The sequence below is a fragment of the Cyprinodon tularosa genome, unplaced genomic scaffold, assembly GCF_016077235.1.
Source record: "Cyprinodon tularosa strain WSP-4 unplaced genomic scaffold, ASM1607723v1 ctg106, whole genome shotgun sequence".
NCBI lineage: Eukaryota > Metazoa > Chordata > Actinopteri > Cyprinodontiformes > Cyprinodontidae > Cyprinodon > Cyprinodon tularosa.
Window position 1 is genome coordinate 2,069,162 of NW_024037849.1, and position 228,093 is coordinate 2,297,254.

Genomic DNA, 228,093 nt, shown 5'->3' on the forward strand with positions numbered 1-228,093 from the left:
ACCAAGTAAAACAGAGGCAGAACAGAATGGAACAAAGGCAGTGGACCTGCAGCAACTGCAGGGGGAGGGCAGGGCACAACCCATCACTGGCACCCTTGTTGTGGGAGAAACACAGGTAAGTGACCACAATAATCTGATTGAAGATTATCCTTGTGAGTCACTTACCTGGTTTAACAGTTCAGTCCATCCTCTCATCAAAGGCAGGATCAGCCAATGCACTGCAAAAGAGATGTGCCGCTGAGCTGTCCAGAGTGTCCCCGATGCAGAAACCCCAGTGAGCAGGCAGGAGACCAATCCAGATCAGGGAACCAGTTCTAAACACTTCCGGTCTGAGATCAAGGAGTCTGTAGCCTGGTCAGGGGTTCCGATCTGCACAGGAACAGACAGATCAAGGATTTCAGGAATCCACAGAGTGTTCAGGCAGGTTCAGAGCTCCAATGAGTCCAGCAGGGAGCTCAGAAAGACACGCTCAGATGGAGATAGGTGGGCTCAGTTTTTGAGCGACAGAGGCAAGACATGGTACCAGGATAACTGGAGAACTTAAACAGTACTCTGCCGAGGATCCAGGATTACAGGAATTAAAACTGGCCTCCCCCGCACTCCGAGCCAAAACCAGAGGGCTACGCGGACAAGGGCCAGAACCCGAGCTCCCCCAACATGCCGAGCCTAAACCCTGAGGGCTCAGTGGACAAGAGCCGGGACATGATGTGGGGAAAACAACAATCACACTCTCGACACACAGGCCCCCTAAGAGTCAGAACATGAACCAGGGACCTAACTAAACTCAGAAACTTTGTTCCAGCTACCATGGAGAGATAGATCAGCACATAGATGAATGAAAGAGGAAGTGTGCAAAGAACAAGACTTCTTTGCAAAATCTCAGACTGTAAATGTGAAAGAAAGCCACCCAAGTCTTCACAGGTTACCTTCAGTAGAACTGGACCACACATTGTCTAAAGCTTACAGCTTGATTGAAAAACCACATTTCCCCCCCCCAAAAGAATGCTTTATCTGTGTATTTAACAGAACCTGCTCAGTTATTTATAACACCAGGTCAGGTTCAGTCGCTCCCTCCCCGCCTGGTTCCGGACCCGGACCAGCAAGAAGCTGATGGCTCGGTTCGAATTCCCGGTCCGGTCCAGTCATACTTATAAGTAATAAATAAAGTTGAAGAATGTAATTGTCATGGTTGGTTTAGAAATCAAACCCACATGCAGAACACCTCTTGGAGACTGATAAAAAGTTCAACAGAGTTTATTAAAGGTTTGCACAGAGATAACATGAACTTCTGCAAACTGGTTCGGGCAGGATTCTCAGGCGTCTGCAGAGACGGATAGTTTGATTAGCCAGGTTAACAGATTAGTTGTTGAGTTTTCAGATGTTTCTGAAAATACCTTGAAGAGGTCCAGGCTTTCTTTTCTGAGAGAGGGAACCGGTTGGGTCCAGAGACTGTTGGTTCAGCAGAGTGCTCAGCAGCAGCAGCGTCTAGCTTCTGACTTTCTAGTGACAGTGAGGGATTAGCTCTTTCCTTAAGAGCAGCAGGTGGATTCCAGAGTGAGATCTTCAGGTTTGGCTCTCTAGGGCAGGCAGGCAGGTAACAGGTTAAGCTCATCCAGAGCTTTAGACGAGAGACAGGTTTCCTATGAGCGAGAAGACAGAGGCAGGTTAGAATTGGGTTTCTCTTAGAGACAAAGATTCTAGTAGTTCAGAGGCTCAGGTTTGCTAACCAAACTTGCTCAACACTGCAGCGTTGAAGGAAGGTCTGGCTGCTGATTATATAGGCAGGTCTCCTGATGGGCTGATGAACGTCAGCTGTGCTGGAGGGCTCCAGCCAAGGAGATCCACAGCGCACACTGCTGTAGAAGGTGGAGAATCTCCAGATCCCAACAGTAATGGAAAATAAATAAATAAGGTAATTATAACAAAGGCAAATAAACAAATAACCTAATTAAAAGATATATATATATATATATATATATATATATATATATATATATATATATATATATATATATATATATATTTATGTCTCACTGTCTCACTGTGTTAGTTAGATGTTGTGCAGACACTTTTCCATAGCAAAGCTTATCAGACAAAACAGAAAAATGTATATTGTAGGGTTGCCTACGATTTAATGGTACTGTGGAAAGAGTTACAGTTCATAGATCTCAGAGATTTTGCTAAAAATAAGGTAGTTAAAATTAATTACCTGCTTAGAGACATCACAACTTTGTTTCCTCATATTTGTCATTTGTGCATTTGTGCATCAACTTTTGATTTTTGCTTGATTTATCACCACAATTAATTGCAGTTTTTTTTTTTTTTTTTTTTTGTTTAATAGTCCTATCAGTGGAATCAATCCGTCAATTCTAACAACTGATATCTTGGGCTGATTTAAAAAAAATGTTCTTTAATCAGATAAGATCTTTTAAAAGATACAAATTTTAAGACATAAAGTCCTCTCTAAATGTATTGGGGTCATCCTGAACTTTGTATTGTTGTTCAACTTTGCTGTCTCCATGTGCAAACTTTAAAAATATTCTAACAAGAGACTCACACCATAAAAAAAGAGATTAGACTGAGCGGCTTCCTGCAAACACTGAGGGCATCCTCTGAAAGCAACACAAAACACTGATCCCTCCAGAAGAACTGCCCGCTAAATTTAGTCCTCAGAGGCTTCAGGGCAGAAAGTAAACAATGGGATGCAGTGGGGGAGGAGGTAAAGCAGAAGGTTGTATGGAGGGGATGGATGGAAGTAAAAAGAAAATAAAAAAATAGATGCATTAAAACAAACACAGGTAATACGTTGCCCTCTTGCATCAAAACCTAATATATAAACTACAAGCTATTGACAAGTCGGCAAAAGAAGAGGCTCACTTGTGCCGACCCAGCGCTGGTCCTTGCAGAGGTAAAGGTAAAGATTAAGTCAACAAATTTCTTTTTAGTATTAATGGGTCCACTTTTTAATTAAAATACATCATGAGTTGTTCCCTCTGTGACTCTTTTAGTAAATCAGCCAACCCAAGCTGGTTCTGCTGTGACATGATGAGGCCAAGAGTGATTTAAGCCACATGTCACAGCTTCATTCCAAAGTTCAAAAAAGCAGGAAAACCATAAAAAAACCTTTTTTTAAGCAACCTGTTTTTTCCTGCTGGGTTCAAATCCCCCTTTGAGCTTAAATTTACAGCTCTGTTGTTTATCCCACATTTTCTCTAACTCTCCACTGAGATTTTAGGTTTGAAAAAGGTGCATAAAATTACAATGGCACTAAAAGACTTGTCCAGTTCGTGATAGAAAAACACTTTGCTAGTTTGAACTTGAGTAGAGCAACAGGGATGATTGAGCTTTGCAGGCTGTACAGTTGTTTTGATTGTACAAGAAAAACAGAAAAAAAATTGATCCTTACTTTAAAGCCATTAGATAGCTTTAAGAGTGACTAACAGTGAGTCACTGGAAATCAAATGGAAGGAGCGCACTAATTAAAGGTCAAATTATTTGCATCAGTGCCTCATTTACAGCATTAAAGGCCTGAGTTCTACAAAGCTACTGTTACAATTTTGAATAGTTGAAATTAATATATAAAATGTCTCATTAACAAATAAATCTAACTGTAAGATATGTATATTTCTGTATTATATTATTTCGGTAGGTTTTATATTTAAGGGGCAATTTTGTGTTAGAAAAAAGCAAACAAAAAAAAAACAAGAATTCTTGTTCAACTCTTATTTTAAAATTCTGAGACAGTTAATTGGGAATTGACACTTCATACAACGAATAAAAATGGGAAAATTGAAGTAAACAGAGAAGTATAGACTGTGTATGAAATTGCAAAAGTGGTTTCATTTTAAGGAATGTGAATAGTAGTAAAATGAGAAACTGAAACAGGAACCCAGGGGATTAATCATTCAACATAGGATTTTTTTAACTCATTAAATTAACATTGACACGTCATCCTTATAGTTGTTATGACTCATATGTTGTTTAATTATTCATTATTAAAATGCATCACTTTTTTTAAAGGGATCATTTAGCATTTGTTCTTTTTACCAAGCTGTGCTTACTATGGTAAATTAATTAGGTTATTATATCTTAAATTTCACAGATTTGTCTTCCCTACAAAAATTGTGATTAATTAGTTATTTAGTTATTTTTAGAAAATTTTTAATTGTTGTGCAGTGTATTTATTTATTTTTATTCATCTGTTTTGTCAAACTGGGATGTTCAGACAATAATATCTAGGTTAGATTGCTGCTCTGGCTTATAAGGCTGTCAAATATAAACCCTTTATTAACATACTATATTAAAAGCTTATTTCTATCCATTACAATTTTGAGTTGACAAAACAAGACAGGTTCAAACAAGAAAAATGAAAATGTACCTTGCAAATAACAGCGATGTGGCTATAAATTATTTACTGATTCAGCTACTGCTGTTATGGACAAATATTGTTAAATGCATGATAAATCCTACAAATACAGAACATGTTTATAACTGTATATGATTTTAGTGATTTGATGAATACCAAATAAGCTGCAAAAACTGCAAAAACTAACTACTAAGTTAAATAAAAAATCTGACAAAACATAACTTTAGAACATCAACCTCAACTTATCTTAGATTCTTATCTATTCTCCTGTTATTAGCATAATTATATAGTTATTAATACTTAAACAGGTATTTGAAACTCTATACAGTTTCTATGTCCTGCCCCTGGATGTTTACGGGGGAGTTAGGTGGGGGTCTTCTACCAAAGTCACTCAGCATCTCTTTGGTCTTACTGGTGGTATAACACAGGTGGTTCTTCACACACCAGTCCAGAAAGTTCCCAATGACCGATCGATACTCTAGCTTGTTCCCCTCAGAAACACGGCCTACAATGGCCGAGTGATCGGAAGAACATCTTGAGATGGCAGCTGTCTGTGTTGTAGGTGAAGTCCAAGGTCTAAACTTTGAAGAGGAACAGAGATAGAATGGTGCCATAGGGGGCCCCAGTACAGCAGACTGCCTCCACTGACTGAGAGCTGTGTAGCCGCACATACTGAGGGTAGTTCATGGTACAGGCACGAAAAGATGTCTGTCCATTACAGCGTCCTCCAGCTTCCCCCTCAGCACATCTGGTTGATGGTGTTGAAAGCCCTGGACAAAGAACAGTCAAAGACCATGACTCTTACTGTTCTCCCGGTGGTCTCCAGGTTGGTGAATGCCCGCTGCAGCAGGTAGATGATAGCATCCTCCACACCGATGTCAGCTTGGTAAGTAAACTACAGCTGGTCCAGAGTTGGGCTCACCATTCGAATAGTGTGGACCACCCCCAGGCTGAGGGTCAGGTTGTAGATGTAGCTGAGAACCTCGCAGAGCTCATCTGCACAGTTCCTCAGCAGCCTCGGAGGAATCCCGTTTAGTCCAGAGGCCTTCCTCTGTTCAGTCTCTGCAGCTGGCCTCTCACCTGCATCAAAGTGACTGTGAGGGAGGAGGGAGGCATGACAGAGGGTGTGAGTGGGTCAGGGGTTGGTGAGAGTGACAGTGAGAGGGAAGGTAGGTATCTGGTGGCCTGGGTGTTGGAGACTTGTTGAGAGTTGAGGACAGAGAGGGGACTGGTGTGAGGGGGGTCAAAACGTGTCAAAAACTGGATTAACTCATCTGCAGACATGGTCTCTGTCTACAGCTCTGCTGGTGGTGTTCCCACTATTGTCCTTCTCACCACTGGTATGTAGTGGGGGAGCAGGTAGACAAAGTTATAATCTGAGCGTCCGAGTGGGGGGAGGGGGGCAGAGGTGTTTAGGCATCCTTAATGTTTGCATAAAAAAGGTGCAGGGTTTTGTTGTCCCTATTTTTACCTGTGACACACTGGGTGAGCGTGGGGATGGGTGGAACAGAGGGAGGCTCGATTGAAATCTCCAGTTATGAGCAGGAGAAGGCGGGGTTGCTGTGTATGCAGCTTGGTCACTGCGCCGTGGATCCGCTCGCACGCAGCTGTGATGTCCGCGGAGGGAAGAATATAAACACAGAGTCCGATAATGTTCCCAAACTTGTGGAAGATAGATTGGTCTCATGCTCACCGCCAGTAGCTCCACCTCCGGGGAGCATATCTGATCCTTCACATAAACATGAGTTGCGTTACACCATCTCTCATTCGCATAAACACAGCCAGCCCCGCTTCTATCTTTTTTCAACTCTAACCAAAAGCCCTGTCTGCGTGGATAAGTTTAAAGCCGTCCAGGGAAACTACTTAGTCCGGGCAAGTCCATCTAACAACGTCTCTGAGAAGCACATGGTTAGAAATTGTCTCAGAAAACCATATTGTTTAGAAAACTAAAGATACAAATGTTAATATTGTAAAACACCTATATCATTTATGTCAGAACTAACACAGATTAAAGCAGTGCATTGGGATATCACCTCCCATTTTTGGACTGGTAATCTGTGATACCGGGCATTTGCCTGGTAGGCCGCCTCTAATTTCAGCGTGCAAGGGCCGGCCCTCCTTAAATCATACCGGCCTCAAGCACCTACCTGTGACAGCAAATAACTCAAGGAGCTCAAGAAGTAATATAATGTTAACTATCTAAATGATGCATGCAGTATATATATATATATAGCCCTTCCTTTTCTATTTCGTCAAACTTTAAAATCCTTGCAGCAAACTAAAATGCTTTCTTTAAACCAAACTACGATGTTCCTCTTATATTTGGCGAATTTATGCTCGAAAATATTTTGCGGCGCATAATGGGGTTTTGCATCTAAAGGCTAACATTTCCCATCTTACGTGCAATGTTGCGAGGTTGGGTTGTTTCACAATCTGGCAGTTTAGGATACAAGTGCTGACGTTACGCAGCAGCAATCACTGTTGCGTCCGTGTTAACAACCAAAGCCAGTAAAACTGCATTATAGAAGTCTTGGTGATGGTTGACGTGTGATGCTTGAAGATCGGGTACTCCACAATGTTGATTCGTATTGTGTTTCACATTGCTTCTATTCTGGGGGGGTGTCCATAAGTGGGCCGGTGTAGATGGAAAAATGTCAGGGCTGAAAATCTAAAAATCTAAGTCCGAGCCTGTCACCTTCAGATGTTCTTTAGTAGAAAAAGTGCACTGCCCTGTCAACCTAGTTTTCAATGAAATATGCCAGATATTCTGAAAAAGATATTGGTACAAATCACTCCATACCCCAGTATGAAGTGACTCAGTGACAATGAGGACAACCTGTGGCAGGAGGCTCCCTTTAACTGAAAAAATGTGGGTACTTAAAAACAAACCTAATAGTAAAGCGGCAATTTGACTTGTGCAGATTGAGTTTTTATTCTCCAGTGTTATTTAATTTTGGAATATTTCTTCATGTTTTGCAATTTGTTGAACTCTCTTTTTTCAATCATTTCTAAGTGTCTTTATTCCTAGTTGAGTCCGTTAAGGAGGCGGTGGTACTTGGTAGCTGTTAGCTGAACTAAATGTAATTTAATGGGAACCATTACACTTGTGTATCAACATTTTTTTTCATTATTTCATTAAATTAAATCTATGTTTAAATGTTTTCTATTTGTCTTTGGATTAAAGGGAAAAGAGAAATCTTACCAAGTTGTCCACTTATTTTCATTTTAATATGTCACATAAAAATATTTAATGTTTTTAGTCAATATTACACTTTATCAAAATGTAAAACTAGACAGAGCAAGAAATAAAAATTCATTTCACTGTTGATCAGAGATATTACTAAACACACGGTCCTGTGTTGAAGAGAACAAAAAGTTACTTGCTCATTAGTAGTTGGAGAACTTAAAGAATGTGTTTCTAAAAAGAAATATGTCTCAATAAAGAAGGAAACATATTAAGGTGCTCTCAGCTTGAAGCTTATCGAAATAGCAAACTTCTTAAATAAAAACTTCAGTTTCCAATAAGGATTAAAGCAACATGATCCAGGTATTTTCGTCTCTTCATCTAACAGATAAGTTTCACTCATGTCTCTTAGTCTTAAACAACCTTTCTATTTACATTCATAAAAACCCAGTACCATGAAATTGTATCCAACTATGTCCTACAAAGACTCAGGGGGTACACTCAGTAAGTATAATTGGTTTGGTTGAAAGATTCTGTTCTAAATTGAGATAAAAGCAGTTTATAGCAATTATAACTCAACCAAACCCCCAAATCAGTGCCAGACAGAAAGATGTTAAAAGCTTGCTTTTATCACAAAGCAGTGAGACAAAATTGGGGAAGGACTCCCAGCGTGACGCTTGGAAATGTTTATAAAAAGGAATTGGTTAATGAGAAGCTGGTGTGTTTGCTACTAAGTCCAGAAACATATGGCCTGTCCAGTAACATCATTTCAGAAAGAGCATTTTTTTCTTTAGCAAGAAATGTAAAAAAACAAAAAACAAAAAGGTAAATAAATTATAAAAAAAAAATTGAGAATTTAGGAATAGTGAATATCTAGATCCAAATGCTTGTAAAAAAAAAAAGCTTTGAAAGCAAGAGGTTGAGGGTATACTTTCTTGATGTGAAGATTTTTAGGCTTTTGTCATTATTTTTATTCAAGGTCTGTATGTGGTCCTTATGGTACCGAGTCATACCAAAAAGGCACTATCACAATACATCTGCTCACTGATTCATTAGGTAGTTGAGCCATCAGCTTTGCATGCATACGCAGCATAAATATTATGATAACTCATTCCTTCAATCTACAAATCACTGTTTGCAGGACTAATTATATATCAGAGATCGACAGACGCATATTTTTTAAAGGCCAATGACAATACAGATTATTTTGTCATCAGTCTAACCGATCCCAGATAAGTGATGCCAACAATTTTGGACTGATTCTTTGGGCTTTTTCTTGCTCCATTTACATTATAAATGTTGCAAAGTGATAACAAATGTCCTAAAAAAAAAGTAACAAATAAAACTAAACAATAACAGAAAGCATATGAGGGGAGTGGTAATGCGTCTCAAGGTCTGAGTGCTGAATGCACCAACTTTATTTTTGCTAGGTCCCTTTTTGTTTTCATGCCTTTGACCTCTAACCCTTCTACTAACCTTTTCAACAGTTGAACAAAGAAAAATTGACAGCTTTAAATTAAACATGCCATCAAATAAACTACAATATATTTTAAACTGCTAAAAATACTGTGAAAAAATATTTCAAGTTTATTCTTCAATGTAACAGAATAAAAAATTGCCATTGATAAAAATAAATGAATAAATGCATACAAAAAAGGTTCCATCTTCCAACCTTCTTTATACCACACAACCATGCAACCACACTCTGCTACCCCTAGGGGAGACATCCCTGAGTGTGGGAACCACTGCATTAATGAATCAGTCATAGCATTCACACACTGGCTGATACCAATCAAAGAAACACAGCTTATGTTGGCAAAAATATCCGCTTGCTGATATATCAATCCCTATTATATATGTCATCACTGTAGCAGACTAGCATCAGATACGTTACGCTCATAAACCAAATTTTCCCTGAAATTTTCCCTGAAAATATCTTGCAGCTTGTGGGACTATTAAGGTATTGTCAAGGCTCAGAACAGAGGACCCAATTTTCGAAGCAGAAAGACAGATTTCTCAAAAGCATCTATTGAGACGACAGATCTGGAGTGAACAGCGAGGGTGTCTAAGGAAGGAACCTCTGCAGGAGAAAACACAGGTTAGAGACCACGTCTATCTGATAGAGGATGATAATGAATTTGTTGGTCACTAACCTGGTCTTAAAGTTAACTCTGTGACCAGAGGACGACGTTGGTTCCAGCCAGTCAGCTGCTGACAAGACGTGGCAGATGCCATCCATAGGGTCTCAGACGTTGAAGTCCCGGAGGTCGGAGGACAGATAGGAGATCAGATCCGAGCAGACAAAGAAAGACAGGATAATTTAGAGGGCGAAGCCAAAGCTGGTGTCGAGAACGTGCTCAGGTGTCAGTTTCAGGTTTGGGAAAGAGGCAGAATCCAGCAGGAGTCCGAAGACAGGTCAGGCAGACAGATCAGAACAGGGACAGGCCTGCTCAAAGGTCCAGAGACAGAACAGGTCATGATGAGGCAATCAGAAAAACCCTAGATATGGTAGACAACTCTCACCAAGGCCTTGAATAACCCATCACTGATGACTGGTAGAAGGCAGGTTAAATAGAGGCTGGAGCAGCTGGATCAGATGAACGTTAATGAGAAAACTGGCGGAGCTAGGCAGGTGAATGGAATAAGTAATCAGGCCAGTCATCAGCGTCAAGATCATGACAGGTATTTCTATTGTAGCTCCTATTCTTCCCACTTCATAGCTCGTCTCTCTCTCCTGTACCTATCCAAAGTCCTTCATCTTGACATCCACAGCCTTTTCAGGCTCTCTTCTATTACTGTGATTTAAAGAGACAAAATCTGCAGAATTTTCCCCATTGTTGCCACTTGTTGGTTTACAAATGGCCGTCGGGTCTGCCTCGCTATGATGACACTGCACTCTTTACTGCATTACTCAACAGTCATGGAAAACCACCAGTGAAGAGAAGTGTCAAGATTACTTGACAAAAGGCGAATAGAGTTGGTAACAATGGAGGTGGGAAAAACCTGATGCAGACATCCCAAGTTCCATAAACTTATTTCAGGGAGGTGCTTATCGAATCCCCCCCACCCCATCCACAGTTCCATAGTTCTAATCTGCACATGGTGCACGAATTACTGTATTGCCTTCACGCTTGCATAAAAAAAAAAAAAAAAACACCACCTTGCATTGTCTAAAAGACAGGATAATCTATCCAACTTGCAGGCATCCGTGAACAACTATCTATATCAGGGAGACTCCTGGAACGTCCGGGAGACTTGGGATGTCTGTTCATGTTCTGACTGCAAAACCAGCCCAAATTATCATACCTCCACCACCATCAAGCTTATCATCAGAACAAATCATGTCTCTTTGGCCTCTTCAATTGCAAGTAAGCATGCTAATTTAGGCTTTTAGACAATTTGATTTTTTTTCTATTTACTTTAAGTTAAGACTTCTAACAGCAGTGTAAGTTCTGACCTTGGGGTACATTGTCCCCTCCAAGAAAGATTGGTGGCTTTCCTAAAATGATCTTCAATTTAATCTCGCTGTAAAACAACTGCCTTCAGAGTGGTCATTGCCAATGTGTTTGGATTGTATTAGCATAAGATAAGAAGCCTCATAAAATCCTGCTTTAGATGTAATGATAATGAAATTACTATGGAAATGTGTGCAGCTTGACTCCAGCTCACATTTGCAGTGAGTGGCACATTGCCAACACTATGTGAAGACAGAAAGTGTGAAACTGTTAGTAATGGGGGAAAAAAAGTTCAAACTGATGACACATAAGGAATAAATGTATACATCCATCTGGATGGAATTATATGAGTGAATATTAAAACATTTTCAAAGTGGTGCAGGGAGTGCCCTTAATAACACTCGCTTTAAAACATTTGAGAAATATTATTTCAGTTAAATCTCACTGTAGAATTTAGAGCTTTCTGAGTGAAAGGCAAACAACTGCTTCTCTACTGTCATTACTGTTGTCTTATCAATAACTGGCACTAAGATACTTATGTCATTAGAGGATATTGCAAATGGGAAAGTTGAAGACAGTTTACATAAAAAAAATACTGTCCAAAAAGATAACTGGTTCATTTGAGGTTTGGACCAAGCAATTTACCATGAGCCCATCTTTGCTGGCCATGAGGCAGTGAAATAGTTGAATTTCAGCCTTCTTGCATCTCAAATACTTGTACAATGCAGTTATAAAGGATACATTAGACGCAGCATTACAGAATGGGTTTATTTATGTAAAATGAAGCCTTTTTATATGGCCAGTATAAAAGGTATTTGATGTGGAGATACAACTTCTGTCATTTTGTTGAAGTTTAATGATTTAACACTTGGTTTATTCTTTTTAATGAGCAGCACGCTTTGAAACAGAACACAAGCTGGTATAGTGCACAATGGCTGGCTTCTATGTGAGTAAATTAAATGGCCAAACAGCAATTCTCTGGATAAAAATAAAATCAGCACACCTAATTATGTTTTCAGGATTGTGGTTCAGGTAAGTAGCTTCTTTCTTCTTTGTAATTGTGTTTTTTTTTTTTTTTTGGGGGGGGGGGGGGTAAACTACAGGTTTAGATCATTATTTCAAATCTTTGAGGACATTAATTGTATGGTAAAACTTGAAATGTCATGGTGAACCTCTGGATTTATTTGCAAAAGTGTTTTTAGCATATAATTCCTTGCAGATTGTTGGTGAAGGAGAATGTGGTTTCCCAAATTTACAACCGGTTAGCCGAACTTGCAGTATTTTTACCACAAGTTCTATAAGGTTGGGTGCCTTATATTAGAGATCATTTATAACGGTTGTCCAGTGAATATTCTCAGAGGCAGGTCTATTTACATACATCTACTTCAGGGAAAATGGGGACCTAGCCAGAGGGTCTGTTGCATTCCCTTATGCAATTTTAACTCTGCATTGATCATGATTATGCCCTATAAATCCATACAGTGTACCTTTTTATGACCTCAGCTGCCAAAACAACATGCAAAGAAGGATTTATGTGAGATGCTAAAGGACTAAATAATGGAAAAGTGATTTAAAAAGGATTAAAAGGATTTCGACTGTCAATAAAGTGCATCCACAGACTTGGAGGGCTTTTATTTCCAAGATTTAAAATGAAGAATAAACAACAAAAAGAACCTGTCTTTATAAGTTCTTCAGCACGTACATTTTGCTTAACTGTTATACCAGAAGCTCAGAAACCTATGAGCCTGAAATCTACTGTAGGATCTCTGCAACTCTCTCCAGAGCTTTGTGTATTTATTTTAGCATCCAACTAGATAGAGCTAGCTCCTGCTGACTGCAGTTCAATAATAGATGAGCATTCATTCTTTAAAAAAACACTTTTCATCACTTCCTGCAGAGACATTTGTGAGGGAAGGACAGGGGATGAAACATAAACCAAGGGTGAAATAAAAGGAAAGAAAAATAAATCAGTTTCATCATCTAAGGTTGCAAAATGCCTCCAACCTGCATCCAAAAGCAGTCAGTTATAGGAGTTGCTGAGGCAGAAAAGAAAGCCTACTTTGTTTGTTGAGATTAATCAATGTGGGCGACATGTTCTAACAGAACCCTTTTTGTGGCTCAAACTCTTTTTTCCCCTCTTTCTTTTGCCCCTGTCATCCACTCTTTGTCTGTCCTAGTGAAGTAATGCAAAAATGTCTGATTGTGCTCTACTTCTGACATGACTGGACAGAGTTCTTTTAGTTATTACTAACAACCATTAACCCTTAAAATGATGGGTTGAAGCAGGACTTATGGCATCAATCATAAGGTACAGTAGTTACTTTATCTTGGTGGCTTCTCTAAATTCTAAAGATAAAAGGATGCAGGCAGTGTCCTCACTCCAAGATCTGGAGTGTTATCTACATTGAGGATCATGCTTTACTGCTAAATTCTAACTAGGGCTTTACTTGGCCTAAAGTAAGGAAATGTTTAACTATAAATCCTTAATACAGTCTCTTGTTGAGTCTTCTACATTTAGTAGTACAAAGTAAAATTTGTCACTTTTTATATACATGTATGAACTTTGCTCTTAAAAATGGATACTTAACATCCTCTAAGGATAAAAATGCCATGTACAACTGGATGGCTTTGTAGATACCTTAAAAGTTGGTACAGATGCGCAGGTGTAACAATACTGATAAAATGTATCTACATTTCAGGGGACCTCTGAAAACATCCTCTAAACATATAGCTGCTCAAAAAAACTCCAAAGAATAGTTTTATTCTCAAAGCATCAGTCTTTCATCAAAGCCATTGTTAAATTCAAATGCACTACAAGGGAAAGGTGTCAGAATGAAAAGTTTAACTGCTTTCAAGGTTGTAGAATTCTTAGAATTTCTGACATTAAAGTCGAAATTTACAAGAAAACAGTTAAAGAAAACTTTTGCTTTTAATTTGTTACTAACAAAGCTTAAGAATTATGACAGTTCACCTCTGAATTTAATCATTTTCTTTTATACTAAAAGCATGCAAAAGCATGCTTCAGTATTGCAGATGTTCAATGTCATTTTCAACAAACTAGACTAGAGAATACATTAAGATGAGTCAGACAATAGCACCATTGCAAAAATAGCAAAATTTTGAAAACAGAAAAACAAAAAGCAAACAAAAGCAAACTAAACAGAACTAAAGATTTGAATGTCCAAAAATGTAGATGAATGATTCATGTTTGATTAATTTGATTCAAAATTTGTAAAATAAAAAAATAATAAATAAAGAGGTAAATAAATAAATTATATTGTGCTTTTCTGGTCATATAGTATGTAATGCCTTTTTATCTATAGCCACAATCATAGGAAACTTGGAGCTAAGGGCCCTGTCACACCTTGCCGCTTTAGACAGCGTATGCCAGATTTTGAGCATGCTCAAAATATCTCGAGGTACAAAACATACCCATAACATATCCAACGTATGCCAGTGTTTTTGCCAGATTTTTCATACATCAGGCATACGCTGGTCTAAATTGTCAAGGTGTTACAGGGGCTTTAGTGCTTTGCCCACATCATCATATAATAGGAAGAAGCTTTCAGTTACAATGCAACTAATCTTTCTACTGACAAACACTTGCCCTTGCAGATATCATGCACTGGAATATTATCCATGTCTATGAACTGTAACACCTAAGACAGTCTTGCTTTCCTGAGTATGATATAAACCTTTTTGATAGAGAAGTGTAAAACAGAATGGTTTTGCTTTAATGAGTTAAATTATACTTTAATATTCACCAAGTTAGGTGGGGTATGGTTTCCCATGTACATTTTTACATCTTGTCACATATTAACCACAAAACATACAATATTTATAAGTTTTTTTGTTTATGAATATGCATAAGTTGTGATCTAAACATTTCGTTCTAGCCCCGATTGGATATTTAGGGCCTTTGCCCTATTAGAAGGAGAGCCTCTGCTTTAGCGTTTGTGTTTTTTCTTCTGGGATTCATTTTATTTAGGTAAAGCCACATGCAGCATATACCAATGGGTAATTTGAAGTCACTAGTTAACCTAACATGCTAATTTTTGGAGTGCATGAGGAACAAAGATCACCTCAAGGGAATCCCTGCATGCTCAAAGGGTTAAGAAGACAAAGGAAGTTAAGCTATGCGATCTGCGATAAGGCATCTGCTACAGCCTATGTAATAAGAAAATATAAGGGGACAGTTGTAAGGTATAGTCCACATTTTTAAGCAGGGAAATCTATGTAAAGTTTAACATGCCTGTTTTTTTTTTTTTTTTTTTGTCAGAACTTTGTTTTTATCCATTTTCATTCACACACTGAACTTATATCAAAAAAAGTTACTGACCAAAAGAGCTGATGAAGTTGCCTACTTTGTCCCATACAGTGCTTACATAAATGTCTAGAGCTTACCTTAATGTTTCGAAGATGATTGTTCAGCAAAGCCCATAGAGGCTGCCCTTGTGTGCTGCAATATTGATTGGCTGACTGGCACAACTACTGCATGCAAGGGGAAAAGTGGTCAGCAGCAACCAGACATCGCAGGTAACTTTCTTTTCTCTGCTGCACCTCATCTTCTTCAGCTGCAGATCAAAGAAAATTCACTTTAGGAGGTTTTTCAACTGGGATGTATGTTAAAATTTTATTTGACATGTTGATTGCTGCATTGAAATGCTTTTTGGAATGTTAGCTGGATATCTGATAGGTTTGCACAAGCATAGAGATTCATTCAATGCCTTTTAGTTCTCCTTTACAAAATAAATTCCATATTTAGGGGTTTACAATGAATTTTAGGAGGATTTAGAGGACTGGGTTTGCAGTTGATTAGAAGTCAAATGTGATTTCAAGGTAAAAATATGTCTTTGAAAATCTAGTCATTGCATTTCTTTCCCAGACAGCACTGCATTGTAATCAAATTCCATTCTCTATCACTTAGCTACAGTTAATAGGTTTATGTCAGTTAAACTCCTCATGTGTATTCATGGCACCCATTAGCAATTTACAATAGTTCCTGTGCTGTTAATCAGTTTCAAATGAACTGATGAAGCACTCATTGCTCTGAATATTACATTGCAGCAGACTCCACAGGCTGGCAGGTAATTGGTTTCTTTTATTGGCAAATTTAGGTTTTAAATGTGATTCATATCCACCACCCTGTGGGGTTTTTTGAGTTTATGTGATTATTATTTTTTTAGTTTGGTGGTGTTAAATGCCTCTTATTCTTTGACCTCAGCCATTAAAATTCATTCTCACGAGCTGCAAATTTGGACATTTACAAACGAAGGATTAAAGTTAAAACCTATTTTTTTCACTTACTCTCCCTACCATAAATGATTAATTTACTCTGCAGCATAAAGGAGGAAGTCATTAAGAAGTTTTATTACCTTTCTCATTACTTTCCAGAACACAGCTGTCTCCTCAGCTCTATTGAGAAAAGAGAAATGTACACCTGATAAGGTAAAATCTGAGGTCTGATGATGCCTGTGGTGGGGAATATTCAACAAAGAATACAGAGAGATATGTGGGTCCTCAAGTAACGATATCCAAATGTGATGTTTCAATTTTCTTTACTCTCCCGAGGTACAAAACACAAACCACAATAGTAATTCTAAACTCATTTTCTTTCTCATAGATGAAAACACAGTAATCTTATTCAGCAATAGAAAAGAAGTGAAAAGGGAAATAAAGTGAAAAGTACTAGACATTATGTTCTATCTAGATACATTTGATTACTTCCATTTTAGTCCAAAATGTACTTACAGTACATGCAAAGAAAGGCCAGAAAACACTGGTTGTATATGACTTTTTAATCTCCGATGCAATTTTTTTTCCATGTCACACCAAGTGCATATGCAGGGTAAGCAGATCTGTGCGTCTCTGTGCTATACACAAATTAAAACAATTTCCCACATTTGGCTTGGACAGATTATAATAAGTTATAAAAAATTAAAATAAAAAAAACACCAGTGCATTCTATAAAGCAAACCCCCACTGAACGAGGCTGTGCAGCGTCTAAAACAAGAACAGATAGTGTGTTGATATGCTTATATTAAAAACATAATGAGATCTATGTCTAAAGAAAACAAAAATACAGCAATAAACACAGTGGGGCTTACATATAAACGTTAATTGGAGATAGAAAACTTTTTTCACTGCTCATGCCTTCACCAAACAGATCAACCACAGCAGCTGCTTCTGCTTGTTAATCACAGCAGGAGCCGGACTGACAGGGAGGAGGGTCAAATAAGATAAATAAATAAAACACAACAATAGATCTACCATTCACATAACCTTAGATCTGTAACATTATTAATTTAGCAAAAGAGAATTTAATCTAATTCTTAGGAGGCTCAAACAGCAGGTCACTTTCAATGTGATAATTTCAAAGTACGCCTACAGAGGTTGGAAGACTGACTCGTTCTCGCCCCAGATATACATCTGTGCTAAAATATTAAGCTGAAAGTCATCATTATTATACTGTAGACCCAACTCCCAATTGAACTGCGAGAACAGCGATTTTTTTTAATCGCCCAAACGTAAACCCAAAGCTAACTCAGAGCGACTGTGCCTATTTGGTGGAAAAAAAACAAACTAAAAGCCTTCATGTAAGGGATATCCTGTTGTTAAAAATAATAATAAAATAAAAATAAAACATTATAATCTTAGGAAAAATAATGTTTCTTTTCTTGCTTATTTCACACTTTTCAGGATTGTGTGAAACTTTTGGCACATTCATATCCTGTTACTACTGCATGCAAGGGGAGAAGTGGTTAATAGCAAAGTAAACTCGACACAGTTTCATTTGTTAACTTTATTGACAAATAGTTCAATCTAAATGTAAGAGTCAAAAAGTCCACAGCTACAAACTCACACATACAATGTACAAACATGTTACTGTACACTGAACAACAGCACACACACTCCCATTATACTCCAGAATTATAATACATTAAAGTGAAGATGCTCAGAATAGATGAGCAATTAACACTTAAAACAGTAACTGTAGGTAAACAGAGAAAGGCAAGTTACAGCTGATTTTTATGTTCGTTTTTCTTTTTGCATAAAAAATGTACATTACATACGTTAGAGAGAAGTATGTCAAGCAAGCAGAACAAAATATATCAACATGAGAAGTAGAACACAAGCTTTCAAGAAGAAATGGATGCATGATGATGAATGTAATTTGACAGAACATTTCAAAATAATTAACTGCAAAATATTTCAATACTTAGACTATTGTGTTAATGACTTAGAAAACACTGCAGCTCATAATATTAGGTATTGGTCTTTTTTTTTTCCTTTAAGAGATTTTTGTGTGATTCATTCTCTATAGCCATGCTGGTGGCTTTGTCAAGCTTCATTGAAACTCAGATGTTATTTTCTTTAGATTGTACCACAAATAACTAATTAGGTATAATTAGTGTTTACGTATTTATTGGATCAATAGGCAGGCTGACTTCTTAATTAGCTCCAAACAAAAGAAAACAGCAGAAAAATCTGTTTAAAATGTAGTTCTTGGAGAAAAGGGTTAACATTATGAAAAGGTCAAGACAGGTGTTTTTCTACTTGATGAGAGGGATATACTGTAAGTATAATTAAATTCCCTAAAATGCTGTGAAAGAATTATATATATGGGTCGAAGTTGGGGAAAGAAAGTATAAAAAGTGCCTCTTTTTAAAATAAAAATATAAATTCCATTTTTGGAGTGCATGAAGACATTGACTAAATGTAATCTCTTCAACCTAGACACAATATACATAAGAAGGAAAAGGCAGATTGAGACTTTTCTCCAATTTTAACATAAACGCTTTAAAAGAGGCCAAAATACTATACTACCGTACATGTTTTTGGTAACTACAAAAAAACACAATGCGTGTGCATGTGTACCTCAGGAGATGTGAGTTCAAAATGTTATTGTTTACTTTATGGAGAGATTTCCTTTTTTTTTTTTTAGATAAGATTGCATCGAAAGTAAACAACTTCTTTTCCTTCAAACTGTTTAAAAAACCGACAGTGGAAATATGGACTTGAAGCACAAAACGATATGTCGAGAAACTGTGGGCATTGGGAGAAGAAGGTGGAAGGAAAAGCACAGAAAGAAAGACAAAAAAGAAAGAGTAATCTCTCCACACCCAGCCTCATTTTTATTCAAACACAACTCCGGCTTTGACTCTCACTTCTCCCCCCTCCCACTGCTTCCAATCTCTTCTCATCCTAGTATTCCCTTTTTTCCTCATATTGTAGCTAAACAAGCTTTCAGTTCTGGTCTCACTTACAGTAGCTATTACAATAGCCTTTAACAGTCTGATAAGCTTAAAATATTTTAAACAAAATCATTAATCCATAAGTTTATTGATTAGTATTGTAGCCGATTCTTTTTCTGTCTTTAGGTTGGTCTGAGTTGGGTTTTTATCTTAACTATCTGCAGCAAATGTCAGGTTTAGCTGTCAGTCTATTTGAATCACACAGGGAGGGCTTTTTGTCTGCAGCTGCTATTCAGAGAAGAACTGAGACAAACATATTTTGTCATAGTCTCCACTGACAGTAATCCCAGTATACAAGGATGAATTGTAGATGCATACAATTTTGACATTTTACAAAGGAGAGGAGCTGTGGTCATACAAAAATATCCATAGTAACTGCTTAGATCCTGTCTATATTTATAGAGTAGCAACTTTAGCAAAACCCCTCAGCTCCAAATGTACCAGTGTAACATAATTAGGTCCTATATCAGAAAGAAAACAAATCTAATCTCTTGCTTTCATCTTTAAATAATAGACGTGCTCTGAATTCATGTCCCTGTACATTTTTATGAGACATTTCTCATTTTTCCCCAACAAACACAAATGCACATGAGTAATGTGATATTCATTTCTGCAAATGCTTAAACATTATACCAGGTGGCAGTGACACACCCCAGAGCACAACAATGAAACTGCAAAGAGAAGCAGCACTGCTGGGAAATTAAAGCATCGAAATGTCTGTGCATATTCAAACCAGTCAATATGCAAGGTGTTTATTACTCTACTATAATACTCAGAAGTAGTTCATCATGAGCACGCTGCTTTCAGGAAGAACAGCATCCACCAAGTACCAACCGCTGGGCTGAGTGTCTCAGAGTGACGATCATATGTTTTGTCTTTAATACTCTCCTCTAGCTGATCTTATATGCAAAGCGTGTCCCACGGCAGCAGTTGAGTCAAACATACCGCTTTGTAATACTGAACTAAAGTGATGCACCAGATGGTTTTTTACAAGGAACCATCTGGGAAGTCAGTGTTTGAAAGTGTCAGGAAGCCGGTTTACTATTTAAAAAAATACTCAGGAAGTGACAGGGTGAAACAACTGTCTACTGATTTGATAAGAACAGTTCTTCATCCAAGCTGATTAGCAAAGGACAACAGAATTTTAGAGCACTATTTTTTATATAAAAAGCAGCTTAAAATTCTTTTTTTCATGAATAGGCAACTTTTTCCCTTTATCTAGCCTCATTTTAACCCCTCTGGTTTTTCTATTTTCTATTTCACCGGCCACTTTATTAGGTACCCCATGCTAGTAACGGGTTGGACCCCCTTTTGCCTTCAGAACTGCCTCAATTCTTCATGGCATAGATTCAACAAGGTGCTTGAAGCATTCCTCAGGGAGTTTGGTCCATATTGACATGATGGCATCACACAGTTGCCGCAGATTTGTCGGCTGCACATCCATGATGCGAATCTCCCGTTCCACCACATCCCAAAGATGCTCTATTGGATTGAGATCTGGTGACTGTAGAGGCCATTTGAGTACAGTGAACTCATTGTCATGTTCAAGAAACCAGTCTGAGATGATTCCAGCTTTATGACATGGCGCATTATCCTGCTGAAAGTAGCCATCAGAAGTTGGGTACATTGTTGTCATAAAGGGATGGACATGGTCAGCAACAATACTCAGGTAGGCTGTGGCGTTGCAACGATGCTCAATTGGTACCAAGGGGCCCAAAGACTGCCAAGAAAATATTCCCCACACCATGACACCACCACCACCAGCCTGAACCGTTGATACAACGCAGGATGGATCCATGCTTTCATGTTGTAGACGCCAAATTCTGACCCTACCATCCGAATGTCGCAGCAGAAATCGAGACTCATCAGACCAGGCAACGTTCTTCCAATCTTCTATTGTCCAATTTCGATGAGCTTGTGCAAATTGTAGCCTCAGTTTCCTGTTCTTAGCTGAAAGGAGTGGCACCCGGTGTGGTCTTCTGCTGCTGTAGCCCATCTGCCCCAAAGATTGACATACTGTGGGTTCAGAGATGCTCTTCTGCCCACCTTGGTTGTAACGGGTTGTTATTTGAGTCACTGTTGCCCTTCTATCAGCTCGAACCAGTCTGGCCATTCTCCTCTGACCTCTGGGATCAACAAGGCATTTCCGCCCACAGAACTGCCGCTCACTGGATGTTTTTTCTATTTCGGACCATTCTCTGTAAACCCTAGAGATGTTTGTGCGTGAAAATCCCAGATCAGCAGTTTCTGAAATACTCAGACCAGCCCTTCTGGCACCAACAATCATGCCACGTTCAAAGTCACTCAAATCACCTTTCTTCCCCATACTGAGGCTCGGTTTGAACTGCAGGAGATTGTCTTGACCATGTCTACATGCCTAAATGCACTGAGTTGCCACCATGTGATTGGCTGCTTAGAAATTAAGTGTTAACGAGCAGTTGGACAGGTGTACCTAATAAAGTGGCCGGTGAGTGTACCTCTGAATCAGTGTAGATATTTTCTCTTGACTTTAAAAAAGCTAAGTATCCAAGGGAGATTTTGTCAAATAAATGCTAACTATACAAAGCCTCTATGCTTGCTTCTTTAAGAATCTCAAGTTACCTTGGCCTGCCTAGGGCTGCAAACATAGATCAAATCCTTCTGCTGTGGTAATAAAATAGTAGTTTTGCAGGAGGAATCCAGAACAAAAAAATAAACCTTTTCTGGTAAAAAATTTCACCATATTATATAAGTCAATAATAAATGTACTTCTTGAAATCAATTTGTAAAGGTCAAGTAGACAAGAGGAAAACCAAATCCAGATGGTACCCATCAGCACTCGCTAAATCATTCACCGTCAGAAAGTGTTAAGTGGTTAGTGGAAAAAAAAAAAAAGTTATGTATGGCTATTGAAACTATACAGCTTGCTATAGTGTTTAAAAACTAACTTCATTAGTTGGCTTGGTAATTTTTCATCTTTTAAGCTATTATGCATGGATGTTAGGTATACATGTAATAATTATTACTCCAATTATAAACCACAGAAGACATTAATTAGATCTGATGCATAAAAAGCCTCTGTCTGGTGATTAGTAAATCAGTTACAAAATATTTATTCCTATTCAAAAACATGAATGAAAAATTAATACTTCCAACTTTTGTTCTCCAAGGTCAATAACAAACAGGATTTCCTTTTCTACACTGTTTTGGAGAGTGATAATAGATTGTTAGAGTTAAGTGATAAGTTTTTCTTTATGCATAAATTGGATTTTTGTAATCACTTCAGTATCCATTGAATTTATAATTCATATTTTATGACTTTATCAAATGATCTTGTGTTTTTTAGTTCTCAAAAATGTATTAAGAAATCTCCCAAAGCTTTAACAGCAAATAATGAAATTAGTTTTAATGGTATTATAGTCTTGAAGAGAAGAGATCATTCAGTATGTCTCAGACATACAGCTTTATGTCCTTTATTGGTAAATTAAACAAGATTAAGGAAAAAATCCAGATCAAGAGATCCTAAACCTAAGCCCTCTTTGTATTGGTCACATGTTCACCACCACATCCCAAATTATTCTTGACTAAATGCTCAATATTAGTATCATCTTAGCAAACCGACAAGTCCATTAGCATATAGCTAACTCTATGTTTTGATGCATAATGTAAAAATGGAAGTCCCTTTATTGTCCCAGAATGGGGACATTCACTCTCTGCATTTAACCCATCCCCTTGGGGAGCAGTGGGCTGCAATTGTGTGGCATCCAGGGAGCAGTGTGGGGTTAAGGGTTTTGCTTAGGACCCAAGAATGGATGCTGTGGGGATCAAACCTGGTACTTGCAACCTTCTCAGAGCACAAACACACTGCTTTAACCATTAGGCCAACACTTTCCCATCAAGGGAGGCTAATAAAAAAAGAAAAGCAGTTTCTAGACATGCAGAACAAGCAGCTGGAATTTACATAACTAGAAAGATTTGTACATGGAGGTGTTAAACCAAAGATACCACTATTTGTTATGGTTGCATAAATTTAGGTTTCTGCATGTTGTTTCTTTACTTTGCTTGCTTTGTTTGTTACAAATCTAACTGTTTTAAGAGATTAGTACTTGGTATGATATGGAAAGGTTTAACGGAGTAGATATTTTATTGTGGAAATATTTCTGATTAACTCCCACCTTCCTTACTGCAGTAAGGTTTTTCTTGTCTTTTTAATTTTTTTAAGAATGACTAAAAAGCAATCTGTGTCACATAATCTACAAATCTATACCAGAGGGATACAAAATATCTTCAATCACTATTTCATAGGTCCATTGTCACAGTGGTAGAACAAAAGTTATTGACTTGCATTTAAAGCAACACTGTGTAAGTTTTGACTCAAATATTAGAGTAATTTGACGTGTATTAATTTATTTTTAGGTCAATATACAGTATTTGATGCAGACTGAGAGGGCCGGACTGTTCCTGAAAGAGTCATGTGATCCAGAGCATTTATTACAGCCGGAGCTCCCTTAAAAACAATAAATATCTAATCTAAAAGTCACTGTTCGGCATCAGAACAGATTTGACACTTACCGGATTAGACATACACTATATTGCCAAAAGTATTTGCTCACCCATCCAAATTATTGGAATCAGGTGTTCCAATCACTTCCATGGCCACAGGTGTATAAATTCAAGCAACTAGGCATGCAGACTGTTTTTACAAACATTTGTGAAAGAATGGGTCGCTCTCAGGAGCTCAGTGAATTCCAGCATGGAACTGTGATAGGATGCCACCTGTGCAACAAATCCAGTCGTGAAATTTCCTCGCTCCTAAATATTCCACAGTCAACTGTCAGCTGTATTATAAGAAAATGGAAGTGTTTGGGAACGACAGCAACTCAGCCACGAAGTGGTAGGCCACGTAAACTGACGGAGCGGGGTCAGCGGATGCTGACGCGCATAGTGCGAAGAGGTCGCCAACTTTCTGCAGAGTCAATCACTACAGACCTCCAAACTTCATGTGGCCTTCAGATTAGCTCAAGAACAGTGCGCAGAGAGCTTCATGGAATGGGTTTCCATGGTCGAGCAGCTGCATCCAAGCCATACATCACCAAGTGCAATGCAAAGCGTCGGATGCGGTGGTGTAAAGCACGCCGCCACTGGACTCTAGAGCAGTGGAGACGCGTTCTCTGGAGTGACGAATCGCGCTTCTCCATCTGGCAATCTGATGGACGGGTCTGGGTTTGGCGGTTGCCAGGAGAACGGTACTTGTCTGACTGCATTGTGCCAAGTGTAAAGTTTGGTGGAGGGGGGATTATGGTGTGGGGTTGTTTTTCAGGAGCTGGGCTTGGCCCCTTAGTTCCAGTGAAAGGAACTCTGAATGCTTCAGCATACCAAGACATTTTGGACAATTCCATGCTCCCAACTTTGTGGGAACAGTTTGGAGCTGGCCCCTTCCTCTTCCAACATGACTGTGCACCAGTGCACAAAGCAAGGTCCATAAAGACATGGATGACAGAGTCTGGTGTGGATGAACTTGACTGGCCTGCACAGAGTCCTGACCTCAACCCGATAGAACACCTTTGGGATGAATTAGAGCGGAGACTGAGAGCCAGGCCTTCTCGTCCAACATCAGTGTGCGACCTCACAAATGCGCTTCTGGAAGAATGGTCAAAAATTCCCATAAACACACTCCTAAACCTTGTGGACAGCCTTCCCAGAAGAGTTATAGCTGTTCTAGCTGCAAAGGGTGGACCGACGTCATATTGAACCCTATGGATTAGGAACGGGATATCACTTAAGCTCATATGTGAGTCAAGGCAGGTGAGCAAATACTTTTGGCAATATAGTGTAGTTTTGGTTTTTAATATAGGATTTCATTTAGAAGGGTGGATGTGGTCTTGTCTTTACTAGTGCTGTAACTTAATGTCCTCTCAGTCTGCTTGTACAAAGTGGTCTGATATCAGAACATCAAGTGTAATTTTGCACAGTGCTTTGCTGTCAATTGTGGCGCTGGACTTAGAAGTTTAAGGTCTAGCACCCCTAGTGACTAAATGTTGCACAGTGTTGTTTTAATATACTCGCCGTACTGTATATGGACTTTTTTTGGTGTTACAACAACTCTGGAAAGAGGTTAGTTCATTAACATGTTTTCCAGTTGTGAAACATGTCCTTAATTGGTGAATATTCAAAAGATGAAGTTAGAATGACATATTTTTTAGGGTGAGATTAAACTGATACAAAAAAAAAAAAAAAATCCTGGAGGGGAATGTAAATATTTTTTGGAGGGCACTAACTCTTTACAGAGAATGTTTACACCAGGTCTTGTATTTCTTTCATCTTATTTAGTTCACACTGAAATGCTAAAATGTCAATTTTCATGTAAAGCAGACACCTAAGACTCTCACTTAGAAGGTGTAAAAATAAAACAAAATATACATTCATCACGGCCAAGTAACACATGCTAAAAGATGCCCAAGTTGATGGCTTTCATTTCTTGTGTTGACATTTTAGGCGGCATTCAATATGAGCTTTTAGGCGCACTAGTTGTCTGATTCTTATTAAACCCCCGAGCTATCGCTGAGCCCGTTTTTCCAGAGGCATCTATTTACAACAAATTATTCCTCTGAACCACTGACGTGCTCCCAGTTGATCTCAATACTTCCTGATAAAATGTTCAATAAGCCGCCGTTGCCAAGCAACAAATGCAATTGCGGTTGCGCCGTGAGGACATAGTTTGAGAAAAGAAAAAAAAAGTAGAAACAAAAAATTTTGAGAGGTTCTGAAACAGCACTTCAATGTCCCAATGTTAATAAATAAAAAGACTTTGGGGCTTTGCAGCAGTGGGGAGAAGGGGCTGTGAGACAAACAAAGCTGAATTTGCAGTGGTGAAAGCAAACTGCTAAATATTGTCACTTTCTCTGTGAGTTGGGGCTTGCAGCAGGTGACAAATGAAATTATCAAATCTAATCAGAGCTACTTAAGGGTAATCCTTAGGATGTGGGTTTGCACGCTTGTCCAGAGGTTTGGTTTGAAGGCAGAGTGAGGAGACTGCTGTTGTTTTACAGCTGGTAATCCGCTCAGTGCTGAGATAAAAACACTTCTTTACCAGCGTGCCCACAGTAAGAACAAGCCTCATTCACAATTGAGTCAAACATCTTATTAAGGACTGAAAAAGGACAAACAACTGACAAATGTACATGTTGGTTCAAAGAACAGATTGCTATTTGCCTGTTAAGTCTTTACTGTTTCAAATGTATTCTTCGAGTGTTAGAAAGGTTGCTGTGCACAAACAACAACAGAGATAGGTCAACTGGCCCAAGTAGATGTGCAAACTGCTCTGCTTTAATAGGACGCATCAATCTGACACAAAGGAAGTCAAACCAAACCCTGCTGACAAAGACATATCCAATAGTCTATAAACGGATAAAAAAAAAGTATAAAAACGAAGAGTAGGGGATGTCTATCCAGAATGCCTGCTGCAGGAGGATAACTGCCATCTGGATGGCAGCCATACACTTTAAACAGCACTGAGATTTGTTCTTTGTATGAACACAAAATGAACACTGGATTTCTAGTTGGTGCATGCACTGCTCTAACACTTGACTGGCTTCCAGCTTTAAGATTTGCAGCCAAAACACACGGACATTGAGAGACAATACCTCTTCTGAGGTATAGTGGATGGGAGCTGTTAAAAGTCTTATTTCACATTGCCTCTTAAGCTGCTCTCTTCCTCTACACCTAAGTGCGTAGGAGATAATCTTTTTATTTTGTAGGTTGAAAATGAACTGCTTAAGTCCATACAGGCACATAAGAGTGAATTACAATATTATTTAAAATCAATTTAAATCGGTACCTTAATTTAAAAAGTAAGAATATATAACAAATACATTAATTTCTAGCAAAGTCAGTTTCACCCTTTTCAACTGGTTTTGGCCTACAGATGCAAAACCAAATCTTCAATTTCTCTGAAAATGTGATTATATTTTTATTATTTTTTATTACAGAAATGCTATATCTGGGTTTTGCAATGGCTAAAAACATCACAGAAAATAGTTCCTTCTGACATTACCATTACCACCTTCCACTTAACTGTTGCAACAGCTGTTATTTAATAAAGTTGGCTGTTTAGAGACTAAGGAAAAAACTAGGCTTCAGAAAAGGTGCACGAGCAATATGATAATTTCATTTAAGAATTTGGGGCAGAATGGTAAATGGTCTGTACTTGTATAGCGCTTTCTGAAGTCAGGAGATGCCAGGATACACTTTACACTACATTCAGTCATTCACACACACACAGACACACACACATTGATGATGGCAAGCTAGATTGTAGCCACAGCTGCCCTGGGGCTCACTGACAGAAGCGAGGCACACAGGCGCCACTGGGCCTTCTGATCGCCATAGGAATCACACAGCAAGAATTGAGGCTAGAACCAACACAGACACGTGTTTCCAAGACGAGATACCTGTTATAGTATTTCTTGTACAGAACTAGCTACCTCCACATTAGAAATAAAAACCAGGATAATTTTGTCTGAGCTAAGGAAAAATGACTAAAGTGTAGCTATGGTGTCCTAATCTAGTTTTCAGATGAAAATGATAAATGGCCTGTGCTTATATATTCAAGTCAAGAGACTTGATCAAAGCGCTTTAAACTATATTCAGTTATTCTCACTTTCACGAACTCACGCACACACAGATGGTGGCAAGCAAACTTAGCTGACTTGTACCCCAGAGAGAATCTAGAGTGTCATGTCAAAAGGAAGGTCAGAAGTGCTAAACCCAGGCCTCCATGTCAGTAAGACTTGATGCAGTAATTTATGCAAAAGTAGCCCTAACAGATTTAGAATAAAAGATCTCTGTCTTGCATTAAAGTTGAGTATAACATATAGAAAATATTTCAGGTATTCACTTCATTAGAACTGTTAGGAGTGCCTCAAAGTTTGCACTTATGACTTAGTTAAAAATAGTCAAGCAAGGTACCAAAATAAAAGATTTGATTAAAAGAAAGGAGGAAAAAGCTGCCCTTACCAAAATTAAGTGAATATTTGGCAGATTACACTCTTCAGTAGTGCACTTCTGCATAAAAATCCATATCAAACAAAGTTATAGGTTTTAATTAGCTGATAGCCATATTGATCTAAATTTATCCCCCCCAAAAAACAAATGTCATATATTACTGTGTTTAATCTATCCGTACTCCATATTTGTTTTACATTTTTAATTAAACAACAACAAAATAACGTTTTAAAAATATTCTAATTTACTGATATGTGCCTTCATATCCATCTTTATTAAACTCTGCTCTCATATTTCTCTTCGCTGACAGTACAGTATGTGGATATTACCCAAAAATTGTCACTCTAAGTTGATTCTGAATCATGTATTTTATGTGGGTCACTTTCTGATTCACAGTCAACAGCATTTCAATGGTTGCACTAATGATGAGTAAAATGAAAAATAAATAACAGATAGTCACATATGCTTCAATAATTGCAAAACAGCAAACGTTTAAGCAAGTGAACAAAGAAGGAAGACATTCCCATATAACAATATTTACAGACTCTTCAATGTGAAGATTGATTCCAAAAAATCCCATTCAAGATTCAAATGGTCTTAGTTTTCAGAAACACAATGACATAAATACTCATAACGCAACATACTGGAATCAAGAAGGCCTGCTGTGGGTCTTTTCTTGTATCCAGAAAGATTTTCTGGCAGGCTTTCAGTCCGTTTTATCCATTCACACAAATGTCTCCTCATCTAGGTCCTTTTTACAGTATTTTGTTCCTGTGATTTATCCTCTCATATATATATATATAAAAACCACACCCTGTCTTCCTTAAATGAGTCAGTTGATTGAAAATGGCTTGTGGAGCTAAGTGTCTGAAATCAAAGTAAGCCTGAAGTGAAACCTGGGTGATTTTTTTTCTCTGCTTTTTCTTTCAGAAGATACCCTTGAGGAGAATAGTTTTCTATTTTCCACAGTGTTGCTCACTCTTGTTTTAAGTCTGTATAACAAATAATACCTGTACATAAAATTCAAGGGAGTGCTCAAACTTTAGAGGCTAAATGCCAGAGGAAACATGTCCACCGAATGCAGGATCAATCTTGAAGTCTTTAGGTTTGGATTCAAGGATTGTAAGAGAAAGGCTAGTAACAAATAAATTAATGAGAAATTATTTTGTTCACTCAGGGAATCAACGATCAAACCTATTAAAATTGTGCTTTTCCATGAATGGCTACACGGATTCAGTCGGGGACTGGTCATCATTGTGGTGCCTCATTGATTGCACACTGGTCAGTATTTTCTTCTGATGTCCAGCAAGAGATATTCCAATCCGGTCCAGGTCCCTGTGAAGATGTGGAAACAGGCATATCTTACCAGCTGATAGTGTAGGAATAATGTGTTGATATAATTTATGATTGACTGGAGTGGAAATTACTGGTACACTCAGGGCCAGCCTTGTAAAACTGCAAAAAAATGTAAAATTGTCATTTTAATATTATTTATATTGGGACAGCTTTATCTGTTTTTAAATTCCTGTTCATAATAATTGAAATGATCTAGGTAAGAATGTGTTAAAAAAATCAAGCATAACTCAGTTTTACTCGACTGATGCTAAAAAAGAAACAAGAAAAGGCATAGCCCAAGCGTCCCATGTATATTGCAATATCCACGGCTTCATATTGACTATAAAAAAATGTAACATAACCAGCAGTTTTAAAACCTAATTAAATATACATGCCATGCTGAATTTATGATGCAAGGAGTGCAAATTAAAAACCCAAGAAATGTGAGTTCAAGCGGGTCACCCGTCCATTTTTCTCCGAGGAGGTTGTTCATGCTGCATGAAATGTGAAACAGAGTTCACTGGCTCATATACCTGCAAACTCCTTTTTTTTTCACACTAGTGAGTTTTGGCATATACATTTAATTAATCCCTTTGGGTGGATTTCCACTTTGTATTTAAGTCCTGTAGAATATTTTAGGTGCAGAGAGCACTGATTGAAGCCTATGTGGATCAACTGGTATGGAACATCAGCAGCTGTAAAGTCTATTGAAGCATTTATGCAGTTTTGCAACTATTTTACAAATCTGTGCTATTTAAGGGCACATGATATCTAAAGAAAGGTAGCAAGACATAAAAAGTAAAGAAAAAAGAATAATAAAGAGTGGGCAGCAAAAGACAAAACAGAAACAATGGCAGTTAAATCAGACATACTCAGCTGTGATTTGTGTGACTAGCGGCAAAGATGTGAACCCGGATCCGATGAAGGAATCTCTATACTGGGTCATCTTTAGAGCAGCCAACCAGTCCTCAACTGAGCTCAGCCTGCTCAGATCTGGAGCTCCCCGGTCTAACAAGGGATGATGTGGAGGACTGCAGGGAGCAGGCAGAAGTAAACGGGTGATTTTGATCTCAACTGTATCACACAAACAGAGCGTGTTTGGATATGGAAATCAGTTAATATCTCTATTCACCCAGGAGCTATGTTGTTGGTGCCGGCTTTCAGTGAGGCGGGGTTACGGATCATTTTGTCCAACATGCTGACGATATCAGAGAACTTTGGCCGCGTGTTTCTGTCTTTCTGCCAGCAATCCAGCATCAGCTGGTGCAGCACTACTGGACAGTCCATGGGAGCTGGCAGCCGGAAGTCTTGCTCTATGGCATTTATTACCTGGGACAAGAGAAGAGACATGAGGAAAAGTTAATAAAGTTAACACATTATTTAACAAATGATACATAGATATAGATAGATAGATAGATAGATAGATAGATAGATAGATAGATAGATAGATAGATAGATAGATAGATAGATAGATAGATAGATAGATAGATAGATAGATAGATAGATAGATAGATAGAGACAGACAGACAGACAGACAGACAGACAGACAGACAGACAGACAGACAGACAGACAGACAGACAGACAGACAGACAGACAGACAGACAGACAGACAGACTTAGATACTTCAGGTTCAATTTTAATTTTCACTGAATTACAACACTGATTGTCCACAGCCATCTACTTTTCATAGGAAATTGATAAACAGAGCACAAAAATGCAAACCATAATCTAATAATAAAATGTTTAAGGTAAAGCATATAAAATACTACAACTCTTTAAAATGTAGTAATAGCAGCGTGTATATCTGAGTAATCTGACCTGAATTCACATGAAACAGTGATAGAAAAGTAAAAATCCAAAGATATTTAGAAAGTACAAAAAATATCCATGTAAAATGCCAACAAGGTCCAACATTGGTTTGTTTTAAAATGATAAATGCAATAAATGCTTACTGGTCAAGTCTGTAACTTAGAACCAAATGTGCATTTTTTTAAACAGCTGTAAAACCTGTTCCAATATTTTTATTTTATTATTTATTTCATTGCATCTGCTGTTTTGTCACGTCTCCAGGTGAGGAAAAAATACATCGGGATATACTATAGGACATGGAAAAACATTCTAAACAATGCAAATCTACAAAGAAAATATTTCTATCTGTCTACCTGACCTATTGGCTTTGTCACAAATCTAGATCTTTATGATCTCTGAATTTCCCAACTAAGCCGCAGTTCTAAACATTTCATCTGGTATAGTCAACAACATGGTGTCAGTCTGATGATCAAAGAGACAAGCAGCGCGGAGCTGTCATGAAAGCTGAAAAGGATCACAGAGACAAACTGCTTCTTGTGAGCCTAATTTTCCATTAACCTTTCTCTGATCCCTTCTTTTTGTCATCATGTCTGAAAATACACCTACACACAACAAGCTCTACATTAAAACGTTAAAAGGGACCAATTAAACAAAGAAAGAATTTATGACTTGTGTTTTGTTTGGTAATTCTAGTATAAATGGAGGAGTAGACCCCTTTACTCTACATTTCTGTTCTTAGCGTCTGCAGTCAAAATAATATTGCTCAGTTTATGATATAGATGATTAAAAAGCAGACAAAATCAAAATGAGGCAACCTAAAAGCGTTTAGGGATAAGCAGCACAGCCTGATGGGAGTACAGTGCCATGAAGGTGATTAGGAGTGGGTGTCTCTTAAATGACAATGTTGCTTGAGAAACCTCATTAGCATAGAAGTAATAAGATAGATGATCACAAAAAGCATACATCCAAGGCAGAATTCTATATTTCTTTTAGTTTTTAATCTGAACTTTTGTTCATGTTACTTAATAAAGGCTGAATAAAGAAAAACAGAGGTGAGATATTTTTGAAAATGTTTCCTTTCACGGTATTACTAAAGTGGTTACGGTTGATACTGATTTTTTCTCCAGAAGATACTCGTCATCACCCACTGGTCATTGGGGCAAGAGTCTAAGCAGAGACCCCCAGACTTCCCTCTCCACAGACACCTCCTCCTGCTCCTCTTTGAGAAGCAAGAGGCGCTCCCTGGACAGCCGAGAGACATGACCAGAGTCATGTTGGAGGGTCGTCCCATGGGCCTCCTCCCGGTAAGACATGCCTGAACTACCTCCCAAGGGAGGCCACACTAACCCTAAAGCCGGGCATACACTGTGCGATTTTTTCAATCATTGCATGCAGCTACAGCTCACACTGTACGGCGAAACCCTGCGGTTTCATCGTACATTGTGAGTTCACAGCTCACGATGTATGTGCAGCATGACGCTCTGATGCGATCTACCATCAGACTCAGCTCCGCAGTGAGATGGCACTACTCTAACTCGTCTATCTGGAAGCCAAACAATTGGAAGAGGAATATGAAGCTCACTTGAGTGAAACGTGCTGCCTTGGCAATTTGTGCAATTTTGTGTGCTGAAAGCCCTAAAAAGAAAAGGCGGCACCTGAGCAAAGGTGGCTACTACTGTGGTAGCTCATTGGTGTGTCAATTTTACAGAAAGAACTCCATTTCACTCGCACCCTCACCCTCATGCTTCTGTGTTTACATCTGAGAGGCAGAAGAAGAAGAAGAATCCTTGTTTGTGCATGCCCACTGAGCGAATTGCCCAAGACGGTCGACTGAAAATCAAACATGTTTGATTTTCTCCCGACCTCACGATTCCTGATCGGGAGGTGGTCGAAAGAGGCTGATTGCCCCTCGTTACCCCCTGTACACTTCAAGACGCACACACATGATCAGGCTGAAATTCCGGCTGGTCGGAAAATTCTCGCATGACTGGAAAGTCGCCCCGAAAAGCGCAAAATATTGCACAGTGTAAATAAATGTCCCTGGCATCTAAGCTTACTCCTCTCAATATGGAGGAGAGGCAGCTCTACTGTATGCCTATCCTCTTCCTGGAGATTGAGCTCCTCACCCTATCTCCAAGGGAGATCCCAGCCACCCCTTTGGAGAAAGCTCATTTCAGATTATGTATTCAGAATTTTATTCTCTCTGTCATAATCCAGATTTCATGGCTGTAGGTGAGGATAGGAACGTCGACCGCAGTGTCCACATCTGTCTATCGATTTCCCGTTCCATTCTCCCCTCACTCGTGAACAGGACCCCAAGATACTTGAACTCCTCCACTTGAGGCAGTAACTCTTGGATGCTGGATGAATTATTTAGAAGATACACCAAGCTTAATCACCTTCTCTCTTTATAGATCATAACTTTATCTGCAGGCAAATGGATCTGGTTCCTGACATCACCTCAACCTCCTCAAACCTATCTCTCACTCCTCACTTCACCACTGTCTCACTGTCCTTTTTGAAGTGCCTTACTCATCTACTTTTCCACCCGTATAATAAATGCACTGATACTTTTTTTTTTGTTTTTTTGTGACTATATCAATTTATATTTTTCATTATATTTCCAATAGCAGTGAAAGATAAAAAGGAAGAAGCAGAGTACTGTTGTGGTCTCATTAAGGAAACCTGGTGCATTTGGAAGAACACTTTCTCCAAAGTCAGCTTTACATGAGAAACAGTTGACAGTTTAATTTCCATTTATGCAGTTGCACAGTTTATTCAGATATTCTATCTTAAAGCAGCAGTGATTTCTTCCCCAAGTCTTTCACTGAGGCAAAACATTTAAACAGCTTATATTTCCAAGCTTTTTCCTTTATTTGCATAAAAAATAAAGATTATAAGGTAGGATATTTTAATAAACAGAGAAACTCAACAAATTTTTTTAGGATTCCAAGGGGAAAATATGAAATTAAGCCAGTAATCGCCTTCTGAAATCCTTAAGCACTATATGTCATTAACAGTGAATTATTTATTTATACCACATTGTGATGTGTTGATTACTCTGTCAGATAACATGCTGGCAGTTTACTCCCACAACAATGACTATATATTTCTGTCTTGTTTAATCAGAAAGGGGATATTCTTTCTAGAGTACAGAGAGATCAACAGGAAAAATATAACTGCAATGTTTGCCTCCAGACAAGGTAGCCCTTTCAAGTCTGTTTGGTAGAATTTAGATTAATCAGGGTAGAGATAAACTAATAGCTTTTCAAACATAAAAAAAAAACATTACTTCGTGTAATAAAATGGTCTGACAACAATCGATCGGCAATGATGTGCGATATGACATAAGTAAATTACCATATTAAGCTATCTGGGTTTTTTTCTTAGTCATTCAGAAGTAAAACTAAAATCTTAATTCACTTGCTAGCATATTATATAAACGAATTCATTACAATCCCAATCTCTGAGAAGAAAAGTTAGGTTATAATATTGATGTTACTTCGATATGTAAGAAAAATTTAATAGAACCAAAGACATGAATAAAATTCTGCTAAGGCAGTAAGTCGGTAACTACAAAATGTAATTAAAAATGTTGTATTGCCCCTTAAAACTGCATATTAAGGTTTGCTTGTAGACATACTTGGAATATTTTCAGGCTTTATTTTAGCTTGTTGTGGAGCAGATGCAGTTTCATAAAGATAACAGATGCTATGTAGAGCCAGTAGCAGCAGAACTATTTCAGATGGCACAGAATCCAGACTAGTATGAGAAACTCCTAAAATCTGTGATTTAGCAAAAATGAATGCAGCAAAAAAACAAAACAGGTATGATTCATCTCACTGTTGGGCATCTCTTTTCCTATAATAGTGTCCAGCACCTTTTTAAAAGGAACTAAGATGTGCAACTTGTTTAGAGACTCCTGTTTTTTAGGTCATGAAACATACTTGATGACCATAGGTTAGTATCAGATTAGTATATCTGAGGTATTGCCTTCCAGTTCACCTCCTTTTTCAGAAGAACACCTGAGAATTACTTCAAAATAAAAACATTCATATTATTTATTTATGAAATCTCAGCAAGGTTACAGATTGTTTTTACCTTTTCCTACTTTCTTCCATATACTCCCTGAATCTGCTGTTCATATATTAATGTCACCAGTCATTTTCTTTTTTTTAATTCTGTCATCCTACTAAAAATATCCTGACACTTAGATGTTCACTGTCTGCCTCAGTTCATGACCTCTGCCACTTTTTGGACTTCTACTTGTCAGCTTCTTTTACTATGGACTTGTCTGAAACTCCTTTGCTGTGACTGACCTTGTAATCTGTCCAACTCCTTTTTTTTTACACCTGTGACTCATGACAAGGCTCTTCAAGTATAAACCAAACTTTGGTGCTTACTCTCCCGCAACCATTCAGCTATTGAATCAAAGAAAAAAAAATTCTGTTTATTTTCTTTGCTTTCTACAAATTATACATAAGTGAGCAACTGTGTGTCTGTGAGTTGTAAAAAGGTGCCACTTGTATAACAGTCTTGCTTACGATTAAACTGCTTCCAAAATGAACTCTACTTGACCCAGACACACTTCTTAGGCTTTGTGATGCATAAATTCAATCTAAGCATCCATGCCAATCAAAATAGTAGCAAGTGTAGTGAAACATCACAGGTCTCTTTCATGATTAATTCATGTCGAACACTGCACCTGCGGTGGCTCCTCCGATGATTTCACCGCTGTGTTCTTTGAAATCGTGTGGATGTGTGTGTGTGTGTGTGACTTTACGCATGTCAGCGTGCAAAAGTGTGGGTGTGGTTCGGCTCAAAGCGGGTCTATATGTGTGATAAGTGTGAGCTGAGGGTGTAAGCTCCATGCATAGTTAATGCCCCAGCAGACCCTCGTTAGCCATACTGGAAACACACACTTCTCCCCCATCATTATACACAGACTGTTCCATTATAAATCTGTCTCTGTCATTATACTGAATTTCTGTCATTACAGCTCTAAGGAAGCTGCAGCTTGGGGAAGAGCAGTGAAGGCGCAAAGGAAGGAGGAGGCGAGAGGAAATGGCAGGGAGGAGGTAAGGGATTAAGGCGAAAGAGTACATCAGAAGGAGGAAGGAGACAGAGGGATGATGAGTTGGGATTATTTTAGAGTATAGTCTAACTTTAAATGCCCCCTGCAGTTGGAGATATTAGGGAACAGTGCAGCCGATTAACTCTAACGGAAAGACAACTAACATGAAAACTCAGACATTCTCTCTGCACTGTACCGTTTAAAAGTTTCAGCCTCTCTTTTGCTCTCTCTTCATAGATGTTAGAGATCAACTGATACAGGTTTTTGAAGGCCAATGCTGATACCAGTTTTTTTTGTATATGCTGACAATTATTTGTTTTACAGGATGAGTTTATACTAATAATAATTTAACTTTATCAATCTCACATTGAGGAAATATACCTCTGCATTTAACCCATCCCCTTGGGGAGCAGTGGGCTGCCATCGTGGGGCATCCGGGGAGCAGAGTGGAGTGAAGGGTCTTGCTCAGAGACCCAGAGTGGTAGTCTGTGGGAGTGGGGGTCGAAATCAGAACCTCGGGGTTCTAAGCTCTATGCCCTAACCACTAGGCCGCCACTCCCCCTTTGATTTTTCTTTCTCCATTTTTATGCAAAAAGTGACAAACAATCACACAAATTGACCCAGAGATTGACACGAAACTCAATAGGAACAAAACTTGGCATTAAGAACTGTTAGCAGGGAATGGCAATGCGTGTGCTTCATTGGTGTTACTGTTTTAAATTCTGAAGCATCAGAGCCTTGCTTTAAATTTCATGAAGGGTTGTCACTAAAGAGGCTTAGCATTTAAAATACAGACAAAAAAGAAATGGAAAACCAGAGGAGGTGAGAGAAAAATAAGCTGAATATGATAAAGAAAGTACTATGGGTTTCTGAAAGCTTGTCTACCAAACTTAACTTCCTGGAACCTTTAAACTACCTTGGCTGTTGTCTTTGTGGGTCTCTAATTGGAGACCGAAACTGACCATTTATATAGATATCCTCCCCTGACCCTGACCCAGCATTCTGCCAACAGCAACAGCAGAGCCCAACATTCGATTAAAACTGTTAAATTTATACTAACTAATTATTCAGATTGTATTTAATTATTGTGAGATTATCCTATAGTGTTGGTGATTCAAAAGCCATGGACCGGCAATGTAAAATCTAAGAAACTGTGTAGACAGACTGGATTTTAAATAAATCCTTTTGCACATGACTCTTCAAAAGAAAATAACAAAGTAAATCCTGTTTAAAGCTACAGTGTGTAATTTTCAGCGACATCTAGCGGTCAGACTACAGACCGCAGCAACATGAACATCTCCCCCCCACCGCTTCTCCCCCCCAACAGTACGGCGAGCGTTACGGGACAAAATTTCTTCTACGACATCCACATCACCTACCCTCTCAAGTGATGAGGTTTGTTTACATAGATAATTTTACAGATAGTATTTCATTAGTCTGTGTAGGGTATAGATTTCATGTAGACTTAAGATAATAAATATACCCGTTATTTTTTCTACATCGTTGTGACGTCTTGGTGAGCTGCTTTGCATGGTGATATAAACAGACGAAGTAATTGTAGTCATTAGTTTAACAGCGAGATTGTGTTCGCTGGAAGAATATATATCCCCCGTTTACAGAGTCCAAGTCATTTTGGTGGCACGGGGGTTACAACGCGAGGGAGAGGGAGAGGACGAGGGCGAAGGCAGGGAGGCCGTGCAGCTAGGGCCAGGCGAGAGAGGGGAGCCAGCGGGGTGAGAGCAGAGGAGGAAAGGCTTGAAGATCTCCAAAGGAGCCGGAGAGAAGTAACCGAGGTATATATCCAGAAAATTATTTTACAGAAAATTACTGAATCATTACCTGTGAAACGTCAGGGACGTTGCTGAATAAGTATACTGGAGAGTAACAGCATCATCATGCAGCATGTTATTGTTTTAGACAGGTCTGAGCATCCTGTACTCCAAAAACTGCAGTGATATTAGACAATTGTGTGTGTAGGATTAATTACCTGTCCAAGAGAAAACTGGCAACTTGAGCGTCACTTTGAAAACCTTTTTCCTCCATCAGTGACTTCCATCGTGTAAATGCCGTGCCAATGTTGATCCGTGTTTTTTGCCGTTTCTTGTCACGCTTGCGTTTATTCTCGTCGTGTTTCCGCTTCTTAGATGACGGGGGTTCGGTGTCCGCCGCTTTTCGTTGTGATACAGAGTAGGCATGATCCTCCATTCGTCTGATGTTTGGCCACACAGTGCCAAACAGTTTGCAAAGTCACTCACGCCTGCCGCCTTGTTCACCTTTCTTGTTACTGAGGCGCAGTATACCTGCTTCTTCTTCTTCTTTGGTTTCAGGCAGACTAAACGCTTCTCAGGCATAATACTGCCATCTACTGTTCAGTACCGTCTCAGTTAATCTCTCTCAACTTGCCGTAGTTATTTTTGAGCGTCATGGGAGATCTCGCAATCGCTAGTTTGTTGCCTCTGCGCTTGCCGTAGCGCAAAGATGTCAGCCTCCATGGCTGCGAGACCCGCTCCTATGTAATTATAAATAACGAATTCTAAGGCAACGCAAATATTATGGTTAAAAGGCTGAGCTCATAGGTGATGATAAATAACATAGTTATGTATAATATATTAAATTTCTGACTTTATATGCCTGTAATTATTACACACTGTAGCTTTAAGTAATTTCCCCAAAGTTCCATATCAGTTAAGCTCTACAGTCAGATCAAAACCACCCTAATTTGAAAAAGCTTCGAATAATTTAGACCTTTCATAGAAAAACTCTTCAGAATGTGTCTCTAAACTTGATCATACAGCTCTCTCTTTACCATTAGGGTTTAAAATTGTTAATATTCAACCAACCAACACAATTTCGATTATATTTAATTGTATCTCAGGTGATAAAATGACTTTTCTCCCTCTTTGAAGATCTACTCTTCATGTGCGTTAAAACCTGATATAAGACCTTTCTCCAACAAAGTTGCAGCAAGTACGAGGTGTAGAGCTTTCTAAATGCTTTTGGAGCTTGATCTTTATTGCTAGATGAACCACTACATAAAAGTCATGCCAGACCTTTGAGTTTCTACTGCGATCATTTAATTAAACAGCCTCTAGTTAACTAGAATAATTTCAGTCATGTCTTAGCACTAGTATATATATACATATATACAGTCCTACTCTATAATTCAGATCATTATTGAAGGGTTCATGAATTGCAGTATTTCAAACACGTAGATTCTATAAATTATTTACACAGGCATTTTACTTATAAAAATGTTTTGCTTAGAGCTAATGAACATAACGACAGTGAAGATTTGTAATATTAATATAATATTATCTAAACGGACATATTTTGGATAATTGAACTAAAGGAGATCATTGCAAAGAGGAAGCCATAAGAGAATAGAAAAAAGAAAAAAAAAAGATTTGTAATATTAAATCTCAATCGTTTACAAAACTGTTTTAAAATATATATTTTTGATGATGTAACTAATACCTTTTTAAAGTTTTACCTTTTCAAAAAGGTACATTTAATCTGACAACCAGCCTCACTGGAATGCAAATTCAAATTTATTGAATATGACTATATATCTGCATATGAGGCTTTGTGTCAAACTATGACACACAATATAAAGTTTCATAAAGCCAGATTTGGGATTTGGAGCCCTGGTACTTTAAAGTAGGCTTTACTCCTAAAACAAACTAGAATCTCAGATTTGAATCCCCAAAACTGAAAATGTCTGTGAGCCAGTTTTTCAGAACCTATTGTTTCATGTTCAGAACATGACTTTCCTTTAGTCTCAACAACAAAATTGAAAACTCAGGGATCGCAGGGGGAAAGTATTTTCAGGAATTATACCTGACAGATAAACAGCAGAGATATGGGAATGTCTTCTTTTATAAACCCGGTGATTATTTCTTCCCTAAACCACAGCAGGACCAATCTCATCTCAGAGCACTTAATAGCATCAACGTGATGCAAATCTAAAAGAAATAAGGTATAGAAATGCTGCAGCAAATTGATCATACTGTGAAGGTAATTGGAATAAACCTGCCACTACAATAAAATATTGCCTGCAGCAAACATCTGCAAGAAAGCCCAATCCTGATACCTTTGGACTAAAGCTCTGGGAAGAAAAACACATGTGACATTTGAATTGATATCCTCATTTGCCGTGTGTTTTCCTTAGACATGTCGACTCCCTGCTGGGAGAGACTGCAAGGAAAAACAAACAAGCGCAGCCTCCAAACACCAAAGAGTGGCAGACATCGCAACAAAAGACAGTCTTGCTCTTCAACATGTAAGCTGGTGCTGCTGACTTACATCTTGGTTGCTCATGTCCCAGTAAGGTCTCTCTCCGTACGACATCACCTCCCAGGTGACAATCCCGTAACTCCAGACATCTGAAGCAGAAGTGAATTTCCTGTAGGCGATCGCCTCTGGAGCCGTCCACCGCACTGGGATTTTACCCCCCTTAGGGAGAAAAAAGAAGACAAGACAGATATAAAGGATGACAACAAAAAAAGAAAGGCTGCATTCAGGGGATTTGTTGTGCTTAGAAATTCAGCTTAAGTAGAACAAAGTATAGAAAAAAGGTCATAGGAAGTGCATCAAAATAAAGTGTACTTTACTTACAACACATGCAAGTTTAAAAGAAATAAGAAAACTATATATTGATTATATTCCAAGCAGTGGGCCAATTTTTCCCTGGTAATAAAGAAAAAGCAGATGTTTGTTAAGATACACCGCCAAACCCAAACAAACACATCTGTCTTTTCTTTCCTAATGAAAACAAAGCATTGGTGGAACAAAAGCTTTTCTTTTCAGGCTGCTGGCTAAAATCCAGGATTTAAGGGTGGAATATGTTTCTACTATCTGTCAAAAAAGTACACAAGCTGTCACAAAATCAATGAAAGAGGTTGTTATTTCATAGCAGGGTTTTTCCTTGCTTAGGACACAGTACAATAGTTCCCAGAAAAGTTATTCTTTTTCTTACCAGTGAGCTGGTGTAGGTGGGGTCCGATGTGTCCTCCTCCAAATACCTCGATAAGCCGAAGTCGGACACCTTACAAACCAGGTTACTGTTCACCAGTATGTTCCGTGCTGCTAAGTCCCGGTGAACATAGCTCATCTCTGCCAGGTACCTGTAACATCAACAGGATTTACTGACTGAATGCTTCTTATCTGTTTCCAGCTTTGGTACAATAATGGAATTTAGAGTGTGTATTTGGGTCTTTGTGTGCTTCCGTACTCTTGTGTGTGAGCTTTCCCTGCCAGCCACATTCGATAAAATCGTAACGAGATTTAATATTTATGTATACGTTCATGTTTGCGTGTTATCACTGCCTGCAGTAAAACACAGATAGGATCTGTGTCCTACAGCGGGATAGAATGTAAGATCTCAACCTGCCAAGTCACCAAGTTGTAGCGCTCCGTGTAAATACCTGGGCTTACATTAAGGCAGGTAGAGAGGTTTAACTATGTGCAGTTCCGCATAAGGATCTCAATCACAGAAGGATCAGAATATTTTCCCTGTTTATCTTTGTAATAAAAAGGATCAGTGTGGTGGAAGTATCTCTGTGTGTGTCTGCACCTCATTCCAGATGCGATGCCTCTCAGCATGCCGACCAGCTGGATTACAGGAAACTGTCCATCATTTTGCTAAAACAGAAAAACACAAATTAATGTAAGTTTGTATTTGACTTACAAAAACCTTTTAAAATGCCAGCACACATTATAAAGGTACTATCATTATTTCATTGTTAAAGATGTCAAAGATGTAGGACGTCCACTTTGAGTGGATTTTGGTTTCAGAAGATCTTTTAGGGGAAAAAACTCATGTTGGCTTTGTGATAAACATTTAGAACCGTGAATTAAGCATGAAGCTGTTGCGTCGATGTTTAAGTTCAGTCTTCACTGACAGAAATCTTGGATCATCCTGAATAAATAGATAATTTAAGATAAACTATTGCCATAAATTTATATTTTCAACATCTGCAATTGCTGTGCAAGCACAGATCTGTGAATGGTTATGAAAGATGTACATTTTCTAAGAGACAGTCTAAAAGTTAATGGTGCCTAGTGACATATTATTCCTAAAAAGACAAAAATCCAAACAATAGTATATGGTTATGTTGAAACAATGCAATATACTGTATATAAACGCTTGTTACTTCTGATAGACCTTACTTAGTCTATTTTGAACCTTATGCCATCTGCCCCTTTGAAGTTGTGCTTTACCTTCTCCTTTCTAGACAAATAAACGATTGGCCAGGTTACAAGAAAGGTACAGTTACACTCTAGAATAACATTTCAATTATTTAGGAAGAATTTAAAATGGACACTCTTCACCCATTCTGAGCTTGATCTGTTTTGTTTTGCTAAACATTTCAAGACGCACTTAAAAGGCTTGCATCAGTTCTTCAAAATCAAACATTCTCCACCAAATAAGTGAATCAGGGGGGTAGCATACTAATGCACAAAGCATCCTTTATATTTGTTTCTGTAAAAAGTTGCAAATCATTTCCTCCCCTTAGCAATTAGGTGCCACTTTGTTACTTGATCATAAACACATCAAAGACTGATTTAAGTCTGTGACTGTCAGGAAATAAACAACTCAATAATTCCAAGGGATACAAATATTTTAAGCAAGGCACTACACCTTTTCTAGGAGAGTAAATAGAGATCTGAAAAAAAATCACAGAATTAATGGATGTTGAATAAACAGAAACACATTGTTTGTTTGGTCACAGATAAAAGCCTGAGGATGGCTTATGATTCCTCCTTATTAAAAAGGACATTTGATTAAAATATTTGCCTGAAGTGGGCTGATGGCACAGGCAAACCCTTTGGGACACCCAGACATCTTTACAGACATTCATTGCCATGCTTATAATCCTTCCATTAAACGATTAATACAGATAAAACAATTTGTGAGGCATGTTTATAGGATTCAGTAGGTACTGTACCTTAACACGGGGCGCACTGACTTAAAAATAGATATTTGGTTAAACTATTTTGGCTTTTTGCTTTTTATTCTCTCACTTCTGTAAATCATCGCCTCTGTTTCATTTAAAACCTTGGTGTCGACCCCCACTGACATAGCTGCAGTCTGAGTTGTGTGTCTTTTAATTCATTTTGTGTGTCAAACTGAGCCTTTGATGATCCCCTGGCCTAATCCTCCAAAGGGAAAAAAATTGCTTCTAGGTGCAAACACGCAAGCCTTCTGCATCTTTGCTCCAGGTTGTGTGCCTTCAGCATGGTCACAACAGCAACACCAGCAGGATCGATCGCTGTGCGTGTGTACGTGTGCGAGTCATCTGATGGGTTTCTGAGTCAAATGGGGTCACACTGTGAGAACTGGGCATCAAAGAGTTTTCTCTTTCTGTTTTTAGCAGCACCTCAAAAGGAGGCCAGGATCAAAGACATGGACAGGCTGGCAGCATGAGGGAGAAAGAGTGCAGGAACAGAGCAAAAGCTAGAAAAGGAAGAATGGGAAGCTGTTTCTTTCTCCCCTTTCTTGTTTTGTCATTTTTGAAACCCCCTGTCCTATCTTCAACTGGTTCTTTGTGTTAACAATACACTGTTTGCATAGTGTGCGAACATTTGTTTGTTGAGAGTGTCTACATAACTAAAGCCTTGCTTTAGTTTGTAAACAGTGTAAGATGCATGCACGCTCCTTACCCTCAAAAATGAGTCTAAAGCTCCATTCTCCATGAACTCTGTGATGATCATCGTCGGTCTGCTTTTAGTGACCACGCCCTCCAGTCTGATGATATTTGGCTGGTCAAACTGGCCCATGATTGATGCCTCGGCCAAGAAATCTCTCCTCTGACGCTCAGAGTAGCCCACCTTAAGCGTCTTGATCGCCACAGGGATTTCTTTTTTCCCAACAGGTTTCAGGCGACCTTTGTAAACCTCCCCAAACTCACCTTAAGAAGAGTAAATATTAGAACAAATATTAGGAAGAAAAAAATCGGGGAAAATCTAATGCAAGATGTTAATTCAGAAGGCTGTCCACTTTTGAGGAAAAAAAATCCATTATTCTAAAAGAAAAGAAGAAGTTGATGAATGGTCGTTATCTACTGTATAAATGTGCAAATGTGAAAGAAATATGAGGGATTTATTTTTTAAATTAGGGTTGGTTTGGTGTCATATTGATGGACTCAGCTGGAGCAGCTTTACCAGAACAGAGAGAGGCTAAAGGGCAGAATCCTTTTTCTGGTCTAAATGTGTAATAAACAAAGGGAGTCTTTCTATTGCTGTTTTCTATAAGTTAGAAATGACACATACCTTTTTCAGTGTTTGAACAGGACAAAGATCATTGCCATTATTGCCTATAGACATAGCTTTGCTGTAAGTACTATATTCTTTTGATGAAATAAAGCCTGATGGATAAAGAGGCAGAGTTAAAGGTTTGAATCTTTTGTGTAACATACTGCTATATTTTTTATAGTTGTTACTAATAATTTTATTCATACATTTCAACAAGGCAAAAATTGAAAGAGTGTAGGAATTTGAGACTTACATGAATTAAATCAAAACTACATAAATCCCACATGTATGAACCAATAAAAACCTCCAATCAGAGGCAGCGCTTTTTCCTTTGTAACTTGCAACGATTTCTTTGTTAATCATCTTGCCTTCGATATATAATCGAATTGTTTATTTCAAAACATTTTCTTGAAGATTTTATTTTCTTTTTTTAAGTAGGTCAATAATTAAATGCATCAAAACCTTAAAAAATTTCCTAAAATCTTCTCGTACAAACATATTTCAACTATTAGTTTAATATGACAACGGCTTTTAAATGTTGTTTTTAAAGCAAAACATAGGGTGTGGTCTTTATAAAAGACGTCTATATAAAAATGTCTTCAAATTGTCATTCTAAAGGTATGTTACCTGAAGAAAACTGAACAAAAAAAAGGAAAATAAGTATAAACCGATTAAGGGCCTTAAAGAAACATGCAGAATGTTGAAGTGCATAAGTCCTTTTTGCTGCTTCCCTACTTAGAGATCAGTATACAGCCTTTGAAACTTGCACAGATCACATAGGTTTCATGCTTCTTACACAACTGGGATTGTATTTTGATGCCCCATATTAAAGAGGCAGACTACCACTCTTAATGCAATGTTCTGTAATGCAAATTAAAAAAAAGGTAGGACTCCCTGCTATCAATAAACTCCGCCATTTTTGAAAATTTTTGGTTTCTTATTAAATTACAACTAATTAAATATATACACATTTTCAATTAAATTAAATTAATTATTCACCTGAGGCATTGTCAATATGAATGTAAAAATCATTAGTTTCCTTCTGGAAATCAAGTCTAAATCTAGTTGCCAACAAATCTAAGGTGTATAAAACCTAAAATAGTTGCTCTTATATATTCCTTTTGAAATCAAAATTAACCTCTGTCTCCGATTACTTTCAAGTAGATACTAGCATAAACATTTAATATGAAAGCATTTTGGTGAACTAAGCTGCATTTTTTTCAAGTATCAAACAAATGATTAGAAAATATTTTTTGTGTCAAATTCATAAAAACCATCAATATTTAATTTCGTATTTGGTCACCTGGTATGCATTTTCTGATGTGATAAAAATAATGTGATCAAAAAGTAGTTGTGACCTCAACAACCTGAACATTTCCATTCTGCAGAGACATCTCTTTTGTCAAAATAAACCCACAAATCTGATGATGGAGTACATAAGAATTGAATTAACTTCAAAATAAAAGCTCTCGCTCCACAGATAAAATTGGTGCGTGAATAATGGATGAGAGATGGGAATTGGATGACAGGGCCGTGCCGTCGAGGCTCACAGTGATCTGTGCTCCACATATCATCGCTCATTAAAAACTACCTTGTGTCAGTCTTGTAAACCAGAACAGGCACAGATGAATGAAGGAAGGAGAACGGAGAGAAGATGGAATGGGAATAAAAGAGGACGCTCTTCAAATCTACGTTCAGTCTAGACTCTGTTAGGAAAGGACTGTTAGACAAGATGTCTTGGTCTGTCCTATTATAAATATAATGTGTTTCTCGACTTTTTCTTCAGTCAAACAAATTGCTTTCTGTGAAGGACATTTCCTACGGAGTGGGTGATAGTAATGGGAAGAGAGGGTATTATTACAGAGGAAAGGAAAAAAGGGAGTCAGGTGGGATATTTTTATTATCTCTTTAAGGCTCTTTCTTTAATCTTCACTTCTCAATCTGTTATTCTGCGTTTCCTTCCATAGTTCATTGTTTAGAATTTCTATGTTCAAAAACAAACCTAAACTCAAGAGGGTCTAAATCAAAGTCAGCACTGAGGATCGGATAGAGAATCAAAGGAGCACAGGAAAGAAAAAAAAGTAACAGATCCACTGACAGAGTCTTTCTCTCACTTAGAAAAAGTGAGTTATGGAGTTCTTGAAGTAGTCAAAGTGTGACCACATCTCATCTCACCCCTCCTTGTTTTTCCCTCCTTTCATGTCATTTTCATTTCTCTTCGTTCACCTCTGGCTGGAATGAGAATCCCTTAGCTCAGAATAATAAAGCACTAAAAGAAGAGATTACCAAAAGCTCCTCAAAGTGGCTCGGCAGAGCAAAGGCCAAAGCCCTTCCTTGCAGTGGTGAGGGTCTGGATCTAGTCCATGACCTTTAACACCAGGGGCTCAATGGGTGCTTTGGGTGTGATTAGTTTTTGGTCCTGTGTTAAATAAGTTATGAGTTATCAGGGGCACAAAATCTAAAGAAAAAACATGCCTCCATCTGATCTTAAGTGGGCTAAAAGAAAAATATTATCTAATAAAATGAAAGGTAACATAATCTAAAAGAGATTACAGAGAAACTATGAGGTACCGGAATAGTACTTTTTTACATGTCATACCTCAGACTAAGTATACAATCCCTGTCACATGGTTCTCTATGATGCCTATCCTTTAAATATTAAAATCCAATAAACAATACTCATAATCCAACCAAAAAGATGAAGATTGAATCCTTGAAACCCTTAGAACATTACACACACTTTAATAAGCCATATTAGTAGTAAAACAAATTAGTAAATCTCTCTGTTTAAAAAAGAAAAACAACAGAACAGTTTAGTTATTATTTTATGATTTTCAACATGTACTTTGTCTATCCTGCTATTGTCACCATGAACCTGAAAAAGCAATAAAAAATTATTAGAGGGAAAAAAAAAACGGTCCAGATGTTAAAACAGTAGGTATTTATGTTTGACTGATAACATTCATACATCAGAAGATCTAGAAGGGATGAAACTACAACCAATGTTGCAATTTACTTGATTACTGTACTTAAGTAATTTTTCAAAATATATGAACTTTAGTAGAGTAATTTTTTGGAAGGTACTTCCAAAACTACTCTACTTTTACTACTCTGCTGCATTTCAAGGAAGCTCCTAGTTACTTGTTACTTTTTAAATGCGATTTCAATGTGCAAGATAGCAGCCCTTAGGACTAAATTTGAACTCCGCTGTTTTAGAGAATTGCATGACCTTCCACAAATGTGAGAAACTCAGGGCAGATATTTTTTTAGTTTATAATTTTAATTAGGGTGTTGCCATATAACGAAGTTCTTTAGTAGGAGGAGTTGCAGGTTCTTTGCGGTAATAGATTCAACCTTGAACCTCTATTTCATAATGAAAATGTGAGGAGAAGCAGGACAATCCTGTGTTGTTTTTGCTTTGTTTTTAAATAAGAAATAATAACCAAAATAACATTTTTGAGCATTTTAATGCTGAAGTTCCTTACAAGTTGTGCAGAATTTGTAGCAAGTGGTTCTAAGCATCAATATATCAGGTGGTTTCTGAAAGTTACATGGTACTTAAAAATTACTCTCAAAATAAAACTGAAAATTACACAGAAATGTACTGATATAATAAAGTTTAATTATTATTTTTGAATAGTTAAGTACTTTTAAATCAATGTGCTTTTGAATACTTAAGTATTTTCAAAAGTGAGTACTTCAATACTTTAACTTCAGTCGATGTCTGACTGAGTAACTTTAACTTAGTTGAGTAAGATTTGACTATGAGCATCAAAACTTTTACTCAACTACTACTCTTGAGTACTTTGTCCACCATTGACTACAACAGATCCAAAATATATGGGGAAAAAAAAGCAGTGCAGTCAGATAAAAACTAATAAAACAGGGGGAAAATGTATAAAAAGTAATGTGGAATGTTAAAAAGCTGATACTTGACAGCATAGGATGGATTTTAATCAGCAAAGTGTGTTTGGCTAATTAAATTCTGACTTATACTGTTGTTTGATAAATTTTGCATCAGTTTTTCCTACTCCTTTAAAAAGCTCAATTTCAGAGATTATAGCCTCAAAATAATAACTTCTGATGAAGTTTTGGGACCAGCTTTTTTCTTTTGCCAAACATCACACAGCATTTTTACAGAGAGAGACTGAGCTCAAAAGAAAATGCAAGAAGACAGTTTTAATTTATTCCTGTGAAAGCTTGCTGCATGAATAAAACATGCCATCTTCAAAGGAAAAAAATAATAAAGCAAAATAATAAATTGCCATTGCATGATTCCAGATCGTTCTTTTTGACACACAAATGTGGAACAGTAAGGGAACTGACTCATATGAGTTTTTTTAGCTGGTTAACAAGAGAGCTAGAATCACAAAATAAACCAAAGTACTGTATAGCTTTCTCTGTTTAATATTTCACTTACTTTTTTTAAAGTAGACAGGAATTGTATTTGCATCTGTATTTCAATTATTTAACAGCCTCCAGAGTCAAATGTTCAAAAAAATTGAAACCATCAATCGTTCAAAAGCACCAAGTTTATGTAAATCTGTACCTGATCCGATGACTTCCTCTATTTTGACACAGGAAGGGTCAATTTCTTTGGCAAATTCCCGCACCGCCTCATTGGGGTCTTCATAGGTAAAAGGGTCAATGTAGATCTTGACCCCTGGTGAACTGCGACCCTCAGATAGGGTGGGAAAAGTCACAGTGGGGGTCGGACCACTGAACATGTCGGGCCTCAGAGTTATTTCTAAAAATAAAGTAAAAAGTTATTAGTATAGACATATATATATATATATATATATATATATATATATATATATATATATATATATATGTGTGTGTGTGTGTGTGTGTTTACGTAGGCGTGGCTATGTATGTGTGGGCGTCTATTCATTACATGGAGGAGACGATTTTCCATAAATCTTAGCACATCATGGAGACAGAGTGCTTTAGTGGGGACCAGTGTCTCAGTAAAAAGCTGTTTTAGGCTTAGGTGTTAGGTTTAGGACTAAGGTTTGAATTGAGTTTAGGTTGGGATTAGGGTTAAGTATGAACCTGTAATGGTTATTAGGGCTAGGGTCCCAGTTAGGCATTAGAAATTGGTTAGCAGTGAATGGAAGTCAATTGAAAGTCCCTACGAGGATAGAAAAAATGTGCTTGTGGGTGTGAGTGTGTCTGTGGGTGTGTGTGTGAAAGCAGAATTTTTGCTTCATTAATAATTTTCATAACAATGAAATAAAGATTGCGGCTGTACCTCCTCCTGTGTTGTACTGCTGCAGCTTGTCACCATACACACTCTCCTTCAAATGTCTCCTCCTACAGTGAGAAAGGAAAAACAGCCAAAGCTTCAGGGGAAGAAGTCCTAAGAACACATACATTTTACACAACAGCTCTGAATGTTGCAAAAGTAAAATGCAAATTGACAATTCTATATCAAACTGGGTTGAGGTAAAATAGTCTTCTGGTCAAAAGAGAAGGCTAAGTTTAAACGACTATTACTGCACTCTGTCATCAGCTCTCGCTTTTCTAGCTTCACCTCGTAAATGAAAGAACAAGTAGAAGCTCCCTGCAGTTTCTTCATCTGTCATTAGATCTTTAGAAGATACATAATAATGGCACATTTCAATAAATTATGGTATAATCAGAAGGTTGATTATTTAATCATCTATACCAAAAAATAGAAATTCATTCTTTATTCAATGTATTATGTATAGTTTATTATATGTCAAGTTTTTAGTTTTATTTCTTGTCCTACTTGTATGTTGTGTTTATATCATGACAATTAAGGGGAATGGCAGATATGCCCACATGTTAACATGAAGACCAAGCAGATAATTTAAATACAAAAATGGTAGTCTAATTAAATACCATATCTCCATGTACTGTATTAAGTTCTGTTCTTGTCTAGTGCTACTTCTGCATGTTTCATCAGTTAGGAAATGGGAAGTATCCATAGGTGGGTAGAGTGTCCAAAAATTGTACTCAAGTAAGAATAGCAATACTTTAAAAAATTTTTTACTCAAGTAAAATAGTATTCGCTAAAAAGGCTGCTAAGAAACTGTTGGATAATAACATCTGATTTAATGTTTATAAATGGTGCTGGCACTTAGAAAACCAATCAGTACAATGAGAACAGTATATACAGTATTAGGGTAAGGGAACAAACTTCCACTGTTTATATCTACTGTATGTTTACCTGATTTTGTAATGGTTCAAATTACTCAGAGAGGACACCGTACTCAGAGATTTTCTTCAGGTAGGAGTAGTGATACTTTCAACAATATTACTCAGGTAAAAATAAAAAGTACAGCACAATAAACCTACTCATAATTTTTTTTTTTTTCAAACTGTAACTCGAGTTACTAAATGTAACTAATTACTTACTACCCACCTGTGAATGTACTGTAATACAGTACATTCACAAGCAAAACTAAGATCTACACAGAGCGGTTCAAGCAGCTGCTATGATTTCCGTACATATTAGGATGCAAGTAGAAAGAAAATATACTATCTGACAGACAACTTTTATGTCAGTCTAGAGCACAAGAGGACCATAAGATAATTTCAATAATAATCCTGAAAGAGGACTCCTTTCTTTTTTATGATTGGTCATATGTTTTATTCTCTAAGAAAAAACATTTTGGGGTTTAAATTGGTGTAAGCCATAATGATCAAAATCAGGAATTAGAAAAGCTTGAATTACAGTGTATCTGACTCTAGAAAATGAAGTGAAGCTATGAGTTTCAGATGTCAACTGGGGCTGCATAGTTGCCACATTGGTTAGAGCAGTAATTGGATTTTATCCACAGCTAAGGCTGGGCAAAAAATAATATCAGAATATATAACAATACATACCTTATCAATATCAATAGAAAATATGTCTGACAGAAAGATCTATAATTGCACTGAACCCTTCTCCAGAACCGCCTTGCATTCTCGGTGATTTGAGCAGAGAGAAGGATTTAGCCTCTTAACCTCTATAAGCCAAGCTAAGTAAGGTTGGTGACAGGGCTGCCCTCCTTTTTATGGTTCATGCATAAGTTCAGCAAAGGTTAGGGAAACAATTTCAATCAGCACTTTCCCTGGTCTTTCTTTTAGTTAAAAAAAAATGTATAATATATATATATATATATATATATATATATATAATTATAAATATCAACTGATATGAAACACTATACAACAAACTATGTTCGAATTCACAATCTTCTTCAACACTTGAGAATATATGTGTTTAATTGAAATATTTAATTACTGCAAAAAGTTCTAGTCCAGATGTAAAAAAACTGAAAGGTAAGGAAAACATTTTCTATAGATCCATAACATTTTCAACACAAGTAAATAGAGAATTAGAGCAGTTGAAATGAACACAAACCAATGAAATTGATTTAGCTTTTTGGCTAGAGGCCTGTAGAACAACAAAGACAACAATCAGTCAGAGCAAACTAAACAGTATTTAGGTGAGATGAATTCTTAATGCCCTCTGGCCAGACAAGATCAGCAGCTATCATTTGTGCGTAAGCATACCATAACTAAGTCAACTCATTGGAAAGCCATTTTTAAATGGAACCAATTGAGTTTTTTCAGATAACTCAGAGTTACCTGGAAAAAAAAAAATGTGTTCACCCATCGAAAAGGTCAGATTTCAGAGATTAACCCCAGAAATATACCTGATAGCAGAAACAAAGAAAATATTGGCCCAGACTTGCATAGAAGATAAAAGCAAAGTGAAAACGGCTGTTGAAAGTTCTTTAAATGTCCTTATTTTAGAAGAAAAACAATAATTTTTAAATCTCATTCTGTACTTTCAAGAATCTCTGTTAAATAGTAAAGTTTATATTTCAGATTAACTAAAGCTACAGATGATTAAACAAAATTTTGAATAAAAAACAGTAAAATAAGTATATTCCACTGAACAGAAAATATTCCACTGAAGATAAATATATCAAACACCAACATACTCACCCTCAAACTCTCATTGATCTACAGGTTTACAACCTGTTAGCTTAAAAATAATTGATCTTTTATTTAATCTAAATGCTAAATTTGAGTTCTGATTGTTTATATTTCATAGTTACCTATGTTATTAACCAATTTTAAATGTTTAAAGCCTGGATCATTAAATTATTACTTTCAGAAAATTGTTTGTTTTTCAAACTACAGTTGTCACGTAGCTTCTGTGTATATTGAAATTATCTATAGGTTAAATTTGATAATTTATTTGCCTAACATGTGCATCATTTGAAATACATTATATGTATAATCTTTTATAGATTTTCTGTTCTCTACTTGTGTCTGATATCTGTTTTCAAAAACAGAAATATCACAATGATGATGCAGAGGTCTCAATTATGATTCACTTCATTTGAAATGGGTTAACACTATAATTTACTTAAAACTACTTTTAAATATAATACTTGATCACATTCTAGTATCTAAAATTCTGTATTTAGGGTCATATGACTAGTTTTGACTTGATAGCAGATTTCCTCCACTTACATTAATTATTTCCTTAAAAACACTGTTATTTGCAATTAATATGTTAAGAAATTACCTGGTGCATATGATGGCAAGAGCTACCAATGAGACGACACACACTCCACCTACTAAAGAACTTGCAGTCAGATAGAGCTGCTGTCCAAGCTCTGACTTGTACTCATCTGCAGGGGCAAAAACAAATACATAAATAATTTAGCAAACAAACTGGTATGAGGGATTTTATTTTTCTCTCTCTTTCATATGCCTACGACAGGCGATTCGACAGTGAATATGTATCAAACAACTAAAATCTCCAACAACTCTAAATATGTGGGCAAAATGAATCACCTTACAGACAGGCATTCGCTTTACAACCTTTTTCCCTCTCAGAAACCCTTTCCTCTTACAGAAAACCTCCACTCACACACATCTCCACACACTCCAGCCACCCACCCACGCTCTTACCATCAGTGAGGGTTTGAAAGAGCATCTCTTTGCTGTAGGCTCCGTAGCCGGCCACAGTGCGGGCCCTCACCTGGACCACATAGCCTGTGCCAGGCCTCAGGCCCTCAAGGACAACGTTGGGTGTATCACTCTGGACCACTGAGCTGTTCAGCAACGATGACTGGAACTGCAGAGAAGGCAGATCAATAATTCAGTGCATGACAGACTATACTGTTAGTTATTATAGGTGAGTCTTAATAAATTGGACTCAAATTGTAAAGTAAGATTTACTTGTTAATTCATTTCTAATAATTTCAGTACGATTTGCACCATGTTTTTTCTCCCATGCTGTTTACATTTAACTGCTGCACTTTATGAAATGCAAATGTTAATTTCACTGCCAAGTTGCTGCTCATTTACTGTCTGAAAGCTGTACAAAACAAAATTTTGTTTTGCATACAACATTGCATGCAAAATGACAATAAAAGTTGGCCAAGTCTAAGTCTAAACACAATTTATAAAAATGGTGGTTTATTTCAAGCATTTATTTCATTCATTTAACTTATAGCCAACAACGACCAAAAATTCAGCTTCTTATAAAAAATGAGAACTTCTTTTCTAGAAATGTAGGCTAACTGAATAAAGCTGATCATGTACAGTAGATATACTTGCTAGGGAAGGAAACTTTGCTTTTGATTTTCTTGTTGCTTCTAGTGTCAATGTGTTATTTCCTGTGGGATTTAGGTCTGACTGATTTGCTGGCCCGGTTCATTAACACTCAATTTATTTGCCCACATTGTTTTTTAGTAGATTGGGCAAATATTATCAGAATCTGGGTGTCAGCAGAACAACCATAATCCAACTATATCTCAAAAAACTTGGAATTTGTTCCTTTTAATCTTTCTCCAACTCTGGAACCTTGATTTTAAAATAAGATGCAAAATATTATTTAGTCTAACAGAGAACTTTCACCCACTGAGAACCAACGAGCACCAATCCATTCTTCTCTCCTTAGCCCTAAACAAGATATTACTTATGTATCTGCTTAAAGATTATGGCTTAACACACCAATCCAACAGTTACTCCAGCTGCAGTCCACATTTAGTGACCTCTGAAGTTACAATAGTGTTTGCTTCACAATCATTTCATTGTTGTGATTGTTCCCTTTGCTTTTGCACAGGTGCAAATTTTTCTGGCACAATTTTCCTCCCATTTAACTTTTCATTAATTTGCTTGGATATACCCCATGAATGTCCACAGCCAATCCCACCTCTTGTGCATTTTAACAGTTGTTAAAACACCATATGTTGACTTAAATAAAAAATATATAATAACCTCCTGATACAAATGCTGAAAGGGATTGGATTCAAACTTTTATATTTATTTAAATGCTTCAATGTTTTCTTTGGTTTTAATGCACAGTAAGTAGTAATGAGTCACTTTTGACTCTCAGTTATCATCAGGTAATTTTTTTGTGTTGCCCTTTAAACTGTTACTTTTCAAACAAAAAAAAAGATAACACTATGGTTTTGAATAATAGCAGGATACTGAAGTCTGAGGTTGTCACAGTACAATTTTAATAATTCTACAAACTTTCACCTTCACACCACAGAGTTCCTCTTTGATTACGTTGCGATTCTGTCCACAAGCATTTGCTGGAAAAATCTTTAATCATAAAGACTATCCTATTACCTCAGCTACTAATCTATACCATCATCTCACTTGGCCCATATCTGCTCTATCTTCCACTAATAACCAATAAAATAAGCAAAACATACATGCAGCTAGGCTCCAGCCCTTCTGCTTCGCAATCACCTTGACCCAACAAGGATAAGAGGATATAGAAATTGGATGGAGGTGCTTGTCTTGCTGCTCTTTTGTTAGCTTTTGGATTGCCTTTTTTCTAGACTTGTTTCTTCTGCTTGGTGAGTATTTTCTGAATTTTGTTTTTCACCATCCACACAGTTGGCCAGATTTTCTTTTTTGTTTCTGCCAACTTTTTTTTCTCCATTTTTAGGACTACTCATTAGTTTTAATTTGACATAATCCTTTTTGATATGACATCAATTTTTCTGTTAATATTTCACTCTCTCTTTCAATTTATGGATGATTATCATTCCTATGTCAATTATTTTTCCAATACATTTAACTTATTTCCTGATGATCACTTTTCTTCTGTCTTGCCCTTTTAATTCATTCAACTTTTTTCAATCCATGCAAATATTATAAAGCCTTTTTGCAGTTAATTAGCTTTTACCCACAGAGAAAGATGAGCCTGTGGACTTCTTTTGTTCCATTCATCCCAATGTTATCTTTTCTATCTAATAAATCCAAGGCTGTCACCTTTTACCTCCATCTGTACCCCCTTCTCCTCATTTAAGACTTCCTATTTTCTGTCATTTTCTTTCAGATAACAAGGTTTTACAGAGGCTAAATCTAAGAGAGGAAGGCAGAATGAAAGGAATGCTGTTGTGGTGGCATGAAGGTAGAGGGAGGGAATTGTGCCGCAAGAATGAAGGACGGCAGGGTGGGGAGGTCAACGGCAGAGCAAAGTGGAGAGGAAAAGAGATGATGGTGATGATCAAGAATACAGCACAGGAGGGAGAGGAGTGGGTGGAAATTGCCGGTAGATTGGGGAGAAAAAGGGCGGGTTATCAGAAGGAGACATGTGGTTAAATATGATTGAGTTTTATACCATAAATATTCATAGGGAAAACCCATTTTACACATGTCAGTCATTAAGTCTTTCTCTAGTATCAAAATAATCATCAGCAAGGCATTAAATGTCTTACTATGTTCCCTGTCTTTACGGTAACAGACATAAGTTATTTGAATATTATGTCTTTACTGTTGGGTGTAAAAGATATTATAGATTTATGTTACTAATATCAGCTGAAATTTAAGTGGGTGATTTTGGGGTTTTGTAGAGTTAATAGACAAATAAGTTGTGCGTAATGTTTGAATATACCTACAGAAAAAGATATGATGTAATTGGTAAAGTTTGTAATATAGAGTGTGTGGTGAGGAAGGCTTGGCTCCATGCTTACTGGAGTAAAAAGGTTGGAGGGCAGCCCATCTGGGAAGGCCTGGTAGACAGAGATAAGTATTGGGGGGAAATTCTGACTTTCTCCACCATATCAAATTTACTGCATTAAAACTCGTTATCTATAGAGTGGGAGTGAGTGAGGAGAGAGTAAGGAGCTGGAGGTGATGAGGAAGGTGAAAAAAATTAAAAAAACCGTAAAAAAAAAAAAAAAAAAAAAAAAAAAAGTGTGCAGCACAGCTGTCTGGTAAGGAGAGGCTTGTCCTCTCTCACCAGGCTTATCAAACTGTTCCCCTGGGACATCTTCACTTAAAGCTATGAGCTAAAATTAGTCTTTATGTGGTTGACTGCTTCACGGAGGAAAAGGCAGAATCCTAATTGACTTCTATATGAGACTTTATTAAAACAAAACTAACGGCAGATAAGGCTTACTAAGGGCAAAGTAACACGTTTGACAGTTTGTGTCAGAATGCAGCTATAATAAATATCTAGCACAACATCTCACTTTGTTTTTGGCTCATTTTTATTGTCCTCAAAGCTGTAAATACAGAACATTTTATCTTTTTTTGTTTACTATTCTTTACCTGCTTCTTGATAGAACTAGAGGAAGGTACTGCGCCTTGCCTAGGTTTAATCCCCATAAATCTCTTTCACAATTTGTAGTAATAAAATACTGACTTGGGTTCCAATGATTAGGACTTTATCTGAGACATAGACATCAAGCATCATTTAGATGATGGTTGAATTAAAACAACCTTTGCGTATTCTTGTTTCTCTTACATTTTCTCCTACAATGGGATTTTACTAACACCTCACATCAGAGTCAACAAATTTCCTTCACCTCAGTAAAAGCTTGTAAACTTAATGCAGTCGACCTGTGCGTAAGTGATTGTGTGTTCCTGAGAAATGTAATTCTGCATAATTACCACCCCATTAATTCTATATAAGGCAACGACTTCCCACGCTTGTCAAAAGATGTTTATTCATAGAAATGGCATTGAAGATGAAGAAGATAATCTTTACTGTTTCAGAGATCAAAGTTCAACTGACGGAGGGCTGAGCAGTGACCAGTAAAAAACCAAGCAGAGGGATATAAATTACAAGACCTGTAAATACCGTAGTTTCACTGTGACAGAAGTAAATAGGTAAAGAAAAATCATTTGTTCTGAAATTATTCAATGAAACTACTAATGGAAAAAAGAGGTACAAAATATTATGTAAATCGCCATTGACCAAAACAACACAAAATTCTGCAAAATCTCCTTTTAATACACAAACTGCACATCTCCAGACCACTTATATCATCCCTTCATCCCACTCTCCATTTCTCTCATACAATGCATAAATATTTTAGACAGATCCAAACCCAAATATTCCACATTTAGTGTAATAAAAAGTCAAGTATGGAGTCAGAAAGGGGTCAAAATTATTGTAAACTTAAAAACATTTTGACTTCTTTCTGACTCCATAGTCAAGGAGCTGCCATCGAGTGAAATCAATGCTAACTTTCTATCCATATTCTTTTCCAGATGTTATTTCAACAGTAGCTTGATCTCTGACTGTTTTTTTTTAACAAAATAAAAGCAAATTAAAGTGTCCCCTGGATACCGACATGCCTTGTAGTGACAGATAGTTCTGTCATCAGTCAAAAAAAATCTGATTTATAATTTTCCAATTGCATAATATATGATGTAGCCTAATAAAGTGGAAAATTGTAAAATGAAATGTAGTAATTTAGTGAAAAACTAGGTTTGGATAACAGCTGACTGATTGAGGAAGACTCCTAGATCAAGTCTGGAGCACCCGTACAATAGGATCCTCCCTGAGAGAAGATTAGAAATAGGGGAAAAATTGTGAATTCTACATTTGATCCTAAATCATTTGTAACCATTCAAGAACAATTTTTTTTCTTACGAATAGTTCTTGAATGAGGCCTATTGATTCAATATGGGTGTATCCAAATTAGATGATGGTTGAATCAACTTTATACTTTATATGGTATCAGCTTTGGTTAAAAAAAGAAGTTGATTCAACATATAAGCATCGATCACGTTTTGCACTGTCAACATCAGGTTTCAACCTGAATACATATTTCTGCCCTCTATATTTCAATGTTGATCCATTAATATTTTGCTATCTGGGAAGCAGAGGGAAAATTGCTGTATTAGAAATAAAATCTTTACAGTTCTGCGTGTATTTACTACCCATAACCCAATTCCTTGAAGAAACACATTCAGCTGTGACTGCAATTGCAATTCTTTTGGGCATTGTCTCTAGCAGCTTGCGACTTTTAGGGATGGAAATAGTAATCATTACATGAATACAGAAGCTCTACTCTCATTTTGATTTTTAAAGCCTTCAGTCAGGACTACATTTATTGTTTCAAAGATGAATGGATATTTAAATTATATCTGAGCTTTTCTGTTACTTTAAGGAAGGTATCTCCCACGGGGAAGGTTTAAATGCAGAGTGATTTTCCCCATTGTGGGACAATCAAGGGATTAACATCATCTTGCTACCATTTTACATGCAGGAAATTGGTATTTTAGGTGTAAAATGTTACCATATAAATTATAAATGACCAAAAAAACAAATTTCACATGTTTTCTGTGTACCCCTGTGGCCACATGAGTGACATGACTCAGACTTCAATCAGACTCAAGTCATTATTTCTATGACTTCAGACTTAACTTGAAAGTTGAAAGTTCAGGGTATTAAAGACTTAGACCATTTACTTAAAAATACTTTCCTTTTTTTTTGCCTAAAATGTAAAGTTGAGCAAAATTATTATTTAATAAATTAGTAATTATCATTAAATAATAATAATAACAATAATAATAATAATAATAATGCATTAAATAAATAATAATGAAATATTAAAATAAAAAATGCAGACCATGTCTCCATCTTACCACACTCTGTATCTACAGTATGACTGTATGAGCTACAGCACAAACAATAGAAATATATATATATATATATATTTTTTTTTTTTTTTTTCTTTTTTTTTTTTTCTTCCAACAATAATTACTTTTGTGTACATGAACCACAATTTACTCGACCAAATTGTGAAATTACATTGGGACCAAGTAGCACTAAATTGGTGACTTAGAAACTGTCACGGTTTTGGTTATATTGTGCTTTACTTTGCTCTATCTTCCCTAGTTTTATTGGTTTATTCCTTTTTTGTTGTAATTTCTAGATTTGTTAGTTCTCATGTTTTTCTGTTGTCCTCTGTTGCCCTCTTGTGTGTGTGTGTGTGTGTGTTTGTTCCTTTCCCCTTGGCTCCCTCGTTGTCTCCTCTCACACCTGCTCCTTGTCAGCTCATTAGCCCTGCCTTTGTCTCAGTCAGCTATATATGCTCTCCCTCTGCTCTCACTCTTTGTTGGTTCCTTTGTTGTTGCTGGTCCTGTCATCGCTGCAATCGTCTCCCCTCGTCTCTCCCTGGCTCCTTCTACGCGTTTTCCCTTGATATCTGTTCTGTTCTGGTCTGTTACATTTCAGTTGGATTTTTGGACTGCCTTTGTTAACCATTTTTTCATTAAATCTACAAGTATTCACCTCAGCCTCTCTGCCTCTGCATTTGGGTCCTCCAAACCTCAACCAAGACGTGACAGAAACAACAATGTCAAGGAACACTATGGACAGCGGAAACATGCAAGAGGAGGAGAGTTGTGTGTCAGAGGTCGTGGATGAGTCTCCTCCATCATACATTTTGTATTTAGAGGAGGAATAATGGGGGCGAAGTTGCTGTGGAAGAGGACGCCAGGGTGGCAGAAGCTTGGTTTGGTGTACGTAGAAGGCTTACAGCCGTACATGGTTGAGCCCTTGACTCGCAACGCTGCCAGTTCTGTTAGCTCTGAAGACACAGACGTCCATCACTATGAACACTGGAACGTAACTCAATGATAAAGTAAATTATTCTTATTTCTTATTTCAACCTTTGCGTATATTAGCTGCGACATACGAATTAAGACGCTATGGCTGAATAAATTTGATTGACAGATGAACGTTGATATATGATTAGCTGAATTCAGGTGTAAAAGCTGGTATAACTAAGTGGCCTGCATAAGATAATGAAAAAAACAACACAGATTTTAAGACGGGCTTTTTTCTTAGAAATAGAAATTTTCTAAATTTTGGGACAATATTGTCTGATAAAAAGTTCATTTATATACATGTTTAAGCCAAAATGATTTGACATTTAAATATGATTTCCGTACGACTTTAAATACTTAAAAATCCTGCCACTTTTTTGCTAACGACCAACTGCAAGTTTTATTCTGAAGAGGTTCTCTGACCTCAGCTGTGGATCTTTGCAGCTCTTCCAGAGATAAAATTAGATTCTGTTTCCATATCAAAAGCTCATCTTACATTAGATTTGCAGTTATTCTAAACCATATTCTGTCTCAATTGGACACTATTCTGTAAGGTATTCAAGTTATTGTGCTACTCCCTCTTCACTTTTCTTTTTAATAATGGTCTCTAATAATCATCTGAGGGCTTTATACTGACATTATATTACACATAGAAGGAAGCTGTTCACTAATTAACCCTGCTTCTTATTTAGTACCTAAACAGAAAAGGAGGCTGAATACATATGCCTGGATTGTGGGTAAAGGTTGAAGGGATAATTATTAACATCTATGTTTGCTATAGAAACCATGCAATGAGATAATTAAAAACTATTGTGTAGTTTTTAGACAGAGTTTAATACAGCGTTGCTTTTTTTTTTTTTTTTTTTTTACTTCAAAAACATGACTGTTGTAGTAAAACAGGATATATTAGACCTTTCCTTATTTTCAAGCCATTAAATATGCTCTGATATACTGTAGGCTTTTCCATATTTCTGAGAAGATTTGCAGCTCCAACCAGTGGAAAACATAACACTTGATTTAACTAAATATATTCAATTATCTGAAACTCTTACTCTGTTTTATTATCCTCTGCAAAGCAAACATGGTTTTCTTTCTTGTCAGTTAAATAAACAGGTTTGATTCACTATGATCAACAGCATCAAGTAATGCCTTGAATGTTTGCACAGCATTCTGTTTCATCTTTCTGTCTCATTCACAAAGAAAAGAGCCTCACTGAAACAACAGTGCATACACACTAATCAAATGAAGCTACGTTAAGTCATTCGCTGGGCTTTTGCATCAGATCAAAGTTTTCCCCATTACAAAACATAAACATTACCGATCGGAAAGAAAACTAATAATTCATTATGTTGTTAAGCAGGAAATATTTCTATTAAAGATTTTCTAAATTATAAAAAGCCACTGCACTGTAGGTGCACAAAGGAGCACTATTGCAAATCCTTTCTCCCAGCTGGTGTTGGAATCTATAATCTGCAAATAATTGCAGTGTTTTCTTTTCTGAGATGTGTTTTTTTTTTTTTCATTTGCTGTATATTTAATGCTGACATTTTTTCATTTTTTTCATCTTTCGAGACTTGTGTTTAGGATCTTTGTACTGTATGTATTGTTTCATATTGTATTGTATTCTAGTCAATTCTATTCTATTGTATTCCATTCCATTCCATCTTGTCCTATTTCAATCTAACCTGCAACTTGGTAATAACCTAGACATGATCTGTGAACATTACAGTGAAGTTGTAGAGATTAAGGCTGTGCCTGGATGTGATCATGAAAATATTCTAAAAGTGACTCTAAAAGAGTCACAACTGGTCAAGTTTACAGTAGTATTTCTGGTTCAGACCATAATTTGTGAGTCAAAGACATTTGACTTCGTAACAAGATGGAATAACGAGTAGAAAATCAGTATCAAAAAAGAGAAAAAAGAAATGTATATATTCTTCTGCTAAGAGAGATGGGGAAAAAAAGAGTGAAAAGCTGTGAGTAGTCTTAATTTCTTTTTGGTGTAGCTTACAATCCCTTGTCGGTGCTTTGTTCTTAGTTTTTTTTTTATAAATATATATATATATATATATATATATATATATATATATATATATATATATATATATATATATATATATATATATATATATCTGCAGTGAAGTGTTTTTCCAGCTCTGGGCTCAGCTTCAGCAAAGATGAGAGCAGTCTTACCTTTAGGTGATACATACTCTATCTAGTAAGTTACCTTTCAAGCACACAGCTTCGCATTCAGCAAATTACAAGGACTTCGTAAAAAATCACAGTTTCTTTCATTTAAGCAATTTTCTTCCTGAGAGTACAGTAGCAGCACCCTTTGATGGGAAAGCAATCCGGTCCTACACGTTTTACTCCTAAATTAGTTGCTTCTAACAAGCCCCAGGTCAGACATTTTCATGCCAATTTGTGAGTCTGCTGTTCATAGTGGCCCAATTCACACAGGCTGGGGATTTCTCCACTGAAACAGCTGTAAAATGCAAAGTGACACCAGTTTGTAACTGCATTCAGATATTAATACTCTGGTAACATAATTACAACCGATTCATCTCAAGATTGAGACAAAAAGACTTTTCATTTGTAAAGTAGCAGTAGATAACTCTTTTTCTCACATTTCTTTTGCAGTATGCAAGTTATAGTTAGTGGAAAAACAGACACTTATTGGTATAAAATGTCTGGAGACATTAGACCCAGATGACCATGTGTGATAGTACATGGGTCCTACTTTTAAAGATACCAGCTATAGAAGGTTCTATTGAGAGCTATATATATTTGTCTTGTAGAAAACAAAAGGATACATCTTCAAGAATTAAACTTTCCAACAAGGGGCCACAAAAATCACATAATATACCATAAAGTCCCAATATGCATATATGAAAATTACTTAAATTAACAGGTCGAATGGTTGGACAGACATTTTAACCCATTTCTGTTGGCCCTTAGATAAGAATATTTTTTGACCACCTGGGGACACTCACTGTAAAGAGCTTTGAACATTCCTCCTAAGATGTTTAGGTAATATAAATAAATAAAAAATGCGCTCAGATAAAAAAAAAAAAATTACTGCAACACACTGCATTTCAAAACCTTCATTACACACACTATAAAATGGTGGCACATCATAATTTATACACACACTTCATAGTCCTGACTGGACTTCTCTGTTTCTCTACATACACCCATGTAGAACTGCTTGAAGATACACTAACACATGTGGCAAGACAGTAAACAGTGTGACAGCATTTTAAAGTCTGGAGAGTTTCAAATATCACTTTTATAAAAAAACAAAAAAATAAAAAATAAAAAACATAAAAAAAAAAGTCCTAGAGCTCTGATGCTGATGTATAACTCAAGCAAAACACTTTAAACACAAAAAAAACCCCTCAGATCACTTATTTTAAGGAATATGACTGCATTTTACATCTTACATATGAAAATTATTATAGTAATGATGAAAATATAAATATGAAGTGGCTTGGTGTACATGTGAGTACAAATGAAGATGAAGAAAGATGAAGAGAAGAAAAGATAAGGACTCCCGCGGGGCACATATAAAGGTTATGAAGATTTTTTTTTGTTCATTTGTTCGCTTGCTAGAAAGCCTGTGGGGTAGACTTGGAGCATGCTGCAGGATTCACATGTCTAACATTTTTAACAAACACCTCAGGATCACCCTAAAGGAGCTGGAAACATTGAACAGGAAAATACATCTAGACCAACTTTACTAAGCCTAACGCCTGTTACATACTCCACAAGAAGTAAGATATTCTTCTTGTTCAGATAGTGGTAATTACAAGAAAAAAGTATTTGTTATGTCCATGTATTCACTTGGCAACAAAGCTCCTCTACCAAATTAGCAAAAGAAAGTGCAATCCACTGAAGATTACTTCACATATATTTAAGAGAATAATAACACAATAACAGAAAGGACATTTTTAAGATTGATGAAAGAGATGGAGAGTAAAATAGTTATTACTTATAAAATGTATCATACAAACTTTCCTGTTTACTGTGCCTATCACCAGCTGTCTACGGGAGAGAGGCGGGGTACACCCTGGACAGGTCACAAACAGGACAAACAACCATTCACATACACACATACTCATACCTAAGGGGAATTTAGAGAAGCCAATTTACCTAACAGTCATGTTTTTGGACTGTGGGAGGAAGCCAGAGTACCCCGAGAGATCCCATGCATACTCAGGGAGAACATGCAAACTCCATGCAGAAAGATCCCGGGCCGAGAATCAAACCCGAAACCTTCTTGCTGCAAGGCACCACTGATCAGCCCTCATTGGATTTCTGCACCCTGAAAAAGGGGGAATGTACAACCCAAAAACAAAAGCAGAAAATCGTCAAATAATAAACCTGTTCTTGAGAAGTTCTGCAAAGATTTCCAGATGTGTCGACAACAAGAACTGAGAACCCCGAACACAGGGCTGCAAGAACAAAATGACATCATTTTGTTCACACAGCTGTGGAGGAAAAGAATATATCTCGCTTCTCATGTCGCTGCCCTCATACAATACCATCATTCTAGAAATATGCCACTTATTGTTCTTACAGGAAAACCAATTTTTCAAAGAGTTTGAAAGAAAGTATATTAACATTTCCACATGCATTTTTTTCCTGTGGTTCTATCTGCTTACCATGGCTTTGAAGTTACATGGAAAGAAAATAGAACATTTTCAGAATCCACACCTACTTTATATAAATGTTGTTTTTGTAACAAGAGGATTCACTCTCTGCGCTCAGGTCTGTCTAGAAAGAACATATTCAGTCTTTCACAGATAAAAGTATCTGCATGACCAGGGGTCTCTGGTGACTGCTGTCATATACTCGAGTCAGCTGAGAGACATGAAGCCCACAATAAGAATGTGAGCTGAGGTCATAAATATTATAAAATAAACTCAGCAAACATATATAGGGTTCAGACAAGGTTGCAATACAAAACTTGACACATAAACAAGTATAGTGACAACAGCTGGAGGAAAGCACAAATGTGAAATCTAATGGGAATCCCACTTAAGAGAAATGTGTGAGAATGATTATCACTGTTTCTACTTGTGTTTTCTCTTTGAGCTTCCTTGTGTTATTTAATGGATAAATATATATTATTACTACAATCTAAATAATAAAAAAAAAATCTAATGTCTTGTTTTTCAAGAGCTCACTGCAGCCAACAGCTAACAAAAGTACTGTGAATTTTTAATTGGTAAAACGAGCCTTTCTATCTCTGTAGGACCCTGTCAGTGTGGCAATGCAGTATGGCCCCATCAAATATGCATTTTACTCCAAAATCCATCTTCACTAATTACTAGATGAATCTGTCAAAAGATGATGCATTTACGTGATCAGACATCTACCAGCAGTGAGAAAGAAAATGCCACAATTATACAAATCACAATCATGTTGACAGCTTCTGTCAACAGCTGTCCTTAATTAATTATCATGCCAAGAGTGTCAGCCAACAAACACAGCGGCAATTATTTCTATCAGCCGTTGGAGCAATAGCCATGTTAAGTTACAGGAAGGAGATTATAAAGATGAAGAACACATTACAGCAAAAACATTCTGGAGCCCTCCTATTCAATAACTACATGCTCCCTTCAGCTCAGATTATAGCAGACAACAACATTAGTTATTATAACCAAGCAGAAGACACAGAGCTTTACATCACAATATCACCGGGTGACTATGAACCAATCAGAGCATTGTCTAGATGCTTAGAACAGATCAATACATGGATGCAGCATCATTTTTTCCAACTTTATGAAGACAACATTGCATTAATAATCTTCAGAACAAAGAAGAATATATCTAGAGTTAGCTTACAGCTTTACCTACTGCAGCTAGAAACCACTGATTATGGCCGAGATCTCCGTGTCATGATGGACTAAGACCTGAACCTTCAGATACACATAGAGGTATTTATTAGTCAGCTTTTTATCACCTGAAAGTTTTTAGGATTAAAGGACTAATGTCCAAGCAGGATCTAGAAAAACTCATTCATGCATTTATCTTTAGAACTATTGATTCTTCCCTAAAAGTCAATCAGAGAGCTGCAGCAGATCCATAACTAAGAAAGTAGAGCACATCCACCCGGTTCTGAAGTCCTTCCACTGGCTCCCTGTAACTCAGATAATAGACTTTAAAAACCTGCTGTTAGTCTATAAATCACTCAATGGATCACCTTAATACATAACAGATTTGTTGTCAGTGTATCAACCTCACAGACAAATCAGGTCTTCTAGTTCCAGCCTACTCTGTTCACCCAGAACTAGATCAAAACATGGAGAAGCAGCATTTAGTTCCTATGCTCCACTTATCAGGAAATCATAACACTGTAAAAGTGCTGCAAGCCTGAAATCTTTTACTGTAAGTCAAAATTAAAAACCTATTTGTTTAGAACTGCCTTTTAACCTAAAATGTTAACTGATGTATTGGTTTAACTGCTTTATTTGCTTTATTATCTGTTTTTTTTTTTTTTTTTTTTTGTCTTTACTTGCTTTTATTTTGCTTCTTCAATTCAAAGAACTTTGAATTGTCCTTGTACTAAATTTGCTATACCGATAACTTTGCCTAGTTTAACTTTTGAAATGGGCTTCTGAAAGGTTTTCAATCTGATAGCACATAATGTTCTGCCAAGTACAAAAACAAAATTATGTTTAGTTCTGTTATAAATTAAATAGCATGTTTAACAACTTTGTGATCAGTTTTAGGAGGATTTAATCATTTTTAATCAAATAACTTTGTACCCTGGAACTGATGCTGGATCCTTTTAAATAAATATTTTAGGGCATCAATCATTTGCTGCATTCATTGTTTATTAGATTTTACAACTTTTTTATTTTTTTTATTTTTTTTTCTCCAAGTAAAAGTTTTTGTTTATGGTAACACCTGAAAATCTAGTAGAACAAAAACAATACTGATTTATAAAACCATGTGAACAAACAAAACCAAACAATTTCCCTATACAGATCAAAGCTGTGCCTCAAAGTTTGCGTCCAACGCTCCACCTTGTGTTTGGCCCACTTCATGCCCAAATATAACCATAAAAATGCAAAGCACTGCATGAATGTTATTGTGTATTTAAATGAGCCAGCTGATTAATATAATTTAATAGTAACCAATAGCAACTATGGCAAAGAAAGCAGAAAAAACACAGTTTAACCAAGGTGTGTGAGATAGAAGGACAAATAAATGAAAGGACAGAAAAATCAATGTGATAGCCAGCAAAAAAAAGGAAGTATTATTAATGACACTTTTAGAGTCTGATGTGGATTGATAGAAGCAACAAGGACATCCAGACAGTATCTATCCTTATCACGATGTCTCAGCTTTATGGATAAATTCACATAATTATTTTGTTCCTAAAGTGGCTTTAGGCAGAGTTAATTCATTTTGATTACTGTATGTTTAACACCATCATGACCTTATATATATATATATATATATATATATATATATATAGCTAAATATATATAAAATATTAAAAACGGGAGTAGGACACCTATCTGTTGGGTTTAATATGGGCGGGAAAGGTAGTGTTTAGGCTACAGCTTATTCAATGTAGTTGTGTCAGCAACAATTGAAGTCCTATAAACAAGCTTTATTGGTGTTCATATCAACAATGGATTTTTGTGAATGAACAAAACTGAATAGAATACAATAGAATTATAGTTAAAATCTGGTTGAACTGTTTGGAAGGAAACACCCAAGCTTACACCACAGCATCTATTACTCCAAGCTAATAGCTGTAGTTTACTTGAATACCTCCAAACTAATGGCTAATGTACCAAACACGGAGAAAAACTGCCAAGGAGTGATTCGTCAAGTAGTACTCAGAAAAAATAGTGCGACGTATGAATCAGGGAGTGATTCATATGGGGCTGTGATGATGGCTTGCTCACTCTTTCATCTTTATTAACTGTTTAAAATAAAAGCCTGTTAAAGGTCTATGATGAGTATACTTAATGTCACTAAAGCCATAGTTATAGCTATTTTAATTGTAAAAGAGAATGAAATGTAGTAAAAGCTCTGTAAATAGGACACTAAATCTGGTGAAACCATGCTTATTGTAACAAAACTGTAGTTAATGATGATTCAGTGAACAGATCTTTTAATTGAATCATTTCAGTGAACTGATTCTAGTGGTTTAGTTCACTCAAAAGAACTGCTGTTGCCATTACTAGCTGCCATATCCTGACCACACAACGCCAAATCCCTCATTCCCACACTGCCCCTCTAGAGGTGGGATTATGATTTTAAATTGAGGTGAGTCTCACTTGATTCATAGCTAGTACTTTATTATGAGCTAGTATCTGTAGAGAAAGCGATTCAAAATAGGATAGCATGAGTATGATAATGTAGAGCCCAACCACATAGCGGCAACTATGAATGCATACTCCATCAATGTATTTTTTGGTACAGTAGTAAAATACCTTAGGTATAGTGAAATACCTCAGCCAAATCTATCACATATTGAAACCTCTCTGAATAGTTAGAGCAGCCTTTTTTACAGAACTGCATAGTAAAAGTTAAGAATGAGGGAGCATCATATGATGAGAAAAAAAGAGCAGTAAGGATGACAGTTAATACCATAAACGAGCACAAAAAGTCAAACCTAAAGTCATCATCTGTCCTTGTATTTGTAAAATTGTGCACTAATGAGGTTGAGTCACGACTTTTCCTCTTGAATTCAATATGTGCATCCATCTTCCTTTTCTTAAAACATATTGAAAGCTGAAGGTTTATATCCTGTGTCCTAACCAATAAAATTCATGCTGCAGGCAAGGACTCAATCCATTTGTCAGTTTAAAGGTACCACAGATATGAGTAGGAGAATGAATCTAAAGCTCAATGCATTCTGTAACAAACTTTTTATTTTTTTAAAGGTGGGCATTATTAAAAAAGGCTCAACTTGCAAGTTTCTATAAACATGTGAAATTTTCCTTCCTGACATCTAAAAGTGAAGAAATATGACAATGAAAGCTGTTTACTAAGGAGTCAAGCAAAATGAAAGTACCATTTGTACTGGGAACTGAACACAATCATAGGGAAACTACCCAGGTTAGTCAACACCCAAATAAAACCCAATAGTGTGTTTTTGTTAAACGATGTATATTCAAATTAACTGATAAAATGTAAATAATAGAAACTGGAACCAAATGATCTATTATCCCCAAGTTGCATGGATAAATCCAGAAAAATCATAAAAGAAAAGAAGAGAAATGATCACCATTGCGATTTGCAATTACTGTACTCTAAAATTTTCACTCTTAGTTTTAAGGTACACTTTGCAAAATCTGCATCGACATGACAAGATATCAGAGAGAAAAGATATTCCTGTAATGAGCAGAAATTGATTCTGATTTGCGATCAGATTTCAGTGAGTGAATGTGTTTGCAAAATAAAACAGTTTCTAGTACTCAGTGACAGTTAATTAGATGACTTTAATGCACTTCACATTGATTTCACTGTTTATCGACTCCCAGCAGAATACTGGCTAAGACCATAACACCAAAACGCACAGCCACACAGACATTTATCATTCCACTCTACCTTGTCGTAGTATCTGATCTCGTAGTCAAGGATGATCCCATTGGGTTGCTCAGGTGGGGGCCATGAGAGAGAAAAGCTGCGGCTCGTTGAGCTCACTTGGTGCATTATGGGAACCTCAGAAGGTGCTAGTGTAAAGCAAATATGTACACACAGCCACACACACACACACACACACCAGTAAGAACACACAACCAATTAGGAATTATAGACATTCATCAAAATGTTTAGACATCATAAATATGCAAATACAGAACAATTTATTGAGAAATTACTTAAAATGTGGCGCACAAAATTCAGTGCATGTGAAAGCAAACTGCTGCTCCTCTCAATGATTGAGTAAAAATACATTTAATGCATCTTTTGTTATAATCTTAGGATCTGCAGTTCTTTGATTATGATGAATTTCTGGAGTTATATTATAGGAACATTTTTCTTACATTTTACACAAGTTCTTTGTTAGAGAAAGAAAAAGGACCTGTACTACAGCATGCAAACTAAAATTTATCAAAAGAGTTAACCTTAATAAAATACAAGCATTTTAGAGAATAACGATTGATTGATTTAAAAAATGGTTTACTGAAAAAAAGACTTTAAGCATGCAAGTCAAATAGTATGGATGAAGAGCATTATTTCTTTTGATCAATTACTTGTTTTATTTTTTTCACACATTAGAGTCCAATGAAATACTCTCAAAACCATCTGCTTAAATTAAAAAGCCCTCTCAATCACAGTTTACTTGATCATAGATCTGTTTTTTATTGTAGGGTTTTGCAAGATTCCATGAGGGGTTTGCATCTGACATCAGATAAAAAGATACTTGGAAAGTTGCAGTTGATCAGGTACCAATTCCAAGAGTGCCTCTGATAGAGCAGATGATGTCAGTTATATTTTTCCATCAGGGAAAAGGTTCTTTCAGCTTTAAATTTAGCTAGAAGAAGAAGTTCCACTTATGTCTGCCTGCAAATGGAATTCATTGAGTAACAAATCAGTTATGTTCTCCAAGAATTACACAGCAGCAAGCTAAATAGGCAAAGGATGGCAGGGGAAAGAGAGATAAAGCTAAGAAAAGGAAAATCAGAAAGGAAGCAGAGAAGAGGAGTTTAGACAGGATTAAAGCCGTAGAGGTGCAGGAAAAAGTGAAGGGGGAGGAACAGGGGGAGGGAAGAGATGACAACCCGGTAACATGTTTTATGAATTAAAAGGCTGGAGCTCAATTTCCTTTATCTCTCCAGCCATCCCTCCCGCATATAATCCACTGTGCCTGGGGGTATACTTACACACACAGATGCTTGTAAACACACACATACACGCACAACAGTTTGCTTTTTTTTTTTCTTCCATTCTAGCTTACCTGCTTGATTGGTTGTAATGTTGATGGACAGCTGTTGGGCAGGGTAAGGACTCTTATTGGACACTCCATTGACTGCCTGCAGAGTTTAAATTCTAATGGTCAACTATTTAACACCCAAAAGGACTACACACAAAAAAATTACTTATCTATAGAAGCTTTTATCATGAACATTTATAAATGAATATTTCAGAGGTTTGAAACCTACATACATAAAAAAAAAAAAATCAAATTTATGATAATATAATGATTAATCATTTTCATTAAAGCATCAAATTTAAATACTAAACAAATCTGAAAATAGTTCATAATTTCACCATATATATGATTTATTGTCTGACCAGATTCTCGCTGTCATCCAAAGACTAGACCACTTTCCAAATATTATTTGCCAAGTATGCAGTTAATCATTGTGACAGTGAAACAAATGCTTTAGTCAGGGCAAATTAGGGTTTTAATTTATGATAATTTACTTCAGGCACCACTAATTTAATTGTTGCTGCCTTTCCTTGACTGCTGAAGCTGAGACGTAGTGTATAACCACCCCCTATAAAAAAGAAACAAACTAATATATAAAAAAACTAAGATTAAATACATTCAAACTTAAAATTTAACATTCATTTAGAGTTTTTACCTCAGGTGGTATGGGAAAATATTATTTAATGTTTTACAAATAAACCACAGTTTCAGCCATTACTCTTGTAATCCTACATTTCATATTCTAAAATCAATGGCAATGAAGCCAAGTATTCTAACAACTATGTGCACAAATTTAACATTCATTTTACTCTGGAGGTCTTAGAGGCCTTATATGTCCCATTTCAAATGCAGGGTGTCCTAAAATTGGGCAGTATAGGAGCCAGATGGTGATAGATTTAAGGTTTACCACAGAACTGGCTTTGCAGACTTTAAGGTGACCTTGTAAGCTGAGAGATATAATTGCAGATTTTGCATAAAAGCCTGCAGGTCAGCAAGTATCTATGTCCTGTCTCTGAGCAACTTAGTGAATATTTAGTATCCATTTGCATTTAAAACAGAAGATGACAGGAACTTTAAATAGAGGAGACAGTTTTTAAAATAGAAAACACACAAAGATGCAGTTTTTTTTTTGCAAAAAACACTCAAAGAAACTAATACTCAACATAAGATGGATCTTAAGCTTGAAAACTTTCTTGGTACTCAGAGATAATCACCCTAGGCTTGGATTTCCTAACAAAACCAACTTAACACATTTGAAGACACAAACCTGAATGTCAAATGTGTACGAGGTGTGAGCACGAAGCCTGCTGATCTCGACCCTTGTTTCCTTCAACGCCTCCTTGCCTGGAGCATAAACCACGCTGTCATCACAAGGCTGGCAAGCCCGCCGCTCGCTGCTGTGGCACCGCCTGCACACCACGTTATATGACAGATCCTCACGGTGCCCAGTATCGCGTGGAGAGTTCCACTCCAAGATCACTGATGTCTGATTCACCTCTGAGAGCACATTGCGAGGAGCAGAAGGAACGCCTGAAATAGAAATTGAAAGGAAGATATATGTCAGTGAAGAATAAAAATATATGTTTCCTGTGTTGGACTCTCTCTAAACCGAGTTGTTACTCACTGCAAACGAGCCTGGTGAAGCTATCAACTGTGCAAACAAAAATTTCAGCTTAGAGTTAAACTCAAGTCCTGAATGCATGTAATCAGTAGAACATTAAAACATGAACATGTTTGTTTCTATCTGAAAGAGACAACAGTAAGCTGCTTATAGTAGATTTTATTTACATTTTCTTCAACAAAGATTTTTTTTAGAAGCTTCTCCAAATGATTGTATGGCTTAGCTAAATAGAGGCCACTATTAATCTAGCCAGGCAAACATAGAACAATAACTGGATTTGATTTTTTTTCTTACTTTGCAATAGCCGGAGTTAGAATTTCTCCAAACAGCAGTGGTGTGTGGTCAAGGGAGACACAATTAAGTTCAGTGATTAAGATAAGAGTTTTTTTTTTCACTTCTTAAGATCTAATTTAGTTAACTGTTATTAAGGATTTTTTTTGACTGAATTTTTACTCATAAAAAGAGGTTTTAGAGTATCTTAAATATTTGTACACACTTCTTTCAACCTAAGTGGGACCAAACAGAGTTTAGACCTGTAATTCTTTGCAGGTCTATATAGGAAGGATAGACTGAAGAATACCAAAACAAAGGTGAGGGATTGGAGGTTAAAAGAATTGATTAAAGAGAGGTTCTTCCATATATATATATATATATATATATATATATATATATATATATATATATATATATATATATATATATATATATATATAAGTTTTTTGAGAGTCACTGTAGTATGAAATGGATATTAATAAAGAACCTTTAAAACAATTATATATGTTAGAAATACAAAAACAAACAACAATTATATTTCAATTTAGGTAAAACTACTATATGAGATTTTATTATGGGTTCATATAACTGTGCTTACACCTTGAGGACTCAATGACTCACCAATCATGCACCTTACTGTCATAGTTGTATGTTAGAAAATAACTTTCAGAGATCCTACAATTTAATATGTGAAACATGTTCTTTAATCAAGTGCCTGTGATTTTAAAATCGCCCGGCATCCAAAACAAAACGGGAGAGTTACATCTTCAGAGCTCCAGCCAACACCTTTTTCCCATCCCCCTTTCAGTGCTGCCTGTTCATAGAGCTCGCTATCCGTTTTAACCATTTTCCATAAAACATTTTATTTATAAACCCATAGAATTAAGCAATTTCTGAGCTTTTTTATTAACAAATCAAGAGCAGAGAGAGCTATATTTCATACTGCAGTGAGTCTCAAAATCTCGTAAGTAGCACAGGATGATTGGAGGTGTAGTATGACATATTGCTGATGATAGCACTGCCTTAATATATCTGTATGAGAATTTTATGTGATGTGGTTTTGGTTGTAACCAACAGGGCAATTATGTCCTAAAATAAGGAAATGTTTGAACTTTAAGTGAAGTTAGCAGCAAAGACAAGACAGTATGCATGGTTATATACAGTATATATATATATAAATGAGAAAATAATAAGCAGTCTAACTGAAGGATTGTGTGGTGAAAACAGGTCAACAGTTGACTTAAATACTGAAGTCAAAGACATAGGAAGCCACTGATATAATCAAAGGATAATGAGGAGAATCTAAAGTAAAGCACGGAGGCTGAGTGAAGGAGACTAATAATACAAATGGAGCTTTGCAGAGATAAATTAAATCGATCAACCAAGGAAAAAATTTAACAAAATATCGAAGAGAAACTAAATTTGAGCGTAAAAAGACCTGAATACAAAAACAATCTAAGAATTTAACAATATGGCAAGACCTGTGGGGCACACTAAACAACCAGGATATGCCAAAAACATAAACACCAAAGGAAACAACATTCTATACATCTGGAGATCATGATGCAGCGGTGTCAATAAAACACTCATGATAAACAGAACTTAGTGCAGCAGTCATGTTGCTGGTTGACTAATTGGTTAAAATCAAGTAGAGTGATTGCATCACCTACTTGCTGTGAACATTCTAGTAGGCTAATTGAAAAAAAATGAAGAAAAAGAAACCAAAAAAACAAAACCAAACAAAAAAATAGCATTTATGACCTTTAAGTTATTCCTTAAACCCTCAAAGTTTGAGGCTTAGTTGGTTTGGGGCTGTGACTACCTTACTTACTGAGTCAGGAAAAAAAGTGCCTTGAAGTATACTGTGAAAGGGGATTAACTGTAGATACCTAAACCTTAAATAGGAGCAGAAAAACAAGGATAAAACTGCTACTAGGTGTAATATGATTATTTTGACAACTACTGTAATTAGACCCCTTAAAATTGTAATTGCAAAAATGACTAAATCCAGCATTTACAGATTGGAGGAGATGTAAGGTGAATTGTGAACAGCACAGTTGTTTTATCTTTTGAGGCCTTTTGGCCTCCCTCTGTTATGAACATTGTAAATTTGAAAATATTTAAATCCTTGTAGAAAAAGATCTTCATTAACTATAGAATACATATGGAGAAAAAGGTTTACAGGGCAAATGCCAACCACATTTATACAAAAAGGCAATGATCATGAACACATGTTATACTTTAAAGCACTTTCTACAATTCAATGTTGGATTAAATCCATAAGGAAGGTCAAGGATGTAATCATATTTAAACATCTTTTATGAAAAGCTAACCTAATCAAGCAATACGCCTCGTCTTGGATCATGCAAGAGAAAGCCTACAAAATTGCCACTTAAAACTTATAAATGGGAAAAAGGAAACCTTATTCTTTTCTGTCAAAAGGAACATTTTTCTGTGCTTTGACCCATCGGGTCTTGACCATAGAACATTGGAAGCAGAAATCGGGGTCAAGCAATTCAGTGACGCTGTTAGTTTTTTCTGGAACAAATACTCTTTTCTTCAGGATCAAAAAGAAAAAAAGAGGTAACAAGCTAATGCACAGGCAGCAAAGAAGAGTCTCAAATTGTTTGTAGCGTTTAATTATACGTTTCCATATATGTTACAAAAGACAAGGTCTTTGTGGAGAGAAGAATACTAATCAAATGAACAGAGTTTAAATTAAAATTAATTTTTTTTTTTTTTTTTTTTTTTTTTTTTTTTTTTTTTTTTTTTTTTACAGTGTCCTGTCTGGCAAGGTGGCAATAAGAATAATTGTCTTGATGCCAAAAGGAGCCCAACAGATTTTACTTTCACAAGTGTAGCGGTATCGCAATTGCCATACCGCTCCACTTGTTTCATGTATATAAATTGCTTTATTATAATTATGCAGGGAGTTTTACAGTTCATATGGACACTGCAATGTAAGTAGAGCAGAAAAACAGAAGAAGAAGAAGGAAAAAGAAAAAGAAAAAAACAGGACAAAAGATGAAAGAAAGAGGAGATAGGAAGGAGACAATGACAAAACATTTTCAGTCTGCTTCAACACCTGTAATGAGATGGAGAAAAAAAAAAAGAAAAGAAAAAAGAACAGCACAACCAAAAAACATGGTACGAGATATACAATAAAGCAAACACCTTGAAACTATCACTAAAGTAATATTATTAAGTCTGACATGTACTCTGTGTTACCTGAAGATATGAATGTGGGGTTTCTGTTTGGAAGTGAATCTCTAAGTACCTGAAGCCTAGCACCTGTAGTTGTTTGTGAGGGTGAACTTGTGCATGTAAAGTTTTAACCATAGAAAAAAATGCTCAATAGTGGTTGTGGAGAGCCGGAGAGGCACCCCCCCCAGAGCACTGAGTCCAGCGCCGGGAGACCCAAAGCCCCAGGCGCCCAAGGGGACCCCAGAAGCGAAGGCACCAAGGCGGGGCCAGCCCCGGAAATCAGACCCCACCAAGGCAGGAGGAGAGACAGCCACGAGGAAGCCCCCCAGCCACCGCCATGCCGGCGCCCCGGGGAGCCGCGGGGACGAGTCCGCGGGCCCCGCCGGCAGCCGGCCACCCCGAAGTAGGGCCGGGCGCCGAACACCAGCCCCCCCACGGCGCCGACCGAAACGCCCCAGCCCCACAGAGCACCGAAACACGCCCCGCCCCCCAGCACCAAGCCCCGGCGACCGGCCGCAACACCCACCGCGACCGCACCACCCAGGAAAACACTAAGACGGCCCCGCCCCCGGCCGGGGCCCATGCGCATCTGCCGCGAACCGGCCACGAGCGCCGCGGGACCTCCCCCAAAACGCCCCCCCGGCCAAAAGCGCAGCCCCACCCCACCAAGACCGATGCCAACAGCGCGCAACGAAACACACCGCGCACAGAATCAGCCCGAGAGCAGAAAAGCCGCCCGGCGCAAAACCGCAAGAGGAGCAGACCGCAGCCGGCGCAACCACCCCCCCCAGCAGCCCGAGGGGCAGCACAAAGCCAGAGCGGAGCGAACCGCGCCGCCCCCCCACCGGACGATGCCAAAGCAGCCCAGCCACGTCCGCCACCCCCCCCGCAGCCCGCACCAGGCCCCGACACGCGGCCAGAGCAGCTCCGCCGCCCCGGCCCCCCACCACGCGCCGGTCATAGCCACCCCAGGCCCACACCCGCCCCGCAGCCCCACCCGCCGCGATCAGTGGGAACAGAGCAGCCCCGCCATGCCTCCAGGAGGGAAAATCCACCCGAATACCCAGCCAGCGCAGCCAGCCCGCCCAGACCGGGCCCCCAACACTACCCCCGCCGGGGCCGCCCGGACCCCCACACACCAGCGGCGCGCCGCCAGCAGGACCCCCACCCAGCAGGCCCGCCTGCCCCCCGAGAAAACAGACATGCCAAACCCCCCAAAGAAAAAAAGAGAAAAAAAAAAAAAAAAAAAAAAAAGGGGCCCCCACAATGCGACAGCGGACACCAGACACCGACCCGCCCGCAACCGCTCCCCCCCACCGAGGAAGAGAAAAAAAAAAAAAAAAAAAAAACAAATAAATAGGTAAATAAATAAATTAATTAATAATTACAATTAAAATAAATAGGCAAGAGGGGAAGTGCGAGCGGAAAAACCGGAGCCCAAAACAGGACCCAAGACCCGCACCCCACCATGCCGCGCAGCTCCCCCCCTCCCCGAACCGATACCACAGAACCGGCATAGGAAAGAAACACCGCCCAGGAACCGGCATCGTAGCGAAGGCACCGGCACCGACCCCGAAAATCCCCGAACAACACCCAGCCCCACCCCGAAGCGGATCCAGTCCCAGGCCCCAGGGATCCGAGGCCCCAAGGGCACCCCACCCCCAGACAGGAGCCCCAGCAAAGCCCCGGCCGGCCGGGGCCAGTGGAGAGGCCGCCAGGAATGAGCCAGCAGTCCCCCGGGCATCCACCCCCAGCTCCACCAGTGCACCGGTGAGCCCCGACGCCAGCCAGCGGAGGGAGAGCAGGACGGGGGGAATGGGCTCCGCACTTAGCGGAGACTTGAGATGTATTTGGGAGAGGGTGCGGTTGAGACCCCAACCTGGGAAAGAAAAAAAAAAAAAAAAAAAAAAAAAAAAAAAACACACCATCTCAATCATGCCTTCCCTCCCTAGTGCCCCCACTCGTACCACAGGAAAAAAAAAAAAAAAAAAAAAAAAAAATTGAATAAAATAATAATAATAATAAATAAAGAAAATAACAACGCAGACACACATTCACACATAACACTCACATCCAATAATACCAGGACCAAAAACCCGGTGACACCGGTGGTCGGTCCCGGGACTATCGGATGACCCCATAAGTGAACCTAAAATCCGGATGTGAGGGGAGGGGAGCGGCGACACCGCCACACCAACCCATCTCTTTCCTGCTTCAAGCCCGGCCCCCCACCCCGCACACGGACCGGACCACCCCCCGCAAGAGCCCCCCCCCGGGACCGGGGCCCACCCATCCCGCGCCGGCCACCCAACCAGAACCGCCCCCCCCCCCCGAAAAAAAAAAAAAAAAAAAAAAAAAAAACCTTCAACCAGGCACTTCATGCCCCTCCATCCAACCTTCTTTGGGGAGAGCAGAGGTGACAGCCCCGCCACCAGCAGGCCACCTAGGCCCCGCAGCCAGCCCCAGCCAAAACCACGGACCAGGTGGCCCGCTCTTCCTCCAGGCCCCAGACTCCAGGCGGCAGCCGGAGAACAGGGGTGTGAGAAGACCCCGATCCTCACTGCGCCCGCTCGAATGTGGTGTTGTTGCGTGTTGCTCTCAGATGCAATTAAAACTGGGAGTACCAAGAGGGGGTGTCCGGCACACTGAGACAAGGTCTTTGTGGAGAGAAGAATACTAATCAAATGAACAGAGTTTAAATTAAAATTTATTCTAAAAGTAGAGCGCTGATCATGTTTTTCAGTCAAATTAGCTTGGCTTAAGTATGGAATTAGACATACTGTATGGAAACTTGCATTTGGTTTGCTAGAAGTAAATTGAATAAAAGGAATGTTTTAATTACTAGATGTCCTTCTTTGGAAGCCCAGCTTTGTTGCTTTCTGTGATGAAATAAAATACAAAGTAAAGAAACAGTAATTACTCATTCTATTGTCCTTTCTTTGCAGACTGCTTAAGCCAAATAAATGTTTTTACATTTTAAATGATGTGATTGTTGAGCCTTTTTTTGTTATTCAGTTTTTTGACAACTACATATATTTTCTGTCCCGTTAAGCTCAGCTCTTCCTTGTAAGCAGAATTTGGGCTTAAGGAAGCACCTTCTCTGACATTCATAAAATGGCCTAACAATCATTGTCTTTTACAAGTGACTCAGTATCAGTTTTCACTCAGTGTCAAAGTATGTCTTCAAAGCACACAAGAGTTTTCACAAGGTTAAGCCTGGCAGGCTCACTTCTCCTTGACAGTGCAAACACATCACACTGAGTGTGACGCATGCGAAACAAGAGCATTTGAGATGAAACGGATGTTCAGCCTTGGTGTATGCTAAATCAAAGAGTCATAAGATGAGACGACCCTGTGGAATATGTCTTAGCTTGTAATTCTTAAAGAGACACCCAAGGACGGGGCCTCAGCAAAATCAAAGGATAAACAGTGAGAGACTAAAATAATCTAAGTTGTGCCCTTGTACAGTCTATTTAGAGTCATACACAAATATGTTAATCCAGGTACGTAACTGAGTTGAGCTGAGTTAGTTTTTCCTACATAAAAAAAAGATGTTCATTCAACAAACACAGCAAACAGCAAGATACTGTAAAATGCAATGCTAAGAAAACAAGAAGCATATATTCTGATGCAGAAGAAAGAAAGAACATTGTAACCTGATTTGTTTTGGTTTTGCCTTTGAAATGAAAGTGCTGAAGTAATTTAAAGAGCTGTGCAGGGTGAGTGCATGACACCTGACACTCTCACTGGCAAATTTGATGTTTTCTCTCTATCACTGTTATTTCCATGTGTTGAGGTCTGCCTTTCGTCTGGGCCTTCTCTGCTGTAATAAAACAATGGCCGACCTACAGAACATATGACAAATAGTTCTTCTTTAAAAACCTTTTTTAGTCTGCCTCTTATGTCCTACAAATGATTTTGCAGTGAGGAATATTTTCTCAACTTTTTTAAGGACATGTCCTTTTTGATTCAATAAAAAAACATTATGAAGGTAGCCAAAAATCCCTCATCAGGAAAAAAAATTAACAACTGTAACATTTTCTTTGCTGTAAAACTGTTAAGCACACTTTCAGCATTTATAGAGCACACAATATTAGTCAATATTATAACACCACCGTGCCTCTGAGTGCTGACCATGTCCATCCCTTGTAACCACAGTCTATCAATCTTCTGATGGGGACTATTAAAATACAACATGAAATAATGTTTAAATAATCTCAATAATTCAGTTTACTCCAGGACCTCCACAGTCACCAAATCTAAATCCAGAAGAGAGATCTGAATGTGCAGCCAACAAATCTCCAGCAAAAGCCTGATGCTGTCATGCTAATATGGACCACGTTCTTTAAGGGATGTTTCAGTAATCTCGCTGAAGCTATGCCTCAAAGAAAGTGGTTCTAATAGCAAAAAAACAAACAAAAGAAAAATGAATCTGTTACTAGAAATGTGTTTGGAATGTAACTGCAGGTTTCAATAGCTACAAAAATATGTGAACCATACATTTAGCTGTTTAGACAAATATTACTTTAGATAAAAAGTATTGTTCAAAAATTACATAGAGTGTATCCCTGAGGGCTTTGTTTATTATTTTTGAGGAGCCTAAATCTATATAAAGACAATAATTCCTAAATATGAATGAAACAGAAGTGGTTTTGATCCCTCAAAATATAAAGATGTTTTCAGGTCACTGGGAACTGCACAAAAACCCATGAGTGATTGCATACTTGTACAGCAGTACACACGGTACACACTCTGTTTCAGAGTCCAAAATGATTCATGTTTTAACCTACTTACACCACATCTCTGAGGAATGGAGGGGCTGCTTTTCTCAAACTCACTGCTTTGTCTTGCATTGCAGCATAGACTCTTCTACACAATAAACTCATATTCAAACCAGATTGAGAGGCTGAACAGTGTGGCAACATTATTACTTACTGCTCCCCAAATCTCTTAAAGAATATCTATACGTGTGTGTGTGTGTTTTAGCTCTCTGATGGAGGTGCATAAATTTATATGCAGAATAATAAATCAAGGTAGATGCTGGATTTTCATTTAATTATGAAATATTCTACAGCCGGTGGTGTCAGCTTGTGTTCTAATATGTCTCCTCCTGGGGTTTTAAGCCTGGACCAGTCATCTTGGCACCTAACTGAAAGGTGTGCTGAGATTGTAATTATATGTGTTGACTCACTGGTACACATGTCCTCTGGTTTGTCCATGTCTCCACGGTAATATCCATTCCGACAACCACAGAGGGTGGCGGCTTCAATGGTGGAGCGACTGTTGAGCGGGCACTGCTGACATAATCCTGCCCCCTGGGATGACTTAAAGGTGCCCTGAGGACAAGCTGTGAAGAGATTACAGAACAAAATGCAACTTTGACCTCTGAACATTGAAGAAAAACAGTAAACTCCAATTGTTATGTCCCATCTGACTTGATAAAAACACAGGTTTTAAAAATCTAACATGGCAGAAAGAGGGATGTTCAGTGATTATATTCTCTGTTTATCAGAAAATGTAGAAGAAATGAAGTTGTAGTTCACAAAAGATCAATGTGCAATATCAATTTACAATTTATATAAACAATAATCTGGATTAACAGATCCAGATATGAAAAATCCTGAGAACAGGTACTAAAATAGAAAAATATATCCTCTAACAAATACCAACATGTCCACAAAGATACACAGATGTAAAAGAAGAACAGAAAAGAACTCAATTTCATCTTTTCTATCATGACCAAAACATAGGCCTCTAAGACATCTATATACATGTAGTTCAAGCAATTTTGAGAAAAGCATTAGCTTCTAAATTTAATGGGTATTCCGACAAACTGCATAATACCTATTATGCTAAATTAGGCAGTGATTTAAATTACAAAGATTTTTGCAAAAATATTTTAGACTATAGAAGATGTCCATATTTTTTCCTTCCAAAATATGTTCTTTACATGCAGTCCAAATCTTATGAATGCAGCAGAACATACAGGTTTTGCAAAAGGTCTCTCTTTGTTTTATAATCCATATTAAAACAGAAATGCTCCCGTACACTGGTACCATCTGGTCCTTTGACCACCATCAGTAGGCAATAACGGTGAAGTGTCTTGCCCAAGGACATAACACCAAAATCCAGAGACGGGGCTTAGACCAACAACCCTCCGGTTGCAGGGAAAACTCCTGCATGCATCCGACGCAACTGTTGGCCCTGTTATGTTAAAATAACCTTTTCACAATAAGTTCAGGGTTTTCAGCCAATGTCAAATTAGGTTTGTGAGACCAGGGCATATTTAAAGCATAATAGCGGGGTGAATGCTATACTAACTCCAAAAGATGCTAGTAATGCAGTTTTAACATAAAGGACGAGAAAATCATTGCAGTTACAGACAGAATATGAAAATGAGCATTACTTGCTTCTATATTCAAAACCATGGGGTAACAGAGTCTAACAATGCTTTAACAACTACTACCTATGCAATGCAGCAAAACATATGCACTAAAAGATTTTCCTATTCATAAATAACTGCATTCAACTCACTGAAAAGTTTGACTTATATTTGCTCTCAATACAACTATAAAAGTGTGCAGTAATAGAAGGGGAACTCTGCAACAAATAGTATCAGATATCCTCCATGTTGCCTTTTATTAGAACATAGATGCCTCATGAGTTTTGATTTATAGACAGAAGCTTTATCCTTCCTTGATTTATCCAGAGACTTGAGCAGAGCCTGGACTTTTTATTTGGTTTGCATCCATGTCGTTTTATTACATGCTCCAGAGTCCACAAGGAATAAGAGAAACATTGAGGGAAAAAAATGGAGGACTCAATATTTCATATTCAGAAAATAGGAGAGCCTCGATTTGAGGTTATCAAATCCCTTCAGCATATTCAAGTGGCAGGGTTGGAGAAAATATTTAAAAGAAATTTGTGTCAATAAACATGACTAACAAAATCAAGAGGTATAATAATCCTTTTAAAAGCACAAAGTTCATTAATGCGTAGAACTTCTTACAACCTCAGTCAAAGTTCACAAATGCTGCCTCAGAAATGCTTGTTCTGCATTCATAATCCCACTTTGATAGTTGAACAACCAAAAATGCTGCTACATTTTTGATCTCATGCATGCATATTTAATTATAAACTGCCTGAATATGTTGCTGTGATAATGAAGCATGGTTAATTGCCCAGAGAATTTGGCCTTTAATCTATGAACTTGTTTTTTTGAAACTTAATAAACTTTATAAAGACCACTACTAACAATGACAAGTGACAGTGTGGGCCAATAGTGCTTTAACCACTTGCTACATAATTCACAAGAATCAAGACATGTGTTCCTGTTCTCTAGGTGGCAAGAACAAGAAACACATTTACTTGCCCTTTAAGTAATACTCCATAAAAAACGTCATTCAAAGAAGATAGACTGAAAGTGTGCGTAAGGAAGAAAAATGACACAAATGCAACAAAAACATGGGTAATATTTTTATATAGATCAGTCTATTGATCTATAGATCTAATTAAAGAGGCTCATACTGTAAAAAAAAAAAAAAAAAAAAGCTAAGATGTAAAACAAAAGATTTTTAAAAGCAAATAAATTATATCTCTGCCTTAAAGTTGTCATAGAATGATTATATAGGGTATTTGGTGCCGGTCCTTCAGGTCTCTGAATAGGTTGGGCTGAAAATGGCATATTTGCTGTTCTATGAGCCCTAATGTAAGCCTGGTTAAAAGCCCTAGAATGAAACAACAGGTTTTCTTCCTTTTATGGTATGATCATGAATATTTAGCTGTGCACTGACTGGTTGGTTTACAACGAGCGAAGCTGCTGAGCAAAGACATATTATAGCAACAAACACTCACTCACTGAAACATAAAATTGTTGATATGGTAGGGTGACCAGATGTCCTTTTTTTAAAAGACGTCCATTTAAAAAAAAAAAAAAAATGTCTGGGGGGAATTTAAGAAACTGTCGAATACAGTGCAGCAGAACCGAGCCGCCAGCTTTGGTGCTGCATCAGCCTTTGCAGGGATCTTCTGATAGACAAAAATAATCCATGCCTGCCGAGTCTTCAGATCCTTGGGAAGAATGTGAAAATGTTCCCCTTTCTCTGTGCAGCCTGGAACACAGCATTTACGATAGTGAACCGGTGGGCTGGTCTGTATGTCAATTTCGGGGCGTGACAAAAGTACAGGCCAGAACCAAATACGGCAACAACCCCGAGTTGATGTCAACTCGGTGCTTCGTCTGAAGTCACCCGTTTTATGGTGGAAGTTTAGTATTGTGAGATTTCCAGATAAAGGAGGTGTCAATGGGGTTTGAACTTCTCTGTACGTCCATTTCAGCCACTAAACTATCGCTATTCATTTATAAGGTTTTGCATTCTATGACCCCTTTAAGATTTCAGTTGGCTCATTGGCATTTCCTTCTGTGAAATATGTTTTATCTCAGTTTTAGGTCTGGCCTCAAAAAACCAAAGCTACTTAAGCTCTATTATTTTACCTAACACTGCTGCTCCACCCACAGGTGTCAAGTAAGCTGCTGTGCCTGGTGCAACAGGTACAGTTGCAGGTGCAGCAATTCAGGTATGCGGTACATATGGGAATAAGTCCCTGAACACTGAGCAAGTGATGGTACTGCAAACTGTTGCATACCAGCCCACTTGCAGCACTGCGGTGGAGGCTACAAAGAGCAGATGATTAAAGGAATAGTACACTCAAAGTTTGGTCTGCCGGCTTCCATAGCGTCGTGAGCGCGCATGTGCGCGCTTTCAGGAAATCCTATACACTACTGTTTATGCTCTAAAAACATTCTAAATGACTTCGTTTCGAGTAAATTCTGGATGCTACCCACTCATGACACTTGGAATACATTGGACGAGCAGTATGGAGGAATATTGACATGTTTTTTTGTGGACTTTTATGGACCTTTCTGTCTCGGGCACCATAGACCTCCATTATTTGAATGTCAGCAGACAGCAAGAAGCCTCCCAGATCTCCAGATGCATTTGAGATATAAAAAAAGTACTCCAGAGTGTTGTTCAGCATGGGGGTGAGTAGAAAATGAAGGCTAATCATGTTTTGGGTGTACTATTCCTTTAACAGCTCATGTATGTTCTGGAGCTAATTGTCAAGATAGCACCATTGTTTTAAAAACCATGCCTAAAGAAGCTAGACCTTTTAATTATTTTCAAAGGAAAAATCACAGAAGTTTAGGAATCAATTGACTAATAGGTGTTGAATTCTGATTGAGAAAATCATTAAATAAAATATGATCGTACTAAATCATATTTTATTCACCTCTTGACTTTGGATTGTGAATTGGTTTGAACACATTTCAACGGTGTGAAATTTGTTAAAAGCTAATTTGTCTTTATTTCAAGTTCTTCAAGATTAACTAAGGTGATAACTAGACTTACACTTTACATAAAAACTAGATTAATCAATTCTAACACATGAAAATGCTTGAATCTATAATATTTTGTTGCTGCTGTGGCTATACATTCAAGGTTGTTGTCCTGTTTGTGATTGATCTTGATCTCAGTCTAGAACCTTGCAGCTTCCAATAGATTTTCTTTAAATATTGCCTTGTAATAAGCGTTGTCATCTCATACTTTGACAAGCTTTACTTTTCATGCTTTAGAACAGAAATCTTAGCATAATGCTGCCACCTACCAATGTTTTTTTTTTTTTTTTCAGCTGTTTAGGGTATTTTCATATGTAGTGTCAGCTTCTGTTTTTACATGCAATGTTAATCAGGTCGACCGAAAAGTTTAATTTAGGTCTCCTCTGACCAAAGCACCACCTCCCAAGTGGTTCCCGTTTCCCTTACATGGTTTGTGGCACACTATAATGCTGTCTTCCATTTTTTCCCTTTCCTTGAAAAGGCAGATAAACATCTGGCTTGTCAAGGTCATTTATTCAACAACTCTGCTCATACACGTGAGGTGTGTCACCATGGCAACAAGTCTTGCTCCCTCTCTTTATCATTTACCTCTTGATACCGTACAGCCATCTGTGTGTGTCCAAGTGTGAACATATGTCAAACCACTGAAACCCAAAATGCAAAATATCTGAGTTTGGGTTTAATGATTTTGTGCACAGATTTTACTAAAATAACAGAACTAGAATAATAATGCATTGAATATAGTTATCTTTTATTGTCAGGACATCTAAGTTTTATTAGTTTTCTCTGACTCTGCACAATATGTACTTAACCAGAAAGGAGAGAAAGATAAGACATTGCTACACATCCTGTAAACGATTGCAGACATAATTAACATGAATAATTATCAATTGATGAATAATTCTAGCTTTACCAATGAGTCAAGATGCATTGTTACACTGACTGGTAGGCAACTTGCTCTTCAGTGCCTTCCCAGGGGCTCACTGATTGGTAGGAACTTATTAATATCTGATTCCAAGATGATTACTCAGTTAAAAACAAATAACTAATAATAGGGAACTTTCCTCATAAAATCTCTGGCCAATTGATATAATTCTGGTAGATCTGAAAAGCATTTAAAAAACATTTTCCAAATGTTCCCTAACTTTACATGTGATGTAAAGATAGGGAGCTGTAGAAAGCTAAGAGCTAAAAATAATATTGTTCAGTGTATCTCAAATGCTGTGCTAGTTATGTGTACATGCACATGGCATATGTATACATAAACTATATTTTTGTAAAGGGTCAAATTATCAATACATAGAAAATTTTATTAAATGCATTCAGAATTACACATAAAAATATGCACACACACGAGTTTGATCACAATCCAGTTGCGCCATATGGTTTGCACAATATGTGGATCTGGTGCTAAACAAATGCCAACTCTGTGCCTTGACATGCGCAAACCCTCACAAAAAGATTACCATCTGTTCCAGGAGTGGGTCCAGCTTCCTGCCAAGTTGTTATCAGCTCATTGGCATGAACCAAAAACATGCCAACTTTGGAAAGACACACAAGACAAATACTGGCCTATAAAACCATTTATCTCTTTTTTAGTAGTGAGAGTATCAGGGAGCTGTATGTTGACATAGCATCACAGAAATCAGATGTCTGTTGAACCTGTCTTTAGTTTGAATACTCAATGAAAGATAAATGGCTTAAATGCTTTAAGACTTCTGAGGATCAGTTTACACCATACTAACATCAACAAATGAATTATATAGTGAAAAAGAATCTTGCTTTACTTAGCTTAATACAATGATCTAATACTGTCTTGGAACCATTGTGACACTGAGCCTGAAAATCGCAGAAGCTTTGATGTGGAAAGCCTACTTTTAATACAAACACAGCAGGGTTGGAAGCACTGGCTGAAACAACCATACTGTATGTGCTTGCGTTTGGATAGTGTTGACTTTTGTAGTGATTCTGGCAGACATCTTCTACCTATTACAGGTAATCATGGTAAGTATTATTTTTGCAGCAGAGATGTGTTTATGGCATATTATTTTAAGTATTTCTCCTTTTCCCTTAATAAGAATATGATGTTAGTTTTATTTTTGCTTGGTCTCTTACAGTTTTCTTGTCAGGGACCAAACCATTTTACAGCCTAAGGGGATGCAGAGGAAGTCATTTATAACCTTTCCTTTAGAGAGCAATGAACAGCCTGCAGTGTCCAGGAAGCATTCTGGGGTTAAGGATCTTGCTCAGGGACCATGAGTAACTGTCTGAGGATTGAACAAAATGTCTTACTCTCTAACCATTCAGCCCGAGAACCGACAGAAAAAAAATACACTAAAAACTGTCCACTGAATCATAATAAAAAATAAAAATAAAAAAAAAGGCTGCTGTGGACTAAACAATTACACTAGCACTGATCATGATGTTTAGATGATTCATAAATGACCCCTCACACCCCCACCATGGACTGTTCTCCCAGCTGCCCTCAGGGAAGAGACTTCGAAGCATTGGATGCAATGCAGCAGATTCCACAACAGTTTCTTCCCCACTGCCATTAGACTGCTGAATGTTTTGTAGAATGGCTTACTGTATTGCATTTTATTATTATTTATAAAATAATGTATTTTATATTATATATATATATATATAAAACAATTGTTAGAACTGTAAATTTACAGTCTTTTTACTATTTTTCAAAGCTGCACTTTTAAAAGAGGAAATTGTCCAGTGAGCTGTTTCCAAACGAAATGTCTTTTTGTTTTACACTTGTGTAAACAAAATGACAAATAAAATCTGTCTAAAGTCTAAGTCTAAAAGGTGTTCATGATACATAGTATGTGTAAGGTTTCTTGCAGATTTAATATCGAAAGGCTTTCAACAGAAGCAAAACTCCACAAACAAAAATGCAGAAATCCAGTAAAACTATAAAAAGTAAATTATGAAGGGCAAAGAAATGACGACGAACCAGAAAACAATGAATGCGTTCAAATTTATGGCCTGCATATTCCAAGGACATGGTCTACCTGGACTGGAGACTTCCAAGTCCGTGAAAATGAGGGGACCGGAAGAGTTTTGGCTGTGAATTTAAACAGGTCCAGCCTTTTGTGGCTTTTTATTGTAAAGTGGACAAAGACTACAGTCATGAAAGGTGACAACCACCGGGAGCATGAACAAATAAAAGCATGATATAAACCTTAGTCAGTTAAATGACATGCTGCTGTCATTTTCCCTGTCTCTGATGTTGCTGATATTTTCACATATCCATTACAGTAAAAATGTCCATAGCTGTAAATAGGGTTATTTATTCTCCAGGTATTTCATTGTTTATCTTTTAACTCTTCAATATTATGTCACTCTTATACATTTTTCTAAGGTCCACATTTGTGTGACCATTTTTTTCTATAATTTTTTTTGGCATCATGGCAATATTAATATCTGATATCAATATTGGCCCTTTTTTCATATCAGTGCATCCCTAAATATGATCTTGATGGAATCAATCAATCAGACAATGTGATGTTTATGAGAACTTAACCTAAAATACTAAAAATCTTTGGTCATATAATCTGACTGTTCCAGTCCGTCTAGGTCATCTTTGTAGCTTCCTTAATATTTACTGGCTCCTACATTTTTCTTTATTCTATGCAACTTTTTGGTTAAATATTTTCCTTAAGCCAAAGAAATACAGAAGCAAAAATGAAAACCAAAAAAGGAAGTGGCCAATTGTCTAAGAATTCAGTGGTCCTCAAAAAATAAGTGTTTTCTGAGCTATACTGTAAATTGTTCTGGGCGCTTGAACACAAAATTAACTTAGTCCTATTAAAGTCGGGTAGAATTGGATTAATGTGTTGAAGATTGATTTCTTTTTATCTTTTTTTTTAATAAATAACTTTTACATCTGTTCATTTCTATATCTGTTCACTCTTCTGTGTGAGTCAGCCAACATTGGGTGTGTGGACATTCTTATGCTGGCCAGAGCGACTCCATATGGTAATGATGTAGGCTGTGAGAAGGCCTAGATGCTGACTTGTGGCTTTTGGATGAGACATTTCCTGGCTGATTTTAGATAAAAAGGGAAATATGGCAGAAGCTCTCAGCCTTTTCAGTGGGTTTTCCCCTGAACGGCTGAGACGTAAGAGCCTAATAGAAGGTCTTCCTCTGCAATTTGTGGCTGGATCAATGATATTGTTTAACATGACTGGAATAAATTCTGTTAATGCTTAAACATGATTCCTCCTTTGTGTACGCTATCTGAGAGACAATACCTCCCCGGATGTGGACTGGGTAATAAAAAGGTGAAACAACAAAGGTAAGGTTTCTTCTGAATAGGAAACAGCTTAAAAAATACACTTGCCAACTATTCCCATTTGAAGTAAATGATGAAGAAACTTTACAATACATGACCTAATGCAATCAAATAAAATGACAAATAAGGACTCCAAGTTGGCTTGTAGTCAGTTCCATAGAAAAGTAATGATGTCTTACAAAGTGAGTACGATATTTTCAACAGGGTTTGTGGTATGGTCTGGAAACAATTATATTGTTTCAAACATGAAAAAAAAAACAAGGAAGATAATGAAGTAGGTTTAACAAATATGACAACTTATTAAAAAACAAAAAACAAGAAAAAAAAATTAATGCGTTATTACAGCATTTAATGTCTCTTTAGAAATAACAACATATTTTTACTGATTTGAATAGAATTTATTTTTTGTGATATGTGTTTTTACTTTACTGTACAGTCTATTCCAATGTGTATTCTGTTGTTGATTCAGATTTTCTGCAATAGACTGGGGACCTGTCCAGAGTGTACGCTGCCTTTCACCCTCAGACTATGGGAGATTGAAAAGCAGTCATCCGTGACCTTGATGGACAAGCAGTAGAAGAAGGAAGAATAATTCAAATTTTTCAAGCTTTTAGGCTATTCAACCTTTAAGCGTTTTTAAGTCATAACCTTTGTCTATGCTGCTAAAAACACCAGAATTTCCCTACAGTGGATTCTATTCTACTCTATTTAACCTTTCAGTTTTATACATACTAGATATACAAACATGTTTAGCTCAATTGTAAATGTGAGGTTTTTAGAATTGCATTAGTATTAAATAATTAGTTTTCAAAGCTACATTCTTTAGTGTTTAAATTTATCTCATGACTGATGACTGATTTACTTAGACCTGATTAAATATCACAAAAATGAAATAATGCAATGTGAATGAAAAAACACAAACTGAGACCAGCAGCATGACAAACATTTGTCATTGTATTTAATGAGCAGCAGATATGATGCTATTCATCAGTCTGTTCTTTCTTTCTCTCTCTTTTTCTGTTAGGAACACACTTAAGTAATTAACATTGGAAGACGAATTCCCACTTATTTCACCAGAAGTGCATACATCAAAGTTCCGTCCACCACACTAACACACATGTTTGGCCACACCTCCACACAGACACACACTCAGGCACAATAGATGAGATTCTCCAGGGAGAATAAGAAATGATGAGTACTATTTCTGAGAGGAAATGGGGAAGGAGGCCAGAAGATTCATTTTAGTACCACATTTATCTAAGGGTGGCTCAGTAAATATTAACATATGGTACATCATGGGCTACCACCTTGGGTAAAAATAAATTTTATTCTCTAGTTGAATGTATGTGCTTGAAATTCTTCAGCTAATGTTACAAAGCTATGATCTGTTCACATAAACTTTGAAAAATAACTGTGTTTTAAATTGCATTACAAATAGAACACAATCTCAAAAGACAGTTGTTCATAAAACAGGCTCAGTCAGGATCTTACAGTTGATGATATATGTATGATAACGGCAATATTTTGAGTAGTTAAAGGTCATTTGCATGATCTGTCATCTCATGCTGCTTTCAGATGCTGACTGCTGCCATTACTATGACAGACTATTGGAAACATGTTTGCACAATATTGATTTGCTGCCACTCTGCCTTGGTAAATTGTATGTGGGGTGTGCAAGAGTTTACAGTTCGGCATTTTCAAAACCACATTTGAATTCTTTTAATGTTGCTGTATAATACAACTGACATTTTCTTTTGTCCAAAACATTTTTCATGAGCACGGCACCTTCTTTAAATTGAAGACTTACCTCGACACACGTTGCCATTGTCGGGTTCATAGCCTGCCTTGCAGCTGCAGCTGCCAATGGGTACCATCCACTCTCCATCTCCATTACAGTAGAGCTTTATAGGCACATCTACCTCCTCAGCATTTGAAATACAGCTTCCTCTGGAGATAACCAAGGATGTGGACTCTGCTCCTGTCAGTGTCTGGTTGAAAAAGAATTAGAAAATAACTCAGTCTAAACCAAACTAAAAAGGATGGAAACTTTTCTGGATTCTACTGCATACCTCTGGGAAAAAAGCAAAGTTCTGCACAATGCTTGGACATTTCTTGTAGAAAACTCTTACTGCCAAAAGGGACATACAAGCACCCAGATCCTGGAAAGCCAAGTAAAAGCCTTTTCCCTTGGAAAGTGGTCCAAAACCTCGAACCTCTGTGTTCACTTTCATCAGCCTTCCCCCAAAATCCACCTGGGAGAAACTTTCATCTGCTGCAATGGTGTCCACCTGAAGGAAATAGATGGTTGAAAGTTGAAATGATAATTGGTCATGAACCCCATTATAAAATTAACTGCTTTTTGTTGATGTTAGAAAATTACTGATTAAATGTATGCAAATAACCACTGCTTCTATCCACCAGTCAGGCATAACATAACAAGCACCAATAGGCAATGTTAATAAAACTAGCTTTAAATTCAAAATATTTTGGGTTAAGTTAAAATAAAGTTTTGACACATAAAGGTGTCAGAAAGACATGGTGAACTCAAACATTAGAAACAAACATTAGAAATGAATGCTGTGTCACAAGCAAAAGATGGCCAACTATAAGGGTCTGACCAAGTTAGACAAGATACCCAAATGTATAATTTCATAAAGACTGGATGAAAAAATGTATCTTTTTAGCTATAAAACGGTCCATCCTAGTTTATCTCAGATTATTGATCAAATGCCAGTAAAAACATCTTTCAAAAACCTGAGACCTTGATTAAAGCTTTATGTAAACTTTATACAACACCCCTATCCAGTTTGCATGTTTTTGTCCAACTTATTGATTTGGTGACGTCAGGATTTTGACTCACATGTGGGATATCTGCCAGCTTTCTGTTTCATTTAGGGAATATTTCTAAACAACATCAAGAATCAATAGTCTCAATTGTTATTTTTTCATATAATGACTTATTTTCTAAGATAGTGGCTGAAATGGAACGTTATGAGACATAAACATTGGTTAAAAACACTTTAACATTAAGATAACATGAGGATCAGCATACTTAAAGGCATGAAAGAGGATTCTGTGGTGGAAGATATGTCAGACGGCTGTTTGTGTATTTTTGAATCGTGCTCATGTATCAGTAAAACCCCTTTTTCGCAAAAGTTCTTTACTTTGGAAACGCCTCCGCCAGTAATTTTGTATTTCACCTAGAGAGGCAGCAAAGTGTAGGGATGCACCTGGTCAGTAGGAAATCTCCATAAGAAGAGGGAGCTCTGCCAAGGTTATAACACCATGTTATATTTACAGTTTTTAGTGTGTTCTTGCTGCTGCTGCTACAACTTACTGTTTTTACATTAAACACAGAAGTACACTTGAAAATAACACCGGTTAAACTTTTACCAATATGGACATGTTAGACATCATTAGAAAGCTTAGATTCTCCACACTTCAACCACCAAGTTTATTTTATGGAAGCCATGAGCACCAAAGCATATATAATAAAGATATAGCAGCATGTTAAATCAGAAATTTTAAAATAAAGCTTCCACTTCCAACCTTTGAAGCTTTCCTGAGGCCGTATTATAAATTGTTTTGAATTTGAAGTTATTATAAATTGTTTATTTTCCATTTGTCCGTAAGGGTCTATGGATAAAACGTAATCCAGCATATTCGTAATAAAAATATTCCATGATGAGAACATTTACACATAAAGTCAGTTTTTTACCATCAGAAAAATAAACAAATAGTTCAAAAAAAGACCACAGCAGCAAACAAGCATTGGCGGAGCCCACGTTAAAACATTCTGGCAGCAAGTGTGCAAAATGTTTGATTGACAAACAAGTAGACAATCCGCTATCGAAATTAGGATAAGTGGACTGGCTTATGTTTTGTAGGCACCACTAAAGCCAGAGTTTATAGATTTTTTTTTTGGGGGGGGGGGAGTAATAAGTGCAACAATGCCATCCATCAATTAATTTATTTTAGATTAATCTAGACACATGTACACATGTACATGATGTATTATTGAATATCTACTATTTCAGCTTGTGCTGAAACCATGTATGAAATGCTCTAGAGGTTTCTTTGATTTTGATATCGTCTCTTCAGCTAAACTGGAGAGAATTATCCATCCATTCATGTAATCTCATTTAGATTATTGCAATGCCGTGTTTACTGGCTTGCTTAAATTAACCCTTTTATTCCTCCAAGCCATATAGGATTCTAAGACTACTTACAAATTCCAGCAAGCCATGGCATATGAGCCCTATCATATATTTTTATACTGCCAAACAATAGATTTTAGGATTTCTTTTAAAATTCTATCTCTAATGTACAGAGTACTAAAAATCAGCATTTTTTTATCCACTTACAAACTATACTGCTGCTCACTGTCTTTATTCAATAGTTAAGATTATTGTATTTTTAAGACACCAAAATAACACAAAGGCTGTCGAACAGTCTTTTATTGTTTTGCTGACTCTCTGGAATCTTTAAAAAGCAGTAAAAAAAATATTCTTTTTTACAAAGGCTTTCTGCTAACAGTTTAGTTTCATTGTTTTTTATTGTCTTTCATCTTTTTTATTGGCACTAAATTCTCACAGATATTTCATTGCTCTTTTTTTGTACAGCATCCGTGATACTCTGGTCTGTTAACAGTGAAATGCAAACAAACATTACTGACTGATTTACTTAACTGTGGTATTTTATCCTGTCTTTATTGAAGAGTCATGGTCAATTGTTCAACATGTGGAGGGAAGACTGACTCTTGTGGTCTGATCTTAATGTAAATCTACGGTAGTTCAAACAATTAAGGAAATTTACTAGAAGTTATTGGAATAATCAAGGTTGGATGAATTTATCAACCATTGATGACAGATGATTGTTGATTCATCATCATACGAGATGCAGACCAAAGAAAAAAATTAATAATTGAACATCATTGATCTCACAATATAGTAATTCACTTCTGCATTTTAACCCATCCCCTTGGGGAGCAGTGGGCTGCCACTGTGTTGTGCCTGGGGAGCAATCGGGGGTTAAGGGTCTTGCTCAAGGCCTCTGAGGGCAGGCTGTGGGATTTGAACCTTGTACTTGCACCCTTTTCTGAGCACAAGCGTACTGTCCACCAATTGGAAAAATGGAACACAAAGTCCTTCTAGCAGAAAGCAAAGCTTCTTTCCCCCCACAGTGCCTTAAAATGCAGCAGTGATTTATTTACTCAAAGTAACAGACAGAAAGAATGAAAGTAGCCTCAATTTTAGAAAGTACAGCACATCAAATAAAGAAACATTTTGCACGTTAAAAAGGATTATATAAATTTATTTTTAACTAAATACATTTAATGTAGAATCAGAACAAAGAAAAAACAGAAAATACTCCTTTCTTATAAATCTTCCTTATGAATTGCTCCCTGCGTGTTTACATTGCCCTACCAACAAAAAAGTATAAATGGCACCTGTGGGAGATACTGCCCATGCACATACTGTATGATGGACTAATGAACAGCACCTGAAGAGAAAAGTTACATACTGTATCACTGAACCTTGCTCTGTCGCATTTTTTGAAAAAGATAAGACAAAAAAAATGATTGGGGATTGTAAACTGATGAATATGGTGTCTTTAACAATAAAAAAAAGTGAACACTAAATAATTCCGTTATACAGTCATCTTAAGCAGTGCAATTCTAAAATAATGCAAAATAATTTAGGGCCCTGTAACACCTTGCCGATTTAGACAGCGTATGCCCGACGTCCCAGAATCTTCTACAACGCTGGCATAGACTGAACATTCTATGTATTTTTTCAATTTTTGGTGTATACTAGCGTATTCATAAGGAGTCCAGAACGTATGTCCAACGGCATCCTAACGTATGCATAACGCACGGCAGCACAATACCCATGAAATTATGTATAAGCCAGTATCCTGATGGGGGCAGCGATGCACCTGGAGGCGCCTGGCCTGCATATGTCTGTAAATTTTGAGCATGCTCAAATTTCTCTATGTACTTGCCCTATGTCTATGTCTGTCAGCGTGCTTCAGCGTACTTCAGCATTCCCAAAAATTTGAACATATCCATGACTTATCCAACATATGATAACGTTTTTTTTTTTACCAGCTTTTCTGTACGTCAGGCATACACTGGTCTAAACCATCATGGTGTGACAGTGGCACTATAAGATAATACTTTAACCCAATGGACTATGAAAAGTGGTGAAATAACTATTTCATTTCATGGAGGCCTTGCCTTAAAGGATTTAAAAGATTTGCCGCTAACATCTTGATGTAAGACACTTCAAAGCATTTAGGGATTTTGCAATTGTCTTAATGGCGTATCAGGCTGTTTTTTGTCCAAAAAGCTCTATACAGTCAGGATGTTATGCCTGAGTTGTGTGTTTGACTGTTGTGACATGAAAAAGTACACAATACTTCTAAATCTATCTGTAACACTTTTAGATCATTATTTCTATAAATAATTTCTTCTGACTTTCATCTTTGAGCTTACCTTTAAAAAAGGGGCATTGGCCCAATACTCCACCCCTTTGATGCTCTCTGACATAGTCCTGTCAGCTTCTAGGTAGTAAAGATTGAATGTCTCTTTGCAGGAGCCCAGAACACTTGGTATGGAAGCACAATCCCGTACTGTGAAGCGGATCTCCACATAGATGCGTTGTGCATTCCGCCGGTCGATATACGTGGTGAGGAGCCAGTTGTTTTGGCTTGGCTCAAACACATTGCACACCTGGTAAGTCCTGATGGTGTTAAGGTTTTCATCATAGCCGCTCACCTCCTCCCACTAGGCAATGTTTGGGTGAAGATAGGGCAATGGAGTATAAGACGAGAGGAAGCAGAGGGAGAGGCAGTAAGACAGAGATGATAAATGGGTTTACTAAGACCAAACACAAATTAAACTTTCTCTATCACACCTCCCCAATTTTCCCCCCATCCTCTTTCTCCCTTTTTCATTGTCTTTTTCTCTGCTCTAACTTTCTCTGTGCCGCATTGAGACAATGATTCATCACAATTAGAGCTTCTCACCTCAAATACACTCACAAGGCAGACCACTTTGACCAGCTAGCTGTCAGCCTACATTTTCAGCAAGCGGCTAGATTTTAAATCAAAATCTTACATACTATTTCATTTCATTCTTTTCTATTACAGACTAATTTGCCTTACTATTCTGATCTTTTCAAATGTTTTTTCTTTCTGCATCAGTAGTGGTTAATTGATGTCACCTTGGCACTGTAATTAAAATTTTGACTGACTCCTTAATGGAACTCTGTAAAATGTCATAAAAACTGCTTCCCCATGGGTGGCTGCACACACACAGACCAATACACACATACAGTGCAGCTATTGCAAATTGTTCTTACTCCATTGGCGGGGAACGATATCCAGCCAAGCTCAGCTGTTGCTGTCCTTGTATCCATCACTGTCTCTGTCAGACAAAAAGAGAGACAGACAGGGAGAAAAAAGGTGAAAAGAATGTACTCCAGAAAGGGGACAGGTATGGGTTTAATTAATAGTCTGTTCATTCGCCAGTTGCAGCACTCCTTTGTGTTGTCTACCATTCAAACTCATAAAAGCCCACTTCGTACAGAATCTGCAATGCATTCCCCTCTATCCTGGTAGTGCAGTGATTAAAATTAGATAGGAATCTGCAATTAGGAGAGGCCTTTGGGTAACACAGTACAAACAACAGTAGAATCAATGTACCCCATTAATGACAGATTATCTATCTGATTCAGGCTATGCTTTTAATTTGGTAAAGTGTGGAAAAATGTGGAATTTGACTTCAATTTTTGCAGAATATAAACAAATAAATGATTTGGAAAATGCATGTTCTTCTAAATGCATTAGTATTAAATCATTTCTTTTCAAAGCTATATTCTTTGATGATCTCATGACTGATGACTTATTTACTTAAACCTGATTTAATAGCCCAAAAATGAAATAATGCAATCGGAATGAAAAATCTCAAACTGAGACCAGCAGCACGACAAGCATATAAATCATTGTATTTAATGAGCAGCAGACAAGATGCTATTCAAGTCTGTTCTTTCTTTCTTTCCTTTCTTTCTTTCTCTTTCTTTCTATCCTTCTTATATATATATATATATATATATATATATATATATATATATATATATATATATATATATATATATATATATATATTAGGGTTGTCAAAAGTATCGAAACTCAAAAAAGTATCGATACTGAAATGTTGTATCCGGATACAATACTCGTTTTTAAAAGTATCGATACAGTGCCGTCACCAGTGGCACCTAAACTGTCATTCATTTAAAGTGCAGAATAGAGGACAATGCACTTTCAGAACACTGTGTGATTGAATAATTCTGTGCTCTTTTCAGTTTCAGACTTTTTTTTGTAACAGGTGCAGCTGCTGAGAATTATTTTTGTTTCTTAACTGGTTTGGCTAGTGTCATTGTTATGTGTGCAAAGCATAGCCAAGGAAGGAACACTTAATTTGAATTTTATAAGTTTTTTATCAAGCTTGCTTAATATTATGCACAGCATACAACCTTTATTGTCTTTATTTATTGTATTTTATTTATTAATGAAAATATTTCTGTTGAATTTTGGAGTCTTTGTTTTTATCCTTGTGGTATCGAAAATGGTATCGAGTATCGAATATTTTCCTTAGTATCGGTATCGAGTTGAAAAGTTTAGTATCGTGACAACCCTAATATATATATATATATACATATATATATATATATATATATATATATATATATATATACATATATATATATACATATATATATATGTGTGTGTATATGTGTGTGTGTGTAAAGTAAAAAAATTAATCTTGAAATCCACTAGCATAAACTGATAATTAATCCTTCCTTCATAAATTTTGCATTTCGATGAGGAAATAATTACTCTTTTTGAAGCCTAACACTCCTCTTTGCACCAAGATGATTCTTGCACACCTCCTAATGAACAGTAGGCACATTTTCAAGCAAAGGTAGTTTTTACACCTCTACTGTGGGGTAAAATCAAACTAACATGAACAATATTACTAGTGACTCACCACAGCAGGAAGTCATGCTGGGATGTTCCAGCCAACATAAGTTAGTTGGCAATTTGATAACCCAGACCCTCAAAAACAGTTCTTTGTAATAAAACACGGTGTGAAGATTCAACGACATCACACCGTGAGGCAGCCTCAGGCAAACAACTCCCCCTTCTCCTTTATTCTTGACATGCACTCCTCTTGCCCTCTTTCATATAGTCATCCTTTTCTCTCATTATCTGTTCCCCTCCTCCTCACATCCTGCACATCATTTTCCTTTGCCTTTGGATCATGCACCTATCCTCTACTTTGGGTGCTTGTCTTTTCTGCCAGTAGGTTAACCTAATTTACTGAGGAACCTAGTTGTTTTTCCAATCCCTGCAGCTGCAATGTCATTTTGAATAATAAAATTATTTTCAGATAAAAATGTCTACTATAAAACTCTTTGATAACAGCTTTAAAAATATGACAGCAGTTGATGCATAGCCTGCAGCTCAAAAATGGTTAAATATGGGTGTTTATCATGAGAGAGATGTTTCCACAGGTCGCTTTTTTGACCATTGAAACAATTTAATTCTTCCCATTATCATATTTTTATTTATTTATTTAATGGACAGAGAACATTAATGAACAAACTTATACTTCTGCACAGATTGTTAATGAGCCAGATTATAGCATAGTTGCTAATTTACATCTGTCGTCCTGATGCAGGAAGACAAAACAACACAAGATCACTTACCGGTAATACAATATCAAAACACATAGACACACGTTCAGACAATGACATTACAACAATAAAATTAGTGAGTGCATGACTGGGAACTTTTAAGAAACTGTTTAAGGTGCTTTTTAAATGTGCAATAAGTGGGACATTCCCTGATGTTTGTTGGGAGGATGTTCCAGAAGTGACCCCCACTGCCTGATAAAACAGTATGTCTGATAGAACACCATATGTGCCTCATACTTCAAACTATTTTCTATTGTATCACAATGAACCACTTCCGTGGGGGTAGTACAATTAACAGTTTAAGATAAAACCATTAGAGGAGTTCCATGCAATCTTCTTCTGAAAGAAGAATCTAGTGCATCCACATGCTCTCAGAAGTGTCCATTTTGGTAAATAACATCTGCTTGTAGGTTATTCAACCTTAGTAAAGCTAATATTTAAAAGGTCTCAGAGGTCTTTTAAAAAATATCAGAAATCAACAGTATCATGAAAAACAGTTAAAGCAAGAATGAGAAGGTGGACACATTCAAAGCACAGTTAGGTTATGAAAGTATGATTAGTGTAATATCTTAAGATTTTCAAAATTTGATTTATTCTTATTTAATTAGTATGTGGAACGGTTTGATATCTGGTCACCCGCCTAATCTATCAGCCCAAACAACTGAACTGAGGAATAACCTAATTCAGAATAACAATTCCACTTTAGACACAGCTGAAAGTCCTAGAAAGTCCCTGGTATATAGCAGTTTTTAACCAATAAGCATTGCTGAAAGGAAGATTATCCAACAATATCCAGAAAATAAAATTCTAACCATAAAATATTTTGTGGCATCATCATGTTCTGAGGGTGTTTTTCAGCCAATACTGAAAGGAAATCTACAATATAACAAAAGTTAACATCAGGCAGCGCATTTACCTACCTGCTGGAAAAACAATCTTAAAAATACAGCTATTGCTGAAATAGGATGTTTTTTTTGTTTGTTTTTTTTTATGAATTAATTCCCAGCTTAAATCCAATTAAGAGTATGTATCAAACTTGGAGGTTGCTTAGAAGTTCACCGAGGTTCTCCATCAACCAATAAGAAAGTTATTTAGCAATAACTAACAGGAAGAAAATCAAACTCCATATACCTTTTTGTACTAAAGACATATCCCAAAGATATCTGGGTAAATTTAAGGTAAAATGTGGTTCTATGTTTTTTATTTACATTTATGCACTGCTTTGTGTGTGTTTAACACAAAGAATCCATCTCAATAAAAAACATAGAGGTTTGTGCTTGCATTGTAAAAAACTGTGAAAAAATAAAAATCACACTACCACTTATGTAGAAGACCATACAGGGCAATATGCTCCAGGCTAGTCATGTTAAAAAGGACTGATTTAAGATTTCGCTTCAGGAATAAAGCTATGCTTTTACAAGCAACCCCATCTTCTGGCTTCAGAACAAAGCTTTAGAGGCCTGTACTAAGGCATCTCACTACAAACACTGCATTATAAATTTATTGAAAACAGATATCACCACAGCACCCATAAACCCCTTGAGAAGACCACATAATTTACAAAACTTTTTTATTCATCTTTAACACAGCTGGAGCCCCATTACCCAGCAATGCACAACATGTAATCACAGAAAGAAAAATTATATTTTCAAATATATGTAATGCAGTCCTTCTCAAATAGTGGGGCGCGCCCCCTTTGGGGGGCGTGGTGCGATACCTGGGGGGGCGCGTGTGACCCTAGGGAACAGGCTTTTTTTTTGGGGCCGTACTATTATAAAGTGTAATTGCGCATCCACTACAGTAGGCGGCAGTGGCGCTGTAATTTTTACTTCTGTCACGTTTGCGACAGTGCAACATTTTACGGCTTACAAGGTTACCTGGTTACCAGTGTTGAGTCAACAGAAAGCTCCGACTGCGTTCTGTCTAAAGCCTCTGTTATTCAACATAAAAACCGCCAACATGAAAAAGTTTTTAACAGGGATGAAAAGAAAAGCGGAGAGAGACAAAGATAATGAGAGAAAAGAAAGTCACCCGAAAGCTAAGACGAGGAAATACGACGAAGCGTATTTAGCGCTTGGCTTCACTGTCACTACAGTTGGAGAAGAGGAAAGACCGGTGTGTTTGCTGTGTCTAAAAATGCTCGCAGCGGACAGCATGAAGCCAAATAAATTAGCGCGTCACTTAAATACATTACACCCCAATCACGCCGATAAGCCGCTAGAGTTTTTTCAGCGAAAACGTGCTGAATATTGCCAACAGTCATCCCGCTTTGTGAAGGCTACTTCAGTAAACCATCGAGCGCTGTTAGCATCATATAAGGTGGCGTACCAAATTGCGCAGTGCAAAAAGCCCCACACCATAGCAGAGGAGCTGATACTGCCTGCAGCATTAGACATGGTCTCTGTCATGCTGGACGACGCCAGTGCAGCAAAACTAAAAACTATCCCTCTGTCCAATGACACTGTCGCCAGACGTATAGATGACATTGCTAACGATCTTCAAGAACAGCTGGTAGATAAACTCAAAGACAAACGTTTTGCCTTACAATTTGATGAAGCAACTGACAGCAACAAAGACTGTCTGTTTATTGCTTATGTACGTTTTGACATGTCTAACTCCCTGTGTGAGGATCTACTTTTTTGTAAATATGTCAGGGACAGAGCCACAGCTGAGGAGCTATTCAAAATTCTGGACTCCTTTCTGACTGAGAATGGGCTAAAGTGGGAGAACTGCATTGGTGTTTGCAGTGATGGTGCACAAACCATGGCAGGGAAGAGAAAAGGACTTAGGGCACTCATCAAGACAGCCTCACCTCATGCTGAGTGGACACACTGTATTATACACAGAGAAGCACTTGCATCCAGGCAACTTTCCCCTGAATTAAGTGAGGTTATGACTGAGATCATAGATGTAGTCAATTTTATAAAGACCAGACCACTAAAAACAAGAGTCTTCTCTGCCATCTGTGAGGAGATGGGAGCTGAACATCAAACTGTGCTCTATCACAGTGAAGCAAGGTGGTTGTCACGAGGAAAAGTCTTGTCCCGTGTTTTTGAGCTCAGAGAGCAAATAAGAGTGTTTTTGGAGCAGGAGCACAAGTATGAAGTGGCAGAAAAATTTTGTGATGAGAACTTCCTGGGAAAACTGGCCTACCTGAGTGACATATTTGGAAAGCTAAATGAACTGAATCTACAGCTTCAAGGGAAAGATAAACACCTCCCTCAGGTCACAGACAAGATTAGCTCTTTCACCCGAAAGCTTGCAATGTGGGGCAGGCAACTTGATGAAGGAAACACAGATTCATTTGAGAACCTGCATGAATTTGTAGACACTAATGACTATGATGCTATCTCAGTGATTCCACACATTAAGCAGCATATTTCTTCACTGATTGGATTCTTTAAAAAGTACTTCCCTGAAAACAGTTCCCAGTATGACTGGGTGAGAGACCCTTTCAGTGCAGCAGCTCCAACTGGTTTCAGCTCTGCAGAAGAGGAGCAGTTCATTGACATGACGTCTGACTCCACACTGAGACTGAGGTTCACATCACAGACACTCAGTGCATTCTGGCTGAGTGTAGAGAGGCAGTATCCACTCTTAGGAGAGAAAGCTATAAGCATTCTGCTTCCTTTTGCAACATCTTACCTTTGTGAGATTGGCTTCTCTGCTGTTGCTGCACTGAAGACCAAGTACAGGTCCCAGCTAAACATTGAGCAGGAGCTGAGAGTTGCACTATCATGCTTCGAACCTCGCTTCGAAAAGCTGTGCACTGCAAAACGTGCTCATTGTAGCCATTAAACCTGACTTCCTCCTCATTTTGATCAAAAAAAGAAAAAATGAGCACAAATTGTTTAATTAATTTTTGTTTTGTAGGTTCAAGTGTTTTATATATTGTGCTCCTGAGTTAATGTTGCTGAACTAAATATAAATTAGTTATTTTTTTTGTAGTTTATTAGTTATTATAATTATTAAATATTATTTATTGATTTGATTTAATTTTGCAATGGTGCAATTAGTTTGTCAAACATGTTTACAGTTTAAACATGTTTAAAACATGACTTAAAACACGATTTAATAAAGTTATTCTTTGTAAGTTTGACCATATGTCTTTCTTTTTTTTTTTTCTTTAATGTTAATAAGGATAAAATGTTATGCAGAGATGGATAGTCACGTGGGGCGTGGGGGGCGCGAATAGTTTTCTTCTTGCTAGGGGGGGCGTAACAGATAATAATTGAGAAGCACTGATGTAATGTAATGTAATAAAAATCTTCACAGCTTTAACTATGTTTCAAGAAATGTATTTATAAGTCTGTAACATCTTGTTTTTTTAGAATAAAGAGGTTTTAATCTGCAGGTGAAAACTGTTCAAAACAGAAAGTAAGCAGTATCCTTACTTTACTGTGATTTTCAAAAACCTGTAGGGAGGTAAGCATCCCTGAATAAAGAAGCCTTAATCTTCTTTTGTGTCTTATAAATGTCCAGTTTAAAGAAGAAAAGAAGCCTAATCAGAACAAAACCAGACAAGTGCTGAATTTGATGGTCTATGCTTGCCTTATTACAGTCTACTCATCATTCTAATTAACAGCACACAGCACACACCTCTCTACACATAATAGGGCATGCTCTCCGATCACCCTAATTACTTTTGACGCATTGGAGGATGTGATCGCAGTGTGCCTGCCACCTCCTGCGGAGGTGCAGCTCCTCAAACAGCACTACATCCCTGAATGGAGCCAAAACCCATTTTATGGCAGAAGAAACAACAGGTAAAATCTATAGCAGTGAATGAAGCTGTTAAATCAGTCTTGTGACCCATGAGGGAGAAAGGGAAGTATTTCATTAGTAGATGCTGGAGTGAAAGTAAGTCTGCTATTCTGGCCTGTCTCTTTCATTCCATAAACATGATGTATAAGTGTTGGAGGTCAAACAAAAAGTGAGGTCAGTTCATCTTTTGCTAATTAGTGGAGTGTGTTCCAAACAGATTAGACTGAGGCTCTGCAACACTGCAATTAGACCTGATGTGCATGTCGGCGAGTGTGTTCGAGGGTGTTTATGTATCGTATGTTTTTAATGTTCAGTGACATAACAGAATCAAAAATCACTTTAGGAGGAATGCACAATTCAGCACCTGCTATAATAATGCTCAACCCTGGTAGAAAGTTATAAGAAAAAATGTAAAATACTTTAATATTTACTTTGAAGCAGTTGCATACAGGTTATTTACAAATCAGCTCAACTCTTAAAATAATCTTTTCTACACATGATTTAAACTAATTTAAACATATATTTTTTTCATTTTGTGTTGATGCATATGGAGCCTAGGCAGAAGTTCAACTGAAGAAACTCATTCCTTTCCTACATCCACCTGCGACACAGCCAATCACTTTTGAACAAAACCTCCGCAAAAGCCAATCGGGATCCAAAGCTCATCTTAAAAGGCCTCCGATACGCACTTGTCTGCTCCTGTGCGCAGGCGGCGGATGCGCTTTACGACTTCGTTCAGATGACACCTTTTCAACCCACCTCCAGCCCCTCCTCCACCATCGTAGCTAAAGCTTCATCAGTGTCATTCCTCCTGGACTCTTACTGCGTTGCCTGTCTCATCTTAACCAGTTTGGCAGAAGACCGCCATGTTGAGCCTGGTTCTGCTAGAGGTTTCTTCCCAATGGGAAGTTTGTCCTCTCCACTGTCACTTCATGTTTGCTCATCATGGACAGGTTCTCTCAACCTGTGTTATCCAACTGGACTACCATCTTCCAGGTCCCTGAGTCAAGCTCTAGTATCAGCTTCCGCAATCCACTGGATCTCCCCATAAAGCTCAGTATACCGTCTCACTAACCAGCAGTCTACACACTGACCAACTTCCTCTATCTCCACTCCACCACCGGTTTCAGGCCTGGGGGGGAAACAGCCCTATTCGTTGCTCCTGTTCATGCATATCTATCAAAATTAAGTACTATGTTTCATGCCGAGGTCTGAATGCCAAAGACAAAGTAATTGTATCAATAAAATTCTCCTAATTGTCTTATCTCCTCGTGTGAGTTATGAGGCGAGCTTTCAACTGCATAGTCAGGACAGTGCATAAGGTTATATATTTGTTGGGATCTGGAGATCTGCCACCTGTCTCCAGTAGAGAGTGCTGTGGGTCTCCTGGGCTGGAGCCCTCAGCACACCTGAGGATCATCAGCCCATCAGGAGACCTCCTACATAAGCAGCAGTCAGACCTTCCTTCAACGCCGCAGTGTTGACCAAGTTTGGTTAGCGAACCTGAGCCTCTGTTAATTTGAGAATCTTAGTTGCCTCTAGAGAGAAACTTGATTCTAACCTGCCTCTGTCTTCTTGCTCACAGAAAACCCGACTGAAGTCTGAAGCTCTGGATGAGCTTTGCTTGTAAACCTGCCTGCCTGCCCAAGGAAGCCAAACCTGAAGATTTCAGTCTGGACTTCCCCAACTGCTCTCAAGGGAGAGCCAGAAACTCAAGTCAAGGTCTGAAACTCACAAGGCAGAAGCTAGACGCTGCTGCTGCTGAGCTCTCTGCTGAATCTACAGTCTCTGGACCCAACCGGTTCCCTCCCTCAAAAAGGATCTGTCAGAACCTCTCCAAGGTACATTCAGAATTAATTCACTCGATAAGCCATCTGACTGCCTGGCTAATCAAACTATCCATCTCTGCAGATATCAGTGATTCCAGTCCCGGACCTGTGCCAGAACCAGTTCATGATTTCTCTGTGTACATTTCAATAAATTCTGTTAAACTTTTACTCAGCTTCCAGTGGTGTTCTGCATGTGGGTTAAGTCTCTTAAGCCAATCATGACAATATTTACCAGTTGCATGGGTTGCTGCATCTGCTAAATTATTAAAATAGCAGAAAAAAATCCAGCCTTTATCATTTTTCTTGACATTATGCCAAATGCCAATACTGAGGAAAAGTTATACACACACTTACTATCCATAATGCTATTTTTTCAAATACATTGCAAGTGTAATACCAGCATCTATATTTAGCACATTTGAAAGTTAGGTGGAAACTTGCATACAAAAATGCATGAAAGCCATTTTTTTGTAGGCACAGCAGATCTTCAAAGAGGTTGTAAATCAATTTGCAACTTCAAAGAAGTTGTAAATTGATTGGCGCTTGCAATTTAGCAGACAGCATGTGCAATCTATTTTTTTTTACATGTGTGGAGTCATAAGTACACAAATCATATTCTAATGACCAAACTGCATAAATACAAGGGCGGGGCGATATGCAAATAAACATTTACCACGTGCAAAGTGACTTTCCAAATCACAGATCTAATTTATGTGTTTTTTTTATTTTTCAGAAAGCAAAGTGTAAACTTACACAAAAAAAATATTGGTAAAATGTCAGAAGACGAAGACATATTCTGAGCATACATAAACATATTTGGACTATCAAATACAACAGTAGTAGGATAATATCAAAGAAAAAGATATCTAACGGCCAGCACAGATACAGCGAGATGGCAGACAAACTGTATAAAGTTAAACCATATGTAGAAACAATATAAAATAGAATATCAAAAGAGCCTACAAGAGACACACTCTTTTTTTTTTATCGTTTAAGATCAGGACCTATTGGTTCTGGCGCAGTCTTTGTAATTTTTGCATGTAATCAGTTGTTTGCAACGGTAAATTATTACATGTTATTTGGGATCTTAGCACATCAGACCTAAGTGTTATTGCTAACAGAAGGCGGCTGCAGTACATCAGCTGGTTCATATGTTTGTGATTGTTTAGCTGGCTATTTTCTAGCAACCTGAAAGGGAGATGCTACAAAACAAGCATGTCTCTGCTTTGAGTATATCTTCAAATGGTTCCAAAAAAATTTCTACCAAAAAAGGTTTTGATATCCTGTGAAAGAGTTCAATGTTCCTGAGTCTAAGGCTGCAATTAACGATTGTTTTGTAAATCGATTAATCTGTCGATTATTTTTCGATGAATCGATTAATAATCGGATACTAAAGGTTCCTTAAAGAAGATTTTTGACGAAATTAAACCAGGTGAAACAAGCGTTTCCACTTCAGGATTTCTGGATCGAGCATATTGACGCACAAAAAAGTTTTTATTTTAAATCACGTTTAATCCGATTAACTGTTTCAGCCCTACCTGAGCCACTTTTCAAAATAGGAAGGACGAGATAACATCACATTCGGATCAGTTGCTCGTCTTAAAATATTCATAAAAAATAAAAAACTCTAAGAACAAAACAGCTCAACAAAATGTTTTTATGCCTACAGTATAAGCACAAAAATAAAGTTTAAAGACCAGGAACTGATAGAAACAAAGTTAAAGGAAGATAAGGGTTAATCTTATTTAATGTAACAAGCACAGAAAGGGAGGAATATAAAAAGAAAAATGATCTTCATTGGAGAAATAATGCATATTTTCCAGTGTGACTGGTGCGAAAATATCTGAGAATAATTTTTAACAAGCTGCACATAGCTATTTGCTTTTTTTCTCTTATTTTATATTCATATATTATATAATAATATTAGGAAGCCCCTAAGAAAAAGATATTACATCTTAAAATAACGAACCCCTTATTGTGAAATTAAATTCACTTGGACAGCATGATGTGTATTACATAAACTGTATAATTGTTTGCCAAAGAGTGAAGGGCAAACATTTTTGCAGTAAAATTGATAACCGTAGTTAAGGAAGCAAACCAAAATAACACAGATTCACAGATAAACACAAACCCGAAGAACATAAAAGCCCTCCTGGGGAAAAAGGTGTCACAGTGACCGCAGTGAAACTCATTGACTGATCAGGCATTCAGGTGGAATGATGGCATCATTCTAGAACAATTCACTCAAGGGGGAACACTTTTAGATGCATATGCTCACTTAGGCAAATTAACCATCTATGTCCTGGTCTACAATGTCTATCACAAAGTTTATGTGTATCGCATATATTCGAGATGCAAGGTGTGCAGAACTTGTGAATATGTATATGACATATTTTATTGACAGTTATGAGGTACATAAAGACACATATTTCAAATATAAATTACTGTAAAAGCTGAAATCCAACCTAGAAAAACAACACAATATACGGGATCCCATGAAATAACAGGAAAATATACAGCTGGTGTCAGAACTCTTATCTGCACAAGTCCCCATAATCAAAATAAAGTGTTTCACAAAAAGCTTTTACATTTTCTCCCAATAATCCCAACATTCAAACATCACTCTAAAAAACTGCCTAATTGGAGAATCCAGCTGTCTTATAATAGTCTGCTCAGCGGTTTAAAAACACACCGTATCAGCAGAAATAGACCCAACCACACAACTGCAGTTACACAAAAAGTTGCATATGCTGAGTAAAGTGAGTAGAAAAGAGTCTAATCAGGAATTACAATAGAAAGTTTAATTTACATATTTTTTATAGGTAAACTTTAGTGTACTTTAAATTAGTTACACTGCTTAATAAAACTGTATTTGAAAATGTTCTAACTCTGTTTAGGGGCAAGCAGAGTCACTAGCTTTATTTCCATTAACAACAAAATTGTAATTACGAAAATAAATTTGCTAAGTGGCAACACTGCAATTTTACCAAAACTCACATTTTTCCAAAAAAAAAAAAAAGTTTTAAAGCTTTGATTAGGAGTTTTTTGGGACGAATCGAAATGGAAACACTTTCTTTCTCATGGCATAAGTGACTTGATCTGCAACATGGGCCTTAGTACTATAAAGAAAGACAAAGAAGTATTTGGAGGATGATGGCGCCCACTACAGCCATGGCTGACATAAGGATATATATATATATATATATATATATATATATATATATATATATATATATATATATATATATATATATATATATATATATATATATATATATATATAATTATTTTATTTTAAGAGTTGTTGTTTTTCTTTCAGACCAAAATCAAGACTGCACCCTCCAAGACCATGACCAAGCCAAGAACTGACGATGACAATATATAATATAATATAGTATAATATAATATAATATACCGGTAATATAATATAATATAATATAATATAATATAATATAATATAATATAATATAATATAATATAATATAATAGAAAATTCTTTTATTGTCCCACAATGGGGAAATTCTAGTGTTTACAGCAGTTAAAACATTATAGAAAAAAATGTGGACCTTAGAAAAATGTATAAGAATAACATAATAGCCAAGAGTTAAAAGATAAACAATAAAATACTGTAGCATTTTTACAAAAATTGATATTTGAAAATAGCAGCAACATCAGAAATGTGCAAAATGACAGCAGCATGTTATTAATTACTAATTGAGGTTGTGATGGTTATAAAGTCTTACAGCTGCTGGGAGGAAGGATCTGTGGTAATGCTCCCTGGTGCATTTAAGGTGCAGCAGTCTGTCACTGAAGGAGCTCTCCAGTTCTGCAACAGCTTCATACATGGGGTGGGAGACATTATCCAGCAGAGATGTTAATTTAGTTAGGATCCTTTTGTTTCACAACTCCTGCACTGAGTCCAGAGGGCATCCAATCACAGAGCTGGCCTTCCTGATCAGTTTATCCAGCCGCTTTCTCTCAGCTACAGATAAACCACTGCTCCAACAGACATAATGCTTTGCGAGGAGAGCTCTCCTCGCAAAGCATTACGGGATATATCTGCTTCTTTAGAGGCCATAGCTAACTGTTAGATGGTGTTCTACAATATCTACACTGCTTAGACTAAAGATAAAATATCAAACAGAAAAAAAATATACATGAATGATAAACATAAAAAAAGAGCATGAAAATTGTGTTGCTAATATAGGGAAAACCATTGATATTCTAACTCTTAACTCTTCATAATAATCATTCTTTTTGCCAATTTAATTATTGATTATTGTGATATAGCATTTGCCACCATGGTGACTGGGAATCTTTAAAATTAACAAAGGAGAGAAACAGAGAAAGAGAGGAGAGAAATTCAGGGCATACTGTAGAATTATCTACTCATCGTGTTCATCAATGCACCCCGATCTCACACATAAAAGGTTGATAAAATATAATTCATTCACAATCTGCAAGTTAAAGCTACAGTGTGTAATAATTACAGGGATATACAGTCAGAAATGTAATATATTATACATAACTATGTTATTTATCATAATCTACGAGCTCAGCCTCTTAACCTTAATATTTGCGTTGCCTTAGAATTCGTTATTTATAATTACATATGAGCGGGTCTCGCAGCCATGGAGGCAGACATCTTTGCGCTACGGCAGCGCAGATCCAACAAACTAGCGATTGCGAGATCTCCAAAACGTCACAACGATGTAGAAAAAATAACGAGTATATTTATTATCTTAAGTCTACATGAAATCTATACCCTACACAGACTAATGAAATACTATCTGTAAAATTATCTATGTAAACAAACCTCATCAATTGAGAAGGTTGGTGATGCGGACGTCGTGGAAGACATTTTTGTCCCGTAACGCTCGCCGTACTGTTGGGGGGGAGAAGCGGTGGGGGGGAGATGTTCATGTTGCTGCAGTCTGCAGTCTGACCGCTAGATGTCGCTAAAAGTTACACACTATAGCTTTAAAAATCTTATTTATCAATTACCATGTCTTAATTATTTTTTACTTATCTTTTTATACATTGAACATTGTTCAGGAGATTGCAGTAGTAGCCATTCAATATTTTCCTTGATGGGCCCTTGGCTGGTCCCCTACAATTCCTTTTTAAACATCAATCTTTGTACTAAAATATTCTGTCAATATTTGTTGACATAAGATTTACTTACTGCTAAACAACTGTTCCTAGTCTATTTTCTCCTTTCCTTTAATTCCACTTCAAAGCTTTCTGGCCCAAACAACTGATAAGGTTGTAACTCTATTATCAAAGAGGACATCTTTATCTGCATTATGTCACTCTAACAAAATATTAACTATGCTGAGAAGTTTCATCTTTCAGAAAACTAGAAACTGGCTGGTTAAAACATGATATTTACAACCACCTCCTTAGAATCTATTGCTTTATTTTTACATCATTTACACCACTGTAGGAGAAGGATGAGCAATGCTACTGCTAAAGCCTCTGTAACGTTGAATTATTTTGGTTTGATGAGTTGTTACTCTGACATATTATGTTAGATAACTTAATGCATCAATGTTTAACAGGACCTTTAAAAAACAATTAAATGTATTGTAGTTTACCAACACAGAAATTGCTGCTCTGCATATAAATACAATAAACAGATTTTTTTTTTTTTGACAAAGGCTTTGCTTTTCATGGTAAAATAAAAGTCTCCCTTTCCTTTAGAAAACAAAAACAATAAAAACTAGAACACATGGAGGCTTATTTTTAGAACCGAGCATCAGTGAAGCCTGTCTTTTTCTTTTTATGTAGAAGAAAAGTTAACACAAAACTGCCACCAACACAAAAAGTGCACATGCTTGCTCAGATACTCAGGGGCTGTAAGAGGCATCCAGGCTGTCACTATGGAAAAGTCCTTTGTGCCTTTGTGATGAACACAAGAGGAGCAAGTTTTGATGGAGACTAATGAAAACAGATGCCACATTAGACACTGTCACAGGCTGGATCGTTTATTAAAATGATGTTCAGTGCATTCAAAAGAAGGGTAATTTTTAGGTTTTTATAAGAGTGTACATAATACAGCTCCCATAGGCACAAATTGAAGGTTATGTGTTGAAATATGAATACAAGGGAAAATTGAACTGGGATGAACTGAGCAGAACAGTTCTGTCAATGTTCTTTAAACATAGATAATTACTGATTTCATGTCTCAATCAAGTGTAAACTACACTGGTGAAGACTGACTAGGATATTCATATGTAAGTCAGTCACAAATCAAAAAGAAAGAAGAAAGCTTTAAAAAGAGTGTAGTTTATCCTGAACCGTTTCATGTGTAATGGAGTTTTATCATGAACAACGCATCAAATTCACAGTGCAGAAGTTCTAATAAACATGGAATCAATAAACACATTTTGAAAATAATCTAATGCATAGATATTCCTGTTCACCAAAATACATAAATGTTATAATCAGGTACTAGGGTTTCATCTAGGACCAAATACAATCTTTGTTTGCAGTAAAATAAAAGGTAAAAGGGAATTCTGATGTTTCTTATGATAATATTTGCACCAATTCGTAAGGCATTAAGAGTTAAAGACCTTTCAAAAAATAAACAAGCCCAATGCAAAACTAAATATGGAGCAGGGGAAAGGGTTACTACTTGTTACTACGCTGCAGAGTCTCCTCTGAACCCTTTTACAAATGTTCACTGATGACCTTATCAACATATCCACATATCCAACAATTTTGTTTTAATGAAACTTTTAAACTTAACGTGTTGTGGTACGGTCCATTTTGCTACTAAAATGGTGTTATGTGAGTAAACGTAACATCAATTTTGGAGATTGAGGAAGAATGGATTTCAAAGCGAGGCTTATGTTACATCTGCAGCCGGTACTAGAGCTGGAATATTAACTCAGTTTGCATCACAATAACAATTTAAAAAATCAATTTTCAAATGACAGAGGAACACAATTTTTGGTCATGTTACACTTAACGAGAGTAAGAGTCTATCTTTCTCACTGAAGCCCTTAAGATGGAAGTTAGAAAACATAAAACGGGTTTGCTGCTAAACAGAAGGGAGCATATAGTTACAGGTTGAACACAGATCCATGTATGCAAGCGAGACGTAAGCCTTCTCTATAGAAAGAAAGTCCCTCAACAATAGACTGAACAAGAAGGCATTCCAGGCCATGAACAAATTAAGCCCTTGAGCCAAACATGAATATGTTTGGGGTTAGTGCTGAGAAACATCAAAATAATATTTCAAACACAATTTTGACTGAAAAAAAAAATACTCAATTTAGATTTCTTGCAAAATATCACAGTCCAAGTTTGCATAAAATTGGTTTCAAGAATTTAATTTTCAAAAAAGAAATTTTATTTTCAAGGTTAAGAACAAAGAGAGATAATGTTATAAGCATTGTTCAAGATAAAGTTTAATTTCATCTCTCTTTCTGTAGTCATAAGGTCAAAATAATAAATACAGGGTCATATAAATGGACACATTTCCTTCTCCCTCTTCTTAGAGAGTAACACGTTGGCATTTATAGCAACAAAGAGTGGTAAATGGCCTACAAATATACAAATATAGCTCTTTTTCAAGTCAGGAGACTAGACCAAAGCGCTTTACATTACATTCAGTCATTCACCCTTAAACGCACACACTCACACACGGATGGTGGCAAGCTACATAGATATATATGCATAAATAATATGAATGTATGATATGAGTTCTGCAATAGCATCAATTGAATGAATGAGAATCTATTTGCATGAACAGAGCACATGAAAGTCTGTCTCATTCGTAACAGATAAACAAATTGAGCCCAACTCTGACAGAAAAGTGGATGTAGCGTCATGGGTGCAGCAGAATGACAGTGGAGAGAGCTGAGGGAGTGGGTTGAAACCGCTGGTGTGCACATTCAATACAGGAGGCGCCAGGCCTTGGCGAATCCTGCCGGCTTGTACTTAAAATTAGAAATAAAAGAAAGACCAAAGTTGAATTGATTAATATTAAAATTCAGGAAGCTTCACTTACAAATGCCCTTTAAAATTGGTTTTGGAATATTAAAAGCAGAGTAAGATTAAGCCTCTGGATAGATTTAATTCAAACCCTATTTGATTATGACAAGCCAAACAGAAACCCTGGAAACAACAAATTAATAACCTACATTTTAGAAAAAAGATAAATTTAGCCAGAATTATACAAGAAGCTTGTTGAGAGCTAAAACAAATGTGGTCGAGGTGTATTTCTATTTTAGAACAAGTATGTACACACTGATCACCTGTGCTACAATGAAAATCGATGTGTTTTGCACCCAGTCCTTGTTTTTGAATTTCTCTCTAGGTCTGTGTTATTAGCCTATTCCAAAGAAATTTAAAAATACTTTAATAAAACACACAGGCAGATATGGTCCAATTCTATTGGACCAAATTGGACCATTGTTGAATTCAAATGAAGGAATTTCATGCTTATAAATCTGCAAGGCCTCTATTTTATTCCAAGCTCAAACTGCAAAAAGTTTCACCTGATTTACCCCTCACATATTTCTCAAAGGAAGCAAACAATGACTTCACTTGGCACAGATGTTCTCACCTGATTAACTGACAGTGTGAGAAGTTCACAGATCCTGACTTCAACTCTTGGAGTGGAGAAGGCTATCTTTGCTTTAATCAAACATTTGTGACATCTTGGCATTTAAAATCTAGAATTCTTACAGAAATTTCCAATCAGCTAAGGCAAACCCTGTGCCAGCATGTTCTTTTAAGACTAAAATCTTCAAAACTACAGAATGCAATGAATCACTACTATTGTAACATCTGTTGTCCAGTCAGCTATTTACTTAAGAAGAGGTCACAAACAAAATGAAATTAACATAAAAGAAAGATCATATCTTATTTTCTGTAGAAATGTTACCATGATCCTTGTTGGGTTTTGGTAAAAGCTACATTAAATAAATATTTCATGCTCCAGAAATGTCCATAGATCAGGTCATCAAAGCCTATACCTCTTACTGCTACCCAGTGTTCTCCCCGCTTTGCCATACTATGCAATATTGCATGCCTTGATTTTTTTTGTCATCTTAAGGGCTTTATGAACCGCTCTTTGTCCCATCATCCAGAGCCTGTTTACCTTGGGAGACCCTACCCGTTGCATTTAAGCCCCCAGAAAATAGACTCTGGGCTCATCTGGGCACTGAAGCCCCATCCACCACATTGAGGTGACAGTCCAAGGGGGAGTAATGTGACTCCGCTGGTTACTTCCTGCCAAGACCTACAGCTTGCACTGCAGTGGTTCTCAGGAAAGTGTGAGGCAGCCAGGATAAGAATCAGCTTCTCCAAGTCTGAGCTCATGGTTCTGGAATGGAAAAAGAAGGCTTGTCCCCTTCAGGTTGGAGGAGAGTTACTGCCTCAAGTGGAGCAGTTCCAATATCTTTGGGTCATGTTCACGAAAGGGTGGAGATTTGAGCAGGAGATTGATGGATCGCTGTAGCTGCTGCTATAATGCTAATGCTGCATCGGTATGTTGTGGTGAAGAGAGAGGTGAGCAGAAAATGCAAAGCTCTTAATTTACCTGTGGTTCAGAAAGAAGGATAACCGAATACAAACATAGAAAATGAGCTTTCTCCGCAGGGTGCACTCCCTAAGAGATAGGGTGAGGAGCTCAGTCATCCTGGGGGGTTTCAGGGCAGAGCCACTTCTTCTTGAGAGGAGTAAGCTGTGCTGGCTCAAGCATTTTTTTTGGCTGTCCCGTTGACCCGCCTCCGGATTGGTTACAAGCACTTCCGACCCAGATAAGGCCCGGTGGAGGATTCAGGACACAATGAAGGGCATATGTCTCTCAGCTGGCCAAAAGTGTCTCAGGCTTCCCTGAGCAGGTGCCTGGGGAAAGGGAAGTCTGAGAGTCTGTGTTACTCCTGAAGTAAACACCAGAAAACTGCAAGAGTACTGATTGCACAAGTTTAAGCATTGCTTTTCAGTTTTCAGTTATTAGCAATAAGTTATTATTTATTTCTATAAAAAGTCAGGTGCATTTTTGTCTCTCAAAGCAATCTGGACAACTGATGTTTTTCTGTAGATTTCTTTCATAGAAACATATGCCCAGTATGGAAGAACATTATTCATAAACTCAAGAGATGACAGAAGATAGTGATAATGATAGAAGAGATAAAATAAGATGCACTACTTCCTGGTTTTTCCCTTTAGAAATATAAATATCAGAAATGTAAAACCTGTTAAGTTCACTCATGTCCATTTCATGTGCTCGTTGTTTTTTCAACCAAAATTGCTATTGTGAGATTTTTTCCCCCATTTCCTTTGCACTAATCTCAAGCATGTAGATGTTTTACTCCAGGCTTTAATTGTTCTCATGACCATGAAAGCTTGCTTGATCAGATACTGACTCAGGACTTTACTGTTTCTGTTTCTTGGAAAGGTGCTTATTTCAAGTTTGCATGTATGGATCTGCTGCAACTCTCTCCTTCCTTCTGGAGGAGGACAAACCCACTTTAAGAATATTACTGCCACCTCAAGTGATGGAGTAAAATAGTTAGTGCCCTACTCCTGTTAAATGTCACATGATCAAAACTGCCTTTGAGATTTGAAAATTATGTCTTGTAAAATTTTGATCATATAGCAAATGCAATTAAGGGCTTGTATAGTGTTGTAGTCAAGATCACACAAAGCAAGACCAAGGAGTACGAAACCAAGACAATGCCAAGAACTGTAGAGGCCAAGACCAAGACTAGGCCTAGACCATATAAGGTCTTGGCCTCGGCCTCCAAAGGTTTTGGTCTTGTCTTGAGATTCCTTGGTCTTGATTGGCGTGGTTGTGACTACAAAGAGTACACCTATCCTTAGTGATAAACACAAACAAAAAAGGTACAGTTCCGTAAATATAATCATTTATGATTTTTAGAGTTCTTACTCTACAAGAAAAATCCTAGAATAAGGAAGGATTCTTTATTAAATTCCCTTTCACTGCGATAACCTAAAATAATTAGACACTACCAATTGCTTACAAAAGCCACCTGATTGAATAACAGAAACCTGCTGTTTCCGATTTAAACTGAAATTTACAACTCTCTACATTTATTGGATAATCTTTAGAAGAAAATAGCCTCATCAAGACATAGGAACCCATCAGACAGGTGAGGAATTGAATACTAGGGAATGTCAAAGCATGGTAAGGCTATTCTGTTTATATTTAGGTTGTACATCTCATGAAGCACTGTTCCATTGATCTTGAAAGAATGAAAAATATTATGACACGTTCAAACCTATATGGCCATTAAACTAAACTGACAGCCTGCTAAAGAAAGCATTAATCAGACAAGCAGCAAAGAGACTTATACTGGAGAAATTCCCGAGAGTCATAACTCTGGTGGGAGATTTGAAAAAAGGCCTAATTTGTGGCAAGAAAAAAAGTTGTTGCCGAAAGATGCTATCATACCTCTGATTCAATCTTTGCTGCAAGCCGTGTAGAATATTACAGACATGTAAAATGTGCACTTATGAAATAATGGTTTTGACCATCCTGTAAAACTATGTGCAAAAAAAAAGTTTTTGTGAAAGCTTTAGTGAAGCAGTGCATTACATGGGAATAAGAGATAGAAAGTAAAAACGTTTTGTAATAGGAGTAAAGGAAAATAAATTAATCTATGTAATAATGTTCATAAGCTAGAAACATTTGTTATAATATTATTTCTTGTTTTCCTAATTAACTCTGAGACATTTTCTATTATAAATGTTCGGCAGACATCTATTTGTTTATTATGAGGAGCACCAACTAAAAGCAATTTAAAGCTTACAAAATTAGAAAAGCCTTAAGCAAAATACAGCATGGCTTCAGAGTTATTATTCTGTGTTGTGTCCCCAAGCTTTCAGATATGAAACTTAATGTGTCACTGAGGAGCAACTCAGAAGTAAAATATGTAGAACAAAAAAAAGAGTCAGTACTGCCAACTAGAAATGACGCCCCAAAATCAGGATGTGCTTTTTTAACCCAACAATCAACCCCTAATCCCCCATATTTTCATTAAATCAATCTTACCTAAATATACTTCTTTTTAACATGTCTTTGAGACTTTGTCATAAAAACTAATAATTTAAAAAACCCTGAGTGTCTGTTGGAAGGATGATAGAAATCCTTTGTTGTTTATGAAAAGACTAAGAAGCGATATACAACTGTCTTGAAGTGGAAATGACTGCATTCAGCATGAACAGAAGCTGCATTTACACATAAAGGGCAAAATACAGAGAATCCTATCCTCTTCAAAAGAAACAACCACAACAGCACTTTGAGCTTATTAACATGGGTAAACTGAGGAAGCAGGTCAACTAAATACCAGTTATTTTAAACCGGTAACCGAAGTGGAACTCCAAGCTGTCATCTCAGTGGCTGAAGCATTCAAAGAGTCGCAAAGACAAGTCATGAGGTTAGAAACCTGAACATGCCAGTAAGGAACTCTAAAAAACAAAAAGACTCTTTATCCAATGTCTGTCTGTTATTCCCAGATACCTTTTAAGTAGCGCTGAGCTATATGGTCGGAAAAAAAAATCTATGATTTCTTTATTTTTAAATTCCATTTACAATTTTTTTCAAATTGCTAATGTTTTATAAACTATTATTCACTGCCGTTTCTGCTATCTTGGCTGCATGTAACTGACCCCTGTTCCAATCCTCCATCCTCTTACTAAACTTGTGTTTGGGTGGTAACGTGCTCTGATAAGCGCCAAAAGACACATCATCATAGCAGTCAGAGTTACCACTGGTGTTGCAATGAAACTCATATTGACAAGTTTATTTTCCCCTCCCCCCCCAAAAAAAAACAAAAACAATAAAAAACGGGAGAGTTATACTGAAGCTACAGAAACTCCGGGGATCCAAAAAAGCGCTGCTATCTAAAAAACAAAAAAATATATCAATTTCATTTTTTTAAAATAGCCCACAGCAAAAAATTGGAATGTATTAATTTCGATTTTGTGCCCAGTTTTAGGATTTGGTTGTGGTTTGAGGACCCAAATGCAGAGGCAGGGAGGCAGAGGTGAGTTTCTTGATGATTTAATGAACAGTTAACAGACAACAGAGGCAGGAATCCAAAAAGTCAAACATGAAAAAAAGTCAGACAAACCAGAAACCATGGACACATCAGGGGAAAAAACTATCTCAACGAGGAAGACTCAGTGAGACGGAATTGAAGGAAGTTAGATGAGGAACCGCCACTGAGGAACTGCACAAGGAGTGTATTTATGGTAGACTGAACAAAGAGAGGACTAACGAGCAGATTGGGAGCAAGTGTGAACAGAGCAGAAAGGAAAGGTGCTAGGGAAAAAGGATAACACAAGAGGGCAGCAGAGGGCAACAAATAAAAACCTGAAAACTGAAAAATAACCAGAAAAATAAGAATTGAACCACAAAAGCTAGAAAACATGGAGCAAAGTCAAACTGAATACTCAAAAGAAAACATAAGAGAACCAAGACTGTGACACCCAGTTCTACTTTTAAGCTTGGTTTTTGTCTTTTTTTTTTCAATATTATTATACAAATTAATTTTATTTTCCTATTTATGTTAAATACAATTTCCACAATGTGGATTCTTTTTTTTAGTAGTCAATGGCTATTGTAAAAAGTTGTGTCCTACTGTGACTATCAGACCCATTGCATGGATTTGTAAATGTTATAAAAAACATGATTGATTGTCCATGTCATGCCTTTTAAATTTTGGCTTCAAATGTTAATTTAGTTTTGCCTTGGCAGCCTTTCTGCATAAACATTTTTTGAAAAAACTGATGTTTGCCAGCAATTTTGTGAAGGGGTTATTAGGGTCTTATTAGCTCTGGAGAGATACTTGTGCCATTTACAAACATAAATAATATCTACATTCAATGATAATGATATCATTGGGATCCTAACTGCATGACTCAGCAAGATTATCTTTAAGAGGATTCTACAAAATTAGAAATTTTAAATATTTTTCTGTCTAATCATTCCACTGATATTGATGACAATTTTTAATCTTTATGTAAGTCAAATTGTGAAATATTATGAACTATGTAATCTGGACTTGAATCTATGATTGCAAAGCTTTGCAAACCTGTTCATCACATCACAGCATGAGTTAGATTGTCTACCTGGAGACAGCTGGGGCTAGACTGAATGATCCAAGTGAGAAATATTAGGGGACTGAACACCAAAGAGCCTGATCTCTATCTTCCCTGAAAATTTTTACTCAGCATGTCAGTCTGTCCACAAAAAGACATCTGCTGGCTGAGTGAGACACCTTATGCCAACTCTGAATGATCTGTGGTTAACAGCACATGCTCGCACAGTTTGAAGTTATGCCATGTTGAGCCACAGATGCTACCAGATACACTGCAGACCCCAAAATGATGGTGGAGCAGCTGGTGGCTTAACCCCACAAGAGGATAAAGATTTGCGGAGAAGCAAATTAGGTATTACTAAGACAAGATCAGTACCATTGATTAGAATGTTGAATATTTTACGTGTAAATTCTTAGCCCTCAACTGAATTTAAGAGTTAATTGTCAGATATGCAAATCTTTATACGCAATGAATGTTTTTACAGTTTGTTATATTTTAAGCTCAAAGCAGATAAATAACACGTACATATTTATCAAAGGAAAGTAATTTAAGAAGACGACTTTTAATTGTTTTTCATGATGAAGAATTTACCAGATGGTTACTTCATCAGAGGTCATCAGATTATGTGGATGGTCATGTGTAAGTTGGTTTAAAGTTTTGCAATACTATTTACACAGCTTATCTTCCATTTGTAAAAGTTGATTTTTTAAAGGGAATATTGCTTTAAATCCTACCCATGCATAAACTCCTCCCTTGTCTGCAGTAGTCCTGAAAGAAATAATCGGATTAATCATGATTAATCGATTATTAAAATACTTGTCAACTATTTTAGTAATCGATGAATCATTAACGGGACTATAGAGACACTAAAACATGAATTTACAGTAGCTGACAGAGAAACCCCCTTAGAGGAGTAATTATACCAAAATTGATCAAAAATATTCCTCACCCACCTTGGGTGGTCTTTCTTTTTCCTCCAAGCTTGGGTCCTCTACCAGAGACCCGGGAGCTTGAGGGTTCGGTGCAGTATCTTTGTTGTTCCTAGAACCACTCTCTTCTGGACCAAGATGTCTGATGTATTTCTAGGGATCTACTGTAACCAGCCCTCAAGTTTGGGGTTCACCGCCCCGAGTGCCCCAATGACCACGGGCACCACTGATGCCTTTATCTTCCATGTCTTCTCCAGCCCTTCTCTGAGCCCCTGGTATTTCTCTTGTTTCTTATGTTCCTTTTTAATGATGTTGCAGTCACTTGGCATTGTTATGTAAACTACAAAGGCTTTCCTCTGCTTTTTGTCCAACACCACAATGTCCGGTTGGTTTGCCATTACCATTCGGTCCATCTGTATCTGGAAGTCCCACAGGATCTTGGCTTGGTCAAACCTTGGGGTTTCCAGCCCATACTCTGCACAGATGTTCCTGTACACTATTTCATCCACTTGGTTATGGCACGCCATGTAAGCTTTCCCTGCCAGCATCTTACACCCTGCAGTTACCGGTATGTACTGGATTGTCTCAGGGGCCCTCTTTGCACAGTCACACTAGGGGTATTGTCTGATATTGAAGATCTGGGCCTCTATTGCCCTGGTGCTCAGGGCATGCTCCTGTGCAGCCATAATGAGTGCCCCTGTGCTGTCCTTGAGTCCAGCTCTGTCTAGTCATTGGCAGGATTTCCTGATATACGCTACTTGAGTTATGTTTTGGTGGTACATCCTGTGTAGGAGCTTGTGCTTTTGCAGTAAAAGCCCAATAAAATAGATTGCCATGGTGTGGCTTTATATAGAGAAAATACAGAAAAGGTGATTTCTTGAAGAAAAAAATGAATAAACAGGTGTTACATAATCAGTAGTCCTCAGTTAATATTATTTGAATAACCAACAAAATCAAGTAGACCCAAAGCAGATTATATAAAATTATAAAGCAATCATGTTCTTTTACAAAGAGCAATACTTGTTTTCCACAGCCATTTGAAGTGCTTAAAATGTGCTATGTTAGACCTGCTGTTATTTAATCAAGTGTTAAGAGAACACATTTTATAGACGTGCCGGGAGATGTAGTGCATAAATGTCTATAGCCATTGTTTGTTATGAAATCATTTGGATTATAGACCTAGAGTTAAAAAGAGGTAGGTGGTGAACAGTACCTCCACCATTACAGTTCATCAGGCCAAACTAGGATTGGTCCTTTGGAGAGACTCAAACTACAGTTAGCAGCTGATTGTAGCTCTTGCCCAGAACAATGAAGCTGCCCTCTTCATTCCAAATTTAGGATTTTTCTTTTATAACAGGCTAACACTTTCAAATAGTTGTGATTATGTTCTACTCCTCCACAGATATTAAAATGCAAAATACTTAATCCGTTGTTTAACTAAATTAGTCTATCAGTATATTATATAACATAATATGCAGAACTCAAATTGAAACATGCTTCTCTGCTGTTGTCTTTAGTCTTACAGTGTCAAACAATGCTACATCCTAAGGACGGATCTGATTACCTCATAGCAAGCACAACACTGCTTCTTTAAAATACATAAATATGTATTTGTCTATTTATAGTTAAGAACTTTATATTGGGTTAAATAATTTTAACTTTTACTTTCTAATTGCATTCCATCAGTTAATTGAATTATGTGACTCAGTCCTGACATGGCTAACCTGTGAGGTGACTGCTTGAACTGTGTACAAAACTAACAAAGTAAGCTCCTGTTACTGCTTTCTAAATTAAATGCACTTTCATCATTAAAGCACAACTGACTTAGATTCTATAAGTGGATTTGACAGTATCAAAGGAATATGGGAGAATTATCCTGCCATAATGCAAGAGCACATAATTTCAATTTGAGAAAAGAATTTCATCTTCTTGCACTCAAAACTTATAATGCTCACACTCAAAACATTTGCTCTCTCTCAAATATTTTCTCTTCTCTCTCAAATCTTTGTTTCTTCTCTCAGATTTAATGCTTCTTGCACAGATATTTTCTCCTCTCGCTTGCCTCCTTCTCTTCGCGCACAAACCGCGCTCTGCTCGAGTCTCAGTTACGCTCGCAAACCTGTAGGCTCTGCTTGCGGATTTTTTTTGCTCTCTCTCAGATTGGATCGGATCGTCGCCTAGCAACCTTTCCAGCCAATAGAACGACAGCCTCGGAAAGGGTGCGCTTGTCTAACTCTACTGAGTGTGCCTGTGATAAACCTTACCGACAATAAATTGGCTTTTTAATTTAAAAAGCTATTAAAATAAGAAGCTGAAAAACAACAACAATCAGGAAAATAAGAAAAGGAAATAAAGGGCAATTCAAGAATCACCAATGAAAAGTCATTTAATTTCTGCTGGAGGCAGAATTAGCATCTGCCCTGACTAGCAAACTTTTTTTTTTCTTTTTTTTTCTGACGAGCAACTCTGAGGCGGGAGTTTTCTGTTCACATCATGTCACGTCTGAAAACTGATAGCTTGTTTTCTGCAATTTCGGTCATAAAAACAAAACAAGCCGGCCTCCTGTCTGCGGCACTGTTTGCGGTCAGCTACAATTTGGGAGAGGTGCAGCGGAGCGTCTCTCAAGGGGGCAGGGACGTCTGGAGCATTGTGCAGTATTTTTGCAGTATTTTTTGATGCAACTTTTCTACTTCTGTTATTTGCTGTTGTTTCTAAAAAAAAAAAAAAAGCATAACGATATTACAGCTTTCATTAATTTATTTCAAACTTGAAACTTTGTTTAGCCTGTAAGGTCTAAAAAATAAAATAAATTAAAATGTAAAAAAAATTAATCGATTAATCGAATCGAATCGTGGTGTATTCTTGAGTATCGAAAATAATCGAATCGTTGGGTTAGGAAATCGATACTGAATCAAATCGCCATGATGGGTGTGATTTACACCCCTACAGTGTATGCCCAGCTTACGTTGCTGACAGAGCCATACAATATACTGACCTGAAATGAGCATTGCACTCAGTATGTGCAATACTGCCAAGGATTCTTAAATGTAATGTTTGGTAGGGTGCCATGTTTCTGGTGTTATGTCAGATGTTTTTCTTCAGTACATAAGATGCTAATGATAAAAAAAATTATTGGTTTACTGTAATTCATATCTTAATCTAAATTTTTATCAGTGTTTACGCAATTACATTTCTTTATTCTTCCCTGCCCTAGTTGCTGTGATCAAATCTACATATGGCTTGAAATTCTAACCACAGTTCCCTACAAAGTCACATTTCTAGTTAACAGTATAACTATTTTTTCAGTCACCAAAGAAAATATTCTGAGAGCAAGTTAAGAAAAACAAACAATCCCTAAAAATAGAGGGAGGCATATATTCAGCCAGAAGAAAACAGTTTTAACCTGTAAAACCCCTTTGCTCTTTTAGACACCAGCTAAAGAGGCTCAGGTGCTCGGGCTGGTTTAGAGATAGTAGAACAATGTCAAAGTCACAAACTGTGCTCTCTGAAACTGAAGGAAGTAAAATCAGACTTTCGGAAAAATTGCCCCTAAGAAAAAAAATGCTATCTTCTTTTCTGGCTTCTTTTTTGCAGTGTTTTCCATGTCACTTTGATTATTTTCAGCCCTCATCATCTTTGCCTTACAGATGTTGTTTTTGTGAAATGCATGCAGCTGTGTAGGAGTGTGTGTGTGTGTGTATGTAAATGTGTTCAAGTGAATCTATGTAACAGACACCAGCTCTAACAAACTCCCAGTTTGGCTGACTATCTTAGAGCTATTTCTCTGTCTTCTCCTTGAGCAACCCTAAGGGCTTTAACAAAGCAGCTTCTCTTTGAATCTCTGTATCCTTACTTTACATCTTTATTCCTCTTTTTTCTGGTTATTGAGGCTACATTTCTCACTGTTAAGAGAACTGTTGAGTCCTTTACTCTCTTTAAGTTTTTCTTGAAGTATTTGAGAATAAAAAAATATTCAGAAAAAGTTGTGCAGAGTATAAGGAAAAGGTCATAAAATTGTGCATTACAAAGCAGGATAATGCTGTCTCACACAGCATAAGTGCTGCCATCCACTCTTCTCTCAACACATGAAGCAAAGAAAATCTAAGTTTAAATATTGCAAATTACATGAAAATACTTAGTCTGAATTTTTTAATAATTCAACATTTTGTTTTGTATATCATTACTGTTTAATTTCTATTTTAAGAAAAAATATTTATGAAGACATCTAAGCCTTTATGAAATTATCCTCGGTAAACAAATATAGCGATGCATAACTCCGTATGGTAGTTTGGCATTTGATAATAGCTATGAAAAAAACTAACAATGTCATTGCTTAGTTATCCATTTTTAAATTGTCCCTTTGTTTTCTTTCCACTGTGCAGATACTTTTGCAAGAGATTCCTGAAAAGTAAGAGACTGTACAATTGTCTAGATATGCTTAGAATGAGCTGCACGATAGCGCATTTTGTAACATTGTTGTCTTTCAGCAATAAGGTTCTGGATTTGATCCGCAGCATAGGGAATTTCTGCATAGAGTCTGGGTGCTCCTTCTTCCTCCCACAGTCCAAAACCGTGACTGTGACTTAAATCTTCTGAATCCTTCCCCCTCAGTTCTCTGAATTTCAACAATGAAATTAAAGTAATTGCTATGGAAGATATATATTCTCAGAAACAAGATATTAACATATTTTATAAGCACACCGATACACACATCAGGTAAATAACAAGAAAACATGAGACAACAGATAACAAACATGAAATGTAACAACTTAAAATGGAAATATACCAGAGTTAATCAAATCAATTGAATCAAAAGATGTGCCAATATGAAGGTTTTCTCACCAAGGAGGCCCTAGGTCTTTGTGTTGGACAGGAGCTGGAGCATTGAAAGTCCAAAAAATGAGAAATAATGCCTGTTCCATTCAATACATAAAATGCAACCTAATTTTCTCATTGAGTCTGTCCACAATCTTTAGCACTATGCTTCATATTCCCTTCCCAGAATCAAGTGTTTAGATATCTGGTTAAAAAAAAAAGATGATTTTTCAATTTTTTTAGATAACAGTCTAGAACAGTGAATTTCTTTAAATAATCTGCATGTGTGTGAATCATTAGGTATCTCTAGCCCTTCATGAAAATCTTTTCCTAAACAGCATATTTGGAAATGTTAATTCAACTCAGAGGGGTTTAAATTCAGCACTTGTCTATACTGGTCCTCACCAGATCAAAGTTAAAGTAGCACTTTTGAAAGTGTTAAACAGTCAACACCATAGCAGATCTGGAACAACACTCTTAATAGTTGTACTAAACACATCGATTTCAATTTATCTAACACTACTTCATAGTGTCAAATATTAACACTACACACTAGTGTTAATAACTTAATCCGTTTTCACCCTATTTTGCTGTGTAGTGTTTACTGGCTCATCTTAAGCCCACTGAGTCTGCCTCCTTCCAAGTTTACTTTGCTCTTGTATTTGTTTATGTATGATGTTTCCTGGATTCATGGCATAAACCTTTTCATATCATTAACTCTCTGGCTACAACAGAAACAACGCTCAAAAAACAGACGTACACTTCCAGACTCTGCTCACTCATCCCTGGCTCTCTTCACTCTCACAGCGATTTAGGTTTTTACAAGCAAGAGTCTTTTTGTATGCGAGTAAGAAGCTTCCCACAAATATGAACATGAAAAAGGGTAGCTTGTATTTAATTTCTATCTTGCTGCGGTAAAAAAAAAAAAAACCCTGAGATGTGCAGAGGCTGGACATGGCTTTAGTCAAGACTGAAAATATTACTATGTATTGAAACTTTCCAAAAAAAAGGTCAAAGATCAGCTCAGCAGATCATTTTTTATCACTTGTTTTTCATGTAATTTTTAAATTTGATATTACTTTTTTACATTCGTCTCTTTAATGGAACTAGTATTTGTTTTGCTTTTGCAGTTTGGATTATATTGTTGTTAAATCAAATTACACACACAGGCTTTCCTTGCCTACATCTTCAAAGAGCTTGTTAATCTGGTTCCAAGAGGGACATTTTTTATTTAATTATAATCACAGAACCAAAGAATGTCTTTTCATATTAAAGTCTGTCCTATTTAAACATGTTTGCTTTTTCTTTTCAACAAAAATTTTGCATTGTCTATTTGTCATGGGATATCTGTTTTGACAGTGTATGTGTATGTGTGTTCATTTTAGTCTAAAAACCTATGTTTTTTTCAAAATCACAGAAAGCCTGATCAGTAGTCCCACGATACATACACAGCAGTAATTTGTGACATTTTGCCACATAAATGGGAACGTGGGGAGTACATGTGTTGAACAGGAACAGGGTTTCTATTTTTTTTTTCCTGCGGTCACTCTCCTTCTGTTCCTCAGCAGAAGTACTGAATGTCTCGCTGCTCCAGCAGAGCGGCTTAGCAGCAGACAGAACAAAAGTCTGTGGCTGTAAAAGGCCAGTGTCAATGAAACCGAGTGAGTGTGAAGCTGGCACAAAAGAGAACAGATGCTTTGTCCCCCTACTGCAAGCTATCTATCTAAGGTATTGCCTGAAAATTGAACAAAAATATTGTGCAGAACCAGCACTAAATACTGAATCTACACCATTAAAGAACAATCACAAAATTTCCAGAAAATACTGGTTGTTAAAGTGTCTTACTCTTTCTAAGAGCAGGTAGAATGCCTTCTGTGGGTAAAAACTGTTAAATGATCGTGCAATTTCATCCAAAATATACCCGTGCATTTGCAATTTTTACTTTCTACAAATGTGACGATCCAAAACTGAATTTTTCACTTCTATTTAGGTCCACAGTTTCTGAGCAGCTTTATTAATAGTCTATAACAACCAGATAATTGCCAATTTACACTACCCCTCTGGAACTCATCCGTGCCGAGTTCGGACAAAGCTCGGAACAGTTACCCATGCCGAGCTTGGTTCTATTGATGATTTACACATCACGCTAGGATGGTTCCTCATTTCCTATCAGCGCTCAAAGACACTACAGCTCTCAAGGCGGGACTTACGCAAACAAAAATGGCGGCGCCCACAACATTTAGAAACTTATGTACCTGGATAGCATTCTCCACCCAAATTTCAATGAGAGACTCGGTCTCAGCAAACCCAGGTTGCACCATTCTCTTTTGATGCAATTTATTGTTAATAAAATGAGAAGAAGTTTGTGTTCTTAACAGCTGAAGAGATCTGTGAAAAAGGTTGAACTGTAAAGTGCCTTGACCCGCTAATAATCTGCTTTTGGCTCTTTTCCGATTTGTCTGAAAGGCCAAGTCTGACCCCTTGCTGGAAAGCTGCTTGGCCACTGTCCCCCACCACTGTGTGTCTGATGACGGCATCACGCTGGGTAAGCCATGCTGATCTCGACAGTGCAACGGAAGTAAAAAATGGAGAGCAACATGGACAGGAGCCGAAACGTAGTCAATTTTCTTTATCATTTCGCTCTTTTATCTGTCAAAATCCCTCTAACCATTGCTGTGCCATTTTTATAAAATGTAATCAGAGCTGTTTTGGTTTGGTAGATCAGACATGACTGACGCAGTGTGTTGACGTCCGTACATTGGGTTCAGTGGTGTCATATAATATAGAGGACGTCAGTGAGCTGTTCCCACTGCCACTAAAAGCCAATTGTTCATGGGTTTAAAGGAGTTTCTCGGCCAGCGTAAAAGGGGGTATAGGAGATGACGCAGTCTGCTCACGGGCTCTTTGTTATCAGAGAATCGAGCCACAACTGAACCATGCCCAGCACTATTGTTGAACTAGCACTAGATTTAGTGCTGTTCGATGGTGTCTGGCACGGTTCAGTTCAGGTGTGTTTCATTTACACTCAACAGTTATCTCGGTTACTGTGCTTGGACCGTTTTCTGCACGGTTTCAAAAGGCTAGTAAAATGTACATCATACTTTGTCTTCCTTTGGTCTCCTGACCAATTAAACAGTATTTTCCATAATGGGTTATCACGTTTGTATGAATATAGGTTCTGTTTTATGAAACCATTTCATCTGTTTATGATGTTAGTAAATTTAATAAATGCATTCACTCTGACTTGTACAGCAGATGTCTCATAACTACAACCTGATAAACATAACCTTCAGTCTGTCTTGTAGAGCAGATGACTCCGTTCTAGTTCTTTTTCTTTGTATCTAAAATAGGTACCGATGATTTAACAATGGTGATATAAGAGCAGCGCTTTCCTCTGTTGGGTCAGAACAGATACAGACCTTTTTAATGTCAAAGCAAAACACTGCCATTATAATGTACATGAATGGTAGAGGTGGAACAAAACCCCCCCCCCCAAAAAAAAAAAAGGAAAACAACTATTTTTTGTAAAAAAAGCTGAAATCTGTATCATGGGTTGCAGGCGTGTCAGGATTTCCATTGCTCAACATTAATATTCAGCACCAAGGTGATTAAAATTCTAGATGAGATGCTGCTTCTGCCAAAACCGTTTCAAGGTGAAGCTAAATATCTGATGTGTGCCGTCTCCTCTGTCACGTCGTCTCTCCTTTTTTTGTGGCACGCTCCTTAATTCCAGCATGGCTATCTGTTAGACCATATGCCCACAGTAGGAACCCTGAAGAGGCTGGCAGAGGGCCCACTTAGAACCAGCAAATAAATAATGGGCCATTATGTTCAATCATATGCTCAGCTATACAGGTCTAAAGCTCAGAGCTGCAGTGTGCATTCTGCAGAGTGAAACAAAATAGGAAGAGTATAAGACATCTGTAAAGACACAAAAGGATCCTTTATGTTGTATTTTATAAACAACTGAGCACTATTATAGGATGAATATTCTTGAAAAAAATATTACCAAACATTTTTGACATTGGATGGGATGTCTCTGTTGTCATTACTACAGATGACCATTTCACATCAGTCCACATTTGGTGTGTTACAACTCTACCAAGAAATGAAATGCAATTTAATTTAACTGCTTTCACTTAACAAGAAGTCTCCCCTTATAGATGGATAATAAATAGATATGATGAGGGTGTAACCATCAAGTGAGGGGGACTTTTTAGGTGGTCTATCTCAAATCACCTTGAAATCAAACCTCTCCTTAGTTTATTAGGAACCGCATAATTACCCAGAGCCATAGCATAGCACAAGGAATAAGCTTTTTAAAACAAAAGAAATCTGAAGATTCGTTATAAACTCTAGTTGTGTTTTAAAAATGACCCTCATGACAAGTCACCTGTTCATTAAGGGCAAAATTACAACCCTGAACATGAGATGTTTGGTTAAAAAAATTTAACGATGAGAACTAATTGTTAATCTACGCACAATATAGATTGGAGGTGTCAAGGTAACAGGGTAATAAGCCACTTACGTTATTTTACACAGCATGTGACACTGAAAAAATCCAAATCTTAGTCAAGTATAACAGGTGTGCAACAATAAAAAATAAAAAGACCTATACCTGCTTCTGAAAATAGCCATTTAAAAAAGACTAAATGTGTAAATGTCTAAAATCTAAAATACATCTTTAAACACTGATTTCAGTTTTAGCTCTAATCATCTTTAGATTAACTGGGATGAGGGAACATTCTAACCCCTAATTTAAAAAATTAAAATAATAATTCATAATTATAATTCATAATTAAAATAATTAGTAATAATATTAATTAGTAATTGTTCAAATTTAATCCTTACAAAAAAATGTATAAAGGAAGGTATCGATTGAAAATGTTAATTGATAGAGACGGCAAGTACAATCTCCGAGATCCAATAAACTTTAGGAAACAAAGTACAAGAACAACCCTAAAAAGCAGGGTCATCACTCGCCGAGGGGTCAATCTATGGAATGAACTCGAAGAAGACTTGAAATGTTATAGCTCATTGAAAAAGAACTATGTTCTTTGGCACTGCTAGACTATGGTTTTTGGGGTTTTTTTGTTTCCTTTTTTTTCTTTTTTTCCTCTTGCTTAATATGTTCTGCTTCATTCTCTTTTGTGTAAATTCATTTATTTTGATTTTGTACACACAGCTTAAGTTCTATGTTTTATTTTATCATAACTGACAAAATGTGGATTTAATTTGTACTTTAACCAATGTCTGTAGCAAACGATTTGATTTCAAGAGAAAAAATTAATGTCAGAAAAAGGGGTACGCATTCACAAGTTTTGAACTTCAGCTTACTCCCTTTGAGCTTTTCTGTGTACATCTCTCCTAAGTATGGTATACAGCAAACATAATGCCTGTTTAATTTTTTTTATTTTCTTTATTTAACACAAATTACTCAAATAAAAGAATAACCAAACATTGCAAAACAATATCAGTTCAAGATTTCTTTTACACTAAAGCAGAAAAGAAATACAACCAATATAAATGTTCAAAATAGAGACCACACCTTTATGTTCTTCATCCTTTATATTCAAATGACTGTGTTGTTAATCTTTGTTTAAATGCCAGAAATATATTAACTACAAAACTAAATAAAATATACATATGTACCTGGAAGGGCAATGTCTCTATCTAATCCTATATCATAGGAATAAAGAAGTCTGCCACTCTCCTACTTTACCTCAGTTGTCGCTTTATATTATGACATGAAAAAAGTATTTTAAATGCATGAAAAGGCAATAGTGAATGCAAGTGCTGCATAGAAATTAAGTAGGATTGTGTTTATGACCATTAACTAACCAACAATTTTGCCAGTGCTTTTTGCTAAACTAAAATTTGTCCCAGCTATGCTAAAATGTGTGTCGCTATGCTAATTATTTAGGAACATATTGGCTCTTTGACTGACATCTGGGCTCCCTCCCACAGGATTTTTCCCAATACTTTTCAGTACATCCATTCATTACGCTGAAACCTGACAAAATTACACTGAAATTAGGTAGATTTTAATAAGAATTTAATGAGAATGAGAATTGCAATAAGCAAAACTACTGCACAAACGTTTTTTAAACATTTACCTCCTTATTTGCGCATACATATTAGAAAAAGCTCTATGAAAATGCACCCTTCTGACTCTTATTAATTCAGACTAACTAGTGCTTGTAAGGGCGTAAACACATGCACTGCTGCTCCACCAGCAGACAGAGAGCAACCATTAAAGGCAATGGTGGTGTGTCCAGGTTTGGAAGGATTCCCAAACGGCTGGGCTGTCAAGCTAAACTGACTTATGGTTGATCAAACGCAGCACTGCTGCACCAGTGTTTAGTTGTTTTACCCCGACTGCAGGTGGATTAGAGAAATGTGTCAATGGGCCATGCTAATAAGTTGTAGAATTGTAGATTGGGAACAATCAACAAATAGGAAAATAAGACAGACTATATGGGTGAAGCAGAGAATAAAAAATAAAATAAAATTCCACCCGCCGCACAACTCTTAAAAAGTCCTAGTGAGAATAGGACTGAAACAATTAATTAGATTAGTCGTGATTAATCGATTATTGAAATAATCCTCAACTAACTTAGCAGTATAGAGACTATAAAATGTGCCATTAGCAGACAGAGTAATCCACTTAGATCAGTAGTTATACCAAGAATTTAAAAATATATATATAAACATTTCGCATTTAAGATAAAAAAAAAAAAATGTTTTTTCTGTCAGTATGCTCCATCCAGTAATTCTCAATTGGGAAAGGCTTAGTTTCACCTGGTTTAATTTCGCAAAAAGTCTTCTTTAAGGAACCTTTTGCTATTTTTAATTGATTAATCGAAAAAGTCATCAATAGATTAATTGATTTGCAAAATAATCATTAGCTGCAGCCCTAATTACACGGAGGTAAAACAGCATTGACTCTGGGCCAGATCTAGCCAGACCAATCACAGTGGGGAGGGCAAGACTTAACGATGCATGACACTTGAAGTTTTGCTTGGAGTTTTTGTGTCACAAGCGTCGTTTTTGATTGGTGCTAACTTGATGATGCTGACCCTGTTAGTCCCGTCTTTGAAATCGAGCTCTACCAGCTCTTTACCAGACAGGAGCAGGGCAGCAGTATCAGTCTGGCTGCCCTACACCAAACAACTACCAGCTACACACAATAGCAACAATAGTTAGAGGTAACCTTCTATTGATTGTATGGGTTTAGACAACATGCAGGATCATGGAACCTAATGGGCCTCTCATTAAAGCATTGCAGATCTCTATGCTCTTTCCTATGCTCTAATCTTAATGTAAGATGAGCTCTCAGTCAAAATTTTCTTGCCTGCCCCAATATATGAAACTGTTACACACCACAGAATTAAACCTCATCCTTTACATTTTGAGATTAATGTTAGATTCTTCCAAACACAAAATATCAGCACTGAAATATATCAGACTTTTCGGATCCCATTCAAAATCAGCAATCTACACATTATTTATACCTGTTAATTATCCAAGATATCCCAGCCCAATGGGGCAGTTGAATTTAAGTCCTGTATTTCTCAGATTGAGCTTGATAGGTATTATAGTCACAGACCCATAGCAATCAGGACCTTTAGGGATGATTAATGATTGCATATTCAGTTTGATTTGTGTCAATTAAATTATGGGCAATTTTATGGCTCATTTCCAAGAAGTCAGATTGAATCATGTTGACATTAATTTATATGATTCTAATTGTAAAACATGCAGTCAGTTATTATTTTTTTATTTATTTTATTTTTTTATCAAAGATAGCTCAGTCTGTTGTTAGGAGTGGTTACATTTTTTTAGCAATCTCTGACCCAAAGCATAATTGTGGAGATAGCTGTGTCAGTAGACATCTAACACCTCTGACAGAACTGGGCTCTAGTTATAAAAACAAAACCGCTTCTCTTGAACAGTAAAATATTTCAGAGGCCTCCCTGGTCCATGAAGTCCCAGAAGTATAGTGATTATCTGCATCTAATGCTGAAAATACCCTATTCAGGAAGGTGTACAACAACTATGTTTATACAGAAGCATGAAGAGATCCTAACCCACATTTAGTGCAATCTGCTCTGGTAAAGTTTCTCTGATATTGTTATATTCCCTCTTGGTTTAATGATTCTGGAAGCCTGTATATGCAAAGTGGCAGTTGTTTACCACCAGCACTAAGATTTGAAAGATGATAGAAAACAAAGAACTTTTTAGAACATCATAAATCTTTGGTTTGTTTCAAACCATGACCTCACGAACTTTTCCCCTGTCCCAGCCTCAAATTAAATGTTCTGTTTTGACTCTACCTCATTTGGTGGATAACGGATGTAGTTAGTGGGGTTGGGTCAGATCCAGCTAATAATTCTGAATTAGTCCAAAAAATGGAAAATTAAACAACGTAGTGATAAAGAATAAAGAAAAAAACATTTAAAAAAAGATATATGTCGCATAAAAAGGCATGATGACGTGACTGGCTGATAATCATTTTGTTGTAACCTGTGGTAAAGTAAGAAATAAACCATTGTAATAGTGGATGTGCATACTTGTTTAGAACATTTTATATCATGCTTTACGTTTTAAGAATATCGATATATTAGTAATTTTTTAACAAATGACACAATTAAATGAGTTAAAATAACAACGATTAAGGGATGGTTATACTGCTGCAGCAGTGTGGCGCAGTTAGCTCGTCTGAGGTGTGACCCAGATATTTTTGATTTATGCCCAATTTTGAAGCGTTGTCTGTGCTGTTATTCCACACCACAATGCAAGAGAGACTATCATGAACTAGGTTTCACAAACCTTTTTAAAAAAGTAAAATATAAAATCATTCAAAGCGCTAACATTTTCTCATTGCTCTCAAACTATTTTAGAACAGTGAGTGAAGGGGGTGAAGGGGGCGCTTATCAAGTTCTAATGTGAAGTTATAAGCTTAAACTGCAGACACAGGAGAAAAATTTAACATAGAGGAAAGACTGCTATTTCTCTCTCTTTAAGTAGACACTATATATATATATATATATATATATATATATATATATATATATATATATATATATATATATATATATATATATATATATATATATATATATATATATATATATATCCTGCAAGTTGTGGGAAGCTGTCTGGACAAAACACTAAGTGGTGCTCAGTGCAGTTCTGACTGCATGATAAAAATCAGTAAACTGGCCAATTTATGCTTTTAAGTGTTGTTACCTGGCATCAACAACTTTAATAACAGATTATAGAGTTGGGCCTGTGTTTTCTGTGACTTTTTTCTGTCTTGATTCTCTCCTAAATATAGCTATGGGCTCAGCTTTTACTTTAGCTACAGTCTCCTTGAAGCCCCAGCCTGCCCCAGCACAAGGCAATGCAAGGCTAGGCAAATTTAATTGTATAGCACAATTCAGTAAAAACACAATGCAACATGCTGTACATGATTAAAATATAGGAATATAAAACAGAACCAAAGCAAGAAGGAAAAAATAAAAAAATTAATGCAGAAACAAAAAAGAACATTAAAAACAGTTGGACTAAAGAAAATAAAAAAGATGAACCAATGATGTTTCAGTTGAACTGTTTAACTAGAACAGTCGAAGGCAATCCTAAACAAACGTGTTTTTAGTCTTGATTTAATGGAACTCAGGCTTTACGCACTTTTACAGTTTTCTGGAAGTTTGTTCCAGATAAGTGGAGCATAGAAACTAAATGCTGCTTCTCCATACTTAATGCTGGTTCTAGGTATGCAGAGCAGGCTGGAGCCAAAAGACCTGAGTGGTCTGGAGGGTTGATAAACTGATAGCAAGTCTGTGATGTATTTAGGTGCTAAGCCATTCAGAGATTTATAGACTAACAGAAGTATTTTAAAGTCTGTTCTCTGAGATACAGGGAGCCAGTGTAAGGACTTTAGAACTGGGGCGATGTGCTCTACTTTCTTAGTCTTAGTGAGGACACGGGCAGCAGCATTCTGGATCAGCTGCAGCTGTCTGATCCACTTCTTAGGCAGACCTGTGAAAGCACTGTTGCAGTAATCAATTCAACTAAAAATAAACGCATGGATTCGTTTTTTCAGATCATGCTTAGACATTAGTCCTTTAATCCTGGAAATGTTCTTCAGGTGATAGAAAGTCGACCTTGTAATTGTCTTTAAATGCTTATGGAGGTTTAAGTCTGAATCCAGCACACCTAGATTTCGGGCCTGATCAGTGGTTACTAGCTGAAGCAACTGAAGCTGTGTGCTAACTTTAGATATCTCTTTTGATTTTTTAGTCAACAAAAAAATGCAAGTAAACGTTTACTACAGCGACAGGCTCATCGAGGAGTGTAATTTGCTAAGTAAATGACTCGATGATATCAGCTGGTTTTTGCTTAGATAGTAAACTTAACCAATCTAATCGTAAGATCTGACTGAATTGTCTCTGTAAAGTGCCTTGAGATTACATGTGTTGTGAATTGGCACTTTGGCCCTACTCAAATGAACTGAATTGAATAGTGCCGTCTACATGCCCTGGGAACAATTTTAACAATTTACAGCACATTTGTTGAAATCCTGCTTTTGTGTCTAAAATGACTGGACTATTCTATGTTTACAATGGAGTTATTGGATCTATTTTTATTGTCTGAGGGATGGATGTGACCTCACTAAGGGAGACAGAAGTGACATATGCCCCATTTAAGGGCTGATTATAGTCCCCGCAGCATTGTGTCACAGTGAGCTTGTCGCAGATATTAATGATTCATGCCCAATATTGAAACCTGGCCTGCGCTATGTTATTCCATGCCACAACACAAGAGGTACAATCACGAACTAGCTGTGGGTCTAGTTACGACCAAGGCGGTGAGGAAGTGGGGGAAATTTTTTGCGACAACGGAGGGACATGAGGGTGAAAAAGAGCAGAGATCCAGGTGTAAAAAGGATTCTCGCGCACCTCGCTCATCTAGCTGGTCCAACTTCAGGAGTCGTTTTCCAAGATGGCGGTCATACAAACAAAACAAGCCGGTAAGGTACCAAACAGGAAATACACATGATGTAGAGTGGATGTAGATTTGACCAATCAAATGCCTCCTGTCTTCGGCACTGTCTGCAGTCACCTACTATTTTGGAGAGGTTCAGCAGAGTGTCTGCAGCAGGGGCACATTTGCATTAAATGCGACACACATGGAGACAACCTGGTTTCTGAGTATAAATCAGCCTTTAAACTACCTTCTGAAAAGTGATCCGTGCTAAGCTTGTATCAGTTAACCATGCCAAGCTTCGTTCCTTAATGCCATTTGCACACCACGCTAGCATGGTTCCTCGCCTCCTAGCGACAATCTACAGTACTACTGCTCTCTAGTGGTAAACATGCAAAACGACATGGCAGCGCCCGTAATATTCAGACAGTAGGCAGCCTTTGGTGAATTTACTTGAGAGAGTCGGCTTTTGGGAAGTGGATCCCAAACGATAGTCTAATCAGGGCTTACAGGCACAGAAAACAACAAAAGACTTTGAGGTTCATCACAATGCTAAACAGAATCATCACTGGAAATCGTGTGGTACGGTAGGGAAGCTAGTATTTTTATGAATCTCTGAAATTTCATGATTGTGAGAAGATGACGTGGCCTGCTCATGCACTCTTTGTTATCTGAGAACCAAGCCAGAACTGAACCACGCCGAGCCCTACTGATGAACTATTGCCATTTTAGCGTTGGTCGGTAGTGTCTGGCGCGGTCAGTTTTGTGTTCCATTTACATTCAACAGTTATCTCGATTACCATGCTTGGACCGATCTCAGCGTGGTTTCAAAATGTTAGTGTAAATGGTGCTATAATGAGCTCTTTCCTGGGCAGCTGCCCTCAACAAACTCCCTCCTACCCCAGACTGTGGTTCACTTTCTGCAATAAATTAAATGAAATGTAATGGTCTACTTTCTTAAAGTTTGTAAAAAATTGGACATGAGAACTTTATTTTTTATTGTTTGTTTAGTATAATAATTATGCATTATTTTATAACTTACTGATTGATGCTCAACAAAGGTGTTTGGTTTGGGTTTTCATTGAAGGTCCGCATAACAACAAAGCAGCCACACAAAATCTGTCAGCCATTAGCACCCCCCCCCCTTTTTTTTCACAATATCTTTTTTATTTGATTGTATAACGTGTCTTCTGTAAGACTGTCAAGAAATCATTTAGTCAGAAACAAAGAGTAATTGATGCTAACACTTACCTTGCATGATGAAAAAGAGAATCAATACTGAAGACAGAACAACTCAAGGAGCCTGCCTTTGCCATTTCCTAACACAGGCAAGTATTGATGTGACTCTTTGAGCTGCAAATTAGTTGAAGTGACAGTATAATGGACCCCCAGTAAAAAGGAGGGGGGGGGGGGATTTCTTTAAGCCCATCAGCTTTCTCTTCTGTAACACTACCCATTATTATTTTCATATCAGAAAAATACAATTTATTTAAATTGGTTCGAAGTGCTAGTATGTTGAATCATTTTAACAAAACTTAATCTGTGTTCCCTTGTTGCTAAAACAGTTTATATTTTCATCAAAAGAAGCTACACAAATGAAATAGTTATTGTTTTTATTGTCGACATCAGGGGTGTAAAACTAATTTTAGTATTGGGCCACCTTAGCATTATCAAGCCTTTACAAGGACTGTTTGCAGCTGGTAAAATGAAGCTAAGCACTGAATTGTTTTATTAAAAAACCCAATGCTCTAATGCATTTACTGTAGACACCTAGGGTTTAGGGTGGGAGAGGAAGGGGGGCACACCTACCCTCCCCCAAGTTTTAAATACACAGTAGTCCAACAGGCAGCAACACTACATCCAAGGAGGAGGGGCGCTGGTATGGGGTCTTTCACACCTCTACTCTCTCTGCTCGGCTTGGGGTTGACCATGGCTTGGCTGTGGTTTCTGACTCCGGACCTGGGCTACACTAGTGCTCTACTCCCTCTGATGGCACACAACATCAGGACACAGACCCCAGGCCCCAGACCCCAGATACACACACTAATACTAATACCATAGGTTTGCTTTCCATACATATGGATATCTACCGGATAAACCCCTGCTCTGAAGCCTTTTTTAATGTTTACTCTGGATGTCTGTTGTCTTCTTTTTGCTGCCATTATTCTCTCTGAATTCTGTTCCTCTTATCTTTAAAGGTGTGGAAGTAGACTTGTAGTAGTCTATGTTTGCTGCTTTGTTCTATTTTTTTTAACCAAATTACCCCTAAACACGATGCATTTGATGTGACATCACTGAAATGTGTATGGAAAAAAGTAGGATAACCTGAGGTAGCTCAAGTTATCTTGATCTATCTCTCTAGTTATGCTGCTATAGGCTTAGACTTCTGGAGGACATAGGGACCCCTACATCATTCTGCCTCTATTCTTCCACTCTGCAGAATCTGTTAGTTCAATCTCTAAAGTTATGCTTTCTCTGCTTTTTCTCATAGCAGCTTTGCCTCGTCTTTTCCTGTTTGGCTGTGACACCATCCTGGAGAGAAATGTCAGCGGTGCTGCTGCCATCAACACCTTTGTTTATAGATGTTTCAAGATTGGTCTGTTTTTCAGTGTAGTCCTGTTTTGACTGTGACTGGCTTGATGTGCTCTCTTCATCCTCTGACATGGTAGTTGGCAAGGAGCTTGTCTGCCTGGCTGTGTGTTTCCTGGACGTGGCCGCCTTTTCCAGCTGCTTTTTGTATCTCTGCTTCTGTCTCCTTGAACCCCATTTAGCCTCGGCAGATGGACGCCCACACTGAGCCTGGTTCTGCTGGAGGTATCTTCCCTTTAAAAGGGAGATTTTCCTCTCCACTGTCACTACAAACATACTTAGCGTGAGGGATTGCATTCAAATCAGAGAGTCGATGCAATCAACTGGTTTTCCTTAGACAGAAAACTGTATCAATTTGACTGCATGATCTGGTAAACTGTAAAGAGCATTGATGTGACATGTGTTGTGAATTGGTGCTATATAAACAAACCGAACTGAAGTATGAGGGGACGCAATGCTTCTTTTGTCATGGCGACTGATAGTTTAGTGGGTAACACAAGTAATTCGCAGATGACAAAAGCTACAAAAAGGCCAACATGAATAATTATAGAAACTAAAAATGAATACGTAAAATTAGATAATTACAATACAAGGAAAATAGAAAAATGAGAGGAAATTTTATGTGTAGATCAAAGGCCACTCCAAACAAACACATTTTTATTCCGGATTTAAAGAATCTGAGTGGTTTTGCAAATTCTGGGGGAGATGTTCATTAGTCCAGCATAAGTAAAAGCTACTTCTTCATATTCTGTACTGGATACACAGATTAGATTTGAACAAAATGACCCGAGAGGTTTGGGCAGTTGATACACTCACTGAGATATAGGGAGCCAGTGTTAAAAATTTTAGAACCATGGTGATTGGGTCCACTTTCTTTGTTTTGGTAAGGATACGGGAAGCAGAATTCTGGATTACCTTGCAGCTGTCTGATTAAGTTTTTTGACAGACCTGGGAAATGGCCAATGCAGTAATAAAGCAATGCAGTGATAAAGTAATGCAGTAATTAAGATGAAATCATGAATTAGTTTTTATAGGTCCTGCTGAAGTATTAGTCCTTGAATCGTGGAGATGTTCTTTAGATGATTGAAGGCCAGCTTTGTAGCTTTCTTTATGTTCCTCTGAAGGTTCAGGTCTGAGTCCATCACTACAACCTGCCTAACTAGTGGTTTTCAGATGTGTTATCAAATTTGTGTCTTAACTTATCAAAATTCTTCCTTTGATCCAAAAAATATTAGTTCAATTTTGTTTTAATTCAACAGAAGAACATCTTTGCATGTCCATTCTTCTATGCATTCATTCAAGTACTACGTAGCTAATCTTACCTTTAAATTGGTTATTTTAAAGACTTAAATTAATAGATAAAAATAAACTAATGGTGAAAAAAAAATTGTCTAACTTTTCTTTTCTGTTTTTCAACATAAATCTTGCAAGGCCAATACTTACAGCAAGTAAGTTTTATATATACAGGTTCGTATAAACATGTATTCCTCTCATGTGGTCTAAAACAAAAAAAAGAATGCATATGCGTAAAAACATCTATAGCTGTAAGATGGATTGTGTTTGTCTTATTTTAGAAAGTGATAACGGATAGTTTGAGGAGTTTCAGGAAATGTGCTAAGTTTCATAAATAAGGATCAATTTTCACACTAATTTAACTAATTAGTAAGATTTCTGTAAACATTAGGTATGTTTTGCTAGAATGACTTCCTAGACAACTGAAAGCTGTAAAAGCGAAGTCTGAAAGCCTCTGGGTATGGAGTGCAAAATCTAATGCTGTACTGACAGATCGAAAATTGCCTCTTAATGTCCAATAGGCCATGAAAAATACAGCAACCATTTCTGGGCCTCACAGCCCAGATTAACATTTCCACTGGTTCCAAGTACTCCAATAAAGAAAAAAAAAAATGTCTGAATATATATCTTGTTGTGACAAGATAAATCTTAAAACCGGAGGCAGTCCCGGAAGGAAACTTTAACTGAAAAAAAAACAGGAGTAAAGACTTCAGGGCAGGTCCAAAGATTTCTCTTCCAAGCCTGTACTTTTTCCCAGGTCAACTGTCTTTCTGTCACATTGATAACCTGTCAGAGGGTGAATATCGAAATAGCATGTTTAAAACATGAGCTGAGAGAAGCATGGTGCAGACTGCAGTATGTATGCATTTTTGGAAGAAAAAAAGCTGAGACACCACATGGCATCTGAATATTTTTTGTAATGACAATATATGTTTTTTAAAAAGTTGAAGAGATAAAAATTTGTGATGCAAATGCCAACACATCTCTCTTGTTTAACCTTTAGCCCATCACAGCATGACGAAACAAGTGGTGCATATTTGAAAGAAAATTGATGCTTAAATTCCAGTCACACATCCACAGGGCAATTCCCATTTAGTCTCACTGATATGGATAAGTAAAACCATTTACTGAAATTCCAAACAGGCCACAACAACAATTTCTTCCATTAGCAGAGCTAAATTAAGCATCTTTGACACTCAACACTGGCACAAATCAGCAATTTAGGAGGCAGAGTCTGCTGCTGACTGGACATTTGGGTCAGAAACAGAGTGACTTTCCTGCTCGACAAGAGCTTGTTTGTGAGATATTATGCCAAATAATATCTGCTGGGTCAGGCTTTGCATTGACTTTCAGAATAAAAGGGTCAAAAGCAGGATTTTTGAAGCACCATTTAGGCTTGCTGAGTGGGTAAAAATCCTGGAAGAACACAAAGGTCAGCAAACAATGCAAGACACGTATTTGATAGTGAGCTGCCGTAAATCCTGCTTACTGTTTTTTTTTTTTTGCCCAGTATTCAGGCATGCTCACTGTTTTCCTATATCTCCACTCCTCATTAAAATTTGTTCAACTTCTTAGGAGTGTATTTGTAAACAAAAAAAAAAAATCATCCAACATCTTTTCAAATTCTGCAGTGAACTGACAGTGAACAGTAAAATTTACAGAATGATGTATGTAATCTTTAATTAACCAGGTACATCTCATTGAGATTACAAATCTCTTTTACAAGAGAGACCTGGGATGATTGACCTCATAAAAAAAATTAAAAAAAATCTAAAAATTAGGAAACTGTTAATTTAATGTAGTTGTCTAAATGAAAATAAACCTAATGATATCTGTGTGACTGAATATCTTTTAGCACTGTGATATTGTCTAGATGCTGATTTGACAGTCTATGTACTTTACAGCTTACCTTCTTCAGTGTACGCTGGATATTACAGTTCTTTGTGATCTGCCCATCAGTAATTCTCTACAGAGCTCCCATGATGCCTTCTCTTTTAAACCTTTCATCTAAAGTTACAGCTCTAAAAGTAAGGGCCACGCTAATGAAATGAGTCAAATAGATATTCAATACATCAGAACAATCTTTAACTGTGTTACTATTTATATTTCACTTCTGATTATCTATTGCATTTAACCCATATTTAATAATCTTCTGGCCACTTTTGATTTCTTTAAATTACACATCCTCTCCCACTGGTCAGTTTTAGTATTTTCAGAGCACAGGTACACTGCATGGATTCTGATTACTGCCACAACTTCTTCATAGGTTTGCATAAAAAGGCCATCAGACAGCTGCAGCTGATCTGAAACTCTGCTGCCTGTGTTCTGACTAGAACTCAGACAGTATAGCACATCAGCTCTTATCTGAAGTCCTTCCACTGGCTCCCTGTAACTCAGATAATAGACTTTAAAATCCTTATGTTAGTCAAAAATCACTGAATCAGCACCTCAATACATAACAGATTTGTTGCCAGTGCACAAGCCTCCCAGATCACTCAGGTCTTCTAGTTTCAGTCTACTCTGTCTACCCAGAACTAGAACCAGACATGGAGAAGCAGCACTCAGTTTGTATAATCTTATCTGAAACAAACTCCTGGAAGACTGTAAAAGGGCTGAAGGAAGGAAGGAAGGAAGGAAGGAAGGAAGGAAGGAAGGAAGGAAGGAAGGAAGGAAGGAAGGAAGGAAGGAAGGAAGGAAGGAAGGAAGGAAGGAAGGAAGAGTTTGGAAATGATTCTTCGATGTCTCATTTTAACCCTTTGACCCAAGAGGTGCCCTCGGTTATTATGATTAATTTATCCACTTTTAATTTCAAAATTTATACCAATATCTCACTAAATCTGGTGGATTTGGTAGAAATAACAATGTGAAGACTTTCTGTGTCTCAAACTTTAACCAGACACTATTTTTCTTAAGGTAATGATGAAACAGGTCGGCCGCAGCCCAGTACCTACCAATAATTATAATTAGAAGGACCTTAATTCGAGCCAAAAATATAATTAAAGGCAGAGTTAATATACTTTACCTTCGCACTTAAATAGTTACAACCTTGTTTCTATGTATGGAAAAATTGACCAGCTTTTCTATTCTGAGAAAACATATTTATTGCACTATTTACCAAATATCATATGAATATAATCAATAAATGAAATTGCTGAAAATTGTTTTTCAAATCCTTTTTTATGCTCTTATAGAAAAATGAAAAACAGACAAATGACAATAAATAATGACACAATGGGAAGTGTTGGCCTAGTGTTTAGAGCTTGTGCTCTGAGAAGGTTGCTAGTACCCAGTTCTATCCCCACACCGTGAATTCTGGGTCCCTGAGCAAGACCCTTAACCCCACACTGCTCCCCGGGCGCCACACTAAGACAGCCCACTGCTCCCCAAGGGGATGGGTCAAAATGCAGAGAGGGAATTTCCTCATTGTGGGACAATAAAGGGATTTCATTACATAAAAAAAATATTTATCAATATCAATTTTAAGAGTAGAATCTATTTTAGCTAGAATCATTATTAGAATGTAAACCTAGTATTCTGATTGGTATAGCTAACAACCAAGTTCTCTTTCTTATGAAATGATAAATACTTTAATAAAAGAATTTAACAATGCAATACCCAACACATTTATGCAAAAAAACAAAAGCAGCTGACATAACAGTTGACAAGCAGAAAGTCAACTGTTACAGACTGTACACCAAAATCTGTATTGGCAAATAAAAAATAAAATGCCTGCTCAATGAGTGCTGCACCATAGCCTGTTTTCTGAAAGTTTCCATGACAGAAAAAGGTTGAAGGAAGGTGGCAAGCAACAGGGATGACTACAGATTTAAAAGGATTCAGAAGCAAATCTCAAGACTTTGTGAAGATTCATAAGAGGTGGACTTTAGCTGTGAGTCAATGATTCCAGAACCACCAGGCACAGACATATCCAGATCACGGACTGCATCTGCCGCTTCCTTTGTGTTAGGCCAATTTTTTGTTAGAATCTATAATCATAAATATATAAATGTATCGCTATGCATAGGATTTTGATTTGAATGTTTAAAATAGATCAACTCTTAGGTGATATTCTCTTTACTATGAGGTACAGATGACATGACTTTGTGAGCAATATCAGGCTGACTGTGTAAGGCATTAGATGTGTAAGGCCGGGATCATAATAAGTAACTGAACACATGCCAACAGAGAGTGATTTTCTTACTCTAACACAGTCCAATAAGTGTATACATCAGCTCATTAGGCACCTACTTACCATGAAAAGGCCACTGTGGCCACAAAACAATCCACCACCCACAGTGTGCCTACAATAATTGTCTCACCTCTTTGGTTAAAACCACCTACCTCCTTTTTTCGCCACACCAACAAATGCATAAACTCCAACACACACACACACACACACACAAACAGCCTGGTCCACGTAGCATTCTCTTTAATCAAAATACAGCTGCCCTTCCACACATTTACACATCTCATAATAGGTGAGACTAGGCAAAGGGCCCATTGTTACACGCACCATTAACACACAGCAGAGGACTAATCTAGCACTTCCATAAGCAACAACCGAGCCAGCAGAAGCAACGGCAGCAGCAGGAGGCAACATGGAAGAGGAGGTTGTCAGGGTAAGCAGCAGGAAGGAGCGGGAGAGGAAACGAAACAATGCAAAGCACAAATACTCATTTAGAAAACTACAGATACTTTTGGAAAAAATAACTTTTTAAAAAAGTACAATGGAGTCATTCAAGAGAAACTTTAAATTGCAATGAGCAAGAAAGGAATGAATAATGTGACTTCAGAAGAAGATAATTTGGAACACTATGCTTTGAGTGGAGGAAGAACAAGGAGCTTATGCTTGAGAAGAAGACTACATGTACCAGTTTCTGGCATTATACTATTTTGAAAGCCTCTGAGGCAAAAAGTGATGTACACAGAAACCACAGGGGAAAATAGACCATGTCTGAGAAGAAAAAAAAAGGAGTGACCAGGTGAGGGTGTTGCAAAGAAAGGAAAGAAAAGAATATAAGAGAGGAAGATAAATTTGCAGAAAAAGTCAAACAAAAAGTTACAGCAGGGGATGTTTGTTGGAGACGGAATAGATATAACCTTGCTTGGCAGGGAGGAGCAGCAGCAGAAAACAAGAGCGGTAGGAGATGCAGAAGCAGCAGGAGCTGCAGAACGTGATGCTCTGAGAATAACAGGAGATTAGGGTTGGAGGGGCACGCAACAGAAGAGGCAGAAGGTGGTGTTTGGAAAGGAGCTTGCGGGAAGATGACGCTTTCTGGAAACAGCAGGTGGAGAAAGAGGTGATGTTGGAGAGGAGAAGCAGTGGGGGAGGTGGAAGCATGGGGGGCCACCAAGCACCTGTGAGCTATAATTATGATTCACTTTGCTGCTCCAGCAGACTGTGTGATAGCAGAGCTGCGATGGTGCACTCAAGAGAGGAAACATGTGGATATTTGAAACTAAATAACACACATTATTGTCATAAACTATATTCACATCACGCTTTGCAGAAGGACTGTGGGCAACAGGACATGCATGGACCGCATAAAATACATGCAGACTGCTGATAGTAAATCAGTGGAAACTATTTCTGTTTTATGCATGTGCTCTTTTACAAAGATATGTAATAATTGAAATATAGTGGAAAGAAACACACCAAATACAATAAGCAGGTTAAATAAGGACACTTAACTGAAAAGGAGAAAAAGACAAGAAAAACAACAGCACATCTATTTCCCCAAATTATTTTTGGACGCTTAGGATAAACTTAAACAAAGTAAGAAAAAGAAAAAAACTGCTGAAACAAGCTCAGTTGAAGTCCCCTGATTACACATAATTTTCTGCATTAATGAACTCCAGGTATTACCCTGCGTCAGTTTAACACCAATAAATGCCCACCTACCCTCCACTGCGCACACTAGAGTAATCACAGAGAGAACCAGCGCAACCCAAGTGACCAGCACGGCCACGATCCCTCCACGCCTGTCCGCTTCCATCATCAGAGAATAAAATAGAGAAATCCCAGGGAGACACGCTGTATTCCTTCTGTGAGCAGTCACATCTCAGTCTTCAGTGTGGTGCATACGGGAGCAGGCGGCGGAGTCAGTGGAGACTGAGGGAAGACAAACTGCTGTTGGATCTGTCTTCTTGTTTTCTCCGACACCTTCCTGTCCAATCAGAAGGGAGGATGCCGGCTTGAAAACCAATAACCCAGTCTTTCCAATCTGACCTGAGCTGCGTGTCCAATGGTCAGCCCCAGCCCCCCCTCACCTCCTTTCCACCCCGGGACCTCTGCAGAGTTAGCTAAACAGCGACATCTTGTGGCGAAAAGCAACACAGCATAATTCATAGCTGCAGACATCATAGGAATCTGGAGATTTTCTCCACATTTTCTTCACTTTTTTAAAGGGAGTCAGGGTGGTATGTTAAAGGTCACCAAAAAGTGGTGCGTAATATGGAAGGTGATGAAAAATAATACAGCTCTGAACTTTGTTTTCTTTTACAATAAATAAAATAATGCATAAAGGTGTGATGTACTATTAGATTAGATTAGATTAGATTAGATTAGATTAGATTAGATTAGATTAGATTAGATTAGATTAGATTAGATTAGATTAGATTAGATTGGATTAGATTCAACTTTATTGTCATTACACAGGTACAGGTACAAGGCAACAAAATGCAGTTTAGGTCTAACCAGAAGTGCAATAGCAGCAAGTGCAGGATAAATAATGGCTCCATAAATACTACTGAATGAGTATGGAGATGAATACCATTATAAACAGAGTCTTACTAATAGATGAATATAATATATAGATCACTAGTGTTATGAACTAAATTTATTGCTGGATATGTACCGAGTATGATATACAGGTGGATATTACTATAAAAATAGTTTTTACATTTATGTATACTAGCATATATACAGATTGGTTTTACTATAAAATGAATAAAGTTTGGACACAAGCTATCTAAATTAAAGTGCAGTGGAAGGTAATTGCATATTACAGTTAAAGTACGTTATTGCAAATGTATATGTAAACAATTGGTACAGTGTGTTTAAACCCAACTTGTCACCTCTTTGCAGATCCACTTTCCCTGCACTTAAAGCTGTAGCTCTTGGGCTATTGTTTTTTATATCTAAAAACGAAAAAATATTCTCAAGTCTATAGGAAAATAGCTCAGTTTGAGTTTCCTTTTGATAATAAAGTAACCACATAAACACAATCTCATTAGTATTAAAACCTAAACTAAAATGGAGAGTTCTAAGGTAACAGCTACTGGTCTGTAGGCTCTGGTACCTGGAGGTGCAAACTGATTAGGCAGCTTTAGGGGTCTCAAACCGGTTCCAGAAAGGGCCGTGTGGCTACAGGTTTTCTTTCCAACCAAGCAATCGCACACCAGACTCCATTCATCTCATCAAGTCATCATGTTCAGTGCATTCGGTCTAAATCAAAGGTCGCTTTGGTCCACTTCATAGAAATATGTTACAAACCTTTAAAAAGTAAATGCAGTCAGAAAAACTTCTAAAAACATATTGTTTAAAGTTGATTTTTTTGTAGAAAAACAAATGTTCCACATAATACATAAATTAAAAAACAAAATAAGTAAAATAACTTAAATCAGCATACAGGACTGATTTGAGCAATCACTTTAAAGAGTGCATAAGGGGACAATTGTGCTTGGCAGCAAATTAAATCTAATATCTCTGTATGGAATTTACACTGACTATAAATACATATCATGTGGTCCTTTAGGAAAGCTTGGATCCTCGGACTCTGCCTTCCCTCTCTCCTTTATCAGTTTCCAGTCCTCATTCTCTCTCTGACTAAAAGCTTCCCATCTTCACCCCTTATGCCAACATAATTTCCCTCATCCTCACTCATTTATTCAGCTGTTACACATCACTTGTCTCCTTTACATGTGACCCTCCTGTTCTCCCTGTCATACTTCCTTCCTCAAATTTCAGTCTTTTATTACCACTTCTTCCTCACTTTTTTGCCAATTAAACTGTCATGTCTTCCCTTTTCACTTTCATTGTGATCTGCATGTTGAAGCATCAAGATTCTGAAAAAAATAGCCCATTTATTATGGCAATATATGGAAACCAGGAATATTTTTGGTCAATTGTTTAATTTGAACTCTTTAGTTAAGGGCATTTTAATGATATAAAAAATAGGATGGGAAGCAGGGCTGCGTGAATTTGACTTGATTTCAGATAATTACAAGACCATTTTCTTTGCCAAAGAAAAAGCAATCCATCAGCATAACACTGCCACTACATTTGTTAATATGAAAATGTGGAAAGGATGAAGTTCAGAGTAAGCTGTCATGGGTGTTTTGGTTTCTTTATTATCTATTTTTTTCCTCATTCCTGCTATTTTAGTTCTGAATACTGGTTTGTTCTTAGCCTGCTCTTTTTTCTGTTATATATGCCTCCCTGTCTTTATCTTTCTTAGCTCATATCTTAATTTAAATCAGCTGGTTCTCGTTACTTAACTCATTATGTTATGCTGTTCTCTATGCTTCTCTCCTCTGTCTGGTTTTCTCCTCCTAGTTCCTGGGTTTTCCACATGGTCCCATTTTCAGCACTATCCTTCTAGCTTCCCTTTTCTAACTTCCTTAAAATGTCTAAACTGATCATGCAGCTTCTGAGCTACTGTCCACACTCTGATCCAGCTACAGTTTACAAAACCATGACAGAGGATCCTTTAAAATGTATTTGCTATGAATATTAAATGTACATGACTTTTATCAAAGTTTGAAATGTTTTCTTGTTGTTGTTTTTTAAAACATTGTTTTATTGTTTTCTTTTTCTACCCCTAGTTGAGCTGCACCTTTTGATAAGTTTTGTTAATGGTTTTGTATTGGAACACACGTTCATTGTTGGATAGTTGTTTTAAATCTTTTATGATTTTATGTGATTGTTTAGGTCATTTATAATTTTTTTTGTAAAAATGAAATGTTTTAGGGGTGTGATACTATTGCGAGTTGTTGTAGTTAGAGGACCACAGTAGCTTTGTTGTAAATTGTTTATGATTTTTTTTTTTACTTTTAAAAGATAGTGAAAAACTCCTCTAATGTTTTTGTGTCTTTCTCTCCTAGCTTAATAGTTTCCTTTTCTACAAAAAACAACAAAACAAACGGAGACAGTAATTAAAAAAAAAAATAATTGCAGGAAAGGTATAAACTGTGTTTTTATACATCTCTGCAGCACCAATTTTATCTGCTTTGTTATTTTCAATATTTAGCAAATGTTTATTTACAGCAAATTCAGGTGTCCTTGAGAATCAGGTGTCCTTGAGAATCAGGTGTCCTTGCACGTACTTCAACTGTTCCCAGCTAGTTCTTCCATTTTGTGACTAATCTTCTATATGTATGTGTATATATGTATATCTATATATATATATATATATATATATATATATATATATATATATATATATAGATATACATATATGACTAATCTTCTAATATATATATATATATATATATATATATATATATATATATATATATATATATATATATATATATATATATATATATATATATATATATATAGATATACATATATATATACATATATATTACTGTGGTAAAGAATATGCAAGACTCATATCTGGTCATTGCTTGGACTCCTAAAATACTTTTCAATAATTAACAAGTTAATTGTGTTTTTAGCAGAGACCCTGGGGTTAATATGATACATAAAAAGAGGTTTTGCAGTGTTAAGTGACTACATTAGAACACGTGGCCATGCACTGCAGGGAATGGAGGGGATTAGGTTAATAACACCTGCACAGGTGTTTTTACTTACGTTTACTTCCTTACTCCCTGGACCACGTTGAGTGACATTTCCCTAAATACCCTCCCAGCACCTTTTAAAAGAGGAACAATTTCTATTATTCTCCCTGGCACAAGCTTATCCTGAACATGTGTCTAATCTGGAAGCGTGAAACATTGCTGCCACTTCCTTTGCCTCACAAGGCACAAACTCCCACTGGATAAAACAAATGCATTCAGTTTGGAAAATGAGACCTTCAGATGAACTTGAGCATGAGGTTTTAATACACTGTGGGCTGACTATGTTGCTTTAAAAAGGTTTTATGTGTGGACACACAGATTGTGTGTGGATTTGTGGGTGAGTTGTTTGTTTTTGTTTTTTGTTAAGCTGTGTGTAAAGGGATTTTGTGGCCCTATAATGTGTCTGTAAGAACAAAGAAAACAGAAATCATAGGAGTAGTGACTGTTGCAACATCAAAATAATTGTGGACCAATTCAGTCATTACTTCTTTGATCTTTGCTGCCTTCCTTATTTACATGTCCCCCAGCTTCCCATGTTTCCCCAAAAATCAATAAAAGATCTACAGGCAGCCACGTGAGCAGAGCAATAGTTAAACTATCTCCAGCAGTAATGTCACCTTTTAAAATTGTGTTGCAGGTGTTACTTAGCTGCTTTAAGAACCAATTTTGCCCTAATATGATAAATTGCTTTATCATACTGTCCTTTTTACGGGGTGTCCTTGTAAATGTAAAATAAATGTAAAATACTCCATGGATTTCAAGTTGATTTTCCATCAACCATGTTTATATCATGGATAATAATGAGAAACAGATCATTTATGTTTTACCATTTTTAATGTGAGATATCTTCAGACCTTTTTTGCGTAGATTAGTGTTTGTACTGTATAATTGCATGACATTTGTCTAGTGTTTTGGGAGTACTGCCCTATAGAATATTTACCCAGAACAGAATGGAGGACTGTACCACGAAGCAGGATAGCAGGACAACTTCAAGTTTAACTCTGACCTTCCGGTACCACAAAGCTGGATTTATGCTGTGTGTGCTCTCTTTCATCCTCTGCATGGGAGCTGTCTCGGAGCTCGTCTGCCTGGCTGTGTGCTTCCTTGACAGGGCCGCCTGTGGAGCTGGCTGATGGTTGCCTTTTGTTTCTCTGCTTCTTTCTGTATGTCTGCTTATGTACCCCAGCCTCTGCAAATGGTCGCTCACACTGAGGTTCTGCTGGAGATTTTTTCCTGTTAAAATTGAGTTTTTCCTCTCTACTGTTACTACAAGTATGCTTGGTGTGAGGGACTGCCTTCGATGCAATTAGCTGGTTTTCCCTAGATAGAAATCTTAAACCATCTGACTTCCCATGATCTGGTTGAACTGTCTGTAAAGGGCCTTGAGTTGACATATGTTGTTAATTGGCGCTGTATAAATGAACTGAACTGAATTCTCAGTGAGGCTAGTTGCATGGTAATTTATTCTGAACGGTAAAATACTTCAGGGCAGGACAGCTTCAGGATTGATCTGAATTCTTAGAAAACGCTTCGCCCATCAGCCAGTCTGCTGCACGGGAAACAATGACATGCCCTTTCATTGCAGACTCGATATGGTTCAAAGCAGAAAGAACAAAACTAAATGACAATAAAAGACCTTGAAAAAAAAGAAGTAGTTAAAACAACATATGTTCTTGGCAAATTGAATAGTTTTCAATTTATTCATTTTTTTTCTCCTTTTTGCCATACCAACCTTTTACTATGTTCTATATCTTATATGTTATCTCCTCTACAATGTCCTATCTATCTATCTATCTATCTATCTATCTATCTATCTATCTATCTATCTATCTATCTATCTATCTATCTATCTATCTATCTATCTATCTATCTATCTATCTATCTATCATGTATTGTTGTGTTTAGAGTAGATTATTACCATTTATCTCAGACTGTTCTCTTCTTGTATTAACATGTTGCAATGGTGGCATCAGCTTCCAGCTTTATTGCAGCCCATACATGATTGAATGAAAAATCCAACCAATCAGATGAAACTATGTTTTTGTGTTTTGTTTTATCTGCTCACAAGTCCTGTTCACTCCCAAGGGAGACTCCATTAATATGCAGTACAGTGTTTAGAATGCTATGTGTTAACTTATTTACACAGTCAGCAATCATTTGCCATATCATTTGGCGTCCTTTTCATGCTACCACCCTGTTTGACTTTTCATTGAAACTTTTTTTCCCCTTTGTATTTCTGTAAAATAATTTTTTATGCTTCTCAGCAGAAATACGGCGCTCTTCCTGCTGCACTCATGACTGTGATTGATCTGCTACCCTGAACCTGCCCCTTTATACGGTCACATTCACAGATTAATGATCAGCTGAAGGTGGATTGAGTTAGCGAGTTTTTAACCAGTTTAGTGGTACTGCTGATCCTGACTGCCATTGCTGTGGATTGGTTAAACTGAATAGACGGGAAGTACTATCTGACATTGAGCTGGCTTCATAGTATAGACCTCTAGTTTGAAGGCCAGCTTGCTCAGTTCTTTCACTCTGTACATAAATGTTTTCTGTGACCGAGATCAGCATTTTGTATTGGTTAACACAAAGAATTAATTTATCTTTTTGCAAAATTACTTTGCCATTTTTCTCCATTTTACATTTAGCAACAGACAATGATCTTCTAACTCTTTTGTGTGATGGTAATTGGATTAAATATAATAAAAACAAAGATTGCACAATAAGGTCAAATTTTCAACTTAAAAGAAAATATTGTAGAGTTCTAAAAACAGAATATTCTGATTTAAAGAAATGTAAAGATGAAAATTACATGTGTATATACAATATATATGGGCATAAAAAAAAAACCATATTCACAAAATGGTTTACTTTTAGTATAGAAAGTTGTTTGAGGGTGATGACATAAAATGAGGGTGGATAACTTCAGGCCACATACTGCAACTTTTAGTTCTGTTCTTGGTCCAGCACACCAAAGTTAGCTTGCTGAATTTCTTCCTCAATATACAGGTTGTGTGTACAAATCTGGTGGTTGCATCCTTGGAACGTCAGATTCGCCAGGTAAACACATCATATCGTGGCCCCGTGGCTTGTTCGAATTCTAAGACTCCTGCATATGCAATCCACTAATGGAGTCTTCTTTTTGCCAGTTTTGAAGGACAGGTCTGGCATAGCTTTCGTAGCCTTGGATATCCCATGATTCTATGCCAGACCAAGGAAGCCGGCTGCTCCATGCCAAGGGGAAAAAGGGAAATGGTGACAAACGGGGGGGAATATTGTAAGGGCAATTAAGTATAATACAAATATACCAAACAATAATCAAAGGGACACGGTCATCTGCAACAATCAACCAGTTTAATGGATGAAAAGTGAGATTAAGTACACCAATGATTAAAAATCTGCTTAATACAGAATCCCAGACTGGATAAGAATGTGCATATGTAAGGCCTGCTGCTATTTGTGTAAATAAGCATGTCTGTAACAGGAAAGTAGATGTTTAAAAAAGGCAAGCCAGGGTAAACAACATTATCACCAGTTATATGTAGTCATATATGAGTCTTTCAAAAAATTCTGTATATACATAAACTCAGGCAGCCTGGAGACTTGGAAACAGTTTTTGTTGTAAAATGACATGTGTTCATCACATCACAAAAAAACCCAGTGGACCTGTGCATTGTACCGTGTGCAGTGTTTAACGACTTGGATTGATGTACATGTTAATCAGCCACTTTAAAGATCAGTTAAACTCAGAAATGCATTCATTAAGAAATATTCTCACTTGGTGTCTTTTGTTCGTTTGAACAATCATTGTTTTATTTTGTGGAAACTGACAGCAGGATTCTTTGGATATTTCCTGCCCTCATTAAGTTATCTTTGTTTAAAGGTCCCATATCATGCTTTTTACGCCTTTTAAGTCACATAAGTTCATTTTTTAGAACTAAATAGGTATTTTTAATTTTTTCAACCTCGAAAGAAAACCCTTGCCTTCAAAGCAAAGGTGCCTCTTCCATCTGGGGGCCATCCATAGCATTGCACCACCGTATCAAACCAATTCTGAAGGCAGAAAAAAGTCAGAGACCTCTCCTGGCCAATAAAAAGACTATGGCGACTTAGGGCCTGATCTTCAATGATTCAGAATAAGAGGCAATAAATTGCATGTGCATTTTTTTCGTATGTGCAGTAAGTGGGCGTGTTACGGGTGATTTTGAAAGATTGCTGCTCAAAAATTAAGGAGTGCAAAGTAATTCGGGCCTCCCATTAAAATGAGCTGATGGTGTGCTCTACAAGCGGTGTGAGAATGGCCATAAAACAAAGATGAGGTTCAAAGCCATTGAGATAATACTGATAATTAGGAAATTTTAATTGCAGTAAAAAAATATTATTTCTAGTGTACGGCATTTCCCATCTCAGACTGCTCCAAACAAAAGTAAAAGAAAATAAACATGTTATGTTTTATTAAATCAAGGGAGAAAAAAAATCCCTGTTGCGAAGAGAACCCACTTCGCAAGCTTATTTGAAATTCTATTTTTTCATAAACATGCCATAATATCTGAGTTCTATTTTTTGCTTTTAATTTTGTTTAATTGTATAAATATTGTCTGTTATTCCAATGCTCTACTTTAAGGAGGCATTGGAAGATATTTTTTCTTTATCGATAAAATTTGACTATTGTTATTTTCACTGTCCAAATATCTTGATATGGACAGAATATCTATCCATCCTGTATCATTGTACCAACGCCTCCTTTATGGCAGCAATGACAGAAAATATTTTTGCATGTTTGTTTGCACCCAACATTTAAAAGAAATAAGAAAAAATAAGATGTAGCCATAGTTTCTGATTTGGAAAATACCTTTTTTGCACATTGTAAAGGTTTACATTTACATATCCATGAATTTGTGCAGTCTGCACAATGATGATGCAAACACACAGAAAAATGTTTGCACAGACTTTTTGCTGAATTGCAAATGCAAATAATTTTGCACCTTCTTTGAAAATGTAATGATTTAAGACCTGCACACCATCTAAAGATCGGGCCCTTAGACATGAACCTAAAATAGAAAAGATGCTATCCTGTGCAGGTTAGGTGCCGTAATCATCACTTATTGCATCACATCACTCCTTCATGAACAAAAAGTAGGTTGGTACTTGGTAGGTGCTTTCTGTAGGTGACACTCTAGATATTCTCCAACTTCTCCTTTTCAAGAGACAGGGAGTGTGTCTATTAAGTTAGAACTCATGAGGATTACTCAGAGATGCATAAATCAAGTGAAATAACACTTTATGCATGATCTTGATGAAGGAACAGTACATAACACGGTTTACCTTGGTTAAATGCTCAAAAACTGTTGATTTTGCATGACATAGGCTCTTTAACCCCTAGAACCCTACGGACCCACCGGTGGGTCCAGCTGCTACGTGACCTCGTCATTTTAACAAACCCCCAGTATTGATGTAAAAAACACATTTGGCACAGTTTGGTGACATTTTTGGATAAATGTGCCAAAATGGCCCCTCCACCTAAGAAATTTCTCACTAATACCATTCTAAAATAAATATGATTCATCTGATTGAGTCCAAATTTGGTATATTTCTACACAACATTTAGATTTAAAAGTCTGTACTACTTTTTTGTGCTATAAATAATATTTTGGTAGTGTTTTGCAATGTTTATCTCAAAGAAAATTTTGGCGAGTTTCAAAAAATGCAAAATATTTTGTATTTTGTCCCTAATGTTTCAGGCAGGGTCAAAGCTACAATGGTGCTGACACCAGAAAACCATTCATGACATCTTACCTTTACAGACGTACCAAAAGTTTCTTCTTAAATCTAATAGCTGTGAGGCTATAAGTGATTTACTTTTGTGTGTTTTTGTCAGGCAGAAATTTATTTATACCCCCTTAGGGTGTAAGAGGTTAAATACTTGTGTTCTTGCTTATTGGAGGCTTAAGTGAGGCTATTCCCTTATTTGCAATTGAAATCAACTGTTAAAAAGGGAAATTTTCCTTTCCTGTTTTGAAGTGAAGGTAAGGTAATCTAATGCAATCACGTTTCAACATTTCCAGAGTGTGATGATTTTTTTGGCATTATTTTAAACTGAATGTACCAAATTATATGTCTTGATCATAACATTAGGTAACATGGATTTCGTTGTGAGTTGAGTTTCTTCTTGTACATTCATGGCTCAGTATGGTGCCAATCATTATGGTAATGTACACAAACATTTACAGCGTACATGGTCTGATTAAGTCATAAAACTTGAATAACAGAAAATAAAAAAAATCTTGGTGAATGCACCATAGATATTGTCACCCGCTGACAGGAAACTGCAGCTACACAGACATCTTCTTCATAATGACCATTCATCATTGTCACTGTCTTCTCTCAAACATCCTCATTAAAAGATCCACTGATCACGCACAAATTCACATTCAAACTACAACACATTGAAGCTCGGCAAAGTAAAGAATATGGTCAATTTTCATTGCCTCAAGTCAGGGAAAATGTTCATCTGTCAGACAAAATGTCTTTTTGGCAAAGTTATGTTTCATTCATCCTCCCTTTTAACCCCAGTTCCCATGGTTCAGTCCTCAGGCTCCTCAGAGCCTTATACAAAGCGTCTGCAAAGGGGTCCATCATCGCTGAAGGAGCAGGAGAGTAAACAGGAGCAGCAGTGGTAGGTTAAACACACTGATGTTAACCATCGCTGCTCCTGCAACAGGGTTAGTCTCCGGTGCGTAGGCGTATAACCCTGGTCTGTTCCGAGCACATTGAGCGCTCAAACACATCCCACTTCCTGAGCCGCTGATATCTTCACCTGTGGAGTCATGCAGGAAAATTGAGACTCAGTTTGGCTGCAATAGCATTTTCAACCTTGAATACCTATCAAAAATGTAACTTCTATGGTTCATCCCTGATGACATCTTTAAAATACTTTCATCATAATCATCAATAACTATAAAATTTACTAATATGTTAATTATAATTGCGTGAATGGGTGAATGAATGTAGTGTAAAGCGCTTTGGTCAAGTCTCCTAACTTGAATAAAGGCGCTATATAAGTACATGCCATTTACCATAACATAAAATACGACCATGCTGGGCTGGGGTGATTTACTGATTGAATGATAGACCTATAAAAAATTTAATAGTAATTGGATTCTGAGGTACAGATATACATACTGTGCGTACTGGATGGTGTGTGAGAATTGATTTATTTGGAAATACTTTGTTATGGGAATACTGGATCAGTAGATTTGAAATCAAACATGAAATAGGAAGCTAGAGTTTACATCATGGGACATCAGAAGGAGAGGGCATATGAATAATAGGTTTTACTTCATCATACCCCTTTTATATACTTTCCATTATTTCATAGTTTAAGGCATAAATACCTATAAGTGTATTCAACTGAAAATGTATGTTTAACTATAAAAAGGATTATAATTCTGAATATGTATACGTTGTTTCTTATTTTTTTATGTATTCTTAGAATTATCACTTTTGATGGTGGAAATACTCTAAAATAAATGTACTCAATAGTAAAAAACATCAAAAGTATGGTAAAAAACCAAATGTTAGGAATATGAAAAGTAGGGGCGTAGGGGCTCACTTGCATCCTGAAAGTCCACATCGTTGCCTTCCAGTGCATCTTTTAGCCTGTTGCTCATTATTTTGAGTTGCATGATCTGCTGCCGGATTTTCATAATTGGCTTTGTGATGTCAAGTTCGACTTCTGGGTTGTTGATCTGATTAGCCAGACCATCACCCATCACCCCTGGAAGGTACCTGATTGGAACAGAGAACAGTTAGAGTAGTATATTACTTCCACATCACCTGAAACGTAAAACCAAACAAGCATTCAGATTTGATAAGAGATTGCTGTACATTTTAGAAGACTGTATGAGAGACTGATAAAACATATGTAACATCATGTAATTTTGACTTGGTTACAAAAAACTGTCAGTCTAAATACATCTAAAAAGGTTTAAATTACATTTGTAGGTAAATCTGCAATCTGCAACTATTTCTGGTTAAGGTAAAATGCAGCAACAAATACACACAACCATCCTTCTACTTCTGTAGTATTGAGAGGTAGGTACTATATCCATTCACTGGCTCTCCATAATAAAAATTTTTGTTAAACTAAAATTTATTTCTTAAATATTTGTTTGCTTTCTTCTCTCTAGCATTTTTTTAAATGTGAAAATAGTTCTAGTAAAGTACAGTAATTGTAGGCCTGGTCTGTCATTGTAAAAAAAAAAAAAAAGAATTGCAAGAAATGCAGCTGGTTTTAAATAACTGAAAGAACAATCAGCAAAGCCATACTGTAATTTTCAGCAGTGAATAGCAGATAAAGACTGTTGTGGGGGAGGGGTTTTCAAAAGTAGGTCACATGAAACATTTTTTAGCAGAATGTGAAAAACCATTCTGCAGCAATTTCTGTAATATTTTAAACTTGACAAAAGGCAATCACCTCTAAATCTATGTTTTAGTTTTAATAACATAATTAGGTTCTCTCACTCTGATGCCTGAGTATAAAAAAAAAAAACTTATCTTGCAATCCACTAGATGGTGATGTCCATCCCTAAACAGGAAAATTCATATATCCTTAAACTGTCACACTGAGTCAGTGATTCATCGATATTTCATGGTCGGTCACATTATTCAGACACAAAAACACCTTTTATATTCATGTGTTTTCCATGTCATTCAAGGATAAATCAGATCACTTGGCTGTAATCCAACGTCTTTGAAGACGAAGGGTTGTGTTTAGGTGAATAATGCACATATCAACACAGCATCACATAGCTCTGTAATCCATTTACCCATGGATTGAGGAAGGATTAGATCTGCTCAGGGCCACACGCCCGCATGGCTTTCAATGCCTCCGCTCCATGGCTCTGTATATGCAACAAATTGCTTTTCAAAACCCTTGGATGTTACCTGTTTGTGTGCAATTGTGATAAATTGTTTCTCCAAGAAACTCTGGCATGCATCCGGACTTCACCAAAAAAAAAAATTTCTCCTTTCCGATTTAGTTTCTCTCCTTCAGAGCACTTGTTTTTTTAAGAAAGCTTCCTTGCTGGAATGAAAATTTTTCTGTTTTTTTGTAAGTGTTGCAACTTTCATTATTAAAGTCTTAGATCACAGGATTTTTTCTTTATTCCAGACTCCACTTATGATTTTAAAGGCAAAAAATGAAAGATTCACAAAGAGCATTTTTGTAAAAAAAAAAATCTTGTCACTTCCACTTAAAAATTGCTTGTTGCATTTAGGAACTAATCAGACACCATCAAAGATCATGTAAAAGACCATCAACACAATTTCTCACAGCAATTAAGTTACTAAGTGACTATTGTTCTGAAACAACAAACAACTTTATAAATTCCAAGGTAAATGCACTAAACTGAAAAATGGAAAACTATTCATGTGCTTTAAATTAAACAAGGCAAATTATTACTCCAGATTAGTTTAAGAATTCTGGTTATTTTTTTACCCCTGGTTAAAACTTAACGAGGAGTAATTTATTCACCTTATTATTTGGATTCATTCTCACCTGGCTTTGGTAATGCCATTCCAGCAGTTGTCCTGACTGGTACTCCCAGCTGACAGTTTGCTGCAAAGTGCTACAGGGAGCTGGATCCAGTATTGACGCATCTCCCTCAGTTTATTGGAAAGATCCGTCACCTGGTTCATATAAAGAGACCCAACTTTCATCATTTCTCAGAGGACTACACGCAGAACCCAGACTAATCCAAATAGCTGATAATATCAGTACATTTGTTTCCAGCAGTACCAACAGATCCGATCAATTTTTTTTTGTTTTTAAGAATTGTTTTATGTTTCTTTTCACATTTTAGCCAAAAGACAAAGCAAAAGTGCAAATTAATGCACAAGAAAAAAAAACTTCAATGGATTTCATTTTTTCATGTTCCTAAAAGACCTGCTGATAAAAGCGTTTCTGTATCAAGTAGATGCAAATTATCTTTAATTATAAGACCTAACACTATTCAAACATATTTTCTTTGAATCAAATTCTAAATTTCCATAAAGTCTAATTAAGATGACTATTGTAATTTTCCAATGACGGCACCAAAACGAAACATGCTTTTTCTTTTTTTTTTTCTTTTTAATTCCTTTTTGTTTTAGTTCTTTTTCACAGTTCAATCAACTTTTCATTAAAACAGATATTTTATATTATACCACACAAAAGAAAACTACCAGTTAGGATGCAACAGATGCACTGATACAGTTTTTCTAGCTCAATGAAGAAATTAATGCTTAGCATTTAGAATTTTTATTTTATTTTATTTTTATCCAACCTGCCATTATGGATTCACATTATAGCACATAAAACAGTGCTCCAGCTTGTTTAATAGGAGAACTTAATTCTTACTTGTAATATTGATGTAATACACAAGACTAGAATTAAAGTTAGCTTAGAGCCTAAAATGTGTGCATTATTCAGAGCACAATATCAAGGAGATGTGCTGAGATCTTTACATGTTTAAAGTTGACATTTTATTCATGTTTATTAGCTGTCACTCACACAGTAAATGATAAGTATAGTGTTGACAGCTCATAGGGATTTCTAACTCACCCAAATGGTAATACTAAAACCCAATCAACTTATACATTTAATAACACAAAGTAGAATAAGGAGCAGGATGGTAATGCAGGTTAAATGCTTTCCAAAGGTAGTTGTTGGAGTGAATTAAACTGAAGCACAATGGACATATTGGAGTCACCAAGTCAACATATAATACTGTCTTTGTGTCATATAACCACAGACCTACCTGTGTAGATTTTGTTACATTATATTTGGACTTAAACTAAAACTCTTGCTTTGAACAAATGAAACCGCAATAGAATAGTTATAGTAATCGGTCTTCCATAAAAACAAAAAACAAAAGCATTTCTACTTTCAACCTTACTGCATCATGTATTCTTTTAAAATAAAATCTGGTGGCTTCTGCTAGTGAACTGGGGAAAATAAGTCACACTGGCTTCTTCTACTCGGTTATGATGTAAAAAATGCCCACATAAAAAAGGGAGGCTTACAGACTAACGAAAATCTATCCTTCCCCAGAACAAAATTCTACAGAAAACCTGCGAGTTTAAAATACTACGTATATAGCAAAGCACACCTGCATTTCCAGTCTGAGTCCAACTGTTAGGTTGGGTTTATTTTGAGACGCGGTCAGTGAGCTACTCTTCTTCTTCTGCTCGTGGACAGCTGGACTACCGGTTCCTGGTTCACTTGGAGTTCCACATGTTTGAAACACCTAAAAAACACCCATAGATACAAATATAGGTGAAATGTAGACAAAGCACAAGGTTTCACACTGTTCCTCCCAAATTACGCACCCTCAATTCATCTGTCATCCAGTCATGTCACCTTTTTATCATAACATAAGTAGCTATAGACAAATCTGCATTATTTACTTAGTTTATAGAGTGTACCAACATGCTTTATTGTTTTGTATAGATGGGCAAAAAAAAAACCAGTTTCTCTTCTTTTCCTGAATTTTTTTTTTTATTCTTGGCTTTTCACAGAAGGCCTCAGGATTTCATGTATTAAATGACATTTTTAATTACATAGATAGAAAATTGTGGAGACAAGCCAAAAAAGCATTAACTATTAAGTTGATTAAAAAAAATAGTCCACTAGATGTCGCCACTGGTTAACTTTTCAAATAGTTATTATGCTCCCTTTACACTGCATATATTTATACCCTCTCATGCAAAGGTTTTATTCCAATTATCATTACCATAGAACACTTAAAGGTCTATAGCTTTTAAAGGGCTATAATAAATCTAACATGAGTCAGAGATTTTTATAGAATATGTAAAGTGACCAGCAACACCACAATAAACTGTACAGGGCCTTGTGAAAGCATTCGGCCCGCTTTAACTAATTGACCTTTTACCACATTTCACGCTTCAAACATAAAGATAAAAACTTGCTGTGTTTTGTGAAGAATCAACAAGTGGGGCACAATCACCAATTGGAATGAAATTTATCTAATATTAAAAACGTTTTTTATATATTTGTGTTATATTAAACATTTTTAATATTAGATAAATATTTTTCAAAAAGTTTTTAATATTTATCCAATATTAAAAACTTGTTTTATATATTTGTGTTATATTAAACATTTTTAATATTAGATAAATATTTTTCAAAAAGTTTTTAATATTTATCCAATATTAAAAACTTTTTTATATATATTTGTGTTATATTAAACGTTTTTAATATTAGATAAATATTTTTCAAAAAGTTTTTAATATTTATCCAATATTAAAAACTTTTTTTTGGAAGTAAAACTGAAAAATTGGGTGTGCAAAATTATTCAGCCCCCTTGAGTAAATACTAGCTCCACCTTTTGCTGTGATTATAGCTTCAAGTCATTTTGGGTTTATGAATCAGTTTTGCACATCAGCAGTGTGACATTTGCGCCCATTCTTCCTTGCAAAACAGTTAGAGCTCCATGCGGGATGGACAACATTTGTGAACAGCAGTTATCAGTTCTTTCCACTGATTCTTGAGTCGATTCAGGTCTGGACTTTGACTTGGCCATTTCAACACCTGGATATGTTTATTTTTGAACCATTTCACTGTAGATTTTGCTTTACGTTTTGGATTATTGTCTTATTGGAAGATAAATCTCCATCCCAGTCTCAGGTCTTTTGCAGACTCTTTTCTTCCAGAATGGTCCTGTATCTTCCCCGTCCCTGCTAAAGAAAAGCAGGTCCAAACCATGATGCTGCCACAACTGTGTTTGACAGTGGGGATGGTTTGTTCATGGTGATAAGCTGTGTAGCTTTTATGGCAGACATGTTTTGCATTGTTGCCAAAAAGTTCCATTTTGGTTTCATCTGACTAGGGTAACTTCTTCCATGTTTGCTATGTCTCTCAGGTGAGTTATGGCAAACCTTGAACAAGACTTTTTACGGATGTCTTTAAGAAATGGCTTTTTCCATAAAAGCAAGATTTATACACTATACCAGTCTTTCCAGATGTTTTTTAACACGTGTACCACTTTGGGTATTTTGTCTTACCATGAGTACCCCTCTCAGTCAAAATTATTCATGAATGTCCAAAAGAGGAACATAGAATAACTGATTATAAAATAAAATAAAAAACAAAAAACAGAGCATTTAACACATAGGCTTCCCATCTAATAAAAAACAAAACAAATATTTTTGCCTGGATGTTAGTAAGGAATCGAATAAATACAACATAAAATCATATTTTAGACCTGTATTTATAAAACTCCTCTGAGTAACTCCCTTATAATCACATTTAAACACAATGAATTGCGAAAAAAATAGAGGACAAAAATTATAGCCAGACTGACTTCATTAGTTTTATTGGTTTTCATCAAGACATCTGTGCTGTTTTGATGAGCTCTGATAGCTCAGTGTGGAAAAACAGCTGATACAAGGATGTTCTCTACATCCAGTCTGTTCCTCTGCTTGGTTTGGATGTGTGTCAAAGCTGAAGGTGAAAATTTTAATTTTGCATGATAAAAGCTTGTTTTATTTTTCAATTTGGTCCTCACAAAGAAAAAAAAGATCCCACCCCTATTCTATTTTACTACCTGAGAAAATATTTTCATGTACCTCTTGCAATGCACTTAAGGACCACTAGGGGGGATGAGTAACCCCAGTTAAGGATTGAGTCTCGCCCTCAACTGTAGATCTCTGCAGTTCCTCCAGAGTGATCGTAGGCCTCTGACTGCATCTCTGATCTGTCTTTTCTTTGTATGAGCTGAAAGTTAAGAGGTCTTCATAGTTGTCTGATGCTCTTTCCATTTCAATATTTTTGCATGTAGAGAGCTCCTGGGATGTTTAAAGCTTGGGAAATCTTTTTTTTAATCCAAATCTGGCTTGAAACTTCCCCACTACAGTAATTCAGACCTGCCTGGTGTGTTCCTTGTTTTTCATGATGTTTTTTGTGATTTAAACAAATCACAGACTATCCCAGAGCAGATGCATTTATATTGATTACTTGATTACCCACAGGTGGATTTTATGTATCATCGTTAGTCATTTAGGTCAACCTTGGATTATTCTGGAGAGAGTTTGCTACACTGAAAGTTAAAGGGGCCGATTCATCTTGCATGCCCCACTCTTTAGTTTCTTATATATATTTTTTTTAAAGTTTGAAATATCCAATAAATTCTGTTCCACTTCATGAATGTGTCCCAATTGCTGTTGATTCTTCACAAAGAATACTATTTTATATCTTCAAGTTTGAAACCCTAAAATGTGACAAGGCACTGTATTTCAACCTTAATGCGTTATCTTGATTGTGATTGCTACTTAAGAACATCATTACATCAGAATCAGACATACTTTAATAATCCTAGAGGGAAATTACTTGTGTTACATGCTCCAGATATATACAAACATTAGAAACAAATTCATCAAATCAATTCATTTAAAAGAAAACATATCTTACTTTAGCTGTAAATGTTTCCATGTTTTCTTGTAGGTAGTGCACAGCTTCATAAATTTGCACTGGGATGGAAGAAAGAACCACATCCAGACTGGGTTCTGTGCTGAAACTGGATGCTACCTGGATCATTGTATCTGAACAGAGGAGTAAAGACAGACACCTCAGCTTCACGAATGCATGGATACAATTCTTTCTATGGTTTGATAGAAATCAAAGAAAGTGATAATATTCCTCAAAAATGAATAGAGAGGTACATTGAAATTAAGTAGAATATCTTTGTCAAGTTTATGAGTTTCAGAAACTACAATAGAATATGAGAAAAATCCGTTACACACAGACTGAAAACATATATTTGCTTATTTCTGTTCATTTTTATAATTATCACCTGCAGCTAAAAGTCAGGACATTCAATATTACTTATGATAAATATGATCTTAAGAACTTTATGTCATCATTTGGTCCACCGTTAAGCGCTCAAGAATATTACTGTAAAGTTAAGTGAAACAAACAATTGTGGCAAATTACTTGCGTTTGCATTTTTATATCAATTCATAAAACAGAGCTAACTGGGGGGAAAAATACACCAATTTGAAATACTAAGAAAACACAAAACTGCTTCCAGAAGACCAGGAATTTTTGCATAAACTAATTGTATTATTCTTTTTAACATATTTATTATCAGTCAAAAATAACTGTTTTACTGTTTTCTTAGCTATGCACATGGGAATCAACAGAATGAAATGTTTTTGAAAGGTTTGTACTTTATTTCCGGTAACTTAACAATATATGAGTTGATGATTTTTAATGAAATCATAAATTAACTTGGTACTGAATTTTTATTATTACTGTACATTATATTAGTAGCTAATAGAAATAAATGTATGAAAAATCTCTACCACACTCTTTAGCAGAGCAGCACAAAATAAATATATATATATATATATATATATATATATATATATATATATATATATATATATATATATATATATATATATATATATATATATATATATATATATATATATATATATATATATATATATATATATATATATAATGGATAACTTTGAAATTGGCTGATATACCTATGAGCTCCTGCCACACTGGATCCAGGTCGGCTTGGTTGGCCAGGCAGCCCTTCATGACATTTGAGCAGTAGTTGGAGCAGGGTTTAACGGAGCCAAAGCCACGGCAGTGAGGACAGTAAACAAGCTTCATTAAAGCTTTTGAGCACTCCTCGGCAAAAGCCACCTGGAATCAGTTTTATTGGAGAAAGGAAGGATGTTTATTTGTATCTCACATGTGATAAGGCAGTTCAGGATGTAATTTCTACATTGTTGCCAATGGTTAACTCTACAGTGCTGAAACATGTCAATAGAGGGAAGCATTTACACATCACTGTCTGAACAAGGAGGCTTTGCCAGCCAAAGCTTTGCCACTACCCTATTAGAAAACACATAACAGCACAAACGAGATCCACTATTAAAATCATTCAGTCTATTTAACTCCCGGCCTCTGACACTATACTACCTACTAAAGAGCTCATCCAGGAGGAAAAAAATGGATGAAAAACTGGATCATATACAGAAATCTTATGTGTCATACTCTGCATATATAAAAGTTTAAGAGCCTCTACCTTTGCTAAGTCTTATCCTTTAATCAGACTCTCATGATCCAAAGGGGCTCTTTGTTTAATATGGTTAATGTGGCATTACACTTAGGGGGTCATGAGTTTTGAGTTATTTTAAGAGTGCAGTCACAAAGACAGCCAAGTATGTAGGCTGGATGTGCACTGTAATGCATTACAAAGCTTCAGCAATTGCCAAGAATGTGTGCCATCATTCATATTCAAATATTTGGAAATAAACAACAATATTCTGCAAACCTTAGTGCTTCACATAAAGGCTGGGAACAAAAATGTAAGTGGAGAATTTATATTGTTTTTTTTTTTACATTTATCTAATGATAGCAAAAAAAATCCTCCTTAGCCACGACACTGTAATCTCGGCCTTAATGTTATAATGAAACCACATGTCTCATATTTAAATAAAATATCATCTAAAAACCTTTAATTAAGATAAAGGATTGTTTCCAGACATTGCTTTTTGACTAGAAGAAAAAAAAAAATAAGAAAAGCACATGTGGCAGTTTGTGATAAATCTCCACTAAGATCTTAAAAAAATAACTCCTTGCATAAATAATGACATCAATCTTGTCACCCCTCTAAGACAGCTTTGCTCTCATGGTAGAGTCTGATTGTTTGTTTTCGATGGTATTTTTGTTTCTCATCTGCAGGGTGGAGGATTTTTCTCTCACAGTTAGGGTGTGACAGCAGCCACCACATCTGTTTTCCTGGGAATCAGCCCAGCAGACATTAGAGAAGCTCTCACACAAACAGCCATATTATCAATAGTTCAGCGGGAATTTGGCGCTGGCACAGTTATCAGAATGCGAACCATAACGTCTTGCTCAAGCCTAGAAATGAATCATTTATGAGAAAGGGTTTTCATGTTTGTCTTTAAAAGGAAGGGAGGGTCTAATGATGAGTCCTTGAGCAGATGGAAACACAAGTACACAGACTCACCTGTGAAACCTTATTGACCACATCCGCGCTGACTAACAGCCCTTGGACGAATGACCTGGCAGTGACAAAAGACCGGATCACCTTCGTTTTCATGTCTCGGGGGATGTCTCCAAAGGGCCGGAGCGTCTCCTGCTGCTTAGCAACACACTCTAGGTAGTCCTCTGACAGGCTGACCTGTCATACAGAAAGATGAGCCGCAAACAGCAACATTTGTTTCTCGATTGAATTTAAGAGTGAAGTTCCTCTAGTGATATTTTCACCAGATTCTGGTCTAATTTGCAAAACATTTATGCTGATTTAACACCTGCTCTAAATTTCTAATTCCCTTTTCAGTTGCTAATTCAGTCCATGTCTACTAAATTTCAATTTATTTTGGTTAAATGCAGTTAATTTTTATTATACTAATTTAATTATCATATATGGCTATCATCAATTCAAACTCCTGCAAAAGTTTCACTTTTAAAGGACTTTATTTCTTCTCCTCTTTGTATCTTTTTACTTACATCTGTGGAAGCAGATGCTTTGAAGGTCCGCTCCAGCAGCTGGGACCAAAAGTCAGACAGGTTCTCGTCCAGGTTGAGGGCGACGCCCCGATAGTACTGACGCAGGTCGCTGTAGAGCTCTGCAAACAGAGGGCTGTTCTGGGAGTACAAGGAGCCGAGGGGGGACAGCACCTCCTGCAGTGAGCGCTCAGATTGACCATGTAGCTCTGTGAAATAGTCTAGAAAAGAGGAGGGAGGTGAGATATTTATGTGGGAGTAACAGTTCACATACAGGAGCATGTCTGTGTAAGCTTGCATGAAGAAAAGTTAAAACCCAGGTTTTTAAGGACAGTACAATTAACATTTTTTTTTTTAGCTTTTTAAATTTTATGTATAGGCACTTTATTTTTAGCTTTTTTCAGGAACACAATAAGAGTTAAACCTTGATACTTTTTTATTTAGTAGTGGACACACAAGAATTTTGTAAGCTTAGTCCAAAAACAACTGGATCCTTATGCCAATAAGCAGGAAAGACACCACTATTTATGTTAATTAGATTAAAATAAAAAATATGTCAACCACACAAACAATGCATAACCGATTTTCATCTTTTTTTTATTATCATTCTCTGAAGAGGCTTTGCCCCACTCCTCTGTGTAGCGGTGAGATGTTCAGACGGTTTCCTGAATACAAATCTGAAACAGTTCATGTGGTATGATGCAGCTCTCTCATTCAGTACTGTCAAATTCATTAAAGATCAGTCAGCTGCATTTCATTACTACACAATCACATAGTCCAGTCCTGTATAACTCTATCACACAGAAGACATCTGCTTTATTACTGATAAACAATAACATTCATTCACTGCGTTCATTGAAACTTGACTTTTTACTTAGAATGTTTTTTGCCTTAAGTCCCTGTAGAGATTTTGGCAGCGGTTCCTTTAAAAACTTCACTTCTGCTGGATTGATATAAAGTGACAGAGAGGTGAAAACGGAGAGAATTGGGGAACCACAGAGCTGTCTCTGCAGTAAATGTGGTCCACTGCCAGGCTGCTGTAACCACAACCAGATGGACAGGCACATTACTTCAAGTACGGTGGCCCTATGCCATAGACTGATATTAATGTCTTTCTCTCACTTCCTGCTCCTCTAGCCCACTCTCTGTATTTGTTTTGGCGTTAAAACTCACTGCTTCCTTTTATTACTGATGATGAGTTCTCACTTGCTGCGCTTGTCTGTTTCCTCTTTGGTTAGGGTGGCACTCTCAGTGCCCTCCCTTTCTACCCCCACTGTCTCTGATATTCAGTGATCTGCAGGCTTGGCTCCTCGGTGGGTCAACAGCTCATTAGCTGAACTAGCTGCTGCCTCAAGGGACAACCCTTTTTTTTCTGTTGTGTATGTGTGTGTGTATGTGTGTGTGTATCCCTAAAGATCAGTGGATCGGCTTATCGCATTTCATTGTGTCTGGCTGACTCTGCTCTCATTATAGCACCCAGGCAGGGGTCTTCGTGTCGCCCAGGACACACAAACCTGCATTCATTGACACATACACATTCAACGGCGTTACTAAAGCTGCAGTATTGACCGCTGAGCGCAGCCAAACACAACTTTTCAAATACGCAACATACAAATGTCAAGCTCCTCTGGGTGCGCTTCTGAAGGTTTGTTATTGAGCTCTGGCAGTAATGAGCGCCTTGTATGCACTCACACACCAAAACCCTACTTACTGTCAAAGCTCCTGTGGAGAGAGTTGAAAGAAGCCTGCAGGGACCTGCCGGCCTCTCTGATCAGTCCCTCGGTCTCTTGGGTGCTCAGACTGGCCAGGTTTTCCTCCATGGAGCTAGTGCAGCAAGTTGGACCCTGAGGACACATCCTGAGATGTTCACCTGTAAAGAAAAAGAAACAATTATGTCAATTTATTATCAATTTATATGAGCCAATAACTAAATATATCAGTGATTCAACATTTAGTATAAACTGCAGCCAATTTAGCCCTGAATATACATCTTAAATATAAATCAATAGCTAAAGTCAAACATAGAGCAACATCCTCAGTTGTCCATCTTAGGATGGCTAAAGAACCTTAAAGGTTAATATTATTAGGTTCTCTTTGTAGCATATTTTCACATAAGAAATGTGAGTAAAAAATCTTATTTAACCCCTCTCTGTTTAACTGTACATTTCTCAAAAAATATGTAATTGTTGTTAAACAGATAGTTGAATGTTGTTGAAATTTGGCACATCTAGTACGAGTTACGAGAAGCAAATTTAGGCATATTTCTGCAGAATAGCAGATGAACACATTTCACGGTTAAGGTATATGTAGGTTGTCTTTTTGATGCTGCTGTTTCTAAACAGTGAATTTAAACCGAAGTACAACATAGGTTTCTGTGCAGTCAATTCTGGTCTATTGTGCAACTCTCAACGCTTAGTAAATGGTGGCAAAGTGCTCTTAATTCAGTCTCTGCTAAGTAATATATGTGCATTTGGGCTTCATTAAGAAAAATAAGGCAATTTTGCATCAGTAGTCTAAATGGGGCTAAGCTAAATTATTCTGTGGGGATGACAAAAAAGAAACAAAGAGAAAATCACTAATGAAACAATCAGTCATACTTCTAATGGTTTCTTAATGATTAACAACATGGAGACTGCTTTTATATTCTTTTACTTTACGTTTTATACTTGGTTAATGTCAATTTTTAGTATATAAGAAAGAAAAAGCTCAAAATATTTATTGTCAGAAGTATGGAAGAGACAGTGGCATTCATTTCAGTTTCTTAATCTAAATGTCCATGTAATCGTGTTAAAGTGTGTGGTATCATGACCAACTATAAAGACAATTTAAAAAAAAATAAGGTTATGTCACTCAGAGAAAAGCCTTTTTAAAATTCTATCCATTTTAGTTCCAGCCATACTACAGCATCAAACTAAAACCTTCATGGTATCAGTTCTAATAGCATTGCAGATAGTCGTTTATAAATAGGCAGTATTGTTCCATCTGTCAAGTCCCACTATACTATGGGCCCAATCTTCAAAGATTCTAAATAAGAGGTGCTGAATTGCATTTCTTTTTTTTTTTTTTTTGCACATGCAAAAAATGGGCGTGTTGAGGGTGATCTACAAAGACTGATGTTAAGATGTGCAAACAGATGTGCAAAAAATTCTTTCCTTCACTAGCTCTTCAATAATTATATAATGCAAAAAGTCCTCAAAATTGACCAAATTTACCATCTTATTATTTGGTTCTCCTGAGTCCAAGCCAGAAACTCTGCTTTGGAAACATATGACAAAATCCTTTTTTCCTCCTCAAGTCAAGATTTATTTTAATGAAGGGTATAGATTTATAGACTCCAGACTGTAAAATGTCTTGCCTTTGGCATTTCTGTGTGTTTTATGGATATTCTTAAGACTGCAAGACAAATTGAAATGCATATCTTTTTTGTTCATGGAGATTTATTTGAGCACGCTTCAAATAGCCTACAGACGTGTATGCAACATTAGTCTGATGACAGACGACAGTTCTCCAGATTTTTCTCTGAGTGTGTGTCCGTGAGCCTACGTCTAAGAAGGCTAAGGGTGAGTAAGTTCCCCTTAAGCTGTGTGGTTCACTGCTCTCCACCCTCCTAACAGGTCCAGTGCTGGTGGCTGCAAGCGTGACAGTGTGTATGTACATGCGTGGGTGTGTATTCAGGTTGAAGGGCAAAGATTTTTCCTTTGGAGTAAGTTGATCAAAAGAGAAGAGGCCTTCATCATAGCCACTCCATGAATCCTTCACTGGTACTTGGTGGTTTGTGTGCGGAATGTGATAACAGGGACAGAAATCAACAGCAACAGCTAAATATCAGGAAGCAGCACTTTATATAGCATCTTGTTTCAACACACATCTCTTTTTAAGGTATCTTTTAAGTGTGTTTGCAATACAAAATTACTTTTAAGTTGTTTGTTTAAGTCATGACCAACATTTTACAACATTGGAAGGGTCAACATTTAAATATCCACTAAAATCACCAGAGGGAACATTTTTGACTCCAAGTCAGAAGGGCCAAAACACTGAAAGTTTTACTTTCGATAAATTTGTTGTGAAAGTTCACCAGAAGATTATGAATATATTAGATAACTAGAACTGGAAGTTATAGTTGATTAATAGGTAATTCAAATCAAGGGTAAAACTAGTTATTTATTATCAGTTGAATGATTATATCTGTAATTTGCTTACTGATCAGGGTTTTAGCCCCTTTACTTAAAAGGTTGGACTCCTGAATCTGGCTGTTAATAATCCAGTTGACTTTCAACTATTTAGTAATTTAGGCTATGGCTATCAGCAAAGTTATTATCCACCAACCAAATAAATGTGTCTCTGTTCATTCGGATGCGAAGAGTGAATCCTGCCAATGTGATAAATCTTTCACTATGTAAAATGAACACAAAAGACCACGGGTTCAAATACGATGTATGCGGTTCAAGAGTCCGTTTAAAGTTTAGGCTTAATGCATTGTAAAGTGTTCTTTATCATAGCAGCAGATACAATTTAAATAAACCCTGACACATAGATGTTAACTGCAGTCAAAACAGTCAAGTTTCATTCAGTTTATGGTAGGAAAATTGATGGATGGAATGGATTAATGGAATGCATTAAAGTCACACTATGCAAAATTTTTCAGTTAATTAGTGTGTTCCATAACGTTTTGGATGATTATATGAGTCATTTCAGGTTGAACAAAGGTATTCTCGGCCGCCCTGGTGGTCTGTGGGGGAAATACCGCACTTGCAATTGCAGGAGCACCGACCCGCACCCACAGGCTCAGAAGTCTCGCGAGAGTCGGTCTTGCTTTACGGCGAGAGCTGCTACACGCCCCCAGTTAAAAGCATGCTCGTTGCTAGCACAGTGGTGATCTTTGTGCAGCGCTGCTTTCACCGGACGCAGCAAAAGCAGCAAAATCGCGTCTGCTGCTTCATTTTTACTGCTTGTACCAGTTAGTTCTGACGCGCGGCTGAAGCAGCTTTGCTGCTCTGGCTGCGCGGTGCAAAAGTGTGTCTGACGCGCGTTGGGTGGAGCTTCACTATCCTTTCTCTGCCTTGCAACTATAATTGCTGTGACCAGTGGGAATAAAGTAGTTTTAATATGTTTTTAAGTGAGAAAATACACCTGAAAACGTAATCAGTGCAGTCAGTTAATTCAGATTATAATCCTGCCTTCCAGTATTTTTTCTGTCGGAGCCGCTCAGACCCCCACATACCGGCGGTGCGCCGACAGTAGGAATCCCTTCATCAGCAGCCTCTGGCCGGGTCGCCTCCTCGCGGTTCACCGCGGCAGCTGGTAGGTGTTTTTCATCTAAATAATCCAAACTGCAGGCAGCAGGATAATAAAAGCGAACGTAGCATTAAACGCGCCCGACGCGCTGCTTCAGCTGCTCAGACGCCCTGCGCCTGCTGCTCAAAACGCGCCGCGGGACCTTTTGCTGCGCCTTGACGCGCGTCAACCATTGACTTTGCATGTAAACTCGGTGCTTCTGTCGCGCCAGCTGCGTCCAGTGTGTGCATTCGTTGCGTTCGCCTGTCTGCTAAGCTCGAAACAACCACACCTGGCTTGACGGAGAAACCAGGAGAACAGCTGTGCATATTTACGACAGTGCACTTTTACTTTCGCCCTCTGGGGGGAGCCTCGCTGGAAAATCAACACCGGTTGCATAGTGTACCTTTAAACTACTATGAGCCAGAAAAACCCGTTAGGTTAGCTGGCCCCAGGGGTTCTGGTTCTGGTCGAGCCCAACTGAAACAAAGAGAGTGTTAGCTCACGATGTAGCAGCTAGCTTCAGTAATAAGTGACTTGTTCAGTCTATGAAGTGAGCATTAGCATTCAGTTAAACCTTTAAAACCATCAGCAGTTGAATCAGAAAGCCTATTTCAATTAAAAACACCAACACAACTATTCTATCTAGTTCATCCAAGCAGAGCACTTGTTAAGCATGGAGGGGAAAAGGAGGAGGAAAAGAGGGGGAAGTTTGAAGTTACTCTTTATGTTTGGTGGAGTGAAGGCTTTCAGCTTAATCCAGTCTTTTGCAGACCTGTCTTCAGTCTAGTCCGTTCATCCAACAGCAACTCAAAGAGATCTGGATCAATCCGATGCAACAATAAGGCGATTTGCAATGGGTTAAACTCACAGTTGCACGGGATGTTTCCCATTTTAGCTACAGTGGTTATCTCGTAGCCTGTAGCAGCTCCTCTGTGCTGCTCCGTATCTCCATCTCAGACAGCCACGGTTCAGGACACACTATGTCCAACTCTGTTGGAATCGCTGGAAGCACAGACTTCTCCGGAGGGTCTTGGTTGCTACGTAGCGTAGCCTTCAGCTGGAAGCGCTTTCCCTAGCCCTTGAACGGCACAGAGGTATGAATATATATATAGGTCAAGGTCAAAGTGGGAAACACCTCCAAGAAAGCCTACGGCCACACACTTGGATCATTGAATGCTTGGAGCTATACAACATCAACAGGACTCTAAGAGCCTTTATTGCAAACTCAATGAGGTTGTGGAAAACCACCCTTGAGGCCAATGGCAAAACACTTGCACAAGTCTCCATCAAATGTGGCATATACCAAGGAGATGCACTGTCTGAACTCCCTCAGCCAAATAATCAACAAGACTGGCTATGGATACTGACTCAGGAACAGGGCCACAATCAGTCACCTCCTCTACATGGATGACATTAAGCTGTACACTAAGAATGAGCGAGACATCAACACACTGATCCGTACCACCCAGATCTACAGCACAGACATTGGGATGTCATTCAGAGTAGAGAAGCACCCTGAGACTGTGCACTAGCCGTAAGGCAGGAGGCCAATGACTAGTGAGTGTGAGAGCCACTATCCAGGATAAAACATCCGAGATCCATAAGTAAATCAAGGACAAGGCTACAACAGACAATGGGTTCAGTGAATGTCTGAAACAATGGGGAACAAGAGATGAGGCGCTAGAAGTTCCATCATGGGAGGAAAAGCCTTAACCCGGATGTACCACCGAAACATAACCAAAGTGGCAGATATCAGGAAATTCTACCAATGGCTAGACAAATCCGGACTGAATGACAGCACAGACACACTCATCATGGCTGCACAGGAGCAGGCCCTGATCACCAGAACAATAGAGACCCAGATCTACCACACCAGAAAAGATTCCAGGTGCAGACTGTGCAAAGAGGCCCCTTTGACAATCCAGCACCGAACTGCAGAGTGTAAGATGCTGGCAGAGAAAGCTTACATGGAGTGCTAAAACCAAGTGGCTGGAATAGTATACACGACCATCTTTGCAGAGAATGGGCTAGAAACTCCAAGGTCAAAGAGGGAAACACCTCCAAAGGTGATAGAGAATGACCAAGCCAAGATGCTTTGGGACATCCAGATACAGACAGACCGAATGGTAATGACAAACCAACCGGACATTGTGGTGGTGGTCAAAAAGCAGAGGAAATCCATTGTGGCTGAAGTGTATGAGCAACTCAGGCTTCAATTAAAAACAGTTGAAAATGTATGATTAAATTATAATAAAAACAAAAATAAAAAACAATGTTGATCATAGGCCCATAAAAAAAGAACAACAAAGCAATTAGGTTTTGGTTTTTTAAAAGAAAAGTAATATAACATTAAAACTTTTACAAGATACTGTGCCCATCCATAAACATTGACACTAAGGCGTGAAAAAGTCAGGGAGAAAAAGACTGCCAATAAAGGAAGAATGATAGGCTCCACATTGAGAGGAGATATGAGTCAAGTGTAATCAGTTTCAGGAGGTGATTTGGTTACACACACTGTGTTTGCCCTCTGGCTTCTGTATATATAACGTCATGTCTGCATCTTGAAGGATTAACACATAAGACTGCACAAAAAGAGACCAATCCTGATACAATACACTCCTGTGAGCATTGGCCCTCCTGAGATGATGGAGCAGAGAACTCCAATAGGAGTTTCATCCATCTACAATAGAAACAACATAATTATTTTTCTAATAATGAATGAGTTTTCTATTATGATGAGGCAGTCAACTCTAGGTCACAAACTATGATGCTTAAAGTACTGACTAACCTCAATTAAACTAGACTTTGTCTGAGTCAGAAACAAGGCATCAATGTTCTCAACATGAAGACACATAATCATAGACATTGATGACTGTAAACTGATGACAGCACCTAAGAAATGAATGATTTGCAGGCTATACAAAATTCAAGTATACACTTGTTAAATAAAAAAATAAGTAGCTTAAAAAGCAGTAGGCTCTGAATTAATTAAAAAAATAGCCTTTAATTTGTCAAGCTTGCTTGAAATGTTTATACTAATTTCAGAACAGAGTGCCATAATCCATTTACTTAATTTTATATATAAAGATAATTGGCTTAGGCTGTGTAATATATTTCACAATTATAGAGTACAAACAGTTGAAACAACATATTAACAAACACTATATGCACTGCATAAAAAGACACAATTACTTTCAATGTAGGTCACTAAATATACATTTTCATCTGGACTAACAATGTTATTTCTATTCACTAATGGCCAGAATGAGCAAAAAAAAGTTTTATTCTAAAGTTATTACTTTCCTAAAAGTCAAAACAATGCATACATTTCCTTGGTACTTGAATTGCATTACAACTATATGACCTTCTTCACAATTTTTCTTTCACCAATACTTCAGAGGCAGCATTCTTAGCTTTCCTTTTCACCCAAATGTTCTTGAGTTCATTTATAAACTGTAATCTTACATTTGATGTTACTTCTGAAGTACTTGTTACTTCTGAATGTCTTTTGAACCGTTGGTAAGACCTATTCTAGAATTCCTGCATTCTAATTATCTGTTCCTAACCTGTTCTGCCTGCCAACCTCTGAGCCTGCCTGTTCCCGTCTGATCTGTTTGCCTGGCCTGTCTTCGGACTCTTGCCAGATATCTCCCTTGTTGTGTACCTGGAACTGTAACCCCACTCTGTTCTTGGTTCTCCCTCGGCACCTCACTGAATCACTGAACTCCTGGCTCTATAAAATGGGCATGTCAGCGCCAATGGTTTTGGCTTCGCCCTCTGGATTATCCTACCTACCTTGGTATGCACAGTTCTGATCTCTTCCATGTCCTTCGACCACCAATAAGTTAGTGTCTGGGACTCTCTGTGCGGCACCCGCTGCGCTGCATTGGCAGCTGGCCGGCTGGAAATATCTTCACCCTCTTGGCTCGGACTGAACTATAAGGCCAGGTTAGTGACTCACATGTTTGTTATCCTCCTCTTCCAGAAAGACATGGTCACTAACCTGTTGTCTCCTTCGGCAGAGGTTCCTGCCTTAGATACTGACGCCACTCACTTCGGCTAAGTTTTTGTTCTGAGCCTGAAATCTTCACAGTGTCTTTTTCATTTGTTTTCTCTGGGCTTCATACACATTTCGCAACAAGACATCTTTCTACCTGGTACACAGAACTTGTCTTATTCATGATTAGTGTGGACATTGCCGTGCTATTTGAAAGACAACAGGCTGAACAACATTTCTGAGATCCACAATCTCTCCCTAATATCCTAATATTCCTTCACCAATACATGCTTTTTTTGTATCTTCACCCATGATGTTGGGAAAGGAAGATACATGTGTGAGGGTATCATAAGCCTATAAAGCCACAAAAATCTAACTTAGATTTTCCTATTTTAATTAAATGTTATCCATCCATTTTCTCCCGCTTAGTCCTTGATAGAGTCATGGTTGGGCTGATGCCTATCTCCAGTAGTAGAGGCTGTGTCTATTTAAATGCACAAAATATAAAATAATAATAATATTTTTTGTGTTTTGATGTGAAGAGAGCTGTAAATCTACATCAAAATACTCTACCAAATAAAATCCTGTAGTTATGTAGCACCTTTTTAGGTGAGGGGACTGCCAAGCGCTTTACTCTCTCACCCACTGAGGGGGACAAACTACATCTTAGCCACAGATGCCCAGGGACACAAGGACAGCTAAACAAGGCTTCTATACACAGATTGCATTGGTTTATCACATTGCTTATTTTTCTGGCATTCATAAAGTAGAAATTGGTTTAGTAAGTCTGACTGCTTTTTGTAATGTGTATGTAAATATCTGGTTGCAACTGCATTTGAAAGAATTTCTTTAAAGACGATATTATTGTTATTCAATTAAAAACACAATTCTCTATTTTATATGTTCAGTCTCATTTAACCTTCAAGCAGCAGCTACAGGATCCAAACTGACATCACCCCACACAGCCAGACATCTGTAAAGTACAAGGCTAAATTCGATTCAATTCTGATTAGTCAGCTTATTGCTGGAGGGACATGTTTTATTTAGCTGGTTAAGCTGAGATGGCATATGACTGAGCAAATACTTTATTATTGATTATGAGCAAAGTTCTGCTGATAATTTAACGACATAAGACACATTTGGTGCATCTCTATCTTCAGTTTCAACACAAATTCCCACAAAGATGTTTCTCTGTGACAATACAAATGTGCTACAAACGTCTTCAAATCTTGAACAGCCAAACCTGATCTCTACAGTGTTCAGGTAAAAAAAACAAAAAAAACTTTGTATTTCATTTTCTCCTTCTGTCCAAAGCATCTGGCTCCAACTCTCCTTCTTGGCATTGTTCACTCCTGCTACATCAGCCTTTGTCTCCTTACATTCCTCATGGCAGATACAACATACCTGAGCTCGTCTTGACAAGTGAGCCATCCCCACCGAATGTGCTGAGCAGACAAAAGCTAACTTGCAGCAGTCTGCAAGCTGACAGAAAATGATCTAATATTCAGTAAAAACTCTTATCATGGCCAGAGAGTTAGGTGACATAAAGTATAACATTACAAACACCCAATTTAAATCCTACTTTGTCGACTAAAACAGAACTCAAATTCTGTAAATTACTCAGAAATACTCAGATCAAAACTTTATCATTAATTGAAATTAAACTGTCTTTTTAACTTTAAAATTAATTAGAAATGCATTAAACATTTCTATAGTTTGCTGTTGCATTGTGCAAGCATCAACAACACACGAAGATGGAATGTCAACAATCACATTGCAAATAGCCTTCTGGTGAAACATATTTTTGTAAAGAAAAGATATTTGTTCCCTGAATTATTTTTTTTTCTTTTCTCCCTCTGCAAGTCAAGGCAAATTATTGTTACTGACTTTAATCTTGAATCCAATGGGATTGAGAGTTGTCAGTTTTTCCACTGAGGAGAATGTGAAATATGCTTTGAGAACACAATTACTCACAATGTCTCTTTGTGAAAAGCCCTGTTGAGTTGTTCTTTTTGTTTTTTTAGTAGGTGACCTTGCAAAAAGCTCTTGAGAGCATCCTTTGTTACCAAACCAAAAATCATTGCAACATTTGCTAAATGAAAAAAAATGAGAATAATACTTGCAAACTTGATTTACCTAAAAAGTAATGCAAATTTCCAGATGTATGTAAGAAGCTTAAATGTATTAACTGAGGTAGAAAAATGTCTTACAATTCTTAGCTTGCTTCACTGTCTCTCACCCCCTGTTAAGTCCTGTCACCTTTTTCACTTAAGGAGTTCTGGATAGAACATATTGACAAAAGTTTATTTTTTTTTTATCTTAATTTTTATCAAAATTATTTTTATTTTTTTTACAATTATGGTATAATTGCTGCTCAAGGTGGGTCACTCAGCTAAAGCCACATTTTAGATTCTCTGCACTCCATTTAACGATTAATCAATAACTAAATTAGTTGACGATTATTTCAATAATTGATTAATCAAGTTTAATCTGATTAATTGTTTCAGCCCTAGTGTATATATTAGAAACTTTTTGTTTTTGCAGGTAATGCATCATAATTTATCTCTGACTTTGCAAACTGAGCTCACCTCCCATATGTATACAGTTAGGATACTGAAAGCTCTTGACTACCACCTACAAGCTACAGATGCATCCTACCTGACATGATGCTAGCAGCTTGGGACAACACTCTAGTATTCACCACCTCGACCACCCAGTGGTGATCACCAAGTTCCTGCTTGTGAATTTTAGCTTGGTCTTGACCATCAGTCCAAACATCCTCCACTAGAAGCTCCCCCAGCTTACAGTACCACCACCTGATCATCACCAGATTCCTGAATGACTTGCACCAGCAGGTGAGGACAGGGAGCACTCTCTCCCACTGAAGAACAATTGTTGTGGTAGTGTTTTCTACCCAGGTCTCAACGCTCTGTTCATAAATAACTATACCACACCGGAACCCTTGTGAAACCACTGAAGTTTGATGATGGCAATGCTGTAATGATCACAATGATATATATCACTGTTTTGCTGTGGATTATCTCATGCTCCTAGCAAACAGTTTTTTCTCAGGACATGAGCTGGTCCTCACAAATGTGGTAGACCAAACATAGACTATTCTTCCTATGTCAACCCAAGATCCACAAACTTCCACATGAGCTGTTTGCCATTATGTACACTTGCCTATTCAGTCTGTCTGGTAAATCACTGTGTGGTTTCCCTCATCCATTAAACATGGCAAGCCCAAACTGAAATAAATAATCATGTCTCAAGGGAGAGAAATCATGGCTTCGCTTCACTCCATCTTTCCCTCCATCCAGATCAGGAAAAGGTAAGCTTCAATCTCTGCAGATCTTTTAGAATATTGATCATGCACACAAAATATTTACACCTTTACCTTTAGGTCAGCAAGCTATATGCAAAAAAACAGCTATCAGCTGCCTTTAAAAAACATATCCATTAGACGCTAATGATGCAACATGTATGATACTGCACAGGTACGCCAGCCTCCTCCCCTCAAAGGAGCCATACAAAATGTAAGATAATGGTTAATAACAACAAAATCACATAAGAAGCACTAATGTTTTGGGTTAACACTGTTAACCCAACACTGTAACACTGTTTCCTGGTGGAGCAGTGTCTCTCTCCTACAACTTTGCCAGGATTTTTATAACGAAGGAATTGCCCGTATGGAAATTTTGTTAAAAACGACATTAAATAAAAGAAGTAAATGTTGTAAGTCGGGAGCACGCAATTCAAAGACACCCCTGAATTATTGAGAGGGTGGAAAACATTTAATCATATTTCCAAAAAATGAAAAGGAGTCAAGTAAAATGTAAAAGATCGACAGGCCTGGTGTGAACAGCTAAGTAATTAAAGAGCTCTACGGGTGGTTTGTCAGTACGAAGGTGACAAACAATGTGTCATTTTCTAATAAAATTGGTTATACTTAGTTTGGAAAAAGCTTGTGTTGCATTATAAAATAAAAACGCAATGTGTTGGCTTGGGCTACAAATATTAATACTGACCCTGATTATATTATTGATTGAAAACATGTTTTGGTTTTTTACCTTCTCATTTATGTAACATACATGGTCATCCGCTTTTGTGACCTCAAAAGGACATCAGACCCAACTTCACTCACACCCAGCCTGATTATGTCCATTATTATTCATTCTCTCATCCTTACCTGCTGTTTTTGCTTTAAGGTTTTCTGATCGGGCAAAATGCCTCATTAAATGCCTCAGGTGGGATTAGGCTTCACTGTGTTGCCATACAAACTATCCGCCTTTGTCGGAGCTTTGGCTTCTCTGACTTGTGTTTCCACACAGGCAGAGCGATCTTGCACTTGGCATTATGTCAATGCCTCGAAGAGCTGAAGCATTGCAAGAAATTTCCCACATAAATATTTAATTTTACCAAATGTGCAACTACATTTTCAGAACTGAAAATAATAAAAAAAAGAAAAGAAAGCTGTGAATTTTTAGGGATTAAACTGTTCAGAACCTGCAGTGACAGAACTGCTTTGGGCTTGGTACTGACTTGTTATACCATGCTCAGTCGATTAGGTTTTTGAATTAATTTGTGAAAATGTGAAGTGAACTTAGAAAAACGCCTTGTTCTAGCTCGTTTCTTGGGTTAAGTCAGGGGTGACGTTGAGTAAAATAAATTGAAACTATGAACTTTAATGCTCCAATGTTACAAAAACATATTCTCTGTTAATCTTGCCCTATTAAGACAAATACAAAAAAGTTTAAACTTTTTTTTTTAATAATTTTCTTAGTCATTTTGTGATTGCTTTTAAAAATAACTTACTTGTTGCAGCTATGGAAAATAATGCCATAATGGTATCCTGTAAAAATATGAAATTTTATAAATAACATTTAAAACGCAAAGGCATAGAAATGTCCTCAACATCACTTACTATGATATTAGTTTATATTTCATCCATTAAGACAGTTGAATTTAATGTTTTAGGAGAAAAAAAAAAAGTTAATTTCAACCAGTGAATTCTTAATTTGTTGGTGATTTGTTAAATCATTAAAGCCTTACAGGTTTCTTTGTCTGAAACCACCATTTAACCTTTTATTAGCATATTAAGAGAGATTGCTGTATCATCCAATGTTAAAGTGTAAGATGGTATACTACTTAATTAGAAATAAACCGGCTTAATACTCAACCCATTCTAATAGTAGACCAAGAACTATGCTTCCTATAATCAAGAAATAAATCATTTCTGACTGAGCATGAGATAAAAACAGTGGTTCATTAAGGGTTCTAACAATGGTCTAAAATTCCTAAACATAACAGCAAGTCAGGATTCTTTTAGAAGGTATTACAGTTTATGGTGGTAAAAACAGTAAGAAAAGGAGAAAGTAGTCAAAAAAGTGTGAATTAAATTATCTTGTTTGTTTAGCAATAAGGTGAAGATGATTTTTATGTAACATGTATTTTTATGTAACATGTATTTCTTAAAACAAATCAAAAATGAAAAACAGAGGCTCACTATGTGCCTGATTAGTGATCTCATCACATTGTTCAATCAGTACACAATGGCCTCATAGACAGCAAGATTAATGAAACTTAATTCAAAAGGACCAATTGTCGCCATTGTGCCTAGAGCTTATTGTAACAAACCATATACAGACAGTTTTCCTTTCTTTATGTGGCCTCATATCAGGCTCAATAGGAAGCATATTTATAAAATAAATAAACAAACAAACCTGTAAAAAGGAGCTGCAGCAGGTTAGTTTGGGCATTTCATTGATTGTATTTTTATTATATTGGATCTTTTCAACACAAAACTGCATTTAATTATCTATGCTGATCAACTTAAAGGGATAGTTCGGTATTTTTGACATGAATCTGTATGGCATCCCCATCACCAGTGTCATGCAATCACACTGACTTACCCCTGGCAGCGTCCTGTGAGCAGAGTTCTCGTCCAGTTTTGGTCAAGCCGAAAGTAGTCCGGCAGGTTTGCTAGAGCCAGCGAAATAAAACGTTTCTCTTCCCAAAACATTATGTGTTCAAAAGAGTGATATTTTTGCATCCCAAAAACGTTGTAGTGGAAAAAGTCACACGTCGTTATCACTTGGTCCTATTTTCTCTCTGTTCGTATCAGTGCGCGTCGTCATTCAGACAGCTAGGGCCTACTAACCTGACAACAGCCAGATGCATGCATCTGGCTGTTGTTGAGCTCGCTGTCTGAATGACGGCGCGCACTGATACGAACAGAGAGAAAATAGGACCAAGTGATAACGACGTGTGACTTTTTCCACTACAACGTTTTTGGGATGCAAAAATATCACTCTTTTGAACACATAATGTTTTGGGAAGAGAAACGTTTTATTTCGCTGGCTCTAGCAAACCTGCCGGACTACTTTCGGCTTGACCAAAACTGGACGAGAACTCTGCTCACAGGACGCTGCCAGGGGTAAGTCAGTGTGATTGCATGACACTGGTGATGGGGATGCCATACAGATTCATGTCAAAAATACCTAACTATCCCTTTAACCTTCTTTTGATAATATTTCCCTAATTACTGTGGTAGCACAAGTCAGCATTAAATTAACACTTTAAAAAAAATGCTTTTAACCTTTCCAGATCCAGAATTGTTGAGGCACCTAGCAAGGTGTAATGAGATGTGAAAATCTAATTACACCCTCAGCTGCTGCAGAAGTGCTTTATCACACGTTTTAGCAGCACCTCTGTTGCAGAATAATCTCTCGCCAAGGTAAGGGATAGCGTTTACTGAAGCTGATTCAGCACACTGTAAAGCATAATGAAATGACAAGGTTCCACGTGCCCTACTGGCTTATAGCTGATTCTGACTAAAAGACATGAAAAGTAAATATGCTCTCATCATTCTTACCCATAGCGTTCATAGGATTATTATTCAGACTATAGAAAATTGTCTTTGGACAGAAAAGCAACAGATATTTTGAAAATTCTTATTTAGTCATAGTTCATCAAATCAATCAGTGAGAGATACCTTTTCAGGAGTACAATGTTAGAGTTTGCTATCTAGAAATTACAGTCACAACCATTCTTTTTTTCGTTTGTCTATATGCTGTCTCATCACAAATATACACTATATTGCCAAAAGTATTTGCTCACCCATCCAAATTATTGGAATCAGGTGTTCCAATCACTTCCATGGCCACAGGTGTATAAATTCAAGCACCTAGGCATGCAGACTCTTTTTACAAACATTTGTGAAAGAATGGGTCGCTCTCAGGAGCTCAGTGAATTCCAGCGTGGAACTGTGATAGGATGCCACCTGTGCAACAAATCCAGTCGTGAAATTTCCTCGCTCCTAAATATTCCACAGTCAACTGTCAGCTGTATTATAAGAAAATGGAAGTGTTTGGGAACGACAGCAACTCAGCCACGAAGTGGTAGGCCACGTAAACTGACGGAGCGGGGTCAGCGGATGCTGACGCGCATAGTGCGAAGAGGTCGCCAACTTTCTGCAGAGTCAATCACTACAGACCTCCAAACTTCATGTGGCCTTCAGATTAGCTCAAGAACAGTGCGCAAAGAGCTTCATGGAATGGGTTTCCATGGTCGAGCAGCTGCATCCAAGCCATACATCACCAAGTGCAATGCAAAGCGTCGGATGCGGTGGTGTAAAGCACGCCGCCACTGGACTCTAGAGCAGTGGAGACGCGTTCTCTGGAGTGACGAATCGCGCTTCTCCATCTGGCAATCTGATGGACGGGTCTGGGTTTGGCGGTTGCCAGGAGAACGGTACTTGTCTGACTGCATTGTGCCAAGTGTAAAGTTTGGTGGAGGGGGGATTATGGTGTGGGGTTGTTTTTCAGGAGCTGGGCTTGGCCCCTTAGTTCCAGTGAAAGGAACTCTGAATGCTTCAGCATACCAAGACATTTTGGACAATTCCATGCTCCCAACTTTGTGGGAACAGTTTGGAGCTGGCCCCTTCCTCTTCCAACATGACTGTGCACCAGTGCACAAAGCAAGGTCCATAAAGACATGGATGACAGAGTCTGGTGTGGATGAACTTGACTGGCCTGCACAGAGTCCTGACCTCAACCCGATAGAACACCTTTGGGATGAATTAGAGCGGAGACTGAGAGCCAGGCCTTCTCGTCCAACATCAGTGTGCGACCTCACAAATGCGCTTCTGGAAGAATGGTCAAAAATTCCCATAAACACACTCCTAAACCTTGTGGACAGCCTTCCCAGAAGAGTTGAAGCTGTTCTAGCTGCAAAGGGTGGACCGACGTCATATTGAACCCTATGGATTAGGAACGGGATGTCACTTAAGCTCATATGTGAGTCAAGGCAGGTGAGCAAATACTTTTGGCAATATAGTGTATATATAGTCTTATTAGATTATATATATATTAAGGGTGTGAAAAATAATCGTCATGACGATGCATCGCGATTCTAATTTTTGTGATCTTGAAGGCAAGAATCGATTATAAAAAAAAAAAAAAAAGAACAAATAAAATACATTTATGGTTGGCGGACATCAGCCAAATTAAGTGGAATACAACTTCCAGTCCAGCAGATGTCGCTGCGGATGTGTTGATGCCTGCTACATTGTGTCACAAACATTTCCGGCCGTGGGATACTGCGACGAGTCATATGAAATAAACATGGAGGACACTATGAAAATTCGCCCCGCGGCTCCATCACATTTCAAGTCAGATGCTTGGATGCATTTTGGTTTTAAAAACAAAGAAGGTAAAAACTAAATTGATATGACACACGTAGTTTGTAAAAGGGGAAATGTCATACATTTGAATGTTTTCGTTTTATTGGTTTAAAGGACCACTGAGGCCATGTAAACGGCACTGATTATCCTTATTTTGTTATTTTAAATTTGATGAATCCTAAGATCTTTTTGTCAGTGTGTCCACGCCAGTAATCGTTCTCCGCCAGTCATGTGACTTTTGTTGCTAAGACGCCATTTTAGTTGGAAAAGGTGTAGTGTAAACAACCGCCGCATAGCTAAACGAAGGACTAAAGGCCTGTTTACATAGCAGCCTGTCCAAGATAAGTCATTACAGTTAACATAAGCCTGAAAACAGGGGCGGATTTAGGAAAATCGGTCTCCGCCAGTCACGTGACATTTGTTGCTAAGACTCCATTTTAAGTGGAAAAGGCATAGTGTACCGCGCCCGAGGTAAACAATTGACGTCACTTGGCGGAGACCGATAGTAATATTTCTGTCCAGTATTTGTTTTCATGGCAACACCTCCAAAAGTCATTTCAATAAATACAGCTATGTATGAATTCAGTTGCTTTCAGTTATGTATCAATTGAAGACACAATACAGATCATACCCAGCCAGTCAGCCACTGGTAAGGGCTGTATCGTTTTCTTACAGTGTTCAGTGAAAATATCGCAATGCATCGCAATATTTCAAGTATCATGATGCATCGTGATAGAATCGCATCGTGGCATGTGAATCGTGATTCGAATCGAATCATGACTTCTTTGCTAATACCCACCCCTAATATATATATATATATATATATATATATATATATATATATATATATATATTAGTGCTGTCAGTCGATTAAATTTTTTTAATCGCGATTAATCGCATCAATGCCTGAGTTAACTCGCGATTAATCGCATTTTAATCGCACATTTTTTTCCTGATTGAAAATCATTTAAATACTCTCGATGACGTACAAAAAAAATACATACAGGCTAGGTTTGTGCCAATGTTCTTTTTTTAAAATGAAAACAGGTCACAGATACTGATTTATGCCAAAAATAACAAATATGTAGGCAAAAAAAGGCCCTGAAAACAGGCTGATGTAAAAGTCTTTACAGTTAATACAGTCTTTTGAACAAAGACAAGCATTTTACCCTACTGCTATAAAATTTAGTAGAGTTAACATTAGATGTTAATTAACCAAGATAATAATGAACAATTTTCAATCAATACATCAAAATCAATAGACCCACATCACTAGATGAAGGTAGTCTATGCTCTAGAAAGTTACTTTTCAGCCTCTTAACAAAAATGAGAACACACACACAAGCACCCACCCACCCACACACACATACACACACAGACACACGCGATACCGACCTGTGGCGTACACAGACGGCAAGAATGCCGTAGCAGATTCCATTTCACCTCAGTAATCAGTTTTCTCAGCGTATTTCAGGTTGCTACTAGTTACCAGACACTCAACTTGTTTGTTGGTGGTGGGGCTTAAAGAAAAGGCATAAGCGCTACCCAGTGTATGAGCGTCTTTTTCCCTTGAGGAGCTCCGCTCTGGAAGCCTATGAGAAATGCATACACTGGGGGAAAATAGCCCCGCCTTCCCGCAGGCTGCAGCGGGATGTACTTGGAAAATTGTACCATAAAACCACATAGCGTTAATCTCACGTTAAAAAAATTATCGCCGTTAAAATGGCCTCGCGTTAACGCGATAATAACGCGATAATTTTGACAGCACTTATATATATATATATATATATATATATATATATATATATATATATATATATATATATATATATATATATATATATAGTCTTTGATTATTTTCTTGTTAAAAAACAGTATCCTAGCTTTCTTAATCAGCATAAGTGCATCCGCTAAGTTAGGAATTAAATGCATGTCATTGAAAAAAAAATGAATGAAAAACATTGAATTAGTTCATAATGCTGTTTTCCCCAAAGATTTAGTTTATCTTTGTCACTACCTGTATTCAATGTAGAAGTATAATAGTAAGAGAGAATTAACCCGGGACAGTATATGCAAATAAAGCATGACCTACTGCTAAATCACCTGATTTAAAGCCATCAGGGCAACAGCTTTACAAATTATAGCTTATCCACTTCGATTTCACTAATATACTATAGTTGTAACCATTAAGTGGAAACGCTAAAGGTATTGTGGAGGATTTTGTCCAATTTTTTAAAAGACTCGCCCTCTCCACTTAAAAAGTCATGCAAGTCAATTTCTCCTCGTGCATACTGTTTAAAAGTTGCTGTTCTCATAGCTCATACAAGCTTACAGTGTCCGAATGTCTGCCCTAACCCCTAAATCCCTCAATCACTATATACAGCGGGGACTTTATAGTCAACTCAATCAACATACCATTCGGGCAGATGATCAATTAACCGTTGGTCCACTGAGCGGTACCTGCGCCATTCTTGTTGTTAGTCGTTGCTTTCCAAGCAAAGCATTTCAGGATATATCTGCCTCTTCTCTGAGGCCTTTCTTTTCTTCTCATACCCTTCGTAGACACTTTTTCTCTTACTACCCTCGGCCATTTTCAAAGAACCATGGGAAAGGTTGGCTACAATGATTGGCTGAAACCGTAGCTCACCACAGATATATACGCCTGAAAGAGCGTATGTACAGAAAAAGATAACTAACGGGTCGAGCATGTACAGTAGGATTACGTAAACATACCACCAGAATGATTGACAGTAAGGAGGTCTAATTATTTAGATGATCCACCCGGAAATAAAAAATCTTCCTCTATACCTTTAAGCATTAGCATTTATATAGAAATTGTAAATTGGTATAAGTTGTAAATATTTCATTCTGAAAAAATAAAATTCAAAGATACTTCTGCCAAGAGTGAAAATATTGCCTCAATCTAATATTTGGCATTGGATGTCATGATCAAGGTATTTTAAAATGCTGAGTATTAGAGTTAATTTTTTTTTAATCTGCCTGTGATTTTCATCAACCATAATCCTAGCAATGAGGACACATTTTGCATAGCCTATTCTAAGTCTATTCAAAGCCTATTTTCATAGACACGAATTACAGGCTAAGTATTTTATTCTTCTAAACCCCAAAATGTGTTTTTTCCAAAACAATGAAAGTGTTTTTTCACCCTTTATAATGAGGTTTACAGTGACAGAAAGATTGTGTTGGCTTGCCAAAGCTCCCAAACTGACTGTGGGATGTGATCTGCTCTTTGCACAACTGCAACCTTGATAATTAAATTTCACAATGTTCAAAGCAAAGCCCTATGTCTAAGAAGGGGGGGTAATCAACTTAATTTCGTCTGCATGCGTTCAAACAGAACAGCACTGAAATGAGAGCACCAAATTATTAACAAGTCCTGTCAAAACACAAAACATGTTAACATTAGCCTTGCAACTTCTAATGCATGAAAACAGCCTTAAATTGGATTTAAAGGTGTGAGATGTAACTGTTATTTAAATAGTAGAATTCTTTATGAACAAAAATCCAAAAACAAACAATATATGTTTTTTTTTAGTAAATTACTTGATAGAACATGAACATTGCTGTTTAAACCTAGTGAACTAAGGGTTAATGCATGTTTTTCCTCAACCTGAAACTCTATTTGGAAGTTTCTGCCTTACGTTTCTGGTCTTACTAAAAACAGCAGAACCTTGAACATCATTAACTTAAGTTACCCGCTATAATAATACAAATAAGGGATGATGATTTAATATATTGTTTAAAGCCACAGAAAAATATAATCTTATGTGAACAAATTTTTCAAAGGGGAAAAGTCATCAGAGATGGCAGACCCTTATTACCTAAAGGTATTAACAGAAGGTGATGGCAGCAATTAACAAGAGGAATTTTATTTTTCAGCATACCTGGTATAGAAATGGCTTTGTTAACACAGATGTAAAAGTTTGTTTTCTGCATTTCTATTGTGAAGTTATTTCTTAAATCTAAAGGACAAGTTTATTGTAAAATGATTTTAATTCACAACTGCGTGGTTTAAAAGAAATGAAGAATTCTAGATAGTAAGGGTGTCCTTTTATTTTTCATTACAGTACAGATATTGCAGCTTTGAGAATTGGACCAAAGCGATATTGACCTAATATAATATTAGCATGAATCATACTAGCTTTTCTTACTTATTTTATACTGTAGGATGTTAGTAAAGTAATATCACACACAGAGAAGAAAAGTCAACATCAAAAGGTATGAAAAGAGCTGACCCATTTAAAATTAAACTAAGAGTTACAGAACCCTTTAACAGAAGCAAACTGTTTCTATTCTATTTAAAATTATGGAGATTTAAGATGCCAGCAGCTAAAATCTGACATTAATTGTTTGGCTTATATCGTACTGATATCCGATATTAATATCGGAACGGGAGATCCCTACTAGATAGGTCTAATTTTAAATCATTTAGGGGTTTTTAAATGTATTGAAAGATCTCAAAAATGAATGCTGTTAATAGTATTTATTAAAATCTATTTAAACATGAGAGTAAGAAACAAATTTGAAAAAAGTTAAGCCATGAATTAGTGACTACCTAACCAATAGTAAATGTTTAATGTGTTTTTCTCCTCTTATCTTTAAGTCTTTTCTTCTTCTAGAAAAACATTTCCTGCTTTCATCCATCCCGCCTTCATTTAACTAATCATACATCTGCTTAACGTCTTTCACTTTTTCATTTTAATGTTATAGCTCAATTCCTTTAACTCACTGAACTTTCCTGTAGTCACTTGACTCTCTCCCGCTGAGATGAAAGTTTGTCACAGGAAGCACCTTTGCACACTGTTGCTGTGGAAACAGTCTTCTTCACTTTAGCCAATGACCTACAATTTCTCCAACTGTAAGAGCATATGCATACAAACACCACGGTGCATGTAAATCTGACAGAGGAAAACCATAAGCAAACAAAAAAAATAAATATGTGCAAAAGGACTTAATTTTAACGCATGCCCTGAGCCTGTCCTTGCTCTGCTATCACACGCCACATCAAAGCAGCTTATAGCGCAGCAATAAAAGTGGCGTAGTGGTTTGAATTTATTCCCTTCACTCAGACGTTTATTCACTGCTTCCCTTTCCTAATGAGGGTCTTACAATAACCCTGTCACTTACTGCAGCAAATTACTGCTACCTAAATGAGAGTCTGATGGAATGTCTGGATGAATGTGTGTGTGAGTGCTTCCATCTCACACTCTCTTCATCATTTAAGACCACCTGTATGTGATTTAATGTCCCACAAGGACTTCCTCTCAAAGTACACTTTTACCATTTTACTATCCAGTGAAAAGCAATGGAGGATAGAAGACAGGAGGAGCTGTAATGATAGGAGCAGAGAGAGAGGATAAGAGAAGGATTAGAGAGTAATAAAAAAGAAAAAAACAAAGAAGCAGCATTAAGACTCCAATAATGGAGACAGAGGCATGAAAAAAATGATAAACTAACAAATGTCTGATAAATTGGAACCCCACCAATTAATTATTTTATCGATTCTTTTAAGCCTCAATTGACATATGATTTGAAACACTGCATGTTTGAGTTTCACAGCGGTTCAAAATATTTAACCCATCAAGAAAAGCTGCCCAAAGCTTTAATCTGCAGGAAATTCAATGAGGTTTCTTGTTTTCCAGCCTATTTATTCAATTCAATTATCTATATAGCGCCAATTCACAACACATATCATCTCAAGGCACAATACAGTTCAACCAGATCATTCAAGCAGACATACAGAAAGAAGCAGAGATACAAGACAATTGTCAACCAGCTCCACAGGCGGCCCTGTCCAGGAAACACACAGCCAGGCAGACAAACTCCGAGCCAGCTCCCATTTCAGAGGATGAAAGAGAGCACATCCAGCCAGTCACAGTCAGAGAAACAGGACCACACTGAAAAATAGCCTAAACCTTTAGGCTGAGCTTAAATGTAAGACAAAAATCTATGTAGCATAAGTCTATTTCTGACTAGAAACAGGATTCAGAATAGAAAGAAATTAGAAGTTTTGAAATTGTATTATTTTTTATAGAATAGTATTACAATTAATTACAAAAATGAAGTAAGATTTTATATGAATTAAGTCCTTATGTTAATTCTATTAGTAAAATATTATCAAAATTTTTAAATATTGTAAGATCAGAGCCGTAAAATTACCAGAATAAATTCGTAATAACATATAAAGTAATATTATAAGAAAAATATGCAAAGCTTTACAAGAAAGTTCAGTGGCCTGAATTAAAATGTAGAATGAGGTAATTATGTCAGATCTCCATAACACTATCAAAGCTTTCTTCTCACTAAAGCTAAAAAATTTTTCATCCTAATATAATGGCTTTTCTCATATATTACAGCTTTATTCTGGTAATATTATGAATTTATTCTTGAAAATGTATTACCGTCATAGATTACAGCAGCAAAAGTACCTCAGACAGGAGTCCATGGCACAATCAATGTTAATAACAATCGCAATGATTTAGTCACAAGTACCAAATTAGTCAAGTATGAAATCATTTTTGAAAACTCTAAGTTTTTCCAATGTTTTTGATGTCTCATAAATTTTTTCATAATTTTATTTTCTTGTTGATGTTTTACCATTTTAGAATAAATGACAGCAAAATACTGATGCTATGGAGCGAACTGAAATAAGGGATTTTGATATATGTCAAAAAGAGGAACACAATGGGCAGACAAACTCAGAGTACTGGGTGAAAAATTGCCAAGTAAAAATATCCCTACAACCCACACATTAACCCTGTGTGTTTCTGTGTGATTATGTGTTCTCTCTTGGCACCAACTCCTCCATATAATGCCATAATTCTATGTTATTTCTCAGTGCATCTTAAAGCTCTTAGCTAATGACCACTTTTACTCAAACACACACAGTTTGAAAAAAGCTTAAACATTTGCCCAGTGGTGCATGCCATGCATGTTGCAAAGATCCATGATATGCCTGTGTGAGTGTGTACATTTGTGCAAGTACGTGAATAATTGCTGAGCAGCCATAGGTCACTTGAACCATCTCCAACTGCAGGGATTAGCCCTTTTGTAAACACGCCTGCTCTGTCTCCCTTCATTGCAAACCAATATGAAATGTAACTATAAGAGACGAAAGATAATAAAAAAACAAGAATGAGATAAACCCTAGAAGGAAGTGCTTCAAAGCAGGGGAACAAGAAATCATGTTGAAGGACCTGCTATTAAAAAGCTTAGCTGGTTTAGATTAGCAGATTAGACATAAAGCCTAATCCAAGATTGGAAGGTGGTGAACGGCAGTAGGGCAGGTATGAATGTTTGTGTGGGTAGAAAGAGGGACAAACAGGGGTAACATGGGGTTGGATTTTCTGCAAATGCTCTCTCTCTCAGTTGGGGGCATCAAATCTCTGAGCTCAGGAGTTTGCACTCAAACTTTAGGTCACAGCCTGAGGTCAGCTTTTTCCAGGTCAAGTCTTCAGAACCTGAACAGTGAGGAAACTGAATGAGTCTGACACTGGCTCATTAGAGCTATGGGGAGAAAAGCCACGTGGTCGTCTTTTGAAGCCTCAGGGGATCTGGAAGCTTGAATGAAGCAAAGTGCAGCCATTATTTGTAGCATGAAACTTGAAGCCCTGATACATGGGCTGATGCATACTGAGCACATCTTAGATCTTTGACAGCTGTTCCGCTCATTACGACTAAAATACAAGCAACATTATCTCACAAGAGAACCTGTAATTATCTGATGAGAGATGGGCAAGTTATTGGAAACCATGTGTACCAGGAGGGGTGGGATATATGAACCTAGAAACTGATAAAAAAATATATATATATTGTGTGATATTTGTTTTGTAGCAATGAAAGTGGAAATAAAAATGTTAAGCCTTTTTAGTCATGCATTTGTGCACAACTGTTAGGCTGTGACTGGATGTCATTGGAGTCATCAAATACAAAAACTGTTCCTTTTAAAACAAAAGGCTTCTTCTGGGAATCAGTGACATAAAAAAAGAATTCTTCTGTCTTGAATTATACAAATTATATATATATATATATATATATATATATATATATATATATATATATATATATATATATATATATATATATATATATATATATATATATATATATATATATATATATATATATATATATAGTCTAAGCCTTAAATTAACACAGTAACTTCTAGGGCGATATACATATGCAGTATATAATTCAATGTATGCTTTCATAGTTGATCATGTATCACTATGATTCATAACAAATGCAAAGTCTCTCACCCATCAGTGCATTCTTTATGATCTAGTTTGCAGGACTTAAAACATAAAACACTTAAAACTCATAAAGAACAGCCCTGGTATATCTGTATTTATTGAGCTATACTTGCAAACTTCCTCTGTACCTCTGTGAGCTCCTCTCTGTTGGCTCTGTTACCTACCGAAGTGGTTCCTTTGAAAGTTGGGGAAAAAAACGCCTTTTCTTATTCAGCACCTTGGGGATGGCATAATCTACAGAAAGAGCTAAAGTTAGAAACCCTTATATCCATTATTAAAATGAAAACCACTGTAAATAGTGTTGTAATGGAGAATACTTTTTTTATATCTTCTCCTCAATGTTTATTTTAATGTTTATATAAGTTTAATATTGGATTTTACATAATAATGTTCTTAAGTTTGTTCAGGATACCGTTGTGGGATTTCTTCAAAGTATTTGTGAGGCATTTATATTGTTGCTGTGGTGGATGAATTATTCAAAATAACATTATCAACAACACATGCTCTTTATTTTGCTTTGAAACATTACTACTTATTTTCACAAGATTGTTTTTCACAATAATAATAGGTCTATCCCTACATCACTGCGAAGATCTAAGAGCTCCAAATCAACACCTTTCTATGGCAATAAAAAAGCTGACAGGCAGGTCAAAAACATCCAGTCATGTTTTCAGCCAGGTACAAAAAAGCACAAAAACAAAACAATGAATATTTGACAGTAATTTAGTCATTTGACTTTAAATGCTCTCTAAGATGATTCTTCCAGTCCTGGTAAGATTCGGGCTATTCTATAATCTTCCCATTTAAAACTTGCTGTGTAGCCCTTTTATCTTAGTGGATCCCTAAGTTGTATTTTAGATGCACTCTTGCCAGTGTCTTAGTGGTAAATATAACACAGAGTAGATTAGGTCTAACATTCTTACCATAACCATATATAATCATGAATACAAGAAGATGCACATTAATTATGACTGTTTCTTGGTGAACATCTGCATAAAACAGGCTTGAAAGTTGTATTGCACTCTACTGCCTGGTTTTACTTGTTACCTCTACAATATAGAATGAAAATATGGAAAATTAGCCAAAATGATTAAGATAAATAAGAGCCTCTATTGACCAGGTTTTTCTGTTTTTTACACCAGGTTTACCTAAAAACATCACAGAAAGTTGAAGATGTGCTTTACCATCTGGTAATTTAAATGAAGCTTTAATCAAAGCTTTACTTTCACATTAATTTATTCTTAATAATTTAAAGAACAAACAAGTAATATACCCTGCACCAATGTCACTAGATGCTTTTTGTAAATGACATTGTAAATTCCTTATGCCAGATCTGCTTTACTTACTGGTTCAGAGGAATTCAGATACAGAGTTGTATTGAGATTATGTCTGCCTGCTTCAACAGCATACTTCACCTTTATTTCCCCTTCTGGTAAAGTCTTTGAAAATAAACCTGAGCTTAAATCTTTACATTTCCCTGATAATATGAACTAATACAGCAGTACACTTCCCCAAGACATTATAAAATATAGGGAAGGCAAGAATCAGTCTCATAAAGGTGAGAGATCCCTGTGTTGAGCTTCATCCTTAAGAAAATAGGAGAATGTGTTTTATTCATATTTTTATGTATTTGTTTGCCTAAACTCACATTTACATTCAGAGCAACAACTGAAAGTTTTTAAATAATTGTAACAAAGAAGGCTAAGTTTAATCTTGTTCACATTTTAAGGATGGTATGGGGTAAAATGACCCTAAAAACTATAATAAATGATATAGACATTTATGAATCATCATGAAAGATGAGGTTAACAATTTTCCATCACAACAGGAGGGGGCTTTTTTATATTTGTATATTCTCCATGTTGGATATCCAACAGTGCAAGCATAAAAATATGTATGTTTGGTAAACAGTGGATTTAAATCTCTCTCTGTACTGACGACATATCAATGGTGAACCCTGACTCTCACCGATTGCTTATAGACGATGTGTATAGATAAAAAACAGCATTGATCCTTTTATCTTTGAGACTAAAATATTTTTTTCTAATGCATCACATTTCAAAAACTTAAACAGATATGCTGGTATACAAAGAGAATCTAAAGCACCAAAATTCTTTAAAATGTTATGAGCTAAGGAGCCTGTTTTTATCCAGTACTCCCCCACTATCAAATCAACTCATCTTTTATTCCCAATAGGTTGAGATGAAATAAACCAGAACCTTCATAAAATAACAATAAAACAACAAAACAAAACATGAAATAACATAATAGCCAACACTTGGGAGGTAGGTGAATTCCTCGGCACAGCAGCTTTAACTGCATGTGTCTGCAGGCTTGGGATTCTCTTGCAGCAGTCTGGCTAAATATAGACCTAAATCTGCTTCTTGCATGTAGAAACACAAGTGAAAATCATAAGGTGCAAAGTCTTGGATTTTTTATATTGCTTCAGTCAGAGTGTATATTCATTCAGTATATTCTGAATGTTTTCTTTTCATAAAATACTGAAAGGAACCATATTATGCCTCATTAATTCGACCTTTTAAATACACTTCTTAACCTTAAACTCAGTCATCATTTCAATCCACTAACAGGTATCAAAGATAATCACAGAAGCTTATGTCAAGGCTGTCTGTTCTACACTGGAGAGCTGTCACAGATTCACTGGCAGGGACACCCAATCACACTCAGTAGGATCTAAGACAGATAATACCCTGTAGCACTGATCTCATCAGCAGGGCAGGTGCAAGTGCATGTAAGGCTGTAACCTCTTAGTCATGAAACAAGCAGATGGCGAAAGCATCCACAGCTATAGGTTAATGATACATATGGCTCAAAAAAAGATGAGATAATTCATCAATTGTATCCTGACACAAGGGCAGCTTACTTTTAGTATAGCAATAGCAATGAAACTACCTGAGTGATAATTCCCATTTTTGTCTCTGATAATGGTTTTTCAGATGCTTGCAATGTTGTCGACACTCTGCTCCATAGAGGTAAGACTTCCCACCATTCAGGGAAAAGGGAAGTTATGTTTCTGCATTTACAGAGTTTGCGACATTGCAAATAAAGCGTATTATTACCCGGCAGATGCACATTACAATTTAAACTTTTTTTTTCCTCCTTTGCTCTAATTACTTTTCCCTCTATGAAGGAAGCCTGAAATGCAGTGACATAACGACCTCCCCCTTATAGTAGCTTGACATGCCGCCCAAAAATAATCTGTGACCTTTAACTGTGACATTTTAAATGAAGCATATGAGTAATCAAGGCATGTTGGGCTTTTCAGAGGTGGGGATTTAGAGAAAAAACGCAACAACAACATTTTTCGGGTCACGCATGATAAGAAATGCCCTGCAATAAAGAGATTAAACATGGGCAAAAGTAAAGGGACTTGTTCAGACAGGCTACGAACAGATCAGAAAATGTGTTGGTTGTCTCCTGTTGCTTCCAAACAAATTAAAACACCGTAATACTTAACTGCATATCTTTCCTATTTCCCTATATGTTTTGCAAATGAAAGCTGAAATCTAAGGTGTGACTGCAAAGTAATACTGAGTGGCAAATGTTAGTCAAACGGAAAGCAGCAGTTCAGGACCAAGGTAGCTGTATTTAAAGTAAACCACCAAGAAAACCACAGTCGTGCTCAAGTTACCACCCACGATGCATGACAGGTAAAGTCCAAAGCAGAGAGCTGTAATTTTGCTCATTACCTTTCCTTTCTCTTTACAGTGAAGGTTTTCAGATTGATTTCATGCACCCACATTTTTTAGTGACGTAGATAAAGTGGTAGGTAGTAACCATACCATACCAACTTAATTCATAAAGCACTATTAAACCACAACAGCTGAAATAAAGTGCTGCTGAAGCTAGCTTAAAACAATTCATATAAATTAAAAGAACTATAAAAATATAGTTAACACATAAGAAAACTAGTTGCAAGAAACAACATCAAACTAAGTCGTGCTAAAGTTTAAAGGCATATAATAAAGTTTAGTTTTAAAATAACTTGTTTAATTTACTGTATATACTTAAATTTTAGACACAATATATATTACAATATATATCAATGCCAACATTTTAATTTGGATCGAAACAGTACACTTTTTATCAAACCTATTATTTAATCCCCTAAAAGAGCTTTCTAAAGCTGATAAGCAATTCCCCAGGTCAGTTCACAGATAAGAGGCTTTAGAGGACATGTTTGCAGCTTTTAAATGACATTTAAGGGATTGTTGCAAGTCAACAGCTAAATGCAATTGACTGGGTTTTCTAATATGGAATATTTTATTATTTTGCATTTTAATCAGACTGTCTCAGATGGGTCAGTGAGCCCTACAGCCATCTACTTTTACAAATTGTATCCTTTTATCTTATATATCTAGATCTATGCCAAAAGAAAGAGTGCCCGCATCTTCTAGTTTATGTTTTGCTACACTCCTCTAGCAAAAATCCATTAAAAATCATTAAAGATCCTGAAAATATGCCCTTTCTCATTTATAAAAATATTTACCTACAAAGACTTAATAATGTTAGTGCTGTGAGTATCTATCCATCATGTGCAACTGAGGTGTGATGAGCGCCTTTATGTCATTAAGTGATCATCCACAAAAAAAAAACATACATAAAGCAAAACTACAGCCAATTGTTCAGCTCTGATCTAATGTTATGTAAATACGATGCAGATACCTATAAATCATTACTGTTTCCACACATTCATACTGCCTTAATCTCCTCAGAGCATAAAAAATGCATTCACTCATAAACCAGCTGGGTAACCACAGAGTCCACCACATCAGACAAACAACTCATCTCCTCATTTGGAAAACAGATGGATGCTCAACCCTTAGAGCGGAAGACTAGGAGGAGGAGAAAGTAAAAATAGTGTCCAATAAAGAGGAGGAAGCAAACATTGAGAGAAGAGCTTTGAACTGGAGTGTGAGGGGAAAAAAGAAGAGGAGGATGCAGACGAAAGAAAGGTAGAAGTTACTGCGTGGCAATGTTGGCTTGTGCCAAATCGATTTTAGGTGCAAAGATTGATGTTAAGGCATTGAACAGCTTGGGCACTACTTTCTTTGCTTATACTTTCCCTTTACCTGCAGCTAATTAGGGGTGTAAATCACATCCATCATGGCGATTCGATTCAGTATCGATTTCCTGATCCAACGATTCGATTATTTTCGATACTTAAGAATACACCACGATTCGATTCGATTCGATTAATCGGTTAATTTTTTTTTTATTATTATTTATTTTTATTTTTTTTTTACACCTTACAGGCTAAACAAAGTTTCAAGTTTGAAATAAATCAATGAAAGCTGTAATATCATTATGCATTTTCTTTAGAAACAACAGCAAATAACAGAAGTAGAAAAGTTGCATCAAAAAATACTGCAAAAATACTGCACAATATCAGTGTAATGAGTTCAATGCAATACCTCGGCTCCAGAGAAACTGTCCAACATATTTTTTTAGAATGTAATAAATATATTCAGGAAAGAGAGATGTTGTGTAGAGAGTTAGACAGGAATAAAAATAAACTACATATAAGGGAATTGTTTCAAAGGTCATCTGGGGATGTAGTTTTTGGGGGTATTTTTAATTTTCTAAGAAGAACGGGTATTTTAGGGAGAATATAATAGTTTGTCTGGTCCATACTCCATTCTGGAAGGTGGCGGTAATGCAGCTATAAGTTGTTTGCCAACCGCCATTAAAAAAAAGAAGAAGAAGAAGGCTCCAGAGTGTTGACGTCACCGCCCCTTGAGAGACGCTCCGCTGCACCTCTCCCAGATTGTAGCTGACCGCAAACAGTGCACCAGACAGGAGGCCGGCTAGTTTTGTTTTTATGACCGAAATTGCGGAAAACAACTCGTGAAGTTTGACCCGCTAGAAGAGCGAGGTGCGCGAGAACGCTGGGAGCCTTTTTCCAGCTGAATCTCCGCTCTTTTTGCCCCATTGTCCCTCCGTCGTCGGACTAAACTCGCCCCCACTTCCTCATCGCCTCGGCCGTATCTAGACCCACAGCGTGTAGCCCAGACCACGCTTCAATACTGAGCATAATTTAAAAATGTCTGTGTGAAGCTTGCTGCAACAAACTGCTGTAAGAGTATAACCAGGAAGCGCGGTAGGAGGGGAAAATAGGTTTAGCGCCACCGCAGCACGGGAGGAAGAATTACGCCCAGGAGCAAATGGATAAAAATAGACCGGAGGGAAAAAAAAAAAACATTAATCGATTATCTTGCGGACGTGTCGATGCATCGGATCGTCGGCTTTTGGATCGATGCATCGATACAAAACGATTATTATTTACACCCCTACAGCTAATACAACACAGGGTTACGGTGAAGATGCAAGAGAGGTTTATGGCTTTGACCTTTGCACTCAAAAGATAAAAACGGTAGCATTTTCTGCATATCAAGGATGTACAGCTATAAAGGTCATTTGTATTCTAGTACCATCCGAGAGGTGTCACTAAGAAGTCATCCAATTTGAAATCATTGATCTTTTTGTCACTACAATTTGATAAACTACTCAACTACTGTAGTTATGCACATATTCATTATTTCTGACAGAAATAAGCAAGCAAACCTTTTTGGGGCATATTAATTAACAGGTAATGACCCATTGACTGGCTGACATTACAGCACTGGTTAGCATATCCACTTCAGGAGCCGGTGGAGCCTGCAACCGTTGGTACCTGTCAGGGTGAAGCCACTCTGAAAACACATTTTTAAAGTGGGCTGATTCTTAATAAACTAACTGCAGCAATGAAGTTTAAAGGTCTACTTTGTCACTTAACACATCTTCAAACCACTATTTGTGATGAACTTAAACCACATAAACAAACCATATTGACTAAGCTTCGGCAGTTTATGTCTCTGCCTGTTGCAGTGTGGGACTTTGTTAAATTACCCGTATTAATTCTGTATCGAAAAACACCCCGAGCTTTCAAACTCTGAAAAAACCAGGGCTTTTCAAAGGGGCTGATAATAGTTAGGGTATGATACATGGGACCAAAACTGTCAATATAAAAGTATTTAAATTTTAAAATACTCTATGGGGAGTAGTCTTATTCACTGATATGTTCTTCATATTACATTCATAGCTTGAATTTAGGCATCATGCTGATGAACTCTTAAAGTTAATTAGGATGTTCTTAAAGAGCTATATCGTACAGGAAACCTAAGTCAGAGGAGTTTTATAGATGAAATAAAGCTCAGAAGCATCCATGAAGTTCTAATGATCTTGGACAAAAGGATAATTACAAATATGCACAGTACAACGCCAAACAACTCACACATATGACTAATTTAAGCAGAACACATAACACCGATTCAATTTTCAAGTATTATGTTATAACCTGATTTTTGCTGTGTTTGAAAAATAAGCAAGATTGTATTTTAGGCCCTAACAGGTTTTTCTATTGATATCAAAAATATTATATTGAGGGCAAATCCCTTAACATTAAAAAAAAAGAAAACATCATGGCAAAAGTGATCAAAAAACACTGCAATCTATGCATTTACTTAAATAGTATTTTAGAAAATGAACTAGGGCTGAATCATATAATAATTTTATCGTGATTAATTGAGTACTGAAATAATCGTCAACTAATTTAGTAATCAATTAATCATTAACTGAGAAAAGACTCTAGAACATGCCTTTAGCTGACAGAGTGACCCACTAAGAGCAGTAATTATACAAAAAAAAAATATATATATATATATAAACATTTTGCATATTAGGTAAATAAAACATTTTGGTCTGTCAATATGTTCTATCCTGAAACTTTTTAGTTTCACCTAGTTTAATTTCTTAATTATTCTTATTATAACGACCGATTATTAATCGATTAATCGAAAAAATAATTAACGGATTAATCGATTTGCAAAATAAAAGTTAGTTGTAGCCCTACATTTAACCTTTATAGTATCTATTTTTCATGTGTTGCAGTGTGCGATTGTTTGATGCACTCTCACCCAATAACCAGTGCAGGCAGGTGCCTATACTCCCATGACTCTGTAGGGATTAAGTGAGTACAAAGCATTTATTCAATAAAAGATCATATACAGATGATTGGAACCATCATCTGTATCAAACACCTCAGTAATTCTCATCCCTTGCAAAGATAAAGGAGACTACAGGAGGGGAAAAAAAGCCAAGCACAACAAAGCTTTCTCCCTTTCTCTTACCTCCCCCCTCCCAAACTCTATACCTTCCCCATTTATGCTGCTGCCTCAGACATCATGAAAGATTCACAGCTGTGCTTTTACCGGCCAACAACCATCCCCTCTCAGGCACCAAACCTACACTCATAGATCTAAGCCTGTCTAAAAAAAAAAAATAAAGATATGCCACAAGGAATCTGACAGACATCAGGAGAAGAGGTGAGGGAATGAGAGCTAAAGTTACGAGGAAGAAAGACCCTATACACACGAGTGTGCAGGTTTTGCTCAGTAGTGTCTGTTGTTGGCGCCTGGGTAAGCATGTGATGTGCGACAGATGATGGACAGAATCAGTTTCTTTCCGTGCACGAACACATAAAGGCTCATGCATACTGTAGGCTAACAAGATGCCTTAAAAAGAAAAAGAGGTCTGAATCAGTCCATCTTCTCCAAACATTGAAGTGACTTGGTGATGGGTGTAATATTAGCTCTCACAGATCTTCAACGGTTAGATATCTTATCATTGAAATTATACTAAAGTAAAGGTACAAAGATTCCAACAAAAGAGTGTAATATGGATATAGGTTATCTATCTACTTGGCATATGTTTATATCATCAGATGTTAGAACAAGGAAAGCTTAGAATAACGAAACATGAATTAGTCATGATCTTTTTTTCACTGGTTTTCATAGTGGATTGAAAACTTTAAAACAATCTTTGGAAATCATGATTCATGCTAGATGAAACTTAAAGGTATTTTCAATAGCTAAATGTTTTCTTGAACCACAACAGTAGAAATTCCCCACAGAATGTGTTGTTTTATTAACAAAAAAAAAAAATTTTAATGTGAATAAGTCATTTAAAAATGTGGCTGCTAATGGCAACACAGAAAGGAAAGAATATAGTAACAGTCATCAGTGATGATTATGAAAGATTTGAAAGATTTTATTAAAGGAAAGGAAGCAGCTAAAACTTATTGAAAAGGAAAAAATATGCCACAGCCAATACAGATTGAAAGTGTGTTTTAGTGGGACCAGTCAGGTAGTATAACTTAATGGACACTGGTAGCTCTCTGGTTTCAAATGAAGGTCTCTTCAGATTAAATGATGATCCCTTGTCTTTTTGTTAATAAAAAGAAGCACTTTATTGTATGTTTACCATAGATCACATGACGGGAGGTCTTGTAATCAAGGATGCAACGGAGAAAGGAAAGTCAACAATGCCTCATCAAGAGGGATAAGACACAAGTGGAGCTTGGGATACAATACAAAGATTGGTGTTCACTAAAAGAAAAATATGTTCTGGTATTCTTGAAAAAACATTTGAACTAATTAGGGCTGCAACTAACGATTATTTTGCAAATCGAATAATCAGAAACAAAAAGCTTCGTTAAAGAAGACTTTTTACTAAATTAAACCAGTGAAACTAAAACTTTTCCAGTTGATGAGTTCTGGATAGATCATACTGACAGACAAAAATAATTTCTTTTATCCTAAATGAAAAATCTATGTATATTATTTTACAGTTTTGGTATAGTTACTGCTCTAAGTGGGTTGCTCTTTCAGCTAAAGGCATGTTTTACATACATACATTTACATACTCCAGTTAATGATTAATCGATTGCTGAATTAGTTGACGATTATTTCCATAATAAATCAAAATTAATCCGATGAATTATTTCAGCCCTAGTACCAATATGTTAGACTAGTACAGTTCAACCCAAATGAGTCAAACAAGCTCTGGTTATTACATGCTACATTAAATTAAGTTAATGTTTCCCTAATTTAAAACCTTCTGGTTACTGATCTATTAGGGAAAACGACAGAAAACAAAAGTCATAAGAGTAAAAACGTGGGCTAGAACCAGAGCAGAAGTTTCAGTTATGGCTGATTTAATTGATACCATAGCTGTTTCATAGATTCTAGATGCTGTATAATCTTTCTCTAGTTAATAAAAAAGAAATAAAGATTTTTCTTCTTTTTTTATGATCTAAATAAGATTTTTTTTCTGCTTTGGCATCAAAATCACCATATACTTGTGAAATACTATGTAGATCCAACGTCTGCATAAACTCTGCCAGTTTTATTGTTTGAAATCACCAGGGAGCACTCTTATATCCCTGAGTAATATAAGACTGCTGACTCAATGTTTAACATGGTGGTCCATTTCGATTAACATTTTTTTTTTAACATTATTTTATCAGACTGTTTTTTTTTTTTTTTTTTTTATAAGAAACCAAATAAAATGGAGAGTTAAAAACTAAAGACAATAATTGTGTGGAAAGTAGAAGGAATAATACCCAACGCTGATATTAAAGTGCAGCATCTAAGTTATGTACCAGTCTGTAGGCTGGCTGCCAGAGCAGAAAGCCAGACTCATCAAAACAGCTGATATCAGCTTGATATGCCAATATTTACTCTATAAGGAGCAAGAACACAGAAAACAATAATACTCTACATAAAATGCACATTTATTTAAAAACTGCTACTACATTTTGCTTTGTATGTATATTTGCATATATTCTGTGTAAATTTATGTAGCAAAAAGAAAAAAAACGATATATAAATGTAATATTTAGTATTGTCAAAATCTTTTTCTTTTATAGTTTGGAATCATTGTCTTTTCCTCAGTGTTTATTGCACACCTGAAAATCTCTTCCATGACTAATCGAGAACAATTTTCAGCAACAAGAACCTGTCTTTGTACTGAGTTCTTATCTGTAAGTAATTCCATTAAAACCAGTGTTGAAGAGCAAATATACCTATCACTCAAACATAAAGTAATGTGATATTTAATCATTAGGAGCACAAGCACACTTGTGTCTCAACCGTTGCTCCAAGAATTAAAAAGAGCAAGTTATCTCCTACAGCTGTGTTTCTAGGTGTCACTTGATCACATATGGGTGTGTGCTTTTGCTCACACAGACAAAGCATGTGTAAGTGAATCTAAATGTCTTCCTTGGAGAAGGTGTTGGCTTTCACTGTCACCTTCGCTATAGGAAGAGCTAGTCTATGGCTATTGGCCAAGCAAAAGGGACAATGTGTGTTAAAAACGCTTGCAGGCACAACGGCAGACAAGCTGACAGCAGAAAAGAAAGAATCTATTCTCAACCTCTCATAGTGCTAAACCTAAGAGACAAAAGATATGAGGCGGGTCTTAAAAAGAATAGGGACTCAAGAAAAAGTTTGGGTAGAAATATAGAGCTTCTGCCTTTAAAATCACACCAATATTTTTGATTGATTTCTCATGGAAAAAAAGTTGGAATATTACCCTATTTTGATTACTTCTTGGTCTCATTAACAAATGTGAAGAGCATTTTCTATTAATGTGACCTATAGTGGTATTGACAAACACTGCATTCTAATGATGAACTTTTGCTCTGTTGCACAAAGAAAAAGAGTTGAACTAATCTATAAATGCACTGGTTTGCACTGGTTTGGGGTTTTAGTCTAGAATAGAATTTTTGTACTTACGAGGTCAAAAAAAAAAAGGAAATAAAACTAACATTTAGACATTTTCTTGTTGCATGTGGTAGACAGACTAATCTATGAAAATATCTCACAATGCCACAAATACACTCATATAAACATGTTAATAGATAAATAATAAAAAAAATGTACTGAAGTAAAGCAGAATGCTTTGCTGCTAACAGCTCCTTGAACTTTGTGCTGATGAATCAGAACAGACTTATTCAAACTCAGCCTTTATTTAATTCTTAAATACTTGCTTATAAAGCCAGAGACTGCATTGCGTCATTAAATAAATCCACAGGCAGACATATAAACTCTTGGGGTTAGGCCACTGCTGAGATTTTTCTTTACCTTGTAACCAAATTTATAAGCCACTTAACCAATTGACTAGCAATACCTATGAACCACGCGTCAGCAAACATTCTGCAAGAAGAACGATGCCCATATTACCTAAAGTTGTTCTGCCATGCTGTTAACAGCATGAAGTGTCAATAGAAAACTTTTGAGTTTTGAGCTCAGTTTGTTCCTTAATACTGCAAACACAAAAGGAAATGTGTCTAAAAGTACATATAAAAGAACTGACCAAGAGATTCAAAATCAGTTATTTATCGGCCAATATTTAGCGTTTTTTAATGGTCTGATTCCGGATCCCAAAAAGATGTCAGAAAAGGAGAATCCCTTGTGCAGACCTTACTTTAATTGGATGGAAGGATGGATGAATGGACTAAAGCATATATATACATATATATATATATATATATATATATATATATATATATATATATATATATATATATATATATATATATATATATATATATTTAAATCAGGTTGGGTCCTAATCCATGACCTCTGATGTAGAGTGACCATTGATCATTGATGTTCACCACCCTTCCTCCACCGCATATCTTTTAAGAAAACCAGCTTCAGTATTTTTCTAAACATCGTCATTCTTGAAACTTGCTTTAATTTAATAAAGAGCTGTTGTTTTGTTCACACTTTCACACCTTTGATTTCAGTTTCATGACTGTAGAGGAAGCTATTTAGATTTTGAAATTTAGATTATCCCTGTAATTATACACTCCCTCTCTTTCAACAAAACGATATTCAATGTTGTCTGCTAGCTGTTTATTTCTAGCTTTACACATTAATTGTGAGGTTTGAGAGAATTAGTTTAAACAGGAATGAATGGAGGGGTTGTGAGGTCACGAAAGCTAACATTATGGCTCTTTTTGCTGCACACATAGATTTTTAGTTGTGTCCTTAAGGTGTCCTATAGAGCTCAGGTCTAGTAGAAACCGGTAAAGTTATGTTCATGTCAAAATATTCCTGTCTATCTCCGTTTTGATGCTTTTTGCTATTTTTTTTGATTAAATACCAGAAAATCCTGCAAAATCAAAGTTTAAAGTACACAGTATTATGCTTTCTGTTACCTTTGAATGCGTTCTAAAATCTCTGAGAACCAACACATCTTCCTCCCAAGACTTTTTATCTTAATATGAACTCATATTCATTTAATATTAATTTGTGGATTATTTAGTAAGACATATGAGCTTTTCTTGTGAAGAAATATTTCTTTGTTCCTATCTTGATGTTGGCTTCAAAGAGTTCTGAGAGATTTTGCTTCAATAACTACTATAAAGGATCAAGAGACTGAAAACCTGTGTATTTCACCAGTCAATAGAAGATGACTTCTTAATAGAGAAGGAGGAAAAAAATGGTGTTGGTGTCCTGCATGAAGCCCAGCCTAAGACCTTCAATGACTCACACGCTCTGTCTCTGTTAACCTGCCTGTCTGCCTCTGTTGTTTTCTCCCTTTTTCCTTTTCTCCCCCTCTACCTCTGAGGGCTCAGATCTATCTGCTGTCTGTCTTCCTCACACACCCACACGTACGTGCACATCCAATATTAATAACTCACACGCCCATACCAGAGCCTCTTCATTGACACAACATGGGATGACCTTCAGAATGTACAGTGCCTCACCTCGTCTTTCATGACCGCCTGTGTCCCTTCCTTTGAGAATCAAAAGGCGCCAAATTGGACAAAATAAAATTAACTTTAAGTAGAACGAGAATTAACGTTCACAGACACTTTAGTTGGTATTTGTGGTCAGCAGCGATCGAAGAAAACTAAATAAATAAAAGAGACTTAGAAATGTGATGGGAGATTGATGGGCTCTGAGGCTGACTGATTGCTTGACTGCCTGGTAAATTGACTGATTGATTACATGCATTATTGCCTGTCTCTGTGAATAGTTGACTGACATGGCAGGGTAGATGGGAGTATCTAAAAGCCATTTCTCTCCCTGGTAAAATTAACCGCAGCTTAGGTTGGATCTGATTTATGAGTCTAGAGTCTTTTCAGTGTCACCGGGGTAGAAATTATTATCAGAGCTGTACAATATATCACATCTCACTCAGAAATACAATATCAGCATGCAAGATCATAACCAGGAAACACACACTGGGTACAGTTTTCAATTGGTTTTTTAGAGAGCAATTGGTGCTGTGCCTCCCACTGATATAATTGGACACTTGGGTGGACTTCCCCTCACCCTGCTCCATTCCCAGTCACATACAAGGGAGGCTGATTTAGTATTACTTTTAATATAGGTGCAAAAACTGTGGAACATAAATTTTATTTAAAGGTTGCATCACAAAGAATCATATCATTGCTTTTTTCCTTGATAGGTGATTGAGCAGCCCTTACTTTATGCAAATCAAATACAAGGACATTTTAACATCAATTTCGTCCCACCAGCAGCCTCCAAAGGATACTGTAGATATCTAACTGAAATGAGCAGAAATTAAGTCCTGGTTGATGTTTATTTTAGTCCCATTATGTTTTCTACACTAAATGTTACAGAGCAGGCATCAACACCATGGATAAATACACCAAGACGCCTAAAAGCAAGTCTGCTCTGAGCAGACAATAAAAGTCCAAGGGCAGACTACAATAGAGATGTGCAAGAGAGGTTATGGACTGGGGAAGCCCTAAATGTGATTCTCATTAAAGGCACTTAAGAGGAGCCTAAAGAATGTAGTACTGTATATGAACTGGTGCTATTTAGAACAAAAACAAGAGGGGGGTAACGTTAAACTTGCTTTTAGATGAGTTTACCTTACCTAATCTTATCTTATCCATAATGTACATTTTGTTTATAGAAACACTGTATCATGTCTATGGAACCTATGTAATGAAAATTTTGCAGCATCTAAACATTTTTATTTTTTACAGACTAAAGCAAATTAGATTTATAGAAACTATATAGATTTATAAAACTATCAATAAAATGTCTGTTTCTTATAACTCAAAAAACATAAAAAGTCGAAAGATAATTGCAATTCTGATAACTCACCTGAAATCTCGGTCTGAGGGACTCCCTCCAGGGTGAAACCCTTCCCGGTGTAGAACTGTCGCAGGTCCCCGCAGCTCCTGTCTGCGCCGGATACCAAGCCCGGTGCCGCACAGAAACCCACTACAGCGCACACAAGCACAGGGAGGCGCATCTTCAACCCTTCTGCTGCTTGGCTCCTCATCTCACCTTCAATAAACCACCTTCAAAATGACTTGTTCTCTTTGTGGTTTGATGTATCTGGGGGACTTTTCTGTGTGTGTCCCGTTTAAACTGCACAAAGCGCCGGTTGAACTGGAACTCCCAAAGCGGCCGATCCGGGCTGTTCCAGCGGCTGCGGGCGCCAGGTACGCCCCGCTATTCTTCCCTTCTCCTCCTCCTCCTCTTCCTCGTCCACTCCTGCGCTGCTGGTCGGAAACTGCGGAGGTGTACCAGACAAAAGCTGTGAAAAAAGGGGAACCGGTGAAAGGGAGTGAGCGCAGGTGTCACTCAAAGCCGCTGTGGATCAGCGCTCACACTGCCGCTTCATTGCTGAACGATATGAGCCGGATAAAATGAAGAAGAGATAATCTTTTGACTTAAAGCGATGTTTCTGAAAAGATTAGATGTGTCCTGCTCTTTCCTGGCCTTGGGACAATGAAATGTGTGCAGGGTGCTGATGCTCTCTCCCTCTCTTTTGTGTGCGCGCCTCCTCTGCTGCGGGGTTAATGGACTAAACAGCGCCACCTGCTGAAAAGAAGGAAAACGGTGATTAAAAGTAGATGTATGATTTTTTTTTTTTTCTCCTATCAATTGATCCTTTTTATCCCAATCATACATGCATTAACCCTAACCATTAATAGTAATGGTAGAAAATAGAGTGTGCCCTAGTGTTTACTTGGTGCCATCAACACCCTTGTTTATAGATGTTGGAGGTCAGCCTTTTTCCAATGTAGTCCTGTTTCTCTGACTGTGACTGGCTGGATGTGCTCTCTTCATCCTTTGACACGGGAGTTGGCTCGGAGCTCGTCTGCCTGGCTTTGTGTTTCCTGGCCTCCTTTTACAGTTGCTTTTTGTATCTCTGCTTCTGTCTCCTTGAAACCCAGATGGCCGCTCACACAAAGCCTGGTTCTGCTGGAGGTTTCTTCCTGTTAAAACTGAGTTTTTCCTCTCCGCTGTTGCTACAAGCATGCTTAGTGTGAGGGATTGAATTTGAGTCAATGAGTTGATGCAACCAATTGGTTTTCCTTAGATAGAAAACTTTGAATCAATTTGACTGTATGATCTGGTGAACTGTAAAGTGCCTTGAGATGACGTGTTGTGAATTGCCGCTATATAAATAAACTGAATTGAATTGAATTGAATTAAACAACCACAAACTGTCATCTCAGTCTCTGAATAAAACAGCAGCCCCAGAATACTCCCTAGATGTGCCAAACTAGTGCTTCAAGGGATTCAGTTTTCATTTAAGTTTATGTTTATAGCAGCAATTCAAAAGACATGGCAGCTCAAGGCACTTTACAGTGAAAATTTAATCAGATCTTACGGTCAGATTGGTACAAAGTTTTCTATCTAAGTAAAACCAGTTGATTGCATTGACTCATTGACTCCACAGCAATCCCTCAAACCCATGTATTTTTTAATATAACTATCTTCAGCATGTTTGACCAACCATTCACAGACAGATTCAGTGGCACATCAGAATTTTATAAAGTGAGCTTCTCAGAAGTGTCAGCAGTGACAGCCAGTCACACAAGAATAGATGGTGGGTCAATCAGGAGCTTGTGGGTGGTCTACACTCAGGGAAGCAGGCTTCAGCTTGAGCTGTGGTTTTCTGCCTGGTCCTAGTGCTTGACGAATGTTTGTGTACTGTAGCGTAATATTGTTTTTAGACTTAGACTACTTTTATCTAAGTCTAAGACAGGGGTGTCAAAGTGGTTCCAGAAAGTGCCGTGTGGCTGCAGGTTTTCTTTCCAACCAAGCAAAAACACGCCAGACTCCAGTCATCTCATCAAGTGAGTCAAATCTTAACATGATGACTTGATGAGATGACTGGGGTCTGGTGTGTTTTTGCTTGGTTAGAAAGAAAGCCTGCAGCCACACGGCACTTTCTGGAACCACTTTGACACCCCTGGTCTAAGACAATGAAAGTTGTACAAAAGGAAAGAAATTTTGTCTTGTACAGCTTTCAGAACATTTCCATTCCATAAAGTGCAGCAGTGACTAAATGTAAACAATGAGGGAGAAAAAACATGGTCAAAAAAATGCATTTATATGGAAGTTCAGAGTATTAAATATATATGGTGCAAAAATGCAGTATTTTAGTTTGGTGTGATGCAGAGTCTGTGACTTGATTTCGAGTTTTCTCAACAGTTCAACAGTCTGATGAGAGTGGGGAAAAAGCTGTTGCTGAATCTGCTGGACCTGCATCGAATGCTGCAAAGCCTCTTCCCAGAGGGCAGCAGGGTGAACTCTATGGTGCTTCTCTAGAAGCAGGGGCGGATCTAGAAAAATATTTATGGGGTGGCAAGAGGGGGGCAGGAATTTTTTAGGGGTGGCAACATATGGCATTTGTTTACACTGAATTTAATCACAGTTTGGTGTTTCATGTGAAACAGTTCATATTAATAATACATCGTACAATGTGATCTCACTTAATAGGAGATAGAAGAATGATAACACTACTTCTAGAGGGGCCTTATGACAGGAAAGGCATTAAGGTAAGACACAGGTGCTGAGTCGCAGATGTGTGAGATTGACTGTCAGAGAGGCAGCTTTGCAGCATTTGCACAAGAAGAAACTATAGAAAGAAAAAGTTTCCCATCAGAGATCTATGGACTGAGCTGGAATAAAGTGAGCAGAACTACACAGTAGAAATAAATGGGTCAAGGCACCCGAACAAGGTACCAGACATCTATGTAATGTTTACTCTGAACCCACATTTACCCCATTTGTTCCTCAGTAACTTGACATACAGCAGTTAAGGCAACATGAAAGGGACATTTCATGCATGTAAATATGCTATAGATAGAGCTGTATATGGAGGACCAACTCTGCCATATTTAAAAATAAATACAGAAATAAATAAATGCTCAATAAATAAATAAGCATACAATTAATTGCCACCAAAAATACAATCAACAAATAAGAAGCCAATTAAAAGAGTTATATACCTTTATGACTAGCTGTATAATTTAATTTCTACTTACATTTATTTGTTGTTTGTATTTTTACTATTTTTATATGGCAGAGTTGGTCCTCCATACTGCTGTATCAACAAATCAACAAAAAGGCGGGTTCTGTATGTTACATCAAAATCTCCACAAATCTGAAAAGACGCAACATAAAAATACATTTTGCTTGTGAGTAGGTTCATACAGGTCATTTCTGTATAGCTTCATACTATATATACAAAAAAAGAAACAACAACACTGCTTCATATTAAGCAGGATTTACACCAATATCACATTTTTAACTTTTAACACTTTTGGTTTTATTAAAGGAAATATCAGATTTTCTCAGGTGCCAAAACAAAATGTAACAGCTCTGTAAAGGCTCACCAGAGAGCATAACATAAAGTTAACATGACTATAACAGCTGAATGCAGCGATTTCCATGTTGCTCAGCAAAACGCTTCACAACTTTATTTAGATCCAATGCCTTTGTGCGTTTTGATTTGAGTACAACCAAACTTAACAGTCTCTTTTCTGTCATAGTTGACCGCCAATATGTCTTTATGAGCCTGAGACGTCAGGCCTAACTAACATCATAAATAGAGAAATAACGTTCTGCAACCTGATTTTTATCATCTCAAAATCAGCATTGCAGCTATGCTAGCAACATTGTGCTCTCATTATGATTTCATTTCTCGATAGATAGTTAATCAATTTTTACCTGTTTCATCCCGTGTCTCCTCTCCCCATCACCCCTGGCTGCCTCGCTTTGCTCCATTCGGTTTTCAAAACAATCAGTCATACCTCACGTTTGGCCTGCACGTCCGTATTTCTGTCCGTACGTTCTATCCGTTGAGTCCTTCATACCTCCGTCCGTTGAGGTGCGCAATAACCCGTATTTCCTCTAGGTGGCAATGCTGGGCGCCAATGATTCGTCATTGATCAAAACATGGCGATGGTCCAAGACCTGATTCTGTTGACATTTTGTACTAAAAACTCAATAGCGCCCCCACCGTTTCCGGTAGTATTGCTCCGTATTGATCCGTTTCGTTCGTAAGCGTAAGCTCCCAATTTTCGTGTCAAAGTACGGACGAAATCGACGGTTAGAACGTATGAAACACTCCACACGTATCCGTATCCGTCTTTTACGTGAGGTATGAATGGGCCTTCAGTCGCTCTCGCGTCATCTCGTGCTGCATTCACTGCAGTCCGACATTGGAAATTAGCGGTCGTAATTCTCAAATGATCCATAATTTATAAGCCTTGCCACCCCTACCGCCAACTGGGGTGGCAGCAGGGGTGGCAAGGCTGTCATTTAGGGTGGCATTTGCCACCCTATGCCACCCCAGTAGATCCGCCTATGTCTAGAAGGTTGTAAGAATGGGTGGGGGCAGGTGGGCTTTCCTCATCCTCTGCATGACTTACAAGAGCTTCTTTGCCCTTTTGCCCAGTTAGGTGGTGTTGACAGTCCAGGTGAGGTTGTCAGGAATTTGGTGCTGCTGACCACCTCTACAGCTGAGCTGTTGATGGGCAGTGGAGCACGTTTAGGCCGGTTCTTCCTGAAGCTTACGATGATCGGCTTTGGACAGGAAAACGCATGTTTGTGGCTACAGTGGAGAGGGAAAACTCCCTTTTAAGTGCGGCCAAAATGCATTAGTCTGCATTTTACCCATCTGGCACGTAGTTAAAATGCAGGCCAGTACATTTAATCATCATTATCTTATGTGCATTGATGACTGAAAGACATCTTCAGTAATTATTCCACTCCATTGATGTGTTTACTACAGTGTGTTGAATTCATGTAGATGTGTATTTAAAGACATTTACATTAGTTGAAAAAATTGTACGGGTGAGTAAAAAAAAAAAAAAAAAGTCTAATCAACCAAAACTTTTGTGACCCCCATGCAGTGCCTCTGTGGACCCCCTAGGGGTCGCGGACCCCCTGTTGAAGACCTCTGCATTAGTTGGTTTGATTTTTGTGTTTGGTTTTTTTTTTTTTTTTTTTTCTTCATTTGAAATAATCAACCGAAAAAACGTTAGATTTTTGTTGACTTTCTCTGATAGAAAAGCTTTTGTGTAAATCTTAAATATTTAAGTGTGTAGTAAAAATAAAAATAGGGGAAATCTGTTAGAGGAACAAGCGCAGGATTTTTTGATTTAAGATAATGTTTCTTAACATTTGAATTCCTTTGGCAGGAAGTCTTAAAGCCAAAAGGATTTAGCTTAATTATGTCTGGCAGAAACATTGTGTTTAATATACACTATATTGCCAAAAGTATTTGCTCACCTGCCTTGACTCACATATGAGCTTAAGTGACATCCCGTTCCTAATCCATAGGGTTCAATATGACGTCGGTCCACCCTTTGCAGCTAGAACAGCTTCAACTCTTCTGGGAAGGCTGTCCACAAGGTTTAGGAGTGTGTTTATGGGAATTTTTGACCATTCTTCCAGAAGCGCATTTGTGAGGTCGCACACTGATGTTGGACGAGAAGGCCTGGCTCTCAGTCTCCGCTCTAATTCATCCCAAAGGTGTTCTATCGGGTTGAGGTCAGGACTCTGTGCAGGCCAGTCAAGTTCATCCACACCAGACTCTGTCATCCATGTCTTTATGGACCTTGCTTTGTGCACTGGTGCACAGTCATGTTGGAAGAGGAAGGGGCCAGCTCCAAACTGTTCCCACAAAGTTGGGAGCATGGAATTGTCCAAAATGTCTTGGTATGCTGAAGCATTCAGAGTTCCTTTCACTGGAACTAAGGGGCCAAGCCCAGCTCCTGAAAAACAACCTCACACCATAATCCCCCCTCCACCAAACTTTACACTTGGCACAATGCAGTCAGACAAGTACCGTTCTCCTGGCAACCGCCAAACCCAGACCCGTCCATCAGATTGCCAGATGGAGAAGCGCGATTCGTCACTCCAGAGAACGCGTCTCCACTGCTCTAGAGTCCAGTGGCGGCGTGCTTTACACCACCGCATCCGACGCTTTGCATTGCACTTGGTGATGTATGGCTTGGATGCAGCTGCTCGACCATGGAAACCCATTCCATGAAGCTCTCTGCGCACTGTTCTTGAGCTAATCTGAAGGCCACATGAAGTTTGGAGGTCTGTAGTGATTGACTCTGCAGAAAGTTGGCGACCTCTTCGCACTATGCGCGTCAGCATCCGCTGACCCCGCTCCGTCAGTTTACGTGGCCTACCTCTTCGTGGCTGAGTTGCTGTCGTTCCCAAACACTTCCATTTTCTTATAATACAGCTGACAGTTGACTGTGGAATATTTAGGAGCGAGGAAATTTCACGACTGGATTTGTTGCACAGGTGGCATCCTATCACAGTTCCACGCTGGAATTCACTGAGCTCCTGAGAGCGACCCATTCTTTCACAAATGTTTGTAAAAACAGTCTGCATGCCTAGGTGCTTGAATTTATACACCTGTGGCCATGGAAGTGATTGGAACACCTGATTCCAATAATTTGGATGGGTGAGCAAATACTTTTGGCAATATAGTGTAGCTCTAGCTGGCAAACATCAGAGGAATTGCACTTACTTAAAAGTTGATACCAAGGTCAGGATTAGAGATTTGTGAAAAGAAAGAAATACTCTACACGTGAATGCATGAAACACTCTGCAAAGAGAACAACAAAGGACAGTTTACCCATCTGCAAGCACTCCTAACTCCTAACAGCTTTAGTATGCCGTTCTGCTGTGAGGTTGGTGACAAGTAAAGATTTGTTGCATTTCCCCGGTCGGAAAGATATGAGCGATGAGCTGTCTGAGCTGCTACACTCTTCACATATGTTATCATCCCCATCAGCAGAAGAAGTGGAACCAGAGGCTGGCTGGGAAAGGTCAGTGGCTGAGCTGAAAGTTTGACTGACATCACTGAAAATGTGTCTTAAACTGAGTGTAATTCTTTGGGACTTTGAATCAACAAAGGGGTTGAAAGTACTTCTCATTACTTTCAAATTGAATGTCGCAACGCTGCAAAAAGGAAAATGACATAATGATGTAAGTTTCTGACACTTTTATAAGTTAATTGATAACACACTTTGTAAGGCTATAAAAAGGATTAAAAGCAGAGTGCACTTGAGTTTACATACTAAGTAAAAAAGAAAATCTCACTAGTAATACACATGAATTCACATTAATGTAATTATTTGAACGTTCAAATCTATCTATCTATCTATCTATCTATCTATCTATCTATCTATCTATCTATCTATCTATCTATCTATCTATCTATCTATCTATCTATCTGGTAAATCCTGCGAGGTCAGTGACCAATGCAAGCAGGTGGGTTTCCTTAGATAGAAAAATTATAACAAGTCTGTCTGTATGATCTGATTGAATTGTTTCTATAAAATGTTTTGAGCTATATAAATAAACTGAATACAGCCTTCTTTAATCACATCCCAATGTTTCTTAATTTTTGAGGTGTTTTCCTGTTTATGCACTTTCTCAAATTTCCTAGTTTATTCTTATTTTCTTATACATTTTTCTCTTATTCCATCCAGGTTTATGTTTACGTTATTACTCCCTTAATTTTTCTTCAACTCCATTTGTTTTGTTTGTTTTTTCCCCAGTTTTTCATCCTCAGGTTTGCTTCACTCAACAAGGTCCCATATCTGCTACATTATCACTGTTAAAAGTTGCTTTGCAGCAGTCCTCATGTAGGATCCCTTTATTCTTATTTTGAAATTCACCAGCTCTGCTTTACTCTCCCCATTTCTGACTTCCTGATGATTTATCAGGAAGGAATCTATAAAAGCTTCTATTTGTAATGGAATTGAGTGTGCATGGATGAAGGTGTCAAGGTTTAGAACAAATGACCCAGTATTGAGACAGAGAGACAATAAGATATTTCAAAGGATTTATGTAGAAACGACAGATCTGCAGTGAGCAGCTAGGGCGTCTAAGGCAGAGACTTCTGCAGTAGATAAAAACAGATTAGACCCAAGTCACTAACCTGGTCTTAGAGTTCAGTGAGGAAGAGGAAATCAGATCTAAGCAGACGAAGCAAGGCAGGACAATCCAGAGGGCAAAGCCAAAGCCGGTGTTGAAGAGGTTCAAAGGAGTCCGGGTCAGAAGTCAGAGATCCAAAGAGGTGCCAAAGGGAAATCCAGGTCTGTGTCAGGAAGCAGTTCCAGGTTCAGTCAACAAGCAGAATCCAGCGGGAGACTGAAAACAGGTGAGGCAAAAGGATCATTACAGGAACAGGCAAGCTCAGAGGTCCAAAGGCAGAATGGGTCAGGATCAGGCAATCAGAAAACAGTAGTACTAGCTAGAAGACTCTAACCAAGGGCTCGAATAATCTGGCACTGATGACTTGAATCAGGCAGGTTAAATAGAGGCTGGAACAGGTGACACAGATCTGTGGTAATGAGAAACTGGGCGTAGCTTTGCAGGTGAATGGAATAAACAATCAAGCCAGTCATCAGCGCCAAGATCATGACAGAAGGAGTCTGGGGGAATGGGGAGTCAGGAATACCCACCATCCAATTCTGCAGCAAAGTGCCCCCATCACATGGCACAGTTCTATGTTTTAAAGTTGGTTGTCAAGCTCAGAACGGAGGACCAAGTGTTCAAGGCAGACAGTGGGATATTCAAGAGTGTTTATCGCAGGAAGCTCTGGTTTAACAGTGGAGTCAGTGCCCAGAGAACAATGTAAGATCCAGCCGGTGGGCTGCCAACAAGATGCGACAGGAGCCACACAGAGTGTCCCAGACACTGCATCCCCAGAGGACAGAGAACAAGCAGGAGATCAGATCTGAGCAGACAAACGAAGGCAGAAAAATCCAGAGGGTGAAGCCAAAGCAGGGGTCGAAGACGTGCTCAGGATTCAGAACTAGGAGATCAAAAGTCAGAAGACGTTCCAGAGGGAAATCCAGGTCGGTGACAGGAAACAGCTGCAAGTTCATCAAAAAAGCGAAATCCAGCAGGAGTCTGAAAACAGGTGAGGAAAACAGAACAGAAAGGAACAGGCAGGCTCAGTGGTTGAGAGGCAGAACAGGTAATCAGAAACACTAAAGTAATGCTGAATAACTCTCTCCACTGGCTCAAGAATAATCTCGCCTGATAGCTGAAAGCAGGCAAGTAAAAACAGATTAGACAGGAACAGTAGGGCTCAGTGGTTGAGATGCAGAACAGGTCATGAGAAACCCTACGGTAGCACTGGACACACTCTCCCCACTGGCTCATGAGAATTATCTGGCATTGATGACTGGGTGCTGACAGCTTAAATAGAGGCAGGAGCAGGTGGATCAGATGAGCAGCAATGACAAATCAGGCAGAGTTAGATAGGTGAATGAAATGCATAAGTAAGCTAGTCATCAGTGAGAAAATCATGACATTGGTACAAGCGAAACATGTCCTCTGTTTCACTGTTTACATAATCCCATTTGAAACCAATCTATCCAAACAGCTCTATATCAGAATTCCTGGTTTGTATCTCGGTTCTCTTTTGAATATTTAATCTGGCTTTACTGTTTATTCTTAGAGAACTAAGATCCTGTCTATTGACACCGCCCACTGATATTAAAATTGTCTTTTTGTGACAAACATGCTCATTTATATAAAAGGTAGCAAGAGTCTGTTGTAGGTTCTAAAATGATATCTTGGTTTTTGTAAACCATTTTTTTTTTTTTAGCAATGTGCATTATGCTCACAATGTACGTTTACTTGGGTGACAAGACCTCAGCAGGTTATTAGTTTTTTGTATAATTTTCCCTCTATAGACCATTTAAACAGTTTCAATGGTTTTTAGTATCACTTTTTTAATACTGGTAAAATGAATATTAAATTACCATGGTCTAATATGTTTTTACAAAAAATGTAATTCTATTATATTAACTTAGGTGGCTTAATGTGATAAATTACATTTTTTTATATATAATATGGATGATATAGTGTGTTACCTTAGAAACACATAGTTCCAGCATAGTTTATGGCCTCAAGGCCATGTTCTATAAGAGCTCATTCAGGTTACTCTGGCAGATATGATTTATCTAAGAAGTGATTCAGGCCATTAACACCTTTTATTTTGGAACTGATACCCCTGATGTCTATGCCTTTCAGCAGTAGGCCTACAATATGCACTGGCACAATACAAAAGTTATTGAGGCATTCAGATTCCCCAGGAGTCACTCTAAACCAGTATCCGTTAGAATGCTGGACATATAAATACTAATTATGGCGCCTCAGCTGGTAACCTCTAGGACCTAATTTATTGGTTACCAACTTGTTTTTGTTAGATATCACAGCACACCTTCAGGGTTGTAGTGCAGTCCTGCCTTGACAAGTCAGAGCTGTTATAAGAGCAAAAGGGCAACACACCATTTGGCAAGAAGTCAGTTATTTACCTGACCACTGAATTTAGTTGCATATTTTGATTAAAATATAAAAAAATTTTGTTTGGGTAACCATGATGCTCTTGGCATGCAAAGAGTTGGAACCATCCATGCATTTTCTATCACGCTTATCCTTGCTGGTACCTATCTCCAGCTGTAAAAGAGCAAGAGGCAGGGTTGCCAGCCTGATCAAACTGCATGCAGAAAGACCCCAGGCCGGGAGTCGAACCCAAAACCTTCTTGCTGGAAGGCAGCAGTGCTAACTACTGCTCCCTTGAGCAGCCCAGAGCTGGATCCCTTGAAAGCATTTTCTAACTTAAGGTTGCCTGATCTCTATTGATCATCAACTTTTAACCAGAACACTGTTTACAATTTTTTTGGAAAAATACACAAAAAGACATAAAAATAGCCCTCATATATTCTTTTACGTACTCTTTAATATGACTGATGACTGTGACTAGAGTTGATTTTTCTGAAATTGCAATAATCCAATGTTCTTTGATTTCTGTAATGAGCTCACCTCACCAGGTTGTGAAGTTACATTACCCTGAAACAATAATCCTTATAAGCTATCTGTGCTACCTAAATTAGATATGAAACTTTAAAAATAATCAAATAACTAACATTTTCTTTTGGATGGGGTTTGAAAAATTCATTCCTTAATGAATTATCCAACAAAGTAACATGTTAATTCTCTATTCTACACACTCATGTCATGCTAGGATAATGGTTAATCCAGTCAGAGATTTATTACTCTGGTAGGATAAACGCTGGATTAATGTGAGAGAAGAGATTATCACATATAACTATTTAGCTATAAAGAGAAATGTGTTGTTTTGCACTAGGTTAGAATAAATTGAGAAAATATGTAACTTTTACCCGATCCCCTCAGATGTGATATGTTTTACATTTTATTAAAAAAAGCATATCACAAATTAGATTTTATATAAATAATCCTCCACCCCCACTCTGTTGATCCATTTCCTTTTAGATTAAAATACCCATCACAGACACCATTTGTTTTGCTCCAGACTCTTTGTTAGTAGTTAATCCACTGCCACAATGTGGATATTGTCTGCAGACAAGCACAAGTATCATCTTGAGTTTCTTCATGGCACCTCACAGGTGAAGGATTTCATTGTTAACTAAGACAACCGCAGAAGTAATGTCAACAAGCTGTGAGACGCTGAGTGAAACCAGTCTACACATTGATTTCAAGGTTACATAACATAAATAAATGGGACCTTTCATTAATATTCCTTTGAAACCTAGTGCTGGTAAAGTTTTATGGCTTTGATTTTGAGACATGCCATGGGAATGACAAAGCTCGTTCAGATAGTCAAAGCTAAATTAAACAAAATATTTGCTCGGTTTTATCACTTTATTGAGGTCTCAGCTCTTCATCTGAAAACTCTAGTCCTCTTTCATCTGCCCTCTACCTAAGCCCTCCAAGAAATTCCTTAATACTATAATACGCTCCTTTTTTAATCATTCCTCTTCAAAATCCTCTGCACCTTACCCTCTACAATCCCCCTTATACACATTCTTTTAGCATTATTCAGATTCATGATACAATTTTGTATTTTTGAGGTCCTGCCAGGGATGCAGTCAAGTGTGAAGATGTCAGGGAGAAAAGTAATGAAAGACAAAGCAGCTTAGCCTGCGGGGACCACTACACTTCAGCCTTTGTGTGCTGGTGATAAGTAGTTTTCACCCTGCCTTGTCTCTTTTGAAGGCAGATATTTTATTAAAGATTTAAAACCATATGTTCTGTTGACACAAATGTTGATCCTTCTCATAGGCATCTACAATTATAAATACAAAAGGAAATCTGGAACAAAATACACCTACACATGCTTAAACAGAATACATGTTGTACTCACATACCCACCAACAATGAGTCACAAAGATGAAAATCTGATAGCTTACTTGACACCCTCAATCCAGGCAATCTTTCTTTCATGATAAGATCTCACAACCACTGCTAATAAATAGTGACAGAATGGCAGTTAGATGTGAACAAGTTGGAACCTGAACACTTTTTCAGCAGTTAGGTCTCAGAACAATTGATTTATTTGAAAAAGAAATAATAAACAAACTAATACAGATTTATTGCAGATACTAACACCAGTGTAAGGAAATAGTGATTAAAAATGGTCACGTATTTGTTATCTTAAACTTAAATATGAAATTCATGGAGATATTTTCCACTTTGTAATAATACAGCTGAGTTTATGACCTAATTTCTTCACAGTTTACAGAAAAAACTTTGTTTTCTGGTATGTAAGGAATCACGCCCACAGGCAAAAAAAAAAAGTCCTGCATTTTTTGTGTTACAATTCATAGTCTCATTTCGAGGCCAACCTGATCAGACAGATGTACACCACATAAATAAATGGGAAAGCATGCCAAATGAATTACCTGCAAACATCGCAGGTTCAGGGTATAGGCTGGGGAAAAGTATCCCCTTTATCCTAACTTGCCAGCTAAATAACATACTTGCACATTTATCTCTGTTAAAACTCAAATGCTTCCAAAAAGAGTTTCTAGCATAACCATGCTCTCTTCTTGTTACTATAATAGATGTCAGAAAACTGTGGTTTTTGCTGGAATGTGGGAAACAAATATAAATATGTTCAAGATGTATCAGATTCACTTTGATCGTTACAGTTGGTGTGCAGAGGTACTGCATTAGTTTAAATCACGACGATGCAAACCATTGTAACAGAATTACATTCTAAGCATTTAATAGATGCTAAGTAAAACGTGCATACATACCTACAGCATTAAGTTAAACCACCTCTGCTAAACTTCCATCAGCTGATATTCAGAATCGCTGTAATAATCCAGGAACAATGAGAAATAATAAACTTTTCAGAGGAACATAAATCAAATTTAAAAAGGTCTCAGTTGTTGTCGTTAAAGCAAGATCTTGGCACGTAGATCAAGGACTATAATAAAGATAAATCGTAGATCACTTTTTTGGTATTTGTATGCTAGGTTTTTAATAACTGATGTCTGCTGTCATATCTTTTATAGCTAAAACATCAATAAAACGTTGATCAGCAACATGTCCTTAGTCAGTGTACCTTGAAGGCTGTACAGCATGACAATGATGAATCCAAGTTTTATCGCTCCACCATCAATCATAAGCCGTAGCCAGGGTCAGAATAATTAGGAGCTCAGATTTTATTTGAACAGGAAAAAGGTGGATATCATAAAGCAAATAGATCTAATAAATATTCTAAAGAAAGGTTATGTATCCCGTCATGAGTTATTATGCCCTTGCTCTGTATTTAATTCTTTTTTTAAGTTTACCTCAAGCAGATTTTGGATGTGGACCTTTGTTTAAATTCTATTAAGGAAGCAACACAGGGATATACTTGAAGAACATTTGGATTTACTATGTTCACAGTTTCAGATAGAAATAATTTTAATTTGTTTGAAAAAGCTTCCTGGATGGGAAGAGAAACGTCTTCAAAATTGGAAGCAAACTCCAGTGTATTGTTTTTTTTTTTACTTTTTTCGAATGACTATGACCTGGAAGACTGAGAAACTTCACCAGCATTTTCATTTGCTTGCATAACGTTTTCTTAAAATTGTTCTGTAATGGCAGTTTTTTTAATAGAAAAGAAGGAATGATAAAATGTTGATGCCAATCAAGTCACACTAATCTCTGCATAGCCAAGAGGCTAAATAATTACACCTATAATATGTGTTTAATGACAAGGCCTAGATCTTGGTCATGCAAAGATATCATGGATACTCCAAATAAGTAACACCCTACTAAAGCAAGAAAAGCCACATTTATGTATATAGCATAATACAGTACAAAGACAATTCAAAGTTCTTTACATAAACTATGAACTAGAAGTAAAATAAAAGCAGCATCTGAGTGTACCTAATGTTCCAAACAGAGCGCTTCACTCTCAATCTGCAGGTTTACTAGTTGTCAGGGTTAGGTTGAGGTTTGAGGGCCGAAATGCAGAGGCATAGAGGCGGAGGTGACTTCTTGCAGTTTTAATTGGAGAAAACAGTTTTACAGAGGCAGGAATCCAAAATGCAACTTAAAATGTAACACAAACCAGAACCATGGAAACATCAGGGAAAAATAATCACGAGGAGCCAGGGTAAGACGAGGTATGACGGGGAACCAGCATTGAGGAACTGCACAAGGAGGGTATTTATGGAGGACTGAACAAAGAGAGGACTAACGAGCAGATTGGGAGCAGATGTGAAGAGAGCAGTCTAAGGAGCAAGGGAAAAGGAGACCAACACAAGAGTGCAACAAATAAAAACCTAAGAACTCATATATCCAGAAAATACAACAAAATATGAATTAAACCAATAAAACTAGAAAACATGGAGCAAAGTAAAACATAACAGAACCAAGACCATGACACTAGTGGCTTCTAGAATTTGTAAAAGTTGAATGGGAGGCAGATATTTATAATCTACTTTTAACGCAAGCCTTAAAACTTTCCTTTTTGATCAAGCATATGGTCAGAGTGGCTCATATTTGTTATGTTGCTCTAGGCCTAGCCAGCTGGAGGACATAGGGACCACCTTTCAGGATTCTTCTGACTCTATTTTTCCATTCTGCAGTATTTGTTAATCAAACCCCAAACTTTATGTTCTCTCATCATCTGGTCTGTTCCCGTTTATTGTCACACCATCCTGGATACTATAAGCCCAGCTGATATTATTCTAGCTATATGTTCTCTTTTTCCTCCCTTTGAAAAGTGGTTCAGTCTGCTTTCTTTTGTAGCATGTGGAGTGGAGTTGGTTTATTGATACATTCTCTAACATAGACGACATTTATTTAATTGTGCTTTTTATGTTGCTAGTGTATATCTGTAATATTTTGTTAAACCTCTTGTTGGCCTGGGCAGAAGACCACTCACAATATTATTTTCCTCTCCACTGTCACAACATGCATGCTTGCTCTTTAGTGGTTAGGGCATAGAGCTTGGGATTCTAAGGTTGTGAGTTTAAAACGCACTCCCAGAGACTGCTACTATAGCTCTCAGAGCAAGACCCTTAACCCACACTGCTCCCCGGGCCCGCAAATGGCAGCCCACTGCTCCCCAAGGGGATGGGTTAAATGCAGAGAGTGAATTTTGTTGTGCTGTACTTGTGACAGTGTAATGACAATAACACCCTAAGAAAAAAAAATGTAAATGACTGGGTGCATTCAGCTGGTTTTGAAAAATGTGCAACCATCTTACTACGGTAATTGAATTTAATCTACAAAGCACCTTGAGATGATGTGTCAATTGGTAAAATACTAGAAAAGGGAAATGAATTGTTTGATTTTAAATTCAGTTTCAAGACTAACCTTGTTGTAGAACTTAAATAATTATTTACATGTCCAAAATGTCCAGAAAAGACAGTCTAATTTAACTGTTGAAAAATCTATGTATGTAAGATGAAGTCTGATTTCCTAAACAATAATACCTATCTACATATTTTTTAGTGTGTATGAAAATATGTGACATTTTTTTCATGCCACTGCAAAGGCATTGTGTGTTGGCTTTGGCCATGTTACAGGGTTGTATATTTCTGGTTGGTTGCATTTGCTTTAGAGGAAGATTCAGGGGTAGCAACACACTGCAAGGAGGGACTGAGCTGGGACCTAGCAGCTGTCCTTTCTCCTTGAAAGTTCTGGGGTTGTTCAGTCAGGCGATATGGTTTTTCTGACTCCAGCAAATGTGGACAGGGGGCCTCTTAAGGGAAGCTCCTGGAAAGTTCCTAGAGTGGACTCGCTGGATTGGGTGTGTAAATGCTGCTGCCCATGTGATTTGTTGCCATCGTACTTGTGTTGGGAGCATGGCTACTGTGCATAGGTGCCTGATAGCTCTCTGCCAAGGGCAGCAGCTGGGCTATATGTCTCTTAATGCGCTTGGGAGTCAGGGATGCAGTTTCAACTCTCAAATCCTTGTAACCTGCTAACAATTCCACCCATACAAAAAGTTATTCATAAAGCTCATACACTGGTTTGTAATTTAGGGATACAGTCTGTCTTCTGTGAAGCAATATCCAAAAATGATGTAATGGTCAATTAAGTAGTTACTTTGGGAAACATTTCCAGATATCCTTTTTGTAAAGCAAAGCAGTCTTAGCACATGTAAGGTTTCTCCACACGGTATGCCTGAAAAGTTGCAACAAGATGCTTAAAAAATTAATAGGATTTGACAGAGCTCAAGCTCAAAGTCTCTTCTTTGTGGCTTTTACTTTCTAATTTCATTAATTTCTTCTTAAGTGTTTTTTTTTACTCACACGAGCTCTAGGTTGATTTGTACCATGCTGTAAATAATAATAACTGAAATTAGAGTTCATGCTTTGGACTTGAACTTTGTTTTTAAGTCCCAAATAGTCGGACAACAATGTCTTTGACAGAATTTAGAGAAGACATAAATACAGTGTGTATTTAAAAACTGTTTATTATCAGGGACACTGAAAAAAATTAAAAACAGGGTAGCAGGACAGAGTTAGTACAGCAGTAAGAAACACTTCTGGGTGAGTAGTTTACATTGGAACGGTGGTTTTCAAAAACACAATAGAGAAACCATTGCTGAGGGGTAACAGGTTGAATCACTGGGTTCTGCTTACAGCAGCAGAACAACAAAAAAAAGGACTAAACTAGAAAAACAGTTACACTACGATGTAGTGCATTCAGTGTTTTTTGTTTTTTTTTCTATGATAAAAATCAGCTATCTTCAAGTACATTGTTGCACTTTATAACACATTTCGAACACAACTGCTGTTACCAAAGAACAGGTCATTTCTGTGAGATTTAATGCGAGCACTGTTCCTTAAACGCATACGAGTTAACCAGCTAGACCTTTTAGCTGTCATAATATACTAACATTACAAAATATATGATTACAAAAATAATTAGTTTTACTGCCACTTATTAAACCTTAGATCCAGAAATGTTTATTTCATTTGATTTATAATATAAAAGTGCTGTATAAGCCTAAAAACACTTCATATGAAAATAAATCTTTCTACATTAAATCATAGCCTTGCAAATATGAAAGTGGTGAACCCTCATTGGGCCGGATTTATCAAAGGTTTGCGTGTATTAAAACGTGAGCTATTTCACTGCGCACGCTAAAAAATGTACAAACTGATCTATCAACAGCGTGCTAAAAGCATTTGGTCTTTAAAACGTGGTAAATAGCACCTCTGATCCATTTAGTACTTTTTCTGCAATGAATATGCAATATGGGGCGTTTACACGCTAAAGTGCGTCTTGTGGGAGGAGAACATGTAAATATATTAATTTAGCACTCGCAAAGTGATTTATCAAACTTGAACGCAATTTTGCTAACGGTATCTGTCTCTATATTTAACACGTTCCAAAAGAAGGTGCAAATGGTCTGTATGCGTAATTGCGCACACATGGCAGCGGTTATTGTCGCAAGAAGGAGACATGGAAATAAAGCAAGGAGACGCAGAGAACGCATTTTTTCACTCCGTGTGAATATTTTTGGAATGAACGAGGAAACGATCATCAAAACATATCGTTTATCCAGCATTGCCATTTTGGAGCTGTTGGGGGAACTCCGAATGGATTTGGAGCCAGCCACAAGGAGGACCCACGCAATACCAGATATCACAAAACTCCTTGCAACATTGCACTTTTTTGCATCTGGGTCATTCCAGCGTACGGTTGCAGCGTGAGCTGGGATCTCC

General features: G+C 37.3%; 2 protein-coding genes across 2 annotated transcripts; both read right to left on the minus strand.

Moving 5' to 3' along the window:
- Positions 1-28,595: 28,595 nt before the first annotated feature.
- On the minus strand, positions 28,596-147,538 carry LOC119784896 (ephrin type-B receptor 1-like). Its single transcript, XM_038287177.1, has 20 exons — positions 147,218-147,538; positions 97,629-97,693; positions 96,761-97,051; positions 92,334-92,552; positions 92,072-92,252; positions 81,753-81,908; positions 72,731-72,993; positions 71,488-71,563; positions 70,137-70,261; positions 53,658-53,823; positions 53,269-53,374; positions 49,969-50,030; positions 49,264-49,461; positions 44,124-44,371; positions 42,034-42,101; positions 41,437-41,584; positions 40,764-40,913; positions 30,710-30,906; positions 30,450-30,608; positions 28,596-29,577 (listed from the first exon to the last, which is right to left on the minus strand). The coding sequence occupies exons 1-20, from the start codon at positions 147,312-147,314 to the stop codon at positions 29,466-29,468; spliced, it is 3,087 nt and encodes a 1,028-aa protein (XP_038143105.1). The 5' UTR covers positions 147,315-147,538; the 3' UTR covers positions 28,596-29,465.
- Positions 147,539-157,043: 9,505 nt separating this feature from the next.
- LOC119784904 (glypican-1-like) lies at positions 157,044-210,566 on the minus strand. Its single transcript, XM_038287189.1, has 10 exons — positions 209,900-210,566; positions 170,388-170,546; positions 168,680-168,897; positions 168,177-168,350; positions 166,678-166,843; positions 165,593-165,723; positions 162,273-162,410; positions 160,682-160,812; positions 158,735-158,910; positions 157,044-157,939 (listed from the first exon to the last, which is right to left on the minus strand). The coding sequence occupies exons 1-10, from the start codon at positions 210,078-210,080 to the stop codon at positions 157,758-157,760; spliced, it is 1,656 nt and encodes a 551-aa protein (XP_038143117.1). The 5' UTR covers positions 210,081-210,566; the 3' UTR covers positions 157,044-157,757.
- Positions 210,567-228,093: the final 17,527 nt, after the last annotated feature.

Bases quoted from the DNA above. Each gene is read 5' to 3' on its own strand.
- LOC119784896 (XM_038287177.1), bottom strand. From the start codon at position 147,314: ATGATGGAAGCGGACAGGCGTGGAGGGATCGTGGCCGTGCTGGTCACT. The intron at 92,253-92,333 runs GTATGCAGTAGA...TTTTTCAACCAG, and splicing joins ACTTTGCTTTTTTCCCAGAG to ACACTGACAGGAGCAGAGTC. The intron at 29,578-30,449 runs GTATGTCTGATT...ACATCTTCACAG, and splicing joins GTCACACAAATCACAGCTGA to GGACCTGGACCGGATTGGAA.
- LOC119784904 (XM_038287189.1), bottom strand. From the start codon at position 210,080: ATGAGGAGCCAAGCAGCAGAAGGGTTGAAGATGCGCCTCCCTGTGCTT. The intron at 168,898-170,387 runs GTAAGTAGGGTT...CCTCTTTTCTAG, and splicing joins TCTCCACAGGAGCTTTGACA to ACTATTTCACAGAGCTACAT. The intron at 166,844-168,176 runs GTGAGTCTGTGT...AACTGATTCCAG, and splicing joins TGGTCAATAAGGTTTCACAG to GTGGCTTTTGCCGAGGAGTG.